Source organism: Scleropages formosus, chromosome 5 (assembly GCF_900964775.1).
Source record: "Scleropages formosus chromosome 5, fSclFor1.1, whole genome shotgun sequence".
NCBI lineage: Eukaryota > Metazoa > Chordata > Actinopteri > Osteoglossiformes > Osteoglossidae > Scleropages > Scleropages formosus.
Genome location: NC_041810.1, coordinates 36,009,411 through 36,291,053, shown reverse-complemented (window position 1 = coordinate 36,291,053; position 281,643 = coordinate 36,009,411). Strand labels below are relative to the sequence as shown.

The following is a 281,643-nucleotide window of genomic DNA, read 5'->3' as shown; positions in this document are numbered from 1 at the left end:
AAGTTGGGAAAGCTCTATGCCTACCATAATAATGGGAAAGATTTTAATAGTGACAGAGAAGCAGAACTAAGGGTGGAATTAAGGCGACTATATGACCAGCAAGCTAGTGCTCTCTTTGCAAGAGCCCAAGTAAGAGAATTGGAGGAAGATGAAAAATGTTCCTCCTTTTTCTTTTATAATGTAAGGGGCTTTCAACATGATATGGGTTTTACTTCTTTGCGAACTAGGCAAGGACAGCTGGTTAAGGATACGGCCCAGATGAATGAGGTTGCTACAGAGTTTTATAGAAGTCTTTTTAAGGTAAGGGAAACTGACCCCGTCACAGGGGATTCTTTTTTACAGTATTTGCAGGTGACCCTCCCGGCTGATTCCGACACTCTGGGGGAACTGTCTGAGGTGCTCTCCAGAAAGAACCGGAGGAAAGTCCCAGGCTTGGAGAGACTGCTGGTGGAATTTTGTTCCACATTTTGGGATGTCCTGGACCCTGTCTTCCTTGAGGTTGTGGAAGAAGTACTGACCCGAGGTAAGATAACAGAGAGCATGAGGTCGGGGGTTTTATCCTTCTTGCATAAGAAAAGTGATAGAGCCAATCTGAACAACTGGAGGTCCCTGACCATGCTCTGTGTTGACACAAAGTTAATAGTCAAAATCCTAACCGAGTGTCTGAGGAAGGTTATGGGCGTCCTGGTCCACGAAGACCAGATGTGTGGGGTTCCCTGGCGCTTGGCAGTCTGGAATTTATGTCTTATCAGAGATGCGATCACCTGGGTGGAGGACCAAAGAGTCCCCCTAGTGCTGGTCAGCCTCAACCAGGAGAAGGCGTTTGATCGGGTGGACTACAATTTTATGTTTAATGTTTTGGGCAGATTGAGACTCATTTTTCTCGGGTGGGTCCGAACACTATAACGAGGTTGGAAGCCGAGTTCTTATTAATGGCTCTCTCGGGGAGTGGTTGCCCCAGATGAGTGGAGTAAGACAGGGGTGTCCGCTGTCTCCCCTTCTCTACGTTTTGTACGTGGAGCCGCTGGCGGCAGCAATTCGGGCCCTCCCGGGAATAGATGGGTTGCTCATTCCGGGAGGTGGGGGTAGGACTGTCAAGTTGGCTCAGTATGCAGATGACACAGTCCTCTTTGTACGTTCTGACCACTCACTCGCCCAAGCGCTGCACCTGACTCAGACGTCCGGTGGGGCCTCAGGTTCAGTGCTCAACCTCAGGAAGACAGAGGTAAAGTACTTCGAATTCTGGGGTGCGTGAAAAGACACCTTTGGTGGTCTCTTGCTTTGTAATGGTCCCCTCAGACTGCTGAGTGTGATTTTTCTTTCAGAAGGAGCAGCCTGGGTCAACTGGGAGGAGTGTCTTGCGATAGCTAAGCCGAAGATGGGGCTGTGGAAGGCAAGGTCCCTGTCCTTCCTGGGCAAGGTACTGATTTTGAAAGTCGACGTCCTCCGAGCCTTGCTTTATTTGGCTCATGTCTACCCCATGCCTCGCAATTTAAGGAAAGGGTTTGTGAAAGATGTGTTTGACTTGGTATGGGGTAGGAAGCATGAGTTTGTGAGGAGGGAGGTGATGTAACTAGGGAAGGACGGGGTGGAAGGGGGGTCCCTGACTTCCCCTTAAAATTTGATTGCCTCTTTTTTGAGAAGCACTGCTTCCGTCTGGCAGCTCCCCTGGAACACCCACACCAGCATTTTGTTCGCCTCTGGCTGTCTTTCCCGTTGCGGCATTTGGTGAATTCGTGGTCCAATGTTGGACCAAAGGCCAAGTCTCTGCCAGACCATTATAAACAGATGGTGAAATGGAGTAAGATCATTCTGGCAGACACTGACGCAAGTACTCTCCTCAAGCAGAAAATGTTATATAATGCTTTGTTGGAGAGGAGGGGAATGCGAGTGATGTTGGGCCTTGGGGAAGGTATTTGGACCCGAATTCAGCCAAAGGGGCTCGACAATAGGCTGCAGGATTTAAACTGGCAGTGCCTCCGTGAAAGATTGTCCGTAATGGAGAAACTTTATAGATACAGGTTCACTGTACGTCCCGACTGTCCGCAACCCCAGTATTTAGGTGCGGAATCGATTAAACATGTTTTTTGGGATTGCGATTATGCTGGGACGGTCTGGTCACTGGTCAAGCCCTTGTGCAGGGAGCTAGACGGTGGGATGGCACTGACTTTTGATTATGTCATGAAGGGACTCTCCCCCAAGGTAAACAAAGCAACCTCTGGTAGGATATGGTTGATTGTGAGTTTGACAAAGAGAGAATTGTGGAATGCACGCATTAACCTTCTCCGAAAGGGGTTGAAAATGAGAGCCTATGGTGTTGCTTGAAAATCCGAGATGAACTGAAGTTCAGGGTAAAGCTGGATGTGATCGCCTGGGGCTACCTCGAGGCAAAGGACAGATGGAAAGGCCTTGTGGAAAAATATGCCTGAAGCTCTGAGGATGGACATCTGCTTTATGGAACTGCATTCTTTTAAAACATATCGTATTTCTTGTATCCTACCCCCTTGTATATTTATTTCTTTTTATATTTATTTTCTTCATTTGGGTGGATTTTATCTGTATAGTATCTTATTCACAGATTTTATTAGTTTTACTAGGTTTGTGCACTTTTAACTGTTTTATACTGATGACTAACTTTTGTGTGTATGTCTTTTTTATCAGCATGATTTTAAGTTTTGGGGGGTATGGTAAAGTTTTGTATTGTCATTGGGAAGTATTTTATGTGTTTTGGAAGATGCATGTATGTGATATGATGACTTGGGTTAGGCTGCTATTGGGGGACAGTTCTTTCATGGGTATGTTGGTGGGGGGGTGGATGAGGGTCGGTTGTGTATTTTGTAGCTGGGAGGGGGGATTGTTTTCTTTGATAGGTCTTTCAATAGATTATTGGAGAGAAATTGTGATATTGTATTGACAATGTATTTTATGTAATGGTTTTTTGTAAGCCTCGTTGACCAACTGTAGGAAATGTTTTAAATTTAGTTGTAAATTTGTTGATAGTTGTTTTTAATTGTGTATTAATTAATAACGTTATTAAATAAAGTTAGAAAAAGAGAAAAGAGAGCGATGCATTGTGGGTACGGAGTGCAATATCCGGTCCACTGCTGTCTGCCACGTTGAGTGATGAAAGTGATGTGTGTTCGAGTGGGAGGCACTGGAGCAATTAGCTCGAAAGCCGAGTTTGTTTTATATTTATTTTATACGATTATGAATAACAGGTGTACAGTTCAGGCAGCATTTGACCAGCAATAAACACCAACAGTGGGTCCCGCTTCAGTTCGCTATTGAATATTCCTCCAGCTAGTAGAAATTCAAATTAACTAAGTTTATTACTGCGAGTTAAGGAAACATTACAGCCGGTCTAAAACAGTGGTAATAAAACGAAACAGACCCAGGACACTGGTATCTACTCCATCTCACATGGGGACACTGAGAAATAACCCCAAATCCCAAACGCAGGATCATAAAGGGGCTCAGTGAATGTGGAGGTGAAGCTGTACAGGAGGGTCAGTTCACCAGAGGAGACGCTGTAGAAGGACAGAGTGCCGGACACACAATCCACATACACTCCTACTCTGCGGGAGGGGGGAACAGGTATAACAGTGTGTATCTTATTGTGACTGAGGTAGTAACTCTTATCAGAGCAGAACAGAACCCAGGACTTGTCGTTGAATCTAAGCCGACAGTCATCACTGTTTCCTTTCCTCCTGATTCCTTTATAAGTCACTCCTATTACAGCCCCATTTCCAGTCCACTGAAATTCCCAGCAACAGCGACCAGACACACTCTCTACACACACAACTTGATACCAACAGTCAAATCTGTCTGGATGATCAGGATGTTTCTGTTCCTTTTCACCCCATGTCACATTCCTGTTGTCCTCAGACAGAGAGAGGTGTGTGTTTGCTGTGTTGGGGTCCAGTATGAACTGGCAGAAGTCTGCAGATGAAACACAGTTAAAACATAGTTAAAACAGTGTTAAATCTCCAGATAAAACACAGATTTCACCAAATCCTGTAAATGTAACTGTGTGAAACTGCATTACTGGCATCTGTAGACAAACTAACTTGATGATTTATTATATTATTATTTTATTGTGCTTCTTTTATTCTTAAAAGTTAATGATGGTGACATCTTTTTTGGAACATTTCCATATTTTACTTACTTACAAGCTTACTATTTGGTTGGAATTCAGGACAGTAAATATCTCTTTCAGTCTAAGATTAAATCTCTCTGAAATTCCACTGGACCTTTTGTTATCATTCAATCCCCGGGTTACAGATGAACTTTTGTTTTCTCTGAGCAAAATGTTACTTTGGAGAAAAGTGTCTCAGAAATGAATAAATGTAAATGAAACTGTATTACAGTTTATTGTTTTTGTAGTGAACTTTCAGTTCTCACTGTTAACTTAGTGTTACTACATATATCATACGTAAATGTAAGGCAGCCCTCCACACTGATGGACAGAACAATTTCAACACTTTACACTTTCAAACAGTTACATAACTTAACAAGAATTTAAAAAATAAAAATTACAGTATGCTCAATATCTAAAATTACCACCTTTAATTTACCCATTGTAGCGTACGGACGGGAGTCCAACAGGGACGAAACGTAAAATGACCTCACGTGCAGGGTGTGGTGATCAGTTGTGTTTTCCGTTATTACCTATAGAGGGCAGAAGTGTTCGGTAAGTACAGGAAGGATACGGAGGCAGCAAGGAAGCGGATTTAGCGGAGATACTGAAAAGTACATGGTTGTGAGAATCCAGCGTGAACATTTAACGAGGCTACGTGCCAGTTAACAAAATCATTCTCAGTGTGTTTATTGAGTAAACACAACACACTGTGCGTACTGTAAGACACTCGGTGGAAGTGAAACAGGAAACACGAGACCAGGAAACACACATGGTGTTTGAACTACGGTGAACAGTGAAACGCTACTCTGTGAGTATGACCGCAACCCCGAGACGCGACGAAATACCGGACTGGAACACTGAACCAGGACTGAAGAACAAGAGGCAGGAACTGACAGGACTTGCACTCAGTACTGGAACATGAACACCTAGGAAACAGACTGAGAGAACAATAGACTACTAATCGCCAAGCGAGCGCAATGGAACCGCTGATTAAGAATCCGCAAGTGGTTCTGCTCCGCTGGCTCCTTTTATACCTCCGTGTCCTATGAGACTGTGCGCTGATACGTGGGTGTTCCCAAGCGGCACTGACTGAGTGGCGCCGCCTCTGACCAGGAGGGGCAGTGACCCCGTGGGACGTGACACCCATATTATACTTTAAATCACTGGGTAACAAACAGATTACAATCAGATTTACTTTCAAAAATTTAAAATATATCCTATGTCAAATGATTTTCTTTTCACTATTACATTGATTTTGATTTATTTAGCCGTATACTGACTTTGTCTCCTGTTATTATTTCTATTATATTATTCATCATTTCCCCTCCATGAACCGCCACCTTACCGTGGTGGAGGGGTTTGAGTGCCTGAATGACTCCAGGAGCTATGTTGCCTGGGGCTATATGCCCCTGGTAGGGTCTCCCATGGCAAACAGGTCCTGGATGACAGACGAGACAAAGTGTGGTTCAAAAGCCTCTTATGAAGAAACTAAAACCAAGGCTTTTATTTACCCTGCCCGGTATGGGGTCACCGGGGCCCTACCCTGGAGCCGGGCCTGGCGGCCAGGTCTATGCCCACGGGGCCTGGCCGGGCTCAGCCCGAAGCCATGACATGGAGCCGCTCTTCGGTGGGCTCACCACCTGCCGGAGAGACCGTAAGGGGCCGGTGCATTGTGATTTGGGCGGTGGTCGGGGCCGAGTGCCTGGCCGACCCAAACCTCGGGCGCCAACTCTGGTTTTTGGGACTTGGAATGTCACCTCACTGGCGGGGAAGGAGCCTGAGCTGGTGCGGGAGGTTGAGAGATATCGTCTAGATATAGTCGGGCTCACTTCCACTCACAGCTTGGGTTCTGGAACCATTCTTCTCGACCAAGGGTGGACTCTCCACTATTCTGGCGTTGCCCAGGGTGAGAGGCGGCAGGCAGGTGTGGGCTTATTAATAACCCCCCAGTTTAGTCGCCATGTGTTGGAGTCTACCCCAGTGACTGAGAGGGTCATCTCCCTGCGCCTTCGGGTCAGGGAACAGTCTCTCACTGTCGTTTGTGCTTATGCGCCTAGTGGCAGTGTAGAGTACCCGGCCTTTTTGGAGTCCCTGGGGGGCGTGCCGGAAAGCGCTCCCACTGGGGACTCTGTCGTTCTACTGGGGGACTTTAACGCCCACGTGGGCGGTGACAGTGACACCTGGAGGGGCGTGATTGGGAGGAACGGCCTCCCTGATCTGAACCCGAGTGGCGAGTTGTTATTGGATTTCTGTGCTAGTCACGGTTTATCCATAACAAACACCATGTTCATGCATAAGGGTGTCCACCAGTGCACTTGGCACCAGGACACCCTAGGTCGGAGGTCGATGATCGACTTTGTAGTTGTTTCTTCTGACCTTCGGCCATATGTCTTGGACACTCGGGTGAAGAGAGGGGCTGAGCTGTCAACTGATCACCACCTGGTGGTGAGTTGGATTTGATGGCGGGGGAAAAAGCTGGACAGACCTGGCAGGCCCAAACGCATAGTGAGGGTCTGTTGGGAACGTTTGGCGGAGGCCCCTGTCAGAGAGGTCTTCAACTCCCACCTCCGACAGAGCTTCAACCAGGTCCCGAGGGAGGTGGGAGACATTGAGTCTGAATGGGCTATGTTCCACGCCTCCATTGTCGGGGCGGCGGTTCGGAGCTGCGGCCATAAGGTCTCCGGTGCCTGTCGCGGCGGCAATCCCCGAACACAGTGGTGGACACCGGAGGTACGGGATGCCGTCAAGCTGAAGAAGGAGTTCTATCGGGCCTGGCTGGCTCATGGGACTCCTGAGGCAGCTGACAGGTACCGACGGGCCAAACGGAACGCGGCTCTGGCAGTCGCCGTGGCAAAAACTCGGGTTTGGGAGGAGTTCGGTGAGGCCATGGAAGAAGACTTTCGGTCAGCCTCAAAGAGATTCTGGCAAACCGTCCGGCGACTCAGAGGGGGGAAGCGGTGTTCCACAAACACTGTTTACAGTGGAAGTGGTGCGTTGCTGACCTCAGCTGAGGATGTCCTCGGGGGGTGGAAGGAGTACTTTGAGGATCTCCTCAATCCCTCCGACACGCCTTCCGTAGAGGAAGCTAAGGCTGGGAACTTGGAGGGGGACTCGTCCATTACCCTGGCTGAAGTTGTTGAGGTAATCAAAAAACTCCTCGGTGGCAAGGCTCCGGGGGTGGATGAGGTTCGCCCCGAGTTTCTCAAGTCTCTGGATGTTGTGGGGCTGTCTTGGCTGACACGCCTCTGCAGCATCGCGTGGAGTTCGGGAACGGTGCCTCTGGACTGGCAGACCGGGGTGGTGGTCCCTCTTTTTAAGAAGGGGGACCGGAGATTGTGTTCCAACTACAGGGGGATCACACTCCTTAGCCTCCCTGAGAAAGTCTATGCCAGGGTACTGGAAAGGAGAATCCGACCGATAGTCGAACCTCGGATTCAGGAGGAGCAATGCGGTTTTCGCCCTGGCCGTGGAACACTGGACCAGCTCTGTACCCTCACTAGGGTGCTGGAGGGTTCGTGGGAGTTTGCCCAACCAGTCCATATGTGTTTTGTGGACCTGGAGAAGGCATTCGACCGTGTCCCTCGTGGCATCCTATGGGAGGTACTTCGGGATTATGGGGTTCAGGGCTCGCTGCTACGGGCTGTTCGTTCCCTGTATGACCGGAGCAGGAGCTTGGTTCGCATTGCCGGCAGTAAGTCAGACCTGTTCCCGGTGCATGTTGGACTCCGCCAGGGCTGCCCTTTGTCACCGATTCTGTTCATTATCTTCATGGACAGAATTTCTAGGCGCAGCCAGGGAACGGAGGGTGTCTGTTTTGGTGGCCGCGAGATCTCGTCTCTGCTTTTTGCGGACGATGTGGTCCTGTTGGCTTCATCAATTCAAGACTTGCAGCGTGCACTGGGGAGGTTTGCAGCCGAGTGCAAAGCGGCGGGGATGAGAATCAGCACCTCCAAATGCGAGGCCATGGTTCTCAGTCGGAAAAAGGTGGATTGCCCCCTCCGGGTTACGGGGGAGTTGCTCCCTCAAGTGGAGGAGTTTAAGTATCTCGGGGTCTTGTTCACGAGTGAGGGAAAAATGGAGCGGCAGGTTGACGGATCGGTGCGGCGTCCGCAGTAATGCGGTCATTGTACCGGTCTGTTGTGGTGAAGAGGGAGCTGAGTCGTAAGGCGAAGCTCTCAATTTACCGGTCGATCTACGTTCCTACCCTCACCTATGGTCATGAACTCTGGATCATGACCGAAAGAATGAGATCGCGGATACAAGCGGCAGAAATGAGTTTCCTCCGCAGAGTGGCTGGGCGCACCCTTAGGGATAGGGTGAGGAGCTCAGTCACCCGGGAGGAGCTCGGAGTAGAGCCGCTGCTCCTCCGCATCGAGAGGAGCCAGTTGAGGTGGCTCGGGCATCTGTTCCGGATGCCTCCTGGACGCCTCCCTGGGGAGGTGTTCCGGGCTTGTCCCGCTGGGAGGAGGCCTCGGGGCAGACCCAGGACACGTTGGAGAGACTATGTCTCCCGGCTGGCCTGGGAACGCCTTGGGGTTCCCCTAGAGGAACTGGAGGAGGTGTGCGGGGAGAGGGAAGTCTGGAGGACTCTGCTCGGAGTGCTGCCCCCGTGACCCGGCCCCGGATAAAAGCGGAGGAAGATGGATGGATGGATGGAACTACGTGTGGGTGGTACAAGAAATTAAACAAGGTTGTGTATGCAGTCATCGTTTATTGGGCGATAAATCATGGCACTATCCAGATTCAATGCAATCAGACACGGCAAGAACAGGGCAACCATGTGAGAAGTACGATATCGCCACAGAAGATGGCATTCATGTTGCCAAAAGAATCATCGATTCTTGATGTTGCCCATTCGCGAGTGGATGGTGCCTAGCACGCCGGCGCCAATCATGCTGATTTCGTCAGTGATCACTCGTCTCAGCGTCGGTGTCTTCGGCGCCCTGCTGCCCCGACCCACTCAGCCCAAATATAAGGTCGGTCGCTGCTGCATGCATGTCAATGGACTCGTGCTATACGGCGATGTCGGGTGTGCGAGAAGTCGATGGTTGCGGCTCCGAGGCCTCCTGAGGCGATTTTGCAGCGTCCCGCTCCACCTTGCCCCAAGCACGCTGCTTACGCTCTCGCTGAGGCGGTGTCTTGGCTGGTGTCTTATCCGCCTTTGGGCCCCCTACCTCTGTCTAAATTAAGGTTTTCCTGCCAGTGTGGTATGTGTCCGATAGCGCGGCTCTCTAGCGACGAACTGAGGTACTGACGTCACCGCTATGATGTGGTTTAAATGTGATGACACGTAGTGCAACGCACGGCAACTCCATAACGAGCCAAATGTAGGACATTTTCGCAATGTTACCAGCTCACTCAGGCTGAACCGGCAGCGGCCATTCATATGTCGTTTGATGCGGTGTTCCTTTCTCTCTCCAACAGTATATGCAGTATCTCTCTGTCTTTTCATTTGCGAGCAGCAGCGGCAAGAGGGGTTGCATTTTTTGGTTACATTCAATTCCCAAGTTACCCCCCCCAACCTAATGAGGATAAAGACGTAGTTCTACATCAAAAAGAGAGATATATACGTGGTGATGTTGACTTGGTGTGTTACGGGCTTGTTTGTTTTCATTATTCAAATCTTTGAATAATAATTCTCCTGCTTCCCTTGTTTACTAAAGACACAACATGCATTCTATTCAGAACAAAAAAAAAATCAAGTACTGTACACAAAAATGTATCATCAAGCATATTCACAGTGATGAAGACTGACCGGTGACCACCACCTTCTTTATCTTACTGCACTGCAAGACACATGTTCCTCCATCATGGCTCTGTAGGTGTGGGGCGCTCGCAGGTGTGCGGGGCGCGTGCGCAGATGTGTGTTTCGGCGGCCGTTTGGGCTCGTGCACAGGTGAGGCTGCGGCCGCAGGTGGCGAGACTCGTGCACGCGCACAGCGAACATGGCTGATGAATGTGTTCATGGGTTTTACACATATTTATGTTTATTCATTCTAAACTTTTGTGTCACTTTTCTATATGTGCATATATACTCCATATATTTGTATATTTTTCTGCGTCTGTTTGTCACGTCCCACGGGGTCACTGCCCCTACTGGTCAGAGGCGGCGCCACTCAGTCAGTGTTGCTAGGGAACAGCCACGTATCAGCTCACAGTCTCATAGGACACGGAGGTATAAAAGGAGCCAGCGGAGCAGAACCGATTGCAGATTCTTAATCAGGGGTTCAATTGTGCTCTCTTGGCGATTCGTAGTCTCTTGTTCCCTCAGTGTTCATGTTCCAGTGCCCGTCCTGTCAGTTCCTGCCTCTTGCTCTCCAGTCCTGTTCCAGTGTCCAGTCCGGTATTTCGTCACGTCTCGGGGTTGCAGTCATACTCACAGAGTAGCGTTTAACTGTTCACCGTAGTTCAAACACCGTGTGTGTTTCCTGGTTTCGTGTTTCCTGTTTCACTTCTACCAAGTGTTTTACAATACGCACAGTGCACTTTTAACATCACCCTGCACGTGAGGTCATTTTACGTTTTGTCCGTGTTTGGACGTAATAGCAACGCGCGTCCGTGTCGGACTCTCGTCCGGATGCTATTCTTGTTACTTTAATTCTCTCTTCGTTCACACGACCAGCGATCATTTCACTCTGCGCTGGATTCCATGATCACATTATGATTCATAAAGTCAAGTTTCTCATTTCCACACGTAGCAGTGAAATTGGGGGGTAATGATAGTATATTATTTCACATTTCTATTTTTGCATTTCCATACCAGATATTCTTGGGAATTTCACCTATACATGTAACATGGAATTGTTTTTTTTTTTTTTTCCTAATGCTGTGTTTCTGAAAAATGTCTCCCATCATCATGACGTGTGTAGGCATTCTAACGTTCATAACGAACGGTGTCCGTGCGTCCTTCCTTACTGCATCCAAACCCAGAGTGCTGCGCACTACATTGGTGTCAGCAGCAGGTTGGGGCAGGACCATGAAAAGATGGATTCGTGAGCCGTAGAACTCCGAAGACGCAGAAGCGGGAATTGGCGCAAAGGAAGAAGCCAGCAGGCCGATAAAACGGTGACTGAAAGATGAGCCTGCAGTGATCGGGACTGACGTAGAGGAGCTGTTGCTAGGCATGGGTGTCTGGCCAGGACATCGGGGGAGAGTGTGCTCTGTCAAAGGCAGCGGAGAAGAGCTGCGAGGTGCTGCTGAGGGTAGGTGAGCAGGTCAAGTGGAGTTTCCGTGCACCCAGGGAAAAAGCAGCAGAGGAAGCCATTAAACCATCACCAAGCACGAGTGTTTGCGTTTAATAAAGTTCCCGTGCAAAAGAGGGCTAGATGCTGGTTTCAGAACAGCAAAACCCATCTACTTATAGACATGGCTTCCCCACCGAGTCGATCAAATCCTTAAAACCAAGATCACTCACATTTAAAGATGCCGCCACTGTGGTTGAGAAAGCTCCCGGTTTGAATGAAGTCCTTTCGAGCTACCCTAAAAAGGGGCACCCAAGGGGAGCAAGCAGCTGCCTTGAAAGCAGGAATTCTGTACAACCGAAATCCCCCAGTCCTGTGGGCATTGCAGCAGGTCCGGCGTACAGCAAGGACGGGAGTGGTAACCGGATTGGCTCACCCAGGTCCCCTGTAGAAAGGTCACCGAGCAGTGAGAGCTGTGGCGGGGGGCCCAGGCGCACAGGAGAGGTGTTCGTCATCGCCATCGAAGTAGGGGCAACGTGGAGCATCTACAGTGAATGGTCCCTGCATTACTGTGAGAGCTGAACAGCTAGGTGAGCATGAGGCCATCAGTATGAACCACATCGGTGCCACCGGGGCTTGTTGCACATGTGTCATAGAACTATGCTGATATCTCTCTCTGTGTGCTGGTGTTCCAATAAACATTTGTTATGAACGGTGTCCGTGTGCCCTTCTTTGCCTCACCCAGACCCAGAGTGGCATGTGCCACAGTACCTTACAATGGTCTAGCTATTTGTGGATAGATGCGCCATCAAGCCAAGTCGAGATCATAGCAACCACTCGTACATTTCCAAAGCAAGGAAAGATGAGAAACGGGTTGTGAATGTTTTCTTCCATGGCTGTTTGGGAGGTACAAATGCGTAAACTCCACACACCCTGAGCTGGATTTAACGCCATGCCCACCAAGCAGCCCAGGAACTGTAAGACACTGACTTTATCTTGCTGAGTAATTTTTACTGGACCAATGCAGGGTGGGTATCTTGCACAGGGTTGCTATAGCAAGAGTGGGGGTTTTACCCGTGGTTCTTCAATTGCCAGGCAATAGGTCTACCCTGTAGCAAAGAGAAACTTAATTGCAGGAAAATATTTAAACTATATAAGAACAGTCAGTTACGTAAATAACAATAAATAATTACACATTGAACAGACATGTTTTCACAATTTACAATTTCCATTATTTACGAATGTGAAAATTTGAAACATCATTTCAAACTAGATCATATGCATTACAGGCCAATCGCTGCAAGAGTGCAGTAAACAGTGTATTTTTAAAAAAGTCACCAGTTTCCCTTGGAGGAAGGGCACATTTACTTCCAACCAGTTAGAGGATAATGTTCTTTTTAAGATGTTTATTATTAATTCATGGGTTCTGTCAAACAATAACTGCCTAAAACTTTCAAGTCCACCTAGTATAATTTACAGCTCTACTGAGTGTTCACATTACTGAAGATCTCACCTGGTCTCACAATACAACACATCTGGTCAAGAAATCACGTCAGCATCTGCATTTCTTGAGAAGGCTGAGGAAATTTGACATGCCAAGCCGAATCCTCAGACGCTTCTATAGGTGTGCAATCGAGAGCGTCGTCACCAGCTCTATCACAGTCTGGTTTGGAAGCTGCACAGTACAGGATCGTAAGGCGCTACAATGAGTGGTGAAAGCTGCTCAAACCATCTCTGGAACGTTCTTACCATCACTGGAGAGCCTATACCAGGCCAGAACCATCAAGAGAACCATTAACATCATCAAGGATAACAGTCATCCCCAGCACAGCCTTTTCACACCCTTACCATCAGGCAGATGCTACAGGAGTGTTAAAGCCAGAACTTCAAGGCTGACAAACAGTTTTTACCCACAGGCCATCAGGCTTGTGAACGACACCCATCCACTGCCTTTCCATCCATCACAGCAGACGCAGTTCACCCTCTGAGCCTGAGAGGTGTCAACTACCCCCATTCTTCCTACACACACATACACATCCGCAATGCCAATAACATCAGAGACCACAGACTACCTCCGCATACCTTGCGTACACAAATTCACACTCCCCCCTCAACTGCAAATAGACCCAATCTACCTCTGCAGGACGTTGCACATGTACGACTTCCATGTTTACATTGCGCACTGCACACTTTATATATGTATATAACCTCATTTCTTGGATTTTTGCACTAATAGTAATCTCAGTAATTTTTGTAACTTGCGACCTTTCACTAATAGCAATTTCTGTAAATTTGTCATTTACACCCCCTGTTCTCCTTGTGTTTTTCTTGTGTTTTATTTTCCTTATGTCCTGATAATTTATGTCATAGGCTGCTGAGAGGATTCACAGAGTAAGAATCTCATTGTATGGTGTAATGAACTGTTTACTATACACGACAATAAACTCTTGAATCTTGAATCTTAAGCGATATATTACACTAGCATGATAAATTGACATCCAGAAAATTATAGTCTGATCAATTTCAAGTCAAGTTAAATTATTAAGATTTGTTACTTGTGTCATAATGTTTGAGTTTAAAAAAAATATTAAATTTTTAGTTTTACAGTAAGCAATACAGTGGTTGACCACAATTTCCCCACACTTGGCTTTATTCCCTCACAAGTCCTGGATGTTTCCTTTTGCCTCTAGCTGGACTCAGAGCAGAGAAAGCAAGGTTATCACTGCTGCTTAGTCCTCATGGCCAGTCTGGTCAGTCTGGTGTAGAGATTTCCGAAATGCTTTGGATGAAAAACGAAGTACAAGAAAACAAAATATCAATGAAAGGATAAAAGACATATTACCTTTTCCATTTATAAAATGCTGAAATGTTAATAGTTTAACAGTATGAAATACTTAATAACAAGGGATACCTGGATGACATAGTAAACTATTCCTAAGTAGGCAGAAATACATCCTCCAAGAAATAGATCAAATGCTGCAGGCTTCACCCTGTCAAAAAAAGACATTACGGAAATCTTTCCAATTAAATTACATCTATAATTTTTATACTTGTATTCTTTAGCCAATAACGAAATGATGAACAAAAACTTTTCCAAAATCCACTCTTTATCCACCAACCTGTACATCATCACTGGCTCTTTCATTTGGTCAAAAAATGTTACCTCTGGATCTCTAGAACAGAAATAATACATTACAAAATGTAGCCTTGGCATCAAATTACATAGCAGGCTCCAACTGTGCATTGATTGTAGTTTCATTACAATTTCTGGTAGGAAGAGTGGTTCTATCTGAGGTGTGGTGCTGAGTTGCAAGGATTTGTTTATTGTGCATTAAAATGAACAAGCAAATAAATATATCCAGGAGAGTTAAAGTCAAATAGGAGCATCCATCTTCCACTCAGTTTAAAATATTGTTGAACGAAACCTGGATTTCTATTAAAGGAATTCCAGCAAATCAAGATTATAAGGTTATATAAAATGTCAGTCTTTACTCACAAAAATAAAATGTAAAAAGAGAAATAGAGAAAATGCTAAAATCATTTATATTAATTTTTCCCCTCATCAGCCTACACTCAATACCCCATAATGACAAAGTGAAAATAAGGTTAGATTTTTTTTAAATGTATTAAAAATAAAAAGCTAAAATATCAATTCAATTTATTTTATTTTTGTAGAGCACTCTTCTCATACAGTAACACTGAGCGCTGACATATCACATTGACATAAGTATTCAGACCCTTTGCCTAGTACTTAGTTGAGGCACTTTTGGCACTTAGAGCTGAGTGGTCTCGGGTATGATGTGACAGTCTTCAAACACCTGGATTTGGAGATTTTCTGCCATTCTTCTATGCAGATCCTCTCGACCTCTGTCAGGTTTGATGGGAATCGTCGGTGGACAGCTATTTTCAGTTGTCTTCAGAGATGTTTGATTGGATTCAAGAGCAGGCATTCACAGAGTTGTCCCTAATTCACTCCCATGTTGTCTTTGCTTTGTACTTAGGGACAATGTCCTGTTGGAAGCCCAGTCTGAGGTCCAGAACGCTTTGGAGCAGGTTTTCATTAAGGATATCTCTGTATCCTCAGTCCATTTATTTTTTCCTCAGCCCTGACTAGTCGCCCAGTCTCTGCCAATGAAAAACAACCCCACAGCATGATGCTGGCACCACCATACTTCACCACTGGGATGGTATTGCATGTGGTATTGCAAATGATGGTTCCTGGTTTCCTCCAGACACGATGCTTAGAATTGAAGCCAAACAGCCCAATCTTGGTTTCATCAGACCAGAGGATCTTGTTTCTCGCAGTCTAAGAGTCCTTTAGGTGCCTTTTCTTTTTTCCCGCTTTTTTGATTGCAGGAGTGTTGCAGTGATGGCCGTCCTTCTGGAAGCTTCGCCTATCTCCACACAGCATCTCTGGAGCTCAGCCAGAGTGACCATTGGGTTATTGGTCACCAGTCTACAAAAGCCATTCTCCCTCGATTGCTCAGTTTGGCTGGGTGACCAGCTCTTGAAAGAATCGTGGTTGGTCCAAGTCTTCCATTTAAGAATTATGAGGGTCGTTGTGCTCTTGGGAATCTTCAATGTTGCTGAAATTTTTTGTAGCCTTCCCCAGATATGTGCCTTGACACAATCATGTTTCTAATATCTGCAGGCAATTGCTTTGACCTAATGCCATGGATTTTGCTGATACACATTATCAGCTGTGGGACCTTGTATAGACAGGTGTGTGCCTTTCCAAATCATGTCCAATAAATTGAATTTACCACAGGTGGACTCCAGACAAGGTGTAGAAACATCTCAAACATGATGAATAGAAAAGGTTTGCATGTGAGCTACATTTCAAGTCGGTCTGAATAATTATGTGTACAATCTTGTTTTCACTGTGTCTTTATGGGGTATTGAGCATTGAGCAAATATCTCTAGATTAATGAAGGAAAAATGAATTGAAACGATGTTAGGATAAGGCTGCAACATAAAAGGGTTTGAAAAGTGAAGGGGTTTGAATACTTTCTGAACATACTGTATAATGGACATCTCTGTAAGCTATAGATTCCAGAAAAAGAAGTGAGAATCTTCACCTGTTTTACTGGTCAGTGGAATGGGATACCTGACAGATATACAGTATAAACATTACCTGTGGTTGGGTCGAAAAGTGTGTCTGTGGACTTGCTGCAGGTACTGACTCAGCTGCTGCTCCAGGGATCTGACCAGCAGGAGTGGTCCAGGCTCACGATCTAGCAGCTGAGTTGCTCGTGGAACTGCTGAGAGGAAGGACAGCAGTGCAGACAGGCGGCTGTCCTGAATCTCCTGTGGAAACACAAGTAAAGCGAAATGTCTTCTGACCAGGGGCGTAGCCAGAACTTTTTCTCAGGGGTGGCCAAGTAAGACCCAGTGATTTTATTGGGGTGACCAAAAAAAAAATCACAATTGACTGTGACATGCTATACCAAAAGTAAATTCTACAGACAGAAATTCTATAAATTCTACAGAATTTGTTTATTACAAACGTACTCAAGAAATTACAGTGGCAGTACCTAGAAATGTCTGTAGAACATTATAATATAATTTAATACGATCCTTATTCTACATTATTTGTATATTTAGATGCTAATAATGCAAACTGGGTATTGGAAATTTTTTTTTTATGTTTGCAGATACAACTTATGTAACCTACATTTATATCCCTGACTTTATCATTTTCAGTTTTACTGTTACTAGTCCTCACTTTGTAAAAAAGGAAAGAATCTTCCTATCTTGAATCTTCCCCTGCTTTCCTTCATGCTCTCTACAGTTAAGACAAATACACCTATCAAGAAACACTTTTATTATTATTAAATTAAATAGCTAAATACAAAAAACAATGACAGACTCATAATTTAAGCGTATAATATAGTAACGTTTATGTGGTAACATTATTTTTAAAAATTAGCTAGCTAGCAGCTGCAGTAACTTTAGCTAACATTTGCTAAGTTATGCGATATTAATTAAGCTAACATGTTTCTCATGATGAAACACCACTGTACCTCACTTTAACACAAACTTTCACGAAATGAAGGTAAATAACACTGATTTTACTCTCCTGATCACCGTATCTTCTTGCGTTGCTCACTTGCGCTGGACTTGGCTGCAGTAACGGTACAGAAATTGAATTTTCCCGCTCTATTCCTCCCTCCTACACACACAGGTTTGTGCCGCATGGGTAGTACGCAGCTCTTCAGCCTAATAGCATCGCACGGAACACTATGTGCGTCATACAAGTACACACACACACACATTTTCTGAACCGCTTGTCCCATACGGGGTTGCGGGGAACCAGAGCCTACCCGGCAACTCAGGGCGTAAGGCCGGAGGGGGAGGGGACACACCCAGGACGGGACGCCAGTCCGCCGCAAGGCACCCCAAGCGGGACTCGAACCCCAGACCCACCGGAGAGCAGGTCATACAAGTATAAGCAGCGAAATAAGTCACCTGTCAGTGTGGTCAGAATGTTTTGCGCTTCAGGGGTGGCCAGAGGGCTGGCTGAGGTTCAGTCAGGGGTGGCACTGGTCACCCATGGCCACCACTTTGCTACGCTCCCTGCTTCTGACCCTTGTGGTCAGCACTCTGTGTGAGAAGAGTCCTCTGTCAAAATAAATTTAACTGCACTGAATAAAAATGCGTGGGTGGGAGAAATACACTTTCCTTCATCACCTCAGAAAAGTCAGTGAGCATGGCAGTCAGAGGTCAAACTTCATTAAAAATTAGCCAAGAAAGGCCCTTAGAGCTATAGAACCTGTGGGAATACAGCAGGAAGGTGGAATCAGAGTTTAGCTGCACTCAAGATGCACGTAGGTTGTGGCAGGGAATACAAACATTAACAGATTATAAACCACAGACGCGGACATTGACAGGTGCCACTCCGTCTCTCCCTGACGAACCAAACGCGTTTTATGGCCGCTTTGACTTCGAGAACTCAGACCCCCTCACTGCGCATCCCCACTGCGCTGCATGATAACGCCATCTCTGTAGCACAAATGAGAAAAACCTTTAGCCGTGTCAACATCTGCAAAGCTGGTGGTCCAGACGGAATTTCAGGGAGAGTTTTAAAAACATGCAGTGAACAACTGGCTACTGCCTTCACAGACATATTTAACGCCTCCTTAAAAAGCTCAGCTGTACCCACCTCTTTCAAAAACACCACCATTATCCCCGTTCCTAAGAAAAACAAAGTTAGCTGCCTTAATAACTATCGCCCAGTGGCACTGACCCCCATTGCAATGAAATGCTTTGAGAGGCTGGTGCTGGGACACATTAAGGACACCATCCCAGACACTCTGGACCCACTGCAGTTTGCCTACCACCACAACAGATCCACTGAAGACACGATATTACACACACTTCACACCATTCTGTCTCACCTGGATAATAAAAACTGCTATGCAAGGCTATTGTTTGTAGACTATAGCTCAGCATTTAACACCGTCATCCCAACTAAGCTGATCCAGAAACTACTAGTGCTGGGACTGAGTGCCGCATTGTGCAATTGGATTGTGGATTTCCTCACCAACAGACCCCAGCATGTGCAGATTGGCAGTAATACGTCTTCCCCACTGATCCTCAACACTGGCACTCCATAGGGAAGTGTCCTGAGCCCAGTGCTATACTCCCTGTTCACACATGACTGTGTGGCCAGTCACAGCTCCAACACCATCATAAAGTTTGCTGACAATACCACCATTGTGGGTCTGATCACCAACAATGATGAGACGGCCTACAGAGAGGAGGTGAGGCTCCTGGGAGAGTGGTGCCAGGACAACAACCTGTCTCTAAATGTCAGTAAAACTAAGGAGCTGGTGATTGACTTCAGGAAACAGGATACGGGTTCAGGCACCCGTCTACATAGGAGGGGACATTGTAGAGAGGGTCAACAGCTTCAAATTCCTCGAGATCACCCTCACTGCCAAACTCACATGGACTGAGCACACAGCATCAACCATCAAAAAGGCCCATCAACGCCTCCACTTCCTCAGGCGTCTGAAGAAAGCCAGGATGTCCACTACAGTCCTCACCACTTTCTACAGGTGTGCTGTGGAGTCCATCCTCACAGGGTGTATTACATCCTGGGGTGGCAGCTGCTCCATACAGGACAAGAAAGCCTTACAGAGGGTGGTCAAAACAGCTCAGGGAATCATCGGCACACAGCCACCAGCAGTCCAGGACACCTACACCACACGCTGCCTCAGAAAGACGATGTGCATCATGAAAGATCATAGTCACCCTGCACGGGCATTTTTCTCTTCTCTGCCATCTGCAAAGAAGCTCAGGTCTATTTGAACCCGCACTGCTAGGTGCAGGAACAGCTTTTACCCCACCCTAACCAATGTGCCACCTTTAGCAACTAGAGTTGGACTGCTCCTCCCAAGCACATTGGTAATTATACTGTCACTTGAAGCATTCTTATTCTCATTCTCTCGTTCTGAGTTCTCTGGCTGTCAGCTGGTATTATTGTTATTACTGTTACCATTATATATTGCTATTGCTGTTGCACTACTCACTGTCATTGTTTTGTTTGTGCAGTATTTCTATTGTCTCTGTCTTTGTCCATAGTCTCTGGAGAAGCATTCAGGAAGGATTTCATGATACTTGTACGTGGTACTTCTACCTATGACAATAAACTAAACTTGAACTTGTTCATGTTACATAGAAAAGTTATGTTTGTTTATAGCATACTTACGCAAATAAATGTAAATTAAATACGCAGAAACAGAAAGTGATGTAGGATGCATATGCACAAACTATTAAGCAGAGGCTGCATTGTCCTTGGTCTGTTAATATAATAAATATAAAACAAACCCACAATGGTTTATGTGTTTTGTCAAATGTAAAGATAGAAACTTAATAATATCTGGATTCTGTGTACATTTTTTTTAAAATCTTTGCCTTTCAAACATACTGTATTCCTATGTGATGTCTTTTAGTATAAAACTCTCTAGTCTTGTTATGTCATCAGTTACTAACCCTTTATTTTTTATTGACCATTGTTTCTACCTCTGACGAGACCTGAGGAGACAAAGTGTAATACCAGTACTCTTTATTGGCGGATCTAATGACTGCATGCCAAAGTCGACGAGACTGAACTGAACATCAGCTCCTAAGCTTATTAGCTTCTTATGTCTGTACTAATGTTATCAATACCTGTATAAGTTTGCTTTAGTCTTTTTCTATGAAAAATGCCAAGGGGGATGGGCAGCCACTGGCACTTGGACCCTCAGAGGTTTATTTCTCACCTTTGCCTTCCAGTTGGCTTACCTATAGCTTTAATACCTAACATAGCTCTTGTAGTAATTAAATGTAGAGATGACCTTTTATTTGTTTTTTATCCTGATCCTTCATTCACCACAATGTGTCACTGGATGAGAAGGGTGCTCTATAAAAATAAATTGAATCGAATGGAATTTATGTGAACAACATAAAGTACAGTACTGCATAGCATTAATACTTATTTATTGTATGTAATTTTCTGTGTGTGTTTTATATGAAAGAAAAGGATAAAAATAACACAACACAAGTGCACGAACATTGTAAAAACATGAATTATCCTTGATGTGTCATTAACAGGTTTGGGTGGGGCCAGTTCTGACTTACGTAAATTTCGGATTGCATAAGGGTTTCCGGAAACTGTCAAGTACAACATCTTACCATGTGACCCTTAAAAAGTTGCAGCTCCTTAGGGGACCCCTAAAATGAAACCAAAAGGAATAAAAAAGTTTGAAATGGCAAACATTCACTCATCTGGCCATGCATAATGAAAGATTCAATTACTTTTGTTACTAACCTTAATTTAACTGAAAGCGCTTGTTTAAAGTGAATTACAATAGTACTCACTTTATGATAATCCTATTCAGATGGTAGTATATATTTAGTGGAGGAATGCAGAACATCTACTGACATTGACCAGTTGAACCTATTTGACCTCGCGAACTCCTGTGCCCACAAGGCAACTTACACTAGAGTTGCCCCACACTACCTCAAGCTTTGAAAAGAGAGGACACACTTCAGAAGAGATAGGGGGGTGGGGAGTGGCAAATACACACACACACATTTTCAGAACCGCTTGTCCCATATGGGGTCACGGGGAACCGGAGCCTACCCGGTAACACAGGGCGTAAGGCCAGAGGGGGAGGGGACACACCCAGGACGGGACGCCAGTCCGTCGCAAGGCACCCCAAGCGGGACTCGAACCCCAGACCCACCGAAGAGCAGAACTGTGGTCCAACCCACTGTGCCACCACACCCCTGAGTGGCAAATACTTTTTCGTTTTTTTAATAAATAAAAATATGCAATTATTGCTTTGTTTTTAACAGGATGTAATGGCAGATATTCCTGATACCTAACCTGAAATAACTGAATTAAGTCCAAGATGACACCACCTAAATGGTCCAGATTGGGCCCTGTAACAAACTTATTGAGAATTACAAGTAGCAGAATTTGATCCAAAGAACTTCTGTCAGAAATACCTCCCAGTGCCCGGGCTGTTTGGGTATAAGCTCAGTCTGTGTAGTTTGTGTGTTTTTTCCATGTTTGAATTTAATCTCGATATTTTGATGTCCTCCCACAGGCCAAAGACTAATATGTTCAGGGTAACTGGTGACTCCAAATTGCCTTTAGTGTGTGAACAGTGGCCTTTTGATGGATTGATGTCCTAGTCCAAGATGTTCCCTCACTAGGCTAGTGATCTTCTGCTTCTGGGATAACTTCTTCCATCATTCTGGCCCTGACTTGGACAAAAAGTTAATGCTAATGAGTTTTTTTTTTAATGGAACAAAATATTTTTGTCATTTATTCACCCAAACAAATACAGACTGTAATTCAGGTACAGATTCTCACTCAAAGGCATTAGGCGCTATCTGTTTCTGGTTGCCCTGGGCTGTTTGCAATACACTCTGTATGCATCCTACCAGGGTTGTAGCTGTGATCCCTGGTGGCTATTTTCATCTATAGCTACTGTGATTGCATGTTGCAAATGCCATAATCTATTGAAACAATTATACATTTTTGGTAGCTGATACCAAATAATGTACCCTCAGCGTTTCAACTAAATTTGTTTAATGTACAACAGTTTGTGGTAAAAATGATACTGTAAAAAAATGCCTTGCTGGAAAGGTTGAACATGAAGCGGGCCAAGGACTCAGCAATGATGGCAGTGTTGCGCTTCAGTTTCCTTATGTCAATCTGAGAGCTAAGAAGGAGAAAAAATACAATAAAAATATGCACACACAGGAATAAAATTTAAATGTAACTAATAGGTACATGTTGAAATAAACAGATAAATGAAATGTTAAAGTACTAATTTCTTTTAAAGCTTTAAAACTTGAGAAACATTCATTTAGCAAAACAACTGAATTCTAAGATAAATTTGGGATTAGATATAGTTCAAAGGCACTAACACGATGGGTTTGCTGGAACGAAACTCATAGGTTCAACGTTCAAATTTGTTACCAATTTGTACAGCGTGAAGCTCAACTACATGGTATGACTTCACTTCCCCTCCCTTCATTATGTTTTTGAATTGTATGAAATGTACAAACAGCCTTGATTTTGTGCCTGCCATGTGTGGGGTTCCGTGTAGCAAGACTCACATGGTGTCCAAGATAGAGCCCCTGAGCTCAGCCTGTGGGTCTTTCAGATGAGACACAGTGAAGCCAGGAATTCTATGCACACTGTACTGTTCATGCTCCCAAGCCACTGTAGATTCTCCAAGGTTAATCTTCTTGTGGACCAACCTCAGTTTTACCCAGGGAAACCTGGAAGCAATCACCTTCAGGTATATGGAAGTAGGGATGAAATTGGGAGTAAAAAAGATGGACAGCAATGTATTTTAGTACACACATCTACTGAGGAACCTAAACATTTACTAATTTATCTGACACTTTCCTACAAAGTGACTTACAATATCAATCTACCTGGAATTACTTACCCATTTGTACACCTGGGTAACTTTTACTTGAGTAATTTAGGGTAAGTACCACATACAGAAGTGAGATTCTAACCTGCAACCTTTGGATCTAAAGGTAGCAGCGCTAACCACTATGCTACCAGCTGTACTACATAAGCACTGATGAGACCTGAGGTCATTTTTAGGGCTTGCACCATCAAAACACCCTTATCCAGGCAACCCAACTAAGACTGATCAGACCTCAGACTGTGCTCAGGTAACAGTATCATGAAACTATGGCTCACATCTCCAGATGCACAGTAATTTACGGTAGACGCCATCTCTGTAGCTTCACTAAGAGCTTTGAGGGCCTTCCCCGTTTGTGATTTCCAACATGCTGTAGGCCCTGCATAATGAATTTCCTGCAAAGTCTTTCACTTTACCTCCAGCCTACACCGTGCCGCCAACCTCCCAAACAACATTGCTGTAATATTTCCTTTCACTTCACCTTTGTCCTTTCACTGGCCTCCTGCATGTGTTCTTCCAACAGGACTATAAGCTCCAACAAGACAAGTTATTAAGAAACTTCACACTTCAGTTCAATGTCTGGTTTTTCAGTACATTCAGAAAGTATTAAGACCCTTTCATTTTTTTTCACTTTTTTTCTTGCATCTGTCACCAGTCCTGAGGGCAGCTCTAGCTGATGCACCTGCTTTGCATCAAGGCACACATATGAGGAGCACCATCTCAATGACACACCGTGGAACCTTTTCAAGGAGAACATTTCGGCATGACCCTTTAACCCAGCTGCAGACGCAAGGCCCAATAGGAAAAGGTAAGGGACACCTTTTGAAAAAGCTCCCATATTCATCTGCCACTGCTTTGCCTTGCTGGTACCACTGTACTGAGTACTGCTGGTGATGAGATTTTGGTAATCTGTGGTCAATATATACGTATGGTCTTTTGAAGGTAGCTTAGTGGTTCACTGTGCAACAGTTCAAACCTCTGTCATTCCTGTGTGTGTGTATAAGTGTGACACGTGTGGCAGCTGTGATGGCGGTTTGAACCAGTACCACTCAGGGAAACTCTAAAGGTGGGAAAGGGATTCAAAGGTGGGAAAAAAAGACTCAGTTGCAGGCTTATCAGCAGCAAGCAAATTGTGGATGAGATAAAGAAAGGGTAGTGAGGACAAGGACTAGGGAGAGCAAATTTACCATCTGAATTTCCTTGCAGATATTGGTGCAACCCTTTCCTCTGTTTGCTGATTTCCTGGACACTCCTCTGTCTGGTAAGGTTGTTAAGACTACAGGTGTTTCAGGTGTTCCTATTCCTAACCCCATAACTGTATCTCTTAGCCCTGTATTTCAAAAACCCTTCTTTCTACTTATAGAAGCATTACCCATCAGTCTCCTCAGGTGTTGTCTGCTGTGCAATGGTATTGCAGTTCATTGCATCTCTGATGGGTGCAATGAGCCCCAGTTGTATAGGTGCTATGCTGCATTGGCTGCCCTTGCTCACACAGACTTAATGTGCTGGTAGAGGGATTTTGGCAGAGCCGTAACCACAACAGCCAATAATGTCCTATTTTCAGTCCTACAGGACAACCTGAACTACTTCTCCTCCTGGTCCACCTTCACACCATACAAGGAATTGCACCACACAAGATCTCCAGTCAGACGTGAAACTCGCCAACCCCCTGTTACAGACAACATTGTGCATAACCATCACCAATATAATTTTTGGTCCACAGGGAGTCACTGCTGTAGTCTCCCTCTCTCCTGAAGAGAAGCGCCTGTTCTGCATTGATCGCAGTGCTCCTCGCGTTTCGTTGATGCAGTGTTAAGGCTGTGGATCTAAAGACCCTGGTCTATTATTCAAATGTCTCCTACCCCTGTTGCATAAACCAGTCGAACAGTGTCAGGGCTGGACCCTCATCCTCTCCAGTGATGGTTTAAGTACTGAACTGCTGTTGAATGAACTGCTGAATAAAACTTTTTTGTTTTTATTGTTGAACTGTGTTCATAGAATTCCAACATGTATAAGAAGCATCACATATAGGCATTGAAAAATTGTCCAAAATTTTGCTATGATGGCTCATGGCTTTTGATACCCAATAATCAATTTATGGAAACCAAAAAAATCAATATAACAAATTATCTGAAGTGTATCCAGAAAATTTAAAAGTCATTCATTGTGTGAGTGAAGCAAAAATGCAGTAATGTAACATTGTTGGCATTTCTGCCTTCATATGTCTATGTATTTTGGTTATTAAGAATGTGAGTGTTGCTGTGAGAGAGTGAGGTGTTCTGGGAATTGTATGAAATTCCACAAGAATGTTTTTCAGCCAAGGGGGATGTGGAGGCACAGAGGGTTTGACCAGGTTTTTGATGTACCCTAATGAATTTACAGTTTTACTCATTTAAACAGTTGGGGCCAGTGGCTCTGAGGTGCAATGCCATGTCCAGAGGTCACGCGGATATGAATGTGTGCTGCTGCACATCAAAATGTGGACAATAGCGGTGATGTTCTCAAATGCAGAGTGAATATATTGTAACGACCCGCGTTACTGTTTGTTTGTACAGGAAAATTTGTTAAATGTAAATAGTTGCATTGTGGGTAGATTGTAAATTAAAGTGTGCAACCACTGGGGGCACTTCTGGAGGAAATGATGGGGTGATTATGTTTGCCAGTGTGTTGTGAGAGAGCTTGGGGGTGTTAAGTAAGCTGGGAAAGCTGGCTGGAAGTGCAGGTACTGGAGAGAAAAGGGGGTCCTTGGACTGAGAGCATTATTTCCCTGTGTGCCGGTGTTCAATAAAATGTTTGAGATGAACAGTGCCTCTGCGACCCTCTTTGCCCCATCCAAATCCACGGTGCTGCGTGCCATAATATAGACATATAGTAAGAAAGGAAGTTTTGGTGTGATACGAGGAACATGGAGTGAAGAAATGCACTGAGTGTTCCCGTAATGGAAACTGAATTTGTTCACCTAAACTCGAGTTAGACTGAGCTGGGATGCGAGACCAGGACAAGAGCATGGAGGATGGACACAGACAGGACCAGAGCTTTGGACTAGAACACAAAAAACTCTGTGACTTTGGAAGCAAGGGAGTAAACACAGAACAAGTACCATTCAGATGGCCAGAAAACATAGTGAAGAGCTGATCTAGAACCCACACTAGATGTTTATACTTCACTCCCCATACAGTGCTAGGGATCTGGTGTTTATTGAGTTTGAGTCAAGTTAGACTAGGGAGAATTTACCCTAACCCTAAAACAGCTGGATACTTTTTAGAACAAATCTCATAAAAACTCTTTTGTCAAGGAGAGTAGAATCTATAACTTGGAACGTTAAAGTTACAAGGTGTGTGTCTAACCCATGGTGTACGTGATGCCCTTGAAAATGTAAAGGAATACTTTTAAATGACAACACAGTGCTATTGTTGCATCCCTGTACGTGTTCTTCCTGTTTGGTCTCTTTTGCCCTTGTCACTATTCGTAAAGGTACCCCCATTTTATCATTTCTCCATCAGTGTTCCTGTGAGTCCTCTCCAGTGATGACATCACTGTTTAGCCCTCCCCAAACAATCAGTTCCACTGTGGCAAGTCAAAAACCCGTATGTTGAACCTCCCTATAAGCTTGTTTCCCGGAATGACAGTCAGTTTGGCTTGTGGTCATTTCAATTTTTGCAATGTATTCAATGATAATTACTAGCGGTTTTGTTCCGTTTTGTGTGTCAGTGTGTGTTCCCTGTTCACTGTTAACGATTTAATAATGTCAGTTTTATGGCGGCTTTCATGCCTTTTGTGTTCCCTGTGACATTGCGCGTCTTGAGGGAGATGTGATCGGGTAAGATCATCACCATGTAGGTTTGTTTCAGTTGTCTAGACACACTAGGTTAGGGATGGGTGCCACCATTGTATTTTGATTTGGGTTGTTAGTGTAGGTTAGTTAAGGTGCATGGAGACATCTTCTTTCTCTTGGTTCTATTTTCTTTAGCTAGGTCAAATTGGGCTTGATCTATTAGAATTGTATGGTTTTTATCTTTTCTTTTCTTTGGCATTGCTCACGCTCCTTTTTCCTATGTAATTTTGTTTTACATAGTGTAGAGTATATAAGGACCTACCGTATTTCATTTGTACACAGAAAATCCTACGCATAATTTCACACACATTTATTTGCAGTTTCACTCTCCTGTTTCTTTCCACAGCACACCAGTGTCCCAAACAGTTCTAATGTTACACCACTAGATAACCTGGGCCGTAACAGCTATGATACGTTTTTTGTCTCACCTCCTCCAGCTGCTGGATGTAGGAGTACTGTAAGCTGCCAGGCCTGGGTGGACGAGACACGTGGAGGAAGAGCCCCTCTCCGTTGGCAAGTGTGTCGAGACACAGCACAAATGCCACATTGTCTTGGAGAAGGCTTGACTCTGTCCAGAAACAGGACAAGACAAACAGATTTTTGGTGAGGATCACAACTGTCACTCTAAAAAAAAGTAATAATAAATTACTGGGGCATTCAGAACAAAGGAATGAAAATGTAGCAATGGAATGGAATTATTTTACTATTAATATGGAATTACTGTGTTTTTTTTTTTTTGTTTTGTTTTCTTAAATAACCAGTCACAGCTGTTGTCTCCAAAAATGAAATTGCATTTCCCATTTACTAATAGTTTGCAGTTTGAACATAAATATAAAGCAGTGTTGGTTACCTAATACAGAAACTGTTCTGTTACAATACAGTCCTCCTTTATAAAATTACATATTGAGGAAAAAAATGCTTTGAAATTCTACATCAAGAGATAAGAAACCCCTTTTGACTAACAAATTTTAACCCTACACAAATCTTTAATTAAAAAGGCTTACAATCTGTTGAATGTGTATTGAAACTTTTCTTAAACCTGATCTCCATGTTCCTTAACCAACTTATCTCTGGCTTGGATGACTTCTTTAAAAATTACCAATAATCTTCTGGTTATTTACTAATATTGCTGCAAGAGTCATCTAATGCACTCCAGAAAGAGAAATAAACATGAGGAAACACACACACACACACACATTTTCAGAACCGCTTGTCCCATACGGGGTCACGGGGAACCGGAGCCTAACCCGGCAACTCAGGGCGTAAGGCTGGAGGGGGAGGGGACACACCCAGGACAGGACGCCAGTCCGTCGCAAGGCACCCCAAGCGGGACTCGAACCCCAGACCTACTGGAGAGCAGGACTGTGGTCCAACCCACTGCGCCAGCCCACCCCCCATGAGGAAACAATAAAGACATTTAAACATTTGTGGTGCAATAAATAAATTTTTAACTCAGTAGTCCTCCGTGTGCCTTTGAGACAACCTACCAGCGTGGTCCATGTGCTCCTCTATCCATCGCTTGGTTCCCAGAAAATTGTATTTCCCACCACCAGTCAGAGTGAACAGAAGATGGTACCTGGGAAGCAAATATCAGAAAAAATACACGATGTGTTCCTATTTCATTCACACCTCATTGCCTTTGTGAATTACACAACGTTCTTTCTGCTACATTAAAACTGCACTCTAAGAGCTGCTGGGCTGCCTCAGGAGCTTATAGAGTACTTTTTTTCTAAAAAATACACTGGAAGTGAAAATAGTTTCACTTAGTTCAAATAGTTCTTATGTTAATATTACAAAACCCTTGATTCAGAACTTAATATATCTTTTTAAATCAAAAAATAAAAAGAAATGGCACTAACAAAATTATTGACACCCCACACTGAGAGTATTGTGGCTAAAGTGACCAGCAATAAGTTGTCAATCTGATTAAAAACCTGTGGCGAGCAGTTGGAAGACGATACCAGTCAAATCTGGAAAAACTGGAACATTTTGCATCACTAATGATTATAAACAGGGTCATAGGATCTTTAATGGGAACAGTAATGCTTTACCATGCTTTTACATCCAGTGGACAGCAACTTGAGAAATGCAGTGTTTTCTTCACTGCATTATGTCTTTGGCTCAAAGAGAAGGGTTCCCACTCCTTGCCAACCAACCCCACTTGCAAAAGCCTACAGAGCCTACAATGCAATGCCAACTCTTGGTTTGAAGTATTAGGCAAGCATTTGCTACTTTATTTCTGTTTTGCCCATGGCGACCATAGTGTTGCTTCTCAGGTGCCATGTGCTGTGTCGTGCTGGTGTTCAGAGAGTCACTCACGGGGGTTGGCTCCACGGACTGCTATACAAGTGGTGAAAGAGTCGGACCAGCTCCAGGAGGATTGCAACCCCACTGCCATTAGAGTCTGCTCCATATGACAGCCACTGTCAGGGATACACAAACAGGTAAGGTCACTTACAGAGGGGCCTTTTGCTCACCTTTCATCAAGTAACAGAACACACTTGTGGATGACATTCAGTTTCACAGAGTAAGCAAGGTTGTGACCTTGTGGAGGACTCAAATATTTCTCTTATCAGTGAAGCAAAAAAAAAACTGTCATAATAGATTTTAAACCCTACACAATTCTATCTATTTTCATCACATGGAATTGCAATGACTTCAGATGTCAAGGGTAATGTTACAACCTTGGTGAGATTACACCAAAGGACCCCAGGAGAAGGTCATCAGAGCTAATTCCACATACATGATAAACACCTGCACCTCATTAAAATACTCTTTAAAAGAAGGAGACCTACCCCCAGTGTTTGTGGAATCTCACTGAGAAACCTTGGTTTTCCCTTCTGCTCAGCTTTGCACTTGCCTTGGCAATTGTATAAAATGATCTTTTTTGGAGAGCTGTCCAGTGATGTAAGGTACCCCCAAAGTCACAGATTTCAGAACAGATAATCAAAGCTTTCAAAGTCAATGTTGGTTTGGTGAAATGGGATGGCTTTTTTTTTTTTTCCAATAAATGGTGGTGTGATTACCATCATACTCTTGTGCTCAAAGTCATTTAACACACTTCAGACATACATGGAATAAGAATTTACGAATGTAGGAACACAGAACAAGAAATATCATTGCTCATCTGCAATGGACAATCAAAAAAATAATAAAATAATGGCACAGTGGTGCAGCAAGTAGCACTATCACCTCACAGTGCCTGGGTGGTGCAAGAGAATGTGGGTTTGACTCTGCTCAGTATATATGAAGCTTGCATGTTGCCTGCATTAGTTTCCTCCAGGTGCTTTTGCCTCCTTCTACAGTCCAAAGACATGCAGTTCAGGTCAACTGGGCACTCTACATTGACCTTAGTGAATGAATGGATCAGCGAGGTTACTTTATAAGAACCTTGAAATGGGTGGGTTAGAGCGATATGTAAGATGTGTGCATATTTGTTTAATGGTTCTTTCCACATCCAGTAGTTATCCCTGAATCCTAGAGGGATGTGTATTGTTGTGTCATATTCAGTCCCTTCTTAATGAAGTAACTAAAACAATAAATCTACAGCAGAAGGTGATGGATAAGCCAGTGACCCAAACACCATGTCACCTACAATCTGTCATGAAGTGAACTTCTTTTGTTATATAATTTTCTAATTATCCACCTGTATTCAGTGTTGGAGTTAGTGGCATGTCTTCTAACTGAATATAATGTTGTACAAAAGAAAACAACTGAAAATAACATCCAAATGTTGGCAACCTTCATTTAAACACACACTTTCTGAACCGCTTGTCCCATACGGGGTCATGGGGAACCGGAGCCTAACCCGGCAACTCAGGGCGTAAGGCTGGAAGGGGAGGGGACACACCCAAGACAGGACACCAGTCCATCGCAAGGCACCCCAAGCGGGACTTAAACCCCAGACCCACCGGAGAGCAGGACCCAGTCCAACCCACTGCACCACCGCACCCACTGCACCCCCTGCACCTTCATTTAAATAACTGTTATATTAAGAGTGGGAATCTTCACATTACAAAGCAATGGCTCTAATTATTATGATGATCTGTGCCCCTACACAAAGCAAACAGAAAGTCTGTAGAGTATCCTGCTACTCTAGGACTTATACCAAACTTATGCCTGATTGCTTTGTAGTATTGGTGTGACTTGCAGGACTGACCGGTGCAAGGCCGAAAGAGTCATAATGAGCGGTGACCACAATAGTAGGAAGGTCTTCCCCAGCCCCAGGGAGAACACCCTAAAAAACAAAGAAAACATGGCAGTGAGCAAAAATTAGTGCAGGGACAGCTCTGCAGAGGTCTTTCAAGAAAGGGGTTAAACAAGAAGGGGAAAAGTGGCTTACCTCCAGGGTGATAATAGTCGTATCAGTTATTGGTTTGATTGGGGAGTTGTTGCTCACAAGGATCTGGTATCCATTGGTTGTTAGCATGCTGGTGAATACTATGAAAATCACGACATATGGGAGTGTGTGTAAGAGAGAGAGACAAAGGGAGAGAAGGAGACAGAAAGGATGTGAAATATTTCAATAAAAAATGAAGCTCAAATTATAACCACACACTGTACAGGTTCTCTGCTTTTGAATTGCTTGAAATGTCAACAAGAAATTGACAAAAAGGACATGATGGAGAGCAGAACCGCTGCCGTGGCTGAGCACTTCCAGCTAAGTTGGCACCTAAGGGACAATGGAATTCCTATTTGGTATGAGTTCCATCCGGAACGTATCGTCAGACGCCACATTTATATGTCATGTGTTTCATAATATGTATTGCTTAGCTGCACCTGCCAATACTGTTGATAATTCTACATGCTTGAAATGTGTTAAAAATAGTGACTTGTTGCAGAAAGTCAGATTTAGTAGGGCACATAAAGAACTTGATCTCTATTAGAGAGGTGGAGAGCTGGTTGGACTCAATGTATCCCAATCCCTCTGTGATACTGAACTCAAAGTTTCCCCCTGCAGGCCCCGGCACAGTTACTGAGAGGCCTAGTACCCTGGACCACTCTGATGGCAACTGGGTTACTGTGAGGAGGAAGTTGAGTAAATAGCAAAAGCTTTAGGTTCCAAGTTCTCTCATCCAAATGCAAAATAGTTATTTGGTTCATAGCAGTTTACCTGCTCAGCTTGAAAATAATATGACAATGCGCTTTTAGTTGGAGATTCAGAAGTGCGCAATGTTAAGGTTCACGGGCATGGAAATCAAAGCCTTAAAGTCAAATGTTTCCCATATGCCCGTATGTTCGTCATCGCGGTGCATGTAAGTTCTCTGGCCGGTAATAATGTGTCCACTCTCATGTTGCATGCTAGCAATAATGATTTGTTACCAACAGTCTGAAGTGTTAAAGAGCTGTTTTATTTCTATGTGTAATAAACTCAGAAGGAAGTGTCGGAATCGAATGGTGTCTGGTCCTTTACCTAGACTGTTTATGGGGGGCATAGTGTACAGTAGACTGGTTTAACAGGTGGTTGGAGACATGGTGCTGATCCAATCACATATTGCTTGTTAACAACTGAGATGACTTCTGGGAAAGGCCTAGGTTTTTTGGTCGTTATGGTTTAATGCTACTGCCAGCAAGGACTGGGTGTAAAGAGCAGGTAGTACATTTCATTGAGCAAATTAGTATGGTAATTTCCACTATAGTAATTAAGTCAAAGCACTCTGAGTATAGGGGGGTGCGGTGGCGCAGTGGGTTGGACCGCAGTCCTGCTCTCTGGTGGGTCTGGGGTTCGAGTCCCGCTTGGGGTGCCTTGTGACGGACTGGCGTCCCGCCCTGGGTGTGTCCCCTCCCCCTCTGGCCTTACGCCCTGTGTTACCGAGTAGGCTCCGGTTCCCCGTGACCCCGTCTGGGACAAGCGGTTCTGAAAGTGTGTGTGTGTGTGCACTCCGAGTATAATATATTGAATAAGTTTAGTTTTAGGTGGAGCTAGAGAATCTAAATTGTTTTACCTTGGATGTATATTTGATAGCCAGTTGATCTATATCTGCATTAATTCAGATTTGATAATATAATCAATAAATTTAACACTATTTTCATCAATACATCTCACAGTTTTGGTTTAACTATTGTAAAATGACAGTGGTACATGTAAAACAAAGGTTAATAAGTAATGATAATAGATAGCGTAGTTTAAAGGTGGAACAGTTTCATTATGAACATCTACACCATAAGTTATGACAAGGACAAGTGTATGGGTATGGGATGGAGTGAGCATTACTGCAAACTTGCACCTTTAGAGTTGAGACCTCATTATTGGCCAGAGATCTTACACAGGCCTCAAAGTCAGAAGTGCGCACATGTGGGAAACACTTGAGTTTTACACTTGAACTCTCAAATCCATGAACTTTAACATTCTGAACAGCTGAATCTCCAACAACAAGCACATTATTATTATTATTATTATTATTATTAGCTCCGCAGATGAACTGCTAAGAGCCAAATATCAATTTTGGGTTTAGACAGGAGAACCAGGAACCCGTGGCTTAAGCTTACCTTGACTCAACTTCCTCCTCATAGTAACCCAGTTGCCATGAGAGCAGATGGGGTACCAGGCCTCTCATTAACTTTACTGGGGCTTATTAAGGGCAGATTTTGAGTTGATTGTATGGAAGCATCTGGATACACCGAGTCCAGTTAGCTCTGCATCTCTCTAATAGAAATCAAATTCTTTATGTGTCATTCTAAATTGTGGATCGTGCGCACCAAGTCTTTATTTGCCATGCATTTTGAACATATAAAATTATTAACAATATTACCAGGTGCAACTAAGCAATAGATATTACATGACACACATAGATACTACATGATAAATGCAACATCTGATGAAACATTTAGGATGGATCTTACATCAAGCAGTGATTCCATCATCCCTTAGACGCTGTCTTAGCTAACAGGATGGAGTGATGGGCACTCTTCTGAAGTGATTCCATTCATATTTATCTAACCACAAACAGTTTCTGCTGAAATTTGATGATTGTTTTGTCTTTGGCTCAATAAGGTGTGCTCAGGGCTCTGTGCTGGGTCTATTATTGTTCTCATTCTATATGTTAACATTGGGTAATATTTGTTGGAATGGTGTCAGTTTTCACTAGTGCGCAGATGTTCTTATTTTCCTTTAAACATGTGTTAGACACCCTCCACCCCCAGCAAACGCACCAGCTCCAGAAACTCAAACTATCTGTACCACGCCTCTATGCATACTACAAAGAAGCTACCCTGACGCAAGCTACCTGCCACCAACTTTAACGAAACAATATAATCTACTCTGTGAGCTGCAACCCCAACTACCCTAAGGTAACCCGCATCTTCTCATCTATAACTAATGACTTGCTTCCTCAGCAGCCTCAGACAGCTCCTTCATTGATACCCTTAGCAAGTGGCCTCCAAAAACAAATTTCACCAACAGCGATATAAGAAGACTTGAGGAACAATTCTGGGGTTTTTCACTGACACAAAAGCTGAAACATTCTTTCCTGATCACACTAGTTCTGTGGTGTATCCAACCTAGTGGACTGCAGTCCACGAACTGGGTGGCTGTGTACAATTTGCCCCTCTACATCTATCAACCTATATAGTGAGAAAAGATTTGAAAGGGATGATTAATTAATTGATTCACTCATTCATTGTCAGTATTCACTATTTGCCAAATGCGTTATGATCTAGAGCCTTGTAGCATAGGATGTGAGGGAGGGCACACCCTGAACAGGCAATTACACACATTCATTCACTCATACTATGGGGACTTCAGAGTCATCAGTTCACCTACAATATGGTTTTTGGCTGTAGAAAGAAATGAGAATATGAGAAGAAAATACAAACTCCACAAAGATCGAGCTGGATTCAAACTAATGTCTAATCACAGAGCCAAGAAGCGATAATGCACCTGTACTACTTGCTGCACCATCGTTCTGACCTATTTCAATGATAGTTCATTACACTAAGAACTCCAGTAGACCAAAAACACCAATAACTTATTAGGGCCAAGGTTAAGAGCAAATGTTCAGAACTTACCTGCCATCATTTCCAAGCTCTTCCATCTATTTCAATAATGCCTGAGCATGTGTGACTTTTTGTCACTCAAGATCTCATTTAAATGATCTACAGTCCCATAGGATCTGTGGAATTCTGCTGCTCAAGTCGTGTTTGACCTGCTGAAGCAATCTTTCTGAGCGTCTTAAAACTCACCTCTTTCGGACCCCCTTGTCCTCTGATCTCTTAAGTGTATATTAAATGTGTAAATGTAGTGTTGCAGGAATTAATCTGTGATTAGAAATTGTCGAATACCAGATAAACCTTTATGCAGCTACTCATGTAATGTATACTTGTTCATATTGTGGAATTTGACAAATAAACTGTGCTTTAGAATCACTAATCATTTGGAGTCTGCATCCAAATTTGTCTTTCTGTTGATGTAATGCAGTTGTGTTTTTCTTTCAGATGTATGTCACTCTAGAGAAAAGCATCTGCTAAATGAATCAATGCAAATATAAATGTGAAATAAAAACAACTTTAAAATGTTGATTATTTGGATAAAATTTTATACAGCTACTTGCATGACGTGGGGGGCGCAGTGGCGCAGTGGGTTGGACCAGGTCCTGCTCTCCAGTGGGTCTGGGGTTCGAGTCCCGCTTGGGGTGCCTTGCGACGGACTGGCGTCCCGTCCTGGGTGTGTCCCCTCCCCCTCTGGCCTTACGCCCTGTGTTGCCGGGTAGGCTCCGGTTCCCCGTGACCCCGTATGGGACAAGCGGTTCTGAAAATGTGTGTGTGTGTACTTGCATGATGTACATTGATTCATATGGTGGAAAGAAACTAACTAAATGCACTTCAGAATCACATGTCGGCATCTAAGTGTCTTTCTGCTAATGTAAGGAACACATTGTATTTTCTATGTGATGTACGTCGCTTTGGAGAAAAGAATCTGCTAAATGAATACATGTACATGTAACTGTAAATAATCAACAGTCTCTCAGAATTTGTCTGTTTGTAGACAGTGCCACTGGAGTGCCCCAAAGCTTCAACAGAGCTCTGTCTTCTGTCCTACCTCTAACAAGTATGGAGGAGGCCCTGCTGGCGACCTCTATCTTCAGCTGGTCATACATGGAGAGCAGTGACCGGTCCTCCAGGGCAACATACACTGGTATCAAGGTGCTGTTCAGGAGCAGGTTAGCCTCGCTGACCATGAAGTTCTGTCGATACAAGGACTTGGATGTTATCTCATTAACATACAGCTATGACAAAAAATTTGTTAAACCTTTGGAATTATCTGAATTTCTGCATTGAATGGTTCCTAAACATGATCTGATCTTCACTGGGTCATAATAACAAATTGTCTTATTTAAGGAACAGCACTCATTTTACATTTCCATATCGTTACTGAGCAAATGGCTTAAACAATCAAAGTCACTGATGGAAAAAGTATGTGAACAGGGGTGTCAAACATACAGTCCACAGGCCGGAAGCTTTTTGGGCCATATGATGACTCTTGGCTGTGGATTTCATCCCAATTGTACTGTTCTCCCTGCGTGTTATGCACATCCAGTACGTTAATGCAGTTTAACAGCAAGTCAAACTCAATTCTCACGAGCCAGGATATGAGCGTCTTGCTCCTTTATTGTCTCCAAATGACAAGTGAAAATGCGAGTGAAAAGTTATTGCTTCCACTGGCGTAGGAAAAACACACAGAACTCAAGACGCTTCCACTATGCCTATCCCGACAGTAGTGCATCATGAAAATAGCACACGTGCACAAATTGCGTATTAACTTATGGAAATAAAGGTTCCGCTCAACAAAGCAATTAATCACATGAACTAAACAAATCTGCGGGCAGAACACTCCCCGTCTGGCATGACTAATGCCACTAAATTTAAATTGTTTTCTTTCTGTCCCTTTCAATCCCTTTCTTCCCAGTCATTTTCTAGCAGAAGGACGACTTCGGAGATGGGCCGCAGGTAAGTCTTCGAGGTGCCCTGAGATGATGCCCGCACTTTAACCATGCGGACTTTTCCATCGCTGCTTGGAGAGGTTGACGTTACCAGAGCCATTGGACACTCATTGCTAGGCGCTTGACTTTGGTGTAACAGCACAATGTCCCCAGGTTGCGATGCGTTCTGTGCCACTTGCTTCTTGAATGGAGAGTGCTTAGGTATTCGTTTCTCCAACGGCCCCAGAAATCATTCGCAAGCGCTTGCACTTGTCTCCACTGGCCTTTCAGGAGATCTTGTCCAGTGAAGACTCCTGGTGGAGCATGTAGGCCTGGCTTTTGAGTTAGGAGCATGGCAGGGGATAGCAGAATTGGTGAGGAGGGATCCGATGAGATGGGGACCAGCGGCCTTGCGTTGATTATTGCTGAGGTCTCTGCCATCAGAGTACACAGAACCTCATGTGTCAGGTGAGTGTGTTTGTTTTGTAAAAGCATAGAGTCTAATATTCTGCGTGTCACCCCAATCATACGCTCCTACACTCCTCCCATGTGGGAGGCGTGTGGGGGATTAAACTTCCATGTGCAGCCGTTGTTGTGGAGATACTTCAGGATGCTGGTCTGCCTCTCATCAAGACACCCCATGCCCAGTTCCGCATTGGCAGTGACGAAGTTAGTCCCCCTGTCTGACCTAAGCTGCTTTGCGGGGCCTCTAACTGCAAAGAATCTCCGCAATGCATTGATACAGCTGGTGACATCCATAGACTCTATAACTTCGATGTGTATTCCCCTGGTACTCATACATGTGAACAGAATGGCCCACCTTTTGCTTTGCGCTACACCTCCACGAGTGCGTCGAGTGACCACCGACCATGGTCCAAATATGTCCAGCCCCACGTACGTGAAGGGTGGAGATGTGTTGAGCCGCTCCGGAGGGAAGTCAGCCATCTTTTGCACTTCTACCTTCCCTCTGAGCTTTCAACATATTATACAGCGATGAAGGATAAAAGTCACCAGCCTCTTGCCAGCAACAATCCACAGTCCAGCCGCTCTGATGGCCCCTTCTGTGAACTGACGCCCACATGTAATGGTGTTTCACAAGCAGCTTGGTAACATGGCTATTCTTTGAGAGGATGATTGGGTTTTTTTACCTCCGATTCAAGAGAAGCATGTCTGAGACGCCCTCCGACCCTCAGGAGGCCATCACTGATGTAGGGGTCAAGGGTCAGGATTGGACTTGAATTAGGGACTTCTGTGTTTGCTTGAAGAGCAGCATATTCGTTCGGATATGTGTCTCTTTGAACAGACTCTAGTATGAGCCTCCTGGCTGCTTCGAGTTCTCCAGGAGTGCGAGGACTGCTACATTGATGCCATCCTTTACATATGTGCTGCGATGTGTCGGTGGAGCCTGACTTGTGGGAATGTGCCTGATGTATCAAGAGGGAAACAGCTCTCAACAAGGAGTTCCATGTGGAAAAACGCTGGAATCTTTCAGAGCCAAGTCGCTTAGCTTCAATGTAGGTAGCGAGAGCCATTACTTGTGGTCTGACGTCCACGTCCATTTCAGGATCTATCAGTTCAAAGTGCTCGTGCTTTTCTGACTTTGGAGGCTTATAGAGGAAGTCAGGTCCCTTGAACCACATTGTGTTCATGAGCTGTGATGCAGCCACAGATTTGGTGGCTAAGTCGGCTGGATTCTCTTCTGAAGGGACGTAATGCCACTGCTCAGGGGACGTTGTCTGGTGTATGCGATGCACACGATTGTGTACATAGACAAAGAATCGCTTTGAGTCATTACAGATGTATCCGAGGACCACCCTGCTGTCGCAGTAGAATTGTACAGCATCCGGCTTGTGGTCCAGTTCATCTAAGATCAGCTCTGCTATCTCAACCGCCAGGACGGCTCCACAAAGCTCAAGGCGTGGGATTGTGGGCTCCGGCTGCGGTGATAGTTTTGCCTTTCCCAGGACAAATCCAACTTCACAAAGGCCATCTTCAGTGACAGCTCTTAGATAAGCTACTGCCCCTATGGCCAAGTTTGAGGCATCAGAAAAAAGACACAGTTCTGTGTACATAGGTTTTGAGAGTGACTTGGGTATATAGCAGCGAGGCACGTGGAGGCTGCTTAGCTCCTCGAGTGATGATTTCCACACTTCCCATTTGCTCATCTTTTCATCTGGCAGAGGAGCATCCCAATCCTGAACTCCACTGGACAGCTCCCGCAACAACAATCTGCCTCTGATCGTCACTGGTGCTGCCAGACCCAAGGGGTCAAAGATGCTGTTGACGACTGATAGCACCCCACGACGGTGTAAGGTTTGTCAGTGACAGCTACTTTAAAGGTGAACATATCTGTGCCGATGTCCCAGCATAAGCCTAGGCTCCTTTGGGCAGGCAGAGTCTCATCATCTAGACCCAGGTCTTGGATGCCTGAGGCCAGTTCTTCTGGTTTGAAGGCTTTCATCACAGTGACGCTGTTTGATGCGATTTTGTGCAGTTTCAGGTTAGACTCTGCAAGTGATGCACAAGTACGCTTTCAGTAGGTCTATAGCTGTAGACTCCGTAGGAAGGGATATGAGCCCATTGTCCACATAGAAGTGTCTTTCAACAAAGTGCCTTGTGTCAGCTCCATACTTTGGTTCTCCTTTCTGAGCAGCTCGCCACAGACCGTAGGTAGCAACCCCCGGGGATGAGCTATTGCCAAAGACATGCACTCGCATGCGATATTCTTCTGTCTCTTTGGATAGGTCATTGTCTTTATGCCACAGGAATCACAGGTAATCTCTGTGGTCGTGCTTCACCAGAAATCCATAAAACATCTGTTGGATATTAGCAGTGACTGCGATGAGATACTTCCTAAACCGTAACAGCACACCCAGGAGAGTATTGTTCAGATCAGGGCCTGTAAGCAGCACTGAGTTGAGGGTGACACCGTGCTGTTGGGTGCTTGAGTCAAACACGACTTGTATCTGCCCTGGCTTCTGGGGATGGTACACCCTGAAAATGGGCAGGTACCAGCATTCTTGTTTCTCATGGATGGGCGGTGCCTTCTCTGCATGTTTGTTCTCGAAGAGCTCTTCCATGAAGTAGGAAAACTGCTGCTTCATCTCTGCGTTTTTGCTCAGAGTGCGTCTTAAAGACCTGAGGCGGGACAGTGCTTGTCTCTGTTGTTCGGGAGTGGGGGACGAGGTGACTTGAACGATAAGGGAGCTACCCAATTGTTCTTTTCATCCTGATGGACTTCTTTCTCCATAATCTTTAGAAAGATCTCATCCTTGAAGGACATGGCACACTTGTTGTCATTATCTGTACGCTGAAAGACCATAAGCCCGAGCTTGTCTTCAGGTTGCATAGGTTTTGACGTGGACGTAGAGAGATCATACCTGCGCTCCCCGCTGTAGCACAGTTTTTCCTTCACCCTGATGCTGTTATGGCAAGGAGTGAGGAGAGACGGGCGTCCGTTCTGTAGAATATGGGTTCTGAAGACACTCAGAGTTGGTTTATGAGCATTGTCAATACACACGTCACCTACAATTACCCAGCCTAAGTCTAGACGCTGAGCAAAGGGTGCATTATGAGGTCCATTGAGTTGCTCTCGCGCCTTGTGCACATGTATCATGTCTCTCCCTAGCAGGATCATCATCTGCGCGTCAGGATCTAGCTTAGGAATGTGGGGAGCAATGTGCCTTAGGTGAGCATGCGCGAGAGCGACCTCTGGAGTTGGAATTTCAGATCTATTGGTCATTATCTCATTACACTCAATGAGTGGTGGAAGGTCCATGCACACACCTCCATTCACTGCTTCAATTTGAAAGCCTACCGCCTTTCTTCCAGTCATCTCTGTGGTGCCTACGCATGTCTTCATCAGGTATGGTGACAGGTTGCTCTCAACCCGGAACAGGTGGAAAAATTCAGAGCGGGCCAGTGAGCGGTTACTCTGATCGTCAACGATGACAGACATTTTGATGGAGTGCTCCGGTTGACCCTGGGGGAAGACACACACCAGGCACACCTTTGAGCAGGACCGTGTGAGGCTGCCCTTTCCACAGACCTTGGTGCATCGTGATGTCACCTCAAGTGGAAGACTGCCTCGTGCTTCTGCGTCTGGTTCTAGAGTGGTCAGTGAAGCAGGAGCTTGGGAGGTGAGAGGGTGCATTGCAGAGCAGTGTCTTTCTCTCTCACACTCACCGCATTTCAACGTCGCTTGACAATCCTTGGCCTGGTGCTTTGGAGAGCGGCACTTAAAACAGCGTTTGTGTTCCTTTAGGATGCTTTTTCGTTCCTACAATGTTTTCATTCTGAATAACCTACATTTTTCCAAAGGATGAGTTTTCTTGTCCACAGGGCAGTATCGGGCTAGGTCATTGTCTCTTCTCTCAGCCTCTATAGCGCTTGTGGAGTCTGCGTCAACTGTGGCAGACACGTCTGTCTTTTGCACAGATATAGCAGTCTTGAATCCTCTGTGCTTTGATTGAGTTCTCTCACCTTTGTTGTAAGACTGACCGCTGCCAGACAAGGTGAAACGGGTCATTTCTGGCCTTAGCCTGGTCATTGACAAAGTCAACAAAAAATGAAAAAGGAGGAAAAGTTACTCTGTGCTGTTCCTTGTATAGTGAGCCGGTGAGGAGCCATTTGTCCTGCAGGGCTGGAGGCAACTTTTCCACTATGGGCTTTATCCCTCGAGGAGTATCGAGGTAGGCCAGGCCAGGAAGATAGCCATCATTTTTAGCTGCGAGCAGCTCCATGAGAAAATCGCTGAGCTCTCTCAGTTTTGTGTTGTCCTTAGCCGACAGACGGGGGAAGCTATCCAATCTTTTAAATAGGGCATTTTCCACTATTTCTGGTGTAGAATAGCATTCCTGAAGTCTTTCCCAGGACAGATGGAGGGCAGCTCTGGGGTCAGTAACATAAATAGCACGGATCCTTTTCATATGCTCAGATGACTCTTTACCCAGCCATTTCACGAGGAGGTCCAACTCTTCACTATATGTGAGCCCCAAGCCCTGTGTCGCGTTGAGGAATGAGGACTGCCATGCTCTGAAGTTCTCTGGCGTGTCATCGAATTTGGAGAGACCAGTGGTCACTAATTCTCTGCGTGCTAGGAACTTGGCAAAGTCTAACATGGTTGGAGTGTTAGCATGAGAAGGATGCTGACCATGTTCTCTGCATGGGTAATCCGATGGTCTTGAAGTAAGTACGCGTTCAGTTGCGCATGCGTGCTGATTTGTTGAGGGTCTGAAGAGATTGAGTGGAGGCTTCTCCTCTGCAGCTACAGGTGTTCTTTGCTGAGTATCATTGTTCGCAGCGTGCCAGATTTCATCGTGATGCGATGAAGCAGGAGTCTGAGTACTGACCTGTGACCGGCACCGCACATATTCTTTTGTGCGCTGCTGAATCACTTGTGGCGGGACAGCACTTCTCACACTTTGCATGTCATCATTTTCCATAGCTGCAGCTGCTTCTAAGACTTCAGCGTTTACTCGCGCAGCTTCTGCTTCCTTTTCAATCTCCAATGCTTCTAATTCTAGATCTAGCCTAGCTCTCTGCTTTTTTATTTCTAGCTGTCTTTTAGCATAAGCCACCTTGGTAAGTGCTGCTTCAGCTGAGGCTCTAACCTTGGCAGCAGCCTCCATGACAGATGACTTAGAAGAAGATGAGCACTTAGAGCTCGCTCTTGATGCTGCATGGACTGAAGAGTTGGGTGAAGATGGACGCTGCATGCTTGCGTTCTTGTATTTCTTCCTTGCACCCACCGCTGGTATAACTTTTCAATGTACTGTTCTCCCTGCGTGTTATGCACATCCAGTATGTTAACGCAGTTTAACAGCAAGCCAAACTCAATTCTCACGAGCCAGGATATGAGCGTCTTGCTCCTTTATTGTCTCCAAATGACAAGTGAAAATGCGAGTGAAAAGTTATTGCTTCCACGGGCGTAGGAAAAACACACAGAACTCAAGACGCTTCCACTATGCCTATCCCGACAGTAGTGCATCATGAAAATAGTACACGTGCACAAATTGCGTATTAACTTATGGAAATAAAGGTTCCGCTCAACAAAGCAATTAATCACATGAACTAAACAAATCTGCGGGCAGAACACCAATAATACTGTGATACTGCACTACGTGAACTAACACTCCTAACACATTAGTGATTAAAATCTGTCTATACAAAGTTGTATAGCGCATGCATCCCTTGATTTATGCACTTTCTTTATTCAAAATGTCTGTAACAGCTCTTGGCTTTCGATCCCCCATTTTCAATTTACAAGAGCTACTCAATGTTTCTATGAAGTGGACAAAAATGTCCTGTAACTGAATGATTGGAGACACAGCAGAGCTTTAAGAAGGAGATGTTTAGCTGATGGATTTTTGGATATATTGCATGTATATTTATGTGGTACTTCTCTCCAAAGCAACTTACAGTGTTAACCTACTTATCATGATATCCATATCTATACAGCCAGACAATAATTTAATAGTTCAGTCAATTCAGGTGAAATACTTTCCTCAGCAGTATTACAACAGGAGATGGGGTTTGAACCAGTGACTGCTGAGCCCAGACAGCACCTCTTTCCATGATACTATCACATTCATACAATGAGAAGTACAAATGTATACATTGTGCATGATGCATTGCCAGTCAAGTTTAACAATGTTTGTGCAATATCTAATGTGATTCGCTGTTCTTCAGCTTGCATATTAAAAACCATACAGTTCTGGTCACCTGAGCTTCACAACAGAATTATACTGAAGTGCAACATGACTCGATGGAAGAGCTGTTAAAGATAAAGACTAGAAAGTGTGACAAAAGGATTTATGATGACTTGGACCACCAAATAGAAAAAAATTCTGCACCTTTGCTACTCTGAGTGCATATCCTACAAAGATCAGTGCAAGGCCATACTGTACCTTTCAGTTCAATTCAATGTATTTTTATAGCGCTCTTCCCACACAGTGACAGATCACTGAACAAAACGATAAGACAAATAGAAAAATGAAATAGTTGGCTATATACTACACTAAGGGGGCGTGGTGGCGCAGTGGGTTGGACCGCAGTCCTGCTCTCCGGTGGGTCTGGGGTTCGAATCCCGCTTGGGGTGCCTTGCGACGGACTGGCGTCCCGTCCTGGGTGTGTCCTCTCCCCCTCCGGCCTTACGCCCTGTGTTGCCGGGTTAGGCTCCGGTTCCCCGTGACCCTGTATAGGACAAGCGGTTCTGAAAATGTGTGTGTGTGTGTGTGTGTATACTACATTATCCATGCAGTTATTAAAGCTGTAAGTATGCTGTGGCACGGCTGGGGGGGGAACTCACCACACCTGGGGCTAATAACCACTTCTATTTTAATCCCTGTGCCCAAGAGTGAAGGATGGAGATGGGGCCAGACAGTGAAACGGAGACAGATGCACGATGTGCACATTAAGAGTAAGGAGTCTAGATGATCCCACACAGACCCACACACTCAAGAAGCTCTGTAGGGACAGCTGGTAGTGTACTGGACACAGCTACTACTGCTGGATCCAAAGGTTGCAGGTTCAATCCTCACCTCTGGCTGTAGTACCCTTGAGCAAGGTACCTACCCTAAATTGCTCCAATAAATTACCCTGCTGTTTGAAAAGGTAAATGCTTGTAACAACTCTAACCTTAATCATTTAAGTAGCTTTGGAGAAAAGCATCAGCTAAATATGAGAATAAATCCAGTTATAGGTGGAATGGTGGCACAGCAAGTAGCGCTGTTGTCTCACAGTGCCTCGGTGTTGCGAGAGGACATAGGTTTGATCCCTGCTCAGTCTGTGTGGAGTTTGCCTGTTCTCCCTGTGTCTGTGTGGGCTTCCTCCCACAGTCCAAAGACACGCGGTTCAGGTTCACCCATAGTGTGTGAGTGACAGAGAGAGTGTGTTCCACTGATGTATGGATGAGTGACCCAGTGTAGTGTATCTAGCAGTGTAAGTCACTGCGGTGAATAAGGTGTGTGGGCTGATAACACTACATAGAGTTTGTTGGAAGTTGCTTTGGAGAAAAGTGTCTCCTAAGTAAATAAATGTAAGGCCCCCTCTTTCTCTGTACCTGTTCCCAGTCTCCTCCATTCCTTCCCTTGTGACCTGTTCCACTGTCTGAGACACACTTAAATAAAAGGAGCATGGTAAGCTCTCTCTGGTATCATGTGTCACATATGCCTACTGGCCAAGAGGTTTAAATACAAACAAGTAACAAAGAACCTTAGGGTGAAAGCTAAGGATGTACAGGCATCTTGTGCTCTTGATAATTCTTGACTGTACCATGAGGAAAAACACTGAACATGACTGATGCTCATGGAAGGTCACCACAGTGAAAACTGCTACTATGCAAAAAAATATTGCTGCCCATCTCAACTTTGCTAAAGACCATCTTGATCTTCCACTGCACTACAAGAACAACATTCTGTGGACAAAGGAGACAGCCTGGATTGCTTTTAATCATTGAGGAATCTAAAGCATTATATTACGATGCCTGTCTATGATATAAAACTCAGTGATGACTGGTACCACAGTGGTTACAGCTACTGTATTTGAACCCAAAGGTCCAGGTTTGAGTCCACCTCCATCTGTAGGGGCCTTTGTGCAAGGTAGTTACCCTAAATTGATCCTGTAAAATTACCCAACTGTATAAATGGGTTAATAATTGTAGGTAACTTACTGTTGAAAGGTGCTTTAGAAAAAAGCATCAGCTAAATGAGTAAAACTAAAAGGTGAATCATGCAATATGAAAAGTTATCTGAAGCAATGGCAAGAGCAGTGATTCAAATGATTCCATATTTTAGAACAATTAAGTCAAAGTCCTGAACTCAGTCCTATTGAAATGTAGCTTGATCTGAAGCAGGCCATTCAAGCAAGATATCCCAAATTATGGTTGAACTGAAATAGTGTTGTATAAAGCAATGGGCCAAAATAGCTCCTAACTGCTGCACAGGTCTGGTGTGCAGCTACAGAAAGTGCTTAGTTGGAGTTATTACCAATAAAGGAGGTTCTATTACTTGCATAATATTAGTGCACATACTTTTTCCATCAGCAAGATTGACTGTTTAAACCATTTGTTCAGTAAAGGCCTCTGAGACATTTCATTCAGTGTTTTTGACTGATTTATCACATGAACATGTCCAGTATTTCTCACCTTCTTGCCATCTCCATCTTTCTTTATTATCTATGCAATCAGTAAGAGCTTAGTAAAACAGATATCCTCAAACTTTAGAAAATATAATGGTGATTAAAATAATAAGGACAACATGTACAAAATAGAATGAAATGAAAAGGACAAGTGATTCCTGGCAATTTTGTTCTGGTTCAGTTTTCATTTTCTAATTGAATCCTTCTACAGTTGGTGATGCAACCAACCAACGTCTACAACCGCTTGTCCCAACGAGCCACAGCCTACCCGGCAAAGCAGGGTGCAAGGCCAAGGGTGGAGGGGACACACCCATAGCAGGACACCACTCCATTGCAAGGCACCCCAAGCAGGGCTTGAACCCCAGAGTCACCATATAACGGGCACAGTGTGGGGCACAGTGGGTTTGGCCAGTGCCCATTGTGTGGTGACTCTGGGGTTTTTATTAAGGTGCTTTTTATTATGGTGCTTTTATTATTTTAGGTGTAAGGCATACCTGGATGACATCTTGGGGTACAGCAGTCAGGTTGATGGGCAGCAAAATGAGGATAGCAGCTGCATTCTGCCTCAATACCTCTTGGTAACTATGCACAGTAAAGTCCAGCATCCTCATGACAACACAGCGTCGGGTCAGCACTGGATCGTCAACAGACCGAGCCTCAGCCACTACAATTGCGCCACGGCAGCCTGCCAAGATAATCAGTGTCCCCTCAACTTTGTTCATATCAATTCTGACCAATTATGTGTCATATAAGCACATACATTATAGCACTTTTAATTGGGTCTCTAAATTCTTATGTAACTCAGAACAACTTCATTACAACCATTGTAAACTTAAAATACCAAGTAAGAGGGTTTTAATCTGAAAATGATTACATTAATGGAGCTCCAATGATCCTTCAAGATCCTAGTAAGGTATGTCTGGAGACTTCATGGGATTTAAAACGACACTGCTGTGCTCCCTGTCATGTCATCATGTAATCGGGCATTCGGAAACACCTATTGTAGGTACTCACCGTACTTCTCCTGATGCAAGTTATACTGCTGCATCCGGCAGGCGCTGAATTCATAGGATGCAGAAGGCAACGTAGCTGTTTGCAACATGAGTGGCGGGAGTAGTAACAGTATGATCACCCCCTCCCAGTCCAAGGCCTTTCTTTCTGCCATCTTGCACATCACATGGAGCAATGTGTGTTCTAGTGTGCTAGTGGATTGGTAGAAGCATGCAGACAATGGTGGAGCAGCACCAGTGGATTTCAATCTCCACTAAAAAAGGGGTCTCTGACATATTTCTGCTGAAAGGTCTTCTTCAACTGCAACCTCTGGATTAATTCTGAAACACATTGCTACATCATAAGCTCAGGCAGTTACCAGTTCTTAAAAACAACCACAAATAAGCTAAAGTCTCCTACAAAGACACAAGAGTTATAACACGAAATCATTTTTAACCCAGTTTTCCCACAGAGAGCGTTCTGGATTCCCTCAAAAGTCACAAATTATCCTGGACAACAGAAATGTCGGGTCCCAAATTTACCTGTACTTCTTTGCGTTGCCGTCTGACAACCGTAATGTAGGCATGTGCTTCAAGTGATGGCGGAGGAATGTATATTCTTTCTTTAGCCAGGAATAATCCAGACAGCAGAGGAGAGACAGCAATAGCCCTGTGGTAAGCCCCTTTCCACCATCTGTCTCGAGGGGATGATGCAGGGCTAATCACCCTGTCCTCCACCTTTCTACTCGTGCTGTGCTGTTAAACTCTGACGCTACATGTCTCATGATCCCTTTGGCTCATTACTTCAGAAGAGCATTAAATAGTGCTGTAAAACAACAGGCTGGTAGCACAGTCTGTATACCTGAAGAATGGAGGCTTTCCGTTTTATAAACTTAAATGTGGTTACTAAAATACTGATAATGTGCTGAACAAGACAAGTCTGAATGTGCAGTTATGTGCAAGTTAGGGTTAGTCACTGTTGCGATCAGTTAAGAATCAGTATGGTAGTGTAGCAATTCTGGTGTCCGAGTCTGAGACATGAGCTGACTCTGCACAATATGATTATTTTTTAATCTGATACTCCATCCATCTATCCATCCATCCATTTTCTATCTGCTTGTCCTAGTAGGGTTATGGTGGCAGCAGGGATAGCAGAGAGGCCCAGCTGCCCCTGTCCCCAGCAACTTCCTCCAGCTCAGCCTGGGGGATCCCCAGCCATTCCCAGGCTAACAGTGAGATATAATCCCTCCAGCAGGTCCTGGACCAACCTCGGGGCCTCGTCTCAGTTGGCCGTGCATGGTATACCTCCAAAGGGAGGTGCCCAGGGGGCCCACACCACCTCAACTGGCTCCTACAATGTGGAGGAGTAGCGGTTCGACTCTGAGTTCCTCCCAGATGGCCAAACTCCTCACCCTGTCACGGAGAATGAGTCCCACCACCCTGTGGAGAAAACTCATTTCAGCCACTTGTATCTGATATCTTCTTCTTTCGGTCATTACCCGAAGTTCATGACCATAGGTGAGGGTAGGGACGTAGATTGACCGGTAAATGGAGAGCTTTGCCTTATGGCTCAGATCCTCCCTCACCACTACAGTCCGGTACAGCAACCATATTACTGCTGCCGCTGCTCCCAGTCTGCTGCCGATCTCATGCTCCCTTCTCCCCTCACTCATGAACAAGACCCCAAGATACTTGAACTCCTCCACCTGGGGCAAATTCTCTCCCCTTACCTGGAGGGGGTTGCCATCCTTTTCAGTGAGAGAACCATGGACTGATCCTCATCCCAACCGCTTCACATTCGGCTGCAAACCGTTCCAGTGTGTGTTGAAGGCAACCATGTAACAGTGCCAAAAGGACAACATCATCCGCAAAAAGCAGAGACGTCACCTTCCGACTCCCACACAGAATGCCCTCCTGGCCTCGACTGCACCTTGATATCCTGTCCATGAAAACCAAAAACAGAAGTAGAGACAAGGCACAACCTTGGAAGAGTCCAACACTCACATTGAACGGGCTTGACTTAATGCTGAGTATGCAGACACAGCTTTCGCTCCAAATAGCCCGCATTAGTGGCCCCGGTACCCCATACTCTCTAAGCACCTCCCACAGAATTTCCCGGGGAACACGGTCATAGGCCTTCTCCAAGTCCACAAAGCACATGTAGACTGGATTAGCGAACTCCCATGCCCCTTCAATGATCTGTGAGAGGGTGAAAAGCTGGTCCACTGTTCCACAGCCAGGGCGGAATCCGCATTGTTCCTCTTCAATCCGAGGTTCAACTATCAGCCAGAGCCTCCTCTCCAGCATCCTGGCATAGACTTTCCCAGGGAGGCTGAGAAGGGTGGTACCCCGATAGTTGGCACACACTCTCCGGGCCCCGTTCTTAAAGATAGGGACCACCACCCCAAGTTTGCCAATCCAAAGGCACTGTCCCCGAGATCCATGCAACATTGCAGAGGCGTGTCAGCCATGACACCCCTACAACATCCACGGCCTTAAGCAGTGCCGGGCAAATCTCATCCACCCTCCGGTGTTTTGCCACTGTGGAGCTTTCCAACTACCTCAGTGACTTCCACCAAAGAAATGGACTCTGATACCCTGGAAGCCTCTGGCTCTGACTCCTGTAAGGGAGGCATATCACTCGGGTTTAAGAATTCCTCAAAGTGCTCCTTCCACCTCCTGACAATATCCTCATTAGAGGTCAGAGTTTCTCGACTCTTGCCGCACACAGCCTGAGTGAAGCTCCTCCAACCACTTCTGAGCTGCCGGATGGTTCTCCAGAACCATCTGAAGAAGCCGACCGATAGCCATTTCCCATGGCCTCTCCAAACTCTTCCCATGCCCCAGATTTCCCTTTTGCAACCGCAGCCGCTGCTGCCTTTTTTACCTGCCGGTACCTGTCTGCCGAGCCAGGAGTCCCCAGAGCCAACCAGGCCCCAAAGGACTCCTTCTTCAGCTCGACGGCTTCCCTCACCACCGGTGTCCATCAGCGTGTTCTTGGGTTGCCGCCCTGGCTGGTACCAACAAGCTTTTGGCCACAGCTGCGCCTGGCTGCTTCCACAATGGAGGTTTTGAACAGGGTCCATTCAGACTCCATGTCCCCTACCTCCTCCGGGACATGGGAGAAGCTCTCCCGGAGCTGTGAGTTAAAATCATTCCAGACAAGGTCCTCCGACAGTCTTTCCCAGCACACCCTTGTTAAACGTCTGGGCCTACTGGGTCTGTCCATCAGTGTAACAAAAAGGGTTGAGACCATCACATGGAGTGCTCAAGAGGAGGGGCTTTACTCAAGGGCAGGTGCATCAGTGGACAAAGGGATGGGGGAAAAGGAGGCACAGGAAACTGGTGTCTGCAGAGGGTGCTCGGGATGAGAGTTCGTGGTCGGGGATGCATGCAGGCTCGTGCTCTCTGACATCTCCGGCGTCAGTTTCTCACGCGCTCTCTCTCCCTCCCTGGTCCAACCGAGGGAAGAAATAGAGGTCTTGATTAGACTCAGGTGCTGTTGTTCCATTTGTTGTTACACTCAGTTTTCCCCGCCATTTGATATCTAATGTGATCTGTGTAATTGTCTGATGTGATCTGTGTAATTGTCCTGCAGTATCTAATCTGATACTGCAGGACAATTACACAACAACGCTTTAAGAAATACACTTTAAGAAATCAGCAGAATGGATGATAAAATGGATAAAAACTTTTAACTTCATTTTAGCCTAATTAACGTTATTCTAACCCTTTGGCACCATTTGATACAAGTTAATACAAACGTCAGACATCTCCTGTACACTGTAAAAAATGAATCAGTGGTGAAGCAGATTTTATTAAAAATATAAATTAATTTCAAGTAAATGATAAGTACATTTAATCTATTAAATCAAGATTTCATATTTTACATAAAATATTGGTTCATTTTCACAGAAATAATTACAGAAAATAATCGAATTGATTATTTTTAGGAGCTTTTGCGCAGCTTTTTGTTTTTTAAAATAGACAGGTGTGAGATTAAATCATTTTATTTGAGGAGTTCAGCCTTAGCCTGTAATTTGCCGACGTCATCGAAATTTTGGCTCGCTTTCTCCCTGCGCATGCGTTAGTATTTGTCGGGTAGTAGTTCGTTCTTGATAAGGTGAGTTATAGGTATATAGTTTGTAATTTAACACTTGTACTGTATCGGTACATTTATGGCAGACATAGTTTTCACTGGTTTTATGCATTTACTGAGAATCTACTTCGAATCTCTCCGTCTTTTTTCTGGCCGCATTACGAAACAACGGCGCCAAACTCGAATTAAATTCAAATTGGTGTGTCGCACTCACTGTAGTAGTTGAGTGAGCTATCCGTTTACAAATTTACAGCAATCAAACCTTCAGTTATATGAGACTAACAAATAGTAGTCACATTAACGTTTTCAAGTGAAGAATCTCTGATACCTGTGGTAACAAATGCATTTTGACTGAATCTACTTCTCTCCGTGTCTTTTTTCTGCTGGCTGAACCGTTCAGTTAACGAAAACGGCGCCAAAAACTGAATGTAACCAACTTGTCTCCGGTGTAGCCAAGTGGTATCCGTTTAGAAAGCAGTCTAACTTTTAAAAGTAAAATGCTTGTGATATGTACACAGTATGTTAGTCACATTAGTTTTTTCAAGTGAAGCATGCCATCTGTAATACCTGTATTACAATGAATTGAATGAATCAACTGTTGGCTGCATTAGAAAACGGCGCCAAACTCGGTATTAATAATTAATATGCTGTTACTGTAGCTAAGAGAACTATCCGTTTTATACAGCAATCTAACCTTCAAAGTAAAATTCTCGTCAAATGTATCTTAGTCACACTGTTTTCAAGTGAAGTATGGCTGATAATTGTATTAACTTGGTATTTCCATTTTCATACGTTATTTAGCTAGGTAATTGGTGTCAACCATTGTGAATTCCAACAAACTCATTTGCAGGTGGATTGCTTGTGCAACGTAGACGTAATACCTTTTTGCCGGACTTTTGTTGTTCCTTCTTTTTAAGGTAAGTCTAAACTAGTTTCTATAGCTGTTCACGTTAAAGGGATACCCCACTTCAATGTGCTAGTGGCAAAGAATTTTTGGACAAATCAGCCACTTTGGGAGCAATTTGTGCTTGAACCCTGATGATTACCACTTGCTGTTATATTTTAAACTATTTCCCCCCCTTTTTTACAGGTATATATTGAAGACCACTATAGATGTTCTGCCATGTAAGCATAGATTCCCTTGCAATTTAACATTTAAAGCTCAGATTTAAGGGGTAGTTGGGTGTATGAGGATGTAGTTTGCAATCATGGTGTGGCAGTGCAAGATCTGTCAGTGGATAGCCTCCACGAAAGGAGGTGTCTTGAAGCACTATCGATTTCATCATGGTTCATTTACACATGGCCATTTTGTACTGTGTCCACACTCCAGTTGTCCATGCTCTTTCAAAACACAGAGTGCCCTTAACACACATTTAAGTAGATACCATATACATGAGGACAATCAAGTGCCAGAAGTGCTTACTTTAAATTGTAAAAGTTGTAGCACACAACATTGTTCTGAGAAGGACTATTTTCAACATTTAGGTCATCATCTTAGAAGTCATGAAACCATAGAATGTGTATTTCAAGGGTGTAACTTTAAGACAAATAGATATGGGACTTTTGTAACACACAGAAGCAGAAAACATAATCCTCACTCTTACAGAGATTTCAAGACCGATGTGTTAGTGATGAAGGAGACTGAATCACATTCATTTGATACTAAGCTGCAGGACAGTGACACTGAGAACAGATGTATAGATGGGGATTACCAAATGCAAGATGAATCACAGACAGTTGTGAACAAAATAGCCTTGCTCCTGTTGAAGTTAGAGAGCATATACAATGTGTCTTCCAGATGCATTGATGACTTGGTTGAAGAACTCCGCTTTGTGTCTTGTTTGTCATCCCATTCCCAGTTGTTCAAAAACATTGTTGAATCAAGTTTAAGTAAGAATAATTGTGTCCTCAGTGAAGAGAATGTCACTGAATTTGTAAATGAACTTTGTAAGTCCAACCCTATTGTAAGAGCATTAGAAGCAGGTGGTCCCCTTGGGTCTGCCTTCAAGAGAAAACAATTTTTTAAGGACAATTTTGAAGTTGTTGAACCAGTAGAATTTGTTCTAGATGCTGCTGAGAGTAGGCAATATCACTATGTACCTATTCTTGAGACATTGCAGCAGGTGTTGAACAGCAAAAGTATGAAATTGGACATGCTGAAACATAAAGTTTCAAGTGACCCATCCCATATTGAGTCTTTTGTAGATGGCAGCTATTTCAAGGAAAATAGGTTCTTTGATGGGGATGAACTAAAAGTCTCTCTGATTATTTATGTTGATGAGTTTGAGGTGTGCAATCCACTTGGAACCTCTAAGAAAAAGCACAAAATATCAGCAGTATATTGGGTTTTGGCCAATATGCCTCCTGAATTGCGATCTACTCTGACATCAATACATTTGGCTATTCTTAGCAAAGGTGATGATGTAAGAAGGTTTGGATATGATGCAGTTTTGGAACCACTTTTGAAAGATATTTGTGTCTTAGAACAGGAAGGAGTTTTCATTGCTAGTGTTGGAAAAACCATCAAAGGGACTGTACTTTGTGTTGTAGCAGACAACCTTGGTGCCCATTCTCTCAGTGGTTTAGTTGAAAGTTTTACTGGGGATTACATCTGTAGGTTCTGTTTAGGATGTCGTAGTGAATTCCAGCAGAAAGAAGTAAGATCAGGGGCTTTTCCACAAAGGACAAAAGAGGCATATGCTGAGCATGTTGAGACTATGAAGGTAAATCCTACACTTACCCATTGTTTTGGTGTCAAAAAGGCTTGTCCACTGACAGAGAAACTGACACATTTTCACTTTGCCTGTGGTTATCCTCCAGATATAGCTCATGACTTATTTGAAGGTATCATTCCAGTAGAGCTAGCACTGTGCCTCTCTGTTCTTATCAAGAAAAAATACGTCACATTAAATGAACTGAATGACTCAATTAAACAATTCCCCTACAAATGGACTGACAAAACTAACAGCCCTCAATCAATACCCCAAAATTTTGCTACTCGCCATAGCGTAGGGGGAAATGCACATGAGAACTGGGCACTAATCAGACTTCTCCCACTCTTTATTGGGTCAAAGATACCTTTGGATGAACCAGCATGGCACATTCTCATGATTTTAAAAGACATCATTGAACTTGTCGTGTCACCTGTCCACACAGCAGAAAGTATTGCTTTCCTTGACTTAAAGATATCTGAACATCGCCATCTCTTTTTAAGTGTGTTTCCAAATGAACGACTGCTTCCAAAACACCACTTCTTGGAGCACTATCCTCAAATGATTGAAGCCTTTGGACCACTTGTTGGATTTTGGACAATGCGATTTGAATCAAAACATAGTTTCTTTAAACGTGTAGTGAGGCATACTACCAACTTCAGAAATGTTTTGCTGTCACTCACTACAAGGCACCAAATGATGATGGCTTACCACTCCTATGCAAGCACTGTGACACCTTCAGTGTGTGTCAGTAAGGTGCACAAAATGCCTATGGAATTGGTACATGCAGAGGTACAGGAGGCCATAAGAAAATTATCACCAAACCAAACAAGTGTGCAGTTGGCCAATGCTGTATCTTACTGTGGAACAACATACAAAGTGGGCATGATATTGCCTTATGGTTGTACTGGAGGTCTACCTGACTTTGTTGAGATCGTTCAGATAGTTTTGGACAAAGGTCTCAGTTTCATTGTCAAGACTCTTATTGCTTATTACAATGAGCATCTAAGATCATATCACCTTGAGTCATCTGGGCATTTTCTTCTTGTTGAGCATGGAGCACTTGGTGATTCTTATCCTTTGGCAGCTTATTGTGTTGGTAAAAATCGTTTGGTTACTCTGAAGCGTTACATAGGTTGTACATTTTAGATTGTTGTATGATCTCACAAACTATTCAGGTTTAGGTCTGTGTTATTTCTTGCTTTGTGCTATTTTTATAAATGACTATCACTTCTTTTATTGTCTTAGGTCTAAGATACAACATGGACCCTGCAGCACTAAAAGTTCTTATTAAGGAGCAAATCAGGAAGCTAGTCCTTCCCTTAGGAATCCCAAATACTGTAGATGAATTGAAATTAGCTGTAAAGGAAGCATTTGTTATAACCGAGGAGTTTAGCCTACAGTACATGGACTCTGATTTTCATGACTTTTTCACACTTACTTCTACTGACCAGATTCAACACAAGGATACAGTCAAAGTTGTGTTCCCTTCTCCTGTGGTGCTGACATTCTGTACTCAACATGATACCATCCCTAGCACCAGTACATTACAGTTTGAAGAGGAATCATCTGCCGTTGCATTTATACATAGTTCGTCAGGTTACAGTGGGGCAGATGTATCTACAACCCAGTCAGATGATGCACTTTCCTCTTCTTCTCAAGATACACTCATCCTTTCTCCACAGAGTAGCCCAGACAGGCTACCATGGCCTCAAGAATTTACAATTCCATGTTTCTCCCCAGAAGTACAGATCGTGCTTGAAAAGGCAATGGAGGCCTACATGAGAGATGGCACTCTTATGAGTGTCCAAAATGTAAAGAGAAATATAACTGAAAGGCTGACTCAGGCTATTTATGCTTATACAGCATATCCTTCAGGTATGCAGATTATCTGTGTGGCAGAAGCACTTGTTCGGAAATATCCATGTCTAAAAGAACCTGGTTCCTTAAGTGGATATTATGGTTGGCAGATGAGTCTTAAGTACAAAATGGCTGATTACAGAAGGCGACTCAGCAAGTTTGGTTGTCCTGAAGTTACATGTAACACGCTGAAAAGTAAGAGTCCTGAGAACAGGAAACCCACAAAGAATGTCAAAAAGCCGAGGAAAGCAGAAGTGAATTACCTGCCACCATACCCAACAGGTCAGAGTGAAGAGAGTTTGGAGCAAGAAAGGTTGGAATTGCTTAGTGAAGTAAAAAAGAGGGACAATACCATGGTGATCAAAGCAAAAATGGCAAAAACTTTCGCGCTCAGAAGACATGAAGTTGTCAACCTGTCCCCCAGAGTTGTGGATTTTAAAGACAGATGGCCTGCACTGTTTAACCCCCAGCAGGTGAGTCATTAAATGACAACCTTTTATCCTTACAGCACCTCTCTAATATGTGATTTCAAGTATTGCTAAAAACAACATATGGAAAATTTAATTTATTGCTGTAGACAAGTTATACATTGAATGAACAGTAATTTCATGTTTTGGTTAAGACATGCAAGTTTATGCATTGCTTATAACATTACATTCCATAAACTTACATAAAGACAATATAGTGAGGTGCCCTATAAATGCAGTACTTTTGTATAAATCGTTTACATTTTGATTTTTTGTTTTGTTATTTCCTTTCAGATAAATGAAGAATTCAGGAGAATTACCACTTTGGATTTAGAGCCAAAATTTATGCAGATGTTGGACCAGTATACCCCAAATCTGTTGAGCATATTTTGTGCCAAAGGAGGAGCACTTGGGCAAACTTTGCAGGACAAAATGGTTGCCATTCATCAGGTATTTTAAAATAATGTAATCTTTGATCGATTTGGTTGGATATATTTAACAAGATCTTAGAGATTGTTGGCACTGGTAATCAATAGTACATTTTGCTACATTTTAGAACCCTGGTGGTGTTACTATTGACCAGACAAGAGAAGTTGTCATTCGTTGCTTGGTTCATTACTTGGGTGAAAAGGATGATGATCTCATCCAGGAATACCATGTAAGTATCTATCTTACAAAATATTAAGAATTAACCAAAAAAAAAAATTGCAGGTTTTATGAGTTTGGAATTTTGTATTTGTGCTCATGTAAAACAAACTGAGTAGTGATTAAACACAATATTTTTAAAAATCTCTTGTGTTTTGAGTTTTCAAAAAAATATATTGAATCTCCAAAGTCTATACTGATAAAGGGAATTCCCATGTTCTGTTCTTTGTCTTCTGTAGTGCGCCGAAACAGATTTTCAGCAAGATCTCATGCACCACACAATGAAAATTTCTGTCTTTAAGAGGGGTGAGCAGGATGACATCAGCATTGTCTTGGAGGGTGCCCAAGTAGTGAGTGGTTTAGGAAATGTGGCTAAAGCTTGTGCCGTTCTTCTTGGCCTCACTTATGCTCTAAATCTGAGCTACCCTAAACAGCTCAGGTATACATTTGAAGCATTTCAAAAGCTCATCTTAGAGTTGGACACTTGTAAGTTTTCACCCAAAATGCAGTCTCTTAAGAATAAGCTTGCTTAATGTAGTCATGCAATACAATTTACTTGGCTGAACACAGTGTTAAAACAAGCATTGACATACAAGTTACATTCTTTAAAATGTTTTAAGATTTACACCACAAAAATGCATATTTGTTTAGTGATGCAACATCAGACCACAGTATGAGGTGTGGCAAATTTTCAGTTCAGGTACAGTTGATCTGTATAATTATGTAGAAATTTGGGACAGTAATATGGCAATTTATGTTACTTGTAACTTCTGTTTTGTACAAATTTTTAATTGTAGAAGTTTAGAAAATGTGTACATTTTTGTTTTGACTTTTATATATCAGATTGAGATCTGATGATTATTTTTAGTATTTTAGTATTTGAATATGCCATAAATTTTTTTTTTGATGAATACAAAACCTGTCCAATACAAATACAGCATTGTACAAATATTACAAAATAAATACTTAACTACATGTGCCTGTGAGTTTTTTCTTATATTTTGTAAGTTTTATTGAATTTCTTTATTGGTTTGTGAGAATTGGACTGCTGCTTTAACTTTACCTAAATTCTTACATTTCTTGGAACTGTACAAATCAGAATTAAAAAAGAGAAATGTTTTCATATTTAAAATGTAATTCATCTAATACAATTGTGCAATGCAGTAATTTAAAAAGTCACACAAAAGAAAAGCAAAGCTTAATTGATTTACGTAGTTTAAGTTAAAATAATGTTCTAACTCTATCAAAAGCAACCAAGTAATATTACTAAATTTATTTGGTAGATAACTTAAAATAATTAGTAGAATGAACAAGTTTTTTTTTGATGCTGTTGCTTTGTGGACATAAATAATTTTGGTAAATTCACTTGATTTCATTAAGTAGATTTCACTAAATAATATATGCTGTTGACATTTACTTAAAATTATTGCTGTAATATTTTTGCCTAAATTTTTTTTTGTAGAACCACATATCATTTTTTACAGTGTAGGACAAAGTTACCAGTAAGGGTGTCCCCTTTTCCCACACACACACACACACATTTTCAGAACCGCTCGTCCCGTACGGGGTCACGGGGAACCGGAGCCTACCCGGCAACACAGGGCGTAAGGCCTGAGGGGGAAGGGGACACACCCAGGACGGGACGCCAGTCCGTCGCAAGGTACCCCAAGCGGGACTCGAACCCCAGACCCACCGGACAGCAGGACTGCGGTCCAACCCACTGCGCCACCGCACCCCTCCCCTTTTCCCATTATTATCTAAACATATGATAAGCTATTAGGGGCAGTAACGCCATATTAAGTATCATGGTAAAATGTTGTGGTAAAAGTATTTACCCCCCTTTGCAGTTATGTCTTTTTTAACAGCTTTTGGAAATTATATTTGGTCAGATAGTCTGTTTTATTAGTATATGAATGGAGCATTAAGAGACGAAATGCCAATGTGCAACTTGCAGCAAACAAAAGTGCACTTCACCAATAGGCAGAGGGATGTAGACACATTATTCTCAGAGTACAGTCAGTTTGTCTGAGGTTACCTTTTAAACCAGCTTACATAACATGACTAGTTCCATTTAGAATTGGTAGAGTACAAAATGAGCTATAAAATAACATTAGTAGTAACATATAGAATTGATGTGAATGATGGAGCTAAGGGAAGAGGTGTGTATAGAAAAAAGAAGGGGGCCCAATACCAACCATGTGACAACATCTACCAAATAGCAGTACATGTGTAGCAAGTGAAAAGCAAAAGCATGAAGGTTCTTTGTTCTGGTTCCAATGCGGTGGAACGACCTCCCCCTCTCACTCAGAAGAAAAGCTGAATCTCTCTCTGCAATTCTCTGTACGAATCTCTACATTTATGAAGGGTCTTAAAACCCACCTCCTCATGATCTCATAGTATGTGCAATGTGTAAATGTTTCTGTTCAATAACTTTGAGATCTTCATTGTTAAATAATGGATAAACTTTCATAATGTAGTGTAAATGTTTGTTTAGAAAAAGATGTGATAAGGAATTGTCAATTATTTGGATAAACCTTTATGCAGCTACTTGTGTGATGTACGTATGCTAGAAATAAACAAATTAACTGTGCTTAAGAATCGCATGTCTGCATCTAAGTCTCTCTTTCTTTTGACGCAACGCATTTATTGTATTTTCTGTGAAATGTACAAAACCAAGAAAACAATCATTAGAATCAGAATCAGAATCAGAACAAGCTTTATTGCCAAGTATGTTCTCACATACAAGGAATTTGTCTTGGTGACAGGAACTACCACAGCACAAAGAGAATGACAGTGACAAGACAGGTAAGAAGACAGAGTATGTGAGCAAGGGATAAAAAATATTTAAAAATATAAAGTACCCAATATACAAAAATAGTCACTAGATACAAATGCAAGGGAGTGTGAGTAAGAGATATGTGATAAATAGTTATAAATATAAATATAAATAGCATTATGTATTGCACGGTTTACTCTCTAGGGGTGAGATTTAGGTGTTCATGAGGTAGATGGCCTGAGGAAAGAAACTTTTCTTGTGCCTGGCTGTCCTGGTGCTCAGTGCTCTGTAGCGCCAGCCAGATGGCAATGGTTCGAAGAGGAAGTGGCCTGGATGTGAGGGGTCTAGAATGATTTTGCTAGCCCTTTTACTGACTCTGGACGAGTGCAGTTCTTGGAGAGCTGGGGGGGATGTGCCGATGATTCTTCCACCAGTCCGAACTATCTGCTGTAGTCTTCTGATGTCTGACTTTGTAGCTGAGCCGAACCAGATAGTTATAGAGGTGCAGAGGACAGACTGGATGACTGCGGAGTAGAATTGCATCAGCAGCTCCTATGGCAGGTTGAACTTCCTCAGCTGGCGAAGGAAGTACAACCTCTGCTGGGCCTTCTTCACAATGGAGTCTATGTGGGACTCCCACTTCAGGTCCTGTGAGATGGTGGTGCCCAGGAACCTGAATGACTCCACTGTTGCCACAGTGTTGTTCATGATGGTGAGTGGGGATAATGCTGAGGTGTTTCTCCTGAAGTCTACGATCATCTCCACTGTTTTGAGCATGTTCAGCTCCAGGTTGTTATGACTGCACCAGACAGCCAGCTCTTGGACCTCCTGTCTGTAAGCAGACTCGTCGCCATTCCGGATGAGGCCGATGAGTGTGGTGTCATCTGCAAACTTCAGGAGTTTGACAGAGGGGTCTTTTGCGGTGGAGTCGTTGGTGTACAGGGAGAAGAGCAGTGGGGAGAGCACACATCCCTGGGGGGCCCCAGTACTGATTGTGCGAGTTTCGGATGAGCATTTTCCCAGCCTCACTATCTGCTGCCTGTCTGTCAGAAAGTTGGTGATCCACTGACAGATGGAGGTGGGCACAGAGAGTTGGGTTAATTTGGACAGGAGGAGGTATGGGATGATGGTGTTGAAGGCTGAGCTGAAGTCCACGAACAGGATTCTCGCATAAGTCCCTGGTTTGTCCAGATGTTGCAGGATGTAGTGCAGTCCCATGTTGACTGCATCATCCACAGACCTGTTTGCTCGGTAAGCAAACTGCAGGGGGTCCAGCAAGGGTCCAGTGATGTCTTTCAGGTAGTCCAACACCAGTTTTTCAAGTGACTTCATGACCACAGACGTTAGGGCGACAGGTCTGTAGTCATTAAGTCCTGTGATTTTGGGTTTCTTTGGAATGGGGATGATGGTGGAGCATTTGAAGCAGGAAGGAACTTCGCACATCTCCAGTGATCTGTTGAAGATCTTTGTGAAGATAGGGGCCAGCTGGTCAGCACAGCTTTTTAGGCAGGCCGGTGAGACACCGTCTGGGCCTAGTGCTTTCCTTGTCTTCTGTTTGACGAAGACCCGACGCACCTCCTCTTCGCAGATCAAAGGTGCAGGAGGGGGGAAGGTGGGGGTTACTTGAGTTGTTAATTGATTGGTGGAGAGAGGGTCTGAATAGGTGTGGGGTGTGAGACAGGGTTTATCAAACCTGCAATAAAACTCATTCAAATCGTCAGCTAGTTGTTGAGTTGAGAGTAAGTAAGAGCAAATGACTTAAGGACAAAATGCAAGAACGATAAAGAGCAGTACACACCTGATGGGGTTCATACTGGCAGAAGATCAATGCTTTATGAAAGGGAACTTGTACTGTGCATCAGCTGTATTTCAGGCACAGGTGACTAACTGAAAAATTAACATGTTTCAATAACAAGCAGTTTGATTCTGAGAAGTATTGTTAATATAAACTAAATATGGTGCTAATGATTATACATTACACACATTGTCTGCACTGCTCATCCCATACGGGGTCGCAGGGAGCTGGTGCCTAACCTGGCAACACAGGGCGTGAGGGGACACATACAGGACACCAGTCCATTGCAAGGCACCCCAAGCAGGACTTGAACCCAAGACCCATAGGAGAGCAGGACCCAGTGTAACCCACTGCACCACCACACCCCGCCCCCCAGTTATACATTAGGCAAGGCAAAAGTAAACACACACACACTTTCTGAACTGCTTGTCCCATACAGGGAACTAGAGCCTAACCTGGCAACTGAGGGCATAAGGCCAGAGGGGGAGGGGACACACCCAGGACAGGACACCAGTCTGTCGCAAGGCACCCCAAGCAGGACTCAAACCCCAGACCCAGCGGAGAGCACAACCCAGTCCAACCCACTGCACCACCGCACCCCCTTCCAAAAGTAAACACACACACACACACACACACACACACACACACACACACACACACACACACACACACACACACACACACACACACACTTTCTGAACCACTTGTCCCATACGGGGTCACAGGGAACCGGAGCCTACCCGGCAACACAGGGCACAAGGCAGGAGGGGGAGGGGACACACCCAGGACAGGACGCCAGTCTGTCGCAAAGCACCTGAAGCAGGACTCAAACCCCAAACCCATTGGAGAGCACAACCCAGTCCAACCCGCACCACCGCACCCCCTTCCAAAAGTAAACAGTGAGCCTGAAATGACAGGCATGTCTACATGTGACAATAAACTGTACAGATGTGGAGAAAATTCTTTTCCTTTCTATCCAGACAGTAAATGTGGATTTCTAAATTAATCTCAGCCACAACAACATAAATGCCTTTCTCAGGGACCTTGAAACCTTGCAGATCCGTATATGCATATAGTGTATACAGATACACACATGCTGTCTGAAAACACTTGCCCCGAGCAACAGAGGGCGCAAGGCTGGAGGGGGGAAGGGACACACCCAGGATGGGATGCCAGTCTGTCAGAAGGGACCCTAAGCAGGCCTCGAACCCCAGACCCGCCAGAGAGCAGGACCTGGCCAAGCACGCCAAGTGTACACAGGTACATGTATTGTAAAACTTGCCTTGGGGTGGCTGGTAGCCTAGTGGTTGGTGTTACTGCCTTTAGACTCAAAGGTTGTAAGTTCAATTCACACATCTGGCTGTAGTACCTGTAAACAGTATAGAAGTGTTCTTCTCTTGTGTTTGTACTCTGTTGCTCTCTTGGTGAGGGTGGTGAGCCTTTAGGGTCTGAGGTTCACATTTCCTTAATCTCTCGGGTCAGGCGTCTGTCTGGATCTCCCAAGTCAGTCTTCCCAAGTGTTCGGAAAGACGGGGTAAAATAGGGAAGATTATTACCCACAGGTCAGGTAAAACCACTCCTCACCATCTCCCTCTCCCCAAGCTTGGGTCTAGGGTTTGAGTCCCACTTGGGGTGCCTTGCAACAGACTGGTGTCCCGTCCTGGGTGTGTCCCCTCCACACTCCAGCCTTACCTCCTGTGTTGCCGGGTTAGGCTCCGGCTCGCCACGACCCCGCTTGGACAAGTGGTTTCAGACAATATATATATATATACATTGAGAGAAAATGTTACTGATAATGGATTCTCCTGGTTCTGTTTGCTCACAAACACAAATTGCTTGTTTGTCTTTGCAAATTCTCGCTAAAGTAAGAATATACACAGGTAACCTTAATCAGTTGGAAATTAGTAAAATATTGGCCCACTGCTCCGAATCTGTAAATGTAAACTGCTGCTGCTATAAACTTATTTGTTTAGAATGAACTTATCCTTACACTGTAGCCGAGGTGTACGCGTACGTGTACATGTACGAGTACATTGTAGCCAGTCAACTTCCTGGTAGCCGTGGGCATAGTTTCCACGGCAACCGTAGTACACAGTGGCTGAACGGCTCGGCTCACCGACTGGAAGGTCTTTCGAGATCCTTCGTCTACTGACACGTTTTTCACTGGAAGAACCGACAAAGTAGCGCTTCATTCCGCTCATTTCCAGTATTTAAGTTCGCGGAAACGATGTCAGTTCCTCAAAGAGCGGGAGCTGCGAAAACGAAACAGGTAAACGCTGTATTACTACTGTGAACTGTTACAGATTGAGGACAAAGAGTTATTATTATTTATTATTGCACTGGAGCTGGAAAAGAAAGGGTTTCCGCTGTGTACAAGTGCAAACCGCAAGTCGCGTTATTTCGTTTTTCAGTTCAGTCAAAATTCCTCACCGCCATGACATGATGATGTGGAAGTTTAGTGGCGGCGTGAACAACTTGTTGTGTACAAATGAAATGATAATCGGAGCCGTTTCCGTTTTTCAGGCGATTTCTCAGTCCCACTCAAGTAAGGAAGCTGCTGCTGCGAAACTTCTCAAAGCCGCCGTTAAGAAACAGGTACCTGGAAACACGCACACAGACACACACACACACATACACACACACGTTGTTTCGTCGAGTGAAACCTGTCTTTACACAAACAACCCTCAATTCCTGCTGAATGGGGGGAATTAACGTTGCCCAGTTGCAGTTTTTTGTTTGGTGAAAGAATTAAGAAATAAATGGTTAGTTCTGCTTTGAACGTACAGTATCACGTCACCTGAAAGTGATGGGAACATAAAAGAACAGTGATATCGGTACCACCTGGCTGCCCAAATGAGCTACTGTAGTGTGAACTGAATCCATCACTGAAAAACAATGAAACACACCTGGGTGTGGGACTGAACCCTGAAAACTTTACTCCCTCTTCCCACTTCTGTATTGTGGCCACGTAAAGCTATACTGTACACACCTTAATACGTAAACACCAACAACTCCAACTGGCAATCATTTCTACTTTGTCTCTCAATTTTTATTCATACAACCATTATCAGTAAGATGAGCCTGGGATCCCCATGGATCACCGTGACCCTGATCAGGACAAGCGGTTATTGAGAATGGATGGATAGATAATTATTGTGATTCATACATGCATTTCTGATATTCACATATTTCTTCTGAATAACATATATTCATGTCCTTTCACTAAGGATGAAGATGATGGGACAGAAGTGGGTGATGGAGCAGATGAATGGATGCAAAGAAAGACACTGATCAAACCACCTGATCAGGTAGATCTCACTGAAGCGGTAGGTATCAGGTGATTTTTTAAAGGAATTGGTCAGCTTCATTCAGATTCAGCTATGCATAAAGAAAATGCAAACACTCAGGATGTCCGTGGAGTGCAAATATATCTCAGAAACATAAATACCCATACCCATACCCATGTACCCATTCAGGAGCTGAAAGAGGAATTCACAAGGATTCTGACCACCAACAACCCTCATGCTCCACAGAATATTGTGCGATACAGCTTTAAAGTAAGTCCCACACACACAATGTCCATAACCACTTGTCCCAAGCAGGGTCGCAGCAGATCGGAGCCCAACCCAGCAACGCAGTGTGTAGGACTGAAGGGGGAGGAGACACACACTGGATGGGACACCAGTCTACTGCAAGCCACCCCAAACAGTGCTTGAACCCCAGACCCACTACCCCATAAGCCCCAGCCAAACCTGCTGTGCCACTGCACCTCTCCTTGTTGAATCATTTTTCACAAAAAGTGATACACATTTTCATAATTTTTAATTTTATGTATCTAAAATTTATCACAAAATTACACTGATGGTAAGAAGCATCTGTAACCTTTTTTACAGTGGTTTTGGGCAACAGGCCCCCAGGTTTTTAAAAGCTAAAAAAAATCACATTGTAATAGGATGTTACTCCATTCTTAATTGAGTTTGAGTCATTTTTTGTTTTTACATTGATCTGAGATTCAAATTATGATTATTTTATCAATTGCCTATGAATACACTGACTGCTGTTTATAAGATGTTTTTTTATCAGTTTTGAAACTGCACTCATTTTTGTTTGTGTACGTATGTATTTGTGGACATTAACAGTGTGACATCTTTTCAAGGAACGTTCGTACAAAAGGATTGGCGGGATTGACCAGCTGGCCATCCATTTCATGCTGGCAGGCAACCTGTTGCACAAGGATTCTGACGAGGCACGCCAGCAGAGGGCAAGACAGGGTCTCCCAGATGGTAGGCTTTCCTTTAGGTGACAGCTGTCTGTACACTGAGAAAAAGTAAATGTCATGGTTTAACTCTGCATGCAGTGTATGAGTATTTCTTAGACCTTTTCGAACCAAGGTAGTGTTCTGTGCCTAAGCCTCAGTCAAACTCAGGAGTGTTTTAAATTAACCAGTGAAGACATCTTTTTCAGTTTTTGTTTCAAGTAGCTTTAAAGACACCCTGAAAACCTTCCTTGAGAGCTTGAGAATCACCGTAATTTTCATGCAACATACATATATTTCAAAAATATTACATATATTAGTGGTAATGCTATTTCAGAGCAGCATTAACAAATACACAGCAGTTACGGCCTTAAAGTCTTGAAATGACCGTCTGTCAACTTTATACCACAGCATTTTTTCCCAGTACCCCTACTCTTACTTGAGCTTTATACTACTGCCTTACATGCAGCAAATTATGTTTTTTTTCCAAACATTTCAGAAAAGGCTGCTGTTGAGTCAATTGTTGCAGAGACTGAAGAGGAAAAGCCTGACTCTCCGGTACTAAAGTTTGAATGTATTATCAAAATACATATATAGTATCAAGTTTACATGTTTTAATTTAGCTAAGTTATATTTTATGCATCAGATGAATTTCTCCAAAGTGACATACTAGTCAATGTATACAAAAGTGCATTTCAGAACAGAGAGAGAGCTTTATATAGAGATACGTGATTACTGAGGCACAGTTTGTTTAATACCACAACTGTTGGTGGCACACATTAGATGACTAGCTGCCAGTACAGTTGACAGTAAATAATAAATAGCCAGATAGCAAAGACGATTATGACAGATGGTGTGATACAAATTTATGTAGCTGTTAGAGGATTAAGAGCGAAGAGCGTTGGGATGCAGGTCCTTTGACCATCTTGTACGCCATAACCAGTTTTGGTTTGATACGATCAGCCACAGGAAGCGAGTGGAGGACAGAAGATACAGAACACTTCGGGGTGTCACGTATAGCTCTTGCCATTGCATTCTTGATCACTTGGAGGAGCTTGGCAGAGGCTGGAAGAACAGACAGAAGGGAGTTGCGGTAACTCAAGCAATATATCTTAATAGCCTGGACCAGGTATTACACACATTGTGGTGTGAGATGTAAGCGGATTCTGCAAATGATATTCAGGAGGCATCTGGAGGATTGGGTTATGGCTTCAGTATGCTGGCAAAAGCAGAGACTTCTGTGAAGTGTTACTCCCAAACTTAAGATGAGTAAACTGTCTAGTTTGATAGAAAGATCTGTGTATCATCAGCACAGCAATGACAGGAGAACACATGAGAAGAGCCAAGGGGAAGTAAAGTACATACAGTAGATGGAGATGAGTAAAGGGCCCAACACCGATCCCTGTTGAATACCAGTTGAGATACACTGAGGGTAAGACAGGAAGCCACACAAACCATCTAGTAGATTTATCTGATAGAAAAAGTCTCAAACCATTTCAGTGGTGATCCAGGAAAGCAGGCTCCGTATTTGACAGTGATTCAGACTGCAGAGAGTTTCATAGAAGGTCTCTTTAAGTGTGTTGAAATGTAGGCAGTTTAAAGGCCGAAGGAAAGCAATCAAAAGACATGCTAAGCCAGAGCCCAACCTGGCAGCAGAGGGCACATGGCTGGAGGGGGAGGGGACACACCCAGGACAGGACACCAGTCCATCACAAGGCACCCCAAGCAGGACTTTAACCCCAAACCCACCAGAGCACAGGACCCAGCCAAACCTACTGCACCACCACATCACCATGTCCCCACACTCAAATAGAATGTAGAATTAAAGATGGAAGAAATAAACTTTACCAATAAAATGGCAATAGTATGTTATGATTCTAGGGGGGTGCGGTGGCGCAGTGGGTTGGCCCACAGTCCTGCTGTCCGGTGGGTCTGGGGTTCAAGTCCCGCTTGGGGTGCCTTGTGACGGACTGGCGTCCCGTCCTGGGTGTGTTCCCTCCCCCTCTGGCCTTACGCCCCTGTGTTCCCGGGTAGGCTCCGGTTCCCCGTGACCCCATGTGGGACGAGCGGTTCTGAAAATGTGTGTGTGTGTGTGTGTTATGATTCTTTGTTAATTATGAAATAATTATGGGTCTTTCCGCATTAAGGTTTTGATGAATCTGTCCACTAATTTTCCAAAACCATTTATCCAATTCAGGATCATGGTGGTTGATAGCCAATTCTTGAAGTAAAGGGTGTAAGGCAGGGTAAACCCTGGGTAGGGCACAAGTGCATTGCAGAGCAATCACATAGAGCCATTTACTTACACATGCATGTTAAGGATTAAGAACAATTATAGATTAACTAGTCAACCTGAAATACATGTCTTTGAACCATGACAGGGAGACCTGCATGAATATTGGAAGAAAACAGAAAATTTCTACTGAAAATGCTGGATTATGTTGAATCACTGTGTTTATGTGGAAATTGTTTAGAATTTTTTTAACAGTAAAAGCTGTTGACAGGACATTCCCCTAAAAGCAGTTGTGTAATGTTAAATGTAACAAAATACTGTCTGTCATTCTGTATGCTTTTATACCTTGCATACCACAAGTAAAAAAAGAAATTAATAATACATCAATGTCAAGGAGTATACACTTTTTCACACACAGACACACATTGTCTGAACCGCTTGTCCCATGTGGGGTCGCAGGGAGCTGGAGACTAACCCGGCAAAACAGGGCGAAAGGCCGGAGGGGACACACCCAGGACAGGACGGCAGTCCATTGCAAAGCACCCCAATTGAGATTCAAACCCCAGACCCACCGGAGAGTAGGACCCAGTCCAACCCACTGCACCACCACACCCTACTTACACTTTTTCAGTTGTGTGGTTTAACATATTAGGCTAACCTTTATCTTGTCCTCATCGAGCCATAACAGTAGATAAATCTAACATCATGTGACATAATAAATGTTCGGTTTTGGGGAAGGCCCTTTCTCTTCCGGTATGACTGTGCCCCTGTGCACAAATCCAGGTTCATAGAGATATGGTTTAATGAGTATGGTATGGAGGAATTCAAGTGGCCTACATAGAGCCCTGATCTCAACCCTGTTGAAAATCTTTGGGATGAATTGAAATGCCAATTGCGAGCCGGGTCTTCTTGTCCATCATGATTACCTGACCTCTAAAATGCTCTTTTGGCTGAATGGGCAGAAATTCCCAAAGACACACTGCAGCCTCCAAAAGAGTGGAAGCAGTTATAGCTACAAGTGAGGGTTGGGAGGGGGGCAATGTTAATGTTCATGGTTTTGGAATGGGATGTCCAACAAGCTCATACAGTATGATGGTCAGGTGCCCACATACTTTTGGCCATACAGTGTATTTCCCTCAAAGTGGCTGGGCTGACACTGTGTGACAGAATGCCAAGCTCAGAGATCAGGGATGCCCTCAGGGTAGAAATGCTGTTCCTCCAGACTGAGGGGAGCCAGTTAAGGTACCTTGGAAATGATCCTGCTCAGCTTGCTTGTTCCCATTGCAGCCTTCCAGGGTACATGATTTAAAAGCTGATGGAATGGGTGGACACAATTTCTATAAGTTGATTTTTTCTTGTTGTTGTTATTGCTTGTCAGTAAAATCAATTTTTTTTATTGTATGACATTAGAATTTACTGTTAAACCTGGCAAAGGGCAAATGAGGATTAATTAAGCTGTAGCATGTAAAACCTTAGAATTAAAATGGGGAGTGTATTAATTTTGGACATCAATCTATAGAGAAATGGATTTTGCTTTTAAATGCTATTCAGGTAAAACTGGAGACATCAAAAACATTGGTTTCTCATGTTTCTTCTCCTCATCTAGTCCATGCAATCATGAAGGAACCACAATTGCATCTGCTGTTTGTCCTCCCTCAGCAGGTTGAGATAGAGGAGGTGACGGAGGTGGGAGGAAGTGAGGACAGACCTGAGAGTGTGGAGCATCAGGCCAAAAGGCGGGATCAGAAGCTGAAAAACCAGTTCAAGTTCACTGAAAGACCATCCCAGACCCTCAACAACCCCCTGAGGGTAAAATCAAATGTGAAGTCAGTCCTAGACACTAATGTACAGTTCCCTTTGGTGGCTGATAAAATGGAGGAGCACACAAAATGAGGCCCCATGAATCCTTTAAGTGCTTGCAGAGAATGAGTACAATAAGGGGAATTTGTGGACGCACGGAATCAAAGACACAGATGCAAGAAGGAAAGGTGGCAAATAGGATAGTAGTTGGAGGAACTGTAGTTGAAGTAATTGAAGTTATGGAGGAGCTGAACCTTAGCTGAAGTGCTCCTCTTTGCTTTTGTGAATGAGCACAATGGTAAGTTGCTTTTGATTATAGCATATGCAGAACAGCTAAATGGTAAAGAATAAATCATAAAGAATTTTGCAGCTAGGCATTGGAAAGTCATAGATTCTATGTAAAGACAAGCATTTATCTTCCACCACTGGAAATGGGTCAGCCAGAGCAATAGAAGGCTGTTTTTCTGGATAGGAATGCTGTGTCTGAATTTCATGGTATTGATACATGTTTGCAGTCTTGGCCAGCTTCCTGTCAGAAAACAACTGATCTAAGGCCTTGCTATTCTTTACCCCTCATAGCTTCACAAAGATGATAGAATATTTTATCACTATCATAGTATTAATATAAACCCTACTCTTTTGATTCTCTAGCGTGTGTACAGATTCACACACCACAAAAAGTCTCAATAACCACCAAAAGTGCAGGTTTCGTGTTGCAAATTCACAAGGTCACATGAAATGATGAAGTACATCCATCCATCCATCCATCTTCCTCCGCTTATCCGGGGCCGGGTCGCGGGGGCAGCAGTCCGAGCAGAGTACTCCAGACCTCCCTCTCCCCGCACACCTCCTCCAGTTCCTCTGGGGGAACCCCAAGGCGTTCCCAGGCCAGCCGGGAGACATAGTCTCTCCAACGTGTCCTGGGTCTGCCCCGAGGCCTCCTCCCAGTGGGACAAGCCCGGAGCACCTCCCCAGGGAGGCGTCCAGGAGGCATCCGGAACAGATGCCCGAGCCACCTCCTCCGTGAACCGCCACCTTATCGTGGTGGAGGGGTTTGAGTGCCTGAATGAGTCCAGGAGCTATGTTGTCTGGGGCTACATGCCCCTGGTAGGGTCTCCCATGGCAGACAGGTCCTGGATGACAGACGAGACAAAGCGCGGTTCAAAAACCCCTTATGACAAAAAAATCAAGGCGTCCGTTTACCCCGCCCGGTATGGGGTCACCGGGGCCCCACCCTGGAGCCAGGCCTGGGGGGGGGGCTCGCATGCGAGCGCCTGGTGGCCAGGTCTATGCCCACGGGGCCTGGCCGGGCTCAGCCCGAAGCCACAACGTGGAGCCGCTCTTCGGTGGGCTCACCACCTGCCGGAGAAACCATAAGGGGCCGGTGCGTTGTGATTTGGGCGGTGGTCGGGGCCGAGTGCCCGGCCGACCCGAACCTCGGGCGCCAACTCTCTCTGATGAAGTACAAGAAAAGGAAAATCTGAGCAGACTGGTTTGTATTATGTATTGTAGCTTGCAGCATGGATATTATTACAAAAGAGAGCTTCACATTTTGTAAATGTGAAGCATTTAATAAACGCAAGCCCTTCCGCCACGACAAGGCCTCTTCCTGGATCGGGGCCTTGTGGTTGCGGAAGGGGTTCCGAGATCTAGGGATCTCCACAGCTATATCATCGGGAGCAGTATGCTCCTGGTAGGGTCTCCCATGGCAACCTGGTCTGGAGTGAAGATCCAGATGAACCCAAAAAAACCCTATAACGAACGTAAACAAGTCAATGTTTACCCTGCATGGAACAGGGTCACTGGGACTTACCCCTGGAGCCAGGTCTGGGGTGTACTGTTCCTAGGCAAGCACCCAGTGGTCGAGCAGCCCATGTAACCCGGCTGGACTCAGATATGGGGGGGCCATGTGGGCCCACCACCTACAAGGTCCAGCATGGGGGTCGGATGCAATGCCTTTCAGGCAGCAGGAGGGGGCAGGATGGTGCATGGCCTCATGGACCCTCGCAGTAGAAACTGGCTCTTGGGATTTGGAATGTAACCTAACTCGGGGGGAGGAGCCGGAATTGGTGCAGGAAGTTGAGAGATACCAACTAGATATAGTTGGGCTCACCTCCACTCATAGTATTGGCTCTGGAAGCAAACTTCTCAATACAGGGTGGTCTCTCTCCTACTCAGGAGTTGCACAGGGTGAGAGGCGCCAGGCAGGTGTGGAGATACTCACAAGCCCACAGCTGGCTGCCATACAGTTGGAGTTTGTCCCAGTGGACGAGAGGGTCGCCTCAGTGCGACTTAAGCTCGAAGAGAGGAAAACTCTGACTGTTGTGTGTGATTATGCACCAAACAGCAGTTCAGAGTATTCAGCCTTCTTGGAGAAAGTGGGTGGGGTTCTGGACAGGGCCCCATCTACAGACTCCATAGTCCTGCTCATGTTGGCAATGACTGATAAATCTGGAGTGGGGTGATTGGGCAAAACAGCTTGCCCGATCTGAACCCGAATGGTGAAATGTTATTGGACTTCTGTGCTAGCCATGGTTTCTCCATAACAAACACCATGTTCAAACACAAGGATGCTCATAAGTGTACTTGGTACCAGAGCTCCTTGGACTAAAGGTCAATGATTGACTTTGTAGTCGTTTCATCTGACTTGAAGCCAGATGTTCTGGACACTTGGGAGAAAAGAGGTGCTGAGCTGTCAACCGATCACCATCTGGTGGTGAGCTGGATCAGATGGCGGGGAAAACTGACAGACAGACCCGGTAGACCCTAGCGCATAGTGAGGATATGCTGGAAACGACTGTCAGAGGACCCTGTCTGGAATGATTTTAACTCCCACTTCCGTGTTAACTTCTCCCATGTCTCGGAGGAGGTAGGGGACAACGAGTCTGAATTGACCCTGTTCAAAACTTCTATTGTGGAAGCAGCCAGGTGCAGCTGTGGCCAAAAGCTTGTGGGCGACAGTCACGGCGACAACCCAAGAATCTACTGGTGGACACTGGTGGTGAGGGAAGCCGTCAAAGGGAAGAAGGAGGCCTTTAGGGCTTGGTTAGCTCTGGGGACTCCTGACTCAGCAGATGGGTACCGGCAGGTAAAAAAGGCGGCAGCGGCTGCGGTTGCAGAAGCAAAATCCAGAGCATGGGAAGAGTTTGGAGAGACCATGGAAAATGACTTTCGGTCGGCCTCAAAGAGGTTCTTGAGAACCATCCGGCAGCTCAGGAGAGGTCGGAGGAGCTTCGCTCAAGCTGTGCTCACCAAAGGTGGAGAAACTCTGACCTCAAATGAGGACATTGTCGGGAGGTGGAAGGAGCACTTTGAGGAACTCTTAAACCCAAGAGATATACCCTTACAGGAGTCAGGGCCAGAGGCTTCCAGGGTGTCAGAGTCCATTTTACTGGTGGAAGTCACTGAGGTAGTTGGAAAGCTCCACAGTGGGAAAGCACCGAGAGTGGATGTTGTGCGGCCCTCATGGCTGACACGCCTCTGCAATGTTGCATGGACCTTAGGGACGGTGCCTTTGGATTGGCAAACTGGGGTGGTGGTCCCTATCTTTAAGATAGGGGACCGGAGAGTGAGTGCCAACTATCGGAGTATCACACTTCTCAGCCTCCCTGGAAAGTCTATGCCGGGGAGCTGGAAAGGAGGCTCTGGCCGATAGTTGAACCACAGATTGAAGAGGGACAATGCGGATTCCATCCTGGCTGTGGGACAACGGACCAGCTTTTTACCCTCTCACAGATGAGTGAGGGGGCATGGGAGTTCGCTAATCCAGTCTACATGTGTTTTGTGGACTTGAAGAAGGCCTATGACCATGTTCCCCGAGAAATTGTGTGAGGTGCTTTGGGAGTATGGGGTGCCGGGGCGACTACTCCGTGCCATTCAGTCTCTGTACACACGGAGTGAGAGCTGTGTCCGCATACTCAGCAATAAGTCAAGCTCGTTCAACATGGGCGTTGGACTCCGCCAAGGGTGTGTCTTGTCTCCACTCCTGTTTGTAGTTTTCATGGACAGGATATCAAGGCGCAGCCGAGGTTAGAGGGGCATTCTGTGTGGCAGCCGGAAGATGATGTCCCTTTGGCACCGTCACATGGATGCCTCTCCAGCACGCACTGGAACAGTTTACAGCCGAGTGTGAAGCGGTTGATATGAGGATCAGCACGTCCAATTCTGAGTCCATGGTTCTCTCACTGAAAAGGATGGCATGCCCCCTTCAGGTAAGGGGAGAGAGTTTGCCGCAGGTGGAGGAGTTTAAGTATCTTAGAGTCTTATTCATGAGCTAGGGGAGAAGGGAGGTTGAGATTGGCTGCAGACTGGGAGCAGTGGCAGCAGTAATATGGTCACTGTACCAAATTGTATTGGTGAAGGGGGACTGAGCCATAAGGCAAAGTTCTCTTTTAACCAGTCAGTCTATATCCCTATCCTCACCTATGGTCATGAATCCGAAAGATTAAGATTGTGGATGCAAGTGGCTGAAATGAGTTTTCTCTGCAAGGTGGTGGGACTCACTCTCTGTGACAGGTTGAGGAGTTCGGCCATCCGGGAGGAACTCGGAGTAGAGCTGCTACTCCTCATTGAGAGGAGCCAGTTGAGGTGGTTTGGGCATCTGTTAAGGATGCTCCCTGGGCCCCTCCCTTTTGTGGTATACCAGGCATGTCCAACTGGGACAGGACCCCGAGATCGGCCCGGGACCTGCTGGAGAGATTCTATCTCCCATTTGGCCTGGGAGCGGCTGCGGATCCCCGGGTTGAGCTGGAGGAAGTTGCGAGCGAGGAAATGTTGGATGTCTGGGCTTCTCTGCTCTCCCTATTGCCACTGCAATGCTAGAAGGACAAGTGGCCTAGAAAATGGATGGATGGATGGATGGACATTTTATAAACAAGAGGGTAGTTGTGTCAGAACAGTGAACATATAAGGCGATAAATTTTACTTTGATTAGAAAATAATTTTTATGATTTTTTAACTGCAATAAACACAAAATGTTTGAGAATGAAAGCTTTTTAATCTATGTCTGTAGAATGCGAAATTAAAATCTGTCTGCAAACAGAAACAGGGTGGAATGTCATGACAGTTAAGCACTACGCTGTTCTGGTAACACCATTCTTTTCTCACTCATTTTTTTAACCTCTTGTTCAACATTATATTTCATATTTTTTATATTTTAGATGTATAAATTATATCATGTGTATATTTTCTTCTAGCAAAAAGGATGTCAAACAGAACTCCCACCTCGATCAAACTTCTCAGCCACAGCCAACCAGGTAAATATCTCATATAGTTTTGCTGTACAAGACTCATTATTTATACATATGGTTTTTACTGGAGCAATTCAGGATAAGTACTGTGTTCAAGGCTAGGGGTGGTATTTAAACTTGGGTCATTGACGTGCAAGGCTGCAGTTCTAGCTCCTACACTACCTGGTGCCCCTTAGAAGTGCCACATAATTACAGAAATCACTAGGGGGAAAGAAGCAGCAGATCTCTGGAAGACAGACCTGTAATTGCAGGACTATAATTCCAAATTGCTTTCATGCTTAAAATGAAAAAAAGGAGTCTATTATTAATTAAAAAAGGGGGCTGTGGTGGCACAGTGGGTTGGACTGGGTCCTGCCTGCTGGTGGGTCTGGGGTTCAAGTCCCACTTGGGGTGCCTCGCGACGGATTGGTGTTCCCATGACCCTGTGTGTGTGTTAATTAAAAATGAACAGTGATTAAAAACAATACTTAAAAAACAACATGAAAAGAATAGTGAGCAAAGTGCTATCCTAACTTTGAAATATGTTTTACATCTATAAGTTTAATATGTTCACATCTATCTATTTTCAGCAATTGTTTGTCCTAAGAGATAAGTGTCTCGGGGATCCAGAGGCTATCCCAAAATCACTGGGTGCAATGCAGGGGGTGCACCTTGGATTGGATGCCAGTGTTTTACAACACAATTATTTATTTTAATTTACCCTGTCAAATTCCGTGTGATAACATTTATTCATACCCCCTTTCATTGTTTGCGGTAGAATTTGTCGTATTTGAAATAACCGATATTACATTTACATTTCTCATTTATCAGACGCTTTTTTCCAAAGTGACATACATCTCAGAGAAATACAATTTGTACATTACATTAGGAGAAAGAGAGACATAGTTGCAGACGTGCAATTCTTAAGTAAGCTTAGTTTGTTTCTTTCCACTTTATACACCAATGTTCATCACACAAGTAGGTGCATAAAACTCAGAATAGACAATTCCTGATCACCTTTGCTACAATTTTTTTTTTTTTTGAATGAGTATGGAATGAGCTGGAGGGGCTCAGCTGTTCTGATGCTCAGATTAGAAATTGAAGTTTGTTATCACATTCAGTTGGTCACACACACATAAACATGCACACACACACACACACACACACACACACACACACACACACACACACACTCATACACACATCTCCATAGTACCTAGATTAAACATAACAAAATGCCACTTGCTTGCAGTGGGTAATATACGACGCTTACATGGAGGAGTTACAGAAACAGAACAAGGAGCGGCAGAAGGCCTCTCTGAAGAAGGAGGAAGAAAAAAGCAAGAAGAAAACAATACTAGTGGAGACGGAGGTTAGCTTCTTAAGCTTTGTGAAAAGCATCCTTTCTAAGGTTCTCTCCCACGATGTATTGTCAACATATTTATTGCTAAATTATCAGTATGTTGAGTTGGGTTAAAAGCAGAAATTGCACAATCAGTTGACACAAAGTATAATTCTGTTCTGTATGTAAAATGTGGATGTTTGAAAATACTTGTGCAAATTTTGTCAAAAAATGTATGTGTATGTGGTGCTATTTTTAATCTGATATTAGTTAACATAATGTCTTGTGTCCATCTAAAGAGGCTGAAATGTTTAGGCTAAAATGTTTAACAAGAATTATAAGCTTTTGGAAAGCAAACTGTATTAGTTATGGATAAACCTAGAAGTCATCCAGTTGTCATTCATGGAGGAAAGATGGTTGTTCTTGCTTCCTTACTAAAGCTATCCATGTTGAATAAATGAGAAATATCCGATTTACTAGCAGTTCAATTTGCCTTGAATAAAATGTTTGTTATGAGGACAAAATATGCAATAAATACACATGGTGGGATTTCTATTTTTTCAAACTCTTTAATTACTTCATAAAACAAGTATGTTGTTTTTGCATCATTTACCATAACAGTTTTTTCTTTCTTTTAGAGCGACAACATCACCAGAGTTAGGCAGGTGGCCAAAATTGTTGAACGGATGGTTGTCCAAAATACATTTGATGAGATTGCACAGGGTATGTGCGACTGATAAGTCACAAACATTGATTAATTTTGTACAAATAGCGCAATATGTTTTGATATCTTCTTGCCTGTATTAATATTTGTTGTGAAAAGACTTTTCATATCTTTTATATTTATTCAGTTAGCTGAGGCTTTTTTCCAAAGCAACTTAGAATTATTTTATACAGCTGGGTAAGTCTACTGGAGCAATTCGGGGTAAAAAATACCTTGCGCAAGGGTCCTACGACCAGAGGCAGGTAATCAAACCTGCAACCTTTGGATCCAAAGGAAGGAGGGCTAACCACTACACTACCAGCTGTCTCTTTTGGATTACTCTATTTGCTTTGATTATTAGGGCAACTGGTAGCAAACTGCTTTAGCTGCAGTTGCCAGTTTGAATCCCACCTCCAGCTGTAGTACCCTTGAGCACGGTATTTACCTTGCATTGCTCCAGTAAAATGACCAAGCTGTATAAATGGATAAATAATAAGCAGCTCTACATTGTAAGTTGCTTTGGAGAAAAGGTTTAGCTAAATTAATGAATTATGAATGAAGTAATATTTACATGTAATGCAGAGGCATTTGAAACATTTTCTCATAGTGTGATTACATCTGCTGAGCTCTTTTTTTATTGTGGGGTTTTTGTCTGTTTACCTTGTGGACTGTCCTGGTCAGGGCATATTTTTATGGAGAAATTTAAAACACCTTGACAATGGTGTTTGAATGAACCACAACCTCCTTGAAGACATTTTTGTTCCATAGTATGAAAGACGCTTTGGTTTAATCTACTTCCTAGCTGAACTAATAGTGTCCTGTTTGTCCTCTAAGATTTCAAATATTTTGAAGATTCTTCTGATGAGTTCCGAGAGCAGGAGGGCACATTACTTCCACTCTGGAAATTTCAGCATGATAAAGTCAAAGGGTTGGCTGTGACCTCCCTCTGCTGGTTAGTAATCATTGTTATACCTGTTTTGTGAACTCACTCTTACTCACTCACCCATTCATGTATTATCAATAGCTGCTTGTCCTCATGCAAGGTACTGGCATACACCAGCTAAGTGCGCTATAAAGGTTATGGCTCCAAATAATTACATTGATCTAATTACAACACAAAAATGTTGTATAAACAAACACTGCATTTAAATTTTCACTAATTTTTTTGCAGGAGGAAAATTATGTGCAATACATTTATGTGGATAATAGAATGAAATGTAATGAATGTCTGACACATCCTTTTGTTATATTATCACATAGGAATCAACGATACAAAGACTTGTTTGCTGTAGGCCTCGGGTCTTGTAAGTATATCCTGTTTCAAAACTCTTTGAGTGAGGCAGTTGTTATTTTGAAGATGCACATAACATCGTCTTCGCTGCAGATGACTTCACCAAACAGGGGTATGGAATGGTGCTCTTCTACTCATTGAAGAACCCCACCTTCCCTGAGTACTCCTACATCACACTATCAGGTGTTATGTGCTTGGACATCCATGCAAAACTCTCCCACTTGGTGGCAGTGGGATTCTACAACGGCTGCATAGCCGTCTACAACCTGAAGGAGAAAAGCACCCAACCGATGTACAGGAGCACTGCAAAGTCCGGAATGCACACTGACCCTGTTTGGCAGGTACTTTGAAAAAAATTTTCTGAAATTGTCTGTAAAACAGTGGCTGCCTTAGTGGTCAAGGGCAGAGCCTTTTTACCTGAAGTACCTAGTCCTGAAATGGGTACTGATGTCATATCCTGGAGTCAGGTAACTATCCAGGAAAACGTTTTATCTAATGCCACAATTTTTCATGGTGATGCGTGTTGAATAAGAACAGGATTCTAACCTTGAAGTTCTTGGATTAAGTCATAGGTGTGACCATTAATTTCTATTACTTATGTAAGATATCAAACTGTCTAAATGGGTACAAGCAAATTTGTATCCAAAAGAAAAATCGCATAACGAGCTGTCCACTCTCACTTATGAGACATGACTAACAGGAACAGCATTTCAGTTCAAAATACACAGCTATGACTGCCATATGAGAGTTCCTTCTCCGTATGAAGTGTGGCTTCTCTTGCACGTCAGTTGCATGGAAAATTACCTGTAATAAAACTTTAAATAAAAAAATGCATCCAATTATCTTGAACGACAGTATCATTACAAGCGACTTTGTATGATCTACTAATGTCGCAAGTTATACCTTTACAAAATAACTCAGTACAGAGGAATTATGTGATTCTTATGAGCAATTATAACTTTCATGGTCAACATAAGGATACATATTGTGAGGCAGAATTTCACAGCTGAACCTAAATCTGCCAAGGTAGTTTTTTTTTGTTTAGAAAGTGGAAACAAAAAGGTGGTTTGTGGTTAAAAGATTATTTATTCCTTCACTTAATAGTTATACTGCCTCTGCATTATATGTATTATGCCAAGGTGCACTGTCACTGTTCTGGAAGCTTGTGCTGACCAAACACCCTAACAAGCTGCTTCATGTCAGTGGTTATCAGTTTCCTGTAGACAGCGCTGTGAAAGGTATCTTTTCCAGTTTTCTTTGTTTTTGCAGCATTTTCACATCAGCTCTTTGAAATTTGATCAGATCTTTTTGCCAATTGTAGTAGTAAATGAATGGAGCCTAAGAGTGACACTAGTGCTGCCATTATGTCATTTCTTTGGTGTGGAAGATGGGGAAATGTGCAGTTATAGATGAGGAAAAAGCAATTGCCCCTTGATAATCAGTAACTGGTTGCACCACCTTTAACTGCAATGACTTCAGCTAAATGCTTCCTGTAGCAGTTGACAAGGGTCTTACATTGATGTGGAGGAATTTTGGCCCACTGCTCCACGTAGAATTGCTGTGACTAAGCAACATTTGCAGGTTTTAGAACATAAACAGCTATTTCCAGGTCTTGCCACAACATCCCAATTACCTTTAGATCACAGTTTTGAATAGTCCATACCATAGCTTTAATTTGGTTCATTTCAACCATTTTGATGTTGTCTTGTTTGTATGTTTGGGATCATTGTCTTGCTGTATGACCTTGCTGTGCTTCAACCTCACTTCACATACCCATATTGCCAAAAAGTTATACTTTCAATTCAATAACCTACAGAAGAGACACAAAGGTCCTTTTTTGCAAACTGCACATGAGATTCCATATTCTCTTGGGTGAGCACTGGTTTCTGGCATACTGCTTTCCATCCATCATCCACAACCACTTGTCCCAAGCAGGGTCACAGCAAGTTGGAGCCTTACCCGGCAATACAGGGCGCAAGGGGGAGGGGACACACCCAGGATAGGACACCAGTCTGTCACAAAGCACCCCAAGTAGGGCTCGAACCACAGACCGCCATACAGCGGGGAACGGCTGAACCCATTGCACCACCACGCCCCACTGTACCACTTACCAATGAATCCCATGTTTGCACAGTGACTTTATTATTGTGGAGTTATGAACATTGACAAGAACTTTGACAAGAGATGCTTGTTCCCTGGATGTTCCCTGGGTTTCTTTTTGAGCTCATTAATAATTTTAAACTTTGCTCATTGAGAGAATTTGGCTAGAAGGCCACTTCCAGGTAGATTCACCATGGTTTCAGACTTTCTCCATTTGATGAGTATCACTCTGACCATGGTTCAGTTGAGTTTCAGAGTCCTAGAAATGGATGTGATTTCCTGTCCAGACTGGCGCTGGCTTCAGCAGATTTTCTCCAGTTGTATTCAGAAATTTCTTTTGAATGTGGCGTGATTTGTGTCTATGAATCTGTTTTGCCAACATGACTTTTGCTGGAAAGAGTTTAAGTAGCTGGAAATGACATTAAAACGATATGAGTGTAATTTTTTTGTCTTTTAGGCTCCACTCATGTAGTGCTAGATGTGGTCAAATTACTGTGAAAAAGCTGCAAATACAGAGCACATTGGAAAGGAGGAAAATACTTTTTCAAAGCACTCTATCTTTGGTACCAAGGTAATGGTAAATGCCAGCAAGTCAGAATTGACTCAGAGCAACCACTTGTGGTTTTCTAGTTAAACGAGGGTGTGGAGACACTTTACTGCTGCCTTCATCTGTACATGTTCATGAGTTGCAAACACCAGGAGAACATAAAGCTGTACACCCTGAGCTGCATTCAAACCTACAACCAGCAGCTCAAGAATACTGAGGCTCAACCTTAAGCCACTACTGTTATATACCCTCTGTGTCTAATTTATGTGTAAAAGATGCAATGTGTTTAAAACAGTATTTATTAAAAAAAACAATATATTTATATTAAAGATCAGCTCAAACATTTTATTGACCACTTTGAGTCATGTGACATGATGAGATTCTGTGAGTTAACAGTTTGTTTTCAATGCAGTATTTTTGTTTTCCAGGTGAAATGGCAAAAGGATGACTTGGACAGCAATCACAATTTATTTTCTGTCTCCTCAGATGGTCGTGTGGTGTCTTGGACTCTTGTCAAGGCAAGCAAAAATAGTGTAAATTGTTGTATGACTACCTCTGTCTGTCAAGAAACACATTTAAATGCATTATATATTTTTACTGTAAAGTAGTAAGTGTATATCATTTTCTTTGGACATTCGGAAAAGCAGCTCATGCTGCAATAAGTAACAATTTTGATCTGGAAATGGCTGGTTTCATCATAGATTTTCTACCTCTGTAAATGAAAAAAACTGTCATTTACATTTACATTTATTAATTTAGCAGATGCTTTTCTCTAAAGCAACGCACATCTCAGAGAAAAATACAATGAGTACATTACATCAAGAGAAGGCAAGACATGGATGCAAACACGTCATTCTAAAGTACAGTCAATTTGTCACATTCCACCGTATCAACCAGTATACATTACACAAGTTGCTGCATAAAGGTTTATTCACACACACACACACACACACACACACACACACACATTTTCAGAACCGCTTATCCCATACGGGGTCGCGGGGAACCGGAGCCTACCCGGCAACACAGGGCGTAAGGCCGGAGGGGGAGGGGACACACCCAGGACGGGACGCCAGTCCATCGCAAGGCACCCCAAGCAGGACTCAAACCCCAGACCCACTGGAAAACAGGACTGTGGTCCAACCCACCGCGCCACCGCGCCCCCCTTATCAAGGTTTATTCAACAATTTGTAATTACAAAATTATTAAACATAAACATTTATACGTTTATTATGCACTGAAGAGATCAGGGGAGAAGTGAGTCCAAAAGAGGTTAGGGTTGAGACCCTTCTTAAATGTAGAGAGAGATTCTGCAGTTCTGAGTGAGAGGAGGAGATCATTCCACCACAGAACTAGAACCAAAAGCCTTTGTGCTTTTGATTTTCAACCTTTCGTGCATAGGACCACCTGCACAGGCAGAGGTGGAGGAGCATAGCGGTCTGTTTGGGGTGTAGTGAGTGATCACGTCTTGTCGATATCAGGGAGCAGATCTGTTGATGGTTTTGTAGTCTGTGACCAGAGTCTTGAATTTGATCCAGGCAGCTGTAGGAAGCCAATGCAGAGAGACAAGGAGGGGTGATGCATGGGAATGCTTCAGCAGGTCAAACACCATTCATGCAGCAGCATTCTGTATCCTAGAGAGGTTTGATGACAGAGACTGGAAGGCCAGACAGGAGAGAGTTGCAGTAGTCCAGGCATAATGTCACCATGGCCTGGACAAGTAGTTGCACAGAGTCTCTTGTGTGTTAAGGATGGATCCTGCAGATGTTTTACAGGTTGTATCTGCAGGTCCAGGTTGTAACTGTAATGTGTTGAGAAAAAGACAGACATGAGTCAATCATTATCCCAAGGCTCTTAGCCAAGGAGGCAGGCAAAATGACTGAGTTATCTAATTTGATAGGGAGTCCTCGATAGGAAAACAGACAAGTTGGGAGGTGAGAGATCTCTGTTTTAGAGAGGTTTAGTTGTAGGTGGTGATCAGAGATCCAGGCAGAGATGTCCGAGAGGCGGGCAACGGTGCGTGAGGAAATGTTTGTAGCTCTAGGTGGAAAAGAGAGGAAGAGCCAGCTATCACTACCATACCAGCGGTAGGAGAATCTGTGGGAGGCGATGACAGGACCAAGAGAAGAGGTGAAGATTGTGAAGAGTTGGGTGGCTCAGTACTGACCCTTGCTCGACACCGTTGAGAGAGATTGAGGGGATGATCGGGAGTCCCACCAGACCACTTGGGAAGGATCTATCTGACAGGTAGGAGTAAAACCATTTCAGTGCAGTTTCTTTGATGCCAAGCTGTCCAAGAGCGGCCAGTAGAATCTGGTGGTTGACATTGTCAAATGCTGCAGACAGGTCAAGGAGCATGAGGACCAAGGAGAGGGAGGCCCATCTAGCTAACTGCAGAGCATCTGACACTGCCAGGAGAACTGTCTTGGTGGAATGTCCAACTTTGAATCCAGACTGATACCTTTTGAGGAGATCATTCTGGGTGACAAATGTAGATACTTGATCACAGGTTGCCCATTCCAGAGTTTTTGACAGAAAAGGGAGGAAGACTGGTCTGTAGTTTTTCACTGAGTCAGGACCCAGAGAGCGTTTCTTTAACAGCAGTGAAATGAGGGCAGATTTGAAGGCAGATGGGAAGCAGCCAGAGGAGAGTGAGGAGCTGATGGTCTTGGAGATGAAAGAGGTAAGTTGCAGGTAAATGTCCCGTAAGTGTGGCAAAGGGATCAGGTCAAGGGAGCAGGTTCTCTGTGCAGGTGACTCTGTGTGACAGCAGGAGGTTGGAGATTTAAGTTTCTGACAGGGGGTTAAATTCGGAGAGTGTGACTTCACAGGGAGGTCCAGCATGATCGAGGCAAGTAGATGCCAAGAAGTTGTTCGTGATTGAGTTGACACTGTCTCCGAAAAAGAAGGCAAAATTGTCAGCAGTGAGAGAGGAGGGTGGAGGAGGAGGGCAGGTGTAAGTCCCAATACAAAATACATCTGCTAAAATGCACAACCAGTCTAGTACTTCTAATAATTCCTGATATGTTGATTTTTCTCAATTTATTACATTTTAACTGGCTTTGTCTGTGACGATTTACTTCTGTGGTTGTAGAATGAACTGGTCTTCACAGAAATTATCAAACTATCGATGGGTGATGGACTGACACAAGGGTTGGAGGAATTGCAGTTTCTCAATCCAGGTAAGAACACCTTGACAAGTAGCCTAGAGTACAGTGACATAAAAGGCTGTTACCATTCCCACGTCACTCTGCTGACCTGTGTGAGAGTGAAAATGCCCAGCTTCTAATCGTAGTCAAAAAACAAGAGATACATATTTGCATTTGTTTTTTTTTCATTAATTGTTGAAACTTGCAGGTTGATATCAGAAGAACAGACAGATATTTTTTCATGAAAGCATTAATACACAAGGGGGTGCAGTGGCGCAGTGGGTTGGCCCGGGTCCTCCTCCTCTCCGGTGGGTCTGCGGTTCGAGTCCTGCTTGGGGTGCCTTGCGACAGACTGGCATCCCGTCCTGGGTGTGTCCCCTCCCCCTCTGGCCTTATGCCCTGCTTTGCCGGGTAGGCTCTGGTTCCCCGTGACCCTGTATGGGACAAGCGGTTCAAAAAGTGCATTAATATGCTGAACCCTTTACATAAGTGGAATTTTTCAAATGTTACATTTAGTGGGTCTTCCTGTTCTCAAAATTCAAGTAACGAATCTTCAGATCAAAATTTTTTTTAGTGATTTTATTTTCTTCACTTGTATGTTTTCAAAAAATCTGGGTTGCACAGTGAAAATGACCTTCCTTTACATATCTGGCCATTAGTTGGAAGTAAAATCCATCCTAAGAGAGTAGGAATGCTGGCATACGTTGCACATACGTATGGGATGAATCAATAGGTGTCACGCCCCCACCCCCACACAAAGCAGATGCACCTGCAGCAGATCGGGGAGCAGGAGTATAAAGCCTTGCACTATGTTTCCATCATAGACTCTAAACCGCTACAGTCTTGCATTGGAAGAGCAGTTATCTTTTTTTTTTTTTACTCGATTATAGCTTTCTCTTTTTTTGCAGAACCTTTTACGTGAGCTGAATTTTACAAATACAAACTTTTCCTGGGGACAGCTGGTAGTGTAGTGGTTAGAGCTACTGCCTTAAGACCTACACGTCAAAGGTTTGAGTCTCACCTTTGGCTGTAGTACCCTTGAGCAAGGTACTTACCCTGAATTGCTCCAGCTATCTAAATGAGTAAATAATTGTAAGTTGCTTTGGAGAAAAGTGTCAGATAAATGTATACTGCTATTTTCCTTTGTACAGAACCTACATACATTGCATTCAGAAAGTAATCAAACCCCCCTTCACTTTTTCACGTTTTTATGTTTCATTAAGCTAAAATTGTTAAAATTCATTTTTCCCTCATTAGTTTATACTCAATACCCCATTGTCATACCCTCACCCTCAAGCCAAGCAGCCTCACCTGATGCTAATCAACACAGCCAGGGATAAAGGCAACGCCGTCCCCGCACAGGATTACGGAATCTACAACACCTACCTGCTCGGCTTGTATGTTCAGCACTCTACTCCCTACACCCTGTTCATCGTTCCTGTTTCCCCTGGTTTTCGACCCCTACTTGTTTATCCGTGTATTGAGTGTTGCCTTGCCCTTGAAACGACACCTGAGCCTCAGAATACCCACACCTGTCACTGACCACAGATTTCGCCTGCCCCTGTGTTTTGGCCGGAATAAACGCACTTGGGTCTTGGGTCCTAAAACCTACCTCCTGTCTACAAGTCTTGGCACTGACACCCATAATGGCTAATAAAAAACTGGATTTTAGAAATTTTGCAAGTCCCGCTTGGAGTGCCTTGCGACGGACTGGCGTCCCATCCTGGGTGTGTCCCCTCCCCTTCCGGCCCTACGCCCTGTGTTACCGGGTAGGCTCCGGTTCCCCGTGACCCCGTGTGGGACAAGCGGTTCTGAAACTGTGTGTGTGTATTAAAAATAAAAAACTGATATATCACATTGACATAAGTATATGCCCTTTACTTAGTGCTTAGTTGAAGCAACTTTGGCAGTACTTACAGCCTCAAGTCTTCTTTGGTATGATGTGACAGGCTTTGCACACCTGGATGTGGGGATTTTCTGCCATTCTTCTCTGCAGATCTTCTTAAGCTCTGTCAGGATGGATGGAGACCATTGGTGGACAGCTATTCTCAGCTCTCTCCAGGCTCTGGGTGGGCCACTCAAGGACATTCACAGATGTGTCCCTTAGGCATTTATGTGCTTTTTGCTTTTTCTTAAGGTAATTTTCCTGTTACAAGGTGAACCTTTGGTCAAGCCTGAGGTCCAGAGCACTCTGCAGCAGGTTTTCATTAAGGATATGTCTGTACTTTGCTCCATTCAGCTTTCCCTCAACCTTGACTAATCTCCCAGTCCCTGCCGCTGAAAAACAACCCCACAGCATGATACTGCCACCACAGTGCCTCACCATTGGGATGGTATGGAGCAGGTGATGAACAGTGCCTGATCTTCTCCAGACGTGACACTTAGAATTGATGCCAGATAGTTCAATCTTGGTTTCATCAGACCAGAGGATCTTGTTCCTCACAGTCTGAGAGTCATTTAGGTGCCTTTGATAAACTCCAAGTGGGCTTTCATGTGTCTTTTACTAAAGAAAGGTTTCTGTCTAGCCCCTCTGCCATAAAGCCTAGGTCGGTGGAGCGTGGGAAGCTTCTGCCATTTCCACACGATATCTGGAGCTCGGGTGTTTTGGTCACCCTTCTTAACAAGGCCATTCTTGCTCAGTTTGTCCAGGCAGCCACCTCTAGGAACTTCTTCCATTTAAGAATTATGGATGACACTGTGCTCTTGGGAACCTTTAATGCAGCAGGAATTTTTTGTAGCCTTCCCCAGATCTGTGCCTTGACATATTCCTGTTTCTAAATTCTGCAGGTGATGATCAGTATCACAAAGAGGATCAATAGAAATGGGATGCATGTAAATTTCAAGTGTCATAGCAAAGGGTCTGAATACTTATGTCAGTGTGATATTTGAGTTTTTTATTTTTAATAAAATTGCAAAAATTTCTAAAATCTTGTTTTTGCTTTCGGGGAATGCGGTGGAGTAGCAGGCTTGGCTGAGTCTTGTTCCCTGGCAGATCTGGGGTTCAAGTCCTGCTTGGGGTGTCTTGTGACAGACTGATGTCCCACGCTGGGTGTTCCCCTCCCCCAGTCCCATGCCCTGTGCTTCTGGGCCAGGCCCCAGCTCACCACAACCCCAGCTGGGACAAGCAGCTTCAGCCTGTGTGTATATGTTTTTGCTTTGTCATTGTGGGGTATAGAGTGTCGATTGATGAGGGATAAAAGAAGTTAAACAATTTTAGCATAATGCTGCAACTTAAAAATATGAAAATAACAAAGTGGTCTGAATATGTTCTGAAAGCACTGTAAATAAATCAAGGGACATCTGGATTATTAAGCTTTGTGACTTAGTAATACAAGTGACTTTACGTTTATGAACAAATCAAGTTACAAATAGACTTCTGGTCCCAGTTGTCTTCATAACTTGAGGACATAGCTTGAGGAGTGTGGCTGTAGACTTAATGTAATATGTATTGCATTGAAAATCTTATGTTAAAACTATACAGTAAGTATGGGGGTGTGGTGGCACAGTGAGTTGGCCTGGGTCCTGCTTTCTAGTGGGCCTGGGGTTCAAGTCCTGCTTGGGGTGCCTTGCGATGGACTGGCGTCCTGTCCTGGGTGTGTCCCCTCCTCCTCCAGCCCTATGCCCTGTGTTGCTGGGTTAGGCTCTGGCTCTCTGTGACCCCATATGGGACAAGTGGTTCAGACTATGTATGTGTGTGTATACAATAAACAAAATATTTACAACATGTTTCTTTACATGGCAAAATTTTAAGTATCCTATTACTATAGTTGGAAAGTAAAAATAAAATAATGTATTCAACTTTTAACTAGGCAAAACTTCTAGTAATATATACATGAATGGTAATTTGTGAAGTCTGTATGCTTTGATTTTTTTTTAAAGTTCCTTTAAAATTTATTTTACTTATGAAAAGCATTTCTTTTTTCCACAGCATGTGGTACATCATTTGACTTCCACAAACAAATTGATTACCTCTTTTTGGTTGGCACAGAAGAAGGGAAGATTTTCAAGGTAAGTAACACTAAGTCCTCAGTTTTTTATGGGGCTGAACTGGTTTAACTATAATTACCATTAACAGTAAATATGAACAGTTTTTTTAATTTATGGAAAGATAACACTGTAGTATTACATTAAATTATTGAATTGCAAACCTACTATCATACCGTTAAAGTAATATGTTCAGTACCCTGAAAAAATGTATAAGTTGGAATTCCAAGAAATTTGTGCCGTTAATCATGTGTAGGACATTAATGCGTATTACTGGGAGAATAAATATACATTACTATTTTTTCAGAGATCAAATCATCTTTCAAGCAGTTTTGGAGATGAAAACTGTAATTTGAATTAGAAATGTCAATCTGTGTCTGATGCAATGTTTGTTCAGGAATAGTTGAAGGAAATTAGGCTGTGAGAATGTCTCCTGTCTAAATTTGTGTACTTCTGCCTATATGTGGGGTCTGTATTTGAATCTTTTTTTTTTTGGTATAATAATTGATTGTAAAAATTATTTTGATGTTTTTTATTTTGTAGAAAATACATAAATTTGTATATATCTGGTGAGGGGCATGGTGGTGCAGCAGGTATGGCTGGGTCCTGCTCTCTGGTGGGTCTGGGGTTCGAGTCCTGTTTGGGGTGCCTTGCGATGGACTGGCATCCCATCCTGGGTGTGTCCCCTCCCCCTCCAGCCTTGTACCCTGCATTACCGGGTTAGGCTTTGGCTCACTACGACCCCGCTTAGAACAAGTGGTTTCAGATAGTGTGTGTATAGAGGGATAAATTTTATAATGTTAAGACATATTGTAAGCAGATGAATGGAAGTAAATTCAGTAAGCGATATTTTCTCTCAGCAATTTGACTTCACTAAACTGCACATCTGTCCCTCACAAATTTATTTCCCTCTTTGCAACAGTTACACTGTCATTTCCTTATACATAAAGCTCAGGCAGACAGGCAACCCTTATTATAGCAGCAATGCAAATCATCGTGTTTCGCATTTCTCCATGCCCCTGTTCTGGCTGGAGTTGCAGCTTCACAGTAACACTCCCACTTGTAGGTAGCAGCCAGCATTAGAGCTCAGCATCAGTTAAATCACATCTGTTACACATGCCAGGATTTCTCTAGAGGGTTTTGAGAGGGCTTTCCTCATATGGAGAATCACAGTCAGGAACAGCTGCTCTCTTACAAGTCTGAAAGAGAGGTCACATCAAAATGGAGTTTTACTCATGTGAAAAAGTCTGAGAATATAATCCAAGAGAATCCAAACCTTAAAATAGACAGAGCTGAGTCAGAATCATTCTGGCCAGCCTCACAGGCACCTCTTGTGATACGATGTGACACAAGTGAACTTTATTGTCAAATTTTTCTGATATTTGTTTCACATGATAACAGGTCTGTCCTTCAAGAACAGTGACATTTACACATGGAGCAAAGCACAAAGATATAAGAGGGGAAAAGGGATCAGTAGGAAACAAAGGATATGGACACATACAAATTCAGCATTATTTTCTCAGTTGCCCTCTCTGAAATTGTTCTGTCTAAGATTGATTGGTCAGGTAGACCTTTTGTGCCTGTCAGAGCACATACCGTATAATCCTATAGGCACTGCAAACTGCTGTGGCTTATTTCTGTGTCCTCCTGTCGAGCGTAGGATGAAAAGAGAGACTGATGAGCTTTGGTTTCGCACCAACTTCCTGGTTTCTTGAAATCTGTTTCAGTTGTGGAACTGCTAGTCAGCTCCTGGTGCTGGGACATCACAGCTGGGACATCACCGTGTGCCTCTGTGCTCCACTCCATGCCATACCACATAACAGTTTTTTCATGTACATTTCATTCATCTTGCGTGTTATATGAGTGAGGCAGCATTCCATCCTCACTATTGCATCTATGATACTCTTGCATGGTAAAGAATGCACTGCTGCCTTCAGTGCTAATGGATTATTTACACATGTAGAATTTCCTTTGGGATGAATAAAGTTTTATCTTATCTTATCTTATCTTATAATGACTTTCCATGTAAACAAGTGTTCGTTCAGCCATTGGGGCAGCTGCTAGTACTGTGGACACAGGATTGTACCCTGTGCAGGTTTGTAAGCTGCTACACGTAGCTCCTGCATATTTGTACCTGTTATAGCACCAGGGGTTCTTTGCTGCTTACCAGTTTTGGCTTTAATTATTTTTAAGTGTTCTAACATTTATTGACAAGAGCCACCGGGATAGATAGTCGTGTGTGTTTTAGCAATGTTGCGTTAGCGACAGTTATTGTTCATTTTGTTCCATTTTACAAGCCCTCTTCGGTCACATAATCCACGAGTAGTGAGTTTTGAATTGCTGCCTGCTTTGCTCTCTTAAACAGAGCGGACTAAGCGTATGAACAGTCCATGGCTGCAGTCTGAATGAATGAGTCTAACATGAAGATGTTTTAGCTGAAATTGCTAAAGAAAATCATAACTGTAAACACCCTCCAATTCTGTTCATTTTAATGTGGATGTTATGTTGGTGCTTTTCTGCTTTCCTTTTTAAATTTAAATTCCCAGTGTTCGAAGGCCTATTCTAGCCAGTTTCTCGAGACCTACGATGGACACCACATGTCTGTGCATGCGGTGCGCTGGAACTACTTCCATCCCAAAGTCTTTCTCTCCTGCAGTGCTGATTGGACTGTCAAGATCTGGGACCACACTGTTAGGTATGGTTTTGATTGTTGCACCATTTTCTTTTTGTAAACATAGTATTTCAAGGAAAGAGTTGTAACCTAAGTTTGCCCATTCAGTTCCCCAGAGAGGCCCTGCTGTAGTACCCTTGCATGAAGCAGTTGAACTAAAAAGCTCCAGTAAAGTGTGTGAGTGAAACAGAGTGTATTCCACTGATGTATGGATGAGGGACCCATTTTAAGTAGTGTTTCTAGCAGTGTAAATCACCTTGGTGAATAAGGTGTGTGGGCTCATAACACTACATAGAATCCATTGTAAGTTGCTTTGGAGTAAAGCGTCTGCTAAGTGAATAAATGTAAATGTAAATAAATGTAAAGTCACCAGATGTGTTAATAGGTAAAATTTGATAAAAATAATTTTAAAAAACTCAGTTAAATTCACCAACAATAAAATTTGATCAATAAAAAATTTCATATTCGGTGCTGAGTGTTGGTTTCTTCTATAAACTTATTGTCATTACCTTATGATATCATAGCGCACAGCACTCTGAGTTCAGATGAGGCAAAGAAGGACGCACAGGCAGCATTCATTTCCAGTATTTTATTGGAACACCGGCATATAGGGAACCAACGCTCTCGATCCAAGGACCCCTTTTCCTCAAGGACCTACCCCTCAAGCCAGCTTAGCATCTCCAAGCTTCTTTCTTCTCACTGGCAAACACGGTCGTCCCTGTATTTTGCCCGTAAATCCCCCCAGTGGTTTCACACTTTATTCACATTTTTCCCATAGTCCAACTATTTACATTAAACATTTTCCTGCTCAAACTCGCAGGCTATTACATTGCCCTCTGTCAAAAAAATAGCAGTGTCCCCGCTCACCTCAAATGAGTATATTCTCAGAAGATGGAAGGAGCACTTTGAGAAACTACTAAACCCAAAAGATATGCCTACCTTAAAGGAGTCAGGGCCAGATACTTCCGGGGTGTCAGAGCCCATTTCCCTGAGGGAAGTCATTAAGGTGGTTGGAAAGCTTCACAGTGGCAAAGCACCGGGGATGGATGAGATTCGCCCAGAACTGCTTAAGGCCCTGGATGTTGTGGGGCTGTCATGGCTGACACGCCTCTGCAATGTTGCATGGACCTCAAGGATAGTGGCTTTGGATTGGCAAACTGGGATAGTGGTCCCTGTCTTTAAGAAAGGGGACCGGAGAGTGTGTGCCAACTACCGGGGTATCACACTTCTAAGCTTCCCTAGGAAAGTCTGTCCCAGGGTGCTGGAAAGGAGACTCTGGCCGATAGTTGAACCTCAGATTGAAGAGGAACAATGTGGATTCCGTCCTGGCCATGGAACGGTGGACCAGCTTTTTACCCTCTCACAGATAATTGAGGGGGCATGGGAGTTCACTGATCCAGCCTACATGTGTTTTGTGGACTTGGAGAAGGCCTACCACCGTGTTCCCTGTGAAATTCTGTGGGAGGTGCTTCAGAAATATGGGGTGCCAGGGCCACTATTGCGGACCATTCGGTCTCTGTACACACAGAGCAAGAGCTATGTCTGTATACTCGGCATTAAGTCAAGCCCGTTCAGTGTGGGTGTTGGACTCCGCCAAGGTTGTGCCTTGTCTCCACTCCTGTTTGTGGCTTTCATGGATAGAATATCAAGGTGCTGTTGAGGTCATGAGGGCATTCTATGTGGGGGGTCGGAAGGTGATGTCTCTGCTTTTTGCAGATAATGTTGTCCTTTTGGCACCGTTACATGGATGCCTCCAGCATACAGTGGAACAGTTTGCAGCCGAGTGTGAAGCGGTTGGTATGAGAATCAGCACTTCCAATTCTGAGTCCATGGTTCTCTCACTGGAAAGGATGGCATGCCCCCTTCAGGTAAGGGGAGAGAATTTACCCGGTGGAGAAGTTTAAGTATCTTGCGGTCTTCTTCACAAGTGAGGGGAGAAGGGAGTGTGAGATCAACTATAGACTGAGAGCAGCGGCAGCAGTAATGCGGTCGCTGTACCAGACTGTAGTGGTGAAGAGGGAGCTAAGTCATAAAGCAAGCTCTCTATTTACCAGTCAGTCTACATCCCTACCCTAACCTATGGTCATGAACTCTGGATAATGACCGAAAGATTAAGATCACGGATACAAGTGGCTGAAATGAGTTTTCTCCACAGGGTGGTGGAACTCACTTTCCGTGACAGGGTGAGGAGTTCGGCCATCCAGGAGGAACTCAGAGTAGAGCTGCTACTCCTCCACATTGAGAGGAGCTAGTTGGGGTGGATGGGCATCTGGTAAGGATGCCCCCTGGGCGTCTCTCTTTGGAGGTATGCCAGGCACGGACAACTGGGACGAGACCCCGAGATCGGCCCAGAACCCACTGGAGAGATTATATCTCACAGTTGGTCTGGGAGCAGTTGAGGATCCCCTGGGTTGAGCTGGGGGAAGCTGTGAGGGACAGTTGCATCTGGGCTTCTGTGCTCTCCCTATTGCCACCATGACCCTAGAAGGACTAAGCGGCCTAGAAAATGGATGGATGGATGAATCATTCTTAAAATGAGGACTCAATATATACATATTCAAAAAATAATAATGAAACAGCACATTCATTTTATATTACTTTTTTTGACATACACTTTTTTTCCAAGGCCACTTCCAATCAACTCTATGTAGTGTTATTAGTCCACACACCTTATTCATCCAGATGACTTACACTGCTAAATACACTACTTACAATGGGTCACCCATACATTCACCAGTGAAACACACAATACTCACAGACGCACACTATGGATGACTTTAGCATCACCAACCCACCTGAACAGCATGTCTTTGGACTGTGGGAGGAAACCCACGCAGACACAGGGAGAACATGCAAACTCCACACAGACTGAGCGGGGAGTCAAACCCACATCCTCTCGCAATATCCAGGTGCTGTGAGACAGCAGCACTACTTGCTGTGCCACCCACAATTTCTGTTAATATGTTTGGGGAATGCAACAATTGGATCCTAAATGCTATATGTTGAAGACTACACTGTAATATGTTATAAACACAAGTAGGTAATGGATTTTACTGCACTTGATGGAAGCTTGTGGTTACTTTCACAACTTTGTTTTTTCACCACATTCGATAATTAGTAATCCAAAATTCAGACTTGCTACCATTTATTCATTGAGTTGATGCTTTTCTCCAAAGCAACTTACGATTATTTACCCATTTAAACAGCTGGGTAATTTTCCTGGAGCAATTTTAAGGTAAGTACTGTGTGAAAGACTACTACAGGTATTAGGTGGAATTCAAACCTATGGCCTTTAGTTCCAAAGAAAACAACTCTAACCACTTCGCTACCAGCTCTTCTTGCTTAAATTTTTCAATGCAAAGAAAAGCAAGTGCCAACTTTGGATCTCACTGCGATCCTCTTTTTTGCAACTGCAGAACCCCCATGTTCACCTTTGACATGAACTCTGCAGTGGGGGATGTGGCATGGTCCCCCTACTCTTCCACAGTGTTTGCTGCTGTCACCACTGATGGCAAGGTAAGGAACCTTAAAGGAGACAAACTTGAGCATGAAAATGTCCCGTTCTATTTCCTATGTCATTATCACAGTGATGAAAGAGAAATGAACATGGAACTCTCGACAGTAGGGAGACTTAAGCTGTGAATGATCTTGTGTAATGTAGTAATATGGCCAGGAGCCTAATAGTGCCCTAGGTGAAATTAATCTGAATTACTAAAACTGGTTTCAGTCAGATGTAATTTTTTATTAAGGAATGTAAAGAACATATTTAAAAAACTGACTACATCATGTATGTGTAAAGCATAAGAGAGGACTGGGGTAAGACAATATGTTTGCATATATTTTTTTTACTATTGTTAGTGTAAAAAGAATGTTATACAAATTTGATTAAATGTTAGGGGAAGCAGCTCAGAAGCAAACTGTCCTCCAGTGAAAAATTCTGATCATAAGTCATTACTGGGTTTCTTTGTCCTTTGGGGAAATTCTGGGATAGTAGTACCACTCTTTCACCTTAACTTAATGGTTCCATATATTCTTAAAATGCAGTTCTGCAAATCATCACTTGCTTTCAGGGAGTAAGTATGGGATAGCTGAACCAAGACAGTTCCTTATACTGGGGTTAAGTACTAAAAATTCTTTATATTTGTATGTCACGTAATAGCTGAAGTTAGACCTTAGTGGGATTTTTTTTTTTTTTTAACTCCTACATGCAATAAAAACAGTATGTCGATTTCAGATTCTGGGTACATTCAGAGAAGTGAAAGCTGAGTATTTCTAATGAATATATGTAGTGAGTATGGGTGTATATGTGCTTATGTGTACAAGTACAGCAGAGTGCTTATGAGATGTCAGTGCACGTTTGCAGGTGTCCATTAGGGCATTAGTTCAGGGATATGGTAATTAATATGGTAATAACTAGTGTCTGATTTACATCTCACCAAGAGACAAGAGAGACAAGAGTGTTCAAGATTGAAAAGATAAATCGTTACCTTCCTGTTCCTTTGTTCTTTCAAGGTGCACGTTTTTGATTTGAGCATCAACAAGTATGAGGCTCTCTGCCAGCAACCTGTGGTGCCAAAGAAGGCTAAGCTTACGCACATTGATTTCAATCTAGTATACCCAATCATAATTGTCGGTGATGACCGGGGCTGCGTGACCACCCTCAAGCTCTCTCCAAACCTGCGCAAGAAACCCAAGGTAAGATTGGCACACTGGCAGCACAGAAAGAGCAAAGCAGGCCTTAAGAGACGGGGGCCCACCAGGGCCATTTGGCCCAGGCCTCATCTCAGTCAAGGGTGCTTAATAGGATAATATACAAAAAAATCATGAAGTCAGAGAGCCCAAAGCTAAAACTGAATAAAATGTCGTTATTAAATCCGCAATCCGTGAAACAACAAGGTCCGCATGAGGTTCAGTGGAACAGAATACGTCAGCTTTATTTGTACATTATGCGCGTGCAAGCGCATGCATGTGCGCCGACGCATCGGTGCTGCAGCATGTTTATAACAAACACAACAGTCATGTATTCTACAAATAGATGGCATTTTTTTAACCGTCTTCCCAAATAATGAGAGGCCCTCACAGCGTTAAATGAGCAGGGGTTCATATGAGCTCTCAGAGGGCCATGCAGATTCTCTATCGTATCACTGGATGTTACAACACTGCCAGGAAAAAAGACTCCACTATGCAAAAAAAAAGTCCAAGTTTGACAACTTTTGGTTGTGGAAAAGAAACATGATTACTGACTTGAAGGTCTGCTGTTACTTTCATGCAAAAAGTGCAAGGAGCTTACAACACATAGCCACACATAGCTGCTAGGTGCTTCAAATGTAGCATGCAGTCCTAGAAAATGTTTATTTTAATTTACATGCATTAACAGAGTGTAAGTTGGTTAGCAAAATATTCATGAAGTAATGTTAGAAAAGGGGGTTATTTAATAACTCTCAGATGTCAGCAACAGTATTATAACACACTCTCATAAGTATACTTTGTATTCATTCAGCTTTTTGATTCAAATATCTGAGCAATACATTTTCAGTTAAACATGTATTGCTCAGATATTTGTACTTCTTCCTGCTCAGTGTCACGTCCACACCTGCATCACACTGGACAACACCTGATACCATTCAAGCACCAGACACCAATCAGTACACGCAACCTTAAAAGACCCTCCTCAGCTCCCGTACAATCACGGAATCTCGCTGAGACAACCGTCCCTCCTCTGCTATGTCTAGTTCTTCCTCGTTCCTTGCTTTCTGTCTCCGTTTCCCGACTTTCGACCCTTCGCTTCGTCCCCTGACCTCGTCCTTGGATCCTCACTCTCACCCTGACCGCTGATCCACCGACTCTTCGCCCGTCCCCGACAACGAGCACTTGCCTGATCCCTTGGTTCCTGATAACCGATCCTGCAGTTGGGTCCAGCCGCCCTCACGCCCTCGGTTATGCGTGACAGTCAGTTGAGATATACCATAGAGGAAGGGGCGACTAGGTGACTGATTGAAGAAATTTTGTTGTAATCCTGTGCTCTTCATAAAAAATACTTCTGCATAGGAGGTAACAGTTTAACAGTTTTGTTTCACATAATTGGTGGTAGCATTGTTGCTTGTATGTTAAAAGCTGAGAGTTCGTACAATAACATGCTGCACTTCAAATTGTTCACATTGATAATGGAGGGTAATGCAAGCAGCTTCGGTCCGTTATGTCGATAGAAATGAAATAGCAATTCTGTCACATGATTGGTTTCCGTCCATGAAAACAACGTAGCATCCATAAGAATTCACAGACTTCTCTTGATTGGCGCAGGTAATGGGTGACTCAAGACCTTTAGGGTGGATGCGATGCTCAATGGAGTCATGCGATAAGGAAGACTGAGCAGATGGCAGTGAGATGAGTGGATGTGAATTATGAGGTATGAGCGAGGGAACCACAGACTATGCATGATGTCACTCTCAAACCCAACAAACACTGTTTGGTCCAGCTTGTCTTCTAAGGCTCCCCAATAGAAACGTTGGTTCCACTGGGAAATGTGCGCATCACTTTTGGCCAAGAACAGTTTGTGATAAGTATAGAAGCAGCAAGGTTGCCGAGAAGAGTGAGGTAATCAACTCGTGGCAGCAGTGCGGAAATACGGAAAACAGCACGTCAATATAGCAACTAAATGCAATGCAGGGCCTGGCTGGAAACGCAGTGCAGGCGGAGGTGGTGTAGATGGCATTGGCAGGAGAAAGGAGAGAGACCAGATCTATGTCTGAGCTTGACAGAATTTCAGATCAAAGAGATGGTGGCACGAGGGGAGGAGAGAGGGGAGGAGTGCTCACAGGAGGCTGAAGGGGAATCGCAGGGGAGAATGTAAAGGAGAAGGGTCAGGCCCATGATGGGCATAGAGTAGGGGAACAAACAGCAGCGGGGCAGGAGGTGTGAGGAAAGGGGAGACCACAATAGGAGGGACAGAGATGGCAAGAACAGCAGAAAGGACAGTATAGGGAGAGGACAGTAAGGAAACTCCAGTACTGCCAGTTCTATAGCAGCTACAGCACTTGTATAGTATTAAAACGAACGTGCTCTTTATTAGACGCGTACATGTCTTTCACCAGCAGTCTTGACAAAGATGCTTCAGACAGTACGAGAGGTGCAGAACACTGGAGAATCCCCCTGGGTCACTCCCAGCCCCCCAAATACGCCCCACAGTTAAGGAGCTACCCCGGGACTCCCCAGAATTCCCCTCTTCAACACTGAACATAAATAGAACGGCAACCAATCAGCACATGACACACACAACTATGTACACAAATGAACACTAACATCAACTATTTACAGGATGCCGGTATAACCCCCTCAGCGCCGTTATAATCTGCACCTGTGCAATGGTGCTTTTTGACTAAGTGGCTGTACTTGGAGAATCATATGTCTGGAACTGTATCTTTTTACTGGTAAAATGCATACCTGTGACTGAATTGTACATCACCGTGCACAAAAGTGTCTGATAAATAAAATAAATAAATTTACATGTAAATTAGTTCTCACTATGTGTTGACATTGACTCCATGGCTCTAAGCCCGGTTCTATAAGGATTCCTCAAGTCCAGTTTTCCATAGAATCAGCTCATTGATTCATATAGTATACTGCACAATAAATTAATAGAGGGAAGGTGTATCGTGCAATTTCTTGTTACTGCTTATTAAAAGCTGCAGTATTATAGCACGATGGAATATTATAGTGGTATCCCTGTAGGGTTCCACCTTTAGGATATGGAGCATCTCAACCAATTCATTTTTAGTAATTTGTTGGTTATTTGGTTATTTTGTGTCATTAGTGTAGCAGTTATGGATAATGACTTGTAACCTAAAAGCTGTGTTTGAATCACAGTCCTTTTACTGCTGTATTACCTGATACTGAACTTCTCTGGTACAAATACCCTGCTGTACTAACAGTTGTAAATAACTTTGGTTAAAAGTGTCCACTAAATGGAAAATGAATTAATTAACTTGTAGTAGACTGTTCTTTTATTTTTTTTTAGTTCAGCAGTTGTAGGTGTTGACTTTGCTAATGGTTCATAACATTAAAAAGCTTCTTTTTGAATCCAAGTAACTTCAGTTCTTGATTAGTTTTTTTTACATGATACTTCCATCCATCCATCTATTTTCATTAACAGAATGTCCTGGCCAAGATCACGGGGGTCCAAAGCCCATCCCAGAATCACTGGGTGCAAGGCTGGGGGGATACACCCAGGACAGGATGCCAGTCCTATGCAAAGTAGTAACATAGACACACACTCACTCAGACTACAGGCAATTTAGCATCAACCCACCTGAATCTTTGAATTGTGGGGGAACACAAGAGCATATCCCAGAACCACACACAGCCACAGGGAGAACATGCAGTCTAAACACAGACTGAGCTGTATTCGAACCTATGCCCGAAGAGTTCAGGTGCTGTAATGCTCACTGTGTTACCATGCCGCCACCCCTTTTTTAACTAAAATTTTTGTACAGCTTATTTATTTTTTAATTCCAAGTATGCAGGCACAGCTCTCACTCTGCTTGTAAAGAGACCAAATGGCCCACAGTAGTGGACTCATTGGAACGGTTTGCAGCCAGGTGTGAAGCGGTTGGTATGAGGATCAGCACCTCAAAGTCTGAGTCCATGGGTCTCTCACAGAAAAGGATGGCATAACCCCTTCAGGTAAGGGGAGAGAATTTGCCGCAGGTGGAGGAGTTTAAGTATCTTGTGGTCCTGTTTACGAGTGGGTGGAGAAGGGACCGAGAGATTAGCTGCAGGCTGGGAGCACCGGCAGCAGTAATGTGGTCACTGTACCAGACTTTAGTGGTGAAGGGGGAGCTGAGCCATAAGGCGAAGCTCTCTATTTACTGGTCAGTGTATGTCCCTACCCTCACCTATGGTCATGAACTCTGGGTAATGACCAAAAGATTAAGATCACTGATACAGGCAGCTGAAATGACAGGTTTGATCCCCACCTCCAGCTGTAGTAGTACCCTTGAACAATATACTTACCCTGTATTGTTACACTGAAAAATTAGTGGTATGAATAAGTAAATCATTGTAGGTAATTTAACATTGTAAGTTGCTTTGGAGAAAAGTGTCAGCTAAATGAATAAATGTAGAAGCATAGCTGAGGAGAGATCAAATTCTTTGTTAAAGGTTTTTTGGATTGTTGCTTGTACCCCAGTCCAGTAAGCTTGTACCTTATGCCATTCCCAGAATAAATGTGTGAAAGTGCCTGGAGAGGCTTTGCATTTAAAACACAGCTGAGATGTGCCTGGAAACATCCTGTGAAGGTGCACTAGAGTGAGACAGATTCTGTGAATGAACTTGAAGTTTTGTTGGTAGACGCTGAGAGAGGTGCAGGCAAGGAAGACTTTTACCCATATAGATGACCATTCATGGTTGCTAAGCGACACATCAAGGTCCTGTTCTCAAATCTCCATCAAAAGTGCCAGTACACCAGCCCTTGAAAAATGGTATATAATGCAGGCTAATGTGTTCTTTAGTTGTAAATATTTAAATAAGCGAATAGGGGTGCGGTGGCGCAGTGGGTTGGGCTGCAGTCCTGCTCTCCGGTGGGTCTGGGGTTCGAGTCCCGCTTGGGGTGCCTTGCGACGGACTGGCGTCCCGTCCTGGGTGTGTCCCCTCCCCCTCCGGCCTTACGCCCTGTGTTGCCGGGTAGGCTCCGGTTCCCCGTGACCCCGTATGGGACAAGCGGTTCTGAAAATGTGTGTGTGTGTGTATTTAAATAAGCCTGTATTCAGTAGGTTGAAATTATTTCTTAGAAGGTTGAAGCTTACCACTGACTGATCTGAAAATAAAAATGAAATATCCAACACCTTTGTAGACAACCCTTTCTGGAGCCCGCTTTGGTGAATAGTTGGGGTGGAGAGCAGCAACAGCAGATTTGTTTAATATAAAAAAATTACACAGATTAAACAATTGTGTACATTTTTTTAACAGACTTGACAAGCTATCTACAAATGAGTTATTCAAATTTTCAGAAGCAGAATTTATTAATGTTGAAACATGTTAATTAAAATGAAAAATTTAATCCATACATTTATAGCAATATTAATGTGTACTTTACACACATTTGTTCTAATTAAGCAAACTAATACATATAAAAATTAAATTAATTAAAAAATCATACCAGTGTGCTAGGGTGCAGCAGGTTTGGCTAAGGCCTGCTCTCTGGTTGGTCTGGGGTTCAAGTCCTGCTTGGGGTCCCTTGTGATGGACTGGCATACTGTCCTGGGTGTGTCCTTTCCAGCTTTGCGTCGTGTTGCTGGGTTAGGCTCCAGTTCACCGCAACCCCACTCGGGACAAGTAGTTTCAGCCACTGTGTGTGTGCGTACCAATATGCTTCACCAAAAGAGTTTAAGACTTATTGAAGCAAGGTGCCTTGCGACGGACTGGCGTCCCGTCCTGGGTGTGTCCCCTCCCCCTCCGGCCTTACACCCTGTGTGCCTGGTTAGGCTCCGGTTCCCCATGCCCCGTATGGGGTGAGCGGTTCGGACGGACAGAAGCAAGTATTGGAGGTGGAAATGTTTGCTTTCTTGACCACATCTCCGTTAACGTTTCAACTTTGCAGCGACTGTCACTGATAGTATTTTCCTGCTTTAGTTTGCTGGACTAAATGGTGGACTAAATCCTTCGTTTCTGAACTTAGACATTACCATGATATTTCAGAACTAATGCACAAAGAAAAGCTTGATCTTGGGTATCAGCATACAACAGGGATTTGTTGAATAGAATAGAATGTTAACGTAATATTCTGCAGGCTGTTACATTTTTCATACTCTTCAGAAAAGAAATTCATAGTTCTAGGGATTCAAGAAAGTACAATCGCATATTGTACAGGATCTTGGTAAATTACAGAGTTACAAATAACCTACTACAAGATAGAAATTTTAGCACGAAGGATTTTAGTTGACAAGTTAGCAACATCATAATGGTTTTGGCTAAATATCTATTTTGGAGGATGTTGTCTTGATTAAAGGAAGAGGTTGTTGGTTCTAGATTCTTTCTACCATTTTTGCTATGTCAGCAGTGAATCAATTATTCACATACCAAACTGATCTCATGAAACACTTTTTACATTCAACAGACTGTTTATATTTAGCTACATCGTATTTGACAGCGAGAAATACTGTATTGCCAGTTTCCAGGAAATAAACTTGCTTCAAGCACATAGCATTGTATTTATTGTTTTAAAAGATCAGCTACGCTGAATTAATTTGTATGCACCCATAAAACCTTGCTTGGTAAACAGCTGTTTTTAATTCCTTAGGAAAAAAAGGGCCAGGAGCCACCCAAGACTCCAGAGATGGAAGTCGCAAAGATGGAGAAGCTGCTGAGTTTACAGAGAGAACCAGACAACAGCTCCTTGGGCTGAATGTTGCCTAGAGTAAAGGAAAAGGCCAGGAAATGCACATTAACAAATTTATGAAAAGGACTTTATTCTTGTATTATGTCAGTCAAAAAATAAACAAATATGTGGATTTTGTTTCTATGCTAAAAAAACTTTTGACTTGCAAAGGGTCTTACCATTTTACATTGACTATCTATAAAACGATTCCATTCAACATACACAGGACAAGATGATATACCCCCTGTTCATATTACAACAAATGTACACAAGAACCCAATCCAACCAACTTCATCGTGAAGCCACAGAGAGAGACATCCAGCACTGCTATCATACATCTCCATGCCTCAAAACCAAGTGGCTTAATCTCCTCCCCTAACCACCACACCAACCACAGACTGCCAACATGGGTATTTCATTGAGGCTGTCAAATGGGCACCTCCCTTTGTTGTTTCATTGAATTAGGCCCACGATACCTCAGGAAGACTCAACAGTGCAGTCTAGTGTCCCAGACCCACCCCATCAACACACATTAGATGCCCTCTACCTACAACAAACACAGCAACTCCACAAACTCAGCTACCCCAATTAAACAATACCACACCTCCACACATACCAACAAGAACTGCAACCACAAACTCCACAAACTCAAGCATGACAGTTAATGCAATACCTTCATACATACCAACAAAAGCTGCAAATGCACCACTCCACAAACTTAAACCAACCCAATTACCAAGGTCACACTTCCTTACTTAGCAACAACTGCCTCTCATTACTAGCCTCCTTCCACTTATTTTACCACACTACTATACACCTCCCTCCGACCTGTAACTCTTCTCAACTATAACCACTGGCTCGCCTTCTCAGCAGCCTCAGACAGGTCCTTCACCGTCACCCTTACTGAACAACCTCTAACACCAAATTCCTCCAACAACAGCATAACTGATTTAGCCACAAACCCCCTAACACCTACCCTTCCTAATCTCATATGAGCCTGCCACCCACGGTTTCTTTCCTCTACCACCAAATCTGCATACTTGTACACTCATATGCCTCTCCAATAGCATCTTCAAATGGCACAGTTAACTCTACAAAGTATACGGTCCAATCACACTCAGTACAACACCATGTCTTGACACAATGAAGTAACCACAATGACCTGTGGCACCTGGAGCTGTTTACCCACATCAGCCAGCAGCTTCCAGTCCTACGCCTTACCCCATCTATCACAACACATCTGGTCTTACACAGTTACGCTCTCCTGCCTGCACAAAACCAATTGTACTATTTACACTACCAATGGGCAAAAAATTCAATACAACATACTTTCTCTCTAAAACTGCTGCTAGACATTGAAGCACTTGATTATGGTGCCAAATATAGTACCTCTGTGCCAAACTAACCTTATATCCAGACAAAATGTAGCTCAGCTTTACCACACACACAAACAATTTACAAGAACCATCACCACCTACCTATATATTCCCATTCTGTGGCTGGTTCATTATTATGAACAGGTCTAAAGGTGGTGACGTGGTGGTGCGGCAGGCTCGGCCAGTGCCCGGTGTGTGGCGGGTCTGGAGTTTGAGTCCTGCTTGGGGTGCCTATCGACAGTCTGGCATCCTGTCCAGGGTGTGTCCCCTCCCTCTTTGGCCTTGTGTCCTCTGTTGCCACAACCCTGCTTGGGACAAGCAGCTGTTGACAATGGATGGCTTAAAGATCGCATATGTATATATCACAGAAAGTGATTTTTAATCTTAAATTATCTAAACATTTTAATTGAATATTATTCACTCACTCGTCCTGGGCAAGATCGTAGCAGTCCAAAGCCTGTCCCAGAATCACTGGGTACAAAGCTGGGATGGTACACCAGTCCCTTGCAGCATAATCTCATACCCACTCTCCCACTTGATATTGACAGCTTAGGATTTCTAGTTCAACTGAACTGCATATTTCTGGACCACCTCAAGGAAACCCATACAGACATAGGAAGAGCACACACAGAGCCAGACTTGAACATGGAGCCAAATAGCCGAGGTGCTGTGAGGCAGCAGTGCTATCCGCTGTACCATTGTACCACCTATTTAATTATTGTTTATTTTATTGTATTTTATTCAGTGTATCTTTAGTATATCATGTATGTTCAGGTGTGTCTATCTATAGCTCTATTTTCATGCAGTTTAACAGAATTTCTATTATTTAGTGTTGGTATAGTACATAATAATTTTACAAATGTGCTTGTAGGCCAAATTATGTGAATCAGCAGCTACTGGAGACCCATGGTCAGTTGGCTGTTTTAACAGTTTATTACAACTGTATGTTTTTAAGATATTCACACACACATTTTCAGAACCGCTTGTCCCATAGGGGGTCACGGGGGACCGGAGCCTACCCGGCAACACAGGGCGTAAGGCCGGAGGGGGAGGGGACACACCCAGGACGGGACGCCAGTCCGCCGCAAGGCACCCCAAGCGGGACTCGAACCCCAGACCCACCGGACAGCAGGACTGTGGTCCAACCCACTGCACCACCGCGCCCCCCTTAAGATATTCATATTTGTTTTTTAATGTTAAGTACAGTGCTGCACTAACTTTTTTGTAATTAAATTTAGAATATTAAAACAATTAAGCAAAGAGAAATTGTACTGTTCTCCCTGCGTGTTGTGCACACCCAGTACGTTAACGCAGTTTAACAGCAAGCCAAACTCGATTCTCACGAGCCAGGATTATGAGCGTCTTGCTCCTTTATTGTCTCCAAATGTGAAAATGCGAGTGAAACTATAATAAACAGAAACAGTAAAGGAAACTTAGTCTAATTACAACAATCGTTATAATAACTAGTTAAATCGTTTGCCGATAGCACACTTAGCATGACACAGCGCGAACTCACACACGCGTTTTACAAGACAGTAACGTGGAGTTACGGCTGAATAAACAGAGTTTACATTACAAAGGTCAAACTTAAAGCACGTAAACATTTTAGACAATGTCTGCAAGAACTTCACAACTTACAGTTATTGCTTCCACGGGCGTAGGAAAGCACACAGAACTCAAGACGCTTCCACTATGCCTATCGCGACAGTAGCGCATCATGGAAATAGCGCATGTGCACAAATTGCGTATAACTTACGGAAATAAAGGTTCCGCTCAACAAAGCAATTAATCACATGAACTAAACAGATCTGCGGGCAGAACACTCCCCGTCTGGCATAACTAATGCCACTAAATTTAAGCTGTTTTCTCTCTGTCCTTTTCAATCCCGTTCTTCCCAGTCATTTTCCAGCAGGAGGACGACGTCGGAGATGGGCCGCAGGTAAGTCTTCGAGGTGCCCTGAGATGACGCCCGTACTTCAACTGTGCGGACCTTTCCATCGCTGCTTGGAGAGGTTGACGTGACCAGAGCCATTGGCCACTCATTCCTAGGCGCTTGACTTTGGTGTAACAGCACAATGTCCCCAGGTTGCAGGTTCCGATGCGTTCTGTGCCACTTACGTCTTGAACGGAGAGTGCTTAGGTATTCGTTTCTCCAACGGCCCCAGAATACGTTCGCAAGCGCTTGCACTTGCCTCCACTGGCCTTTCAGGAGATCTTTTCCAGTGAAGATTCCTGGTGGAGCATGTAGGCCTGGCTTTTGAGTTAGGAGCATGGCAGGGGATAGCAGAACTGGTGAGGAGGGATCCGATGAGATGGGGACCAGCGGCCTTGCGTTGATTATTGCTGAGGTCTCTGCCATCAGGGTACACAGAACCTCATGTGTCGGGTGAGTGCGTTTGTTTTGTAAAAGCATAGAGTCTAATATTCTGCGTGTCACCCCAATCATACGCTCCCACACTCCCCCCATGTGGGAGGCGTGCGGGGGATTGAACTTCCATGTGCAGCCGTTGCTGTGGAGATACTTCAGGATGCTGGTCTGCCTCTCATCAAGACACCCCATGCCCAGTTCCGCGCTGGCAGCGACGAAGTTAGTCCCCCTGTCTGACCTAAGCTGCTTTGCGGGGCCTCTAACTGCAAAGAATCTCCGCAATGCATTGATACAGCTGGTGGCATCCATAGACTCTATAACTTCGATGTGTACTCCCCTGGTACTCATACATGTGAACAGAATGGCCCACCTTTTGCTTTGCGCTGCACCCCCACGAGTGCGTCGAGTGACCACCGACCATGGTCCAAATATGTCCAGCCCCACGTACGTGAAGGGTGGAGATGTGTTGAGCCGCTCCGGAGGGAGGTCAGCCATCTTTTGCACTTCTACCTTCCCCCTGAGCTTTCGGCATATTACACAGCGATGAAGGATAGAACTCACCAGCCTCTTGCCAGCAACAATCCACAGTCCAGCCGCTCTGATGGCCCCTTCTGTGAACTGACGCCCCTGGTGTTTCACTTCCATGTGATGGTGTTTCACAAGCAGCTTGGTAACATGGCTATTCTTTGAGAGGATGATTGGGTTTTTTACCTCTGATTCAAGGGAAGCATGTCTGAGACGCCCTCCGACCCTCAGGAGGCCATCACTGATGTAGGGGTCAAGGGTCAGGATTGGACTTGAATTAGGGACTTCTGTGTTTGCTTGAAGAGCAGCATATTCGTTCGGATATGTGTCTCTTTGAACAGACTCTAGTATGAGCCTCCTGGCTGCCTCGAGTTCTCCAGGAGTGCGAGGCCTGCTACATTGATGCCATCCTTTACACATGTGCTGCGATGTGTCGGTGGAGCCTGACTTGTGGGAACGTGCCAGATGTATCAAGAGGGAAACAGCTCTCAACAAGGAGTTCCATGTGGAAAAATGCTGGAATCTTTCAGAGCCAAGTCGCTTAGCTTCAATGTGGGTAGCGAGAGCCGTTACTTGCGGTCTGATGTCCACGTCCATTTCAGGGTCTATCAGTTCAAAGTGCTCATGCTTCTCTGGCTTTGGAGGCTTATAGAGGAAGTCAGGTCCCTTGAACCACATTGTGTTCATGAGCTGTGATGCAGCCACAGATCTGGTGGCTAAGTCGGCTGGGTTCTCTTCTGAAGGGACGTAATGCCACTGCTCAGGGGACGTTGACTGGCGTATGCGATTCACGCGATTGTGTACGTAGACAAAGAATCGCTTTGAGTCATTACAGATGTATCCGAGGACCACCCTGCTGTCGCAGTAGAATTGTACAGCGTCCGGCTTGTGGTCCAGTTCGTCTAAGATCAGCTCTGCCATCTCAACCGCCAGGACGGCCCCACAAAGCTCAAGGCGTGGGATTGTGGGCTCCGGCTGCGGTGATAGTTTTGCCTTTCCCAGGACAAATCCAACTTCACAACGGCCATCTTCAGTGACAGCTCTTAGATAAGCTACTGCCCCTATGGCCCAGTTTGAGGCATCGGAAAAAAGACACAGTTCCGTGTACATAGGTCTTGAGAGTGACTTGGGTATATAGCAGCGAGGCACGTGGAGGCTGCTTAGCTCCTCGAGTGACGATTTCCACACTTCCCATTTGCTCATCTTTTCATCTGGCAGAGGAGCATCCCAATCCTGAACTCCACTGGACAGCTCCCGCAACAGCAATCTGCCTCTGATCGTCACTGGTGCTGCCAGACCCAAGGGGTCAAAGATGCTGTTGATGACTGATAGCACCCCACGACAGGTGTAAGGCTTGTCAGTGACAGCTACTTTAAAGGTGAACATATCTGTGCTGATGTCCCAGCATAGGCCTAGGCTCCTTTGGGCCGGCAGAGTCTCATCATCTAGACCCAGGTCTTGGATGCCTGAGGCCAGTTCTTCTGGTTTGAAGGCTTTCATCACAGTGATGCTGTTTGATGCGATTTTGTGCAGCTTCAGGTTAGACTCTGCAAGTGATGCACAAGTACGCTTCAGTAGGTCTACAGCTGTAGACTCTGTAGGAAGGGATATGAGCCCATCGTCCACATAGAAGTGTCTTTCAACAAAGTGCCTTGTGTCAGCTCCATACTTTGGTTCTCCTTTCTGAGCAGCTCGCCGCAGACCGTAGATAGCAACCGCCGGGGATGGGCTATTGCCAAAGACATGCACTCGCATGCGATATTCTTCTATCTCTTTGGATAGGTCATTGTCTTTATGCCACAGGAATCTCAGGTAGTCTCTGTGGTCGTGCTTTACCAGGAATCCATAAAACATCTGTTGGATATCAGCAGTGACTGCGATGAGATCCTTCCTAAACCGTAACAGCACACCCAGGAGAGTATTGTTCAGATCGGGGCCTGTAAGCAGCACTGAGTTGAGGGAGACACCGTGTTGTTGGGCGCTTGAGTCAAACACGACTCGTATCTGCCCTGGCTTCTGCGGATGGTACACCCCGAAAATGGGCAGGTACCAACATTCTTGCTTCTCATGGATGGGCGGTGCCTTCTCTGCATGTTTGTTCTCGAAGAGCTTTTCCATGAAGGAGGAAAACTGTTGCTTCATCTCCGCGTTTTTGCTCAGAGTGCGTCTTAAAGACCCAAGGCGGGACAGTGCTTGCTCTCTGTTGTTCGGGAGTGGGGGACGAGGTGACTTGAACGGTAAGGGAGCCACCCAATTGTTCTTTTCATCCTGATGGACTTCTTTCTCCATAATCTTTAGAAAGATCTCATCCTCGAAGGACATGGCACATTTGTTGTCATTGTCTGTACGCTGAAAGACCATAAGCCCGAGCTTGTCTTCAGGTTGCATAGGTTTTGACGTGGATGTAGAGAGACCATACCTGCGCTCCCCGCCGTAGCACGGTTTTTCCTTTACCCTGATGCTGTTATGACAAGGAGTGAGGAGAGACGGGCGTCCGTTCTGTAGGATGTGGGTTCTGAAGACACTCAGAGTTGGTTTATGAGCATTGTCAATACACACGTCACCTACAATTACCCAGCCTAAGTCTAGACGCTGAGCAAAGGGTGCGTTATGTGGTCCATTGAGTTGCTCTCGCACCTTGTGCACACGTATCATGTCTCTCCCTAGCAGGATCATCATCTGCGCGTCAGGATCGAGCTTGGGAATGTGGGGAGCAATGTGCCTTAGGTGAGCGTGTGCGAGAGCGACCTCTGGAGTTGGAATCTCAGATCTATTGGTCATTATCTCATTGCACTCAATGAGTGGTGGAAGGTCCATGCACACACCTCCATTCACTGCTTCAATTTGAAAGCCTACCGCCTTTCTTCCAGTCATCTCCGTGGTGCCTGCGCATGTCTTCATCAGGTATGGTGACAGGTTGCTCTCAACCCGGAACAGGTGGAAAAATTCAGAGTGGGCCAGTGAGCGGTTACTCTGATCGTCAATGATGACATACATTTTGATGGAGTGCTCCGGTTGACCCCGGGGGAAGACACGCACCAGGCACACCTTTGAGCAGGACCGCATGAGGCTGCCCTTTCCGCAGACCTTAGTGCATCGTGATGTCACCTCAAGTGGAGGACTGCCTCGTGCTTCTGCGTCTGGTTCTAGAGTGGTCAGTGAAGCAGGAGGTTGGGAGGTGAGAGGGTGCATTGCAGAGCAGTGTCTTTCGCTCTCACACTCGCCGCATTTCAAAGTCGCTTGACAATCCTTGGCCTGGTGCCTTGGAGAGCAGCACTTAAAACAGCGTTTGTGTTCCTTTAGGATGCTTTTCCGTTCCTGCAATGTTTTCATTCTGAATAACCTACATTTTTCCAAAGGATGAGTTTTCTTGTGCACAGGGCAGTATCGGGCTAGATCATTGTCTCCTCTCTCAGCCTCTGTAGTGCTTGTGGAGTCTGCGTCAACTGTGGCAGACACGTCTGTCTTTTGCACAGATATAGCAGTCTTGAATCCGCTGTGCTTTGACTGAGTTCTCTCACCTTTGTTATAAGACTGACCGCTGCCAGACAAGGTGAAACTTGGGTCATTTCTGGCCTTAGCCTGGTTATAGACAAAGTCAACAAAAAATGAAAAAGGAGGAAAAGTTACTCTGTGCTGTTCCTTGTATAGTGAGCCGGTGAAGAGCCATTTGTCTTGCAGGGCTGGAGGCAACTTTTCCACTATGGGCTTTATCCCACGAGGAGTATCGAGGTAGGCCAGGCCAGGAAGATAGCCATCATTTTTAGCTGCGAGCAGCTCCATGAGAAGATCGCTGAGCTCTCTCAGTTTTGTGTTGTCCTTAGCCGACAGACGGGGGAAACTATCCAATCTTTTAAATAGGGCATTTTCCACTATTTCTGGTGTAGCATAGCATTCCCGAAGTCTTTCCCAGGACAGATGGAGGGCAGCTCTGGGGTCAGTAACATAAACGGCACGGATCCTTCTCACATGCTCAGATGACTCTTTACCCAGCCATTTCACGAGAAGGTCCAACTCTTCGCTATATGTGAGCCCCAAGCCCTGTGTCGCGTTGAGGAATGAGGACTGCCATGCTCTGAAGTTCTCTGGCGTGTCATCGAATTTGGAGAGACCAGTGGTCACTAATTCTCTGCGTGCTAGGAACTTGGCAAAGTCTAACATGGTTGAAATGTTAGCATGAGAAGGATGCTGACCATGTTCTCTGCGTGGGTAATCCGATGGTCGTGAAGTAAGTATGCGTTCAGTTGCACATGCGTGCTGATCTGCTGAGGGTCTGAAGAGATTGAGCGGAGGCTTCTCCTCTGCAGCTACAGGTGTTGTTTGCTGAGTATCATTGTTCGCAGCGTGCCGGATTTCATCGTGATGCGATAAAGCAGGAGTCTGAGTACTGACCTGTGACCGGTGCCGCACATATTCTTCCGTGCGCTGCTGAATCACTTGTGGCGAGACAGCGCTCCTCACACCTTGCATGTCATCATTTCCCATAGCTGCGGCTGCTTCTAAGATTTCAGCGTTTACTCGCGCAGCTTCCGCTTCCTTTTCAATCTCCAATGCTTCTAATTCTAGATCTAGCCTAGCTCTCTGCTTTTTTATTTCTAGCTGTCTTTTAGCATAAGCCACCTTGGTAAGAGCTGCTTCAGCTGAGGCTCTAGCCTTGGCAGCAGCCTCCATGATAGATGACTCGGAAGAAGATGAGCGCTTAGAGCTCGCTCTTGATGCTGCATGGACTGAAGAGTTGGGTGAAGATGGACGCTGCATGCTTGCGTTCCTGTATTTTTTCCTTGCACCCACCGCTGGTATAACTTTTCACTGTACTGTTCTCCCTGCGTGTTGTGCACACCCAGTACGTTAACGCAGTTTAACAGCAAGCCAAACTCGATTCTCACGAGCCAGGATTATGAGCGTCTTGCTCCTTTATTGTCTCCAAATGTGAAAATGCGAGTGAAACTATAATAAACAGAAACAGTAAAGGAAACTTAGTCTAATTACAACAATCGTTATAATAACTAGTTAAATCGTTTGCCGATAGCACACTTAGCATGACACAGCGCGAACTCACACACGCGTTTTACAAGACAGTAACGTGGAGTTACGGCTGAATAAACAGAGTTTACATTACAAAGGTCAAACTTAAAGCACGTAAACATTTTAGACAATGTCTGCAAGAACTTCACAACTTACAGTTATTGCTTCCACGGGCGTAGGAAAGCACACAGAACTCAAGACGCTTCCACTATGCCTATCGCGACAGTAGCGCATCATGGAAATAGCGCATGTGCACAAATTGCGTATAACTTACGGAAATAAAGGTTCCGCTCAACAAAGCAATTAATCACATGAACTAAACAGATCTGCGGGCAGAACAGAAATAGAAATCAACAAAAGCAAAACAACAAAGAAAAGTTTAATTAATTTAAAACCAAATATTCCTGTTGTATTTCCTTTTTATCATGACTGACTTTTACAGGTTTTCTATTTGAGTGTTTCAGGGTCATCTGATGTTACAATATCTTTGCACTGCATGAGAATTACAGAAAGTGTTCATATATTCTTGTATATTTTTCTAAGACTGAACATTGTGTTTACATCATTTCATTTAGGTGATGCTTTTTTCCAGACCAGCTTACAGTGTTAATCTATTTACAATTATTTACCCATTTATACTGTTGAGCAAGCTAATGGTAAGTACCTTGCTCAAGAGTGTTACAGCTGGAGGTGAGACATGAACCTCCAACCTTTTGGTCCAAAGGCAGCAGCTCTAACTGCTATACTACCAGCTGCCCCAAAGTTTTTGGGCACTGATCATTTAGAAATGTCATTCCTGATCACAAAGCAAAACAATTCCTAAAGAAATCCCTAAAAACTAGCAAGGTGGAACCCAACAAAATGGAGCACAGCCATATTTTTCTCATTGTTCCTCACAGATGGCTGTCCGTAATGGTTCTGGGATTCTCAAGAGCCTTCCTTCTGTGTGCAACTGCCTCAAGGATTTTCTTTCGAGGCCCCAACTGGATTTGGGCGCCCTTCAGGTCATTATCTGAGCATAGCATGAGCCCCTCCAAGTCCAGCTGCTCACGGTTAAACACAGGAGCAAAATCAACTAGGTTAAGAGAGGCCAGGAAGGCAGCCAGGGGTGATGTCTCCTCCTCTTCCTCATCCCAAACAATATCCTCCTCATTCCATGGAATTTCCCCATCTTCAGCTTCCTCAGTGCCATCGTCCACAGAGTGGAACACCTCCTCACGGATGCAGAAGCCAAAATCTTCTGTGGTAACAGAGGGAAAATCATCTGCCTCCATACCCACTGCCATAGATAAATTCTTCCTGAAGACCATAGTCCCTAGGCCAGGTCTATTGAATATGGACTCCTTTGTGGACTCTAAATCTTCCTCATCTTCAAATCCCATTCCTCTCCTTCCATCTTCATCCTCTTCAGCTTCACCCTGCTCAGTGAAAACTTCTACAAAGTCCGGCTGGTCTGTGGTCCCATTCTCCTGCTTCACATAGATGACGTTACTGTCACTCTGCTGCTCAGCCTCACTCTTATCCTTCCTTCCAAATTTGCGCTGGAGGGTGCCCTTGACCCTTGCAGTTAGGGAGCCGGAGATGTCAGAGGCAATCACCTTTGAGAACTGATCATTGACACTAATGGTGTCTGCACTGGAGGAGGCCACTCTGTTCTCAGAAACAGGGCTACGGTACATCTTATCCATTTTACTCTTATGCCGTTTCTTGACCTTCTCGCACATCTTCACCCGCCTCTCTGCCTCCTTGATGGCCTGCTCTTTTAAACGGATCACCTTCTTGGGGTTCTGGATGGTCTGCTTTGAGGCAGCATTGTCTAGAAAACGCACACAATCCATGCGGTCACGTGAGGCAGCCACATCCATGGCAGTGTGAAAGTCATTGTCCAGACAGAAGAGGTTGGCACCAAAGTTGACCAAGAAGTTCAGAATGTGCAAGTGGCCATTAGTTGCTGCATGGTGCAAAGGGGTGTTGCCCCAAATGTCACTTCTGTCAGGGTCCCCTCTAACAAAGCAAGGTCAGACAAAGGAGAAAGCATGAGTGTACATACAAGTACTAATTACTACCATATTACATGTTACAAAACATGATCTTAGATGCAGAGAAAAGTTACAAAAAAAGTTTTTCCCAAAGAAAATACAAGAGCTGGGTGATCTGAATGACGTCCTAGATATCATGACAAACTCAAAAATGAATATGAGTATGTGAAATGAATACTCAGCAGCATGTTTATTAATAAAGATCTCTAAGTAGCTTGAGGACATATTAGGTGTTTTCATGTCAAGGCAATAGAGCATTGCTCATGTTACTTAGTTAGCTATTAAGAATGAAAGTCCAACTTGGACATAAAAGTCCAGGTAATGATCCTGAAAATGATTAACCAGCTGACACTGTCTCTAAGGAAATCCATGGAAAAGTCATAACTGCTCTGATATTCAACATCAAATGCAAATATATACTAAGATACATCTTAGTAATAAGATTACATCTTATTTTTTAAGGCTAAAATGATGACAGTTATTACACTTGTTTAGTATTAATAGTAAAACATTAGTAGAAGATGAATTCCAACATATGAAAACAATGGACAGTTTTGCTTTCAATTTTCATAATTTGTTTATTAGACATTTTGCTTTGTGAATGAAAGTTATGTTTTCTAGTAGCAGCGCAACTCCTCTTGTCAGAAGACTGAGGATACATTTTCAAAACAAAATTTCTAATCAGTTTGTGACAAATGGTGTTTCTGTCTTTATGATAATTTCCTGTAATATTTCAATTACATTTGAGGCAAAATGTTTTCATGAACAGAGCAATAATTGATATTATAATGAAATGTACAAGAAACAGCACATTTTATGAAGTTGATTTTTTTCAACCAGTGCAAATTAGCAATGTAATACTGCTAACAATATTAAGCAAATCTTTTGTGGAAAAAGAAACGCATGGAACATCAGCTTCAGCAGCTTCAACTTCTGCTTCATCAGTGCGGATTTTCAGTATACATATTATTATAAAGTCAGAACTTAAAGTGGTAAATTTTTTCTATATGGTTGTTTATTGTTTTCTTAAAATGAACTTTACATTTACACAAATAATAAGATTATTAAATTAAACTGTATTATTAGCAGTGACCTTCAAATGAGAATAACTTATTAATATGATTCATGTGGTCATTTTTAAATCACCATCTGATTATTATAGACCCTAATAGTCTATTACATTTCATTTCACGACAGTGATTGTCAAACACTGACACACCATAATATTTATAAATAAGAGAAATAAATTACAATAAGGACTGATTAAAATTCTTCAAAATGAACACAATTTTTTTTAAATGTAGCACTATGTTGGCAGATGTATATGTAGTTGGTCCATGGTTCTACAAATTAATTTTTATTTGAAGTAGCATTGGGAAAAGAAACATGAAAGTTTTTATAAACCATCCTTGGGGTGATGAGGGGGTACCAGTCGTGAAATGAAAAATAATAATAATGAATAAGTAACACTCACCCTCTGCTACATATAAGTTGAAGTGCCTCAAGATGTCCGTGGAATGCAGCCCAGAGGGTTGGTGTCATTCCGTCTTCATCTGGGGTGTTCAGATCTTTCCTGGTGGCTTCCTTAAGGAGATCCAGATATCCATCAATAGCTGCTTTGTGGTATCTTGACATTGTGGCAACTCTCGGAGTCGCAGATATGTGTAAAACGCTCTAATGGCAATGAATAACCTGAGCAGACAATGCTTGGTGGTGTTTCTCTTTCTGCACGCAAATGGGAAAAGGGTGGATGCCGTCTAGAAAATATACTACTGGAAGAAGCATTATTCATGCTGACGAGGTGCCATAAACTGCAGGTAAAGTTCACATCTCATTGTCAGCCTACCTGCCTATGATTTTAAAAAAGCTTTTTATGCCAGCTAACATTCAAGAAACATTTCAGTGATACAAATCCATCAGCTGTAACAGTGTTATATCACAAAAACAACACTTTCAGATGAAAAATTGTTGTGCAACTGTATTTAAGAATTCAATGTACTTTGAACTTCGCAGTGATGCATGAAATACATTTATTATTACCCACACAGCATACTTTGATATGAAGGGGTGTGTGTCAGGTTAGAGGGAGAAACCAGGTGGCCAATGGAAGAACTTTTTTTTCCTACAATTACGTGTTGCAATCAAAGTAATTTATTAACTAGAAGGGCATCTAACAACCTGTTTACAAGAACCCAACACATGCAACAGATTCATTAAGCAAAACAAAATAAAGCTCCAAAATGAAATATGTACACATCATTTACATGTATTCATTTAGCAGATGCTTTTCTCCAAAGTGATGTACATCTCATAGAAACACAATTTGTGCATTACATTAGGAGAAAGAGACATAGCTGTAGACATCAATATAGAGAACAAAACTAGAGTATAATCACATACACACACATTGTCTGAACCGCTTGTCCCATACAGGGTCGCGGTGAGGCGGAGCCTAACCCGGAAACACAGGGCGTAGGGCTGGAGGGGAAGGGGACACACCCAGGACAGGACGCCAGTCCATCGCAAGGCACCCCAAGTGGGACTCAAACCCCAGACCCACTGGAAAGCAGGACCCACTGCGCCACTGCGCCCCCCTAGAGGCTAATGGACTGTACAAAATTCCCACAAAGGGTATGAATGAAATTCTCTGGAGTGGGTACATATTTAGCTGACACTTTTCTCCAATCAACTTACAATTATTTACTCATTTACACAGCTGGGCAATTTTTTACTGGAGCAATTCAGGGTATGTACCTTGCTCAAGGGTACTGCAAGTAGAATTGCAATTCAAATCTGCAACCTTCAGATCCAAAGGCAGGAGCTCTAACCACTACATTACCAGCAGGACCCTGTGCACCACAACCATCTGTACAGACCGACAAGAGTGTTTTGATGAGACCCATGTCAAGACAATCTTTCGGTCCAGCTATTGGAGGTGGCTGTGTGCTCACAACATACTGCAGAACTTTACTACTATTGCATGTTTGCGCTGGAGCTGACAGGTACCTTTAACATCCTGTAGCTCTCTGCCATATCCAGTGTGTTTCACTTTAGGGTTAATACAGTTTAGATGTACGTTGCTTTGGAGAAAAGCGTCTGCTAAATGAATAAATGTAAATGTCAGATTGACATTGCTGAAGAGGTTTTTCAACCTGCTCTCTCGATTAGTTTCACTTCTAATGCGTATAACATGAGGAAACCAAAATGATTTGCGTGACTGTTGTGTTCTGCATGCCTTGGCAAAATGATTCGATTTTCCACAGCTGGCGCTGGCACTGGCACCCCCTTGTAGGGCACTGATCCTTGTCTCTTTGGTCCTGCACACATCCTTTTTACACACTCTGGTTTTGGGACTTGAATCCTTAGCTTTGGCTACTTTAGTGTTGTGCAGCATTTCTAGCATCACAAAATACTGCTCGTGCAGGCAGTGATGATTGAGCTGCTGTGTGAGTTGACCATTGTGCTTGAATGTACTTGTGCAATCTTGTGTGAATATACCTGTGGTCTTTTTCAGCCTTAAATGCGGTCTTTTATTCAACAAACGTTCTCTGACTTTTAGAGAATTAGTGGCAAATTCAGTTCAGTCTTGTATCACCTCACTGCTCTTAACATAACTACAATCTTGCATTGGCAGCTTCAGTTCTGTTACAAAATGTTCGATGCATTTCCTCCCTGTATTTGTGATGAAATTCACATCTTGCAAAGATGTGGTGTTTCTTGAGTATTTCATACTCTTCCAGTTATCAGAATGTGTCGTAAGTAGAGCTGCATTGCTCCTTCTAGGAGTTTCCACTCAGTGAGCCTCAGCTCAGTATGTTGGCAATTTCTTCACATGTCCAGCATGTTCAGTGATGTCCAGTTTGGTGATGGAAGCACAGAGTTCATCTTTCCGTTTCTCTGTGGTTTTGAATGATTCTGATATCATGCAATGTTTTGAGGTTGTGTATTTTATTATAAAAAATCCACAATCTCCAGTCCTCCAACCAAAGTATTTCACAGTACTTCAGTTAAATGTACACCAGACGTTTTAAATCAGTAACCAGGTTTCTTCCTGAATTTTATCCTTTATCATGTAAACAAGAGAGATAATGAAGGTGAATTATGATTTATTGAACTTAAATCTTTTGTGGCAACCCACCTGTGACACAGAAACCTGCATCTTATAAAAGAAACTGATTTTACAATTCTCTAAACAGTACTCGCGTTACTTCCTCAACAGGTTCATGAAATGCCATAAAGCATACGTGCAGTAATACCAGGAAAGTGTAAAAAATTGCACATCTTAACAAAAACAGCTTTATCGATTTATTACAATTCAATTAAGCTAATACTATATTCCAAAAACAGTGAGAAAAATCACAAGATACACAACTTATTACACCCAACAAAAACATTTTATTTTTTTCAAAATAAACCAGTTTACATTCATTTCCATTTGAAATGTGATAAACAGCAGAAACCAAAGGTTCCATGTACAGAACTCAAAAACCCTACAAAAGCTATTAAAATATTTTCCATCTACCATTTAAAATTTGCATTACCGTCTATAGTTCTCAGTAACTTGTGTGAAAAAACTGCTGCGTTTCTTCTCAACACTAGCTTGTGTTGCACACTGATGCATTGTTTCTTCATGGTGACACAGCTGCACTGATGAGCCCTCTTCTTCTACCCCAGGCTAAAATCCATACATCCATTTGGCTATTTCAACTCCATAAAGTTGCATCATTCATAGGTCACAATGTTTCCCAAATAAAAAGCGATTCTTCTCATAACAGTTCCGCTGTCAAAATCTTTCCAAAAAACATCAGATTCTCCCCAATACGGTGTAGGTGCAGGTTAAGGTGTAGGGCATTTACACAAGAAGAAAAAAGGCCATGAAAGTGCTCAGGTATTTGGGGGGACAGGATAAGGCTGACAGTCCTTGTTCTAAAATGCTGCACATATAAAGAATGTACAGATGCGAACACATGTAACGCATCACACCGGCGACAGTCACTGCGAGACTTCATGTTAACGTTACAACACTGTTGACCTGCCCCGAAAGGAGAAGGAGAGGAGAGAAAACGCTTTTTGGGTGAACTGGATAAGAGGATGAGCACCACGGCGACTCGGGTTATTGGGACGACCGCCTTCACCGAGACAACACAAGACACGGGCTGGAGGGCGATCTTGAGCACTGGTAGAAATACTCTGTCAGTGTATTTCAATGTGTACCTGCAAGAAGCAGAAAGAGCAGGTGAGCAGTGACACCACACTGGAGGAGCAGTAATGAATGACACTCCTATGATCCATACTGGTCTCCTATGGTCCACCTGCACTGCATGGGAGGGGTCGGGGGTGTTCCTACCCCGAAATACCTGTCCGCATTACTCACTTTAATCGTACAGTAACATAGATGGGGTGTTGTTTTTAGAAGTCAGTGCGATTGTTTATTTTATTTTCATTTTTCTGTGTTGTTCATGTTTTTTTCCCCCCCCAATAGTACGTCACCCGTGCAACATACCTGCAATCGTACATTAAACATCATAGACGCGATGAGGTAGAGATAAGGAAACCTGATCCTCAGTCTCCACGCAAGATCGAAAAATATTAAGAGAGTCCTCGTTAACCCTTTGGAAAACACTCCGTAAGTCCTGCCAGCTGATTCCGAAAAGCCCAGCACTAAACACGACAAACCCGCCATCTGCCAGCAGCAGCAGCGCCTGCTCCGCTCGTCCTCACGATTCCCACTTCGCGTGTACGCCAGTCAGGTACAACAGTGGCCGAACGATTTCATAAATGTTGTCACTGCTGAATAAATTGACAGAACCATTTCTTTGTCTTTCGGAAGCAACTACTACGCTGCCACAACTCGCAACACACGAGCGTTTCCTTTTCTACTTGGCCGCACCAATAGCGAAGGGACTCGCGGACTGCATCGAGCAACTTCCTGTGACGAAAGCGCCGGTGCCGGATTATGGGCGTCAGAATTGCTGTGCAGCTGCTGTCTCCTGCAGTTTTACTGGTTGTGTGTGCGGATACCCGCTCAGTAACGTTGGACCTTTTCAAACATTTGGTAGCTTTGCTTTGGAGCGTGAGGCAAAGCATCCGAAATCGTTCTACTTTCCGTCAATACTAGCACTGTAACCTAATATTAACAAATTCGCTGATAATTTGAAATATTATAGTGAAGCATTTTCTTATTTTAGATTAAATACACACAGGCGTGTAATGACACTATAATTATGCGACTGAAGCTTTCTTCCAAATACAATTACAATTCTTAAATAAGAGACTATATTGAACAAGCAAGAAGCTGAAATTCAGGCAACACACCCTATGACAAAATGCAACTGGTAAGTGTAGTTAAATTAGATAAATGAGTCTTTAAAAAAAAAATCATACAACACACATTTAAAAATTAAAGCATTATTAAATCTAAAATGGTACAAAATTCTACAAGTTCAAAATCGATCATTCAGACAGTTTTTCCAAACAAAAATCTCTGTCCTCCACAGCTGTCAGGTGGGACTCTTCCCCAGGCCCTGACGAACTGAACCAAGGGGGAGGCCCCACCTGAGTCAAAATGATAACTAATAAACCCGAATGATCAGGTGCCACTATGTCGAGGGAGGATCTTCTCGGCTTTTTTGAGGGGTCGCAGTCAAAACCGGCACCCCCAATGTAGTACCGGAGATAAACACAGCCTCCCTCCTGCGCCTCTTCTTTTTCCTGGTCACTCCCACAAAATCCCGTAAAATGTTCGTGTGACCAGGTGTGTCTTTTCTCCTCCTCGGCCCCAGAAGTGCCCATTGAAGGAGACCATGCCACACTGGGCTTGGACAACCGCTCTCTTACCTCAGCACCCACTACTGGTTCCAGCTGCTCCACAGCGCCACCAGACGAAGGCTGGGCCTCCACACTGTCCCCTGTTGGCACCGCCTCTGTCCGCACCACCCCACATAAGTCAGCTTGCGCTGCAGGCAGCTGCGGGAGAGACGATCTCCCCCCTCCCCACATTGGGAACAGTGGCGGGGGCTTACACAGTCCTTGGCCAGGTGGCCGATCTCCAAACATCGCTGGAACTTCATTGTCTTGCAAGTTCTTCCAGTATGTCCCAGGCCAAGACACATATAGCAAGAAGGAGGCTGATCATGATAAAATAGGTAACCTCTTGCTTTGCCCAAAGTAAAATACACCAACAGGTGCCTATAACCATCCATCCCCACAGGGTCAGGATGCAGACGAACTAAAAAGCGTCTCCGTCCAGTTTGGATGCCCAGAAGGTCCCGGTCTTCCTCATGTCTGGGGAAGACGTCAACAAAGTCCCCCAGGAAAGCTGCCACGATGTCCGCCGACACGAAGGGGTCGAAGATGTGGACAGTCACAACTCTTCTATCCGTCCTTCAGAGTGGCTCGATGAAGTAGAGGAGCTGCTTGGAATGCATTACACTCACCCTACACGTCTCCAACACCCTCCAATAACATTCATCCGTTGCCAGCGTGATGTCAAAGAAGGACAATGGTCCATTACTCTGGATGCAGACAATGTCCTCTGCCGGAAGTCCCAGGAATCCGAAGACAATCTCACGAACGAAAGGAATCCACTCGTGAAATCTGACGACATCGTTCCGGTTCCTCCAGTGGAAGCGGATAGTATTCTTCAAAGCCTGCATCCTTCCAGTCGCCATCCTCACTACCAACAATGTTCTGTCGTCCTCCCCAGGGGCTGCCAACATCTTTAAGGAAAACCCTATTCTGGACTATCTGGTATAAAATACTTCAAACTGAATCTTTGTGTCACCCTGTGGGGACGACAGACAAGCCACCCGAAACCCTGCACCTTAGGCTCAGCAGGCTACCCAAAAGTTACAACAAACTCCTATGAGGAAGCAGAGCTTTGCCCCAGGAAAACTGCGGTCATGCTACACACAGTCCTGTATTAGGCTCCACTCTGCCCATGATAAAATCTCCGGTACTGCACTTTGATCTTAGCCAACTACACGCATGTGCTTTGGCAGCAGTCTTAACAAAGACAGTACAAGTCAAATTGGATAAACAATCACACAGGTAGTTACTACTCATGTAAGTGCTAATATAGAAAAGTCTCACACGCTGGCTGAAACCGCTTGTCCTAAGCGGGGTTGCGGTGAACCGGAGCCTAACTTGGCAACACAAGGCACAAGGCTAGAGGGAACACACCCAGGATGGGACTCCAGTACTTGACATGACACAGGAGAGCCTGACAAGTTGTGTGTGTGTCCCCATCTAGGTGTTCAGTCTGGGAGATTAACACAGATAGCTGAGTAGACACTGAAGTTGGAAGGATATTCAGGAGAAAGGCAAGGAAAGAAACTGGTCTGCACTTCGGTCTGATGTGAAGTCAAGAGAATAGTTCTTTAGATGTGTAGAGATGTGTGCAAGGCTGATGACATTAGAGGAAACATTCCAGTGATTTCAGGATGAAAGGGGTGAAAGGAGTGAACTTGACATATTCTACAAAGTAGGAGAGGAAACAGGGTAAAGAGCATGGTATGGTATATGGTATGGTATATGGATGGATGGATGGATGGATGGATGGATGGATGGAAGTCAATGAAGTTAGAAACAGAGAGGAGCGATAACACAGAACAAAGCCTCCTTGTTGGTGATTCTGCAGTTATTATAGAAGGTACTGGAGAACTCACTGGTGACTGAAACATTATGCTCTCTAAAACAGGAGGCAGAATCTTCTGCTGTAAGGAAGTAAACAGAATTAGATTCAGGAAGTTAACAAAAATTCAAGTCAACATTGTAGAAATGTTGCTTTGTATTTTGAGTAATGATGAAATTACACAATCACAGCTGTTTAGACATTCAAATTTTTTACACTTAGTTTTGGATTTGATGTTGCAGAACGGAGGGGGTGCGGTGGCGCAGTGGGTTGGACTGCAGTCCTACTCTCCGGTGGGTCTGGGGTTCGAGTCCCGCTTGGGGTGCCTTGTGATGGACTGGTGTCCCATCCTGGGTGTGTCCCTTTCCCCCTCTGGCCTTACGCCCTGTGTTGCCGGGTAGGCTCCGGTTCCCTGTGACCCTGTAAGGGACAAGCGGTTCTGAAAGTGTGTGTGTGTGTGTGTGTGTGTGTGTTGTGGAATGAGCACCCTCTGGCTGTCAGAACTGCCGAATCCCTTCCAACATTTTAGAAGTCTTGAAACACATTTTTCAGACACACTTCTGTTCTGATGTCCTAACTGTTCCATAAACTTGCATTACATGACTTGTCAAGATCACTTTTGCATTTACTACCAGTTCTATTGACCATCTTCTACTGATTTAATGTGTTCAAGTAATAACTTGGCAAACTGACTGCTTCAACAATTGTATGTCTGCATCTGAAACTCTTCATCTGTTGTAAAATGCACTTTCGTTTGCTCTAAACTGTAAACTGCTTTGGAAAAAAGGGTCTGCTAAAGGAATAAATGTAAGCAATAAACGTGTTGTATGGCGAGAGTATGTTTTTATAAACTGTTGTATTAATTTTTTTTGGCACCCTGTTATATGAGGACTAAATTTAAGCTGGCAGCATTATGCTGATCAGCCAGTATGAAGTCATCTGGTAGTGTGTACATTGTGCCTATTGTGCCACAAGGCTTTTTCAAAATGTGATGCTAGAAAATCAAAATAAGCCTTAGTTAATATGCTGCAGTAATCAAGCTCACCGCAACTTAGTACACCAAGTCCACGACTTCCAAACATAGCTACTTCAGGTTGGGACTATGTTCATAATTCTACTTATTTGTAACTCCAAATTCACTTTCACCACTTCACTTAGTGATAGGTTAGATTATGTAAAAAGCTCAAGTAAAGCTGTCATAAAAATACTCTACAACACTTCTGCTCATTCCTTATTAATAATTTCTCTTCTTCCTTTTAATGAAGGTGGTCTTTGAAGTCCCATTTTGTTTCTATTCTCTCTTTATTATCATCACTGGACAAGAAACATACAAAGTTTAAACTGTGAATAAAATGCATAAGCTGTGGACTGCGGTGACCCTGACCAAGACAAGTTGTTACCGAAAGTGAGTAATGTTATAATAAAAATATTTGTATGTTCAAAAATTCATAACTCCGATGTTCATAAACATGGACCATTCCAAGTAAAACTTTGTTCAACGCTGTGTCACTGCCGAGACGACTTCTACTAAAAGTGAGTTTATAATTTGTAGAAACTGAATTCACAGACACAGGGCAATTAATTTTCGCGTTAACTACAATTTTTGCCCCATTATGATTACACACATAGCTGTGTGAGTTCATTTTAATTAAACTGCGGTCAACTTTTTGGACTTCTTCTTGTCATGTTCCACATAGGCTACACCTGTAACTGTTTTCGGCTAGTTCGCAAATATTTCATTTAAATTTAAATTACATTAAATTAAATATGCGCAAGTCGCCATTAAGAACGACTCAGGGAGCATAACATATACCGCAACAAAGTTCGCCACGAGCTCGCGCTTCCCGCTCCGGCTTCCATGAACTAGGAGCGACCGGAAATAAGTCACAGGGAACGACGCGCTGCAGTTTCCGGTGTCTGTATCCCTGTTTTTTTCATTCAGAGTTTTGAAGGGTGGTGCCTGTCTTCTCATTTTCGGGTTGTCTTACTTATTAGCAGACCACTTCTTTGAAAATTATTTTATTCGAGATTCAGCTCTATTAACATAGCGGACAACTACCGCTTACTACGCTCCCACAAAAATTTTTTGGTGAAGAAGTTTGCCCGACAGCGCGACACCGAGATTTGCGGATTGTGGGGAGAGGCGCTGTTGATAACACCAACACGCACCGATGCAGGCCATAAAGTGTGTGGTTGTCGGAGATGGGTGAGTTGAAGGCACAAAACAATCCGTATTCTTTATCTCCTCGAGTCTAATGTATTTTTTTCCCCCCACTCGAGACATTAGGCTAGCGTGTGTTAGTTTAGAACACAAGCTCGCTTGAGGCGGAGTTCCGAATGTAGCTAAAGTTGCTATCTTAGCTAGCGCCTCCATGTTCCGCATTCCTGACTTTAACATTTGAGGCCACGGCCCGGATACTACGTTCCCACTTAAACGAGTACAGTGTGTTGTGTGTTTAATGGAGCATTCTCGCTTTCGTCTTCGCGGGCTCATCGAGCAGGAAGGGAGTCTATCATGCGCTACGTACTTGCTACTCAGTACTCGGGGCCATGATTGATGTGTGAAATAAAATCATATTGATATTTACTCATGTTCTTCTAGACTTCTTCTACTTCTGAAGTTCTGTCCAACACAAGTGCGGGTGGCGACTTGACCGCCTAACGCACAATCCATTTCCTTTTCATTTCGTCTGCGGCCTTTTAGTTTTTTTTTAGTAACATTTTCTAGGGCGTTCAATAAACAGCTTTTAAATTTTCCTCATACATAGGTTCCCTCCTTTGCAGTGTCTTCAATATGATCACTTTGCTTTCCGTGTATTTCATCATAGAACAAAAATAAAAACTATCTACCGTCGTGCATTTCCACACTTATCTCGTTATTGCGGTACAAAATGTTTGCTTTATGTAACAAAATAGTTTACGTCATCGCATGTACTGTATTAACCAGCGCTGTCACTTTAATTGTACTTTTTTAGAGCACTTTTTTCACACAATGACGACTGTGTCAAAGACGTCCATACAGTTTTTGTAGATTAACACAATGATGAGATGTAGAACGGATCATACTCTCTGCTCTGCGTTTTTAATTCTAATTTAAACCAAAACTTACAACCTGTACAGTTGCAAGCCAGCAACATTCAGCCTAATGATCCTCAGCAAAGCAGCCTTCCTCTCTATCTGGACCAGCTTCATTCCTGAAGATCCATGAAGCTGTAACTTGAAAATGACCTAAAATAGACACACACTAACATTGTTTATCTTTGGGGACAGCTAGGAGCGTAGTTTGGGGACACGGTGGCGCAGCAGGCTTGGCCGGGTCCCGCTGCATGTCGGATCTGGGGTTTAAGTCCTGCTTGGGGTGCCTTGTTACAGACTGGCATCCCATCCTGGGTGTGTCCCCTCCCCCTCCAGCCCTGCGCTGCCGGGTTAGGCTCCGGATGGTCGCGAACCCTGCTAGGGACAAGCAATTTCAGACTGTATGCGTGGTAGTGTAGTGGTCAGACTACTTGTCTTTGGACCCGAAGATCACAGGTTCCAATCCAATATCTGGCTGTATTTCCCTTGAGCAAGCTACTTGCTCTAAATTGCTCCGGTAAAGTTACCCAGCTGTATAAGTTGGTAGGTAATTGTAAGTAGCTCAACATTGTAAGTTCTTTTGTAGAAAAGCATCAGCTAAATGAGTAAATGAAAGATGATGTGAAGTGTAAGCTTTATGTGGAATGTCCTTTATGGAACAAGTTTTGCTGTTATCAAATTTCATATCTTGGTGTGAGCTTTGTCACCGAAGTGGGTGTTATGGTTAACCAGCTAGCAGAGTGCAAAGAATTTATGCATGTAGTACACATAATGCAGATGGAATGTCAGAGTGGAAAACAAGCACAAGAAAGCAAATCATGGATTTAATCAGGTGCTAGCATGAAGACTTGAATGTTAAAATATAACAAGGAAAATATTTTTTCTAAATTGCTCCAGTAAAGTTACTTACCTCCAGGTGTTCTGATTTCTGCCCAGAGACAGTTTCAGGTGGATTATTAGCTTTTAGTCCTTTTTTTTTTTTTTTTTTTAATTTAGCAATTCTCCAGAACAGCTTAAAGCGTGAACCTACATGCAGTATTTACCCATTAGTACATCTGGCATAGTTCTTACTGCAGCAATTTAGGGTTAGTTGGTTGCTGAAGGGTGATGCTAGTGCAGCAGGGCCCCTTAGACTTGGAGTGCAAGGCAGTAGATCCAAATGCTCTGCTGTTTGCTTCCAAAGTACATGAGTCTACGTTGCCCTTACTGTATGAGTGTGTATGTGATTGCCTTGTGGTGTCCTGTCCAGAGTGTTCTCTACCTGCTTCACACCCTATGCTTCTGGGATAGACTTTGGATCACCACAACCCTGCACCTTTGGATGAGCTGTTAAGGATAATGAATGTTTAAATGAGTGTGTAGCAGAATTTCTTATAACAAATAGTGGAAATATCTTCAATGTGGACTGAGCAATTTCAGGCTAAGTACCTTGCTCAGGGATACTACAGCTGGAGGTGAGGCTCAAACCTGTGACCTTTGGGTCTAAAGGCAGCAGCTGTAATCACTACTCTACCAGATCTTAAGATTAATTTGGGAAGTAACTTTGAATTCAGTGTCTGGAACATAATCCAAAGAGGAAGTAATCAACTTGACACTCATTAACGACATTGGCTACACCTGTTCTGTTCTATGGACTAGTTTGCCATTTTCACAGCATAGTTCAGCAACAGATTAATGAACATGTCTTAGCTTGGCAAGTCTGTTGTGACAAGCTTGGCTTCAAAGCTGCTAAAAATCTGCCTTACATTGTGTCTTGGACAGCTGCTTTCAAAAGTCAACTTTGACCTTTGTAGACCATTGAATAATCATTTTAATTAATGTAATCTTGGGACAGAGTCGAAGCATTACATTAGTAAACTGCACCCATTTTCAATACCTGGAGAGGGCATGTCACCACAGTCAGTTTTGCAGCTCATTCTGACTTTTAAATCTAATTTTTGTCTCTACTACTGGAAGAGCACTGAATAATGAAGGTGTTTTCAAAGATAACATAAGAGGTTCAGAAGACTTGGAGGAGTTGAGACTGTGTGTGACATTCAAACGAATAACAAGGGCATCCAGCACCTTTGGTACCTGAATCGTTAAGTCTTAGTCTGAGTTGTGCTCCTGTTTATGCAGGTTTCCTTCCACAGGCCAAAGGCATGGATTTCATACATACTAGCACCTCTAAGTTACCTTTAGTGTCGCGGTGTTCATGATTGTGTGTATGGCTACCCTGTGATGGGCTGGTCTCTATGTGGCGTACCTTTTCTAGCCCATCAACTAACAGTTCCAGGATTATGTTCCAGACTACTGCACCCCCTGCAAAGGATAAGCAGTTGTGGATGGTGTGTGTGTGACTCATTATGGCAGTTGTGATCAGGTGGTGTCAGTTTAGTTCCCTACCCTCTCCACCAGACCTGGGCATTTTATGGCCCCAGGGCCACTTCCGGCCCTTTGGCTGTCCCTGTCAAGCCTGCGAGAGATCAGTCGGAAATTAGAAATCAAATGTAAATAAGTGTACGCTGTGCACAGAATACAACCGCATTGCTTTTATTTTGAAAGCGACAGCTGTTTTTTTTCCCCCAATTTATGTATGTGCGTGCCGTAATGAGAAGGATCAAGAACATTGGTCGTGGGAAACCTGAAGCTTCAGCTGCAAAACAAAGCAGACAATTTTGACTTTTTCCTCCTTGGCTTTGAGAGCTGTGATGTCCGCAACACAGCCCAGTTACTTGTCTTTGTACGTGGGATAACAAAGGAAAGTTTAAGATTACGGAGGAGCTGGCAGCAATACGGTCAATGAAAGGGATGACGACAGGCAGTGATTTGTTCATGGAGGTAAAATGCATAGTTGGACAAGCTGGGACTGAAATGGGATAAACTGGCAGGTGTTAGGATGGTTGTCCAAATCTGATGGGGAAATTGTCGGACATTTGAAGCAGATGCAGGATAAAGTGACTAAAATAAACCCAGAAATTGGTATTTTTACATTGTATTATATCAGGAGGTGTTGTGTAAGTCAGTGCTAAAAATTACCAGTGTTACTGATGTTGTAACTAAAATACTTATTCAATCAGGGCATGAGCATTGAATCAAAGATAGTTTGTTACACTTTTATTTATCCCCCTGCAGTGTGGATAATACACCCAGCACTGTTCAGCTCAAATTCATTGACCTGCAGTCTGATACTGACTAAAAGTGCTCTGCCAGTAGTGTATCACTGCTGGATTTTTACTCTTCTCTCAAAGAGGAGAACTTTCCACACATGAGGAGGCATGCTCAGAAGATGTTTGTTCACAAATGTAGGTAGATCCATTCTCAGTGATGGAAGTTCAACAAATCCTAGATACAGATCCTCTCTCCCTCATGATCACCTGTCAGCTGTCCTTTGCATATCCACCTCAGACATTCAATCAGACTTCAGTGCACTTCTTCAAACCCAAGACAGACTGGATCTCTCTCACTGAACATGAAAAAAGAACCAAAAACATCAAAAGCACTTATTGCTTTTTATATAAAGTGAATTAATTGCTGGTCTTTAACATACTGCAAAGCATACACATTTTCAGTATTGTTTTTGTGAAGGTTAAAAGTATGTTAAAAATAAAATGAGTGGTATAATGCTTGGCTTTATTTTTTACTGCTATTTGACCTACTCAACATTTTTTGTACCCTTATCATAACATGTATTCTTACGTGTAGCAGCTAATCAAAACCATACAATTTGCTTTTCATGAAGCAATAATAGTATTGATCAGAATTAAGTTCAGCCTATTGGGTTGGCCCTCCACAACAGTTCCAGTTATGTGGCCCCTTGGAAAAATTAATTGCCCACCCCTGCTCTACACTAGTAGCTTGCATGTACCCCAAATAATCACATAGATGTTGATGAAATTTGAGTTAACTGAGTAGAAAGTGTATACAATACTATGGAGCTTTGTCCAGTTTCTCTGAAATTTTGCACCATAGCAGTTGTCATTCAGGAGCGATGACATGTTACACAGCAAGAGTAAACAAGGATCTAAGAGAAATTAGATGAAGTAAAAAGATGAATAAAGCACTGTGCTTGCCAAATGGACATTCACATTAACACTATCTCTCAATGTACATTGTGCTGGCTGCAATTTTGCACATTTAGATTTTGTACAAAATATTTCACTTATTTGGGACTATAATTGCATTGCCTGAGTGGTCTGCTGTCTTGTTTGAGAAGCCTAATTGATTGAGGAATGAGAATTTTTAAACCCACAAAGCTGACACCTTGAGACTTATGTGAAATGACTAAGTTTCAAGTTGACCTTTTTGATAAGGTTTCTCATGGGTGGGCTTGTTACTAGAACATAAAATTTGTACTCTTTACGTGATCTTGCATCGTTTGTACGTTTTAGATCTGTAGACTGACAATGGTCACAATGAAGCCTTGTATGCTGCCTTTATTGTGAAATACTTTGTGGCGCTAGTTACGTTTTTGAAGATGTGAATTTTCTGTTCTTCTGGTAAAAGATAGCATTAACTTTTAAGAGGCAAACTATAGGGATAGCTAGTAGCTTAGTGGTTAGAGCTGCTACCTTTGGACATAAAGGTCACAGGTTTGAGCCTCACCTCCCCCTGTAGTATGCTTGAGCGAGGCACTCGCACTAAATTGTTCCAGTGTAAAAAAAAAAAAAACCAACTGTGTAAATGGGTAAGTAACCTTACCATTGTAATTTGCTCTGGAGAAAAGCATCAGCTAAATGAATAAATGTAAGACTTCTCTAAGTAGTAGGGTAACAAAAATTGTTCAATTGAATTATGATATTCACATACACCATGAAACCTTACGATAACTTGAAAAGCAATGTTCAAAAAGACTTGTGTGAAATGTGGGTTTGCACCTGGAGAGGACCCAAAAAAATTAATTTTATTTAAAAGTAGGGTGAGGCACAGCAATATTCTTTCAGAATGTCAAGAATTCCTAGCCACCCCCCTTGCTCCTAGGCATTGGCACCCTAAGATCAAGCCAACACAGGCAGAAGCCATGTCCCAATGTTGTCAGGGAACCTGCTCTAAGCGTCAGAGCGGAGTCTCTGCAAGGTGCTTTCGGCAAGACTCTTGATTCCGTGTGCTATGGCACCGTAGGAGGACGAAGAGGGAAAGACAATTACATTTATTAATTTAGCTGATTCTTTTCTTTAAAGCAGCTTAATATTAAGCTGTTTGCTCACTTATAAAGCTGGGTAATTTCACTGAAGCAGTTAAGGGAAAGTACTTTACTCAAGGGTACTACAGCTGGATATAAGATTTGAACCTGAAACCTTTAGGTCCACAGGCAGCAGTTCTAAGATATGAATCGAAGAAAGGACCTTAAGCAACGGAGTAAATCACCTAGTCTGAAATCTCATTTCAGTCTGTTTCGTCAAGGTTGAAATTGAGGGGGCAGGTTTGTCATTTGTATCACTTTTGTGGGCTTTGGGGAAAAAAGGGCTCTATCATATACATACCTTGTGTACAGAGAGCACAATGTTTAAGAATAAATGAATGCACTACAATTGCATTTTAGGTTGATAGAATTGTTGTTTTCAGTACTAGTAAATCTGCATTATGGTTCAGTAGAAGGGCAGAGCAGCACATTGGGCCATTTGAATCAGTTGCAGCAGTCAGTCCTACTGGAGACAGGTGTGTTCGACTTAGGTTCTTAACATTTTAGTAGCATGCAAATGCCATTTGCTATTGAAATACATATTCTTAAGTGATTCAACATATAACTTAGTTTAAGGACTGTTTAGAAAAGCTTATATTAGGACCATTTTCCAAGACATTAAGTCTAAATTAGATATGAAACAAACTTTTTCCTCAGGTGTACCACCAGGAGTGGAACAGTGGTGCAGCAAGTAGCGCTTCTGCTTTGCAGCACCTGTGTGGTGCGAGAGGATGTGGGTTTGAGCCCCACTCAGTCTGTGACATTTGCATATTCTGTCCCATATCGGTGTGGCTTTCCTCTAGGTGCTCCCATTTCCTCCCACAGTCAAGACATACAAATTGCCCATAGTGTGTACATGTGGGGCTACACTGTGGACTGGCATCCTGGCCAGGGTATACCCCCCTCAGCCTTGTGCTTGATGCTTCCAGGATGAACTGTGGTTCATCACAACCACAATGTTATTCCCTGATAAGGAAAGAACTAGTTTGAGGGTTGGAGTATTTTGCTGAATTTTGTCCAACTAGTTTTCCCTGCAAAGGAAGTATTCAGGTGCATTGTATTGATACAATGAGTAATATTTGGGTTACATATGATACATTGTAGTTTGAGATGTCATGTTACATGGTCATTTAAAGAGGAAGGATGTTAACTTGTACCCTGAAGCAGACCACCATTCGTAAGTGTTCAGCAGGTTACATGCAGAAAATAAGCCTAAACAGAGTTGAGACATGAACTGCTCATTTTGTAATGAATCAGCATGGCAACTAGGGGAAAAAATTGCATACAAAATTATGGAAAAATGTTCCAAAATAGCCCACTAGAAAATGTGTCAAAAAGTAAGAAAAATGAGTACGACAGTGACCAGCAAAATTGCCCATTGTTTAAAACAAAGAAATAGTGTGCAGGGGCCCACTGACTGCATCACAATGCCAAAACACCCATGTTAGTCATTTCTTCACTTTCCCAAAAGCCCTGCTCCACAAATTCCTGCAGACCCAGAGACACCTTGACCTGCTAAACAAACTAAAAAGCATTTGATATACCATCACAAGAATTGAGCCCATTTGGCCACTGTGGAAAGTCCATCCACCCCCCCGCTTTTCCTTTCCATCAGTTCTGTGATTTTGAAAATGTTAAACATTCCTAAACATGGCGCTGGCGTGAGGCAACATGTTGATTGCTTCTCCTTGTAGACTAATATACACTAAACTAACAATTTTGTTTGTCACTATTCCTCCAGCCAGTTTACTCTTATTACTTATGACCACCAAACCCTTCTGCAAATATGTGAAACAGTGCGATTAGATGCAGTTCTTAGCATTAGAGAGCTGAATTTGCTACCTCCGCTTTGCCGCGAACATCATGACCGCATCCCACCTGAGATCACGCAGAAGACGCAATCTCAGAAACGGGGCAGCAGCGCCAGCGTTCAGGTGAAACGCCGCGGACTGCGACCTCCGATGCCCAGCATTTTCCTGTCCAACGTTCAGTCTCTAGACAACAAACTGGACGATCTGAGGGCGACTTAAATTCCGAAGAGATTTATGGAACTGCTGTGTTTTCTGCTTTATGGAGACGTGGCTCACCGCCAGCACACTGGACTGCGCGGTCCAGCCCGAGGGCTTCTCAGTTTACCATGCAGATCGGACTGATTCGTTGGGGAAAAAGAGGGGATGTATGCTTATTACGAACACATGGTGCACAAATGTGGAAGTGATTGCACAGAACTGGACTCCAGACCTTGAATACCTACTGATCAAATGCCAACTATTCTACCTGCCCAGGGAGTTCTCAGCTGTGCTCATGGCCGCAGTTTACATCCCACTGCAAGGGAATACACACAGCGCTCTGAACAAACTGTACCACGTCGTCCTAAGTAGGAGAACGAGCACTTAGATGGACTGCTCATTATCTCTGGGGACTTTAACCAAGCCGATTTCAGGAATGTGTACCCAAAATACCATCAGCACATCTCCTGCCCCCCCCCCCCAGAGGCTCAAACACCCTCGACCACTGCTACACTTGACACAAAGGTGCATACCGCTCCCTGCTGCATCCATACCTCAGGCAGTCAGATCACACCTCGATTCTGCTGCTCCTAGTCTACAAGCAGAAACTCAAGCGAGAGGAGCCTGTGACGCACACTGTGGAGCACTGGACACCAGAAGCAGAGGAAAGGCTCCAGGACTGCTTTGACTCCATAGACTGGGACATGTTCAGAAACTCATCCTCCAGTCTGGAGGAATATGCCACAGTGGTCACGGACTTCAACGGATACTGTGTTAGTGTCTGCATACCCAATAAAACAGTCCGCTCATTCCCCAACCAAAAACCGTGGATAACCGCCAAAATCCGAATAAGAGCCACGCGCGAACTTGCGCGTTTCAGTCCGGAGACACAGCCACGTACAAGAGCAAGTACAAGCTCCGCAAAGCCATCACCATCGCGAAACAGGAATACAGCAGGAAGGTGGAATCACAGCTTAACTGCACCCAAGGTGCACGTAGGCTGTGGCAGGGAATCCAAACTTGAACAGATTACAAACCACAGAGGTGGACATTGACAGGTGCCGCTGCATTTCTCCCTGACAAACTGAATGCGTTTTATGGCCGCTTTGAGTTCGAGAACAAAGACACCCCGCTGCGCATCCCCACAGTACATAACACCAGTCTCACTGTCTCTGTGGCACAGGTGAGAACTTTTAGCCGGTCAACATCTGCAAAGCTGCTGGTTCGGACAGAATTTCAGGGTGAGTTTTAAAAACATGCAGTGAGCAACTGGCTACTATCTTCACGGACATATAAGACCTCCTTAAGAAGCTCAACTATACCCACTTGTTTCAAAAACACCATCATCCCCATTCCTAAGAAGAACAAAGTGAGCTGCCTTAATGACTATCGCCCTGTGGCACTGACCCCATTGCAATGAAATGCTTTGAGAGGTTGGCGCTCGGACACATTAAGGATACCATCCCAGACGCTCTGGACCCACTGTAGTTTGCCTACCGCCACAACAGATCCACTGAAGACACGATATCACACACACTTCACTATTCTGTCTCACCTGGATAATAAAAACTGCTATGCAAGGCTATTTTTTGTAGAGTATAGCTCAGCATTTAACACAGTCATCCCAACCACGCTGATCCAGAAACTACTAGGGCTGGGACTGAGTGCTGCATTATGCAGTTGCATCCTGGATTTCCTCACCAACAGACCCCAGCGTGTGCAGATTGGCAGTAATACCACCTCCCTACTGATCCTCAACACTGGCACTCTACAGGGAAGCATCCTGAGCCCAGTGCTATACTCCCTGTTCACACATGACTGTGGATGAAGTGTAAATGAAGCTGACAATGGCCAGTGAATTCCACAGAACAGACGTCAGTGAGGTGGTGGTGTTTTGCAGGACATTCAAGATACACAGGACATGCTACACCCCACGCATACATTACAACGGCTCTACACAAGGACTCGGTCCAACTGGCCTCAGCATGAAGCCACAGAACGTTCAACCTTGCCAACATTTATACCGCCATGACTCGAGACCAAGAAGCTTCACTTCCTTCCCTATCCAGTACAACCACAGGATAGCAACATGGGTATTTCATTAAGGTTGTCAAGTGGGCACCTTCCGTCATCAGTGTTTCATTGAATTAGGCCCATGAGACCTCCAGAAGGCTCAACAGTGCAGTATGGCATCCTAGACCCACCCCCCTCCACATGCACGTTTGATGCCCTTCACTCCCAACAAATATCACAACTCCACAAGCTCAGCTTCCCCAGTTAAACCACAGCTTCATACATACCTTTAAAGGCACCACCTTCACAAACTCCAACCATAATGGATTATCTCCATACCTGCCAATAAAAAGTGCAAGTGCACCACTCCACGAACTTTAACATAATTAACAAGGCCACACCTCCTTACATACCATCAGCTGCCTCCCATTACTAGCCACCTGCCACTAATTTTACCACCACTACACACTTCCCTCTGAGCTGTAACCCTGACTACCCTGCTATCTCTTCAGCCACTGACTTGTCTTCTCAGCTGTCTGACAGTTCCTTCACCACCACCCTTAAGGAGCAGCATCTAATATCAAATTCCCCTAACAACGATGTACAGTAGCTGATTTAGCCACGAATCCCCTAACATCTACCTATATTGGTCTCACGTGAGCCTGCCACCCATGGTCTCTTGCCTTTTCTACCAAAGCTGCTTACTTTAACAATTTCCACTTGTATGCCTCCTCAATAGCATCCTCATGGCACTGTTACCTCTGCAAAGTACACAATCCACTCACACTCCGAATATAAGACCATGTCTGGATGCAACAAAGTAACCGCAATGATCTGCGGCACCTGGAGTTCTTTGCCCATGTCAGCCAGCAGCTTTCAGTCCCGTGCATTATCTCACATGTCAAAGGATGTCTGCTCTTGCATGGTGTTACTTTCTCCTGCCTGCACAAATCCAATTGCTTTAGCTATACTACAAACAGGCAAAGAATTCACCACTTTCCACTTGTTCTCAAAAACACCTGCTGAACATCTAAGAACTTGATTATGGCACCAAGTATAGCACCCCTGTGCCAAGCCTTACACCCTGACAAAATGTGCCACAGCGCTACACAACTTACAAGAACCATCACCACCTGTCCACTACTTACATTCTGTGACATCATAAGTCGCTCCAACAATGAATGTATGCGACTCGCCTCCATAGCCCATCCATCTTGCCAACGTAGTTTCCTCTTCTCCACACCTTCCCAGTTCACCCACTGACCCTGATTAACTAATGCGACCGCCTTCGCACACCTCGCCTCCTCTTCCTGCTCAACAACCAGCTACCGTCTGCCTGCTTCGGGGGCAGCACTCTGTCATCTGTCGCATACAGCCAGAGCCAAAGCCTGCCTTCCCCTTCTGCACATGTCCAACAGCTGCAGTGCTCCTTTTGTGTTCTGGATCGCATCTCTGGGGTTCCATCCCTTATCTGTCCTCACCAACCGTGCTACTTTTTTCACAAATCCATCTTTCAACTCTGCTAGAGTCAGCTCCAAACCCACTTTTGCACACTTATACTCCTCAACCAAACTAGTCACTTGCAGCTCCAACATGCCATTACCATACGACACTACGCTACTTAAACAACATGGCACTCCTAGCCACCTTCTTACCGCCTTACTAATAACCCGTTCGAGCTTCTCAACCTCCCAGACAGAAGAAGAAATTACTTGACTAGTTTTAAGCACAAGACATCAAAAGTGAATGCAAAGTAATGAAGACACTGACAAAAGTGTAAAAGGAAATCATCCACACATGCAGATATTTATTTGGATACAAATGCTAGAGTAAATTTAATTTGATGTCACCCACTTCTGAAATGGGAAATTCTCCACCGCTTAAGCGGCAATGCTGTAATGAACATCTATTATAATGCGTTACACTGATAGTTAAAATTTAATTTTTAGAATTCATTTTTAATGTATTTGCAATGAATGCAACTGTAAAACAAAGTATTAAATAAGTTTTAAAATATATGAACTGCTTCACCAAATGTGTAAATTAAAATTTTATCTTGTAATATGCCTTTTTATCCTTGTGAAAAGAGATTCATTTTCTTTCAAAATTATACTTGCAATTTGTTTGTCTGTGGTGTTGCATTTACTGCAGCATAAAGCTCATCAAAGATGGAACTGGAGTGTAGTGTTTGAACAACCCCAATAATGATTAGGTCAGTACGTCATTTCCTCAGGTCTCAAGTTGGTGTTTTATGCAGGCAGATGAGTCCTCATTTCCATGATCCTTGTGGAAGCTGGCTGAATAAATTCCTTGTAATTTCACTCTTTGAGTGAATATTGTCCTGTTAAAGTGTCATTCCATTTGCCTCCAGACCTGACCTTGTTAGTGTGTCAGTCCTGCTCGCTGTTTGACATAGCTGTGGCCTTGGACTGTGCTTTATATACTGTCAGCAGCTGACCACATACGATAACTGGTAATCCTCAGATGATCCAATGCCTTGAGAAAGAAAAGATGTGTCTTTGAACCTGAAGACCCTGTGGTGTGATTCAGTTCATTTTTACACATCATTTTTCTCACTGGTGTGACATAAGGCACTGAACAAAGTTATAGGAATTAAGCACAAAGGTTAGTAATGTAAGATATGAGATAGACAGAGAATTTGCCCCAGGTAAAGGAGTTTAAGTATCTTGAGATATTATTCGCGAGTGAGGGGAGAAGGGAGGTTGAGATCGGCTGCAGACTGGGAGCAGCGGCAGCAATAATACGGTCCCTGTACCGGACTATAGTGGTGAAGAGGGAGCTGAGCCATAAGGCAAAGCTCTCTATGTACGGTCGATCTACGTCCATACCCTCACCTATGGTCATGAACTCTGGATAATGACCGCAAGAATAAGAACGTGAATACATGCGGCTGAAATGAGTTTCTCTGCAGGGTGGTGGGACTCACTTTCCGTGACAGGGTAAAGAGTTCGGCCATCCGGGAGAAACTCGGGAATAGAGCTGCTACTCCTCCACATTGAGAGGAGCCAGTTGAGGTGGTTTGGGCATCTGTTAAGGATGCCCCTTGGGCACCTCCCTTTGGAGGTATAGCAGGCATTGCCAACTGGGACGAGACCCCGAGGTCGGCCCAGGACCCGCTGGAGGGATTATGTCTCCCAGTTGGCCTGGGAGTGGCTGTGGATCCCTTGGGCTGAGCTGGAGGAAGTTGTGAGGGACAGTTACGTCTGGGCTTCTCTGCTCTCCCTCTTGCTACCTTATTGACCCTAGAAAGACAAGCGGGCTAGAAAATGGATGGATATATAGGATAATAATATATAAATAGCTATTAAGCAAGCCAGATGGCAACCAAGGAGAGAAAAACAAATTCCCAAATAGAGGGAGAAAATTGAATCTCTAGGGGTCCAAGTTCCAGTAGCTGCCTATCCCCCTGGACATTCTACCCTGGTGACAGAGGCTCTCTGTATATGGTAATATTCTAATTAAGAAATGAGGACAAAGTCATTAAGGATGGTAGCCCCAAATGGTTACAGGTTTCGGTTATCTGTTAGTTTTATGTGAGGCCTGTTTTTGACTTTTTACCCTGTTCTTCCAGGGCTGTGGGAAAAACATGCCTGCTTATCAGCTATACCACCAATGCCTTTCCAGGAGAGTACATTCCCACTGTGTAAGTACTGACACACACATACACAGACAGAACAAAGAACACGAAAAGCATTAAATTGTTTGACTTTTAACTAGTTATTTTCCTTTGTACAATATAAGCTAAATAACTCCACACTTTCTCCCATTTTTCCATTCAGTTCATTTTTCAAGTGCTCTTTTCACACAGTTACACAGAGTGCTGAACAAAGGATGAGGCGTTAAATAAAAGTTTAGCCATACCTTAAATTACTACAAGAACTATGTTATATATTAAAGCTATAAGTAAGCCAACTGACCATAGAGGAGAGGAAACAAAAAGCTACCAACCGAAACCAGGGGGCAAAAAAAGCTCTGAGGGTCTGAGTGCCAGTGACTGCCCACCCCTCCTTGGGCATTCTGTATATGACAGTTGAGTCAGTTGTTAAGTACGTCCTATTTGTCTTTTTCCCCCTTAGATTTGATAACTATTCCGCCAATGTAATGGTGGATGGCAAGCCTGTCAATCTGGGATTGTGGGATACTGCTGGGCAAGAAGACTATGACAGGCTCCGCCCTTTGTCCTATCCCCAAACTGTAAGTGCTGATATCATCAGTAAGCCATTTACCTCTATTAGCTTCCCTCCCTAAATCCCATTTGTGTTCATGGGTTAAATGGTGTACATGTTGTTTTCCTCAAGTTTTTGAGGCACACTTAAGTGATTACTGTTAATTTATGTTGAGGGGCTTCCTGTGATCAAAATTATGGAATCCATGATGGACCTGTAATTCTGTGATTTTTTCCCCCCCCCAGGATGTTTTCCTGATCTGCTTTTCACTTGTGAGCCCTGCCTCCTTCGAGAATGTGCGAGCTAAGGTAAGCATCTCCATTGAACCTGAAAAATGAGTGTGCTTTATTCCTGAAGGAAGTTCGTTCCTGTTTAATGTTAGCTGATGACCTATCCTTGTCTCTGCAGTGGTACCCAGAAGTCAGACACCATTGCCCTAATACTCCCATAATCCTTGTGGGCACCAAACTTGATCTGAGGGATGATAAGGACACCATTGAGAAGCTGAAGGAGAAGAAGCTGACACCGATCACTTACCCTCAAGGCCTGGCCATGGCTAAAGAAATTGGTTGGTGACTGTTACATGGAGTTTGTCAAATACATATTTTTAGTTTAGCTGGGAAAATGAAAGGTACCTTTTTGTTGCCATGGCTGCTTACACATGATAAGGCAGCAGGGTAAGAACATTGCCTGTCGGTAAGTAATCGGTGTGAGAAACGTTTGAAACGGTGACATTAGCCACTCATTTTCCTTAGTATATTTAATCCTGTGGAAGTGGGACACGCATGTTAGTGGAACACATGTTGCATGACCGCTTGCCTTACCTGCCTTACCTGCATTACCTGTGTTCTACAGGAGCAGTGAAATACCTGGAGTGCTCTGCCCTGACGCAGCGGGGGCTAAAGACGGTCTTTGATGAGGCCATCCGTGCTGTGCTCTGTCCACCTCCAGTGAAAAAGAGAAAGAGGAAGTGCTTGCTGCTCTAGGTACATGCAGACATTGCTGCACTGAGAAAATCTCCAGGAGGAGGATGAAAAGACACAATGTTGACATCCAGACAGACCTTTTTTATTGTAACAACTTACAATAAACTGATTTTACTGTATGCATAAAATTGTAAGTAGACTGTTAGCTTTAGTAATGGATAAGATCAAAGGCCCATCCCTATAATTTACATGCCCTAAAGTCTAAAGTAATTCCAGAGGCCTTCTTAAAGTACTTTCTTCCTTTAACTTTTATGAAAAGTAAACATAAAACTTAATTTTCCTTCCTGATGAAAATTTATATTTACAGTCTTCAGCTGTATTTAATTGAGGTTTTTCCAAAATTCAGATCTGAGATCATTACAACCGTAAAAGCTGTACTTTGAACAGATGTTTCTATTTTGGTTTACATCTCTGAAATCCAGTTAAATTTTTGTTTAGCAGCAAATTGTAGCCTAGAAAGAAAACTAGAAATAATTTAAGACATAGAGAACTGGTCCGTGGCAACCGATTCTAAAATAACAAACCCATTTACTGCAAACTACAGAGGCTTTTTGACTTGTAGCATCAGACAGGAGTTATGCAGGAATTCAGCTTTCCTGTGTGTTTAACGTACATGATGGAATGGTGATTCTGCCCATATACCATCGTTGAGACTTGAGGAACTCGAGCTGCTCTTCTGGAATTTGTTACGGTGTGCTGTGTCTCAGCCAGATGAAGGTGTGAGGAGATGTGCTCTCGCACCAAGCACCTTCCCATACAAACCCAGTTGAAACGATGCAGAACTGTACTGCAGTTGGTGAGGATGGGCCTTTTCATGTGTATTATGAAGATTGCTTTGGAATGCGCTTGGAGCTTCACATTGACATCATTCGGTCTTGGGCATTTATAATTAAGCCTTCATAAAAGTCATTCCTTTGTCAACAATATTTTCCAAAACAGAACACTGATTTAAAGTATTTCTCTGTTTAGAAACCTATTTGTATGTCTGAAATTGTAATACCCTTAAGCTACCCTGTGGCTGCTTCATCTTTGTCAGTGTCCACATAATATACATTCAAGGGTTTCTGTTGCCATATGAATAGGGTGTTTTTATTACTTGTTACTTTTATTAATGGAAATTACACTGCTCTATATTAACTAACACTACAAATTTTGTTTATTACCTCTTAATGCAAATAATTACATTAATTTCCTTTCAGCTGTATGGTGTTATGGTATGCAATGTACTTTTTACTGACAGGTAAAATTTGTACAAATCTGTGTTTTTTTCCATCTGTAAAGCAGCTGCAGCTGAAATTGCACGATGGATGATGGCCACATTCATATCAGTATTCAGACTTCACCTGCAATACTGAAATACCACAACACTAGTCATATTAAAGCCTTATTCTGAAATGCTTACTCTAGAATGTGACCCAGAACAGAATAAAAGCTGTCAGTGTAATATGCTTGTATTCTAAAATGGAAAGCATTCAAATGCTGTTAAGCTAAACACTGGCTGTAGGAGTTGAAGTAACTACTTTAAATTCAGAACTTCGAAAAGCGGACCTTTAATGAAACCTCCACTGTTGTGTGACGACTTTAATTTTGAGTATTCAGAACTTGACGCTACATCATGAGACTTCAAGCATGTGTGCAGGAATAAGAACATTTCTGTGCTTTTCAGAGTACATAGTTGGGAAATTACTTGGCATGAGCCAGTATTTTTTGAAAATGATGTGCATGTAAATGTGGGCCATTGATTTGGTTTCTTTATGTTCAGGCATTCAGCAGTGCATTATTTCAACTCTTCACAATTTCTAGGTAAAAGTGTATCCTCTTTCCCAACCTTTTTTGTTGATTTTAAAAAAGCCAATAAATGTTTGAAACTTATTTAAATGCTATGCATTTGTGTTTTACATTGTAGAACTTAAGCTATTGCACAGCATCATCTACATGCAGACATTCCATATGTTATGTGCTAAAAATGACCCCCATTAATCACACTCCACAGGCTTTGCGTGCATGGCTACAGTAATATACTGTATGCTGATTCTGTACATTGAAGAAAATTTTTCATTGGTGCAAACACACAGGGTCCATAATTATGCAATAAAAATCAAAATGAAAGCAAAGTCACTTTAATGGTACTGGACATTATTCCTCAATCAAAGTGATAGGTCCCTGAACATTTTTGATAGACAGACAATCACTGCCATTTCATGAACAGCACCACAGTGCAGTTCCATTATTATGGTGTATTTCAGAGGTGCAGCACCTTCTATATATCTTTTGATATCAGCATGTTCTGAAAGACCAAGGTCAGGCTTCATTAGTCTGTACAGGCTTTTATTTCTCTGTAAAAGCATACAGGTGCTCCTCTGCTTACAACAGGCTTCCATTCCAGCAAATTAAAAATCCTTATACAAATCATAAGCATGTACAAAAACAGCAGTCATCTTTTCAGAAATTTCATACTTGTGTTAAACAAGTCCACTTTTTTCAACAGCACCAGAACACACACTTTCTTGCTTGCCATTTGAAACAAAAAGTAATTTGAAAGGAATTGCAAACAAAACAAGAAATACAGGTTATCATCACTTGTTACAACCAAACATTGGGCTCCAAAATAATATAAGGTTAATGGGACAGCAGTCTTCAGTGCAGGTGGTTGTAAGTGCCATATGTTGTAGCTGAAGGACTAGTTGTACTTGAGGAAAAGTACATGTAATACTGCAAAACACAGCAAAACAAAACTTGAATATGTGTATTTACATTACAGCTAAAAAAAATGACAACCACAAAGACACCTTGTTGTCCCAAAGCTGCAGATGTTTACATTTTAAATTATGAGGAATGTTACTTCAACAACCACAGGAGAATAGTTGAAATCAACGATCTGGATAAGGTAATCAGAGCCAATTGTACAAGTTTATTTCAGTCATCAGCAACAGGAAATGTCCTTCCTAGTACGTATTTGCTGAGAAAACAAAAAAACATTTTCACTGTGTGGTGTAACTGTAACCAGATATAACTCCCCGAATGACCCATCGGTGGACTGATCAGCAGCCAGAGTCAAGAGTCCGCAAAGCGCAGTAACACTCCTGCTGTAGTCTCTATGCTGTGAAACCAGAAAGAGAATAAATGTATTGTAATTATGCAAATATGCAGGGAACTAAGCAATTTGCATAATAAGGTGAAATCCATATAAAGCGTTCTTACCAGTCTACTAACTCTGCTCCGACAATATCATGGATGTGATATTGAATATGGAACTTAACTCGAGAGGTGGTCTGCCTCCCTTCAAGGTCTGACTTGAGCATTTCACTGTATTTTGATTTTCTGATCATGCCGAGCACAGCCTTGCGTCCTGCAAAATCAGGATTGGCACGTCAAACAAAACGCCTTCAGCTGTCCGCACACATGTAGCGCACAAACTGACACCAACCTTGGATGAAGTACTTGGTGAATCTACCAGAGTTTGGGATGGACAGCCACCAGCTGCCAGCGTCTTTCACCGTAAGGACTCCGCACTTGACCAGCTGCCTGCATATGTGGACAAGTGTGGTGAAATGTCTGCAAGAGGGACGCAGAAGAGAGCGTAAGCGAAAGCTCCGTTTCTTACGTTATTTCAGAGTCTGCGAAGAGAAACTCCTGGAGCATTTTGGTTTCGTCCACGCTCATATCACAGCAGGAGGCCAAAACGGTGTTCAAAAACTTCTCCACGGGTCCCTGGGTTGCCCTTCCCACCTCTGCTGCCAGGACCTTGGCCTTGAAGTCTGCGGCAAAGACGACGGCAACGGACTCCGAGTCGAAGCCCAGCTGGAACATGAGTACGTCCCCCTGCTCCCTCAGCTCGTTCTCACAAAGGCAGAGACAGATACAGATACAGACCACTGCTGCACGAGTGGCGTTTGACTTGTCTCTCTCCTCCTCGTCTCTCTGCATCGTCTTCCTATAGCTGCCTGGCTCAAATTCGACACCGTGGTTAGGGCCGACAAAACCATCAATGGACCTGCTAACCAATATCTATGATACCTGATCATTTGCTACACCCCAAGCGAGACTGCTATGCTCCTCCACCTCAGCTCACTTGGTCCCACAAAAAGAAAAAGCGCAAAGGTTCTCAATTCTGGCTCCAATGTGGTGGAACGACCTTCCCCTCTCACTTAAGAGCTGCTGAATCTCCCTCTACATTTAAGAAGCGTGTACAAACTGACCTCCTCCAGACTCACTTCTCCCATGATCTCTTAAGTTCATGGGAAGTATAAATGATCATGTTCTGTAACTTTGAGATCATAACTGTCATGTAGCTACTCAAGTAATGTAAATGTTTATTTAAAAAAAGGAAGGTGATAAGGAGCTGTCGGTATAGGGATAAAGTTTTATGCAGCTACTCATGTGATGAACATTGGTTCATACGGTGGAAAGAAATTAACTGTAGTTAAGAATCACACGTCTATCTAAATGTCTCTTCCTGCTCATGTAATGAACACATGTCATTGTATTTTCTATGCGATGTACTTCAAAAGTGTCTGATAAATGAATACATGTATGTAAATCTGTAACAGAGAGGCCGCTGGTTCAGAACACCACCGACACTGAGGTCAGTTGAGAGAGACACCACACACACAGAGAGAGAGAGAGAGAGAGAGCGAGCGTGCGAGGACCTCACCAGGTGCCGGTCCACCCGGGTCCTGTCCCTATGCAGGCTGTACAGCTGGTGCTTGAGCGCAATCCGAGGCACAGTGTCGCTCCACAGCTTCCCGGGCAAGAGGGACATGATGTGCTCCAAGGAAGCCTTTATATCCAGGGCCCCTCCTGTCGCTCACAACGAGAAGCACAACAAGCAGAAGAGCGATCGTGAGCACGTGACCTGCGCGCGAGAGAAGGCGGCATCATTTTTCAGGCGCACGAGACGAGGAGCGCGAGGCGGCGGAGCCCCGCCTAGTCTCGTCTGAAAAAATGACTGCGAGGTCCTTCAAACATCGCGCTTTCTTTCTTTCTTTCTTTCTCTCGCTCTCTCAGGCAGCGAAGCGACACGAACCGACACGGTCACCACGGTCCCCGGCGGCGACTCCTCCTCCTCCTGCTGCTGCTGGCAACGGTTCCGCGGCGCCGCTCCTCCCCCTTTTCCCACAGAATGTGTCGCACTTGAGCGCCCTTTTCCTGTTCATCGTTCTCCACTCTGCAGCGTAGCTCCTGTTTCGAAACCACATTCACATCGTCACTGTGAGCAAACCCCAACACTCCTCTACTCCCCGCACTGCTGCAGCGCCACAACTTCACCGCTCCAACTAGCGCCACACGGACGTTTACGGACGAGCCCCCGGAAGCGCTTTTCCCCCACTTCCCGTTTCCGCCTCAACCAGCGACGGCACCATTAGCGCCCCCTGCTGCCCCGGAGCCCGCAGCACAACAGGAGTCGAAGGCGCCGCCGAAACGCTGCGGCCGCGCGAGGGACCGGGGGCAGCGCGCGTGCTCAGCCCAGCCCGTGCCGCCGCTCCTCGCGCCTCGTCGACCCCGTGTAGCCGATTGCACCTGCGAGGCAGCGGAAGTAGCGCCGTGTCGTGTGTCGCGTGCGCGCGGAGCGATACGTTCTTGCAAAAAATATACAGTACGGCGTGTCACCAAAAATGAACCAAAAAAACAAAAGGCATTATTATGCGTGACTACGATCATTCACAGCACCAAAGAAAAACGATTCCAGTGTGACACTTATTATCCGAATTCTTAAAACTGGTCCCTCGGAAAACGAATCATTTTTGCACCGTGACCATCCTTGTTAACTTCAGACTGTCACTCACTAATATTCACGCCACTGTTAGGGCATTCGAGTGACAAAAGCTGTTCGCATTGCTGAAAAATTGAGGTTATGTTCACATTTTATATGCTGTAGATTTGAAAGTGTTTCTTGAACGCCAGTTTCAGCCTTAAGTTAGAACTACCATAAATAATAGGCGTTGTGGTTGCCTCACACTGTGACTGTATCCCACAGAGCTAAATGCCAACACACAATGCCAAGAAGAGCAAAGAAGCTCTCGCAGGACATCAGGAGGAGAATGAAGAGAAAACATCAATCTGGGGAAGGCTATTAAATCATCTCAGAAAGATTTGAGCTCCATCACTTCACTGTGAGGCAAATACATTACAAAATGGAGAACATTTAACATGACAGCAACCTGGCCTAGAAGTGGATGCCCCTCTAAAATATCACTAAGATCCACAATAAAAATAATAAATAAGGTTTTAAAAAAAAAAACCAAGTCAAAACTTCCGGAGAATTGTAGATCTCACTTGCTGTATCTCAGCTAACTGTGCATGTTTCAGCAATAAAAACACTGTCAAATGGCATTCATGGGAGGGTTGCCTGAAAGAAAGCTCTACTGTCAAAAAAGAATCAAACTGTCTGTCTTAAGTTCACCAGAGAGCACCTGGATAAACTTGACAGTTTCTGGAGGCCCATTCTGTGGACAGATAGAACAAAATTGACCTTTTTGGTCAGAGTCAGTTTGGCTCTGTTTGTGGAGAACCAAAGAAAGAACCTGAACCCAGCAGTCAAGCATGGGGGTGGGATTGTAAAGATATGGAACTGCTTTTGATCCTCTAGCAAGATGACTCCACATCATTAAAGGAACCATGAGTTATACCAAGGAATTCTTGAACAGAATGTCATCAGTCAAGAAGGTAAAGCTGGGCTGAAAGTGGGTCTTCCAGCATGACAATGGCCCAAAGAATTCAAGCAAACCTACCAAAGAATGGTAATAACCATGAAGGAGATCATTCTGGGCAAGGAATGCCAATAGTTACAGGTTGCTGTATTTTGACAGAAAAGGAAGGATGGAGACTGGCTTGTAGTTCTGGACTGAGGCTGGATCCAGAGAGGGTTTCTTTAACAGAGGTGAGATGAGGGCAGCTTTGAGACAGAAATTGATAATCATGGAGATGCAGGGAAATGTCCTGCAGGAGAGGTACAGAGATGGGATCGAGGGAGCAAGCAGTGGCTCTGTGTGAAAGCTGGAGGTTGGAATAGAGAACAAGACTTCACAGGGAGACCTGGTATGATCAGTGGAGGTAGATGCCAAGAACTTGTCCGTGATGGAGTTGGGTTTGTCTCTGAAGAACAAGGCAGTCATCAGTGGTAGAGGAGGGCCAAGTAAGTGATGAAGAGTCTGAATTAGACTCGAGACTTGTGGAAGGTGATTTTCACCAAAGAATCAGCAGTGGAAAGTTAAGAGTGGTTTAGCTGTGAATGTTTCAGCACCGCAGAAAGTGATGCACAGAAAACAGTACCTCCATCCATCCATCCATCCATCTTCCTCCGCTTTTATCCGGGGCCGGGTCGCGGGGGCAGCAGTCCGAGCAGAGTACTCCAGACCTCCCTCTCCCCGCACACCTCCTCCAGTTCCTCTGGGGGAACCCCAAGGCGTTCCCAGGCCAGCCGGGAGACATAGTCTCTCCAACGTGTCCTGGGTCTGCCCCGAGGCCTCCTCCCAGTGGGACAAGCCCGGAGCACCTCCCCAGGGAGGTGTCCAGGAGGCATCCGGAACAGATGCCCGAGCCACCTCAACTGGCTCCTCTCGATGCGGAGGAGCAGCGGCTCTACTCCGAGCTCCTCCCGGGTGACTGAGCTCCTCACCCTATCCATAAGGGTGCGCCCAGCCACTCTGCGGAGGAAACTCATTTCTGCCGCTTGTATCCGCGATCTCATTCTTTCGGTCATGATCCAGAGTTCATGACCATAGGTGAGGGTAGGAACGTAGATCGACCGGTAAATTGAGAGCTTCGCCTTACGACTCAGCTCCCTCTTCACCACAACAGACCGGTACAATGACCGCATTACTGCAGACGCCGCACCGATCCGTCTGTCGACCTGCCGCTCCATTTTTCCCTCACTCGTGAACAAGACCCCAAGATACTTAAACTCCTCCACTTGAGGGAGCAACTCCCCCCTAACCCGGAGGGAGCAATCCACCTTTTTCCGACTGAGAACCATGGCCTCGCATTTGGAGGTGCTGATTCTCATCCCCGCCGCTTCGCACTCGGCTGCAAACCTCCCCAGTGCACGCTGCAAGTCTTGACTTGATGAAGCCAACAGGACCACATCGTCCGCAAAAAGCAGAGACGAGATCTCGCGGCCACCAAAACAGACACCCTCCGTTCCCTGACTGCGCCTAGAAATTCTGTCCATAAAAATAATGAACAGAATCGGTGACAAAGGGCAGCCCTGGCGGAGTCCAACATGCACCGGGAACAGGTCTGACTTACTGCCAGCAATGCGAACCAAGCTCCTGCTCCGGTCATACAGGGAACGAACAGCCCGTAGCAACGAGCCCCGAACCCCATAATCCCGAAGCACCCCCCACAGGATGCCACGAGGGACACGGTCGAATGCCTTCTCCAGGTCCACAAAACACATATGGACTGGTTGGGCAAACTCCCACGAACCCTCCAACACCCTAGTGAGGGTATAGAGCTGGTCCAGTGTTCCACGGCCAGGGCGAAAACCGCATTGCTCCTCCTGAATCCGAGGTTCGACTATCGGTCGGATTCTCCTTTCCAGTACCCTGGCATAGACTTTCCCAGGGAGGCTAAGGAGTGTGATCCCCCTGTAGTTGGAACACAATCTCCGGTCCCCCTTCTTAAAAAGAGGGACCACCACCCCGGTCTGCCAGTCCAGAGGCACCGTTCCCGAACTCCACGCGATGCTGCAGAGGCGTGTCAGCCAAGACAGCCCCACAACATCCAGAGACTTGAGAAACTCGGGGCGGATCTCATCCACCCCCGGAGCCTTGCCACCGAGGAGTTTTTTGACTACCTCAGCAACTTCAGCCAGGGTAATGGACGAGTCCCCCTCCGAGTCCCCAGCCTCAGCTTCCTCTACGGAAGGCGTGTCGGAGGGATTGAGGAGATCCTCAAAGTACTCCTTCCACCGCCCGAGAACATCCTCAGCTGAGGTCAGCAGCGCACCACTTCCACTGTAAACAGTGTTCGTGGAACACCGCTTCCCCCCTCTGAGTCGCCGGACGGTTTGCCAGAATCTCTTTGAGGCCGACCGAAAGTCTTCCTCCATGGCCTCACCGAACTCCTCCCAAGCCCGAGTTTTTGCCGCGGCGACTGCCAGAGCCGCGTTCCGTTTGGCCCGTCGGTACCTGTCAGCTGCTTCAGGAGTCCCATGAGCCAGCCAGGCCCGATAGAACTCCTTCTTCAGCTTGACGGCATCCCTTACTTCCGGTGTCCACCACCGTGTTCGGGGATTGCCGCCGCGACAGGCACCGGAGACCTTATGGCCGCAGCTCCGAACAGCCGCACCGACAATGGAGGAGCGGAACATAGTCCATTCAGACTCAATGTCCCCCACCTCCCTCGGGACCTGGTTGAAGCTCTGTCGGAGGTGGGAGTTGGAGACCTCTCTGACAGGGGCCTCCGCCAAACGTTCCCAACAGACCCTCACTATGCGTTTGGGCCTGCCAGGTCTGTCCAGCTTTTTCCCCCGCCATCGAATCCAACTCACCACCAGGTGGTGATCAGTTGACAGCTCAGCCCCTCTCTTCACCCGAGTGTCCAAGACATATGGCCGAAGGTCAGAAGAAACGACTACAAAGTCGATCATCGACCTCCGACCTAGGGTCTCCTGGTGCCAAGTGCACTGGTGGACACCCTTATGCATGAACATGGTGTTCGTTATGGATAAACCGCGACTAGCACAGAAATCCAATAACAACTCACCGCTCGGGTTCAGATCAGGGAGGCCGTTCCTCCCAATCACGCCCCTCCAGGTATCACTGTCGCTGCCCACGTGGGCGTTAAAGTCCCCCAGTAGAACGACAGAGTCCCCAGTGGGAGCGCTTTCCAGCACGCCCCCCAGGGACTCTAAAAAGGCCGGGTACTCTACACTGCCGCTAGGCGCATAAGCACAAACGACAGTGAGAGACCGTTCCCTGACCCGAAGGCGTAGGGAGATGACCCTCTCATTCACCGGGGTAGACTCCAACACATGGCGGCTGAACTGGGGGGCTATTAATAAGCCCACACCAGCCCGCCGCCTCTCACCTTGGGCAACGCCAGAATAGTGGAGAGTCCACCCTCGATCGAGTAGAGTGGTTCCAGAACCCAAGCTGTGAGTGGAAGTGAGCCCGACTATATCTAGACGGTATCTCTCAACTTCCCGCACCAGCTCAGGCTCCTTCCCCGCCAGTGAGGTGACATTCCAAGTCCCAAAAACCAGAGTTGGCGCCCGAGGTTTGGGTCGGCCGGGCACTCGGCCCCGACCACCGCCCAAATCACAACGCACCGGCCCCTTATGGTTTCTCCGGCAGGTGGTGAGCCCACCGAAGAGCGGCTCCACGTTGTGGCTTCGGGCTGAGCCCGGCCAGGCCCCGTGGGCATAGACCTGGCCACCAGGCGCTCGCGTGCGAGCCCCCCCCCCAGGCCTGGCTCCAGGGTGGGGCCCCGGTGACCCCATACCGGGCGGGGTAAACGGACGCCTTGATTTTTTTGTCATAAGGGGTTTTTGAACCGCGCTTTGTCTCGTCTGTCATCCAGGACCTGTCTGCCATGGGAGACCCTACCAGGGGCATGTAGCCCCAGACAACATAGCTCCTGGACTCATTCAGGCACTCAAACCCCTCCACCACGATAAGGTGGCGGTTCACGGAGGAGAAAACAGTACCTCACACATAGAAAATGTAAAGACTCTCCCATGCTTCACATGTGGTCTGATGCATTCTGTTTTTTGGGTGCTTCTGTTCCTTCTCCACACCTTTTTGCAGCCATCACTCCCAAAATGATGATATGGAATGCCAAGTTATCTACTGGTTTGAAAAAATGAGCAAACTTGTCTTTCTCTGAACTTTGACATGTTTGCCTTTTTTGCTGATTAACTTTCTCTTGAAGACCTGTATAATATTCCCAGTGATTGACTGGAGAATTTTCATTGGACTGCTCATCTCTTCAGACTTTTTATTTGCAAAAAACCACTTCTCTCACTCAAACTTCTTTACATGAAAATTACTGCCATGAAATAATGTGTGTAAAAATTTTTGCTTTGACAAAATGTGTTAACAGTAAGATACATTCTTTCAAAATTTCAACAAAACTGAAAAATCTATTCAGCATTCTTTTCTCAAAAGGAATTTCAAATGTTACTTAAAATGATTTTTTTTATTTATACAACAGTTTATACAATTTATAATTTTTATTGGAACAATTTCAGATAGGTATCTTTTGTAAGGGTACAACAGCAGGAGGTGGGATTCAAGCCTGGGTCTTCAGTATAAGGCAGCAGCTCTAGCCACTACACTACGCATTAAAATTGTGATGAAAAATATTATAAATGGCACTTGCCCCAAACTTTTATGCATGTTCTATATGCCTTCTGCACTACAGTTTTTAAAAAAAAAAAAAAAAAAAAAAGTTTCCAAACCCTCATCTTCAATTTACATAACAGCAGAGATCAAAAGTCCTTCTGGTTCCAGACATTTCCTACATTTTTATACTTTGAAAAATTACATAACCTGGTTCCACGTCTTTATAGAAGCACATATCCTGCACCAGAAGATGTTTAATCTTTAAAACAATACATTTATTGTTTTACATTTTATAAAAATAGTGTATAATAGTAACATTACATCAAAAGGCTTTCCCCGTCTCTGACACTGCCACATTTAAAAGTATTGTCCTGCTTATTTGCAGCCAGATGGAGAAACAGACAGACAGAGAGACACACACACACACACACACACACACACACACACACACACACACACACACACACAGCTTCATAACCATGGATGCCATGCAGGGTCCATGCGGCACAGGTTGTCCAAGCTGTTGGCTGCTGCCACAAGTGTGTTGACTTTGCTCTCGCCCCCTTCAAACTGGGCCAGGTTGTGCAGTCGGGACATGATGGCAGAAACTGCCTTCTGGACCAGGGACACCAGCTGCTGGCTGTCCATGTTCTCAGGCTGTCCTGCAGGGGATAGTGGCATAGAGGTGTCTTCTTGTGTCTTCTTGTGCCAGGCGATTATCTCATCCCTCAGGACGGCCCTCAGAATTCCATCCACCTGGCAGAGGAAGGAGGGAAAAAGGAAGTGAGACACACCACACACAAAGCCGAAAATACAGAAAATGGCCCAGACTGCGACAGTACTCTGGTGAAGCTGGCTGACACTAGATAATGAATACACAGAATATGCAAGTAGAAAGAGTGCACAGAATTTTGTCCAACTGACAAACTGGGTCAAAATGTATTGCTTCCATACAAATGTGTTTAATTTGTGCATCTTTTTCACAAGTACTAAATAAGACTGAACAACTGACTCAAGAGTAGCAAGACCTCCTAACAAAGATGTCCCACCTTGAAGCTGGGTTGAGCAAAACACCGGGCAACAGCAATCATGGAGGCTGTGAGAGGACCACAGACCCCGATCGGCGTCAGGAACTCCGATATATTCGGAGTGAGACGAAATGGAACAGGTCGATTTGCATCCAGGTCACCAGTGGCATCATTTATATCGAAGCGGAAGTAAGCAACATTCAGCTTCCCGGTGTCCTATCAAAGAAACAGTGTTAAGAAAAAGAACGCAGTCTGTTTTCAGGTGTTCCGGTTCTTATTGTAGAAAAAAAAGGCAAAATAAGGGTGAAAAGGGAGTGTTTCTCACATCACCGTGCTAATCAGTCTGTACAGCCAAGTGCACTCAGTCCTCATATAATGGGGTCCCATACAACAAAAATCCAACATGTATACCTGACATAGACCCTTTTTCATACAATTATGAATTGTTATTCATCTTATACAGCTGCATGTGACTGTTATGCAGTTATTATACTAGTCACCCAGTAGGTACTTTAGTTTTCTATATAATGGCTTGAGAGACATTTTGGAGCACAGATACACATAATGGTAATGATATATTACCTTACGATTATGTATATATAAATAACCATTTTGGATGGTGATGATGGCTGTGCTGAAATCATGACGTGCGCTAATTTTATGAAGCAAGTGCACCGAAATGCTATGTTCTTGTGTTTCAGTTCTGCCATTCTGGCCATTTTCTGGCTAACTAGCATATTCTCCTCTACGTTACCCTGGAAACAAAGAGTGCTAGTGTATACGAGGAGTATGTAGGGTGGGCTTGGACTCCTCTCTTTAAGGGAACTGAGTGGGGACAGATACTCCTTCAACTTTCTTATTACCATCATCACTGCTTTAATAAAACATACAAAATTTAAGTAGAGCCTTCCTTCTTCCCATGACATTGACCATCTCAATCAATCACATCGACTAAGATAAATAAGCTCATTATGAAGATGATGGCGCGGTAGCACGCAGCGGCCACTTCGGGTCCTTAAACATGGTGCATGTTACATGTAGTCTACACCAATTAGGAAACTCTTACCAGAGATGTGCATCTGAAGAAGCACTGGTGAACATAGCTATCATCGCCAACTTCTGCTGAACATTGGAAAACAAAACTCAGGAGGAATAACGATTGACTTCGGGAAGAGCTACGTGATCTCAGGCTACTACGTGAACAGTCCCTAGGATTGTGGGATCACCTGATGCCTGATAGAGGGCACCGGAAACAGTGCGCAAGGCAGCAGAAGTGCGATAAGCAAGATAAGGCTAACCTTAGCTGCCTGGCTCTACCATACATTTTCCTCTCCAATGGTCGCTCTCTCAAGAATAAACTAGACTTCCCCGACTACAGCTAACTACCCAGTGCGAAGTCAGGGACTGCTGTGTTCTCGTTTTCATGGAAACATGGCTCAACGACTGCACTCAACGAAGGCTGGTGGAGTTTATGATCGTTAAGTGCCGGCCATACCACCCGCCCAGAGAATTTACCACTGTGCTCATTGTTGTGGTGTACATTCCACCTGGCGCTAACACAAGGGAAGCGCTAAGCAAACTCTCTGGGGCTATCAGCAACTTACAGACAGCACATCCCGACAGATTTTTCCATTGTCACTGGGGACTTTAACCACGCCAATCTGAAATCAGTGCTGCCAAAATTTCACGAGCATGTTGATTTCGCAACCCATGGTACGAACACTTTAGACCTTGTTTACACAAACATTCCTGGTGCCTACAAGACTGCACCCCACCCCCACTTCGGCTACTCGGACCACACTGCTGTTATGCTAATACCAGCATACAGACCACTCCTGAAACGTGCTAAACCGGTCCTGAAACAGGTGAGAACCTGGTCTGGAGGAGCCATCTCAGCACTTCAGGACTGCTTTGAACACACAGAGTGGAATATGTTCAGAGAGGCTGGCAGATACCACAACACCACAGACTTGGAAGAATACACAGCATCAGTGACTGCCTACATCAACGAGCACATAGATGATGCGACTTCCTTCAGGATCATCATCACACGTGCAAACCAAAAACTGTGGATGATTGCTGAGGTGCATTTGCTGCTGAAAACCCGAGAGACTGCCTTCAGGTCTGACGACAAGGCAGCCTACCGCATAACAAGGGCCAATCTCTCCCAGGCTATCAAAGAGGCAAAGCACAACTACGCAGAAAGAATCAACCGTCACTTCCTAAATTCCAATGACGCAAAGCCCATGTGGCAAGGCATTCAGGCCATCACAGACTATAAAGCTACACCACTTATTTGTCATGGTGATGCCTTGCTCCCAGATGCGTTCAGCAATTTCTACACATGGTTTGAAGCACAGAACAACATGCCAGCAGGTAATATCACCCCAGCTCCCACTGACCAAGTACTTTGTCTGTCTGCAGTAGATGTGAGGAAGACTCTGTCCAGAGTTAACCCACAGAAAGCTGCAGGTCTTGACAACATTCCTGGTCAAGTGCTCAGAGAATGTGCTGCTCAGCTTGTAGATATCTTCATGGACATTTTCAACATTTCCCTGAGCCAAGCAGTTGTCCCTGTGTGCTTCAAGACAACCACTATCACCCTGTGCCAAAAAAAATCATGTGTCCTGCCTGATGACTACAGGCCGGTTACACTCACACATATCATTATGAAGTGTTTTCAGCAGCTAGTCATGAAACACAAAGAGCACTCTTCCCACCACATTGGGCACTCCTACTGTCCCAACCACTCAACCGAGGACGCCATATCTGCCACCATCCACCTTTCTCTGAGCCATCTGGACAAAAAAGGACAACTATGTAAGGATGCTGTTCATAGACTTCAGTTCAGAATTCATCCCTCAATCATCCCTCAGAAACTGAGAAAACTGAGCCTGCTGGGTCTGACTACCTCCCTCTGCAACTGGATCCTGGACTTTCTGATTGGGAGACCCCAGTCCATTAGGATCGGCAACTCCACCTCGAGCACCACCACACCAAACACCGGCACTCCCTAGGGTTGTGTGCTCAGTCCACTGTTTACCCTACTGACTCATGACTGTACTGCAAAGCACAGTTCAAATTATATCAAGTTTACTGACGACACTACAGTTGTGGGCCTCATCAGCAACAATGATGAGTCAGCATACAGAAAGGAGGTGAACCAGCTCGCAGAATGGTGTAAAGACAACAATCTCTCTCTAAATGTTGATAAAGAGATAATTGCTGACTTCAGGAACACCCGAAAAGATCACTCACCACTGCACATCAATGGAACAACCATGGAGAGTCAAAAGCTCCAAGTTTCTTGGTATGCACATGATGGAGGACCTCTACTGGACCCTGAACACCACCTGCCTAGCCAAGAAGGCCAAGCAGTGTCTCCACTTCTTACGGAGGCTGAAGAGAGCCAAACTCCCCCCTCCCATTCTCACTACCTTCTACAGGGGACGATAGAGAGCGTCTTGACCAGCTGTCTCACCATGCGGTATGGGAACTGCACAGTCTCCGACCGCAAGACCCTACAGCGAGTGATAAGAACAGCTGAAAAGATCATTGGAGTCCCTCTTCCCGCCACTGACACCTCATACAACAACCGCTGCATCCGCAAGGCCAACAGCATTGTGGACGACCCCTCTCACCCCTCTCGTGGACTCATCGCCCTGTTGCCATCTGGCAGGACATACAGGAGCATCCGCGCCACCAGCAGCAGACTCCGCAACAGTTTCTTCCTTGAGACAGTCAGACTACTCAACACCCAGCTGCCTCCCAACGCTCACCTGGCACTAACAGCAAACCTAGCATAACGCTATACGCTACAACTGCCTACAGTTCACAGCCCACGTCCACATCCTGTGTATTTATTTACTGTCTTGTACTATGGTCTGTGTTGCACCACTGTCTCCGGAGAAACGACATTTCGTTGCGCTGCATACAATACTACATAGATGAATGACAAAAACAACTTGAATAAATCCGATATCACAAGTGAAGAGATTAATTTTTAATTATTTAATTTAGCTAATTATTAGCTCTGTTGATGCAGACAGTTAATTTTTACTGGAGCTCTTCATTCTGTCCCTCAAAGGTGTACCGTGCTCAAGAATACTACAGCAGGGGGTCAAAGATTCACAGCACTTTGAATGGCATAGTGCTCCTGTGCAAGACGATAGGCAGAGAAGAACATCTCTTCTTCATTTCTTTTTGGCATAAACGTCCATGAGCCAAACGCTCTCCCATCAGGGCATCCACATTATACCCTGTGTTTCCAGGACAAACTCCAGACTTCCATGACCTTGCACTGGACAAGTACTGAGTAATAAGAAATGAAAGAAAATGTAACATTGAGAGACAAGCTAGAAATAATATTGTAATACCCTGCAGTATTGTTTGTCATTTGATTACGTCGGTTTGTTGCATTCATGTGTTTTGTTCTGTTGGGTTGTTTCCTGTTCTTTATCTTCAGGTGTGGTTGAGCAAATGCGAGTGACGTTAAGACGTGTGGGAGTGAGTGGGAGACTGAGGGAGGAACTGTGTGGAAGTGGAAGTATGAGATTGGTCTGTCAGATCCTTTAAGTCCTGTAAGTTGGGAGGCAGGGCCTCCGTGGATTGGACTTGTTTTTCTGGCACATCCCACAGATGCTCGATCGGACTGAGATCTGGGGAACTTGGTGACCAAGTCAACACCTTGAACCCTTTGTCACGTTCCTCAAACCATTCCTGAACAATTTTTGCAGTGTGGCAGGGCCACTGCCATCAGGGAATACCGTTGCTATGAAGGGGTGTACTTGGTCTGCAACAATCTTTAGGTAGGTGGTATGTGTCAAAGTAACATCCACATGAATGCCAGGACCCAAGGTTTCCCAGGAGAACATTGTCCAGAGCATCAAACTGCCTTTTCCAGCTTGCCTTCTTCCCACAGTGCATCCTATTGCCATCTCTTCCCAAGGTAAAAGATGCACACACACCCAATCGTCCACATGATCTAAAAGAAAACGTGATTCACGAGACCAGGCCACCTGCTTCCATTGCTCCACGGGCCAGTTCTGACACGCACATCCACAACGTAGGCACTTTTGGCGGTGGACAGGGGTCAGCATGGGAACTCTGACCGGTTTGCAGCTACACAGCCCCATACGCATCAAGTTGCAATGCACTGTGTATTCCAACACCTTTCTACCATGGCCAGCATTAAGGGTTTCAACAATTTGTGGTACAGTAGCTCTTCTGTGGGATCGGACCAGACAGGCTAGCTTTCACTCCCTACGTGCATCAATGAGCCTTGGGCGCCCATGACCCTGTCGCCGCTTCACCGGTTGTCCTTCCTTGGACCACTTTTGGTAGATACTGACCACTGCATACCGGGAACACTCCACAAGACCTGCCATTTTGGAGATTCTTTGACCCAGTCGTCTAGCTATCACAATTTGGCCCTTGTCAAAGTTGCTCAGATCCTTACCAACACATGAAATTCAAGAACTGGACAAGCGGTTCTGAAAATGTGTGTGTGTGTGTGTGTGTGTGTGTGTGTGTGTGTGTGTGTGTGTGATTGTTCACTTGCTGCCTAATATACTCCACCCCTTGACAGGTGCCACTGTAATGAGAATGTTACGTCACCTGTTAGTGGTTTTAATGTTTTGGGTGATTGGTGTATCATTACCATTATGTGTATCTGTGCTCCAAAATGTCTACATAATGCAAGCCGTTACATAGAATAACCAAGGGTGCCATATTATTGCATGAAAGCAAATGTGACATTTGATGAACACATGTGGTGTAAAGAAAGGAGAAAATATTCTCTTCGAAGATGATTTTTGTGGAATGCCTTTTGTGATGCAAAATCAAGGGTTTAAGTATGAAAAACAGTCCAGAAGCACAGTGTCAGCAAGGAGAAGGCCAAGTGCTACCTGAGCAATCTGCAGCATCTCTGGGTTAAGACGGTTGAGGTGCAACACAAACTCAGCCAGACCTATAAGAGCCAGCTGGATTGTGAACATCTTGCGAAAGGTCCAGTAGTCCGTAGCATTGGGGAACATGTGAAGCGTCCATTCCCGAAGCATGCTGCGCGGAACCATGTTCCCCTGCACTTCTTTCAGAATGTCACGTAGCACCTGAGGGGGACACACATTGAAGCATATGTACGAACAAACTTGAACAAAAACATTAACATACGTACATGCAAGCTCACATACAGACAAAACGAAAGAGATCCCTGCCTCGAGGTGACTCAGCCACCTGGAGTGCATCGTGGAAGCATACCTGGTGGCTGGCCTGCGTGCCGCGTGCCTGAACAGTGGCCAAGCGGTCGTAGTAGCGGGACACAGGATTGTCATGCTCAATGCCCTTCTTGGCACAGCGCTGCTTGTAGATCTCCACCAGAGACAGTGATGAAGGGTTGTCCTCCACTAGCCGCATCTGAGGGGACACAGCCACCACCCTTGGAACTGCGAAGGAGGCAGGGACAAGGGTGTCATTCAAAACAACCTTTTCTGAGTATCATATCAGCAGCACCCCACCCGACCACCAAAATGCATCTGAATGGCTGTTCCCACAAGCCCTGCACAGCCCGCTATGCTGTTCAAAGAGGTGAAGTCTATCATTGACCAAAAAAAAAAAAAAAAAAAAAAGACTTCAGTAGTTTTCTTCAGCAGAGAGCACAGGTGAGCAGAATTATGCAGGTCTACCTGAGAAGAAGAGGTGGCGCTTGGTTGTTTCTTTCCTTTTCTCTAGGCACGGGTTCAGCAGACGCAGGAGCTGCAAGACGCGCTCTTCCCGGCGCGACTCCGTCAAGCAGGCGTCATTCATGACCAGATAGGGGTACATCTTTCCATTGTGGCCGCGTATGTATAGTCGCCGCGCTGCCGTGTTGTGCTTTTGGACAATCTCCACCCGTGGCATGAACCTAGCAAACCACGGCAGCAACACCAACTGTTATGTGCCTTCTGGCATCGGCATCAGTGTATTCCTGCCTGTGGCCAGTGCACTGCCCCCACTGGACCTCCCCCAGTGCAGAACCACTCACAGGCCCTTGTTGTTCCATAGTTACGGAACAAGCTTGTGTCCATGATCACGTGAGCTACACGTCTCTTCATGTTACGCTGCCTTTCCAGACGTTTCTTCATCGGTCGTCTCAGAACCATTTCTACAATTCATACGTCAACTTTCCCGTACGTAAGTATTTTACCATGCCCCAAAACAAACCTTTGCTTGTTTACGACTGTTCACATGCCTTTGGTTGAAGTGCAACATGTCACATTCAGTCACTTTTATTCTAGCTGCAAGACAATATTTCATCCTGGATTATGAGGTACCCACTGTCACCTTGAGAGTTTATAAGCACTCTCTTGCTTTGCATGAAGCCTGTAAGTAGCTAAATTACAAACACAAATACATTCTTTAACATTTAAGGGCAAATTCTTTAGTTTATGAGAAAATACTGAAAGTAACAAGTAAAGATAATGGATAGCAGCATACACCGTTCGCACTCAGTGTTTACGCACTGCCTTTAGACATTACCTCGCAATTCTGATGTAGTAGTGCGTGGGTTTGGGCATGAGGAACTCCCCCGGAATCTCGACCTCTGCTGTTTGGGCCGAGAAGTTGCTGAGGAAACGACATTTCTCCTCAATCAAGAAGAACTTAGGCAGCTGTTTGGTTTTGGCCTCCAGGATCTTGATCCATTTCTTGAGCTTGGAAATAAGGTTATGAAGTTTCATAGACCCTGGCACGCTGAAGTCAAAGTCTGGTAGCAAAAAAAGGAGGGGGGAAGATATAAAATTCAGTGCATTTAAATAACACACGCAGCACCATGTGTAAAAGAATACAGAACTATGAGAGGGAGGGGCCACAAAATCCTTTAAGATGAGACGCCTTGTCCAGTTCTGGGTCTGAGGGTTATAGGTGCACCTGCTGCAGTGGCACACTTCAAAGTCAGGGTTCATGTGCATTGCACTCCACGGTCATGGTTTTAAGGTATTTAAATTCTCCCCAGATCTCGCAAGTGCTCGATGACTGTGTATGTATCTTATGTTTAATATTTGTCAGTAATTTGTTTAATAACTCTTGCGATGTATACTGCTTTGTATGGTGGAACGTGACAAATGGACTGTACTCAAGAATCATGCATGTGCGTGCAAATCTCCTCCTGTTGGCATAACACACTGTTATTGTTCTCGGAGATGTACGTCGGCCTTGGAGAGAAGCATCTGCTACATGAATAAATGTAAAAAGTTTTCAATAAATGGCTGGGACAGAATAATAGAGAGAGTTACCAATCAAGTCAATTCATTTAGTTCCAACAGAAAACAAACTTATTATTTAGAAGTAAAAACACTTCCTTGGAGACGGGACTCTACTTTAGTTACACATTTTCACTGGGCGACTCTGGGCCAACACAAAACAGACACGATGTATGCGTGTTACAGGAAAAAGGCAACGACAATAATTTAGGGTACAACTGAACATGTTGTGCCCAACTGAACATGTACGTTCTATAAAATCGATTTACTAACACATAAATGAACTTCCATATATATGTCTACACACAAGTTTTGATGACAAAATCCTGAGTAACGCAGAGAAAACCTTGGCACTGGCTTCCCAAAGAGTCAGGAAACATCAATGTGTATGATACTATAATATCTTTCAGATCTTAGGTTCATTACTGTTTTCAAAAACAAATTAGTATACTAAAAGCATACCATTTTGATTACTTTAAAATAATCAAATATTGGTCAATTGTTCATTTTTACTCAATCTTATTTTTTTCTTTTGTCATATGCAGTGTCTTATTGTAAATTCTTAGAATGTAATAAAAGGTAATAAATTAGAAAGCAAAGGAAGAAAAGGGCATGGTGACGTGTCAGTTTTAATAGAAATAAGATTCCCAATAATTTGTCTTCAGTTATAAATAAATAAAATTACCAATCATACCTGTGGTGAACTGGCCCTTCATTTTCTGAAAGACCGGATCTTGGGCTGTAGCTTGGGCCCGTCGGGCAAGCGACTCAGATGCAGCACTGGAGAACATGGTGGACACGTTGGACACATTCTCAAGGCCCACCCCAAACGTGCTGACCAACTTCTTCACAAAATTGAGGGTGTGGGGGGTGATCTTGGCATCCGAGACAGCTCCACTCTTCTCAAAAGCCACAGAATAGCACTTGGCCAAGCCCTGCTGCAGCTGTCTTAAAACCTGGGAGGGGAACAGTATTTTAGGTCAAGGATGACTGGATTTAACAACTTTGGGCTCTCACATTATTCACCTTAATCCCATATAGCATTGTTTTGGTGTTAACAGAAGTCACACTGCACAGTTCACTCATTCTGAAAGTACAGAGGAAACAATGCACTGTGGTTGTTCACTGATGAGATCTACAGCTCATTTTCCAATAAACATCACCCAATGAGCACTGCAATCAAGACAGCTTTACTGTGTTTTACTGTGCAAGTCACAAAGCAAGACAGGTATGGCAACTGCACAAGGACAAACTAAACGACTTGCTATGCCACTTGAACTATGCAAACCACCAGAATGGGAGAAGATGTGAAAATTCAAATTTTAAGAGTTTCGAAAATTTCATAGTAAGTGCTCATCTTTACTGTACATTAATCCCAAGACAGAGGGAGGCATAGCGGTGAAGGGCATTTCTTTACAGTGTGATGATCCAAAGCCTGCTCCTGCCATCCAACCCTTATGCAAGGTGCAGACACACCCCAAGATCCACTCATTAGGGTTGAGAATGTCACTTTTAAATGACGACTTTCATTTAATACCTGTACTCTGCTTTACAAAGCATTTCCCCACATTTACAAGGACCTTGTGGATTTCACACACCTCCTGACAGCTGAGCCATGTAAGACATTTACATTTATGTATTTATGTAGCAGGCACTCTTCTTTAGAGCCATTTACAATTATTCACTACCTTACACTTTTACACAAAGTGACTTACAAGGTTAGACAGTGTGCAGTACACTCCCCATTGTCATTCACCCATCTATGAATGACAGCAATACAACAGACACACCCATACATACATGCACACCCTACAACACCCTGCAATTTCCTTCAGGGCTAATAAAAGGTTGACACACAAAATTTGAGTGGGCTTTACAAATTGTTGGGCTGCATTGACCAAAAATTGTGAACGGGAACCACTGTGTTATTACATCTTAATCAATCCATGTCTTGCTAATACTGATCCACCACCTGAGTCATGACCTATTTGTTCCCTCAATCCCATCCCTTCACCTTTCCTATAGGACACTTTCCCAATCACTTATCTCCATGATCATGAACTCCTTGCTCTCCTGTAGTTGCTTCCAATTTTACATTCAAAACTGCCCTTATCTCACTGCTGAATCGTTTCTGGATCTAGACTCAGCCCAGAACTACAGGTGAGTTTCTCTTCTTCCTTTTCTGTCAAAAATTCTACAACAAGGAACCTGTGATCACTCTGCATTCCTTACCAGAATGATCTACGATTATCCCCTCAGTCTCTCTCAACTGATGTTCCACAGGGCTCAATACTGGGCCCCCTACTCTTCTCCACCTGCAGCGTTTCCCTCAGCCCTATCCTCACCTTTCACAGATTCTCCAACAACTGCTATGCCAACCATACCCAGCTATTCCTCTCTTTTCCCCTGGGAGCTACAGACGTTTCCTTGCGTATCACCCCCTGCATCTCGGACATCTCTGCTGGATGACCGATCACAACGTACAACTCAACCTCTTTAAAACTGGGATCCTTCACCTTCCAGCTGGTTCATCCTCCTGTCAAGGACGCTCTATCAAACTGGATGACTTGTTCATCAGACCTGCCTCATCAGCTAAGAGCCTGTCAGCCTTTGTCTCAACATATCAAAACCACAACCCAGTCTTAGATACATTGTGCATAACATCCACAGGTTCTGCCTATATCTCAAACTATGCAATTCCTGGTCCAGTCTATGGTGCTATTTCCTGCTTGGACTAGTGTAGCTCTCTCCTGTCTGGCATTCCAGCTATTGCCATGAAACCTCCTCAGCTGATACACAACAGTGCTGCAAGAGTTGGGTTTGACCTGCCAAAGTGTTCCCATGTATGACGCCTTCTTATCCCTCCCCACTGGCTTCCTATAGCTGCCCACATCAAATTCAAGACTCTGGTTATGACCCACAAAACCATCAAGAGATCTGCTTCCAGATACCCAGAAGGCCTGATCACTTGCTACAACTCAGCCAGATTGCTACGCTCCCCCCTCTACCGACCTAGTGGTCCCATGCACAAGAGGCAGAAAACCAAAACTACAAAGGTGTTCAGTACAGTGATGCCAGCAGCCAGACTTGCCTCTTCATGCCAGTTTTCCCTGAACCACACCATCTGGTCCACAATACCCTCAAGTGATGACAGCAGGGTGGGGTGAAGCTCTCTCTGCATGTGCATGATGCGGCTGCACCGCCACATGGGTGCGGTTGCACGGATAGGCCCTGGGTCCGAGGCCGAATGAGGTGGGGCACCTACTGAAGTCGGCTGCTGCTGGCCAGAGTCTGGAAGAAACAGTCAGCAACACAGTCAGGCTCAATGAACTCATCTGTATGGGATGACATGGTCATGGCTACATGAATTCTGTTCACGTTAACAGATAAGCATGTTTAACAGCATGCATCTCAATCACTGACATTTATCCAAGGAAAAGACCTCAAGCACGGTGTTTCTGGCTTACCGCTTTTGTAGCGCTCCCTCTGCTCAATTTTGAGTGTCAGGTACAGGGTTCGGATGGGGAAGTAAACTGCTTGTGGATACATGCGCCCTACCTGCAGAAAAAGCCTTGAGTAATTTGCTCCGAGCATCACCTCACAGGACAAACTCAGAGACACACAAATACAGATGCTCACATGCTGCATACCTGGCTGATGAGGTTGAGCAATGGCTTTCCTTCAGAGCCCACCAGACAGGTGAGCAGCTGAGGGATCCAGGCAAGCCACTGGATTGGTGGCACACCAATGCAGTATTTTTCCACTGCATCCGCCAGTGTGTTTTTATCATCAAAGCTTAGCAACCAAAGTACCTGAAACAGATAAATGGAGTTTAAACTGCAAGAAGTCTATCTGAGGTTGCATGAAGTATAGCTTATGTAATGAAGAGTGGGGTCCGGTGTCTGTGGATGTCTGGCTGTGATAGTCTATTCACAAAATTTTTCACAATATTAGATTTCAATCTTCATTAGAAATCAAAGTGTAATTTTTTTTTTAGAGTGCAGAGGTTGTGAAAAGCGGTATTTTACCTTGGCCAGGTACTTGCGGGATTTACTCTCATTCTGATGTCTACATGCATGCAGGTAACAAGTGATGGCTGACACTCCCAGGTGCAGTTGCCGGTCTTTGGCAAAGATGTTCTCCAGGTAGTCCCCCCACATCGCCCAAGCCTTCACCAGTACATCATGCATCTGCACAGCAGCTGAAAACGCTTTGTTTGCCTCTTCAGACCTATAAGAGCAAGACCAAGCGCAAGTAGGCACTCATCTAACAGCCAAAGAGCTTCTGAAGACACACCCGGAGAACACCTTTGGAAATGCTAAGTGGTCTGGTAACAGCACTATTTCTTTTCTGAAACAAAAGTGTACATTTTAGATTCAATCTTTATACTTTGTTAATTTAAAAACTACATATCATGGTTTACAAAATCCTGGTTGGAGAGTCTTCACCTTTCCTCTACTTTGTTTCTCAAGCAAGTGAAATTTTCACTTTAAGAGCTACAATCTGCAGACCTGCAATTATGAAAAATGAATTGCAGACTACAGGGCAACAGTGGCAAAGCAGTTAGAGCCATTGTGGTGCAACCAGGGTTCGAATCACAGGTTTAAACCCAAACATCTACCGTCTGGACTACTGGAGCACTCTTGAAAAAGGTAACTGAATGGTGCCAGGAAAAAATGACTCAGCTGTATAAAGAGGAACTCGCATTGTTTAAAAAACTCACATTGTGTTTGGAGCAGAGTCAGTATATAATAAAACTCCTTTAGGATGCACAGGAATATACTAAGTACTCTGTTTTCCCACCAAATCTCTGTCTAACATTTTTCTATCCACCCTGCAAATATTCAGTAAACAGTGTGTACAAATGGGAGTACAAGGCTGTCCCAAAAAGATGGCTTGGCAAACTAACATCCCAGGTCCCAAGTATGGTTGACAAAGGAATTATTGCAAACCTACTAAACATGTTACCTGAACACTTATAAAATGGAAGCAACTGCAAATAAATTACTGAACCTCATCTGGAAAAATCACTAATCTTCACATTTTCATTGTTTCAATTCTTTCAAGAACATAAATGTTTGCATTCTTTTCATTCAGTGACATTTCATCTAAAGCTATTTAAAACCAAATACAGGCATTCCTTTACAAAATTAATCCATTCCTTAAAACGGTACAGATATTGAAATTTGACACCGACAGCCCGTATAGGACATCTATACAACTCAATAAATAGTATAAATCAACTCACGATTTCAGCATGATATAAAACACATTTACATTTAGTGAGACTTTTTTCCCCAAAGCAATGTACATCTCAGATAATACAAAAGTGCATTACACCTGTTACCTTTGCTGTCCTGCTTCCACACCATGCTCTGAAAACCCAGGGCAATTTTCTGTCTCCACTGAAAATTACTCCTGTGGGATAATTTCCTCTTTTCTTGATCAGTTCTGCTCAGGATGAGCAAAAACCAAACAGGGATCCAGTGACTGTGTTGCATTTACTGTAAACAACTTTCTCAAACTGCACACTGTTCCCAAAATGTGCATAAATAACCTGAAAAATCTTCTGGTAAACTTCCCTAATAATTGCTGCGCTATATCCTCCCTGAAACAACACAATGTGACCAACATACACTCCTGTGGAATTTTATACACTTCCTATAATGCAACACTCAAAGCCCTAATGCAGCAACAGAGATGTGGATACAGACAGTCCAACTACAGCACATTACTGTACTTGTACTTCACTCACAATCTGTGACTTTCAAGATTTTTTGGTCACATCTCAAATTTCATTATCCTGATTTTTTTTTTCCCCCACAAATCAAAAAATTTGTATCAGAATTTAAAGGCAGTTTGTAAATTGAGGGATGCCTGTCTAATCAATTAAGAGATGGGCTACAGTAAAAACCCACAAACCCAACAGAAACAGCAAAGTAAGACAAGCAATGGTTTTAAGCTGAACTTCAATAAAATGGGCAGGGCACCTGCTAAAAAGCACAAAACAAAGGCCTTAGAAGTTACACCAGAAAAGACTCATACCGTATGACCCTATGTCAACTGTATGTTAATGGAGTTTTAGGAAATTGCATTTACAGCAGGGCTGTGCTTTTGTAAGAGCCAATGCAGGGCTGATGCCTACACATTGAAAACATGTCACAACATTAACAAGAGTCCTCTGATCAGTAGCAACAGTGTATTCTACTTTCCCAAAAAACTGGTTGGAGGAACAAGGGCTTTTCATTGTCATACAGCAGCTAAATAACAGGGACGTTCTATTTTTTGGTGAAGCAGGTGCACCCTATGCACTAACTACAGTTTCTCAGTGTTGACTGTGCTAAATGAATGCTCCCATACATACCACTAAGACTGAAGAGTGCTTTTACTAAAACCATCAATGCAGTTAAATGTTTTCTATGGCCTCCACAGTCCCTAGATCTGAGTACCATCTAGCCGAACATTTAACCTTTATGGAAACCTCTGGAAGACAGTGTGCTCTGTAAAATTGTTTCCATCTATTTAAAAAGTGCTTGCGTCTTTTGGAACACAGCATTCCCCAAAACAGAGAGCACTTCTAAAGGCAAACAGTGACCCTTTCACTGAAATTCAGAATCAAAACAGATGCAAGAACACAGTGTTCCTGTACATACTTGTTGACCTGCGCTAGGAACATGCCCTTCAGAGCATAGAACTCCGCTGTCATCTCCTTGGTGAAGTACTTCAGGTTGGTTGACTCAATCACCTCCAGGCCCTGGTGGAAAAACAGAGAAACAGTCCACCAATCACCTTGGTTCCTGCTCATGCTGTCTTCAGTACAAACTAATTCAGAATGTGAATAGGAAAATTTCATTGCTTTCGTTTACTGAAAAGTATCCTGAACAGGTACACTAGTTTACTCACAACAGTTTCAACCCCTACCTGCATGCATTCATTCTTGCCCATAATACCAGCCAGCTGGAGGTAACACTTGACCTGTTGGCGGATCTTCTGGAAGCAGTCCACGATGGGCACGGTGGGAATAGTGTGGATGCGGCTGAGAATGTCAAGTGCCACATTGACCAGGCCTTGCTTACGTGCAATTTTTCCGTACTGGATGATGGCAGAGGCAGAAGCATGCACACCCAGCATGGCATTATTGGAGCTTGGGTCATGTTGTGTGCTGCTCTCGTACGCAGTCACAATAGCTGGTTGAGAAGGAAACATGAGAATATATACAACACAAAGTCACTTACTGGTATAAAATGAAGAAGTTTGTCAGTGATGAAAGACAAACCCAAGACTTCATATAGACTCAGGACACGCGAGTTTCACAGACGGGATGGTAGATAATGGCAATTACCTTGGTAGTGGTGTTGCCTCCACATAAAGATGCTACTCCAGTGTGAGAGGTCATCGGAAACAATAGGCAGGCGGTTCCTCCATGTTTTCACCACTGTTTTCATGTCATGCAGGCTGGTGTTGCGCCCTAAACTGGCTGGCTGTAGGCCGGCGTTGATCTGCGCTGCTTCCTGTAGCTCAATGATTTGCTGGGCAGCCTTAGGGGCACATGAAGTCAATATGAAGATTCAATTCAATTCATTTTTACAGAGTGCTATTCTCACTATGACAGTGCTGAACAAAAACAAAAGTGCAGGAAACAAATACATCTGGCAAAGAAGTAATTACCTGCAGCAGGGGCGTATGGACATGGGATACGATGTGGGGAAGCCGCCTCCATTCACGGATAGCCAGGCTACTAGCCATTTCTACCAGGCGTTCGATGAAGTTGAGCTGCTGCTCTTCGGGGTGGCAGATAGCCAAGTAGCCTCGATGCATGTTCACCTTCCAGGCCATCTCTTTGGGGCAACTGAGCTCCACCTGAGACATATGTAGAGCACCTCACTGTGTGGCTCAGCTGATCACATAACCTTTGTGCGTTTCACTTGATATGAGAACGTCTGCTTGTTTGTAAGATATGAATTAGAAGAATTACAAAACACTACAAGAGCGACCCACTGCTACTGCTGGTGTTCTCATGGATTTCGCTAACTGTTACTAAAGTTGTTGCAGGGACGGATTTTAAGGGTTCTGGAGGCTAGCCACACACACACACACACACACACACACACACACACACACACACACAGCTTAGCAGACCGTTTACTGGCCCAGCATCAAAGAGTTCATTTTCAGTTCGTTTACTGTACTACGAAATGCTCATATTTGTTTTGATACACTTTTAAGGCATGTATTAATATATTAATATTCTGTCCTGGTGTCAGGATGTGCCAATGATCAACTTTAGTGCAAACAGCTAATTGTGTTAGCTCCTTCCACTGTGCCTGTAAGTGTAGCTCATGGTAGCTGTGACGATCCCACTTTTCACAGCTGAACTATTTCTGATAATGTTACAATATCTCACCATCAGAACTGTCTGAATTACATTTAAAATTTATTTGTTTAGCTGATACTTTTCTCCAATTTACAACGTTAAGCTACTTACAATTACTTGTTTATACAGCTGGGTAAATTTAACGGAGCAATTTAAGCTAAGTACCTTACACACGGGTTATACAGCTGGAGATGCTATTTGAACTTGTGGCCTTTGGCTCCAAAGGGAGTTGTTCTAACCACTACGTTACCAGCTGAATTAAATATCTGATTTTTTTTTTTTTTTTTAAACCAGTCTCAGAACTTTGTACTACTTGCTATTATCTAACACTTCCTATCACATTGAGAGTTCTTGCTCTACTCGTTGATACGGTGAACTGAGTGGTTTTCTCTGTTGCATTTCTGTTTTACACATTTACATTATGTCTCCTATACGCACACATTCATGACCCAACAAATCATCTTTTTTGCTATAATGGAACCTTTTTCTGCATGTGTCAATTACCAAAAATTACATTATCAGTTACCTTGACTAGGCCTTTAAAACACAAGCTCCAGAAAAAAAGTGTGCCGAACCTGCTGAATCCCATTCCCATGTAAAATAGCATAAAATCTGCATGTCTAAATGTGTGCCCTACATCAAGCAGTGTTGACAGACCTAAAGAGAAACAAAAAGCTAGACGGCTCATTGTTCTGTCATCCATCTCATCCATTTTCATGCACCACTGCTATAAATACACACACATACACACTGTCTGAAACCACTTGTCCCAAGCGGGATCGCGGTGAGCCAGAGCCTAACCCGGCAACACTGGGCGTAAGGCTGGAGGGGACACACCCGGGACAGGACACCAGTCCGTTGCAAGGTACCCCAAGCAGGACTCGAACCCCAGACCCGCCAGAGAGCAGGACCCGGCCAAACCCGCTGTGCCACCGCGCCCCACTCGCTATAAAAACTTTGACTAAATGGCCTAGAACGCAATACCAGACAAGTACAATCCAATCAGCTTGTCTTCAGTTCTCCAGGAATCACACACATGCACACAGCAGGACTACAAGTAAGAGCTTGGCTGAGAACATGCATGGCCATACCTGCACCATGGCTTCCTTCATGGCAGCCCAGTTGGATACCCTCCAAGCACACTCCAGCACCAGGAAGGGATTGCTATGCCCCTTGGACTGGCCATACTCTGTCAGGGCTTCCCACTGGTTGAGTTCTTTGGAACACCTAGAGGATAAAAGCACACAAGAGTTTAGAGAAGAGCATTAAGAGGAAACAGAGAAGAGTAAGCACAGGAAGTCAGTCTTTCAGGAGCCTCTCACCGGATCCAGTGGTCCTCCCACAGCTGGTACTCTGGTAGGACAGCAGGAGGGGCATTGTTCCTCTCGTGCTCCTTACGTGCTTTCTCCATGGCCTTCTCATAGGTCTCCTGGGCCTGGAAAAGAGAGTCAAGACACCTGGCTCTGCTGAATGTGTTTGTGACCCTCAACCGCAGCCGGCGAAAGCTACCGTGCCACTCTCCTACACGGCAAACAACTAGAAGAGACTAACTAATAGGACGTAACACTAAATGCACGTCGAGAGGTGGCTCTCTGCCTCCCACTCTCCCAGTACCTGCTCAAAGAAGCCATGCTGTTCAAAAGCAATGGCTGTGCTTGTCTCAGGGAACTTGCAGCGCTTCTGCCACAGCCCTGCCCACATATCCTCCTCCTGCAGTAGCGAGTAGAGCTCTGCTAGGGAATCCAGGATCTCCTGCATAAAGACACAGCAAGAGACACGTTCACACGCACCAAAACTGTCAGTGACTGCATACTGCATGTGTGTAACACCAGCTATGGAGCTCACCTGTTGGGGTGGTGTAATGCTCTCCTGCTCATAGAATTCACTGCTCTGCCTGGGCTTTAGGTGTAGACTGAGCCCCTTCTCAAAGGCCTGCTGCTCCAGCAGGAGCGTGGAGCGAAACCACAGGTTGTGAGTTTTGCCCAGGTACTTGAGCACGCAGGGCCGTATGGGAATTGGGGGCACACACTGCGAGAGGGCCTCCACAAAGCAGCTCAGTGCACTGGGCTGGCAGTCTCGCTGTGCCTGGTGGCTGCCACTGCACAGGAAGGGGCTGATTTCTCCCGCCAGGGCCTGCCCCACACACACACACACACACACACACACACACACACACACACACACACACACACACAGAGAATTATATGAGCACCAGCACTTCCTAGAGTGTCGCTACTAAGCAGCGCATCATTACCAACACGTGACCACTTTCTTCTTTTCCTTTTTTTGCTTTAGGACACGTATGGTTCTTACAGGAACACATTAAGACGTGCACTACAGATTTTTGTTCATTTGTTATTTCCAAGCACTTATACCCTATATCTGGACGACAATGATTATACTTTATTAATTTCTGTGGGGAAATTCACTCTGGCACCAAACACCCCTGTGGATAGCAGGAGGAAACCGACGCAAATACAGGGGTAACATGCAAACTACTCAGAGAACCTTCCTGGAGTTGTGAGCCAGCAGTGCTACTTGCTGTGCCACTGTGTCCACACTAAATGACGCTAACCGAGAGGATCTTACTATAATTTGACGCAACTGAAAGTGGCACTCAGCAGTGACCTCAGCAGCGACCTCAGCAGCAGTACTCACATGCTGCTGTCGGTCTGACAGGATCTTCCAGAGCCGCGGAAAGAGCTGCACCCAGGTCTTTTCAGCCAGAGGGGTGGAAATGTGGCACAGCTGGACGAGGGCGTTGAGAAGAGCTCCAGTCTGTGACAGAAGCCAGATAAAGGCATTCTAGAACAGTCCATCATTTTGATTTTGTTATCTGAATGTGCGCAAGTATACAGCACCAGGAAAGCAAAGTCCATGAACAGGCAGGTAGGTCCTGAAAAGATAAACTTTCTTCTGAATCTAAGGAACTTGTCCAACATTTTACAGAGCAGCAAGAAGAGAACTAAATCGTGCTGGTTTTCATCGATCTAAAGCTATCTTTTTCTTCCATCGGTCATGCAGCTCATCTCTAATAGACTGGTAAAGGTCTAAGTATCAACACAGCTGAAATCCGAGGAACACCAACACAGGGTTGGAACCGCTCACCTTGACTTCCCTGAGAGAGTCCAGGAATTTGTCATGCCTGTTGGTAAGCATGTGCAGCTGATTTCCAGCATCCCTCTCAGCCTGCTCCTTTGTTTTGGGAGTGCTGCTCTGATCCCCAGGGGCCAGCTCTATGTCTATCTCCACATCCTGGGGACAAAGGAAACAGCAGAGCAACAAGGGTGAAGGAAGGGGCTGAAATGTGATTTCACACCACAATGGCACCCACATTGCGCTCTCACTTGAAGATTACGGGTACCGGGGGACACTAATAGCTCCGCAGATGGCACGCAAAACCCGGTGACTTTAGTAGGCTGTGCCTAAAGTCAACTTGTCAACAAACTTAACGACATGTCTTCAATTTCACACACATGCTATGAATCAATGCTATGAAGGGAAGAACCAGCCCAACTCAACTCAACCCGACTCAAGGTTATTCTGGTGCTGCTTCTCACGTCATTGATCGGGATGAAGAACTCGTAACTTGTTTGTGGCACGCAACTCACCTCTTCCTTGGTTTCATTGTTCTCTCTCTCACGGGGCTCTTGCTTGATGTGTGTTGCCATGGCAAAGGCAGCGCGGTCATGGCTGTCAGCCAGGTTGATGACATTGGTGATAGACGGAAGCATGGCCCCCTGACAGCTGGTACCAATGGTGCCATTGTGCTCGCACACTGCCAGCAGCAGCTGTGGGGACGACAAAGTCACCATGCAATGTTTCAAACACAGTTCTGTCTTCCTGTATGAAACACAAAGCAAGTGTGTGCATACAACCTTGACCATTCAGTTTACTTGCTCACATTATGCAGTGACTACAGCAGGTGGTGTCTTGGAAAGTGTTCATTCTGCCCATCTACCCCCACTTGGACCATGGTTCTGTGCTACTTCTGACAGTTCTAAAATTCTACAAATTGCCACATAGTAGTGCTTGTTAGACAATGCTGTACATATGCACCGTACCTCAATGCACTGCTTGATCCAGAAGTGGTTGCCCATAGCTTCCCAGTTCTGCGAGCAGCAGATGTAGAGAAGCCTCTCGTAGACACGTCTCTTCATGGAGTTGTCAAACACGTCGAAAAACTTGGCCCGGATGAGTGGCTGGGCACAGCGCAAGCCCGACAAGAATGCTGGCTCTAGCTTGGATGTGATATCACTCCCTGAGAGGTTTTCATCTCTTACAATGGGGCAAATATAGACAGGAGGTTAGAAAACCAGTCGTTAGCATGCCACATTTGTGCTTGAAAGTGGCAGACAGACACAGCAGCATCAACAGTGACATAAGGCGAAAAGCACCGTTTAGCAATACAGTGTAGAGTCCAGTATTGCTGGGAAACGGCCAGATGTATAGCAGCATTCAAGTGGACTCTCCTAGCCTGGTGCCAAACAGAAGCCACAAAATACATGACAAGGAAACCCAACACATGAATTGATCTTTAGCCAAAATAAAAATGTTTTGCAATTATTAATTTTTAAAAATCACAGCACCAGTCTTAAAAGCGTCATACGTTACAAACACCCCACAGTATAAGTGTGGAGGGGCAGGATCGTTGTGCGTTTTAATCAAGAGCACAGTTCACACGACCACACGTAAATAGGTCTGTACCGTACAGCTTGTGATGCTTGTGCACTGAGTGTGGGAAGCTCAGACTGACTACTCAATACTTCTGAAGAACCAATTAAGATATTTTTGGCTTCTAGATGACACATAACTTTATCTGAATGAAACATTCTGCAAAAAATAAAGAATTCTTCCTTTTGTCAGAATATTATTACCAGCTTCCCAGTATCAGTGCAAATTCTGCTTCACACTGCTTGAGTGAGCGCAGTAACCCACAATGCACTGTGTTACTGCTTGAATTACCTGTACACATAGTTAACAAGGTCTAGGAACTGAGCATTCAGTTCAAGGTCTTCAGAAAAGCGCTTCTCGATATAGGTCATCATTTTCACCAGTAAAATGGACTTCTCCCTGGGATTCGGCACCTGAGTGGAAAGACAAACCGCGTCAGGACGTCATTACTGCTCTTGTACTCAGTGGTGGGCTGAGCTGAGCAGCACCACATCAAGGCTCCATTCATGCGTCCCCAAATTCAACTGCGTAGAGCAGGAAACCACTGCATTCAAAAAACGCGCAAACTTCAAGGACTTGTAGAGAAGCCAATCGACAAACTTGTGGGTATTGTGGTCAAGGACTTGCCTTGCTCATGCCACCCTGGCTAAGCAGAGGAGCTCTTCAACAGCCAGGTGTGGGGACAAGTGCACTGTTTCAAAGAGCTACCTGAAGTCACCTGGTAGTGTAGTGGTTAGTGCTACTGCCTTTGGACCCAAAGGTCGCAGGTACGATCCCCACCTCCGGCTGTAGTACTCTTGAGCAAGGTACTAACCCTAAATGTAAATTGCTCCAGTAATGTTACCCAGCTATATAAATGGGTTAATAATTGTAACATAACATGTAAGTTGCTTTGGCGAAAAGCAGCAGCTATATGGATAAATGTAAGTCATTCCTACCAACAGCCCTTATGCGCTCCACCCAATCGCCCTCCCATTGTCCCAGTGGTGCCGAGTGCTCAGTATATAGGATTGTTATAATTCTCATTACACATAGCTGTTTTACCTATGCTGCTTACTTAATACTGCTTTTTGCATCTTTATACAAGATACCAAAAAAAGGGACCTGAAAAGCATCCAGTTGGCAGAAGACCAGACGCTTTTCAGGACAACTATCCATAGAATTGCCATGAGTCGACCGACTCGATGACATATAACAACAACAGGGTACCAGTGATTTTGGAGGCCACGATCTACAATGTCTGCCTATATTGATTAAACTCACTTGGTTGGCCATAGAAGATGTGTTCTTCACCCACTCCTCAACAATCTTCACAATAGCACGAAGGATCTTTGCGTCGGTTGACTTCTCGATGAGGGAGGTGAGAATGACCTGAATGAAATTCTTCCTCATCTCCAGGCTCATGACCGACAGCCGGGTCTTGACCAGGTCTAGACTCAGTATCACCAGCTCGCTGGTCACTGAAAGAAGGCAGCCAAATGCAGGCATGTCACGCACATGTTCATGTGGTACATCACTCCAGGGTTGCCACAAACCATGGGGTGGATAGCAGAAACTTGCCTGTGTTAGTCTCTGTGGTTCCAGCGTTGGTCTGAGGGTTCAAATGCTCTCTCACCATCTTCTGGAGCGAGCGCATGAACACGGAGATAAGCCGGTCGATGTAGCTGGGGTTGTAGCTGCACGCCGATTTGAGGATCATCAGGGTACCTTGAGCCAGAAGAGTGAGCACAAGTACAGAAAAGACACACTGAGCACTTTTCACAGTTGTGCACAAGGCTCACAGACTGACAACACCAGGGGCTGAATATCAACCACATACACACATTTCCCGTCATTTTCGGACACACCTAGAAAGCACCTGGTTAATTCTCACCAAAAAGCTGGGTAGGGTTGGCGTTGGTGGCCTTCTCATAGTTGGTGAGCCCTTCATAGATGACCTTCCCCACTGCAGCGTACAGACATTCGAGCTCCTCATATTTGGAAGCAACTGTGGACGAGCCTTCAGGGACAGAGAGCAGGAAGCACAGTGTTACCCAGAGTGTTTCGCTCAGCAGACAGAAGCATGTAGTGGCTGACAACCTTGCACGAACACAGCTTCTGTGCTGTGCTGAGAAAAACTGCTGAAGATCTCGCCAATGGTTTTTCTGGACTACAGAGGAAGTGCTGCACTGGAAGACGCACTGGAAACTATATTCGACACCCACAGATGAGAATTCCAGCCCATCCCATTGTTTTTAATCATCCAGGTGGTTTATATTGTTTCCATTAAAAGTGCTTCTCATAAGCTGCTTCAGCTACTCTTTGCTTCTTACACTTTCACAGTAATAGAGAGAAAATGTGCACACTGTTTGTCCCCCTCCCCCGCTCCACTTCACTCCACTCACTGGGTTCAGTGGGGAAGATGCTCATGAGGCGCGAGAGCAGGTTATGCACGGCACGCAGCACTTTGGTATTGCCACAGGTCATACATGCGGCGATACCACGCTGCAGGGGCTTGAAGTGGGCCAAGATAGCTGGGGACTGTAGCACTGTCAGCAGGAAGTGCAAGATCTCCAGTCCTGTACAGATGTTGGCAAAGTTGGCCTGGGTTGGCTGTTCCTGAAAGAATATTTAAAAAATAAAAAATTAAAAAAGTGTGCTCACATGGTACAGTTTTTTTTTTATCCCAGGTGCTCAAATAGCACTGTGTTGACAAAGAATGGTCATTTCAAGTGCTTTGGGGCTGTGCTTGAACATCAAGGAGCTACATTCATCCCTAAAAGCAAACAATAATAAGAGGATTTCAGTCATAGTGAAATCAAGGTGAGCAATACACGGCCCTCACTAGTCTGTAAAGCCACAACCTCCACCAAGCCCCCGCTTGCCACCACCACCACCACACTCACCACAGACATGAGAAGCTTGTCAAACCACTGCAGTTTAAGCTCTGCTCGGGGCCACATATCTGGACGCAAGGCTGTCTTCATGAGGCTAACGCAGCGGCGGGAAAGAAGCTCCCCAGGAGAGCCTGGCGCACCCGTGCTGTCGTTGACCTGCACAAATCACAACTTTATTGCTCGTCTCCCAATCAATCACATCCATGCTGTATCTAATCATGACAATTCGCACCACACACCCCACCACCAGTCAGGTACATGGCCACGTCGCTGTATTACATAACATCACCACTCCCCCACATTATTACAGGATGCTCACCATCTTCCTCATTGCTTTTGCTCCAAAAACAGCACATTTCCCCACTACTCTGTAAATTTCGTCTGTAGCAGTGTAGGTGTAACCTGCAGCTACTGAGTTCACACAATAGCAGTATGGCACACCGGAAGGTAACTCGCTTCCATGTTGTTTACAGCTCACATCTGACAAGCGCTGCCGATTCTAATGGCACCAGGCAGAAGAGACGTACTGCTACCATGGAGAAAAATACAGCACACGCATATGGGATCGATTCTGAACCATGGAACAGAAAAAGGAGTTTGTGAATGTAATATTTTTATTCTCAGGAATTTTACATTTCCGTTCACTTGAACGCCGCTCAAAATTTTTAAACAAAGAAATATTCAGTTTTAGTATTTCCATCTATCACAGCCATATGAGGCGTTTTTACAGAACCTGGGGGTAAAAGTGACTTTGGAACCAGGAGCAAAACGAGTTAGACAGACAGACTTGATGGCATCCCCACACTCCACAGGTATACAGGTGCTAGAGCTGTACACAGGCGACCAACAGTACCTGGCAGGCAATGCGAATAAGGAAGCTGACCACAGTGTCTGTGTGCTGCTTCTCCAGGGGCTTAGTGAGCAGAGCCTCCGCCCCTGTTGTAGACTGACTCCTGCCGAAAACCTAGAACGACACATAGCGTGGTGGGGGGGGGTGCTGTTTACCAAGTGGGAATTAAAATCAAATCAAACTTACACTATTCACTATCACCCAAACATCAAAAACTCAAGAACACTGCAGTGCGCATGCGCGCGCACACACACACAGCACCTTAAGAACCGTCAACACTTGCAGTGGTGTCAAAGCTTCAGCGAAGGCCGTGCCGTTAGACGGGATCTTTTTACCAGTTATCACAGAGTAAAGGTGCGAAATGTATGACGTGAACGAGGAGTTGAGCTCATGCAAGCACAGTGGGCTGCAGGCTGCTTTGTTCACAGGTATTTACCGTGCTGACCGCAGCTCCAGTAGCAGTGCGGAACCGCTTCAGATCTTGACTCGAATCCAAGGAAAGACCACGTTTCACAGCCCCAGACGGAGTGCTGGTCCCCTCTCCGCTGCTCCCTGACTCGCCGTCCAAATCCGACTGCCAAACAAAGAGTGCGGTTCACATGCAGCTGCTGATGCACAGCCGAAGCACCAGAGTGCACTGTGAGAAAAGCATATGGGCAGCAGTGTGCCTGCACCAACCTGCTGATCCTTGATCCTCTGCAGTTCCCACTTGATCACGACTTCAGCCAGGTCGACGGCCAGTTTTCTCTGTTCAATAGTGACGCTGGGCGTGAAGCCGAGGCGCTGCATAGCACTGATCATGTGCTGGACGAGGTGGTGTCTCACGGGGTAGTACACCTGCGTTCGCACACGCATGCACGGGCACGCACACGAACACACACACACACACACACACACACACACACACACACACACACACACAGAGAGAGAGAGGTGGAACACGCAGAGGGGAAGAGGCTGCAAGACAACTTCTGTCCATCTATGCAGCCACTGCCTTCATAGGACAGCTTTCTAGGGTACCTACTCTGAAGTGCTGCACAATAAGGTGTAAGATGTGCACTAGCTGTGGCACGGTGTGACCCTCCTCCACAATAATCTTGCGGGTCCAGTGCGTCAACATCTGGTGGCCGTCCTCCATGCGTGCCGGCACAGCCGGCGTGAGGATGGCCATGGCCTGTCGTACCACTACTCGGGCCTCCATGGTGTGGGCCTTCAGCAGGCTGTGAAAGACCTGGGGGAAGCCACACACTGATGATGAGGGCCTGCGCAGAGGCAGCCATGCACGCAACACATATGCACAAGCACAGGCAGATACCTGAAGCACAATTTTTTTGTGGATGGCGAACTTGGCGATGATGTGAGCCAGCAGCAAGTGACCGCTGTACTTGCACGCAGGATCCACGCACGCCTTGGAGAGCAGGCAGGGCCAGGCGAAGGTCATGAGACGGCGCAGCTTGCTGTTGCGGCTCTTGTTGTTGTCATGAATGTGGTGCGGGGCGTGTTCCACCAGCAGAGTGGCGAACTGGAGCAGGTAGATGCGCAGCGAATCCAGCAGGTCTGCCTGCTTCTCTGGGTCCAGCACCTGTGCAAGAGGTTGGCTCGTGAAGAAGCTGCAAACTGGAACGGAGTCCAAGCAGCCCAGTCTACGCTGGTAAACATGGCTGCTTCACTTGAGTGTAACCAGGTTACCTTGGTGATGAAGACACTGGTGATACTTTCTGGGTTGTCACCCTCAGGGTTGGGGGGGCCAAGCAACTGCTCCCCTTCACCCTTCTCAAAACTGTACAAGAAGGCCGGATTGAGAACGTGCTGGAGGACCTGCCAGGAACAAGTGAGGAAAAGCGAGTGAGAGCAGTGGCATGCAAGCACACACTTCCAAACCCTAATGCCCCTGCTCTGTACCTGTAGTCATACTGTCAAGTGGTCAGATAGCACCGGGCCTCACCTTTGCCTTGAGTTCATCCCCAAAGTGGGGATCGTTGAACTCCACAAAGCGGAAGAAGAGAGCTCGCTTATGTGCAATGCTGTAATTCTTTGGGATTTCCTCCTCCATGTAGTCTTTGAGAAAGGTCATGTTGCAGAGAAAGCGCCCCGTGAACGCGCGGAGCAGCTGGAACAGCAGCTCGATCTCAGAGTAGTTTCGCCTGAGAAAAGAGGAAAGGCCCAGAAGAAACTGAGCAAGCACAATCCTCGACGTGTCACTCCGTACCGCAGTTGACCTTTCATCTCACAGCATTTTGCAAGCTTTTCATTCTCTGCCAGTCCGGCAGTGGCAGGCACTCAGGAGAGGGATGCAGCAGCATCCCAATAAGTGTGCGTGCATTTGTGTGCATGCGCAAACCTCACACATGCGTTTCTCACTTTCGAGGGACTCTCTCAAAAGAAACATGGTGAACACCATAGGTGAACTGCCACAAGAGCAGAAAGTAGAAGCGACGTCACCTTTTGTACGTGAACGAAAAGTTCTCTGAAGCTTCAGTTTCACTTTACCGCGGTGAACAATGGAAGAGAAAGTGCGCACACGTGAGAGGAAGCACACCGAGGGCACTTACTTGCAGTAGCTGAGAAGGCAGTATGCCAGCAGCTTTGGTTCCTTCCAGTTCGTGGCAGACATGTTGTCCTTGTGATGGCGCTCCTGGAAAGCATCGCTGACCCACACACGGCGCAGCTGACTGACCAGTGAGTGCTGCCCTGCCAGCCAGCCCTCATCGTGCTTCACGATGATACTGATGATCTAGCACAAAGACACACACTGGTTTGACCACACCGGTGTGTATGTGTATTCAATTCAATTCATTTTTATAGAGCGCTCTTCTCACGCAGTAACACACAGCAGGCGTATATGTAAGGGCACAGCACAGGAAGGTTGTTTCTTCAGATGTTACTCTACCTTGATAGCCTGAAATTGCAGGTCTAGGCGTGCAGTGCTGGTCGATGGAGAGCTGGGACGAACCGTGGCTGCTGGCCCTGGAGGAACGAGCAGCGGGACAAATCGACCTGGGTTCGAGGCCAGGACATCCCGTAGGGGCTTGGCATCTTTATGTTTCAGGAAGCTCTGTAGGAGTGCAAGGTGGAGGACAGACTTTACATAACATGACTTTCTTTAGAGCACTGAAAGAAACTGACAGGTTCAAAAGGCGACACTGGTAAAGAGCAGGGTGAACGCAGAGTAAGGACATGAACACCCAACAAAGAAACTATCTGAACTAAACCAGTTATGTAGAGTAAATATACAGCGATAAGGCGTAAACACATTTGGTCACCATGAACATGCGGCTCCACTGGGGGTCATTGAGGGTGGCCTCCATCATGAACAGCTCTACTGTCTGGGAAGGGTGTCGCGTCAGGAATCGAATCAGAGGCTCCCTGAAGGGACTGCCAGCCTTGGGGGGGAGACAGAAGAATAGCATAAGGGCTGAGCAAACGTACAGCTATAGCGCTCATCACCACAATGTGCACATACATTAGGGCCACAGCACATGGACAACAATCCACACTCATGGCCCATCTTTCTCTCTCAGACACACTCACTCACACACATATTGGCTTAAGCCGCTTGTCCCGAAACCCAACTCGGCAACACGGGGTGCTAGGCTGAGGGGGAGGGGACACACCCAGGACGGGATGCCAGTTCGTCACAGGGCACCCCAAGCGGGACTTGAACCCTAGACCCGCCAGAGAGCAGGACCCAGCCAAACCCGCTCACTCACACGCAGTAATGAAACACCCCATTCAACAGGCAGTAAGATACAATATACGTAAAGATACACACACTCGCCCTCTTGGTGAAAAAGCTACCTCAATGAGCATGGCACGCTCAGTCTTCATAACCACCTCGAGCAGAGGCTTCACCAGCGTCTGCGGTGCAGCTGGAATTAAGTGGAACAGGTTGATGATGGCTGAGCAGATCTTCATCTCCTGCAAAGACAGAGAATTGAAAACCTGTCTTCAGCAGGCCAGTCTGCCATTACCCATGTGCTTCTCCAAGTGCACTGGTGCGTGAAGCAGTCAGTCTTTTCTATTTATTTTTTTTTAAAACAAACAGCAGTAATAGGACGCCGTAAAGTACAGATTAAAACAGACCAAAGAAAATGTAAACAGCAGCTGAAATTGTGTACACTCCTTAATATTTATAAGGCCAGTTATAATTTTACTTTATATTTCAGAGGTTGTGGCACACAGTGAGCAGTAGTTTGCATTTTTTTAAACTCTGGGCAACAGGCAGTTTGTGTTACGTAGCTCACAGCATTGTGCAGTTACAATAAAGTAGGAAGGTGGGAAAGTTATGGGACAGCTGTCATTTCTTCCAAGTCCTGTTTGCAAGAGCTAAGGATGACTGCTCCACCATAACAGTAACACATTTCTCATTCATTCAGTCAGCGTGTGTACCAGTGATCGCATTTTACTTACAAAAGCTATTTTTTCTGTCCACAGAACACTTTACTGCTGATTCCATTCAAGTTACTTTATTTTTGTTTCTTATGATGGGTCATGTCAGCTAAATGAATAAATGTAAATGTAAGACAGCATCTCGTTCAGTTCACACACGTTCCTGGCTCTTTACATGGTTTTCTCCCGTCAGCAATAAGCTCCCTGTATGCCTGGAAAAGGGTACAGCTACGTCAGGGACAGGACGAACAATGCCGGCATAGCTACATGCAAAACTGTGCCAATGCGACATAGGACAGCACTGACACAGTTTCTGCTGAAGACATGAACTGCGGTACTGTTGTTCCACGTGCATCCTTGCGCTGCAGTGAAATGCCGTCAATGAGAAAATGATTTCAGAAGTTACACCAGTCTGAAAATGCACACGTCCCATTTCACTGTAATAACTGCCACAAACCTGTCAACAAAATGTGTACTATTTGGGGTTTCTTGCAGGTTCCTTTGTGTTGGCCACATTCATTCTTGCAGCAAGCACCACGATACTGCTACACATTAATCCACATATCAGTTTAGACATTCTGTGCCGACACCCGAGAACTCACACTGCTTCGAAAGGAGCCAAACTGAGTACCCTTTCAACAGAAATTACGGTACTGATGAACCAGGCATTGATTACTGCTGTACAGCCCATCACAACACGTGTGCCGTGTGTCGCTGTACTGTCCGATACGATACACCTAGGGCTGGACGCAGGACGTGTGAAAGTAGAAAGACTGCACGATGGGAAAAATTGCCTCTGTACTGAATAGCATAGCTGCAACATGAAAACGGGTAAAACATTTTCACAAGTTATTGTTCACTGCGCCAGAACCCATTAGATGAAAGCTGAGAGTATCTGACGTTTCTCTTCTCTCCTTCCACACCCTCTCATTGCCTCCACTAAGACAGGCATGCATCCCCGTTTAAGTGAGCCCTGGCTGTGACCGCAAACTGCTGCCCAAGAACTCTACTGTGCCTCTTATATTTACCCAAGTCATTTGTGCATTTACTCAATGTGTTCATTTTTTGCAATTATTAGAGTCGGTGCCAAGACAAGCCCACTGTAATACAATAGAAGGGTCTGCGATTTGGAGCCCAACAGCTTAATTCTTCTCCCATTGCTTTTGTTTCACGCCCCATTTTCCACTTGTTTTTCCTTACGTACTGATGGCAAACGATTACCTTGGTCTCTTAAGTTGAAGAGGTAAAGGAAATATTAGAACTTAGAGGTAAAATACATAGAATTCCCTTGAAAGGCAATCTCATGACTACTACTCATGACTGATTTGACTTACTGTTCTATCGTCACAAATGATCATTTAGAATCATCACCATGGAGAGTGCTTATGAACATTGAGTGTTCATAACTACAAAAATTAGGGTTAGGTACTGTTCCAATCTCATCATCATCTTAAGATACTATATTTTATAAAGCCTTTCAAAGCAATGTACAAAAAAATACGTAATATGGGTTCAAACTCAATTTAGAAGAAAAACAAGCATATAAAATACTCCAACAACAGAAGAACAGACGACATCCATCATTAATAACTTTCTCCAGTGCAAAGGTAGTGGTGCTCTGGAGCCCTTCCTCAATGCATGGGGTGTGAGCTGGGGTGCACCATGGACAAGAGCACGCACGCACGCAATTCAGATATACCATTTCTGAAACAGATCTTCAGACTGGAGGAATAAACAAGAACACCTGGAGGAAATGCCCAAAGACACACAGAGAGCATGCAAACTTGGCTAAGAGTGAAGCAGGAGCTGCGAGACACATGCTGCACTACCATGTCACTTAAGAAGAACGGAATAAGAGCGAAAAACAGAACATGAAAGAAAAACGAAAGACGGAAAGCTAGGAAAAGGTGCCTGCAGGGTTGAATATAAGCAGTTTTAAAAATATGGATCTTAATCCTGAATATAACAGTGTCCAGAGCACTTCTCATATTCTGCACTTGGTTTCAAACAGATTTCATTTAAAAGAGAAAACGTCATCAGTCGTGGGCACAGCTGTTAAAAGCTATGGTTTGATGGCAGTCGGTGCCTCTCATGATGGAGCAGAAGACGTGACCCTGCCAGGGCGATGTTTCACAAGGATAGCGAACACAAATGTTGACCATCCCCGCTTAGATCACTGGGCGGTGGAAGGAGCACTTAGAGAAACTCCATAACTCAGTGCAGAAGCACTCCTTTCACGAGGCAGTGTCTGACAGTTTAAAACCCAGATTGAAATCTGTTCAAACAGGAGTTATCGCAATTGCTATAGTAATGGCTGGTAATGGCGCAGTTCCTCATAAGTTGAGACTGATTATCCGGTGTCAGTCTTCTGCATTATCTTCAAATCGAGCTGGTAGAGCACAGGGGCCTCCGCCTCACTCTTTGTGCAGTTTGCGAGCCTCTGCCCCACCTGCATTTCCGGTGTGTTGGAGGCTCTACAATACCTATAGTTGTGTGTCTATGTGACATCCTGTCCTCATGTCCTCCATGTCTCCTGCTTAGCTAAAGGCCCTGTGCGTCTGGTGTAGGGTCTGGAGCAAGATGAGCCTGAATTAGACTGCATGCTTATCAACAGCGAGGGAGTAAGAGGGTAACAGGGTTACACGGTGGAACTATTCACCATGGAAACAGAGCTAAATTGCCACACAAGTGAACAGTGGCAACAGTGCTGTAAAAAGTACAAACTATTTTGTGACTGGACTGCCCAGGCCACACAACACAACACACACGAGAGAAATGTCCCACTATTAGGCGATGTGAAGGCAGCAGGCACAGTGGCGAACAAACATGCAGATGCAGTGGAGACAGGGGGCAGTAAAGAGCAGGTGTGAAGTACATGAGCTCACCTCGAGGCTGTCCACGGCAGGCTGTGCCACAACAGGAGACAGAGAATGAAAGCAAGGTAGCGGTTGCTCAGGGTGAGCGTTGCCAGAGAGTCACAACGACTGCACCCCGCTCACATAGTGCAGTAAAGTACAGAGTAAGGAGAGCAAATCATGCACCAGGCTGCGACATGGGTGCGAAACGCAGCACATGGTCACACTGCGCTCACCCCACCGTGTGTGTCAGTGGGCTAGGGGAGGAGCCCCAAGGGCAAACTAACACTTGAATTCGTTGTCAGCACTGAACCCATATGCTCTCGAGGAGAGAGGAGAGGACATGACTATCTCTGCCAGTGCAAATGTGGCATTCTTGCTTCCTTCCTTTCCACCCCCTGAAGACTCTTCACTGAGCTTCCTGAACCATGAAGACACACTGCTCTGGACTCTTTACTAGATTCACCTCATTTGTCACAATATAGCGCATTTTCCCAGATCTGACACACAGCAGCATGTCACATTCATAACAGCGCCATAACGCCTCCACCACCAGGTGCTTTTGGTTCCCATTCCCAATTCCCTTGGTGCCAGAGGAAACTGCAAACAAGTGCAAACACAAAGCAAGCACCCAAACTGCTTTGACAGAGCAAGTGAGACTCACGCTGCCGTCACTGCGCTGGCCACCCTTGTGAGTGATCACCACCACCTCCATCCATTTGCGCAGGTGTTGCTAGAAATACAGAAAGGGGGGCAAAGATCACTGGAAAAGTTCAATCAAGAAATGCATTCGAGGGCCACATCCTCAGGAATAACTCACCATCATCTGGTCGCAGAATTTGTCGTTGAAGGAGTTGGGGAAGAGGCGAGTGACCGACGTGAGCCGGTTCACCACATTTAGGGTCAGGCTGCGGTAGTCTCCCAGCATCATCAACAGGGGGCGCATGTGAGTGTGGATTTGGTCTACTTCAATGGTGGCACCCTCCAGGAACTGGGGCAGGAGCGTGCGCACACACAAAGAGTAAGGAGTTAATTTTTTTTCCTCATCAAAACTGTGGATTCTAACTTCGGTTTAATTACAAGAATCTTGTGGCAGGTATAAAAGGCCATGACATTCACATTTATTTATTCACCCTTTTCTCCAAAGTGACTTACAGTGTTAAACTACTTAAAATTATTTACCCATTTGTGCAGCTGGGTAATTTTACTGGAGCAATTCAGGGTAAGAACCTTGCTCAAGGGTACTACAGCCGGAGGTGGGATTCGAACCTGCGACCTTTGCTACCTCTAACCACCACACTACCGGAGTGCTCTTCCTGCATTCACCTTGCGCATGCAGGCCTCTCCAGCCTCCTGCAGTTCACCATTAGTGGAGTTGAGCGCCTTGAAGAGGGCTGCGATGATCTTCTCCCTGGACTGTGGCAGGTAGTTGCAGGCAGCCAGGGCATCTGGCAGGGCAGAGAGGCAGAGGGGAGAACGGTGGTGTCAGCGACGATTGGCGTTCGCACGGAACCCCCACCCCCTGCCCATTAACTCACTGAGAGCAGCAATGCGCAGAGGCACCAGAGACGGCAGGCTCTTGTAGCAGGCCAGCTTCATGAGCGCAGCATCGTCGGCCTCACACAGGTTCAACAGCTTCCAAAACACACGAAAGAAAAGGTCACAAGTGCACACATCTAGCACTGCAAGAGAGCACGAGCAAGCAGCCGCTCCTCCCAAGGCGACCGCCAGCACGACGAGAGGCACACACACCTCCGTGTAGAAAACCTTGTGCTCCATGACGTTGAGGTCCATGGTGAAAAGGCGCGGCTGTAGGGTGGTGCAAAATGTGTTGCCCTCCATTAGGCCAATTTGAGCATTGGCTGGCTGGTGACGAAGCAAATGTTTCTTGGGAGGGACCATGTCCTGCAGTACCTGCAAAGAGGAAGACAAAGAGTTCACACAGTCTCCAAGGTGCAGAATCGGGCACCAGACAGCGTGTGGAACGCAGCACACCTCCTTGTGCGGCTCCATGATGACGGTGACGCTCTTGCCGGTGACTTGAGCCAGCACCTGCAGCGAGTGCATGGCCTGCTTCCTCACGGTGGGGTTTGGTGAGGTCACCTCCCGTACTAAGTCATGCACCACCATGTGGAAAGATTTGTCCTGGGCAGACAATAGCTCCTCACTTCTCTCCTCATCCTTCAGAGGCGTAGCGCAGCGGACCAGCAACTGCTCCAGGGTGGTTTTTGCCATAGCCACTGCACCATTTGAGACCTGTGGGACAGCACATAGCCCAAGGCTCAGTGTATGCCTGTGACTTTGCACATACCTACTGCGAGCATGCTGGTGACATGAGCAGGCATCTGAACATACTTCCCCAGTGAGGTCCATCATGACAAAGAGGAGTGCTTTGAGGAAAGTGAGCTGGTTCTGCAGCACCCAGATGAGGGGCAGTCTCTCCATGAGAAACTTGATGGAGACGACACCGCCTAACTTTGCGTACCATGCCTGCTCGTAACAGCAGGCGCACAGGCGCTCCACGATGTAGGAGAAGAGCGGCAGCTGGCAGGCCTGCCCGGGGAGAATGCCAACATGAGCCAGATGACAAGTGAGGGCGGTGGCAGCAGCAGCGACACAGCTATGGCAAGACAGCATAGAACCTCACCCTCTCCTTGGATCCCAGAATGATGCTGGCCACATCGAAGATGACTGCCAGGGCTACCTCACCGATCTTGCATAGCTCTTTCTCCTCGTAGGCCATGCAGATGGCAATGGCATCAATAAGTACCAGTGGGTCCATGCCCTTGGAGCCATTCTCTTCGCTGTGGAACATGGCAGTGCTGGGCTGGCTGCCCGACTGGTAGCACGGCAGCAGGAACGGGCCTGCCGCAACAACACACACACACACACACACACAAAGGGTTAAAGTGAAACAAAGTTCAAAGCAAAGAAGCGACGAGGCAGCTCGGGCTAGTTGCTTACCGCACTGCTGAGCCACAGCCACCATTGTGTAGTGGCGGATGAGGCTGGCCACGAAAGGCAAAGCACTGGGCCTAAGGTCCTTAATGACCGCGGACATGAAGGCACCCGTGAGAGCCTGCTCGAAGGTGCGCCGTGCTGGAGTGTCCTGTGTCTTGTATCGGTGCGAGATGATCACATTGGGTATCCATTTCTCCGTGAAGCTTGGAGGGAACAAGCACAAGTGTTGCATGAGAGTCTCCGTTCACGCGACGTCCCTGTGCCTCCTGCGTGCACGCTCATGGTCGATCACGTAAGCTAGCAGACTGCGTGTCACACCAACGCGGTCACCTGCATTGCAAGGCGGCCGGAGCGATGCTTAAGGAGCGCTACCATTCAAAGTTCCTTACTTGGGGTGGGCGAGCAGCTGGTACAGCGCATGCTTGTTGTCCTCCAGGCTGGTCATGGCTACAAGGAAACACTTGATCACCTCCCAGGCCTGCCGTCGGTAGTAGGGCTCCGTGTTGGCACTCTTCAGACAGTCCAGGGCTGTTTCTATAGCCTGCCAACATGAGAAAACTACCATCTCCGGCACCCGAAAGGAGGCACTGGCAGCTTCCCTTAAATACCATGAATTGCCATGCTGCTATTTCCACTGTGACCATTTATCTACTTTCTCTTCCCTAGAATGACAAGAACCTTCATCAGGAGATAACTGAGGAACCAAGGAGGGAAGCCACAAAAAACAAATAGGTCTCTCCAACACAGATGGAAACAGGTGTCCAACTGTCCTTGGCCAAGGGCCACAACCATCAGTATGAAGTAACATGGTGAATTTTAAGTGTCTCTCAAACTGAGAATTTTAAGTGGACAGGGCAACAGTACCAGATACATGACCGCTTTAACAACACACTATCATTAATACATGGACACAGCTGTTTTCTTGGCAGACATAGTACTTGTAGAAGTTTAACCAAGAGGAATGGTTAACTTCTTCAACTTTGTTGATTTCCAGCATGTCCAAGTACAGTTATACCACTGCGATGGAGTGGCGTCCTGTCTAGGGTGCAGCGGCTCAGTCTTGTGCACTATTCCTCCAGGACAGGCTCCAGAACCCGGTGACCCTGAGAAGCTTTTTTTTTTTTTATCATCACTATAACACTTACACTTAGAAGGAGTAGTAAATAGCAATGATAAAAATATGGGAGCCTTTCATTTTTAAAGTCACTTTGTATGTATACATTATAGTTGGTGACAGTCCATTTGGTCACTCAAGCGTGTGTGTATAACAGTATTGATACTGTACTTATACAAGTGCACTATATATACTAATACTATATTAAACACAGCAGTACCCCCATCACTACAGCTGTAGTGCTGCATGATTGCTGTGTCACTGTGTGAAGCTTTTTTTAGCTTTAGGTCTGCCTGTGCAAATGGGGACATTGGGCAGCAAGCACTCTCCAGTGATTTCTCTGTCTAAGTTGGCCCCAAGCCCAGATGGAAAAGTGAGGAGGATTGGGAATCAGGCTAGCAAGCCAACCCTGTACAAACTACCACCACTAAAGAAACTGCGTGAGAACACCACTCTATAAAAATAAATTGAATTGATTGAATTCAATGTACAGCACTTATGTTAGACTATTTACACGCTCTCACAGGTTGAATTACAGGAGCTGGTCACTTGTAGAGCCATAGATGAAAAGCACTGCCACTGGTGGAGGTGCGAACATGGATCCTGACTGCAGGGGACGAGACAGCGAAGAGACACACCGCAACCAATGGAATGTGTGTCATGCAGACAGTACCTTCTCCATGGGGATCTGAATGGAAGCCTTGCAATCCACAAACTCGGCGGTAATGCTGGGGCCCTGCACTTCTGTCACCACGTACTGCAGCCGTTGCGACTCCTTCAACATCTTGCGGTTGCTGCCGCCAAATTTGCCGAGCACACGGTAGGCGACATGTGAAATGCTCTCCGCTGGGTTCCTGAGGGTGCGCCACAGCGCCTGGACGGGAGAGAGAAGGTCACGGAGACGTACGTACATACATGTGGGAGAGCAATATAGAGATATATCATGAGGCTGCACAGAGGAAGTGTTCCTACTCAAGTGCTGATTGAGGGCACACCTCACTAGTACTATTACATGGACTCCAAACAAGGCGAATGAGCTGAACTAACTCTTGGGCTGTGTTTGGCACAGCGCTCCACCCACGCCGTTCCTGCCCACTGCGCATAAATATGAATAAATCACCTATGGGATACAGATCATGTGGTGTTGTGTCACACCTTTCAGCTAATGGAAGTCCTCTCAGTCACTGTCCCAAGCTTTAAGTTTCTTTTTGGAATTCAGTGCGTACCACAAACACGACTTGTTTTTCAGTAAATGGGCACATTCCATCTAGCGTTTTCACTAGAAATCTGACTGGAAACACCAGAGATGTACAACGTGTGAATGAAAAACCTAAAGGTCCCTTAAACTTGTTAATTCACATGTGTTCAGGTGCCTCTGGTGGTGCATGTCATGAAGCGGCCGACGCAGGAGGAGGCTCTGTACCTGCATGAGCTCGGCGCGCACCGGCTGAATGTGGTCGTACAGGAAATCGGGCTGCAAGTTGTCCACGCACAGCTCCAGGGTGCGCAGGCCCTGGCTCACGAGTGTCTGCGAGCCATTGAGTGCCGACACCAGCGGGTCCATGAGCATGGGCAGGTAGGGCAGCAGCGAGCTGAGGCGCACGGGCACCGTGAGGCACAGCTCCACAAACAAGTCCTTCATGTGCTGCTTGTGCAGGCCACTCTGCAGCATGTTCAGTCCTGCGGACAGCGCACATGGTCACACGGCGGTAGCGCGAGGTGGCCGCGCTGCAATGCCATGACGGAATCAGGGAAGGCTCACCCTGCAGCAGGTTCGGAAGCAGCGGCAGAAACTCCTGGTAGAGAAGGTCATGGCTGCCTCCCCCGATGGAGCGAAAGAGGGCGCGCAGAAGTAAAAAGTAGTTGTAGGGCTCCTTGGCGGACTGGGCCAGTTCCATTGAGCTGTTGACGATCTTGTGCAGGTGGGGCTGAGGGACAGAGTGCAGCGATATGTGAAGCTTTCCAACGGCACATCCACCAGCGCCCAGCCGCGTTTCTCCAACCCCGTTCATGTGTTAACTGGAGACCAATGGGCCACTGAGCTCCCTAGTAACGCTGTACCCCGTGTTTGCCAAAAGCATCATTAAAGCCTAATACCACTCCTTTACCAGTGCGGTTAAAAAAACAGGTACAGCTCAAGCAGCTTCCAGTGAACGTCGTCGTTCAGAATGGTTGTGCGAAAATAACGTATTGCTGTGTGAATCCCTGCACAGCGCAGCGCACCTGAGAGGTAAACAGTTACAGTACCATGCAGCACAGCCATCACGTAACTGAACTAAGATTTTAAAACCACTGCGCTGTGTTGGAAGGCTGGGCAAGTAAGAGGGGAGAACCAAAAAAAAAAAAAAAAACACAGATCTTTACTTTCTCCAAAGTACTAACCTTGAGCATCTGCTCATTCTCAGCAGCAAAGAGCGAGACGGAGCCAAAGACCAACTTGAAGAGCTTCAGGTAGAGGTTGGAGAGCTCAACGTTGGAGCCCATCTCTGGAAGGCGCTCTAGGAGGTACTCCACAAGGATGGTAGCAAACAGTGCCGATGTGGACAGGTTGGCCAGGAAGGAGTTGGCCACGATCTAGCTCAACGGGTGGAGCCCGGCAGAAAGGAGGCAAAGGAGTCAGCAGGGTGCCCAGCTCCATCTCTGTACTACGCTGTCCTCGCCGCACTCAACATATTAAGCTTGAGAAAGTAGCGCAGAACACGCCAGCGGCAAAAGGAACAGTTAATGCTTACCGTGTACAACGCAGTACAACGTTTCCAGCAAGTTCTGCACCTGACACTGGAGCTCACCTGCAAAGCATAGTTCTTGGAGATTCGCTCCACCATGTAAGGTACAGTGGTCTGAAAGATCTCCTTGAAAGTGAGCGGGTTCATCATGGTGAACACACCAGCAAAGTGTTCAAGAACTTCCTTCTCCTCTTTCATGCGCACTGTCTGGCAGTTGGCAACGCGGACGTAGGTCTGCCCGTTGCCTGCAATCTGCACCTGCCGGAAAGGGGTGTCTCCATCAGCCCTTTGATGTGCCCTCACCCCACACCGCATCCATGTGCCACTCCGGCGCCATCCTTACCTGGTATATGTCTAAAGCCTGCATAGCATACTTCACTAACTTGATGTAGATCTGGGTCTCTTTCGGTTGCAGCTGCTTGTTGGGGATAAACTGAGCCTCTGCAAATCAATCGCACAGAGCTGAGGGTTGTACCTGAGCAGCAGCCACACAGGAAAGGCATGTCACCCACATGCATATCATGCCACTCACCTCCAGGAGCTTTGCAAGAGGTGATGCCCCAGGTGATGGTCTTCACCCCACACACCAGCGTCTTCACCAGGCTACGGCAGTCGGACACCTGAAACGTCTGCTTGTCCTCCTTCTCCTTATCGCCAGGACGCTCAAAAGAAGCAGTGGGGGCCGAGGCCGGCATAACGGGAGTCAGGGGTGTGCTGGGGGGCAGGGTAGGAGCAGAAGCGGAGGTGGTGGCGGCTGCGGTAGCGGCAGTGGGCGTGGCAGTAACAGCACTCAGCACCCCCGGGTCCATGACGCCCATCTCCGACTGGGGCTTGCATTTCTTGAAAATCGAGACGAGCTGGTAGCGAGCAATGGTGTGGAACTTGAGCACAAACACCTAAGGCGACAAGGCAGCGGTGAGACGCCATGCTGTAGCACGCACCCCCTGCCCGCAACCCACACCGAGACCCCAGTACCTCCAGCATGCGCATGAGGATGTCCCTGCCGTTGCCGTTCTCCTGCTCGCTCTTGGAGCGGATGCAGTCGACCAGGTTGAGCAGCAGCTTGCACGACATAGTCTGGATGTTACTGGGCAGCGATTCATCGTCGATGTTCTTGGCAAAAAGTTGCACGGCAAGGGAGAGGTCGGTGAGCGGGAGGTTCTGCCGTACATGGTGCACAAGATCGGCCAGAGTGCTGTAGGCCAGCGGTCTGTTGAGGCGGAGGGAGTCGTCAGTTGAGGAAGGCAGTGCAAAGCGGTTCCTTGGGATGCCTCCTGGGACCCCACAGCCAACTTTCAAGGACCACCCCTTTTCTGCTCACCTTACACTACAACCCTCTCCGCTAGGCAGAGGGTCAGTGATCTGCCAAGCACCCATGAGACATGTCTCAGGCAGGCCCTCAGTCCCACGGTGCATTGAGGTTTTCCCCATTACACGGCACACAAAGTGACACAGAGTACGACAGCGGTGCTCGCAACAAGCTGGCTTTCGCCACACAGACAAACATACATACATACATACATACAGTTCTCCTCTCACCAGAGTACAATCTAACAGCCTTGGAGACACCGTTCACAACATATGTACGCCACCCCAAAAGTGAGTTGCGATGCACTGCACACGGACAGTTTGCAGGTTGGACAGTCAAGTGCAGAGCCCTCTCAAGTGTACAGTACAGGTATATTGCTAGATCTAGTCCACGGGCGTGCATGCAGGCAGGCGCGCGCGCGCACACACACCGCCTCCTCTGTAGTTCCCAGTACACACATGCCACATTAACAGCCTCCCAGAGCGCCGTTTCCGTCACCGTTTCGCCAAGAAGAGGTAAAAGAGCCCAGTTCAACCCCCGGGCAAAGGGGCAAAGCAACACACTCCTTTATGCTGTAGTTTAAGAGAGTGAAGAAGCAGTGGGAACGTGCAGCGCTATACACAGTGCACACACACACAAAAAAAAAAAAAAAAAAAAAACCTCCGTCCTTCTTTGGCACAGAGGCTCGCTTCCTTTTCAGCACCATGGATGAGCCCACAGGCCACAAACTGGGCTTGACAGATCAGCACAAAATGCTTTTCAACAATGATACACATATCAGTTGAGATGCGTGACTGCAGAAGCACTTCCGACGCAGACACGAAGAGGACTGTACACACACCCGCCCACAACATGTAACTCCTGCGAAAGGGCTGTGTGTTCCCACTACTGAGGGCCTTAACATGATACTCTTCACCTGTCCAGGAGCCTCTCAGTGTGAGCCAAGTCAGAGCCAAAGTCAAAGTAGCGCAATACTCAATGTTTCTCTTCTTCCTAAACCCCAGCAAAAGGTGGAAGCCCCACAATTACGAACACGACGCTCACACTGCAGCAGCGACATTTCACTGTGGTTCTTACCCTGGTAACAGCACCCAAACTGTTTCTTGAAAGGTGCTTCGCTACAAGAACACATACACTCATGTATGCTCTTCTCAACAAGGGACGAAGCCTTGATGCCTGCATGAGCCATCGCAGCAGTACCAAAGTGCCTTATTTATGTGATGTCCACACACTGTAGGTTCTGCAAACGCAGTTCTGCAGCCTAACAGATGTCTCCGAAGTATCTTCAATGCGCATTTACTTTCAATGTTTCTAACCGTATGCAATTCGTCTACGGCACGAACACAGTGAAAACCTTGGTGGATCTTACTGCAAAAGTGGCAAAGCAGCAGGAGCCCTAGTGCGACAGACTAGTGAGCGGCGGGAGACGTGTAGTGAGGGAAAGGAGCAATACAAGTTCACAGATATACTTAATTTTTGCTGCTTACATTGCAGTCTCACAACAGGAAGTACACAAAGTACCGCTACACACCATCTCGCAGGTGACTGCTTACCACGAAAGTTTCCCTGCAGAGGGACACAATGCACTTTTAACAAGACTAGACATTCCAGAAACAGAGATGCAAGTGTACAGAAGGGGCATCAGTGCTTTGCAAACTGGCAAGCAAGTACTGAGTCACACATCACGTTCATTCAAGAGGAAAATCAGGGCAGTGAGAGCAAAGGAGAAGCTCTCCGTACCTCAGTGTCTCCCTTGCGGTGTAACCTGAGCCAATCAGTATGGACTCATCAAACAGCTTGTCCATGAAAGGGATGAATTCTGCAACAGAAGAGTGAGTACGCATGTTTGCCGTGGTTGCCAAAACTCCAGCCAGGTCCTTCCAGACAGGAGATCCAGCTAACGAAGGCCTCGATGAACGTACCAGTGAGTGAAAGTGTGAGTGAGTGTGCAGTGACAGGCATAGTGCAACATCCTGTACGCTTACGTGACTAAACATCCTGGCACTAAACACAAAATAGGTGAAACTCCTTGCTCTGTGTGTGTGAGTGCGATCAGGGATGCACGAATACAGTGGTGCGCAGCCAGGAAGCGCTCTGTCGGCGTGTTCAGGACATACGGCTGCGCAGGTCAGTGGTGAGGATGTGCTTGGCGGCGATGAGCAGCTCTTTCCGCAAGTGGGCAGTTTCAGAGGGACAGTTCGAGAGCAGCTGCAGCATCCCTTTCACCATCTGCTGTGAGTACTTGCCCACCAGGTCCTGCAGGGAGACACACAGCTCAGCACAGGTGACAGGCGCTGGCGCTGCACAGGTGCTGCTGCACAGGTGCTGCACCTACCTGGTATATTCGGATGATGTAAGCCAAGAAGGAGAGAGTCTTGATCTGCGCTGCAATGAAGTCTGCATACAGCTCCTTATTGTACAGCTTGTGCTGCCTGCAACCACAGTCACACCTGAGACAAGAAGCCACTTTGCCCAAAAAGCGGTGCAGAGCTGAACTAAGGCAGAACTTACAGCGCCTACCTGCGCTACAACGGCTGTGACAACCAAGCCTGCAGAGCTGTGTGTTCCGTCACTTTCTGTACTTTTTATGAGTACTGCAGCTGTGCACTGTATACACTTTACCTCCACGAAACCGTGGCGAAGCATCTGGGAAACGCCACAGACACCGAGTTTCTGTACGGTACGCTCACGAGTGCAGTGCACGTCAACGTTCCCTCCATTTCCGTCAACTTGGCCGGTCCATTTAAAGTGATAAATTCACTACTTACTAACAGACCAGACCAGCTGCTTGTTTTCAGCATCGCTGCCTTTATTGTACATAAAAGAAGAACCGAAAACCAGACATTTGCGCTGCACTCTTACTCAGTCGCCAATGTACAGGTGACTGTACATACTGTCCCCTCCCCTTTACCTCCCCATTATACATTTTGTGAGTCTACTGCATATATATTGTATTTCCATACCTCCCCCCTAAAAGGAATTACTGCCACTCATCAATCTTCTGCACCAATCAAGAAAGAGGGACAGGCCAGTGTGTGGCTTACATGTAGCACGAGAAAGACCTGAAGACACTTACTTGGCCTGTGGTGATACCTGAAGCATGATGGTCTGCATGATGAGCGGGACAAACTCTGAGACCACATTGTGGATGTTGAGTTTGTAGAGCTGAGGATGAAGAAGAGCTCCAGTGAGAGATCGCAGAAGAGAAAGAACGCACTGCGGCGGAAGCAAGGCACACCGCTAACACGTCAGCTCTTTCCACATGGCTTAAACCACACCAAGGACAAAGGAGAGCCGTCGTTACCGCGCACTCACCTGGTACATGAGCACAACGATGATGGGCAACTCAGCGAGCACCTTGAGCGAGAGCGATCCTCGAGGGATGATGGTGTGCTGGAAACAGAGGCACACAGAGTCAGGCTGACGGCAGCGCCGTCCCAGGACACGCGTGGCACCGGAGCCGCCGAAACAGTGCGTGACTCACGGTGCGCGTCTCGCTGTCCTCTCTCTCGGGCGCCGTCTTCACCACCACCGACGTGATCATGCCCACCATCTCTGGCGAAGGAACTGTGTTCTCAGGGATGACCTGAGGGCTTTCAAAATAGCGCGTCTGCGCGCACACACACGCACAGAGAGTAAGCATACGATCTCCGATGAGCTACCTCCAACCCTCCCAACTTCGTTCTCCCTCCTCAAAGCAGCCCTAACTTACCACCACCTTCGGCAGTTCCTTATAAATCTGCTTCACAAAGTCCAGGAAGTGGTGAATCTGAAGGAGATGCAGAAGACATGCACAGTATGTTAGTAGCACTAGCAGTACTACATCGTAGTATTGCTCCCATCAATCAGTAAGCGAAACAGTGCTGACACATGCGCACAGGCATGAGCGGAAGGAATTACTATCGCCATTACTGCACTACTTGGAGTACTTCACCAGTGGAGAGAGGCAGGAGAGTAACAACAGTACACCACACCGTGTACAACAAAGGGTCCAAAGCGTGAAGGAACAAGGAATATCTTCTACCTCTTGAGTGATGGCCGGCCGGAACTGTTTGTGCAGCTCTATGATGATGCGAAGACATATGAGGACGTTCTCTTCGTTCTCGATCTGCAAGAGACGAACATGGAGCATGAAGAAGCGCGAAGGCTCACGCCAAGGAGGATCCGTGGCAACGGCAGAAGCGGCCAAGTCAGGCTGACCTCCAGGAAGCGAAACATCACAGACAGGATGTTCTTTGTGTGTGGCCGCAGGTGCTCGTTGGTGGGGATGCGATGAATGATCTCGAGGACCAGTTTCCTCAGTTGCTGCAGTAGAGAGCAGAGAAGGTGAGGACCGCAATCAATACCGAGCTTGGCAGCTTGCTGAGTTTGGGCACTCCCTTCTCCGACTCAACAAGCAGCACAGTGTTAGCGACGCACCTGCGCTGGCTTCTCCTGCAGGAACTGCACCTCTCCATCCTGAAGGAAGGTGAGGAAGCGGGGGATGATGTGCTCCAGGAAGGTGGAGTACTGGGGCGAAGAAGTCACGTTCTGGCACAGAAAGGCACGGTTTGGACGAGAGCACCAGGCGCCATCGAACGCAAAGTCTTTAGCAGCAAGGGAAAAAGTGTTACCTACCTCAAAGTTCTCGCTGACCTCCTGCATCATCTTCAGCTTGGTTTCATCGGCTGTGAGAAGGAGGGCAACGCGGTAAACGCACCGTGCCAACGGGCCAGTGGAGCAGAGACATGTGTACTGCTGCTGCAGAAGCGTTCAGATCTTATCAGTTCAGCTTTCACTGTCCATGTGAGTGAGAAGGTACAGTCTCCCCTCGGAGGGGACACACACACACACACACACACACACACGGGTACCTTTCACTGGACTAAAGCACTTTTGTCTCATCATGTTGCTTCTGCAGCACAGACTCTACTTTAGTTACAGTTCAGTGTAATAAGGGGGCAGAGGCAGCAGGTCAAACACACACTTTTTTCTGAGATATATATTTGTGCGCGCGCACACGCAAAGACAGAGAGGGGAGCTCGGACTGCCACAAAGAGCCTCACGCGTGTTGTTGTCGGTGAGAGCTGCCACAAACTGCAGGTACTTCTTCATGAGGGTGGTCTGGTCCACCACGGTGGGGTTCGAGGCGGGGGCAGCAAAGGCCATGATGTTGTGGCCTGGGCTTCGGGGGGCTTCAGCACTGCAAAAGAAGAGCAGCAGCATGGCTGAGCTGGTACATGATGATGTGGAGGCACACACCTCGTTTAGCCTAAAGAGTGTGTGTGTGTTCTATTTGCTGCATTCCTCCATGAAGCAGTGAGAAGTCCTGAAACTGAAAGAAAAGACCCCTGCGCTGCAGTCTGAGGCACAGACAGTCAGACTGAGAGCCGGCGAGACGTGGCTGAATGCTCATTCCGCTCCGGCACCACAGGGCCGTTCGCATCGCTGTGGAGTCCAGTGGAAACGCCAGAACAACAAGTCAAAAACATATGCGATATTGTATTATTAACTCATAATAACTACATAAAGTCGGGAGACCGAGAGTTGCTCGAGAACGGTGCGGGCGCGAGGCGCTCGTCGTGTCGAGTGGCGCGAAACGAAGGAGCCTCGCGCCGCCGCCGGACTGTGAAACACGGCGTACGGAGCACGAGGCGCTCAACGGCAGCGCTCGCGCTCATGCTCAGGCGCTTTCCACAATAATATAGTATACATGTTGTCAAACGCGCCCCCCCCCCATCATCATACAGACACAGAAAAAAAAGGCATGGCTCTGGAGAAAAGATTTCGGTAACATTGCGTAAGCTTGTGCATTCCAGGCCCAAACCAGGTACTCTCTGAAAATACGCCAAAAAACTGTACCCGTTACAGCGCAAAAGAAATAATAAAAAGTGCTTATCAAGTACGGACTTACCAACCTACAACATGAAGGTGCTCAACGACAATTTCCGTTTGAAGGCCTAATGCACCGGTCATTCATCATATCAAACCGCTGCCACAACTTTTTACATTTATTTTGTATTCATGTACTTCATTTTCTTACAGTTTTCAATGCGTACGTATTTCTACATTTCACGTGAGAGTTTTACGAATATAAATGTCCACATTATAACTTTTTTCAAAGGTAACACTATAATACACGCGGAAGGCTATCGCCTTCTTTCTGGTGGTTGTTAGACCATCCAAAACGATGGTGTTGGGGTTTTGACGTCATAAGCAGTCGCCCACAGTCGACCAATGAAGCTCGAGAACTGAAATGTATCGCGAGATGCGTATGTTTGACTTTTTTAACAAACGAGATATTCTTGGACCTGAAATTAAATTTTCGCAAAACCAGTGTTTTTGTTCTGCCTAAGCCTGAAGTCGTGCAGCAGAATGAGAAAAATTAAGCACAGCATGAGAATGACGTGAAAAATAAAATCACACTTAAAACGGGGAGTTGTTCATACAACAATTGCGGCAAAATTCCAGGCTGCAGTGCATGATGATTAAATAATTCGAAAAAAACACAAGTCCCAGTTAAAATTTGCTAAGAAAACACGCAAGCGTGTAGATATTTAGTTATTTATTTTTCACTGCATTTTCACCGTTCTATTTTGTTCAATGACAAATTACATGAAAACAATACAGAACCTCTCTGTTGCGCTCCATTCATAGGGTACCTGCGTGAATTGAGATGGTGGAACAGGTGGACAAGCTGCACAAGGAAACAAACAAGCTGTAATGGGAATACTTTTACATGACAATAATTCAGTATAAATGATATAATTACAATAATTGTACATAAAAGAGCTCATGTAAAGGAGCTCATACTGTAAATGATGACAAACTGAGTTGGAAGTACAGTACAGTACAATGTTCCTCAGAGATTCCAGATGACAGTAGGTCTATGTGAGAACTACACTAGTGGAAATATGGCAGTATTTGTGAAGCATGTTTGCTGTCTCCTCTGCTCCGCTCTGCTGTGGGACCGGGCAAATGTGCTGTGCCTGCCTGGACATGTGCAAAGCATGTTATTTCTGCTCCACATCTGGGTACGATTAACTGATAATAAAAGATAAAACACTGAAGATGGAAGTGACAAATCGGTCAATGGCATTCAGCCAACCAACCAATGTCAACAACCGTTTGTCCCGATCGGGGTCGTGGTGAACCGGAGCCTATCCTGGAAACACAGGGTGCGAGGCTGGAGGGGGAGGGGACACTCCCAGGATGGGACGTCAGCCCCTCGCAGGGCACCCCAGGCAGGGCTCGAACTCCTGACCCGTCGCACAGCGGGCACCAGCGGAACCTGCCGTCCAATGGCATTCCATGGGAATTAATAGGTTACATTTTATTATACTTTATTTTTTTCTTCTTATGGGTCACAGTGGACTGCCAAGACTCTAAGAAAGAGGGGCACTGGGTTCATTCTCCAAATTCTTTGCACTTCTTGTGAACGTCTTTTTCTATTTTAATACTTGGTGGAATTAATGTCCCGATGACTGTTTTATGTTGGTTATTATGCGTATCACAAAATCTTCCCTGTCAAGTGAATATGTTTTAAAAAAGACACCTTGATCTCCATGGTTTATCTTTAACAATGAAACACCCAGAATTAGGCTTTCCAAACTTTAAGCAGAAGACAAAGGTGGAAGTTGTGTACCGAGTATGAGAGTTTAATATTGGACTGCACAAATTAAATGAATGGCTAATTGGTTCCAGGTTCTTTGTGGTTAAAGATGGTGGGACCTGCTTCATGCTATCTGAGATCTGTCCCTTTCATTCAGAAATTACACAGGATCCCATCTTCATCCAAACATGTTCTTGCATTCAACACCTTCTAGGTTAGAGAGATGTGAAGGTGACACCTGGGGATCCTGAATAGTCTGTTCTATGGTCTCCTGTCAGTCCAGAAATGGCTCTCTTGAAGGCTGCTGGACAGTTCATCTTGTAATATTTGCCCATCAGTCAGCGATGAGCTTGGTTCAAGCTTCTAAGAAATAATTTCGAACTACCGAATATGGAATTCTATAAATATCTACGTCAAGGTCTCGAGCAGCAGAGAAACTGATAGAGACGTCCTTTGACATTCTACTTTTGTCCTATAGGAACTGAGTAGTGTACTGACTGAAGTTGTTTCACTTTACTGATAGCCGTTCGGTGTAATGCGCGTGCGCGCGTGCGCGCCCTCCTTTTACCACGTGGCCGTCACGTGAGCCCCGAGAAGGAAGTGGACTGTGTGAGTGAAGGCGGTTTAAAAGGATGACTCGGCCGTTCCGACGTATGTAACGTTTGTCCTCCTCCTTCTCCCCCCAGTGTTACGGCAGCGAGTTCCCCTCGCGCGCTCTCTTGTGTGACGTCACGCAAAAGAGCGTCGCTACGTTCCTTGGCGGACTCCCCCGAGTGCGACGCGGTAGTGAGTGAGTGAGAGCTGTAAGAGCGGCAAGCGGGCTTTTCCTTGGCGCCATCATCAGTGCTTTGCAGAGTGGAGCGGAAACGAACCCGAACCTTCTGCAGAACCCGCTGAGGTAGCGCGCGCGCTGGACGCTGGAACCCCGAGGACTCGGAGGAGGAGCGCGCGCATTTTTACCGCTAAAAGTAGCACACTGCGTGAGCGAGGTGGTGATGAACTTCGCTCAGCAACATCAAGTTGTACATTTCGTCATCCAATACTCTCTCGCACCCAGTCAGTGCAGTGCTGGCAGGTGGGCTGTGGACCACCGCAGGCTCCTGGACAAGAATTTATTTTTAGTTTAAGCCCAGTGTTGAATGAAGCGGTCCTGTCCGGTCCAGTTCAGTCCTGCCATTGTCCCTAGCACTCTTATTTGTCATCCAGCTCCCTGAGGGGCTTGCTGGTGACAGGTAAAAGTGATGAGGGGGCAGGCAGTAAAGTACAGCTTCTTTTTGGAGCTGTACAGCTGGCTGACATTTTTTTGTTTATGAAGTACAGCAGGGGGTTTCGGGGTTAGAGCAGCTCCTCCGGGATTTTGTACGGAGTCCAGTGTAATCACCACGTGACCTTTGCCAGCTGCACTGCTTCCTTCAGGTGGTACCAGTCAAGAATGCAGAGCTCAAATGCTCCAGTGTCACTGACCGTGCGCGTGGACCGCGCCTCTGGCCGTGGCCCCGTACGCTCGAGTCCCGCGGTGGCTGGGCCGAGGCAAAGAGCTGTCCGGCATCTTCGTAGAAGAGGCCTCCCACCCGAGCTTTTCCTGTGGCCCTTGACTCTTAACCCAGATCTCTCCATGATGGCTGAACAGGGCTCTCCCGTTCAACTTCAACTTGTTTTATTGTCATTCCTCTATATAGTGTTGTGTGCAGCGCAACGAAATGTCGTTTCTCCGGAGACAGTAGTGCAACACAGACCATAGTACAAGACAGTAAATAAATACACAGGATGTGGACGTGGACTGTGAACTGTAGGCAGTTGTAGCATATAGACTAGAGTCATGTTGGGTTTGCTGTTAGTGCTAGGTGAGCGTTGGGAGGCAGCTGGGTGTTGAGTAGTCTGACTGTCTCAAGGAAGAAACTGTTGCGGAGTCTGCTGCTGGTGGCGCGGATGCTCCTGTATGTCCTGCCAGATGGCAACAGGGCGATGAGTCCACGAGAGGGGTGAGAGGGGTCGTCCACAATGCTGTTGGCCTTGCGGATGCAGCGGTTGTTGTATGAGGTGTCAGTGGCGGGAAGAGGGACTCCAATGATCTTTTCAGCTGTTCTTATCACTCGCTGTAGGGTTTTGCGGTCGGAGACTGTGCAGTTCCCGTACCGCATGGTGAGACAGCTGGTCAAGACGCTCTCTATCGTCCCCTGTAGAAGGTAGTGAGAATGGGAGGGGGGAGTTTGGCTCTCTTCAGCCTCCGTAAGAAGTGGAGACGCTGCTGGGCCTTCTTGGCTAGGCAGGTGGTGTTGAGAGTCCAGGAGAGGCGTGTCGTTGAGCCATAGGGTGAAGCAGAGGGCCTGCTCTCTTTCTTACCATCGTCCAGGGAAGTCTTGCTTGGTGGGGGGCCTTGCTTGTTGCATTAAGAATACCCTGCTGTGGAGTAATGGCACAAATCGTCAAATTGCTTATTGTTGCAAGTCCTCTGGACGAAGGTGTCGGCTAAATAAAGATTAATAGTGTAAATAACCATTAAATAAATACATGTTTGTTTTTATCCCTAGGATTCTCATCATCTGGACCTGCTTAAAAGTCTAGCTTGTCCATCAGTTTGAACAAGAAAAAGGAGCCAACGCCATGGCCAGACTGAACAAGACTGTGATCCTGGCTCTTCTTGTTGCTTCCAGTTCAGTGTTCCTTCTCTTTCAGTTATATTACTACAGACACTATATATCGAAGGTAAGAAGTCCACAGCTACTCCTTGTTCGTTTTCTCAAAGCCGTGCCTCTCGTAAAGGGCTTTCTAGTAGCAATTGGGAAGGGCTTGGGGTTTCTACTCAATTTTTTTTTTTTTTTAAAGCATGGCATATACCCCTCCAGTAATGAACACTGGCAACTGGAAACTGATGCACAGCTGGTAAGTAGAATGTCACTGTTTATGTGAACATGATTTTACAGTAGCGTCTTGCAAGGATATCCCCTCAGTGGCACTTTTAGTAAGTATGTTATCTCCTGTGTTGCGTGCTCATCTTTGACACATCTATTGTCTTACCTTGTGTTTGTGGACTCATTGTAGCAGGTGGTGAAGATGTTCCTAGGACTGATGTCCAGGTATAACGTGCCGGTGTTCTTGATTGACACTGCTGCTCTGGGCAACCTTTCTCAAGTCCCTCCCAAGGAGTACCGCTCTGGGCAGCGGCACTGCAGCTTCCTCTGCACTCGCAGAGAGTTCACCACCTTTGCAGTGTTTGCAAAGTTCTGGAAACATGATGTGAGAAATTATTCTCTTCTTTTCATGTCACGACTCATTCAAATAATAACCCCCTCCCCAGTGTTTTGAATGGTCATTTTGTTTAAGGATTTCCTAATTCTTGTGTACAGTCTTTAGTACTGGGTGTAATCTGTACTGTATGTGCAAGCGCTTTGTGTAATTATCTCCAAGCTTGTGCAAAATGCAGTTTGTAATTTAGCATGACATGGAAAAAAGTGTATTTCTGCAGATTGATATTTACTGAAATAACATTTCCACAAGTTTGTTCCATGTAATAGTTGTATTCAGTTAAACATTCAGTGTGTGAGTTTCTGAGTCCTACAAACATACATGACTTCTTGTAGACGAGCCTGCCTCGGGTTGCTGCAGAACATGGGCTGGAGCTGCTTGAGGTACGAGGCAATGACCCCCGTCTGGTGGGCCTAGACAACCTCTCTGGGACAACGATTCCCCTGCATTTACTGTTCTCCTCGAAGGGTCATGTTGTCCACCTTGTAATCTTCTATGAGCGCAGTGGGAATTACCTGTGGCATGGCCCCTTGCGACTCAAGAGCAGCATAGACAGGAAGCTTATTCCCTTCCAGAAGCTCGACTTTGGACGTCATGCTGGAGCTTTTGACCGGTGAGCTTATGCCTTGTTTATGTTTGGCCTTGTTTTTATGCTTGTGTTTGTGGAGACTGTTGAACTATTCAGAGAAGTAAGATGAGACGTGAAACTATGACATTGTGTGTTCCTTAGACCAGAGCTGTTACTGAGCTCAGTGGACGGACTGGATGTGTGGATCCCCAAGAACACCTCTCGTTTCCTTACCGAGTACAGCCATGCACGCTTCGTGGAGTGCCGATACAGGGATGCACGCACCTTCTATCAGGTGGATATCACTTTGTCAAGAGGAGTTCCTTTTGTTTTTTTTACCCAAGCCAGAACTCTGTGAATTCATTAAGAATGTATAACTTTGAGTAGTGAATAAAACTGGTGGTGACTTCTTACACTTTGAGTGCAGTTGCTCAGATGGTCTAGTTTACTTCTCCCCCACCAGGAGACTCAAGAACGGTACGATAAGTGAATTCTCGGGCGTCATATGAAGATGAAAACAGACTTTATATTTTTTTGTAGAATCACATTTAAGGCAGTTGATAATGACACTCTTGTAATATCTGCAGGATTTGTACAAAGGTCTTGTGTGACAATCCCATGATGTTTCCCTCTCGATTGCTCAGCTGTACCCTGAGGACACCTCCCCAGAGGCCACGGACTTCAGAATGAAGGCCAGGAGTCTGCTTTCTGTGGCATCCCAAACTCTTACTGGCCTCGGGATACCCTTCTGGCTGAGCAGTGGGACCTGTTTAGGTGATGGCCAAAGCGAGATGTCCTAGAGTTGACGTTGTAGTGGCAATGAGACAAGGGGGTGCCAGTGTCTCCCCAAGAAGCACTACATTGCGTTCTTTCATTTTTGTGCAGTTAATTGCGTTTGTTTGTGAACGTTAGTCTTATTGCTCATTGTGTCTTCTGAGTTACTGTCGAGTATTTGTACTTCAAGAAGCTTTGTGAGGATTCACATCGCTATTGCGCGCCCCCGTACAGCTCAAAGTGTCAAGAGGGAAAAGGCCTGCATGTCTGCACAGCTTGTAGTAGCACACGTGACACAGTCCCATGAAGGGCGTGTTCCCCAACTTGTTTTTCCACAGCGCATTAGTACTGGCGCTGCTGCTTGCACCACACCAGAACCAGGTGGCCGCAACGCTAGTGAAAGGAAGTCATGTTGAAGGCGCTTAGCATCGACAAAGTGTCTTTTTACTCCTTATTCTCTGATGTTCTACATGTCTTTTAGTACATCTGCCATGTTCATTGACCTTTTCCATGGTTTCTTAGGAGAAAAACATGGCAGTGATGTTAGATGGTTCAATCTTAATGCATTCTGTCCTTTCTCAATACAAATAGACTGATAACTGTTTGGTTATTTTTACTTGCTTTTTGCTTTATTAGTGCATCTCACCAATGAAAGGCTTGTCTTGTTTTTCTTAGGCTGGTTTCGCCAGTGCAGTTTAATTTCATACAGCAAGGATGTTGACCTGGGTATCTGGATCAAGGACTACAAGCCTGATATCATCCACGCTTTTGAGAAGACCGGTTTGCCTCTGAAGCATAAATTTGGAAAAGTATGTCTCAGGAATCGCAAATTAGGTTCCAGCTAGTTAACTTGAGACTATTATGGTGAAATGCATTTGTCCTGTTTCATATTTGCTGTTGTAGAATTGGAAGTTTCAGCAGGTTATGCAGTCTTACATAAAATTCATGTCCCTTCCTCTATGAGCATATATCAAAAGTTCTAGCTGCAATGTTTGTAATAACTGCGAGTTGTTATAGTGTAGAATATAAAATGAGAAATGAAAGTGCAAGGTGAAATAGAAGAAATGCTCACTGAATGAATGAATGAACGGCACATTGAGTCATTTTGGACTTAAATTTTTCAGGTAAAAACTAATCTTACAAAAAAGTCTGTCTCCATACATGGCCCAGAAAGTGTTGGAGAGTGAAATGCAACTTTTTCAAGGGTGAAACAGTTGAAAAAAGCTTTTTGTTTTGCCTTTTTTTCCCCCCCTCATTGTACCAGTTTAGTCTTTCTCCTGCCTAACATTATCATATTAAATCTATATGTTTTATCTTGGGAGAACACCCATTTTGTGTGAAAATGTATGGGAAGTATTGTATCTGTATGCCTACTATTTTAATTCTGTAAATTTATACACTGAACTTTGGAGCTGCCATTAACATTGGCGGCCAGTGTAAATGACCAAGATTTGCTCATAAAACATGTAAAACCTCTTTGGAATTATTCTTTATTCAGCTGATGCGTTTGACCATGGCAATTGATAGCATTAGTCTTGTACACTCAGTGCATTGTTAGCACATTTATACCGCAAGGCTTTTTCTACTGGAGCTTTTTAAGGTCAGTTCCATGTTCAAGGGTCTCCAGCAAGAGTGGGATTCAAACATGCAACCTTCCAAACCATTGAAATACCTGCTTCTCGTGCATTGTTGTATTTGAAAATAAATTCTGCTATTGTTCTGTCCGACTTCATAGTCATGGCAGTTTAATGTTAATTGGCTCTAATTTTATTTTTGAACTACATTAGTAGAGTTAAGGAATAATGTGGAAAGAGGTTTAGACCAGGATAAATGGCAGATTTCCTCAGTAGTAATGTACTTAACTGTGATGCAGAATGTTCCAGACTGTTTGTCCATCTACAGGTGGAAGACAGCCTTGAGCTCTCTTTCCAAGGCTTTGATGTGAAGGTGGACTTCTTCTTCTTCTATGAAGAGGGTGACATTGTATGGAACGGAGGGACACAGGCCAAGAGTGGCAAGAAATTCAAGTGCGTAATAGATTTATTGATGTATAGCTGCAAAGCATGATGGGTACTGCAAATCATCAAGACTTGTGTTTGTAAAGTGTTTCTGCTAAGTGTGAGTTAATAGGACATGATGTGAATTTTAGTGAAGAACTTACACATGAATGTAAGAGTGTTACATGAAGGAGGCCTGGATTTCAGTAGAAAGTAAGTTTTCTTGATATTATATTAACTGGTTTCCCATTCATCCTGTAAATATTGAAACACATCCAGTATTTTAAAGTGAGAGGTTATATAGATACTGTTTTTCAAATGAACCAGGATTCTAGGCTAATGTTTGTGTATTTAAAAAAAAAAATTAGTACCAGTTTATATATCTAGGTAACTCTTACTGAAGCAATTCAGGGTAAGTATTTTACTCAAGGGTGCGGCAGCAGGAGACCGAGTTTGAACCCAAGTCCTTCCAGTGCAAAGTGGTGCCTCTAACCAGGACACCGCTTTCTCCTGCTGGAAATTACCTTTCCATTACTGGTTGTTGTTGTTTTTCCATTTGCCATTCATTTCTCACTGGTGCCAATAACTGTCCTTTTTGTCCCGTAGGTATGTATTTCCAAGGTTCAGCCTGTGCTGGACAGAGCTGATGGAACTCAAGGTACGCGTTCCCTGTGAGACGCTGGACTATGTCGAGGCCAACTATGGTCAGAACTGGAACATTCCAGTGAAGTCCTGGGACTGGAAGAGCTCACCTTCCAATGTGCAGGAGAATGGGGCATGGCCAGTACGAGAGTGGAGCGAGGTCATCAGGGTGTACTGAACTATCAAAGATGAAGAACCTCATTAGGTGCACACAGAAGGTTTTCAGTCAGTCAAGCTCTAGTTTCTTTGTGGAAACTTTAATAATAGTGAAACAGCATAAAGTACTGATGAAACATGATGTTCATACATACTTGTTTTCCCAGTGTTTTATGTAAATGTGTTGTGTATGTACATGTGTATATAGACTGATGTGGAAATATGTGAATATCGAAGACAATGTATTGTTTTGGGATTTGTGTGTGGTAATCTGCTTAAATCTCCACACAATGCGACAAAGAAGTGCAGTGGTGAATACAGTGTATTGTTAGGTAATGTTTGTATAGTACGGGTGGTGCAGCTCTATCTGCTGTGTAGCTGCTTGTCTGCGGTGTGTGAAGGCGAGAAAGCCAGGAGCATTTGGAATGAGCCGGGGCTGGACGCTGGTGTGCGAAGGGCTTACGGACACACAGCCGTACACCAGTCTGCTATTATCAGCTGCAGCGACACTGTTTCAATGGACTTTCAGAGGGCAGGATGTGCTGTACGACCGCACACACAACTGGTGTGGATGCAGATGCTGCCAGATACTCCGGTTTCATTTATATGTGTTTGTTGCACTGTTTTACATTTTGATAACTTTAAATCCACTCCATACTGTCTCACGCTTGGTTACGTGAGAACTGGCTGTGCTCAGAGTGCCACAGGGATGTGATGCAAAAACTAGGTATGACAAAAGTTACACATTGGAATAGAAATGTTTAATATCTGAATATGGCACATGAACAAATGCACATTACAATTAATTAGTGGCAATATATTTAACTTGATCAATACTCAGTTGATCAGTCAGCACTCAGCAAGCGCGCACACACAAATCCAGCCTAAACCTCTGAAACACACAGAACAACAGGGAGGCCAGCAATTCCCCCATAATTCTCCGAAACAGTAGACGGTTAAACTATGTACAGTACACACACACGGGGGGCAGCACTGCATTAAGGGAGGCCACAGCTCCCTCGTACCACTAAAGTAACTACAAACCCATGATTTCAGCATGATATAAATTCCGTTGTGACTATGAAACACTTAATGAGGTCATGAAAATATTACAATATCTCCCAGCATCGAATGTATGTGAAAAACCATCACGTAAGCTTTCTAATTATTATTATTAATAATAATAATAATAATAATAATGACAGCTGCGGTGTCTCCTCAGTCCCCAACATCAGAGAAACATTCAACTGATGCCAATATCACCTCCCCACTGAAGGGCTGTATAGTGGTGAAAATTACGGCAATAAAATGATCGCCTGTATGAATGGGTAAACGATTGCCAGTACCTTAATGTCATGAGTCACTTTGGACGAAGTGTCAGCTAAATGAATAAATGTAAATTAGACACAATGTGGCCAAGCGACACTCCTGAAGAATTTACTGCACTTCCCATAATACAACACTCTCTCATTAACGTACCAACAACGAAGAGCTCTGGATGTAGACGTGTGAATCACTTCCTGATAAAACCCTTCATAAGGGAATTAATGAGTCAGTTTATAAGCAGTAAGTTGTTTAAATGAGCTGTGTTTTCCTTACATGCAGTAGCAGGAAAATCAGTACAAGTAAAGTGTGCTGCTCGAAATGGGGCTATTGGACTCAGTGTCTGCATTTCAGCAATTGTGAATCTCCATCTATATCGCTTTCTCTGCTGGGGAAATGCACTTTTGTTCATGATATTGTATTTGGTTAATGAATAAATGTAAAGTATCAACAACATGGAGAGCTCCATGAGGTGGGTGGCACTAGGCCCCAAAGACCAGAAGGTAGCACAGTAGTTACAGTGACTACCTCCAGACTCAGAATTTGCAGTTTCAAATCCACCTTCTGCTGTAATGATGTTGTAATAATTGCAATGTTCATGTTTCCTGCTGTATCCATGGGCTGTAAATACTGCAACTTCCTTTGGAGAAATTCATTAAATGAATGAATATATAAATATTGTGAGACAGGTAGTGACAAGTTACATTACAAGCAATCTGAAAGCAAGTTTTTGCAGAAATTGTACTTTTCGACGTACAAAATTCAGTTGAATTCAATTTATTTTTATAGAGTGCTCTTTTCACGGAGTGACACAGAGCACTTTAACACAGGCATAAGGCAAGAAAAACAAATACATCAGATATGAAACAAAGAAGACAATTGACTACTGACTACCATAAAACAGTACTTTTATAGAGCTATACGTATGCCTACTGGCCACGGAGGAAAGGAACAAAAATTCCCAACTAAAAACTGAGGGAGAAAAATCCTCTGGGGCTCCAAGGGCCAGTGGGTGCCCACCCCTCCTCAGCATTCTAGATTAAGTAACAGTTCTAAGCCAGTTCAACAAGTAATAATGATATTGTTGCTAAATAGTATCTTGAATCTCCAGCTCAGCATGGAACGTCTCGTCCATCATGGTAGTTGGTCATCATCTTCAGTCAGCATGGGATGCGTTTGTGACCACCGACCGACCTCCTCAAGTCTTATGTAGGGAGACAATGCTCAACATGAAGAAATAGTTAGTAATTTGTAACTTAAACAAGTAAATTGAATTTGCATTGGTATGGAGGTGGGAAAAACAAACAGAGGCAAGTGGAATTACATTTCAGAAGGACCCAGAAGTACTTTTCCTCAGTGCTTTTGTCAAGATAAAAGTACTTTCACTCTTCTACATTTCTGTCACCTTGTTTTCACTTTCACTTTTTCACTTTGCTTAAAACTGAATTCATACAATGAGGTATGACGTCTCCTGTGGATTTCACTAGATACTGTCTGCCACAGCCACTTTTAAGGAAAACTATTAAAAATGTCTTTTCATGATCTGCTGACTTCTTTTGTTGATTACTTGACCAGGTTCACTAACAGTGAGAATCATGATTTTAGTGTTGACCAATCAGAGCTGCAGTTCAGTTCCATCCTGACTTAATGCACTTAATGCATCTACTTAATTAACTTGTAATGAAAAAAACCCAAGAAATATAAGTTTAAATACGTTCAATACATCATTTTTATGTATTGTGATAATTGAGTTGTTGAAGAATTAAACAGGTCTTTATTTTTTGAATGAGTTATTATTCAGTGACTATTTTATTACTTTGTGTGTGGACCAATGATTTTTTTGTAAACAGTAACCTCAGGTTACATGTTTAAGAACTGTATAAACTGTACAGGTACAAAAAAAACTAATTTATCACTAATATCACCATATAATACCAATAATACCATTAATATTACCAGTACTAGACAATAATTAAAATTATTATTATTGGTCCTAAGTATTTTAATTTACTGCAACGGATTGGTGCAACTTTCAGGATATATCTCACAGCCGTGACCCAGCGATTCTTTGAAAGGCTCCAGACTCTCATGAGCAGTCAGCGAAAGTGAGTGAATGAGCATTGCACTTCATTCATAAAAAGTGATGAGTGAACTTATGAGTTATGCAAGTGAACATCTAATTGCAGAATTCTAGAAATTTGGGACATTTTTAAATTGGACTTTTGGTTTTTCACGATCAGTTTCACACATTACTCCAAACTCCAGTCACTGCTCTCAAAACAATTAACACAGCCATCTGAACACTTCATTCATTGTCCTAAATAGATTGTAAGTTCTTGTCAATCTCATACTAGTTTCAAATGACATGCATACTTTTCCCAAAACACTGAGCACAAAATTCTGCAATGTTTGCACAACAGTTCATACAGCCAACCAGAACTGTAATAGACCAGGAAAAAAGCAATTGCATGTCTTGGTTTAACACAAATCACAAACATTTATGCACCATTTTGCCAAACACTACAAGGAAAACTCTGTCATTTGTTCAAGGCTCAGTTACACATGGTATGTTCTCAATGAGCTGCAAATTGATATCTGCTGATTTAGTAATACACACAACACAGGAAATGCAAATTTCCTAATTGATTACATTTATTACAATCCCTACAACTACAAAAAGGGAAAAGAAAAAAGACAAAGAATAAGAACAAGAATGAGAAGGGGAAAAGGAAGACATGTAAGGGTGAGAGGTGGTGGAGAGGGTAGAGGAAGATGAGTGGAAGAGGTAGAGGGAGATGAGGGGAGAGGAGGTGAGGATGTAGGAAGAGGAGAAGGGAGAGGAGTAGAGGGAGAAGAGATGGGTAGAGTGGAGGGCAATGGTGTAGTGGAAAGAGCAAGAGAAGAAAATGTAACAAGACATGAGCAGAGAGGAAGGGGACAGCAGGGTGGAAGAGGAGGGAGGAGAGGCAGAAGGATTGGGTACAGATGGGTTTAGTCTAGTTCTAGTTCTCTACTATAAATGTTCGTACTACTCCAAACGTTTGTCAGAATGGAAGTTCGACAACATTCATGTGGATGAACAAGACTCTTTTCAGTTGAACATTGTTGACATGGTGGTCCAGAACAACACCATCCACCTCAAAGAAATCCAGCAAAGAATAATACAGGACAACCAAATATTCCAGAATATTCAACAATGCAGTCTTGCCACAACTGATCATGTTGTAAGGAGAAATGCCATCTGGATGAAGCAGGCATACCAAGTGCCCTTTGAGAGGAACTCTGTCAGAGTAAAGGAGTTGCAATTTGAGTTTGTTCAAGTACGTGTAAGCCACACAATTACTGCACTTTTACCATAAATACAAAGACATTGTTTTCCCGGATGTTGTGTCTATATACTATTCCACTCTAAGTGGAAAAATTCAGGCATCTCTGGGCATAGTGTTGTGTCAAAGTGGGAACCTGGACTGCTCAACACTTACAGTAGAAACTTTGCAATCAATACCGTTACTTTAAAAAACACTAACTTGTTGTATCTTGTGTTCTTACTCTAGAGGATTTTGGAGTTGGATAGCGGTGCTACTCATTTTGATTACCTGTATATTGATGAAGCTGGCTTCAGTCTTAACAAAAAAAGAAGAAGAGGGAGGAATATGATTGGCCATCGTGCCACAGTCAATGTTCCTGGACAGTGGGGAGGCAACATCACCATGTCTGCCACAATTTCAACTACTGGTGTTGTAGCACATAATGCTGTCTTGGGGCCACACAGCACTGAAATGATCCAAATTTTTTTAAACTCTCTCTTTCTGCTGGTTGACCAGAAGCAAATGGACCGAAATTATGTATTTGTTTGGGACAATGTCTAATTTAATTTTTTTTCTTTCAGAAAACTCATTGTTATACAGCAAAACTGCTCTATTAAAGAACTTCACAATAAATGTGTATTTTTCTTCATGTATTTGTTGTGTCTGTGGCTGAATGTTATACCTTTAAGAGACTACACACTTGTAGTTTTGATGTTTGCATTTATTTTTAATAAATGCATTACTAGAATAAAATTCTGTGCTTCATTATGTAGTAAAATTGAACTGTTTGGCCAAGACAAGAGTATGTTTAGTTGGCTGTGTTAAATTGATAATTTGAGAGCAGTTACATTAATTTAGAGAAGTGTGTCAAAACGATTGAGGAAAAACTAAGCGTATGGACTAAATTTTTTTTGCACTTAGGCTCAGACATTAACTTGGAGTTAAAAGTTTTAAAGCAACTGCAAAAAACTTTAAAAAATTCTTTAAATACACAAAATATTATTGGTGTGAAGTATGTACTTATGAGTATCAAGTGAACTATGATGGAAAATGATTGTTAATATGGTAATTGCACAAGCCTCAAACTAGGGAACAGAAGACAGCACATGATGAATATGTACTTTCCTCAATGAAATACAAAAACTTCATTTAGGTAAATTTGCTTCTGAAAATGTGTGTGTGTGTGTGTGTGTGTGTGTGCTTGATAAGGCTGGCTGTAAATCGACATTATGAAATTTTGAGGACTATAAAAGGAACACACTAACTTGTAAGAAGGCACCATGCTTCTTTTCGTTATGTTACAGGAGAAAGTATTAGTATTGTAATGACCCACGTTTTTGTGGAGTGTCCAATTCGAGCATGAAATATTGTTCATTGTAAATAGTGGGAATAGTTGAGAATGGTAGGAAAAATGTTGTCCAACTGCTATGGGGGCTGAAAGGGATTGGAAGGGGGTAAGTACCTGTTGAATAGTGTGAGAAGGTTAAAGGAAAGCCTGAGGGGCACTGAGGAGGTTGGGAAGGCTGGCTTGAGGTGCAGGTCCTTGGACTGAGAGCATCATTTCCTTGTGTTTGCGGTGATACCTCTCGCTGTGTGCCAGTGTTCCGATAAATGTCCGTAATGAACGATGTCCATGTGTTCTTCTTTGCCGCATTGTGCTCCAGTATCAACTGTAGGTTGCTCCATTGTTTGATATCAATGGCTAAGACAACAGGAGTTTTGTACAAGCTTTATTTACAACTTGATTATTGTACATTTTTGCAGCACAGGAAGCACATTGTATCAAATTTTGAAGTTAAAAACAGACCTCCTACTCTTTTTATGAAACTTCTTGCTCACACATACAGTATGTACATAATGTATGCAAGCAATATAAAACTTGGCAAATGACAGTACACCTTCCTACTCCGAGAAACCCTTCTACCACTTCACAAAGTGTAAATGGTGTGCCTTTTCATACTCTGGTCATTTGACTAATGCTGTGAAGAGGTACTTCAGAATGGACGGCTGAAAAGCATCATCTGACCTTTGTGGCTCATCATATGATGCCACCAAGCTAACTGACCTAAGTGAAAGCAACAATCTATCAATTTTCTTCTAATTTAACCTTTTTCCCCTCTATCTGTATGCAATATATGCCAGTTGTTTACCAAATGTACTGTATAACATGAGAACAAATGCACTGAAATGGAGTAGACAGCAGAACTGCAGAATGCTCTCCTAGAATTTGAAAATTCGTTTTGCTGCTTGGAAAAAAATCCCTAAAGCAGAATCCTGTTTCAGCACATCTGAGTTTAAGCCCTTTACAGTAATGAAGACACAGGGTATCCTAAAATCACACTTAACTTTTTCTTTTGCTGATAATTGTCAGGATACACCTATAATAAACCTTGTATAAACAAGGAAACTCAAGGTGATCCCTGACTGACAGAACACAGAACAGAACATGACTTTATAATAGTTTCCTGTCTTTATGAGACAGCTGGTGAAGTTAGTAAATAATGCTTTACAAAAAAACAATAGACAGTATGTGGAATTTCAATACTGCATGATTAAATTAAAAAAGTATGTCAAGGCATGCCTTTACAAAAGTCAAACTGACTGAATTTCAAAAAAGATATTGCTGTAAAGTTTAACAAGGAGAAAATATGTAAATATAGTAGACAGAATGCCTCAACTGATATTTCAAATGCAAAACATTAGTGGGAAATTAAGAGGAAAAAAATGTAACAAGATAAATGTATTCTGGTAGGCAGCAACAGCAAGCATAAAAATCCAAATTTTACTGTCCTCCTTTGACCTTTCTGGCAAAACCAAGCAGCAAAATGTTAAGTAATAAACAAAACAAATTAGAATACAGTCACATGCAAGCAAGGATAGCAAAGCTACAAATGGTCACTGTCTTAAAACAGTGAGAGTCCCAAAGAATAACACTGAACATTTTGACTGCAATTTCTACCACTCATAAGCCAAATGCTTTTGAATTTGTAATAATTTTATGTCAACAAAGAACACAAGCAGTCAAAATTGAAGCAAACCCTTGTAAAAAGAAAACAACACAGTAAAATAAAAGATGACCCCGATCACAGCAATACCCAAGTGTTAACCGTCGGCTGTTGCCCAAAAACAATGCATACGTTTCGACAAGTATGCCTGCACATCCGTGAAGGGCGTTGCCTTGGTACAGGTATGATCTCCTCTCTCTGAGACCGATTTTAGTGTGTCATTTCGATTTTATTCTGTTTCAATGCAAAAAGTCATGCAAGTGGCATGTCATGCTACCACCAACCCTGCCAGGTGTCATGCAATCACATCGCTGCAGAGGAGAGGAGAAAAGACAGAGATACCATTAAATAAAGTATCACATGGCTAAAACGGCTTGTTAGTTCAGCAGCAAACTGTAGTTTTAATTGTAAAGCACAGCTGAAAACGTATTTATGTGTTTTAAAACAAATGCAGCCCATATAAGACATTCATGACGCAATTAACCTTTGTGGCACAAAGGCAGAACAGAGGAGATCCGAGTTAATGTTAGCAGATGGTAGGTAAGTTGAACAGAACCAAAAGGTGTTCATTAAAAAAAAAAAAAAAAAGTGCCATCTCATTATGGAAATAAATCTGACAAAAACTGAACAAAACTGCATGCAGTTAGCTGGATAAAGAGCAAAAATAAACACTTTACTCTTTAGCGCTCTCGGTCAATTTGTTGAGACGAGCGCTATGTAAAAATAAAGAAGTATAGCTGACGAGACACCAACAGAGAAAGAAGTTTGCTAGAGTACTGATCTGAAATGATCCATCTCGCAGGTGAGAAAAGAACAACATAACTGGGAGACCAAGGAAGTGGGGGAAAGGGGAAGAAAACAACACAAAAAGTCTGAGGTGCTCAGCTCTCATGGGCGTTCTAATGGGACGCTTCGATAGCCCAGAGGTGTGGGAGGCGTGGGAGCTTTTGGGGGGCAATGCAGAGCTGAGGCCAGTTACAACAGAAATTCTTCAAAGTGTCCAAATGGAAGTGAAGCCACTTTAAGTTTTAGCTTTCTACACACACCTCATCATCAGTGTGAGCAGTGTTAGGCACACACTTGAATACACACAAATTTCACTGGGAGGAATGTTTCTGAAAAGCACAATGACAACATTTATACTATAATGAGACATTGGGATTCCACACCATAGACGGCAGAAATTGTTTCAAGATACAAATGTCGAATAAACATTTAATGACCGAGTTAAGAAATCTCCATCTTATGCTGTTGTGCCAACACTGTTTCTAAGACAAATTCGGAATCTCAGAATCACTCTCTGGTAATTACAGCAGCAGGATTAAAAGAGATAAGGATGTTACTAAAGACATTTTAAAGTAAAATATAACACTATACTTCTACAATAGGTTACAAGTTATTTTAAATCTGACCTTGGGATTTTAAGCAAAGAGATCCAACATAATAAATAATCTTACTTAATGGAAGCACTGGAAAACTTTACAGAAGATGTACAAAATAAATCTGCCATTGGGATTTAAATGGAGAAATTATTTCGGTCTATGAACTAAAAAGGCACAGAAGAACATCACTTTCTAAAATAATGCCTTCTATTAAATAAACGGAAAGAACTGCACAATGTGTATTTAGAGAGCAGCCGATAAATACCAATTAAAAACACTTTAAATCTTTATATATATATATATATATATATATATATATATATACCACAAGTAATCTATAATGTCTCTGCTCTGTACTTTAAGGAGCCACAGAAATGGTTGTACTAGTTCTAAAACATGCAGCCTGTATGCACCGCAAAACTCCCTCGTATAACCAAAGAAGAGTTTCAGAAAGGAAAAGTGACGTATGTCCAAATGGTAATTTCTCACCGCAATTCATCCTTAAACATATTCAAAATATAATAATTAATGTGTGACATCTCTACTTAAATCCCCTTTGGTAAGTAAATAAAGCACAAACAAAAAATCCCATAAAATAAGTGAGAAGTACAATATTTAGTGTTAGTAAAATTACGAGAACTCTGAAATAAGACAAGGTTTGTTGTTCTAAAATACTACCATGCAAGCTCTGAATTGCTGGGATAACACTTTTCAAATGCTCTGGAGGCTTCCATGTCTCTACCTTGCTGTAGCGGGCTGCACGTGTCCTGGGTACGAGCGCCGTGTGCTTGTGGCTTGTCGTTGCCTCGCCAGAAACGACTGACCGGAGCCAGTGCTGGCGAGCCTGTCTTCTGCCGCCTTCTTCTGCAGTGCCATCCCCTGAAGAGACAGAGAGCGTGTGTCACTGCACGGCTTATGTGTCAAGAGCAGTGTCCTTCAGTGCCGCTTTATGACAGTGTGTGGTGCGAGGCTTGACTACAACTGCAGTCAGAATGAGTTAGCGCTGTTACTTATAGCAGCAAGGTACGTTTTTATTACCAGGAATATACTGGAGACAAGCGGGAAGGACAAACTAGAACTAAAAATCAATACTTGAGAACACTCACGTACTACAGTAACTACATTTACATTTACATAGCAATATAAACATGAATACAAATTTGTCTCCTGAATATTTTACCATACTTTACCGCACAGCCCACTCACCATGTTGTACCATGCAGAAACAATGAGCCTCTCTTCTTGATCTCGCTGGGTTTTCGTCTTGTCATATTCTTTCTGTATAGGAGCAGTGCCTGAGTCAACAAGCACCCTTCCCGAGAGGCCGCATGAGTGTCACTTGCATATCGAAACCAGTACTGTACGTATCGGAAAGAACCCTGTATATCTCGAGAACCACAGAGCTCCTGCTGACAGATCTGGCGGAGGAGCCTCAAGTGAAAAGCGTTTCTGAAAGTCCCCAGTCAGCACTCATGTGTGTGACTACAGCAACACGCAAAGTACATAATATACTCTGCTGCCCACAAACCTGAAAATCCAACATTCATACATTTGTGAACATTCCAGTATGCACTGCATATGAACTCATACAAAGCAGCTATGTTCTCGTCGAAATCCAAGAGGGCAGTGACATGCGGCCATACTTGCTCCAATTCAAAAGATTAAAGTTACACTTTTGAACTTATATCACTATCATCTTCTGCTTATATTGATTCTCTCTCAATCACCACTATTCTTACCTCCAAAGAATGCAGCATTCGTTCTCTCTCTTGTAATTGATTCTTCAAAGCCTGCACCTCTGGTGCAGAACCCTGATTCTGTTTAGGATCAAGAGTTCGGATGACCTGCAAAACAAGAAAAAACAGATACAAATTTAAAACACTTTTGATGAAAGATCAACTCCCTCACCGCTTCAGTCTAAAAAAGTTCTTAAAATTTTTTTGAAACGCAATAGATGGATTTTTTTAAAAAACAAACTCCTATAAACCTCAAATTTGTTTGACAGCATTGTCTGTATTTGAATACTTACATCATCTACAAGTACGAGTGCCAATAAATCATGTTATTTTCTGTAGTGAATCTCAATACAGGTCAAAAAAGTTCCCTTTGCTGAAAAATAAATTTTTCTACATTTTACATATTCTACATTACACATTTTCAACAAAAATAATTCTGATGACTCTGCAGTGAAGTAGCATCCCATTCAGGGTGGACCCTGGATAACCTAGTGCCCTATATGCTTGGGGAACAGATGCTGGGTCTGTGAGACACTGGCTTCAGATCACTTACAGATACTGGACATGTAACTCAATTTTGATCAAATCTTTTCTAATGAAACATTTACATTATCATGTTACACTGTACGATGCCACACAGAATTTTTAGGGATTAAATCATTCTGTATATATCTGCTAAAAGGAAGTAGTTCTCTCATGCTGCCTCATGCTAAGTTAAATTAAATGTTCCCAGGAGTGTTTATTCCACGTTTACTTTGTTGTTGTTCAATGACCGAAGCGATAACCACAGTGGAAGCTGACTCATCGACAATTACCCGCGTGTGCACTTGTACTGCTTGTTGCGTCTGTGTGAAGACTGCAAAAAAGACATTATCTATGAAAGCACAATGACTGTGTAAAGGGGAAAATGTCAATAAAACGGCTGTTGTATGAAAAATGTAGATACTTCCATAAGCCACTGCAGCAATTTCTCATTACATGGCACCCTGTTACTTGAGGGCTCAGTGTATGTGTGACTGCCTGTATTAGTGGTTCTCACTCTTTTGGGTGACAACCCTCAATACACTTTTGTCCTGCCCTTTTCACTCTGAACACCAGAACATGCAAAGCTCGTGATCAATTACTGTGACACACTTATTCCTTGTTTGATATGTTTATTTTCAAGGAGTTTTTAATTGGAATGAAAAGAAATACAAATTTACATAGCAATGACTCTTTTTTTTTTTTTTTTGTAACACAACCAGTGATTTGTGGCTACCATGATACTGTTTCATGTGATTAAGCTCATCCAATTTTGCCAAAATCACAGCGTCACCTCTACTGTCAAATGTACTAAGAGTGTGATTTAACAAAAGGCTCATCACTGGTGTCTGGGATGCACAAGTATTGAATGTGAACGGACACAAACACTGTTGTATCAAGAGTATATGGATGTTATATTATCCACAACAATTCTACTTTAATTACTACTTCAATAATTAATAATGAATCATTCATGGGTTTGAGAACCAGGGATATACATTTAGTGCATATGCAAATAAATGTGTCTGTATATATACCTATACACACAAAATACATTATATTTGCGTAAGACTTAGCTTTGCTTCATATTACATTTATTATTTATTTAGCAAACGCTTTTCTCTAAAGCGACCTCCAATGAACTCTATGTAGTGTTATCAGCCCACACACCTTATTCATCAAGGTGACTTGCACTGCTCGATACACTACTTACACTGGGTCACTCATCTATACATCAATGAAACACACACACACTCTCTCTCTGTCACTCACACACTATGGGTGAACCTGAACACCATGTCTTTGGACTGTGGAAAGAAACCAGAGCACCTGATGGAAGTCCACGCAGACACAGGGAGAATGTGCAAACTAGACACAGACTGAGCAGGGATCGAACCCATGTCCTCTTGCGCCACCCAGGCACTATGAGACAGCAGCGCTACTCGCTGTGCCACTGTGTTGCCCGATATTAACAGTCATACTGCCAATACAGAATACAAACATTTTACTTACACTTTTGGCCTTCTCCAGGTACTTTTTATATCGTTCTTCCATTAGTTTCATATCTTCATCTTTCTTTCTTAAGGCTTCCTCCAATTCTTCAACTTTAAGCGCTAAAAAGGAAAAACACAACTTTTTCACCTGACTTCATATATGTGGGGGACCTATTTCATGTACACATCTATCCACCCATTTTCAGAGAGCAAGACAGTGGCTCCTCTATGTAGAAACCTAATGAGAAGTGGAAAGTTTGATTTGTGTGCAACATTTTTTTTTCAAAATAATTAACAGCAGAACACAACTGGTAGACAGAAGCAGAAACAGTCTGTCATGAAGTTTGAAAGACAATAGAATACAAGGGGTCCTCTGCTTTTCAGAAATTTAACTGGGTCTAGAATTGGTTCATTATTTGAAGTTTGTTAGTTAAATCATTTCGTTCCTGGACACCGAGAGAGGTGCAAACAAGGAAATATTTTACCACATTTTGAAAACCATTCATTGTGACCAAAACACAAGTGAAGGTCATGCGCCCATGTTTCAAAACCCTACTTTATTTCTGATTAAAAAATTGTGACCAAAAGTACTGTTGTGTTTGCACTAACAGATTTTTCATTAATCTGCTTTGTCACAGTAAAAGTGAATTTAATGGTGTCAATTGCAGCCTATCAACCCACATTTAACACCACTGTAGTGACATCTTGTATGTGTTGCTGAATGCTACTGAAATACCCAACTTTAGATGATCATGTAACTTAACGATACATTCAAAGGGTTATTAGTTTGCTAGCTGAAATCCAGAACATTTCCAACAACACTGGTAAATGTGAAAATGCAAATAAGATCTACAATAAAGTCAACTAAAAGCGGGGTCATTTGCGAACCACACCAGCAACAATGTTATTCTGATGCTGTCTCTGGAGCATAAGTACTTATGTCTGGAAGTGAAAGATGTGATTCATGGGATTAATTTGTCTTTTGAGCAACACAAAGAAACTGTTGCGAAGTTGAAAAAATTCGTAGTGTTAGTGCAAGTGAAAAGCCTAAAGTGAAAAAATAACAGTGACTATTTGATCATGGGATTTTTTGGATAGAGAGTTTTGGAGATAAAGAGCATCCTAACCCTCCGTGTGTTTATGTTATTCAGTTTTGGCTGATAAAGCAAAGGAGAGCTCCACACAAATGCAACTGAATCCAAATACAGCGACACCCTGAAGTATGCTCATTTGAGTTTCCGAGGGGTTTCTTTTAACTCTGTTTAAGTCTATGAAACATTTCTTTGTGTTTATGGCGACCAAGTTTGGGTGTCACATGACTCCTGACAGCTGAGCACTGTGAGACATTTACACTGATATTTATTCATTGAGCAAATGCTTTTCTCCAAAGCGATGTACAATTACAAGTAGTAGCTCACACCTTTCTCCAAGGTCACTTACAATGCTAGATACACTCAAGTGCCCTCAATTACTCACTCATTTATACAGCAGGGCAATGTCACACACGCATTTACATTTGTTCATTTAGCACTTAAAGTCACTTTGAAGTATCAAAGTGAAAGTGAAGTGTTGTGTCAAAATCTTAGCTTAATGACCACATTTCTATGCTTACTCAAGCTCTGGATGTGTGGTGAATCAGGTTAGTCACACACTTCTGTTCTGTTTTGCTGTATTTATTGCCGGCTAATGGCTAGCTGTGAAAATGCAGGATCACTTTCAATTCATGGAGAAGTTTTAAAAAACATAAATGCCATTAAAAATGAAGAAATCCTCAAAAAATGTGGATGCTTGTAACAGAAAGAGCCAGTGTATGGAGTAATAAAAAAATCCTGAGAACCAAAGGGCTCAAAGAGTCGTATAGCCTGTATGAGACACCAGCCCACCACAGAGCAGTCGGTTGCACGCACGCACGCACACACAATTTAGATGCACTTATTCACTTGAAACAAGTCTATCTGTTGGACTGTGGGAGAAGACCATAACACCCAGAGGAACTGGGAGAGCATGCAAACACCAAATGTACTACAGTGATGTGCAGTTGTACATTTCTCTCATACACGCGTGCACACGCACGCACGCACACAGTAACAAACAAGGCGATACTGGTAACACAATATAAAATGTATCATACTCACAAGCTGTGTTATACTTTTGTTCCAAATCTTCCATCTGAGCATTTTTTTTCTGAAGCTCACTGCTTACGTCATGTATCTTCTCTCTGTTTCACACAATAAAAGTGCCCCAAGAAACAGTACATATGGCAGTATTTAGCACTTTTTCTGTTAAATGGTACACATTCTGTTGAATGATATACATCCAAACAAAAAAAAATTACTCACAGATGTTCGTCACATTTTTTCTTCAGGATTATAAACTGCAAAAGATAAAACATTTACCAGTAATTCACAGCATGAAATTAACGACATATTGAAACACACACACACACACACACACACACACACACACACACACACACACACACACATTTTCAGAACCGCTTGTCCCATACGGGGTCGCGGGGAACCGGAGCCTACCCGGCAACACAAGGCGTAAGGCCGGAGGGGGAAGGGGACACACCCAGGACGGGACGCCAGTCCGTCGCAAGGTACCCCAAGCGGGATTCGAACCCCAAACCCACTGGACAGCAGGACTGCGGTCCAACCCACTGCGCCACCGCACCCCCCTTTTCAATAATATATATATAGACACTTCCTATAACTAGGTGTGTACAGAAATAACACAAATTCATACGGCAGTTAGAAAACTGATTAATCCAAATTTTTTAAAGATGTTCTCAGATAAAGGTAAGAAAAAAAAACTACAAACACCACATCTATTTATCTAAAATCTAGTTTGTTCCAAAGAATCTGTCCTTACGTTCCATATCATGCTACTGTCAGTATAAGCTTGACCTAAATGACCTGGCTGTGATACAGGCTGAACAAACACTCTTCACTACATTACCTGCATCTTTTTTTTTGGCTGACTGCTCCTTTTCTAAAAGTTTAAAACAATCAGTTACATCATCACTGTACTTTCCTGGCTCCCTTATGTTAGAACAGTGTGCTCAGAATTGCTGAATCCTCCTTATGCATTTGTAAAAGCCTTAATAGAAAAGCACTTCAAGTATCATTTTATGACAAACACTTAAGTTACGACCAGCCGGCTACATAAACACACTCACTGTGCAGCCACAGTTATATCTTATGGCACCAGTCTATGATTAACTGACTCTTCAGCTCTCCTGTATGGAGACACACACACACACACACACACACACACACACACACACACACACACACAGTCTGAAACCGCTTGTTGCGGCAAACCGGAACCTAACCCAACAACACAGGGCGCAAGGCTGGAGGGGAAGGGGGCACACCCTGGGCAAGACAACAGTCCATCGCAAGTTACTCCAAGCAGGACTCGAAGCCCAGACCCACCAGAGAGTGGGCACAGGCCAAACCCGCTGCACCACCACATCCCATCTCCCGGACATGTGAACACTATTTAGCCTCAGCCTTTCTTGGATCAAAGTCACTGAAGTCCTCAGCTGCATGTAATGCGATACCGGTCCATTCTTTAAGAATCAAAGCACGGAAAAGGTGCTACAAAATTTCCAGTGAAGGTTCACTGATGCTTTTCTCTGCTAATTGGGCAGACAGACATAATGCTTGTGTTCATTCACTAATATGTGGGTTATTATCGTTAAATAAAGGGTCATTGTGATTACTGTGGACTGTGAAAAGGGCTGTTACGATGGCTAGACATTCTTGGGTCTTAAAGCTGGGTGCAGTAACTTATGACAACTCCTAATTGACTCCTGACTCCCTATATACTGTACAGGTACATATCTATGTTTATGTCAAATATATAAGCTCGATTTACTATGGGGGCAGAAGGATAAAAGTCCAAGAATAAAAACCCCACAGTGTGACATTATTCTGAGGTGAACAGCACTGCATTTGAGAATGGAAAATATTCACTGTACACATAAAAGAACATATAAAAGTAATACCATCTGTAAACCTTAAATATTTTTAATGCAATGAAAGCATCTGCTAAATATGTGTATGGTAAACAAGTATAATTTATTTATTATATAGGAGAACATTGCGCTAGAGGACAAAAGAAAGCCGAACCTTAACCCTATTCAGAAAAGATGAGACCAGGATCCATGCTGGGAACATACATACATCATCTGCCCTTGATCCTTGTTCCTGTAGTGTCTTCTGCAGCTCTTCTACCTGAGACTGCCCCTCAATTAGCCTCTGGTTGACAAGTCTGTAAGAAGTAAATCAGAAATAAATGATAACACAAGTGGACCAGAAAAAAATTATACATTGTAAATGACTTTGTAGTGAAAATTGCTTCACCCTGTTAGCATTTCCTGTGTACCATTTCCTCCAGACAAATGTTATAAGCAAGTCCTAACTATGTGGCAGGCTCAACATTGCCCCCATTTAAAGTCAATAAATATCTGGACTTGTCCAGTGTTAGGGGACTGAAAAGTATTAACAATAGTACTTACACCAACATGGGGGGGCACCCCCCTTGCCATGCCTAAGACTGGGACAACTGTGGCACAAGTGAATTTTAGGATAATATACCACTGTTTGAACAGTAACCAGTAATACCTACACCCACTGGACACTGCAGTAGGTACACATACTTAATGCAAACAGCCTCCATCTCCAAAGAGCAAATCTCTTGGTTTCAACTAAGCATACAGACAGGGTTCAGAGCTTAGATAACTGTTGGACTAAGCATTACAATAGGCAAGACACATAGTCTAACTGCTTTTGAATATGGCATGATTGTTGATGCCAGATATGACGGTTGCAGCATCTCAGAAACAGACACATTCCTGGGATTTTCACGTTCTGCAGTGTCTAGAATTCACAGAGAACAGTGCAAAAAACATCCACTCAGTTGCACTTCCATGGAAGAAAATACCCTGTGAATGAACTACAGCTGACAAAACATGCAGGCAGGGTGATGGCTGTGCAGTCGGAGGGAAATCTCTTGTTTGTGTGAGCATTCAGCTGTTTTAAGAGAAGGTTGGCAATGAGCTTCAGAGGGTGTTGCCTACTGACAAATAGTATTGCTGGGGTACTTTAACACTCACATTGGGAATAATGGCGGTACACGGAGGGGTTGCTATATGTAAACTCAAGAAGTGAATTGTTACTAGTTACTGCACTGCTAAGAGGAGATATGTGTTCAATCAAGGATTGTTTTATGTGCCACCATAACAAGCACCATGTTTATACACATTTTGGATACTTGGTAAAGTAAATGGCAGAACTGTCAAATGATTACCCTGGCTGGGAGTTGGATTTGATGCACAGCGCATGGCGCACACAAACCTTGGGTCCCAAATGTTAGGCGAGTGTTTCCTGGAACAATCGTTATGTATCTCAGTGTGAGATGAATTCCCCTCCCACCTCTGAGAGGAATTCTCCCTTGTCCCGACTCAGAGTTAGAATGGTCAGGTTCAAGGCTTCGGTTGTAGATGCAGCTGTTAAAAGATGTGGTTTGAAGGCAGCTGGTGCCTCTCATGGTGGCAACACTAGGACCCCCTGGTGATCATAAGGGGTGAGGAAAACTGAAGATGGAAGCCTTCCAGGCAATGCTTTTGGGGTAGCTCTTGATTTAGCTGAGAGAGACTACCAGGAGAGAGAGAACTGCAGCATAAGAAATTATTGAAACAAAAGCCTGGACATGGGCTGAGTTTGAAGAAGCCATGGAGAAAAGCTAATAGGTGGCTTCAAAGTTGTTCTGACAAAGCATTTGGCACCTTAGGTGGGCATGATCCATGGTCCTGCCCACACTCTGCTAAACAAGGGTAGCTAAGTGCTGACCATTCCTTGGGACAGTGTTCAGTGGTAAAAGGAACACTTTGAGGAATGTGTTAAACTAGTAGACATAACCTCCTCCCAGGAGGCCACTGACATTTCCAGTGGATTACAACGAATGACTGTTCCTCAAATCATTATGGTGGTGTGAGGCCTCCATAAAGCAAAGACTAGAGGTGTGGATGAGATTCAGTCAGAGATGTTAAACCCACTGGACAGCTTTCCAACTATGGGGGGGGTCAGATTTCTTGGCCTCCCTGAGGAATTGTAAAGCAGATTGCTGAGCCTCAGATTCAAGAGGAACAATGGTTGATGGGTGAATCCTCTCTCAGCCTGAGAGAGTAGTTTAAAATGGAGGGACTGAGAAAGCAGAACAGTAATTGAGATAAAATACATTGTCAACACATGCTTGTTGCTACCTATAGCAAATTGGAATGAAAGGTGAGGTGAACTGGATTTGTGGACCAGGAAACAACATGGAAGAAAAGTGTTTTCCACCACTGCACAGTACTTGATGTTGATATGTCTTCAGTAAATCATAGTGTTTGTTTCCACAGCGACATTTAGAGAAGTCAAAACAATTCATTACACTGATGGCACTGTAGATGAATTTATGAAATGTTATAATAGATGTAAGCAGAAAAACCGCTAACTATTGTGATTAAAAGACTAGTAACCTCACTGAGATCACCACTGTATTAGACTGACATGTAAAAATACCACTGCATTTAATAATACAGTATGTCATACATGTAAGTGTTGACAAGAATGTGAGTGTCCTTTGTCTAGTTGTACCTGTTCTCTGTCTCCAGCTCATTCTTTCTGCTGTTGGCATCCTCAAGCAGACTCTGCAGAAGGGCTATTTTCTCATTGTCTGAGCCTTCCTGGTTCAGCTTCAGCATCTTATTCTCATGCTGTAGCCTGATTAGTCTCTCACTAGCGGGGAACAGAACAAAAGCTCAGTTATGTTTGTCGGCTTGTTTTCCTTCTTCTCTTTACTTCGTCAGGGAGATTCTGCCAAAATGTAGAAAAAAATGAAGCATATTTTACATAAAGACACTCACATTTGTATTATACAGGCCAGCTGGGATTCAAATATGAATTTATGTAACTGGAACACGAGAAACATGACCTTTCATGTGATATTTATATAACGTTAACAATACAACAGTAAGGTAATACTGTATGTGTACGTGCTCCAAACAATGCAAAAGAATGCTACTTGTATTACACAACACTGTTGGGCTTCCTTACTCTTACCGAATTTCAGGAGTGACAATTTCTGCTGCCAGAGAGTCAGGCGTCTCGTTGCAGACTAATGGGACCAGGCCTAAAGGAAAAATAAGACATGAAAACATCAGAAGCTGCTGGGATAACCAACAGGTACATAGAATTAATGTATAAAAATGACAAGCTTGCTATTTCTGCCTATTACTATGTTGTTAATACAGAGTACGAAGTGACACAGAATTAGTAACATTGTGGTAAAACAAGAAAAGCTGTAGTTCAAGAGAGCGTTCTTAGAGTTTCATTCACAAATGAGGTGTGTAAAACCTGCAGTGAGCTGTCCCTCCTGTGCCTGAATACAATGCAGCTCTTCAATGGTCTCCTTCAGGGAGTCTCGCTCTGTCCGCAAGCGCTACAAAGAACAGGGAGAGCAGAACGTGGTGTCTTTGGCAGAGTTCAGGAAGCACAGATCAAACTAAAGCTGTATTCCAGCTCCTCCCTGCTTTGGAAAAATATTTCAGGCCACAAAAAACCTTATAACCTATATTCATGACAGTTGTATCCTCTTTTTAAACTCCTAACATGGGTGGGATGTTACACTCGTTTCGTGCCACTAGCTGCGTAGGATTGATAGCACCTGCCATGTTTGCACGGGAAGACTAATGTACTGATGTAAATTGTTAGTGCTAGTTCATGTAGTGCATTATTACAGAATTTGGTCATGATCAAATTCCCACCAAGTCACCATGCAGGCTGGATGTTTGACAGCCCTGTCCTATGAGATTAGAAAAGTGTATGAATACAACGGTTAACTCAAGAAATGCTCAGCCAAAAGCAAGCATTCCACAAGGAAGGCATTGCAGAAAACAAAACTGTGGCTTCCTTAACTATTAATTTGTGGGTGAAAATGAAATTGTGCCCCAAGAGCACAAATGGCAGTACCACATTCTGTACAAGATCAGGCTCAGCTCTGTTAATTCACTTTTAATGCTAATGTTTGTTTGTTTGTTTGGGACGGGGGCGCGGTGGCGCAGTGGGTTGGACCACAGTCCTGCTCTCCGGTGGGTCTGGGGTTCGAGTCCCGCTTGGGGTGCCTTGCGACGGACTGGCGTCCCGTCCTGGGTTTGTCCCCTCCCCCTCCGGCCTTACGCCCTGTGTTGCCGGGTAGGCTCCATGACCCCGTATGGGACAAGCAGTTCTGAAAATGTGTGTGTGTGTGTGTGTGTTTGTTTGTTTAACTTGACCTGTTTGAGCAAAGAAAACAAATGCAGGCATTACATCTTTTTCTTTTTGGAGCGAATCCACTTTTTCTTTGAGGCGCTTGTACTCAAACTCCATTTTATCGGCCTTTTTCGACTCCTCGGACAATCTATTCTGAAGTTCCACCACCTGTACAAACAGACAATGGTACATCATTTGCACTGCTATTAAACAGCGGGGAATGAAACTGATGTTTTCCTTAATACACACAGATCCTAGTATCTGCACATTATAGGTTCCTGAAAATTTGTCCTTAATATGGGTGTCCAGACAAGGAACACACTAACTTTTATTTCATAAGTGGGAAAAATAATGATCCATCCCTTTACTGACACAAAATGGTGACCTCAAAAATGGCCCAAAAACCATAAAGATAAGCTACATAAAGCACAATTTTCCCTCCAGCAAGAAAAATACTCCTGCATGCACCTCCAAAAAGTGATTGTCTGTCCTTGCTCACATTTGCTGTTGTTTTTGCATGCAAGTACAAAACAGAATAGTGATGCTTAACAAGTGACCAGTAACAAGTCTTGTATTGGTTCCAATCACTTGCAGCATTTTATTTCCGAACAGCAACTACTCACACATGCTGCTCAAAATGCGTGTTGGATTTGCACACCCAAGGACCCAAAAGTACAAATACCTGGGGACAGTGCCTGAAAACTGTGATGCTTGGTAGTAATGTGTTGCACCCGAATAAATAAATATCGTGACAGCAAGTGTGCGGAAAAAGGGGGCTGGGCATGTGTTTATACCTGTCTCTTGTAGGTCTCCAGCTGTCCACGCACCGCATTGGCCTTCTTGAGCTCTTCTTCCAAGCCGACTGTGTTTTTCATGTAAATAGTGTTCTTCTCCTCCAAAAGCTTCACTTGTCTCCTCAAATCTCCTAAGTCTTCCAGCTTCTTCTTGTAGGAGTCAACCATACCCTCAAGTCTAGACACTTTATCAGAGGAGTGTCTGAAAAAACAATTTTATTAACTGATTTTATGATAACCGTTTCCAACTGCTCCGTTTCAGATAACATATAACACAAAGGTCTAGATAACAGCATAGGAGTATGTTTAAAAAGAAGAAGAAAAAAACTAATTTCATGACAGGCCTCACAACAACCCGTATACCTGCACCATTTTGCTAAATGTATAAAATGTCTCACCGGAGGATATCAATTTCATCCTTTAGTGACTGTGCCTCATCTGCTAGAGATGTAAGCTCTTCATTCTGTCCTCGGAGCTCAAGGATCTCTTTTTCCAATTCTTCACAGCGTATCCTGTAGTCATCCTTTGCTGCCTCCAACCTGGAATGCAGGTAAAACCCAGTTACTACTAGAACCTGGAAAGGTCGCCCTGACACAAGAAGAGAGTGCAATGGTAGCTGTACAACTGACTGCCCAATACATGCCAGCAGGGAGGGCGTGAGAGGTCTGAGTCAATCCAAGAAGTGGAAAATGGAGAGTGCTGGAGGCTGAATTGATTTGATGAGGGTGTGTGTATCCAGAGAACAGGGAAAGGGCTCGCAATGTTAGCCTAACTAACTAGTCTCAAAGCCACATGGCTGGCACAAAACCAAGTGTTAGCCGACTTGACAAACCTGTTACAGAAGGATGGATCTATGTAAACATGTACAGATCAAAGAGCTATAGCATCTGTTGAACATGAAGCAATATTTACTGAAGCCCTCGGACCCATGTCCACTCTCAGTACTTATCTATTTACCATCCTTTCCAATTACTACACTCATGTCTTTCTCTGTCGTCCTTAAATACGGTACATCAACACATAATACAAATCTCTACATTAATAGCAAAGCATGGTTTACCTAAAACAATCTAATACTTTTTAATCTTAATGCTGTGTTAATGTCATATGAAAGTAAACTACCTCTTTCATGAGAACATATGAAAATGTTAAAACTAACAACTTAAAGCAGTGTTCCAGCACGTTACTTGTTACCATGTGTGTCATGCAGTTACGGTAAAAATCCCAGTAGAATGAAAGTTCATAAGGTATTCGAATACAATCTGACCTGTTTATATTCCATTTTTACAAGCAAAAGTCACGTTGGCAAAATATATTCATAGCACCACATCATGCCATGCTCAAAGGAAATTCCTACAGAGCTATGGAGAAAAGCTGCTGAAGGCTGGCAGTCTGGATAAGGTTACAGAGTCACTTCTCAGGCTTTGAACCTCAACGAAACTGTGATCACAGCCATATATATGTATCAAATGGAGAAGTTTCGCAACAGTGCTCCATCGACCTAGACATGGCCATCCTGCCAAAATCAGTCCATGAAGAATGAGTAAAATCTTGAGCTCAAGAAGGACTGTAGAACAACCACAGAATGACAGTCCTCTCTTGCCTCAGCTCAAGTCAGTGTTGATGACTTCACGTAAGACATGGGCCATCAGTGCCAATGTCTTGCAACCACTGCAGTGCCACATAGTGGCCAGTCTTACCACTTATTGACTGGGCCACACATCATTTGTGTGGACAAATATTATACACAAAACATTATTTGAGGAACTTGAAATAGATGTACATGGCAAACAAACACTAGAGGAAATGGAAGTAAGGAACCAAAATGAGGACAGATTATGATGGAGCACTTTGCATTCCCTCTAAGGTAAGAAGAGCAAACCTCTACCTTGGCCACTGCTTCTTCGTACAGAAAATACCATCTTTCACATTAATTTTTTTAATTCACTTTGCCATAGGGTTGAGCATAAGTTGAGCATATTTAGAGTTATAAAATTACTCTGAGGTAAAACTTCTCAACAAGTTATGGATTAAAGAAGTAGATAAACCTAAAGGAGGAGAATTTCAACTAGCTTTCTTCTTTAATATCACATTAATTAAGCCTTATTGTCCATTTTAATGCATTGTACTGGTCAATTAATAGATGATATATATAGGCGACACAGAGATATATAGATATACAGGCAGCACGGAGGCACAGCGAGTAGCGCTGCTGTCAACATGGGTTCAATGCCCACTCAGTCTGTGTGGAGTTTGCATGTTCTCCCCGTGTCTGTGTGGGTTTCCTCCGGGTGCTCCGTTTTCCTCCCACAGCCCAAAGACATGCTGTTCAGGTTCCTCCATAGTGTGTGTGACATAGAGAGGGTGTGTTCCACTGATGTATGGATGAGTGACCCATTGTAAGTAGTGTATCTAGCAGTGTAAGTCACCTTGGTGAATAATGTGTCTGGGCTGACAGCACTACATGGAGTTCACTGGAAGTCGCTTTGGACAAAAAAGGTATCTGCTAAATAAATAAATGTCAATAAATGTAAATTAGACAGGGGACAAATTATCACTAAGTAAACAAGATGCTCTCAGACATTCAAAGTATTTGGGAACCTGCCATGACTTGTAGGATGATGGCACTCTACATCATCTGTGTAAACAAGTTTTAAAAAAAAAAAAAAACCTCACATATAGCTAAGAAACACTTCGTCCGACTGCTGAAGCATTGCTTGATACAAAAATAATGCCGTTGAATTAGAAGAAACCCTTGAGTGTATAAAATGGATTACTCTCTACATTGTTTCTCCATCACTGGCCAGCAGCCTGACTGTAAAGTCCAGTAAACCACAGACAGTTGCACCTTGGAAGGACTCTCATGGATCAAGAGCAGGGGATAAGCGTCAAAACTTGTCCTAGAATTAAGATGATGGTAATCCGGGCAAAATCTCCATGATTCAGCACGCTTAGTGAAGTACAGCAGAGAAACTGTCCGGGTGAAAACAGATTGCTAAAAGATATATTCAGATACCTGTTGGACACAGAGGAATTACACACCAAATATTTTTAAAGGGGAGAACGACTGCTATTTAGTTTTTCAGTCCTTGTTAAGTCAGACCCTTTGTGCATGCTGGACACTTGTTGCAGAGAGCTCTTCATTTCCTGCTGTAACTTATGCAGTTACATAAAAGCCTGTACAAAAGCACAGAACATGTTATAAAATGCAATCAATCAGCTAGGTGACTATATATTAAATATTTAATAATGTAGGTGACACTTTCCTCCAAAAGTATTCAAACCCGCAACTTTTGGGTCGAATGGCAGCAGCACTAACCACTATGCGACCAGCTGCCCCCAGCTTGGACATCAGCTACCCATCCAATTTTCTAATCTAATTTGAAGTCTGAATTAATCATCCAACATGTTGGATACATAATTATTTCTATTATTATTTCATTTATTTACTTGTATCAAAGCAGCGTGGTCTGTAAATGCAATGCTTGTTTCTCTCAAAACCATTTCCGAAGCCGCTGCAGCTGAGTGAAAATGGGAGAGGACTCTTACAGGACATTCAATTACTTTTCCCATCATGGGAAACTGAGGAACGACATGATCCGCAGCAGCAATGAGGCTGACCTGGAAAACCTTTCTTTGCTTTGCGAGAGATGTAGAAAAGCCTTCATTTCTCTAGCTCTTCCTAAGGCACATGATATGGTGATGCAGACAAACAGGAAGGCATCAAGCATGTTCTTAGGACAATGTTACTTCCATAAAACTACAGGCTATGCATTAAAAGGAGTATTTTTCCAGGACAGGGCTACTTCCCTTGCATGAAAGCGTAAGAATAAAGATAGTCTCCATTGAAGACACAGCAAAACAGACATGGGCCTGAAAAGATTTGTTTGGGTACAAATGTAATTCAAGCGAACAGTGGGCAGTTTTACTCACTGTTCACCTGATTCTCTGTACCTGCTGCAAATACAGACTGATGTACTTCAGCAAGCTGTACGTTCATTATGTTGCCAGAAGATCATCCATGACCATCTCACTGCTCTGAAAGCGATCTTTAGTGCCAAGTGAAAATGGTGAAAAGAGGTTCCCAGTACTTTGTGGAAGTCACAGTTACATGTACGTGTTCAGCTGACACTTTTCTCCAAGTGACAAAGTGTTAAGCTACTGAATATGAGAAGTGTATGCTAGATATTTCACTTGGGTGCTACAGCAGGAGCTGGGATTGGAACCGCAGCCCTTCCAGTCCAAAGGCAGACACTGTAATCACTATGTTCCCTCAGTGGGGCTAATTCTGCACCATCCCACATTACTGCAGCCTCCTCACTGATCACCGGTACAATCGGACACACACTTTCACACTCACTTGCACTTGTTTTTTCTGAGAGTGCACCAACTCTGAAAATGTCTGTACTATTTTTGGGCCTTTCATTTGTGTCTAAAGTAGGACTCTGTCAAAGAAAGAGCAAAATAATGTGTTTTCCTGGCTGTTTTAAGTGATCTTCAAGTTGTGTATAAAAAGCCACTGCTAGTATTGACTAGTGCTAATACTAGTACTAAACATAAATGCAAATGTATTTCACTGAGTCCTTTTTCACCTTACAGTGCCACATACACTATAGTACACCACCTAGAGCAAGTAACACACTGTCACTCACACACATTATGAGCAATTCGTAGTCACCAATTAACGTGAAACACGTGACCATGGGAGGAAACCCATACAAACGCAACATACAAACTCTACACAAGTTAAACGGGAACTGAACCCATGTCCTATGGCACCGTTCAAGCACTGAACACAGTGCGGTGCTTTTTTCATCTTACAGAGATGGCGTTTACCTAGGCTGCATGTCTCCAATATGGCATGGTGTCTGTCCTGGGCATTTTAGTTCAGAGATGCTAAACATTTTGATTTTGAAAAATCTTCCCAATAAAGACAACTCCTCCTTGGGAGTACAAGTTATACTCAGTTTGTTTTCCTTTTTCCACGACGGCAACTAAATGGTGCTTTAAGTTTTTTTTATTTTTTTAAATAATGAACCCTAGCACTGATATGTAACTGTGGACACCTCACATCCCCTTGCTTGACATGCAACTCCCTCCCCCCCACAATTCACAAGGGGACCATTATAGGAGACAGACATCTGGGATTTGCATTAATATGAAAAACCATATCTTTGAGTTTAGTTCTGACATCAAGCAGACCTTATGATAAATGTTTTTTATTTTTTTCATGTTTCAGTCAAGAAATTTAGAGTTGGAAGTTAAATCACTGGGGTGCTGTTGTAAATAATCATGCAGCTTTAAATATTGTGATTCACATACAATTCTAACTTCACAAATATTTTGTGTTCTTCATTTTGCTCTTGATTATTCTTAATTTCAATTTTCATTATGAATGTAATTAGAGGGACTAATAGCTGAGCTGAACATGCTCAAAACAGTGGAGATGACTGTGGACTTCAGGAGAAACCCCCCTGCACTGCCCCCCCACCCACCCACCCCACCATTCTCAACAGCACCGTGTCAGCTGTGAAGTCCTTCAGGTTCCTGGGTCCTACAATCTCCCAGGACCTGAAGTGGAACACCTATATTGACTCCATCGTGAAAAAGGCCCAACAGCGGATGTACTTCCTTCGCCAACTGAAGAAGTTCAACCTGCCACAGGACCTGCTGATCTGGTTCTACTCAGCTGTCATTGATTCTGTCTTGTGCACTGCCATAACTGCCTGGTTTGGCTCGGCTACCAAATTGGACAGAATTAGGCTGCAAAGGACAGTCAAGACAACTGAGAGGATCATTGGTGCACCCCTGCCATCCCTTCGGGTCTTGTACGAGACTAGAACGAGGAAGCGGGCGAGCAAAATCACTGATCCCACACACCCTGGGCACAAACTCTTAATACTTGTCCCCTCTGGCAGGTGTTACAGAGCACTGTCCACCAGAACTACCAGATACAAGAACAGTTTTTTCATCATCACCACCATCACCCTCATGAAGAGTCAACACTCCCCTACAGGTCTCCTATCAGTACAATATATCCCACCACTTTTGTAATTTACTTGGTTTTTTTTATTACTTTTTTCTATTTATTATTTTTTAATCTGTAAATATGCTATTTATTTATTCTGTGTCAGCTGTCTGTCTTGTCTATTGTGTGTAATATTGAAAGCACCAAGCACCAAAACAAATTCCTTGTGTGCATCAGCACACTTGGCAAATAAAACCTCATTCTGATTCTGATTCTAATACCAAACCAATTCCACAAGAACTTGTCTTGATGCATTGTTCACACCTGAATGTCTCCTCCTGGAGCTGGTCTAGCTGTGTCTGGAGCTGAAGATGCCTCCTTCCCGCAGGGCTATTGAGGTCCTCAATGGAATCAGACTGGTTCAGCCGCTCCATGAGTACATGATTCTCTGCCAGCAGGCTGCTTTTTTCCTCTTGCAGTGCGGCCACCTGTGGGAAAGAAAACAAGCCATTTGGAGCTCTTCATGAAATGCAGTCTAGAAAAACCTGACAGAAACCCAGACAACACGCATATATACAACAGGCACAAGCTACATTTCAATGGAGACATGCATATTCCATCCAGCAGTTTCTTATTAAACTATGAAGGTCCGTACATGCTGCATACCTTCAAACATCACATAATTACATTCATTTTTCTATTAATGTGAAGTTAAACTTATAAAATTCTAAGCGCCACTGAGCCATCGTCAGCACTTGCACTGCCCCCCCATATACAGCATGCCTCCATAATATTGTGTCCACCATTTTTGTCCTTAGACTGGGAAAGGTGTGCCCACTGTAGCTGCTTTGGAGAAATTTATATACCAAATAAAAGAACTAACCATATATTGCCAAATTTTTAGGTTTATTATTCTAGCTCTAAATAAAGGCCAGTGCGACTGAGGAAAAGGCTTGAGTCAAAAAAAGTTACTTTCATAACCCTTTTCTTGTGGAAATATTATTAGCAGGAAATGGAAAATGTCATTATTAGCAGGTTTATTATTATTAGCAAATTATCTGAGGGTTTGTGGCATAAATATGCGCACGGCAACAGCCCACAGCTGTCGAAACTTGTTCACAATAAGCGTGACATGCTCAATGGATCCCAGCTTGGCTTATTGCTCATCCTGCAGAGAACTGATCAATTCTTTATGAAGAGAAACGACAGTCGGTGACACCAAAAACTGTGCTGAGTTACCCAACCATTGTCTGGAAGCAAGACAGCAAAGGTGACAGGTGTTACGTACTTCTGTATTGCTTTCTAAGACACATGTCACCTTGGAGAAAAGTGTCTGCTAAATGAATAAATGTAAACGTAAATACAAAGAAAGCACAAATTGTTTCCAAAATGTAGACCCAAGAAACATACCTAATAATGACCTCATTAAGTGTTTGATAATAAAGCTTTTTCTACATCATGCTCAAATCATGGGTTGTAGTGGCAGCAGGAGGATGATGAAGATGCTGACGCACTGGACCTGCAAGATTATTGTGGAGGAGGGTCACACCGTGCCGCAGCTGGTGCGCATCTTTCACCTTATTGTGCAGCACTTCAGGTAGGTGCCCCAGCAAGCTGTCCTGTGAAGCCAGTGGCTGGATAGATGGACGCAAGCTATCTTGCAGCCTCTTCCTCTCTGCATGTTCCACCTCTCTCTCTCAAATGAATGCCCAAATGTTTCAACTTGGCTGTTACACCTATTCCAAAATCTACCCTACTACTTGCAAACTATTTTAAACTTAGAGATCAAGGTGTCTACAGTGTCACTTTATCTAAAACAAAACTTTACTAACCAAAAGACAAGAAGTGTGTCAGTCACACTGTAAGCACCAAAATTCTCATCGTTAATTAACAAAACTACGGAAGACTTGGCTTCATGGACCTCTTTACCTATTTCAGTATTTGGTACAATTAATGTTGTTCGGATGGATGATTGTTTTACCCCGGTTCTTATACCAAGTGCAAAATGTACTCATATTTGTGCGGGGGTGGGGAAGAGACACACACCTTCATCTCTAGGTTTATCTGGAACAATGGAAAACGCCCAGAATTAAGCTTTCCAAACTTTGTCAACCAAAAGACAAGGGTGAGGCCTCTGTATCAAATATGAGATTTTATTATTGGGCTGCAAAAATTAAACAAAATTCTAAGTGGTTGCAAGCTAGACAGGATTTGCTATGAGTGGGTATGGAATCCACTTCATGCCAACCAAGACTGTTAAGATCTTTGCCTTTCGTTCAAATATTTTGTAAGATCCCATCTTCATGCAGATATTTTGTCATTCAACACTCTTCTCGTTTGGAAAGATGTCAAAAGACACCTGGAGATCCTGAACGGTCTATCATTACGGTGTCCTGTTGCTCTCAACCCAGATCTATCCCCAACTATTTGCCCAATTAGGCTCCAGAAATGGCCGTCTAAAGGAGTGGGTTTTATTTGGGTTTTATTTTTTTATTTGCAGATCAATCACTAGTGAGCTTCAACCTTTTCAGAAGTAATTTCGACCTACCGAACACGGACTTCTTTAAATATCTACAGCTACGCCATTTTATTGCTGCCCTAGAAAACGAGAAGAGATTACAGACAGAATAAAGAAAAGCCAAGAAACAACTCATTACACCAAACAGTTGCAGGGTCTCATTTCTGGTCTATACACCATCTTATGAAGCACTGGTACTGGCTTTTTAGTGCACTGAGGGAGACTTGGCAACAGGACCCTGATGTGTCTTTTTTCGAACACGAATGCTCCTCTGTATGTGCTGAAGTCTTCCCTGCCTGGACCTCCCTCAGCATCCAAGAACAAAACTAAGTTCAGTCATAGAATCAATGCCACTCCAGTGCACCTTAACAGGATGTTCATCTCAGCTGTGCTTTAAGTGCTAAGCTTCTCCCGGCGCTTTCATACATTTCTGGGAATGTGATAAGACATAAGCTTAGTGGACTGGGGTACATCCAACTGCCCAAGACGCCTTTAATAAAAAATTGGATTTCTCCCCAACTATTTTCTTGCGACTGGGGGGCTGCGGTGGCGCAGTGGGTTGGTTCGGATCCTGCTCTTCGGTGGGTCCGGGGTGCCTTGCGACGGACTGGTGTCCCGTCCTGGGTGTCCCCCCTCCCCCTCCGGCCTTACGCCCTGTGTGCCGGGTTAGGCTCCGGTTCCCCGTGCCCCGTATGGGGCGAGCGGTTCGGACGGACGGATTTTCTTGCAAAATCACAACCCAAACCCTTTCCTGATGATGTTATGGTACATAGACTAACTGCTCTTAAATATTTGCCAAAGAAATGTATTTTAATGTTGTGGTGTACACCTGAAGTTCCCTCCGTAAATATGTGGATGACTGAAGTGTTTCAGTTTCTCCCTTTTAAAAACTGACATTTGAGGTGCATTACAACTGTAATGAATTTTGGAATGTCTGGAAACCCTTGTGGAAGTTACTAGAAAGAGCTGCATGATCATACCTGTGATACATTATACTTTGACTTGGTGTACGGTCTACGTTGTTTATAAAACCAGTAAAGAAGACATAACGCACTGTGGGGACTACATTTGGGCCATTTGTACTGCACCACTGTGCTTTAATCTTATAATGATTCTTCAGTATTTCGATGTGACACATACCCTTTGTCGACGGAGCTCATGCACACTATCAAAATTTACATTTATTCACTTAGCAGACGCTTTACTCCAAAGCGACTTACAATGGATTCTATGAAGTGTTATCAGCCCACACACCTTATTCACCAAGGTGACTTACACTGCTAGATACACTACTTACAATGGGTCACTCGCCCATACTGTACATCAGTGGAACACACTCACTCTGTCACTCACACACTATGGATGAACCTGAACACCATGTCTTTGAACTGTGGGAGGAAACCAGAACACCCAGAAGAAACCCACACAGACAGGGGGAGAACAGGCAAACTCCACACAGACTAAGCAGGGATCGAAGCCATGTCCTCTCACACCACCCAGGCATTGTGAGACAGCAGCACTACTCGCTGTGCCACTATGCAAATTCAATTAATCATAAAATTCATTAAATCTTTGTTATTTTATATACATAATCCTTCATGAAATTTCCATGAACAGATTGTCATTATTCTATAAACTGAGTAAAACTGTTAAACACACACACACACACACACACACACACACACACACACACACACACACACATTTTCAGAACCGCTTGTCCCATACGGGGTCACAGAGAACCGGAGCCTACCCGGTAACACAGGGCGTAAGGCCGGAGGGGGAGGGGACAAACCCAGGACGGGACGCCAGTCCGTCGCAAGGCACCCCAAGTGGGACTCGAACCCCAGACCCACCGGAGAGCAGGACTGTGGTTCAACCCACTGCGCCACCGCACCCCCCTGTTAAAAACACATAAAATAAAATAAAATCTTTATTTCTGAATTTACAGAGCTTGAAATGTGGGGGGAAGGGGGGGAATCACATTACTGAATTGACTGAGGTCCTCTTCAAAAAATTCCCAGCTACATAATTAAATAATTTGCTAATATACAGTACAGGGGGTCTACATAATATATTTTGATCGTTACACAAGGGTGCTGCCAACACAAGTATTTGTGCCCATGATTACTTTTAATGCCTAATTTTTGTAACTTTTTGAAACTTTTAATCTTCTTTTTTAACTTTAAAAAAATCCAAATAATTTTTTGGGTGAAACTTTGCCAAATTCATAAATAAAATCATCATAAATTCTAAGAACAGTCAGTGCTGTCACAACGTTCTGGTTAGTGGCTTTGTATGCATTTAAAGAACACATGGCTCTTCTCAAAATAAATTCTATACAATAAATTATACTGCAATTCAGAAAAACTTTGTGGACGAAATCAAATTTTATAAATTAAGTGTAATATATTGTTATTCATTCAATTTATTTTTATTACACAGCACTTTCCTTATGTCATTAGGTTTCATTTAGGCTCACTGTGGGAAGAACCTGAGACAAACTAGGTTTTTTTTTCCCCCGTAAGAAGTACTAGAAATTTTGTTGTCTTGTTTCTTGGTCAGTTTTCAGGAATGCATAAGGACAGGATAAGTAAGTGTGTGTGTGTGTGTGTGTGTGTGTGTGTGTGTGTGTGTGTGTGTGTGTGTGTGTGTGTGTGTGTGTGTGTCATATCACTTCAGACACGGGAGACTGGACAAAGGCAGGGACAGAAAGAGGAGGGGGGGAATTTTAGAACCAACCTGCATGTCCAACTCATGACATCTTTGGGCAATTTCTTCTTTAGCAGCCAAGGCATCATTCAGCTCTTCAACTGTTTTCTTCAGCTATAAATGAATTTATAAAAAAGATATTAAATTTTGCCCAGCGACAACTGATTTTCCACAAATAATTCCTACTTTCCCCACATGCCAATCAGTTAATTTACCTGTCGATCAAGGTCCACATACGAGTCATTTCCTGTTGTGACAGGGGTTTCTTTGCTCATGAGCTAAACATACAGAGATACACATGTAAGGAAACAAACAACATATGACAGATCTTCTCTAAAACATGTAATAACTGCTGCCATTTTACATTTACATTTTCCCAATTATTCAAAAACACATACCTCTTGAATAGCTGTCATGACAACATGCTGCACAGACTCTTCCATCATCATTATAGTCTGAATGTGTTCTGGAACAAGTACACAGAACAACAACACCAAGTCAGAGAAACACTAACAGAGAGAACACACGTTCAAGGCTGACACCAATTTTGCTAGGTCTGTGGCTTAGGGAGACAAAGTAAGTTCTATCTGCACTAGCTATAGAATTTAAAGCACAGTTTATAAAAAAGACCATAAAAATTCTATGCCAGGACAAAAAACCAACAGATTGAAAACTTTAAAAAGCTTTTGAGGGATTGATGGGGGGGAAGTAATTAAGACAAAAAATTACTACATGCTGAAGGTTGAACATGATCATACAAACTGACCTTGTTTCTGCTCACAGTTAACTGCACACCCAAGAATAAGTTGCAGCATTCTGCCCAGCTCAGCAGCATCTGAATGTTCTCCAACTAAGTTAACATCTGGAAGGGTGAAGTCATTGATCTGCTGGCCTAGAACCTATTGGGGGGGGTACACAAAAACCTGTTTGTAATGGTCAGAATGCAGGACATTAAAAAGAGAAAAGGCATTCTCAACAGTGAGTCAACAATAGCTTGATCAATTTAATACATTCAATTCATTAGCTGAAAATCCAAGAGTACATGCATTACATTAGCAGCCTATGCAAGAATTTATCCATAAACAAAAATTCTCATTAGTAGAACATAACATTTTGAATTAGCCTCTTCAATTTAAACACACACACACACACACACACACACACACACACACACACACACACACACAAATGCATTCACCTACAGTGTATTTACAGTACATGCTCACTATCTTCGAGCACTCTTCCACAAATGATGTGCAATCCAGACCTGCCCAAAGGTTTATGTAAGAGTGCATCACAGCCGCACAACAGCTAGCACTGACGCCCACGGCTCCGATTGTCACATCCAACTGCTCCGTCTGTGTGAGTTTTCTTTTTATGCCTCTAAACACCGTTAAACACTACACTACCAGCTGATACAGGTATACACAATGTTCAAAAGTAGTTCGGTGTTACAACGAACCATACTGGACCGTTCCCGCCAAACAGTTTGAAATAGTGGCAATAGACTTGATATGTTATTACGATAAAATGTTACAAGGCACAGTGGTTAACCAAGCTCTATTTTGCTGTGGGGGAAAAAAGCATTCGCTAAAGTAATAAAAGTAAATTTCTTTTTTTCTAGTGGGGAAAAAACTACTAAACTGTGAAATATAGTAGAAACAATGAGATTCACATTTTAATGACATGAAAACAGCAGAGAACATTTTCCATAATCAAGGACAATCTTTTTAAAATTTCCTTCATTTTAGGTTGCAGGAAGCTTATTACAGTACCAGGTCTTTCACAATGTCACTAAAATGTATATGTAACTGAAAATATATACACACACACACCAAATGCTGTAGATCATCTACAACTGGGATTGACTTACCTCATGGTTATAATCCAAAATACCTTTTAAAATTTTCTTTAAATTGCTGATCTGAAACACAGAAACACTGGATTAAAGCAATTGCAGCTATATCTGTAAACAACAGCTAGAACAGATTTTTTTAAAACAATCTCAATCATAACAATGAACAAAAATACATCCCTCTCTTACTATATGAGAATCACATTTGCTAGTGTATGTTACAGTACAGTGTTTGTACAGGAAAACATTTTATAATCATAAAAAGTGAAATAAAAATACGTATTTTCTGAGCTTTGACAGAGCTAAAATGTATCCCACTACGAGTTTAGGGATTTCATGGTGGAGAAAGTGTTTTTTTTTTTTTTGTGAGGAATTTCACAAATCTGCAGATATACTGATCCCTGATTACTTTATGCTTTCAAGTGATATGATGATGAACATCTATTTTGTATGGGTCTGTTTCTTTACTATGCATTTGTGCATTTTCGTATTCATTGCAGGTAACAGTGTGAATTCCCATTCTGGTGAGGAGTAAATGAACAATCAATGACACAAAGTATAACTATAAGAATATACACAGGCACCTTCTTTTACAATTTAGCTGGGACTAGAAATGCAACCTGATTTGTTTTTTAAAAAAAAAATCAAAGTCACTTCTACAACTAGTCATTCACAAGAATACCCTATTCCAGTTACAAGAGGTTTCATTTAATAACCCTGCATCACCTTAAGAGGCAATTCTCTGCATTTACAAAGACCAAATTTGGATTTTAGATGCCCCCGTTACAGCTGAGTGGCATGAGATGAGAGCTAAAATGCCATCTTTTTGAAAGCATCACTTTTTTTTTTTTTTTTTTTTTTTACATTTAGCTGACACTTTTCTCCAAAGTGACTTACAATGTTAAGGTTACAATTATCACAAGCTTACAATTATTTACCCATTTATATAGCTGGGTAATTTTTATTGGAGCAGTTTAGGGTAGGTACCTTGTCCAAAGGTACTACAGCTAGAGGTGGGGATTGAACCTGCGACCCTTATTTCCAAAGGCAGTAGCTCTAACCACTATGCTACCGACTGTCTCCACTTGTTATCTCTGTATTGATAGACCCCATTTGGATTATCGAAATGGTGCAACTTCTCACAGATTTGTTTTGCCTTTACTGTTTCATAGCATTAAAGATTGAAATACGGGCTATCGGTGGAACAACAGTCTGAATGACAAATTTAGGATGAAGCAGATTAATTTTTTATGTTAAAAAAAGACGACAATTTCCACATACACAATGGCATTAAAATACAAAACATATACATAAAAATGCACGTATGTAAAAACAGCGAAACACACCTTCAGAAGAGCTGTGTGTAGGCCTGTCACTGAATTATAAACCAACCACTCAGAACAAGCCTAACACACAACCCATGTCCCTCTGTAGAAGTGTTCAAAGCAGGCTGTTGTTCACATCTCACGGCATTCATCACCCATTGTGTTTTCTGAATTTTACCTACTTTCTAATTTGGCTTGCTTTTTTTTTCCAGGAATATAAAAAAAGTGTATATATATTCTTGTTTCCATAAAATAAAGCATTGTCTGTCACATTTTTTATGTTGCAGCCTTATGCTAAAATCATTTAACTATGCAATTTTCTAAAATACTGTTTTCACTTTGTCATGTTTGTGGGGTGTTGAGTGTAGACTGTTGAGGAAAGAAATTAATTTAAACGATCGAACATAAAGCAGAAACATAAAAAGGTGAAAAAAGTGAAAGGGTCTGAATACTTTCTGAATGCATTGTGTGTGTGTGTGTGTGTATATATATATATGCACATTTGTGCATATATGCATACAAGTTTAACATGCAAAAATAAGAAATGCTCGGAAACAGGACACTGCTTGCTGCATACAGTCTGTTGTTCCGAGGATGGACTATATAATATAAAGATTGAGTATTGTGTTTTGTAGCGCCACTGTGGTTTGGTCTGGAGACAGGGATCTTAGGAAATGCTCTTTATTAAGTGTGCATGTCTGAATTGTAGTCCTCAACTTGACCCAAGGGATCACTCCAAAAGAACAGGTGACTACAAAATCACAAGAAAACAATAAAAAGTCTTCGATGAGATACTGTCTTGCAACTCACAAAAAAAAAGAAAAAAAATATCCTAGCATACCAATATTTTATGTACTGTGCCCCTCTCAACAAAGAAACTGAGCACATACAGTTAACACAAAATATGACCAAAAAGAAAGCCAAGGCAATTAGTCAAAGAGGCAACTGCTAATGAACTATTCTGGAATGAGTCAACTGAGGCAAGCGGAGAAAAAAGAACTCCTCGGTCAAGGGTTTCTTAATGACGGCCTTTCACTTGGTTTCAGGGTGTGCTTACATTTTGGATGGCTCATTGTATTTTTCTCAGAGATGTCTGATGCTTTGGAGAAAAACATCTGCTAAATGAATGTATGTAAATGTAAATGGTTACTTAGGAAATCAGTACATCAGTCTCTGAAATATATAAATAGCATAGCAACAGAAATACACCACTACCAAGGTTTGTTACCGTTTCCAAAACAAAACAATCAGACATACATTTTTTAAATGTTAATGAGTAAAAAAGGGGTATAAAAAGCATTTTGCTTGCTAATTCAACAACAAAATACCTTACCTTTAATCTCCAGTTATCCCCAACATCTGTTTTTATCCGACTTATCCAGCTTTCATTAAAATACGAAATGTCTCTAATTAAAACAAAAAAAAAAAAACACAAAAGTTAAATGACCTGAAAAGATCAAATATTTCAAATTAACAGATTCACTTACAGTATATCATGGAATTACTATATTTCAAATAGCAATTCGTCAGATCTTTCATGTTCACAAGGGTTTAGTGAACAGTACCCCAGGAAACTGCTTGCCGCTAATCTACAGATCCAGTAAATCAATTCAAATTTCTGCAACTGTTTATGGAGAAGAAAAAAGTTAAACACAAAACATAATGAAATAAAATGTCCCTAAAATGCATTTAGAAAACTCAGAGACACAGTGGTGAGGAAGCCTGTGATGTATGGATTTCTACTTCCAGCCACATGAACGATTAAAAAAGTAAATAAATAAAAAGAAAGCTTGGATAACCAAAATAAAATTATTTTTTACGAACAAAGGGCAAAAAAAAAAACTGGGGGGGGACTTAATACAGATGCATACAAAGGGTTGAACGGACATGCATTTTTGAGTAGGGAACTCGTGCAGCCAGTTTGTCTCCTGAGGGATGAGCATCAGCACTACTAATGTACCTCTTGCTGAGGTTCAGAGCTGCGATGCTCGACTGCCTGTATCCATGTTATTTGTTATCTCACAGTCATGGGCAAGCGTGTCGCACAATTCAGTGTCATGTGGTGCTTTTTTGCAGTTTCAAACTGAATCCCCTGTACTGTACACTCATTTTTATAAAAATGTGAAAAAATGCATAAATATAGTTAAAAAAATCCTCTCAACTATAAACAATAAAAACTGAAGTTAAAGTGAAATCAGAATACCTAGACATGTGTTTCTTAAAAACTAAGATGAGCTGATCTTTGTTTTTCATACCATTAAGAGTTATTCTTTTCTCTTTAACCCCTACACTACTAGGGGCTCTCGTTTCTGTAACAGGATCTGGCTGAAAATCTCAGAGGATTGAATAAAATGACTAATCGTTTTAAAAGATGTTATAGGACCTAAAGTGAGGTTAGCAACATTTTTGCTAAATCATCATGGCTGCCACCACTGAGAGACAAATGCTAACAGAAAATTCTCTCATCTGGTTTGGTTTAAAGTTCACAGGACAGACCCAGCTGAACCCAATACGAGTAGCCCTTAGGCAGTCTGCAGGGCATGTTTGTAAACTTGAAAACACTGTAAACAACAGAACGGTGTTGATTGACCCTAATACACCTCTTTAGTTGGATTGCATTTGGCTGAGTCAAAGTTTTGATTATTCACAAATCTTTGTCTACCAGGCAGTGTTCCAGGATGAAAATTCCAACCATTGATGTACTTCTTCCCCAGACCCTGAGACACATGAACAAGGTTTAAAGGTAACTTTGCAACACTTGGCCAATAGTGAGGACAAGTAGGTGAAAGTTAAAGCCTTGTGATACAACTGAATCATGGCTTAGAATGCAAATAAACAAGGAGGGAAGGAAGATTAAGTGCCAAGACACATCACGGCCCTAAATTTGGAAAAGCCTGCTTAGTTGGAGTATCAGTCCAACACTTACTCTTAATGGAAGTAAGAGTAAATCAGTACATGTCCGTCCATCCACCCACCCAATTTCAGTACCTACTTTGTCCTGAAAAGGGTCGTGGTTATCCAAAGCCTATCCAGGAAGCATGGGTGCAAGGTTGGGGGAGGTACACCATGGATGGGATGCCAAGTCTTTGGCAGAGTAGCCACTGACAGAGTCACTCACCTATTCACCCACTAAGGGCAAATCAGTCATAAATTTACCTAAACTGCATGTCTTTGGACTGTGGGAGGAAACCCCGACAGATACAGAAAGGATATACGAACTCCACACAGACTAAGCAGGGAGAGAAACCCATGTTCTCTCAGACCGCCCAGGGACTGCGAGGCAGCAGCGATACTTGCTGTGCCACCATGCTGCCCTCTGTATATACCCTGAAATCAATTAAAACAATTTACCCACCTACACAGAAGACAATTCTGCTTAACTGAGAATTATTTTTATACAGTGATAATGCAAAGAGATATAGGTACATAATACAACAAGAAGGCAACGCATTGCCATACTTAGCAGAGGTGGTCATAGAACACTACCTATGAAGATCCAAACAAGTGGTCTAATTTTTCAGAATTTCTTTAAGTTACCCTATAAGTAAAAGTATTTTCTTCTGAAGCAAAGTTAGACACTTGAGTCACACTTACATTTATTTGTTTAGCTGACACTTTTCTTCTCCAAAGTGAAAGTTTGTCAAAAACTTTTCAATGGAGATCTATTTCCCCATTCAAGTTTCCCACCACAGTCAAAGAAATTTATCAGTAGTACTAGTAGCTTCACATTTTAAACACAGAAATACCCTATAAAGACAAATGGGAATACGGCAGAATCTCTGAATGAACTTCAAGTTTTACGCCTCACATAGGGAAATCTGGCTCATTGTTACTAAAATACTAATGAGGCAGTTCTTGTAATGTAATTACTGTAATAACTAGAAACCCTTCCCTGCTTAGCCAACAATAAATCAGCTCAGTCATTTATAACTATATTGATTTTAAAACAAATATTAGAAATATGTTTTATCACTTCAAGGGTTCTACGGAACGGTAAGGCTTTACTTTGCCTTTTCAACTTGTAGCACTTTCTTTAAAGATTCCTTTGCATGAGAGATCAATATTATACACTACATGGTATTTCACCATGATAAAAATGTCATGAGATTTGTGAGAGATGCTTGTGAGTAGGCATAGAGCTAAGAGTCAACAGAAAAGTACTGGAGAATCTACATTGGGGGGGACTGCTCACCTAGCATAATTCTCAAAAACACCAAAACTTGTATTTTACACTGAAATTTCTTTTCTTGTACGGTTTTTCTTGTGCAAGGCCACAGTTTTTCCATGGAAATTTTAGAGTGCCATGGACATTAGAATATTATGTGTGCTTTTCAGTCCAAATTCCTACATAAAAAGAGAGTATGTTACACAAGGGAAGCCTATACACTCATATCCCATATAATAGGGTTCTGTACAATGAAAAACTGTTACAATGACTGATGGAAGCATATACCTTTTTTCATGCAGCAGGTTTATTATTCAATACAATGGCATTTTGCCTATTGCAACAAAGGATCTTTATTCTACAGCAACTTGTATGAGAAGCTCAGGCCACATTCTGAGGATGGGGAGAGGGCAAAACACAGGAGTGCAGGCCATAGCCACCTCCTGGATTATCAACTGCACCCAAGTAAGAGATGATGCTGAGGTTTGGCGGAACTTCTTTCAACTAACAGAGGAAAGAAGTTGTCATGGGACTCTTCCTGCCCTCCTGTCTTCACACTGATGCCTGCTGCTGACTGCAGAACCAAATGTCGATTGCAGCATGTCCCTCGCTGATTCAATTTAATACTTGTGAACTCCTCATGGAGCCTCTTGCAGGGTAGCTTCAACTAGTTTCTGTGCCTGCACAAGGTTCTGCTGTGCTCGGGTTTGAAGGTTTGACAAGTCACCTGCAGTGATAACAGCTTATCGTTTTCTCAAAGAAAGGCACAGCAGAGCAGAAGAAGCCACAGAATTCATGAGCAGGTTCCATAGCGAAATACCCATGTTTTGTACTGCCCCGGAAGTCTTGACCTCTACACTGCTGCTTGCATCTCTTGGGAAGTTGCCTCAAACTGCTACAACTTAATCTTTCACTGGATTCTCCAGAATGCATGGAATCTGTGTACTTCCTAGGCTGAACTGAAACTTACCATTAGGTCTCAACTTCCTCCTACGCACCCCATCTCTACTGACTTCCTAAGGATGTTCAGGGCAAAGGGGAAAATGTGATCCGAGAAAAAGTGCGGCCTGTGCTTATCCTATTCATTAGCCCACGGCACTAGGATGTAACGCTCTCGTTGTAACCCTCACACTGAAGTCACTGCAGTAATCCCGAATGAGCCTCTTCATACCAGAAGAAAGTCTCCACTCCCTTGTATGGTATGAAGTCATAGTCACAACAATGCTAATTCACCTTGTTCTTGTCTGCCTCCCTCATCTACTGAGTCACCAAACCACTGTGTATGGAGGAACCTGGTGTCATGAGGATTCCGCATTTCTGCATGGAAACACCGCAATACATACGTTCTTGAGGAGGAATGCTGTCAAACAACTGGAGGGTGGTAAGCTTGCGTTGTGATCAAGGCTGACAACTCCGGAAACTCAAAGTAATGAACTTGTGCTACAAAACTCACTCTTTACACAAGATGTGGTGTGGGAACCCTGGTCCTTTGGACACCTCTGGTATGATCATTTCTGCACCAGTAAAATTTAACTGTCTTTGGATTTGACTTTTGATTTAGTGCATTATTCAAACCATGAGAAAGAGTAAAAGGTCCGAGAACTCATGTCTTAATAATAAAGACTAGGCATATCAAAGACTGCAAGTAAAACACAAACAATTTCATATGCATTTCAGCAGCATTTACTTCAGTAATTGCATCTCTTACCACTACTTTACCTCCTGCCCACAAATAACAGAGTTTGTATTTTAACACGTCTTGTATGACACAAAGCAATATAGCGGAGTCAAAACTTATGCGGAAATCAAGGGATTGATATCAAGCCAAACATCATGTACAATCAATTTACATATAAACCTTACAGCACAGTATTGCAAGCTGGCACTTACCCAAAACAATAAGTGCATGTAATAATGAACATGTTTATGAAGAATACATTGTAATCACCAAGCAAAATGAATAACACGAGGTAACACTTATGAAAGTGAGAATGGAGAAGATGCCTGAGAGTGTATCAGTAATCAGTCATCAAACAAAAATCAGTCTGTGTGTAAAGCCAAGTGCCTTAATTAAGTGTGTACATGCAATGTTCACTATTACTACACTACCTGTTGTTATTTTAGTAAGACTGCATGTGCGTTTACCAGCTGTTGTGCATTTGGTGTAATATGCTTTGAACCTATAACTACCTGAGAAAAAGAAAACCCTAATTTGCTATAAAACAATTTGGAACACTTAGGTTTTATAATGGAAAGTTACCACTCAATTTTTTTTTTATCTTTCAAAAGAAATAAAAATTGGCAATAACTATTATTTTCTACTGACAATATTCAGTATACTAAGTGAAAAGCCAACACAACATTTAGTGTGGGGAAACTGCATAGTATTACTTTAATAAGCAAATAAATGTGTTGAAAACAAGCTATGACAAAAACAGAGGAAAACACTTACATTTTTTGAAGAACTTGAGCCATTGCAACACCACTTGTAAGGTCTTCTACTGTTTTACATGGTGCTTCCACTCCAAAGGTCTGTATCTATGAAAAAGGATGTTACAAAGGATGTCATTTCTTACAGGACAAAAATATTGATTCTTGGATGAAAAATGTTACCTAAAACTAATCATCATGCATGACAGTCACACCAACTTGTAACAAGTTATTTCCAGCTTGTCCTTTAATAATACAGTTTCACTCAATTTATTATCGATAACTGGCAGTGGACTCACAAGCAAAGGGTATAAGACACAATACACGCTACACTGAACAAAAACATGTTGACAGTGCGGCTGACAGGTTACATTTACATTACATTGATTCATTTAGCAGCTACCTTCCTCCAAAGAGATGTACATCTCAGAGAAAAAAAAAAATACACAGTGCATTCGATCAACAGATGGAGAAATTTGCACCTGCTAAGTGAATAAATGTAAATGTAAATTTGGATGCAGACATGTGGTTCCAGAGTACAGTTGATTTATCACATACCACCATATGAACCAGTATACATCACATGAGTAATTGCATAAAGGTTTACATCATAGATATCTGTGAGTCACATAAAGTTCCCAAGAACACCTCCATCATCCTATAAAGCACTTAAACATTATGCTGTTAGAGATACTGGGTAATATTAAAAACAAATGTCTGACACTAGATAATCTTCATTTGATCACAAGATTAAGATTTTTTTTCTTGCTTAAACAGAATATGGAATAGCCAAGTTAGAGTCCAGCCCTCAACCTAACTGAAATACTGTATTATGACCAGTAGAAAGCAGAGCTGTTCACACAAAGAATCCCAGAAATATCAATACACTGAAATGATTTTGGAAGGAAGAATGGTCTTTAACTCCTCCTAACCATGGGAAAAGTCTGGTCAGAGTCTACAGGAAATGTTTGGCAGACATTAATGCTTCTAGTGGAGGTTCTACCAGTAACTAAATGTCCTGGACTGTGAATGTACAGTATTGAGAAGCAGTTGTATCATTGTGTGTTACTGGTTTCAACAGATTGTGTTTGCTTATTTTTATGAGACCATTGACATTTGTAGAAATTCAGGTAATTGCAAAGGGTTCACAGCTGCCTTTGTACCAACTTTTTCCAGCATCCAGTATTAGCAGCAAGATGAGGCTTTCAGCCATTATTATGCCAACGCATAGCGAACAAGTAGAAGGCCTGGTATTTAAAATACATACTAAACATTTACTGAAAAGCGTGACGCAAATGTGTTGTTAAAACAAAATCTGATCTTTCATTCCTAAAAAGTCTCTAAAGAGTTTAATATTTTCAAGATATTGTTCCATTTATGAGGGGATACATTTACACCTGTCAAGACAGAACTCAAAGTAGTATACAGCGAACACCAAGAACCCTCGCCCCTCAAAGTTTTCATAATCCATTCGGAAGTCTGAGAGGAAGCTAAGAATAGCTTTCGACAACTGAAGGAAGCCAATGCACATCCCCACCAGCCTCGACAAGGGAAGAAACTCTACTATTGTTCAGTAGTACTTGGATACATGGACTTCCAAGTATTGCCCTGTATGCGGTTCCCTCGGGGGTGCTACAGTACTCTTAGTAACGTGGCCATACATGGTTTTACTCTAATCCAAGATCTGTTTTGTGAACATGGGGATATTTTGCTTACATTACAGAGAAAGGAATGACAGGTTTCAGCTCTTTTATTATTATAGTACTACTATTAATATTATTTTCATCATCATCATCATTTCATGAGCAGAAGGTGTGAAGCTAGCCTTGGCCACTGGCTAACAGAACAATACAGGGCAGTACAGTACAGGTATAGTACAGTAAAGTGGGGTTAGGGAGAAGTGGGGGTGTCCACCCGGGTCACGTGACATGCCGCGCTTCCGGTCAGGCATTTCGAGCAGAGCAGTGCAGAGAACCAGAGAGCAGAGTTACTGAGGCAGTAGGTCTCACCAGTCCCACACTGGGGAAGTGGCACAAATCCAGTGAAACTGTAACTAGGACGTAGATAAGTGTGGAATAAATCATGCGTTTTGTTCCCGCCATGTCGAGAGTGAAGCGGGGCACTACGGCTCCTCTTCTCTTCTCCTTCACTACTGGAAGTTGAGTTGGGAAAGGAAAGCTGAGGGGATGATAATGATTCTGCTGATTATATGTCTTACACACACACACACACAGACTTTGAATAGGCTACTCGCACACTCACTGGATTCACCATCGCTTGTCTTATCCGGAGGGGAAGCTGAGCGGCAGGCCCACCGCCCCGCCCGGCTCTCCGCTACCATCTCTTTTCTGTGCAATAATATAATTTGTTTCCTGTACTTTGGTGTTGTTGAGTGGTGGTGGGCACATTTCTGACAAGCGCTCCTTCACTCTCGCAAACCGCGCTGTTTCGGGTTTCGCTTCCTCGACACGCACTGACTGAGTTCAACTCACAACAACTGCTGTCTGAGTGTGTGTGAGAGATGTACTAGTCAACTCTTTCCCCACACAGACAGAGCTCCCTCCCTCCCTTGATTTCTTGATCCTTTGCCTGCCTGGTCCTCGCTACTACTAGCGCCGCGGAGCCGGGCGCTGTTCGTCTACTATTTATTTCATTTATTTAACTATTTCACGAGGGGACTGCCCACAGTGTTCGCCCTCACATCTCACAAGGGCACAGGAAAACTCAATGACGGGAAATTAATGTTAACATTTACCCATGTCAATAGGCTTTCGCAGAGCTCGACTCGATCCACAGCTTCCAAGTGACTCATTGCAGACGGGCGGCTCCGGAGCACGCGCGGCCCCTTCCGGCACGAGACGAGATCCTTCGCTTCGGTCGGCAACACCGGACGGGACGGACAGCCCGCCTGTTCCGTACGTACAGGAAACCCCGGCGACGTTGCGCTTCAGCGAGTATTTCAGTTCGCCGGTTGGTGTCACACCTTTCCTACAGTCCCTACGTCAATTAAAAACAAAAAACTATTGCCACAAACCACTGTACTAAACTGTTCCAGACAGAAAGATACACAGTGTGTGACGTTATATCCCTCCCTTGTTGTCCAATATATTGGGGTCCTATGGCTGCCACCGAGCACATTCCGGACGACCTCGGCCTGTTTCGGAGCCGATAAAAAACTTTGTAAATGAAGGTACACTTCATTCGAATATATTGTTTATTAATTAAACTTGTATCATTACTTACTCGTTTGGCTTTCATGGCCACGTTCAATATTTTGCAGGCAGTAGCGAAGACACGCGCTATTGGGGTCCTACGTAGAGGGATAGTTCTTTGCTGTGAATGCGGAAGGAGCGACATGGTGTAGCTTCATGGTTAGCTGAAGACTACATGTATTTTTTCTTGCCATATCCGTTTTGCTTTCTTAGACCTAAAAGTTTTAAATGTGTTCATTCTAATTTTATAGATTTTTTAAAAATTACATCTAATTATATAGTATATGTTTAGGCGAATTATGCCGCTAGCTGCTTGGCTAACTGGAAGACGGGGGTGACTCGTAAGATAACGCTTACTTCTCTCTCCAAAAAAGATATGTTATTACTGATACTATTAGGAACTGCTATTTAATAGGTAGACTCAGGTGTCTTTGTGGTAGACCTCATTTTAACGGACTGTTAGTGACACTAGTAGAGACAGTTGCGTGCAATGATGCACCAGTCATATTCACCCCAAAAATGGCATGGCATGCCATCTTGGCCTCATAGATTACAAAATAGAAGCGAAGTTTTTAAAAGCCGTGCGGTGCGCTTCCTTCATCTCCCTGCAGCTCTTTCCTTGCGCTCACTGGCGGCACGTGCACTGACATGTTGTGTTTCACTCACTCTCTGTCACTGGACATGTGCAGCCTTGCAGGTGATGACTGAGCGGAATGGACGAGAAGCAGTGGGTTGTGAACTCCATGAAAGATGAGGACTCGCTCATAGAAGGGATCAGTAACTCAGTCCTTGTGGTGGTCGTCTTGAGCATCACTTTCCTCGTGGCCCTTTTAACCCTCCTATGCAGGTGAAGCCTTCAGCGTGTTGCCGTGCTCTTCGACACAGTGTGGTGCAGCTCCCGCACATATCGGTTTCATGCTCTAAATTGGTTTTTCCTCGCTAAAGCCTTGTTCGTTCAACATTTGGACTTCTGCTCATATGTGAGGCTTAATTGTCCGGTAGAATGGAAACCTGCACACTCCCTGGACCTAAAGGAGCTGAGACTGAGAGTCGTTGAATACATTATAATTGACTTGCATCTGGAACACCAGCTGAGCTGACATACTATCCACATAAGGACTTAAATGAAGAGCTCCCAAGTGAAACCTTAGAAAGTATATACAGTATTGTGAGCCTCAGTGGTGAGGGAGCATCATCCCTCCTCTCGTCTCTCTCCAGGTTTTCATTTCCAGTCTTAAGTATTTGCTCATTTTCAACTTTTAATAGATTTATATATATACACACACACACACACACACACACATACACACACACTGCGCCACCGCACCCCCTTATATATGGTACATAAATAATTTAGTATATTAAGCTAAAATTGAGTGTAAATGTGATTAGGATTAGTTGTTCTGAACCACACACACACACACACACATTTTCTGAACCGCTTGTCCCATACGGGGTCGCGGGGAACCGGAACCTAACCCAGCAACTCAGGGCGTAAGGCCGGAGGGGGAAGGGGACACACCCAGGACGGGATGCCAGTCCGTCGCAAGGCACCCCAAGCGGGACTCGAACCCCAGACCCACCGGAGAGCAGGACCCAGTCCAACCCACTGCGCCCCCCTTCTGTTCAGAACAAAAAAATAAATATTTCTTAATGCTACAAAGGAACTGAACGGGTGATGAGTTTTTAGGGTCGATAGTGTGACTAATGCGCTGAGATAAAATGAAAAACAATTAAGTGCACCCTTCCACCACCTTATGAAGGTTACGCATTCCCGAAAAACCCTTTATAGGGTGAGCTCTCATAACTCGAAGATGTAAATGCCCTGTAGTTTCAGTGGTAGTTTTTATGTGCTTCCTGGTTAACATTAGGTATCATAACATAAAACAGCAAAGCAGTTTCCCTTTCATTACTCCATAATACTACATGCTTAATAACCTGTGCTCCTTCAGCTCTTTCATATCTATTACAAACTGTACCCACAAACAAGTTCCCCTTGCCCCAGTGGCTTTGTCTGGTGTACACATAGGTGAATGATGGCAGGAATTTTAGTGCACTTTATTTATCACTGTAAGTCACCTTGGATCATCTTGTATCAGCTAAATACTAATTAATAATAATTTTTAGTTCCTTCCATCCAATTTGAATAACCACTTATCCTGAGAAGGGTAGCAGTGACTTGGAGCCTATCCCAAAAGCATTGGCTACAAGGCTGGGATACCAATTCATTGCAGGGTATCCACACACACACACACACACACACACACGCACAAAACGGGCAACTTAGAGTTACAGAGCCACCTGAACTGCTTGTATTTGGACTGTGGGAGGAAACCCTTGCAGACATGGGGAGAACATGCAAACTCCATACAGGCAGAGCGGGGATTAAACTAATGTTCTCTTGCACCACCAAGGCACTGTGAGGCAGCAACACTACTCTCTGTATCACCATTCCTCCCATTCATTCTTCGTTGCTTTGGAAAACGATGTCTGCTCAATGAATAAATGTAAATATCTTGCACCGCTTAACATTCAAAAGGCACACAAAATCCAAATTTGGTTTTTGTAAATGCAAAAAAAATGCCTCAAACTGAAATGGGTCTGTTCAACTCCTTTCAAAGCTGAATTCTCTACATTCAAACGGGTGTTTCTCAGCTTGTGACCGTACAATGTAAATGCAAAAATATCAACATTAATTAAATGTTCAGTAATAATTTACTGCACATAATGACTCGGAAATAATCAAATATAAGAACTGTTTTACAGAAACACATCACTACATAAAGGGGTTTACCTTAAGTACCAATACACATTATACCAGTAGTATGACTTAAAATAAAATCTTTATATGATGCAAAACTATGTATAAATAAAACATCTGTGTCTATATTTTATTTTTTTAGAAACGAACAAAACATCCACCCCGAGAACCAAGAACATGTGCAAGCTGTCCGTCAACATCTTCAGTCAGAGCAGGTGCAATGCGCTTTGATCTTTTTATCAATTTTAACAAGTCAAATTCCTCTTGAACTGTGATCTGGAAATATTTGTCTGGGAGCAGTTTTCACATAAAAGTTTACCACGGTGCTTCTGAGATGTTTGATATTGTAAATGTTTATGTGGCATGTACTGGAAGACCTGCTAAAACTCTGTTCCACCATTTGTTTTACCATTTCCTCCAGGATACACCTCCAGAACCCAGACAGCAGTTCTACTCAGACATGTGGTGTCCTATCTGCTTACAACAGGCCTCAATGCCGGTGGAGACAAATTGTGGTCACCTTTTCTGTGGTTAGTGCAAGGTTTAACTAAGGTGGTACAAGTGCTGCAGTTACTTCATTGAAGAAGAAATGCACTGGACAGAGGCTCAATGAATTTTAATTGTGTGAAATGGTGTCATGTCTAATCAGCCAGTTTCTTCTTTTAATTTACTTGTGTCTGACTGTCATCCATGTCTTTGGGTATGTGCAAACATGAAAACTCATTTTTGATCCACTGAGCAATTACTTAAACCAGCAGGTAAGTACAGGCTTCCCTCTCATAACGAACAAAATTTCTTACCTGCAAAATCTGCTGGTAAGGTGATTTCTCGTAAAAATAACTTGTAAATACCAATAATTTAAATTTGGAAAATGAAATAATTTTGTTCTAAGGCACACAAGGTTCATCCTCTTTTTTCACAAAACTAAGTCTAGAATATCAGAACTATTGTGGACACCTTTAAATCCTGTTTTAAGATTCACGTGTTTTAAGTCACTTACACATTACATGTTCGCCTGCTCCCTTTTTCCCTCTCATCATCTGTCTTGTTTTCTCTTTTTATATTGTTTTTGTTTTGTTCTGTTTCGTTATTCTTGGGTGGCACAGTGGCGCAGTGGGTGACTCTCAGCTCCTGGGTGTGGATGTGGGTTTGAATCCGGCTCTGTATGTGCAGAGTTCGCATGTGCTTCCCGTGTTCACGTGGGTCCCCTCTGGGTGCTCCGATTTCCACCTACAGGCCAAAGACACGTGTTTCAGGTGAACTGGTGACTTTAAATTGCCCATCATGTATGTATACTTTGAGAGAATAAGTGTGTGTGATTGGCCTGCAGTGGATGGGATCCCAGGATGTACTCTGCCTTATGCACCATGTATTCAGGATAGGTTCTGGGCTACTGTGGACCTACATGTAAAAGTAGTTTTTAGTAATGCATGAATTGATTCTATTGTTAGTGTAATAATTTTTTAAAAGCTGCTTACAAACATGCAATGTAAAATAAAGACTATTGGAAAACTAATGAGAACAAAATGAGGCAGATCTCATAATGTAATTACTGTAATCGTTCACAAAACTTGTCACCCCTGATTGGCAAGGCTTTCCTTTGCCCTGCCCTACAGCATCTTTTAGGACCTTCTTTATTTCTTTAGAGTTCATTACTATGATAGATGATGGTTTTACACTATGACAAATAGTTAGATTTCCGAGAAACACTTCCGAGCAGGAACACTACTGTGACACAGCCAAGGGACAGTAGCACTCTTTGTGGTACTCCTGGCACCAAGGCTCATATTTTCTAATAGAAATTTCTGTTCTTATAAGATGTTTCACATCAGTTTGATTTCACAGCTTGTTATGTGACTTTTGGGTTAACAATTACATACGTTCATATGAACAAGTTCTTGTTGTGTGAGGGAAGACTGTATTTGCAATAACTGGTTGAAAACACCATATGCAAAGAGAATAAATGGAAAATAATGTAGAAATACTGAGGACATATTCTGTTGTGAATTTCTGTATTTATACGGTCACGATTTCTTAATATTTAAAAAGTATGTCAGAATGTAGCAATTACTTCTTTATTTTGCAGTTCTATGTAAATTTTATGTAGTAGTTTTATTTTAAATAATTGTAACAGTGTTAGTCAGTTGATAATGTTAGAAAGGTAGAGGGTTCTTTCCTAATACCAAGATAATAATTGCCTATCTTGGCCCATTCAAGTACACGTCATTCAGTAATGTTTTTTTAATTACAGAAATATACTTTTTTTTAATCATAATGTTTAACTGTTTTCACTGGTATTTGTGAACCACTTTGTAGAATCACTGCTAGGCTTGCACCACTAATGTGACCTTTTTCTTATAACTATTTGTCCTGTATTTCTGGTAGACTGGTGCTACTGGTGCAGTTTGTAACTGTACTTTCTTTTGTCCTCAAGGTTCCTGCATTGTTGCATATTGGCGGTATGGGTCGTGGCTTGGTGCAATTAATTGCCCCATCTGTAGACAACTGGTGAGATTTCTATTTTAATGGAAATTTATTTAGCAGACTTATGTGCATTATATCTAAAATGTAAAGCACATGCAGAAATGCTTTGAATTCTGAAATGTACTGCGTGTGTTGTATTTACAAAAAGTTTTACAGATGTAGATGTTACAATATTTTCTTTAAAGGTAACTGCAATTTAACTGATGGTTGTTCCATATTTGGATACAGGTCACACTGCTGTTCCCGCTTTTCTATGAGAATAACCAGTTAAATCAAGTTCTGGAGGGGCAGTCAGAGCCTGCACAGATCCTGCAGGATGTCCATGATTATAACCGTAGATTCTCAGGCCAGCCCAGATCTGTAAGTCAATGAGACATCCTGACATCTGCTTCCAGATAGTGCATCAATGGTATGCTACTCCTGAAGTCTAATATTGCATCTCTTCTTATGTTGTTCATAGTTGATGGACCGCCTGCGGGATGTCCCTACTCTGCTGCGCCATGCCTTCAGAGAGATGTTTTCTGTTGGTGGGCTTTTTTGGATGTTTCGCGTCCGTATTCTCCTGTGCTTGGTGGGAGCAGTGACATACCTGGCCTCACCACTGGACTTCATCCCAGAGGCACTCTTTGGACTGTTGGGTTTCATGGATGATCTGTTTGTTATTCTACTGCTTTTCATTTACATATCCATAATGTACCGGGAGGTAGTGACTCAAAGACTGGTAGGCTGATGGGGCTGCGAGGGTAGTGTTCCTCACACACAGTTACAACTGGATTTGTACGTGAAGCTGTGTACAGTATTAGAATGACCATACAGATGATTTACTTTATCCCCCAAATCTCTGTGATATGGAACAATTTTACTCATACAAAGTTGTTTGCATATGTACATGCTGGTCTCATAAAAAGTAAAACATTTGAGTGCATATTTCTCCTTTCTTGCGTTATTTAAATTGGTTTTAAAAGATTTTTAGGTTTATTAAACTGTTTTAAAGTCAAAAATATATCTTTAAAACAGTATGGAAATACACGTATGCATTTGCATTAATAGCTACCTGTTTCCCAGAGTTCTAATAACCACCTTAAAATCTGTAGCAGAAATTTAGAAGAACATGACATTTACAAAATATTTTAAACTACAAAAGCCACCAACTTGCCCGATGGAAAGAAGCCATTTTCCAGATTTTTGAAAACCATATTTACAGTGTTTCCCTTCCATTAACTTGTTTGGGACACAGTTATAGCAGTCTGCTATAATGATATGCCTTGTTTATGAGATGTGCATTTTGCTCTTAAATGGAATGTCCAGCTTCAGACAGGGCTAAATTGCTCTGCTTTTTGTAAACCACATATACAAATAATTTCTAACAGCATACCTTGTCCCTGTTCTGCTGTTCTATTTTATTTTTTGTTTTTTTTTGTTTTTTTTGCCTAATGCAGCGGTGTACAATTGACTGAAATTTCATAATCTGGAGCTATTGCACTTTTAGTTGTTTTATGGTAGGTAGTGAAAATGTGATCTGATGAAAAAGAAGAAATACCCTTCTAATATGTTTACTTACTTATTTTTGTTCCTCTTTACCTATATTACATCAATGTCAACTTCTGAGTTTACAAAGAAAAACACACACACAGTCTGAACTGCTTGTCCCATACAGGGTCGTGGGGAACCGGAGCCTAACCCGGCAACACAGGGCGCAGTGCTGGAGGGGACACACCTAGGTCGAGATGTCAGTCTGTCACAAGGCACCCCAAGCAGGACTTGAACCTCAAACCCACCAGAGAACAGGACCCAGCCAAACCCGCTGCTCCACCACACCTCTCGACATATATGCTGAAAATTTATACTATTCTGTTGCATTTGAGGACACAGGAGAAGACATTCACCAGCTGCCAGAATTGTATATGTATCTACAAAGATGTGCAGAAGTGAGATTGTCACAGGTGAAGAAGTTGTGAGGGATGGCTTCTCTTGGGGGGGGGGGGGTGAGTGAGTTAGTTGGTTGGTCCCTCCCTTCCTTCTACTGCAGAAATTGATGCCAGGGATTAAAAAAGGGATGATTAGCAACAGGTCTGTGTACTTTGTTCTCCTTTTGTCCAACCACACCCCCCAAAATCAAATGACTAAGTGGTTCCTGGTTAGATGGAATTCTCTGTGGGTAGGGGTAAGTCTGACTGACTGAATCATCTGTAAAGGTTTTGGTTGTTTGGCAGGCGAATTGAACAGTAGATTAGATAACATAAATATATTTGTCCACATCTTTTATGTCATTTAAAATTCTCAGCTCCTCTCAATAACATGATTTCCAGGCTGGGTTTGGTTGATATCTGCAGAAAATTGCACCCTGACATCGAGGATTAAACCCCCATAAATTGAATTCTGGACTAGATAATGTTTTTCATCACTAATAACTTTATTCATGCTGTTTAGATCCTGGCAGACCGGCCTCACTGTGCTCTCAGACTATGGACTTCAGAAGCTGATATTCAAAGGATATTACCCAAAACTAAACAATGGAGACTGAATTTCACCTTTTTGGATGACGAACCTTTCTGTCGGAAGATTCAAGAAAATATAGAGCTGTATTGGAGCTACTGTCTCATTCGCTACTGTATAGGATGGTGCTAAAGCTACACTACAGGGTCTAATAATTTCCAAAGCCTCCCAAGAGAAAAACTATGAGAGAAGGAACATAAAAAATTACAAGTTAATCACCTAGAGCTAAAACATAAACAATCACCAATCCAGGAGAAGAGGAACCAACTAATTATGGCAAAGGCTGGATACCAGCTGGTTTACACAAATTATATTAAAATTCTGCTCTCTATGAAACATCTTTACTATAAACCAGGCAATAAACTAATTGTCTTCTGGCCTGTCAGCTAAAATTACAACAGAATTTGTTGTAAGGTTGATTAAGGCCATATGTACACCAGGTCCAGTAATGTATGACCCAGTGACAAATAATACCTTTATAGAATATGTCCCTTTACTTCTTTTAGGGGTAAGGCTCAAAGGAAAAAATACAATCATAATTAGCAAGTGTATCACTGCCTAGTGTCTCAGACAAGGACCTTTCTTTCCTAAACTCACCAAGTATTAAGGAAGAGATCTGGGACACAATTCAATCAATACCTTCTGGTAAAGCACCAGAGCCCAATGGCTTTGCCCTTGAATTCTATAACAAATTCTGGCCCAAATTATGCCCTTTACTAATGCCATCAGTCCCAACAGTACTAAAGGCGATATCCTATAATAGTAGACTTTCGGATTATAAAATCAACTCTAAATCTCTGGCTATGAAACCCCTTTTAATTCCATTTGGTGCTTTCCCTTTACACTGGTAAACTCTGGTTTTAGATTCCTAGGAATTTTTGTTACTCCTGATCTCAGTCACATTCTTGACACCAAATTCTCATCAATAATTAAGGAAATTAAAGAAGACTTGGCAACTTGGACCTCTTATTTCAGTATTTGGTAGAGTTAATGTCCGGATGATTGTATTACCTCAGTTGTTATACCTATTACAAAATGTCAAGTGGCTTCATTGTTGTCATTTCAACCATATACAGCTGGTACAGTATACAGTGAAACAAAGCAACGTAATTGTCAAACACTTTATAAAAAACACCTTGATCTCTACATTTAGCTGAAATAATAAAATGCCCAGAATTAGGCTTTCCAAACTTTGTCAACCAAAAGACAAGGGTGGTGCTTCTGTAGGATATAAGATTTTACTAATGGGCTGCACAAATTAAATAACTAATTGATTCCAGGCTAGAACAGACTGTCGGTTGGTATTCAGTGTGCTTCATCCTCCCCAAGACTATTAAAATCTCTGGCACTCATTCAGAAATTTCATAAGATCCTATTTTTCATCCAAAAATTTTGTAATACTTTTCTAACACTCTCCTAGCAACACTCTTCTAGTTTAAAGAAATGATAATAGACATCTGGGGATCCGGAATGGTCTATCATTACAGTCTCCTGTTTCTCTTAACCCAGATCTCCCCTACAACTTGTGCTAAATTGGGATCCAGAAATGGTTATCTAAAGGGGTGTTGAATATGTTATGTTTGCAGATCAATCTCTGGTGAGCTTCAAGAAATAATTTCAACCTACCCAATACAGACTTTTATAAATATCTACAACTCTATAGTTCCGTCACAGAATCTATATCACTCCAGTGCACCTTCACAGGATATTCATCTCAGCTGTGCTTCAAATACATAGCCTCTCCAGGCATTTTGATACATCTGTTCTGGGAATGTGATAAGATGCAAGCTTACTGGACTGGGGTACACACAACCATCCAAGAAACTTCTAACAAAAAATTTGATTTCTCCCCAAATTTCTCCCACAACTGTGGGGTCTCATCAGCAACAATGATGAAACATCATACAGAGAGGATGTACACCAACTGGCTGTGTGGTGCAGGAACAACGCCTCCTCCTAAATGGCCAAGGTGAGCATTGCAGGAAGAAAGATGATCACTAGGAGGCAGGTCAGGCTGTCTCCCCTGGGGAAGCAGGTCAAGACTGCACTCCCAGAGGAATTGCCCACCTGTAAGAACTCCTGAGAAGTTGAACAACAGGATGGAGGAGTCATTCCCCGAAGGAACTTCAACACCGGTTGGAGGAGAACTGGAGGTGGAGGAGGTGAAGGCAGTGGCGACAATGATGACAGCCTCACCTGCAGAAGAGGCAGCCAGGCCTGACAAGAGGACCTCTGCTGTCTCAGATAAGGTCATTTTCATGAAGGTTGATGGAGGTGGAGAGCTTGAAGCCCCACCCACCAGATTCTTTCGTATAATGAAAATTTGGTGGAGAAGCTTGGATGTGCCAGAGATATTTTCCGACTGGGCCACTTTTATCAGGGTTGTGGTCTTCGAAGTGTTGAGCCCGGCTGCTGGCAGTGTTGTCTGCTTATATTAAAATGAACCCCAGCGGTTCATGGATGTGACCATCCTCAGTGAAAATGATTTTCAGAGGATGATAGAGACCTGCTGGACAGAAAGCAAAAGAGGTTTGACACAGTATAAAGTAGACCAGCTGAGGCAGACTGACAGGAGGATGATAACAGTTTATATTTTCAACCCTTTCATTTTTGCGGAGGCCATTCAGGGGTTCCTGAAGGGTCATGTCAACTTTCTGCCGGGTCAGCTGGATATTCATGACGAGTTTGGAATTTGCAGCACATGCAGGCAATTTCAATTTCACCAACATCCAAATCCAGCGGTTCCAGATGGACTTTACCATGCCCCAGCTTATTTAAGTGTAGGGTGATAATGGTGACTGTCACGCCACCCTTGACGCAACAAGTAGCACCTGCAGCGGATCGGGGACAGGCGCATAAAAGGGAGGCACAGAACAGCCACAGATGCAGAACCTTGTTCAGTGTTGTTACTCACTCACGTATCTTGCCTCTGCTTTCCTGATTCCTTGTACACTTCCTCATCCTCGTTTCCCTGTGTCCTCTCCTGTATCTCCACAACTTCCTGGCTTACCATGACTTCTTGCCTGTTTCCTGGATTACGCCTCTCGGATTCTCCCTTCGGATTTTGTTCGCACATCGGTGAGCCCTTGCCTGTTTATTCAACCATGTCTTCTGGATCATCACTTGAGAAACCTTCCTGTGCTCCGCGCTTGGGTCCGGCGCTTCCACCCCGGGGGAACACTGTGACAGTGACTTTTTCCATCAGTAGCCCTCCTTCTGCGGGATTTGCCAGGGACATGGTCATACTGGTGATGAGTGTAAAAAGATGACATGCCAAAACTGCCTGGAGACTGGCCATTTTGCCAGGGACTGTAAGGGTCCCTGCTGCTACAATGTGTGTGGCAGCAAGGAACATCTTACCCCCCCTAGCCCAGAGTATAGGTTTTCCTTTGCAAATGTTCTGTTGGGTAGTGGGGTGTCTGTGGAGGAGGGTCTATGAGTGCTCATTCTCAATGAAGAGGGAAGGAGGATGGAAACTGAGCTGGCACCAGAGGCGGGGGTGGAAGAAATCCCTGCCAGGGCCAAAGAACCCCAGGCCACCAGCTCTGCCCCTGCACAGATTCAGAAGACAAAAAAAGGAGGATTCCACCCCAAGAACCAGCTTGCATCATTTCCTTTTAACCTATGCTTTTTTTAAAGAAGTTCACTTCTGGGATCAATGGAACACAGTCCTCCTTTCCAGGAAAAAAGGAAGATCCTTCTGGAACATAGGTGGCATCTGCTACATGGGAGTAGGGATCATTTTTGGGAACCATGCTTTTGAAGATGTAAATACAGTAACAGAGTCAAGGCAAGGTCTTGGGAGTGAATGTCACCTGGAGGGGTCAGCAGTATGTGCATATACTCCAGTGGAAGTTGCGTGATGCATAGTTTTGTTGGAAGAACTGATCCCTTTTTGTGTTACTAATAGATTTTTAATAATCAGATGTGATTTTAACTTGTTTAGAGGGTAGTAATGATGCAAGTCTTAAATATTTTAAAGGTTTTATATGAGATTTATCTCACTGATTGTTTTAAGTCATGTAATCCCAGTCATCCAGACATAACTTGGAGTAATAGCTGTGGAGCAAGCAATTGTCTTCACTATATTTTAGCATCCTCTTCAAAGGTCTTTAAATTTGTCCTTCTTTCCCCTTTATGGCCTTCAGACCATATAATGGTTGAGGCACTAGTTTCCATATAGGCCCCACTGCATGGGTGGGGCTATTGGAGGATGAATATGTCTGTGCTAAAAGAATGGGAGTACAGGGACTTGTTGCAGGATTGTTTTAAAGTATGGCTAAAGTATCCTTCAATTACAGATGGTGGGAGAGATCAAAGTTAAAGAAGTTTCTTTACAGTATTCTTTTGGTGAAAGGGCCATTCTTAAAATTGAGGAGAAACTTCAGAAGGTATATGCCTGTAATTTCAAAGGAAGGGACATTGATTTTGAGAGGGCAACCAGGGTCAATAATGAGTTAAAGCAGCTGCAGGATTTGCAAGTCAGTGCTCTTTTGGTTAGTGGGAGGCTTAAGGAAATGGAGGAGAACGAAATGTGTTCAGCACATCTCTTTAGTAAAGTTAAAGAGTCGCAGAAAGAGCATAGTTTGCCTCCCTGCGAAATGATTGAGGTAAGGTTGTTACCGGATGCTGTCAGTAACTACAGATCTTCACAAAGATCATTTTAGAGTTAGAGAGAGACAGCTCAAGACAAAGGTGGGTAGCCAGGTTTCCTTCAGTGGGTACCACAATAAGTGGTTGCCCCAGTCTAGGAGTGAGGCAGGGATATTCTTTGCCACCCCTCTGCTACTGACTTTATACAGTGGTGCTTGAAAGTTTGTGAACCCCTTAGAACTTTCTATTTCTGCATAAATATGACCTAAAATGTAATCAGATTTTCATGCAAGTCCTAAAACTAGATTGAAAAGAACCTAATTTAAAAAATGAGACAAAACAAACAAAAACATACTCATTTACTGAGGAAAATGATCCAATGCTGTATGTTCCAAGTAAGTACTGATCAGTCCAACACATCGGCTTGGAGGAATTTCAGCCCATTCCTCGTTAGAGGAAAGCTTCAACTCAGCGATATTGGTGAGCTTTCTTGCATGAACTGCCTGCTTCAGTTCCTTCCATATTTCAATAGGATTAAGGTCAGAACTTTAACTCAGCCATTCCAAAACATTAACTTTCTTCTGCTGTAACTGTTCTTCAGTAGAACGACTTGTGTGTTTAGGGTTGTTGTCTTGTTGCATGACTCACTTTTTCTTGAGTTTCAGTTTACAGATGGATACCCTGACATTTTCCTGTAGAATTTGCTGGTACAATTCAGAATTCATAGTTCCATCAACGACAGCAAGCCATCCTGCTTCAGAGGCAGCAAAGCAAGCCCAAACCATGATACTGCCCCCAACATGTTTCACAGATGGAATAAGGTTCTTATGCTGGAATGCAGTGTTTGCCTTTTGCCAAACATAATGCTTCTTATTCAAGCCAAAAAGTTCTATTTTGGTCTCATCTGTCCACAGAACATTCATCCAATAACCTTCTGGCTGATCCATGTGGTCTTTAGCAAACACAGGCAGCAATGTTCTTTTTGGAGAGTACTGCCTTTCTCCTTCCAACCCTGCCATACACTTGATGGTGGACTCATGAACCCTGACATCAGCCAAAGCAAGAGAGGCCTTTAGTTCCTTAGACATTACCCTTGGTTTCTTTTTGATCTCCTACACTGTTACACACCATGCTCTTGGTGGGATCTTTGTTACTCGACCACTCCTGGGGAGTGGAACAAGGGTGTTGAATTTCCTCCATTTGTACACAATTTGCCTGACAGTGGACTGGTGGAGTCCAAATTCATTAGAAATGGTTTTGTAACCTTTTCCAGTCTGGTGAACATCAACTGTTTTTCTGAGGTTCTTAGAAATCTCCTTTGATCAAGCCCTGGTGCACTTCCACAAATCTATGTTGTGAAGGTCATACTTTGATTGTGAAACCCCCGATTTCTGTTCTTTAAATAAGGCAGGGCCTTCCCCACTCACACCTGATTCTAATGCAATTGACTAAAACAGCTGACTAATTTCCTTTTCAGATAAATTGATAATCATAGAGGTTCACATACTTTTGCCATAGACATGCAACGTTGGATCATTTTCCTCCATAAATAAAGGAACAAGTCTAATGTTTTTGTCTCATTATGGGGCTAACTTGGGTTCTCTTTATCTAGTTTTACGACTTGTGTGAAAATCTAATCATGTTTTAGGCCATGTTTATGCAGAAACAGAGGAAATTCTAAAGTGTTCACAAACTTTCAAGCAGCACTGTACATATAACGACTGGCAGCGGCCATTCAGGCCCTTGCAGGAGTGGATGGTCTGCCTATTGAGGGGAGCGAGAGGGTTGGTGGAAAAGCTGGTGCAGTACAACTCTGTGTGATCAGACCAGTCACTCAGTTGTGTGCTTGACCTATTCCAATTGTTGGGGGAAGGCCTCCCGCACTCCACTTAATCTGAATAAGATGGTAATTAAGTACTTTGGGAATTGGAGGGCTAGGTGGGATGCAGTTGGGAGTATCTCTCACACACACACACACACACACACACACAGTCTGAACTGCTTGTCCCATTCAGGGTTGTGGGAAGCTGGAGCCTAATCCGGCAACACAGGGCATAAGGCTGGAGGGGACACACCCAGGACGGGACACCAGTCTATTGCGAGGCACCCCAAGCAGGACTGAAACCCCAGACCCACCGGAGAGCAGGACCCAGTCCAACCCACTGCACCCCCAGGAGTATCTCTCGAGGTAGATATTCTTACAGCATTGTGCTATCTGACACGTGTACCCAATGCCTCATGAAATGCAAAGAAAGTTTTGTCAGAGATGTGTTTAGTTTCGCATTGGGTAGAAAGTACAAGTATATAAAGAGGGAGATTATGTGTGAGGGGAAGGACAAGGAGGCATGTTCTAGATTTCCCTTTCAAGTTAGACTGCTTGTTGTGTGCCTTCGGTTGTCCTTTCCGACATGTCACCTAATGACAGCTTAGTCTAACAAGGGCCCCAAGTCAGAGACTTTGCCAGACCATTTTAAGTGGTTAAGTATTTTATGGTTAAATAGAGTAAGAGTAGGGGGTGCGGTGGCGCAGTGGGTTGGACCATGGTCCTGCTCTCCGGTGGGTCTGGGGTTTGAGTCCTGCTTGGGGTGCCTTGCGACGGACTGGCGTCCTGTCCTGGGTGTGTCCCCTCCCCCTCCGGCCTTATGCCCTGTGTTGCCGGGTGGGCTCTGGTTCCCTGTGACCCTGTGTGGGACAAGCGGTTCTGAAAGTGTGTGTGTGTGGAGACTAAGAGTATTCCAGCAGAGGTTATGTCAGACACCCTACTGAAACATGGGGCCTTATACTCTATAAAACTACACTTTCCGCATTCTCTCTCTGTGACTCACACACATACATGCCTTCTGGCTATCTGTGATACCCAATGTACTATGTATAGATCCTATACAAAGATATGGTTGCAAAGTCCCAGCAGTGTTCTTCGATGGGTACATACCTTGCCCTCTAGTCTTTTGAGTGGCAGGGCTACACCGGTTTGTCATACCTCGTTATCTTTCTTTCATTAGCGTCTTGCATCCGATCTTCCCAAGGAACTTTAAACTTCAGCAAAATTACTTGCCTACAAGCTTCTGAGAGCAACACAATGTCAATCATCAGAGACATCTGTGCGATAGCCCCTGGGAATTTCAGCTGCTTATGTAAGTCAACCATTAATTGCTAGTATCACACCATCACCAGGAGCTCTGATCTGGCTCTGAGTGCTGATTCTGCTTTTTTACTTTCCCTTTCAAACGCTACGATCACCCTAACCGGTGGGAAGGTCCTCCTGTGTGCTATTCTTACACTGATACACTCGCCACAGCTTTGAGCACCTGATTACGGTCCTCCTTACTTAGTCTTGCACAGCTGCTGAGAACATGGTCCAATAATGCTCCCTTTGGACATAATGGAGAATCAAATTATCACCAGCTATACAGTTTCGGTGAATTAGCTGCTTCTTATCCACATCTTCAACAAAATCATACCTCTCTTTCTACTTGTTGCCTTGAGGACACTTCACCCAACACCTTTCTACTACTCTGCCTGGAGTATGGGATCATGTCACGTGGAGGTTCTTGATACTCTGGGTTGAATCCTATGTCTTACAAGGTATGTTACTTGTGCTTTCTGATATGCTCTACCTGTTAGTATTTCATCTTAGCCTGATGGATTTTCAATCCTTGTGGTTTCTTGCATACACTGTTGCACACACATTCTGCACTTTGCACAAAACCTTTGGTCCAAATCTGTGGGTCACTCATTGTCCTCTACTTGGACTCCCCTGATCTACAGCATTTTAAATACTGGGTATTTTCCATCTTTATCCAATGTTTTCCATTGTCCTATAAACTGCTGGTGCCTTGTAGCACCAAAGTTGTGTCTTTTGACACATTTGAATGTACAGTAGCTCAATTTCTGTGAAGTTTATACTCTTCTTGCACTCTTTCAGACTGCTCTGGTTCTCTCAGGTTTGAAGAGTGCCTTTTCCAAACTGCTGTTTTCAGATCTTTCCACAGGTTTTCAATGTGATTTAGATCCAAACTAATTACTGGCCACTTCAGAACAGTCTAGAATTTTCTTTTGAAGGATTTCTGGTTGCTTTATGAAGTGTGTTTGGGGTCACTGTTGTGCTGGAAGACTCATAACATTCGATGGAAACGCAGCTTTTGAAACTAGATGTCAGACACTGGGGGGTGCAGCAGGTTTGGCTGGGGCCTGCTCTCTGGTGGGTCCGGGGTTTGAGTCCTGCTCGGGGTGCCCTGCAATGGACTGGTGTCCAGTCCAGGGTGCATCCCCTCCCCCTCTGCCTTGCCCCCTGTGTTGCTGGGCTAGGTTCCGGTTCACCACAACCCCGCTTGCGACAAGCAGTTTAAGCCAATGTGTGTGCGTCAGACACTGGGAACGACATTGTGCTTCAGAACACCTTGGTATCTCCTGATATCCTAATATTACGCACACATTCAAGGCACCCAGTGCCAGAGGCAGGAAAGAAATCCCAAAACATCACTGAGCCTCCTCCATATATCATTTGAGGCAAGGTGTTCCATTGTCTGAAGGCTTCATTTTGTTTTCTATACAATGAAAAAATTATGTTTTGGATTTACTTAACTAAAAAGTAACATTTTTACATACAGGTTAAGTAAATTCAACATAGGATTTTAGGTAAAATGAACTAGAAAACCTTAGTAATGCACAAATTAATGAGGTTCACTCAACTTTCTTTACTTAAAGTAAATCAGATAAGGGCCTTGTCATGGCGGATGGGCTTGTGTGATCTAAGGATCTCCAGAGCTATATCATCAGGAGCAGTATGCACCTGGTAGAGTCTTCCCATGGTGATCAGGTCTGGAGTGAAGATCCAGACTAACACAATACAAAAAAAAAACCCTATGGCAAATGGGAGCAAGAGAACATTTACCCTGACCGGAAAAGGGTCACCGGGACCCACCCCTGTAGCCAGGCCTGGGGGTAGTGTTCCTTGCTGAGCGTCTGGTGACCAGGCAGCCCATGTAACCCGGCTGGGCTCAGTCTGAAAAGGCAACGTGGGGGAGTCATGTGAGCTAACCACCCGCAAGGTCCAACATGGGGGTCGGGTGCGATGCCTTTCAGGCAGCAGGAGGTGGCAGGGTGGCATGTGACATTGTGGCCCCTTGCGGCAGAAACTGGCTTTTGGCATGTGGAATGCAACCTCACTGGGGGGAGGAGCTGGAACTGGTGCAGGAGGTTGAGAGATACCAACTAGATATAGTTGGGCTCACCTCTACTCACAGTGTTGTCTCTGGAGCCAAACTCCTCGAAAGGGGGTGGTCTCTCTCCTACTCAGGAGTTGCACAGGGTGTGAGGTGCCGGGCTAGTGTGGGGACACTCACAAGGTCCTGGCTGCCTGCCATACAGTTGGAGTTTATCCCGTGGACGAAAGGGCCGCCTCAATGCGACTTAAGAATGGAGAGGAAAACTTTGACTGCTGTGTGTGCTTATGCACCAAACAGCAGTTCAGAGTATTCAACCTTTTTGGAGAGAGTGGGTGAGGTTCTGGACAGGGCCCCACCTTCAGACTCCATAGTCCTGTTGGGGGACTTCAACACTCATGTTGGCAATGACTGGGAAATCTGGAGGGGGGTGATTGGAAAGAGCGGCTTGCCCGATCTGAACCCGAATGGTGAAATGTTATTGGACTTCTGTGCTAGCCATGGTTTGTCTATAACAAACAACATGTTCGAACACAAGAATTCTCATAAGTTTACTTCGTACCAGAGCTCCTTGTGCCAAAGTTCAATGATTGACTTTGTAGTTGTTTCATCGTGCTGGGAACTACTGCCATAGGACCCTGTCCGGAATGATTTTAACTCCCACTTTCGTGAGAAATTCCTCTATGTCCTGGAGGAGGTAGGAGACATGGAGTCTGAATGGACCCTTTTCAAAACCTCTATTGTGGAAGCAGCCAGGCGCAACTGTGGCCAAAAGCTTGTTGGTGCCAGTCATGGCGGCAACCCAAGAGGCGGTGAGGGAAGCCGTCAAGCTGAAGAAGGAGGTCTTTAGGGCCTGGCTGGCTCTGGGGACTCCTGACTCAGCAGGTAGGTACCAGCAGGAAAAACGGTTGCAGTAGTTGCAGAAGCAAAATCCAGAGCATGAGAGGAGTTTGGAGAGGCTATGGAAAATGACTTTCGGTCAGCCTCACAGAGGTTCTGGAGAACCATCCAGCAGCTCAGGAGGGGTCAGAGAAGCTTCGTGTGGAGAAACTCTGACCTCAAATGAGGACATTGTTGGGAGGTGGAAGGAGCACTTTGAGGAGCTCCTAAACCCGAGAGATATGCCTCCCTTACAGGAGTCAGGGCCAGAGGGTTCCGGGGTATCAGAGTCCATTTCCATGATGGAAGTCACTGAAGTACTTGGAAAGCTCCACAGTGGCAAAGCACCGGGGTGGATGAGATTTACCCAGAACTGCTTAAGGCCCTGGATGTTGTAGGGCTGTCATGGCTGATACGCCTCTGCAATGCTGCCTGGACCTGGGGGACTACGCCTTTGGATTGACAAACTAGGGTGGTGGTCTGTCTCTTTAAGAAAGGGGACTGGAGAGTGCATGCCAACTATTGGGATATCACACTTCTCAGCCTCCCTGTGAAAGTCTATGCCAGGGTGCTGGAAAGGAGGCTGATAGTTGACATCTTAGACTGAAGAGGAACAATGCGGATTCCGTCCTGGCCATGGAACAGTGGACCAGCTTTTTTATCCTCTAACACAGAATTGAGGGGGCATGGGAGTTTGCTAATCCAGTCTACATGTGTTTTGTGGACTTGGAGAAGGCCTACAACCGCATTTCCCAAGAAATTCTGTAGGAGGTGCTTCGGGAGTATGGGGTGCAGGGGCCACTGCTGTGGGCCGTTCGGTCTCTGTACATACGGAGCGAGAGCTGGGTCCGCATACTTGGCATTAAGTCAAGCCCGTTCAATGTGGGTGCGGGACTCGCCAAGGTTGTGCCTGTACTCACTCCTACAATACAATACAATACAAGCTTTATTGTCACATCATCATCAACATAACATGTAGAGAAGAGTGAAAAATCTTGAGTGCAGCGCCAGAAAGTGCAGTATTAAGAGTATGTCATAAGAAGAATAAATAAATAAATAAAAAATAAATAAATAATTAAAAATAGAGAAATAAAAAACAAACTATCTATATGTATGTACAGAGAATACAGGGAAATAAAAAAGCGGATTTGAATTTTAGTCTTAGCCCTGTGTATTTAACAGTCTAATGGCCTGAGGAAAGAAACTGTCCCTCAGCCGACTTGTGCGGGCCCGGATGCCGTCTACCTGAGGGGAGTAGGTGGAACAGTCCGTGACTAGGGTGGCTGGGGTCGTTAATGATCCTTTGTGCCTTCCTCACACACCGCCTGTTGTAGATATCCTGGAGGGAGGAAAGCTCAACCCCCACAATGTGTCTGGCTGTCCTCACCACCCTCTGGAGAGACCTGCGGTTGAGGCCAGTGCTGTTACCGTACCAGGAGGTGATACAGCCAGTAATGATGCTCTCCACTGCACAGGTGTAGAAGGTTTTGAGAATGTTCTGGTTCATCCTCAACTTCCTCAGCCGTCTAAGAAAGAAGAGGCGCTGATGGGCCTTCTTCACCACTGCATTAGTGTGAGTGGTCCATGTGAGATCCTCGGTGATATAGACACCGAGAAACTTAAAGCTGGTGACCCGCTCCGCCGGTGACCCGCTGATAGTGATGGGAGTGTGTTCCCTCTCCTGCCTCCTAAAGTCCACGATGATCTCCTTGGTCTTGGTGGTGTTGAGTAAGAGGTTGTTCTCCTGACACCAATGTGTCAGAGTATGCACCTCCTCCCTGTAGGCCGCCTCATCGCTGTCAGTGATCAGGCCTACAACCGTCGTGTCATCGGCAAACTTCACGATGGCATTGGTGCTGTGCGTAGCTACACAGTCATGAGTGTAGAGGGAGTACAGGAGAGGGCTCAGAACGCAGCCCTGCGGGGCACCGGTGTTGAGGGTCAACGGAGAGGAGATGTTGCGGCCTATTCTGACCACCTGACGCCTGCCAGTTAAAAAGTCCAGTATCCAGCTGCACAGGGAGTTGTTCAGACCCAAAGCCTGGAGCTTCACACTGAGCTTGGAGGGAACCATGGTGTTAAATGCTGAACTGTAATACAGCATTCTCATGTAAGTGTTCTTTTTCTCCAAGTGGGAAAGAACAGTGTGGAGAGTAAAGGCAATGACATCGTCTGTGGAGCGGTTGTTCCTGTAGGCAAACTAGAGAGGGTCTAATGAGGCAGGCGGCACAGAGCAGATATAGTCTCTGATCAGTCTCTCCAGGCACTTACTGACTATGGAGGTCAAAGCAACAGGGCGCCAGTCATTTAAACATGTAATTTTTGATTGTTTTGGGACTGGCACAATGGTAGAAGTTTTAAAACACAGTGGGACGACTGAGTGGGAGAGGGAGAGGTTAAAAATATAAAATCCTGTTTGTGGTTTTCATGGATAGGATATCAAGACACAGCTGAGGTCAGGAGGGTATTCAATGTGGGGGTCGGAAGGTGATGTCTCTGCTTTTTGTGGATGATGTTGTCCTTTTGCATCATCACATGGATGCCTCAACCATTCCGCTGCATGCTGTTCAGCTGAGTGTAAAGCGGTTGGTATGAGGATCAGCACCTCCAAGTCTACGTCTATGGTTCTCTCACTGAAAAGGATGGCATGCTCCCCTCAGGTAAGGGGAGAAAAATTTGCCCCAGGTGGAGGAGTTTAAGTATCTTGGGGTCTTGTTCACGAGTAAAGGGAAAAGGGAGCGTGAGATCGGCTGGAGACTGGGAGCAGCGGCAGCAGTAATGCGGTCGCTGTACCGGACTATAGTGGTGAAGGAGCAGTGGAGCCATAATGCAAAGCTCTCTATTTACCGGTCAGTCTACATCCCTACGCTCACTTATGGTCATGAACTCTGGGTAATGACCGAAAGAATAAGATCGCGGATACAAGTGGCTGAAATGAGTTTTCTCCACAGGATGTTCGGACTCACTCTCCGTGATAGGGTGAGGAATTCGGACATCTGGGAGGAACTTAGAGTAGAGCCGTTACTCCTCCACATTGAGAGGAGCCAGTTCAGGTGGTTAGGGCATCTGGTAAGGATGGCCTCTGGGCGCCTCCTGTTGGAGCTATACCAGGCACGGCTAACTGGGATGAGACCCCGAGGTCAGCCCAGGACTCTCTGGAGAGATTATATCTCCCAGATGGCCTGGGAATGGCTGGGGATCCCCCAGGCTGAGCTGGAGGAAGTTGTGAGGGACAGGGACATTTGGGCTTCTCTGCTCTCCTTATTGCCATCGCAACCCTAGAAGGAGAAGCAGGCAAGAAAATGGAAGGATGGATGGATGAATGTCATGCCAGCTGAACTCCAACAAATAAACGTAAGTTGTTTCAGCTTACATTCTCAGCTGAAATTAGTAAATATAGTTTACACTAACTGAGATGTATTTACATAGAATTTTAAGTTCCTAATACTTTTGTTGTATACTTACAACCATCTGTGAGTCAAAGTGAAATTCAGGATAAAAGCACAATAAATGGAACCATCCTTTCATTTCGAGAACCTTTTTTTTTTTTAAACTTTACTACAATTAATAAAGCATTTGAAAAGCACCCAGTTCATATCAAATATGCACTATCACAAAATGACATATACACACACACACACACACACATTTTCAGAACCGCTTGTCCCTTACGGGGTCACGGGGAACCGGAGCCTACCCGGCAACACAGGGCGTAAGGCCGGAGAGGGAAGGGGACACACCCAGGACGGGACGCCAGTCCGTCACAAGGCACCCCAAGCGGGACTTGAACCCCAGACCCACCGGAGAGTAGGACTGCGGTCCAACCCACTGCGCCAAAATGACATATAGTACCAACTAAATAAATGTAATAGGTTGAGAACCCATCTCCGTCACACTTTATTAAATTTGATGACATTATTAAACACAGTGAGATATTTAGAATATCCAGTTCACCTGAAGCACATGTCTTTGGACTGTGAAGGAAACCGCAGAAGCCTGAATGAACCCACATGAACATGGTGAGAACATACAAACTTCACTCAGACTGAGCAGGGATCAAATCCATGTCCTTTCACGCCATCCAGATGAAGCAAGACTAAAGTGCTTTCCTCCTTGATCTGTCTGCAGCATTCGACACTGTCAATCACCGGATTCTACTCTCCTCTCTTAACCAGCTTGGGATCAAAGGTGCGGCACTCAGATGGTTTGAGTCCTACCTCTCTGACAGATTTTAGATAGATAGATAGATAGATAGATATACTTTATTGATCCCACACGGGAAATTATTATGTTACAGCAGCAGAACACAAGTCAGATAAATACTTGCAATATATATTTAAAAAACATATAAAACAAGTGGAAAAATACAAGTTAAAAATACAAGATAAAAATATATGTGCAATTATGTATACTGTTAGAAAAATAAAAGAATAAAAAGTATATTAAATAAATTTAAAACAGTATATAGTGCAACAGTAAAGTGCAAGTTGTACAAACGGTAATACAATCAGTAACAAGATGAACTAACAATAGTGCTGAATAGTTCATCTGTCACACAGAGGTGAGCTGTTGTACAAAGTTATTGCAAATGGTAGGAATGATTTCCTGAACCGTTCTTTACGGCAGCGGAGCTGAATGAGTCTTTTAGAAAATGAGCTTTGCTGTCTCTGCAGCGTGCTGTGAAGTGGGTGGGATGGAGTGTCCATGATGGAGAGCAGTTTGTTCAGTGACCTCCTATTCCTCACTGACTCACACGTCTCCATGTTCTGTCCAATGATGATACCGGCCTTACGGATGAGCTTGTTCACCCTGCCTGCATCTCTGGCGTTGATGCTGCTCCCCCAGCAGACCACGGCAAAGTAGATGGCACTCGCAACAACAGACTGGTAGAAGATCTCCAGCATCTTGCTGCACACATTGAAAGATCTGAGCTTCCTCAGAAAATAGAGTCTGCTCATTCCCTTCTTGTACACAGCATCAGTGTGGTCCCTCCAGTCCAGACTGCTGTTCAAGTGGACACCTAAATACTTGTATTTCTGAACAGTCTCAACCTCCTCCCCCAGGATCTTTATGGGTCTGACTGCAGTTCTTGTCTTCCTAAAGTCGACGACCATCTCCTTGGTCTTCTTGACATTTAGGAGCAGATGATTCCTGCTGCACCACTCCACAAAGTTATCTACCAGGTGCCTATACTCCAACTCCTGTCCATCTCTAATACACCCAACCACTGCAGAGTCATCAGAGAACTTCTGCAAATGGCATGATTCAGTATCATACTGAAAATCAGAGGTGTACAGAGTGAACAGGAATGGTGACAGAACAGTTCCCTGTGGCGCTCCTGTCTTGCTAACCAAAACATCAGACCGGAAGCTCCCCAGCCGTACAAACTGAGGCCTGCCTGACAGATAGTCAGAGATCCAGGAGACCGTAGATGCACTGACACCCATCCCCAGCAGCTTCTCACTCAGCAAAAGAGGTTGGATGGTATTAAAGGCACTGGAGAAGTCAAAAAACATGATCCTCACAGTGCTGCCACTACCATCCAAGTGTGAATGAGCTCGATGCAGCAGATAGGCAACGGCATCATCCACACCCACATGAGGCCGATAGGCAAACTGAAGAGGGTCCAGATTAGATTTTACCTGTGGTATCAGTTGTATCAGCACCAGTCTCTCCAGTACCTTTATAACATGTGACGTTAGGGCAACTGGTCTGAAGTCACTGGGGCCAGATGGGATGGCTATCTTTGGCACCGGTACTAAACAAGATGTCTTCCATAGCACCGGAATCCTTTCCTGCAACAGACTTAGGTTAAAGATGTGTTGCAGGATGCCAGACAGCTGGGCCGCACAGGACCTCAGGACCCGGGGGCTGATGTGATCCGGGCCTGCAGCCTTGCCTTGATGGAGTCTCTCCAGCTGTCTTCTCACCTGGCCAATGGTCACATTCATAGGGGTTGGAGTTGGGGGGTTGTGGTCAGACGTACACTGTGGGGGGTGGGAGGCATTAGAGAGTGACAAAGAGGGTGTGAAGACTGGTCCGGTGTGGGGAGGGCCAGCAGGGGGTCCAGTGCTGAACCTGTTAAAGAACAAATTCAGCTCATTGGCTCTGTCCAGGCTGCCGTCCTGCTGGCGATCTTTGATGTTATATCCTGTGATCTGCTTCATGCCCCTCCACACATCCTTCACGTTGTTCAGCTGGAGTTTATTCTCCAGCTTTTGTCTATAAGAGTCTTTACACTTCCTCAGTGCCACCTTCAGTTGGCGCTGTATCCTTCTCATCTCGTCCCTGTCACCAGACCTGAAGGCTCTCTTTTTTTGGTTCAGCAAACCCTTCAGGTCACTGGTAACCCAAGGCTTGTTATTAGGAAAACAGCGTACTGTCCGGGTTGAAATGATAGTGTCCTCACAGAAATTAATATAGTCCGTGATGCAGTCAGTGATGTTATTGATGTCATCCCCATGTGGTCTGCAGAGCACATCCCAATCTGTTGTTTCAAAGCAGTCCTGCAAGACCTCACTGGCCTCCTGAGTCCATCTCTTCACATTCCTTGTGGAAATAAGCTGCCTTTGAACTGCAGGGACATACTGAGGTGTTAAAAGGATAAGATTGTGGTCTGATCTACCAAGTGGGGTCAGGGCAGTGGCGGTATATGCATTCTCAACATTTGCATACAATAGATCCAATGTTTTGTTTTCCCTCGTAGTGCAATCAATGAACCGATGAAAAGTTGGAAGAATTGAGTCCAATCTAACATGATTAAAATCTCCGGTAACGGCCACAAAAGCATCGGGGTGCTGAGACTGTAGCCTAGCAATGGTGGTGTGTACCGCGTCACATGCCGATGTCTCATCAGCTGATGGTGGAATGTAAACCCCGACCAGTATGACGGAGGAGAACTCCCGTGGTAAATAATATGGACGCATACTCGAAGCTAGGAGTTCGGTGTCCGGCGAGCAGAAACGTTCCTTCACAGTAATATGTCCGGGATTGCACCACCGTTCATTCACAAACACTGCAATCCCACCGCCCTTCTTCTTACCGCTCAGCCTGACGTCTCTGTCCGCCCGAACCGTCCTGAAGCCGGGTATGGAGGCACTGTGTTCCGGGAAGTCCGGTTGCAGCCATGTCTCCGTAAAGCACAAAATGCTGCTGTCCCGGTACTCCCTCTGGGTCCGAATCAGTGCCCACAACTCGTCCATCTTATTTCCCAAAGACCTCACGTTCCCGGTGATGATCGACGGGACAGATGATTTAAATCTCCTCCTCTTTGCTCTTCTCTTTGCACCGGCTCTGCACCCGCGGCGTCTCCTCCTGAGCTCCTCTGGGATAACAGGCCTAGATCCGGGCAGGTATCCTGTATAGGAGAGCGCTAGCAGCTGATCGTGTGTGTACACAGACATAACGCCACTCCGCTCAGCATGTCCCCCCATTACAAAAAGTGAGGAAAACAGCGATACGGTCATTAAAAAGTAATAAAAGTGATAAAAAGTAATAAGAAATAAAAAAGTAATAAAAGTCAACGATCAGTTTGACAAGCGACAAGTTTTAAAAAAAACAAGAAATCTAACGAGCTGCTGCGACAAGCTACCACTCGGCTGGCGCCATCTTGGGGAAAGAAAATTTTATCAAATGGTGTGGCAGAGCTCTCGTTCTTCTCCTCTGCCTCTCTCAACCGGTGTTCCGCAGGGCTCGGTATTGGGTCCTCTTCTTTTCTCCATCTACGCCTCCTCCTTCAGTCCGGTCATAGCCTCCCATGGATTCAAATACCACTGCTATGCTGATGATACCCAGCTCTTCCTCTCCTTTCCACCTGGTGCGTCAGATATCTCCGTACGCATTGCTGCCTGCCTGTCAGACATCTCTTCATGGATGTATGATTACCACCTCCAACTCAGCCGCTCCAAAACAGAGATTCTTTACCTTCCAGCTGGCCTCTCTTCCTGTCACGACCTCTCGATCAAACTGGACAACTCATTAATTTCACCTAGTTCCTTTGCTAAGAGTTTGGGAATAACGATTGATGCGAGTCTGTCATTCTCTCAACACATTGAAGCCACAACCCAGTCCTGCAGATACATCCTGCATAATATCCGTCCTTACCTCACTACTGACTCCGCCCAACTACTTGTCCAGGCCATGGCGACTTCCTGTCTGGACTACTGCAACTCTCTTCTGTGTGGCCTTCCTGCTAATGCCATCAAACTTCTGCAGCTTCTACAGAATGCTGCTGCACGAGTTGTGTTTGATTTGCCAAAGCGCTCCCATGTATCTCCTCTACTCATCTCCCTGCACTGGCTTCCTATAGCTTCCTGTATCAAATTCAAAACCCTGGTTACTGTGTACAAATGATCAATAGAACTGCTCCCGGCTACTTACAGGACTTGATCATCCGGTACACCCCAGCCAGGCTCCTTCGCTCATCTACTTCTGCTCGTTTGGTGGTCCTGCGCATGAAAGGCAAAGCTCGGAGGTTCTCGGTTCTGGGTCCGTTGTGGTGGAATGACCATCCCCTGTCACTCAGAACTGCAGAAACTCTGTCTGTTTTCAAGAAGGGTCTGAAAACCCACTTTTTCCAGATCCACTTTGCCCAAGATCTCTTCAGATCATTAATGGTGTAACCATTCACACATCGTAACTCCAGAAGCATCCCCAGATACAACCTTTCTTCAGCCATTACTCTGGTATTGTACTGCTCATTTGTGTATCTTATAATGCTAAAAAAAAAAAAATTGGTGTGGGTATCAGGATTTGTGGCTTATGCACCTACTTGAACGATGAACCCTGGTGCAGCAAGTGCTAGGAAACAAATCAGGTTTGCCTGAGACTTTCATGTCTGCAGCTTTGTCTCCTTCTCTCAATGTAATGCATAAATTGTACTTTTGCTGAGATGTACTGAGATGAATGTAAGCGCTGCTTGGTGTGCCACCATGCTGCTCACTTTTGTGGTTTTCACAGTATCTGACAGGACAACAGCTATTTATGATTGGCTTCTACGAGGATGACAAGTATATTTTACAAAATTATATATTAAAATCTCACAACTGGGGATGGGGATGAAGGTTCTTAAGATGGCTCGTAAAATGTTGTCTCCACGCCAGAAGACCACAGCTTACTATAAACTTTTCTCTCTCCATGGAAATTTTAAGTTGCCTCAGTTCATAGCACAACACTGAACCCTGCTTTAACCAGAGTTTTGATCTGCTTTTCCAAGGTTTCATTGTTGCTGCCTTTGAATCTGTTTAATTCAGTCTTTCTTTACTTTCACTTTCCACTCTTTTTCTCTGTTTTCTACTTCACTTTGCCACATGTTCCAGTAGTGTGACAATACAGACTACTTCTTGGGTAACTCTTTTGAAGTAAAACTGAGCTTCATTTAGAATGCTAATATAATTATAGATTGGAGGTTCTTATTATGCTGAAATACAGCATACTATAGTTAAATTCAGCCTATTCATCTTTTCATTTAAATATTTTAAGTTGGGGGGGTGCGGTGGCGCAGTGGGTTGGACTGGGTCCTGCTTTCCGATGGGTCTGGGGTTCGAGTCCTGCTTGGGGTGCCTTGTGGTGGACTGGCATCCCGTCCTGGGTGTGTCCCCTTCCCCCTCCGGCCCCATGCCCTGTGTTATCGGGCAGGCTCCGGTTCCCCGTGACCCCGTATGGGACAAGCGGTTCTGAAAATGTGTGTGTGTGTGTGTGTGTGTGTGTGTGTGTGTGTGTGTGTGTGTGTGTGTGTGTGTGTGTGTGTGTGTGTGTGTGATTTATGCTTTTTCTTGGCAGCACCACCAGAACACCCACTTTGTGCTTGCTAGTCATTTTAAATGAAAACTAACCTGATGGGAATCAGACATAAAGTTTTGTAAACAAAATACTCAGTGCTAGATACCCAAACACCAACTGAGATGTACAGTAGTTATGGTGCCTTGTGGTTTTGCGTTCAGTGGATGTACAGTAGATGGAGCAGTTGCTGTTAGATATTACAACCAAATGGTG

General features: G+C 44.0%; 11 protein-coding genes across 15 annotated transcripts; 5 read left to right on the top strand and 6 right to left on the bottom strand.

The window, feature by feature from the left end:
- Positions 1–14,038: 14,038 nt before the first annotated feature.
- LOC108933519 (nicalin-1-like) lies at positions 14,039–47,316 on the bottom strand. The gene is made up of 15 exons (XM_029252223.1): positions 47,166–47,316; positions 46,646–46,836; positions 36,134–36,278; positions 31,439–31,536; positions 31,256–31,333; positions 29,416–29,519; positions 28,584–28,672; positions 27,525–27,664; positions 22,939–23,117; positions 22,451–22,538; positions 20,998–21,036; positions 16,454–16,626; positions 14,439–14,492; positions 14,231–14,309; positions 14,039–14,098 (listed from the first exon to the last, which is right to left on the bottom strand). The coding sequence occupies exons 1-15, from the start codon at positions 47,314–47,316 to the stop codon at positions 14,039–14,041; spliced, it is 1,668 nt and encodes a 555-aa protein (XP_029108056.1).
- A 4,757-nt stretch (positions 47,317–52,073) lies between these two features.
- On the top strand, positions 52,074–57,665 carry LOC114910527 (uncharacterized). The gene is made up of 6 exons (XM_029251965.1): positions 52,074–52,156; positions 52,330–52,364; positions 56,093–56,283; positions 56,572–56,727; positions 56,834–56,935; positions 57,162–57,665. The coding sequence occupies exons 3-6, from the start codon at positions 56,164–56,166 to the stop codon at positions 57,453–57,455; spliced, it is 672 nt and encodes a 223-aa protein (XP_029107798.1). The 5' UTR covers positions 52,074–52,156; positions 52,330–52,364; positions 56,093–56,163; the 3' UTR covers positions 57,456–57,665.
- A 5,937-nt stretch (positions 57,666–63,602) lies between these two features.
- On the top strand, positions 63,603–102,225 carry LOC108933514 (dynein intermediate chain 1, axonemal-like). The gene is made up of 20 exons (XM_029251967.1): positions 63,603–63,762; positions 64,017–64,088; positions 64,721–64,819; positions 64,970–65,050; positions 65,650–65,776; positions 66,248–66,306; positions 69,641–69,790; positions 74,977–75,036; positions 76,262–76,381; positions 76,990–77,074; positions 77,889–78,006; positions 78,315–78,358; positions 78,439–78,686; positions 81,421–81,510; positions 84,087–84,174; positions 88,070–88,149; positions 90,672–90,820; positions 94,213–94,312; positions 95,309–95,491; positions 102,090–102,225. Exons 1-20 carry the CDS (start codon positions 63,721–63,723, stop codon positions 102,192–102,194), a joined length of 2,100 nt encoding a protein of 699 aa, XP_029107800.1. The 5' UTR covers positions 63,603–63,720; the 3' UTR covers positions 102,195–102,225.
- Positions 102,226–112,354: 10,129 nt separating this feature from the next.
- anks4b (ankyrin repeat and sterile alpha motif domain containing 4B) lies at positions 112,355–115,135 on the bottom strand. Its single transcript, XM_018750650.1, has 2 exons — positions 114,975–115,135; positions 112,355–113,465 (listed from the first exon to the last, which is right to left on the bottom strand). The coding sequence occupies exons 1-2, from the start codon at positions 115,133–115,135 to the stop codon at positions 112,355–112,357; spliced, it is 1,272 nt and encodes a 423-aa protein (XP_018606166.1).
- A 2,749-nt stretch (positions 115,136–117,884) lies between these two features.
- Positions 117,885–119,425, bottom strand: smim10l3 (small integral membrane protein 10 like 3). Its single transcript, XM_018750653.2, has 2 exons — positions 119,004–119,425; positions 117,885–118,714 (listed from the first exon to the last, which is right to left on the bottom strand). The coding sequence occupies exons 1-2, from the start codon at positions 119,181–119,183 to the stop codon at positions 118,694–118,696; spliced, it is 201 nt and encodes a 66-aa protein (XP_018606169.1). The 5' UTR covers positions 119,184–119,425; the 3' UTR covers positions 117,885–118,693.
- A 4,605-nt stretch (positions 119,426–124,030) lies between these two features.
- On the top strand, positions 124,031–141,435 carry LOC108933523 (ras-related C3 botulinum toxin substrate 1). Its single transcript, XM_018750655.2, has 6 exons — positions 124,031–124,338; positions 137,983–138,054; positions 138,488–138,605; positions 138,823–138,885; positions 138,986–139,145; positions 139,433–141,435. Exons 1-6 carry the CDS (start codon positions 124,304–124,306, stop codon positions 139,561–139,563), a joined length of 579 nt encoding a protein of 192 aa, XP_018606171.1. The 5' UTR covers positions 124,031–124,303; the 3' UTR covers positions 139,564–141,435.
- Positions 141,436–141,667: 232 nt separating this feature from the next.
- On the bottom strand, positions 141,668–144,882 carry whr1 (winged helix repair factor 1). The gene is made up of 6 exons (XM_018750654.2): positions 144,590–144,882; positions 144,218–144,363; positions 143,168–143,403; positions 142,991–143,088; positions 142,765–142,912; positions 141,668–142,663 (listed from the first exon to the last, which is right to left on the bottom strand). Exons 1-6 carry the CDS (start codon positions 144,759–144,761, stop codon positions 142,618–142,620), a joined length of 846 nt encoding a protein of 281 aa, XP_018606170.1. The 5' UTR covers positions 144,762–144,882; the 3' UTR covers positions 141,668–142,617.
- A 6,040-nt stretch (positions 144,883–150,922) lies between these two features.
- On the bottom strand, positions 150,923–198,229 carry trrap (transformation/transcription domain-associated protein). Of its 2 annotated transcripts, XM_029251953.1 has the most exons (72): positions 198,138–198,229; positions 197,290–197,426; positions 196,862–196,911; positions 196,664–196,774; positions 196,445–196,549; positions 196,269–196,352; positions 195,957–196,013; positions 195,729–195,854; positions 195,560–195,637; positions 195,321–195,409; positions 194,580–194,676; positions 194,362–194,500; positions 193,985–194,063; positions 191,911–192,145; positions 191,468–191,831; positions 191,279–191,376; positions 190,999–191,193; positions 190,592–190,783; positions 189,972–190,137; positions 189,633–189,889; positions 188,883–189,083; positions 187,485–187,636; positions 187,099–187,298; positions 186,782–186,999; positions 186,490–186,687; positions 186,130–186,390; positions 185,887–186,048; positions 185,673–185,769; positions 185,461–185,582; positions 184,955–185,125; positions 184,799–184,867; positions 184,165–184,185; positions 180,689–180,808; positions 180,154–180,273; positions 179,781–179,945; positions 179,443–179,624; positions 178,836–179,034; positions 178,580–178,708; positions 178,206–178,472; positions 177,915–178,121; positions 177,569–177,727; positions 177,327–177,464; positions 176,894–177,004; positions 176,050–176,196; positions 175,549–175,762; positions 175,038–175,163; positions 174,725–174,871; positions 174,428–174,624; positions 173,456–173,577; positions 172,555–172,768; positions 172,102–172,281; positions 171,599–171,745; positions 171,149–171,268; positions 170,336–170,623; positions 170,105–170,242; positions 169,813–169,925; positions 169,582–169,717; positions 167,785–167,976; positions 167,459–167,654; positions 167,038–167,303; positions 166,770–166,870; positions 164,145–164,346; positions 163,767–163,928; positions 163,584–163,674; positions 163,208–163,407; positions 160,811–161,072; positions 159,395–159,620; positions 158,563–158,780; positions 158,138–158,322; positions 157,786–157,989; positions 151,901–152,095; positions 150,923–151,607 (listed from the first exon to the last, which is right to left on the bottom strand). In XM_029251953.1, exons 1-72 carry the CDS (start codon positions 198,197–198,199, stop codon positions 151,323–151,325), a joined length of 11,664 nt encoding a protein of 3,887 aa, XP_029107786.1. In that variant the 5' UTR covers positions 198,200–198,229; the 3' UTR covers positions 150,923–151,322. The 2 variants fall into 2 exon arrangements, with proteins under 2 accessions (XP_029107786.1, XP_029107787.1); XM_029251954.1 differs by lacking the exon at positions 184,165–184,185 and having other exon boundaries at positions 151,323–151,607.
- Positions 198,230–200,414: 2,185 nt separating this feature from the next.
- fktn (fukutin) lies at positions 200,415–209,298 on the top strand. Of its 2 annotated transcripts, none has more exons than XM_018750647.2 (10): positions 200,415–200,486; positions 202,367–202,541; positions 202,662–202,718; positions 202,878–203,072; positions 203,417–203,694; positions 203,812–203,944; positions 204,294–204,423; positions 205,099–205,232; positions 206,326–206,450; positions 207,027–209,298. In XM_018750647.2, exons 2-10 carry the CDS (start codon positions 202,440–202,442, stop codon positions 207,238–207,240), a joined length of 1,368 nt encoding a protein of 455 aa, XP_018606163.1. In that variant the 5' UTR covers positions 200,415–200,486; positions 202,367–202,439; the 3' UTR covers positions 207,241–209,298. The 2 variants fall into 2 exon arrangements, with proteins under 2 accessions (XP_018606163.1, XP_018606165.1); XM_018750649.2 differs by lacking the exon at positions 200,415–200,486 and adding an exon at positions 200,548–200,824.
- Positions 209,299–209,655: 357 nt separating this feature from the next.
- On the bottom strand, positions 209,656–253,173 carry hook3 (hook microtubule-tethering protein 3). Of its 3 annotated transcripts, none has more exons than XM_018750657.2 (23): positions 252,816–253,173; positions 250,083–250,168; positions 244,799–244,871; positions 242,159–242,209; positions 241,052–241,184; positions 240,684–240,751; positions 240,501–240,563; positions 240,316–240,399; positions 235,380–235,543; positions 229,486–229,626; positions 229,088–229,289; positions 228,351–228,461; positions 227,400–227,484; positions 227,106–227,175; positions 226,641–226,781; positions 224,184–224,271; positions 222,327–222,361; positions 222,123–222,205; positions 220,007–220,107; positions 217,976–218,080; positions 217,443–217,514; positions 216,979–217,115; positions 209,656–209,745 (listed from the first exon to the last, which is right to left on the bottom strand). In XM_018750657.2, the coding sequence occupies exons 1-23, from the start codon at positions 252,870–252,872 to the stop codon at positions 209,676–209,678; spliced, it is 2,220 nt and encodes a 739-aa protein (XP_018606173.1). In that variant the 5' UTR covers positions 252,873–253,173; the 3' UTR covers positions 209,656–209,675. The 3 variants fall into 3 exon arrangements, with proteins under 3 accessions (XP_018606173.1, XP_018606174.1, XP_018606175.1); XM_018750658.2 differs by lacking the exon at positions 209,656–209,745 and adding an exon at positions 212,863–215,165; XM_018750659.2 differs by lacking the exon at positions 209,656–209,745 and having other exon boundaries at positions 212,863–217,115.
- Positions 253,174–253,373: 200 nt separating this feature from the next.
- On the top strand, positions 253,374–259,459 carry rnf170 (ring finger protein 170). Its single transcript, XM_018750652.2, has 7 exons — positions 253,374–253,431; positions 253,962–254,119; positions 256,176–256,248; positions 256,455–256,563; positions 258,468–258,541; positions 258,746–258,877; positions 258,978–259,459. Exons 2-7 carry the CDS (start codon positions 253,986–253,988, stop codon positions 259,245–259,247), a joined length of 792 nt encoding a protein of 263 aa, XP_018606168.1. The 5' UTR covers positions 253,374–253,431; positions 253,962–253,985; the 3' UTR covers positions 259,248–259,459.
- Positions 259,460–281,643: the final 22,184 nt, after the last annotated feature.

Coding starts and splice junctions, on each gene's coding strand:
- LOC108933519 (XM_029252223.1), bottom strand. CDS start 47,316: ATGGCAGAAAGAAAGGCCTTGGACTGGGAGGGGGTGATCATACTGTTA. Junction 29,520..31,255: donor ACTCTTTCGGCCTTGCACCG/GTCAGTCCTGCA, acceptor TATCCCTGACAG/TGGCTGTCATATGGAGCAGA. Junction 28,673..29,415: donor AGTCCGTGGAGCCAACCCCC/GTGAGTGACTCT, acceptor TTTGCTTCCCAG/GTACCATCTTCTGTTCACTC.
- LOC114910527 (XM_029251965.1), top strand. CDS start 56,164: ATGGTGATCAAAGCAAAAATGGCAAAAACTTTCGCGCTCAGAAGACAT. Junction 56,284..56,571: donor CACTGTTTAACCCCCAGCAG/GTGAGTCATTAA, acceptor ATTTCCTTTCAG/ATAAATGAAGAATTCAGGAG. Junction 56,728..56,833: donor AAATGGTTGCCATTCATCAG/GTATTTTAAAAT, acceptor GCTACATTTTAG/AACCCTGGTGGTGTTACTAT.
- LOC108933514 (XM_029251967.1), top strand. CDS start 63,721: ATGTCAGTTCCTCAAAGAGCGGGAGCTGCGAAAACGAAACAG. Junction 64,089..64,720: donor AAGCCGCCGTTAAGAAACAG/GTACCTGGAAAC, acceptor CCTTTCACTAAG/GATGAAGATGATGGGACAGA. Junction 78,007..78,314: donor GCTGTGACCTCCCTCTGCTG/GTTAGTAATCAT, acceptor ATTATCACATAG/GAATCAACGATACAAAGACT.
- anks4b (XM_018750650.1), bottom strand. CDS start 115,135: ATGTCAAGATACCACAAAGCAGCTATTGATGGATATCTGGATCTCCTT. Junction 113,466..114,974: donor CAACTTATATGTAGCAGAGG/GTGAGTGTTACT, acceptor TTGCTTTGTTAG/AGGGGACCCTGACAGAAGTG.
- smim10l3 (XM_018750653.2), bottom strand. CDS start 119,183: ATGGCGGGTTTGTCGTGTTTAGTGCTGGGCTTTTCGGAATCAGCTGGC. Junction 118,715..119,003: donor TGTTTAATGTACGATTGCAG/GTATGTTGCACG, acceptor TGCTTCTTGCAG/GTACACATTGAAATACACTG.
- LOC108933523 (XM_018750655.2), top strand. CDS start 124,304: ATGCAGGCCATAAAGTGTGTGGTTGTCGGAGATGG. Junction 138,055..138,487: donor GGAGAGTACATTCCCACTGT/GTAAGTACTGAC, acceptor TTTCCCCCTTAG/ATTTGATAACTATTCCGCCA. Junction 138,606..138,822: donor CTTTGTCCTATCCCCAAACT/GTAAGTGCTGAT, acceptor TCCCCCCCCCAG/GATGTTTTCCTGATCTGCTT.
- whr1 (XM_018750654.2), bottom strand. CDS start 144,761: ATGTGGTTTCGAAACAGGAGCTACGCTGCAGAGTGGAGAACGATGAAC. Junction 143,089..143,167: donor TTCGCAGACTCTGAAATAAC/GTAAGAAACGGA, acceptor CCACATATGCAG/GCAGCTGGTCAAGTGCGGAG. Junction 142,913..142,990: donor CACCAAGTACTTCATCCAAG/GTTGGTGTCAGT, acceptor CTGATTTTGCAG/GACGCAAGGCTGTGCTCGGC.
- trrap (XM_029251953.1), bottom strand. CDS start 198,199: ATGACCGGTGCATTAGGCCTTCAAACGGAAATTGTCGTTGAGCACCTT. Junction 172,282..172,554: donor GGATCAAGCAGTGCATTGAG/GTACGGTGCATA, acceptor TCGTCCCCACAG/CTGCTGCTGGCAGTGTGCGA. Junction 158,781..159,394: donor TACTACATCAGAATTGCGAG/GTAATGTCTAAA, acceptor GTGGTTTGCTAG/GTTCATGCCACGGGTGGAGA.
- fktn (XM_018750647.2), top strand. CDS start 202,440: ATGGCCAGACTGAACAAGACTGTGATCCTGGCTCTTCTTGTTGCTTCC. Junction 202,542..202,661: donor ACAGACACTATATATCGAAG/GTAAGAAGTCCA, acceptor TTTTTTTTAAAG/CATGGCATATACCCCTCCAG. Junction 206,451..207,026: donor AAGAGTGGCAAGAAATTCAA/GTGCGTAATAGA, acceptor TTTGTCCCGTAG/GTATGTATTTCCAAGGTTCA.
- hook3 (XM_018750657.2), bottom strand. CDS start 252,872: ATGAGTCACTTGGAAGCTGTGGATCGAGTCGAGCTCTGCGAAAGCCTA. Junction 240,400..240,500: donor ATGTGGACCTTGATCGACAG/GTAAATTAACTG, acceptor ATTCATTTATAG/CTGAAGAAAACAGTTGAAGA. Junction 229,627..235,379: donor CTCCAGGAGGAGACATTCAG/GTGTGAACAATG, acceptor CCTGCATTCCAG/GTTGGAGGCAGCAAAGGATG.
- rnf170 (XM_018750652.2), top strand. CDS start 253,986: ATGGACGAGAAGCAGTGGGTTGTGAACTCCATGAAAGATGAGGACTCG. Junction 254,120..256,175: donor CTTTTAACCCTCCTATGCAG/GTGAAGCCTTCA, acceptor TTATTTTTTTAG/AAACGAACAAAACATCCACC. Junction 256,564..258,467: donor TTGTGGTCACCTTTTCTGTG/GTTAGTGCAAGG, acceptor TTTGTCCTCAAG/GTTCCTGCATTGTTGCATAT.